The 288,358-nt window shown below is 44.6% G+C and overlaps 1 long non-coding RNA gene and 1 pseudogene across 4 annotated transcripts; one reads left to right on the top strand and one right to left on the bottom strand.

Annotated features, from left to right (window-relative positions):
• Window positions 1-65,754: 65,754 nt before the first annotated feature.
• On the bottom strand, window positions 65,755-192,310 carry LOC122912208. Of its 4 annotated transcripts, none has more exons than XR_006385561.1 (7): window positions 192,114-192,310; window positions 169,570-169,650; window positions 167,849-167,953; window positions 165,394-165,502; window positions 164,061-164,375; window positions 156,688-156,815; window positions 65,755-66,238 (listed from the first exon to the last, which is right to left on the bottom strand). It is a non-coding gene; the product is annotated as an uncharacterized LOC122912208 (long non-coding RNA). The 4 variants fall into 4 exon arrangements; XR_006385563.1 differs by lacking the exon at window positions 65,755-66,238 and adding an exon at window positions 154,473-155,116; XR_006385560.1 differs by lacking the exon at window positions 65,755-66,238 and having other exon boundaries at window positions 155,730-156,815.
• Window positions 186,497-187,241, top strand: LOC122912207 (annotated as a pseudogene).
• Window positions 192,311-288,358: the final 96,048 nt, after the last annotated feature.

The following is a 288,358-nucleotide window of genomic DNA, read 5'->3' as shown; positions in this document are numbered from 1 at the left end:
AGGTTAGGGGTCATGGTTAGGGTTAGGTTCAGGGTTAGGTTTATGGTCAGGCTCACAGTGTCAGGGTTAGGGTTAGTGTTAGAGAAAGGGTCAGGGTCAGGGTTCGGATTAGGGACAGGTTCAGTGTTAGGGTCAGAGTTAAGATCAGGTTTAGGGTCATGGTTAGGATAAGTTCAGTTTTACGTTTAGGTTCTGGGTTATGATAAGGGTCAGGATCAGGGTTATCGTTAGGGTTAGGGTTCTGGTCTGACTCATGGTCTGGGTCAGAGTTAAGTTTATGTTCAGGGTCATGGTCAGTGCTATGGTCAGTGATAGGGTCAGGTCCAAGTTTAGGCAAAGTTCAGTGTTAGGTTTATGGTCAGGGTCAGGGATAGATTCAGGGTTTAAATTTGGGATTAGGGTTAGTATTAGAGTTATGTTGACAGTTAGGGATAGACCGGGTTAGGTTCAGGGTCAGGGTTACGGTGAGGGGTTAGTGTTAGGGGTAGGGTCAGCGTTAGGTTTCAGTTCAAGGTCCGTGTTCGTGTCTGGGACAAGGTTACATTTAGGGTTAGAATTAGGGTCAGGCTCACAGTCAGGGTCAGGGTTAGTGTGAGGGTCAGGGTCAGGATCAATATTAAGGTCAGGGTTAGGTTTAGGGTCAGTGACAGGGTCAGAGTCAGGGTGAAGGTCAGGGCCAGGATCACGTTTGGGGTCAGGGTCAGGCTTCGGTTTAGGGTCCAGGTTCTATTCTGGGTCAGGTTTGGATTCAGGAGAAAGTTTTGGTTTGGGGTTCTGATTAGGGTTAGAAGTAGGGTTATGTTTACAGTTATGGTTAGACAGCATTAGGATAAGGGTTAGGGTTTGGGTTAGAGTAGGGGGTAGTGTTATTGTTAGGGTCAGCACTAGGTTTAGTTTCTGGGTTCGTATTAGTGTCAGGGATAAGGTTACATAAGGTTAGGGTTTGGGTCAGGCTCACAGTCACAGTCAGGGAATAGGGTTATGGTAAGGGTTAGGTCAAGTCAGGGTTAGGATTAGCGTCAGGGTCAGGGTCACGGTTAGGGATGAGTCAGGTTTAGAGTAAGGTCAGGATTAGGTTTAGGTTCATGATCCGGATCAGAGTCAGTGTCAGGCTTAGGTTTAGGGTTAGGGTTCGGGTCAGGATCACGGTCATGTTCAGGGTCATGACTGGGTTAGGGTTTGGGTCAGGCTCACATTCAGGGTCAGTGTTAGGATTAGGCATTATTGTTAGGTTTAGCCCACCACCTGGGTCACTGACCCATCCCTGCAGGGACACAGGATAAACCCTGGGCAGAAGGGTGCAGCCCCCACACCCAATCCCACCTAGCCAGCCTTAACCTGGGTGTGAACATGATCTGCCCACCAGGCATCTGAACCCTCATCAGCCTGATCTTGCTTGGGGCGTCTCCACCCCTGATGAGCTCCCTTTAAACACACACACACACACACACACACACACCCCACACGGGGAGGAGACCTAGGGCTACACAGGTCGATCAGAAGGTTTGGGACTCTCTGACTCTGAGCACCCCGGTTTCCCATTTTGGTTCAATTTGTCAAAGGGCCAGAGGCATCAGGGAAGCCTGGCATGACCTGCCGAGTGAGGGGACGTGTCTGGTGGGCGAGCTCTCCTCTGCCTGCATCCTCTGGGCTTCGATAGACAGCACAAGAACATGTAGCTTCCTTCAGGATGTGGCCAGAAATGAGCTGGGTGGGTGGTTTTCTCTGGAATGTGCGTGCCTGGATACGTGGGTTCCAATTCCAGGCCTCTGTCTTCAGGGAAGTGAGGTCACCACTGCCTGGGGGCTCCTTACCGTACTTCCTGCTCCCATCCAGAGCTCCCTTAGGGCGCCCCTCCTCCAGCTGCTCAAGGTTCACCCTCCACCCCATGCCCTGTCCATCCAGTGACACCCACACAGCCTCCCCCCAGCCCCTGGGAGGCCTGTGTACAGCTGTTTTCCCTGCAGGGAGGGCACAGATCTGGGTTCAGACTGGGCTCCTGCTCCTGCAAGGACTGTGAGCCCGCACACACCCTGTGGTTCTCAGGACTTCCCCAGTCTCCCCGTCTGCACATTGGGTGTTTTTGACTTCTACTTCTAGGGATGCCATCAGGGGTAGGCACTCTCCATTCGTTCCAACCTGCTCTCCCAGGAGGCTGGAGCATACACTTGGCAAGGCACGGGTGTGCCTGGGGCTGGGCTGGGGAATGGAACACAGCCCAGAGAGGCCTGGATCTGCTCTGGGATCCAGGCAAAGCCACCCTCCTCCTGCCTGTGTCCCATCCCCCGTGGCAAGGTTGCAGTGCATGGCTTCTGATTTTGGTGACACAGACTTCCTGGGGCTTCCGTTATGTTGAGGTCCAAGGGCCTCGTCTGCGCCCATGTGCTGGCCAGGCCCCACAGAGTTCCCCGGTCATTCCCGAATCCGTCCTCCCAGGTTGAATGGCCCATGGGCCTGAGAAGGGGACAAAATATTTGGCTGTCATTTCCAAGCTGATGAAGGAATGGCTGGCACTTCTGCTGGTTCACTCTCTCCTGTGTTCAGTGTCTGTCTCTGTCTTTGTCTTTGCCTCTGTGTCTGCATCTGCGTCTGTCTCTGTTTTTGTGTGTTTCACAGCAGCAGGGTCTGTGGGCTCCAGGGCTGAAGGGCGAAACCTCCGGTGTCTCCCTTGTCCCTGTTTCCCTCTTCTGTGCTGGTGCTTGGTTCCTTGCTAAGTAAGGCCTTCTCACCCTGAGCAGAGCACTGACTCTGGAACCTCTTCCCAATGGGGACCCTGAGGCTGAAACAAGGAGGGTCCTGACCTTGGTCCCCAGGCCAGGGGCCTAGTGCTCTGCCACATTCTGCAAGCTCACAATTTCAGCCCCCCGAGCCTCCTGGCTGTCTTCTGCTCAGAAGGACCTCGAGGGAGTAGAAATCTTTTTCCCAAGACTGGCAGCACCATGGGTCAGGGATCGAGATTCAGGGCCAACAGATTCTTCTACAACCTTGTGGAAGACTAGGGACACCCTGTCTCTATGGCCCCATTGATAGAAAAGTAAGGGGAGGCCTTTGTGTTGTAGCTCTGTCCACACAGGGTGGTTACCTCTTCCTACTTCCAGTAGTCCAGGGTGATGATGTACACCAGGCCCCAGATACTGTTCCCGCTCAGTGCCCTTGCAAAGCCCCTGGGCCCCTTGGGGACCCCTTGACCATCAGCCCATCCTGTCTCCCCTCCCCATGCTTTTGATCTCGGTCCTGGCGAGGAGTCCTGATGCCCATACCCCATGGCCGAGCTGTCTCCAACCTCTTTCTTCCTTCACCCTTTTTACCCACCATTTTCCCTTGGTGTCCACCTCTGACCCCTAGCTGGACAGATTGGTGTGTGTGTGTGAGTGTGTGTGTGTGTGTGTGTGTGTTTGTCTGTGCATGTGAGTGATCAAACACATATGCCTCTAGCTGTCTGGAGATGTCCGAGGTCATGTCCCCACATGGGATGGGGTGGGTAGCTCTCCCCAAGGATCTGAGAAGCTCTCACCCTCCTAGCCAACCTCATGGGAGGGTCCGGGCTTGCCTAGGACTGGAGGGAAGCTCTGCTCCTTGGACTCTGTTCCCTTCTTTTGTCCTGGGCCAGTTCCTGCCTCTCTTGACTGCCGATTAACAACTGTCCCTGAGGGAAGGACATGGAAATGCTTGAACCTGGCTGTTCCTCCAGGTTTAGGTGGAGGCGGAGGAAAGGTGCACCAGGCACAAAGACCTCCATTCTGAGAGGGCATGGTGTGCACTGGAGACCTGCACACAGCACCTGTATCATGACCCAGCCTTGTGGTCGATGTGTACGGGACCATGGCCCTGTCCCCGAATGGTCCCCCATGTTCCCTCATCACTGCCAGTTGCTCTGTGTCCCCAAAGTCTGCTGAGCACCGGAACCGTGCCTATCCTGGGAAACAAGGCTCAAGGTGCATGGCCAGGTGGGTTAGACATCTGGGGATTCAAAGGTCATCGAGTACCCCCCACCCAGCTGGCCTGGAATTCAGAAACCCTCCCAGGGTCCTGCTCAAGGTGGAGTTGAGCCAGAAGACTTGGAGACATCAGTGGAGGCCAAGTGGGGGCACGAAATCAGTGAGCCCCTTCAACTTCTCTCTCCCTCTGCTTGGTCTTCCTGGTTGTTCCCCATGACAGAGGTCCAGACTGTCCTTGGATTTAGCCTTGGCTTAAGTCATTTGGTGGGAAGAAGGACAAGGAAGGTTAGGGTTTTGTTTAGGGGTTTGGGTTAGGGTGAGGGTTACAGATAGGGTTAAGGTCAGGGTCAGTGTCAGGTTTTGGGTTAGAGTTAGAGATAGGGTCAGGTTTAGGTTTAGGGTCAGGGCCACGATCAGGTTTAAGGTCAGGGCCAGTGTTCAGTTTAGGGTCAGGGTCAGTGTTCGGTTTAGTTTCAAGGTTAGGGTCCGGGTCAGGGTTAGGCAAAGTTCAGGATTGGGATAGGGTCAGGGTGAGGGATAGTGTCAAGGATAGGGTTAAAGTTAGGGTTTAGGGTTAGGGTTAGAGTTAGGTTGAGGGTTAGCATTAGACAGAGTTTGGGTCAGTGTCAGGGTTAGGGTTAGGGGTTAGTGTTGGGGTTAGTATCAGTATTAGTTTTCGGGTCATGTCTCGTGTTAGGGTCAGGGTCAGGTTTACGTTTAGGGTTATGTTTAGGGTCAGGCTCACAGTCAGAGTCAGGGTTAGTGTTATGGTCATGGTCAGTGTTATGGTGAGGGTTAGGTTTAGGGTCTTGTTCAGGGTCAGGGTCAGGGTCAGGGAGAAGGTCAGGTCCAGTTTCAGATTTAGGGTCAGAGTCAGGTTTTGGTTTAGGGGCAAGGTTCGTGTCAGGGTCAGGGTCAGGTTTCATTCAGGGTTAGGGTTGGGGTTAGGGTTAGGGTCAGGGATAGGTTCAGGGGAAAGGTTTGGGTTTGACGTTAGTGTTAGGGTTAGAAGTAGGGTTATGTTTAGCATTATGGTTAGACAGCGTTAGGGTCAGTGTTAGGGTTTGGGTAGGGTAGGGGTTAGTGTTACGGTTAGGTTCAGCGTTAGGTTTAGGTTGTGGTTCCATATTAGGGTCAGGGTTAGGGTTACCATTAGGGATAGGGTTAGGGTCTAGGCTCACTGTCACGTTCAGGGTTAGGGTTAGGGTCAGGATGAGGTCAGGGTCAGGGTCAGGGTCAGGGTCTCGGTTAGTGTCTGGGTCAAGGTTAGCGTAAGGCTAGCATTAGGGTTAGGTTCAGGGTCCAGATCAGGGTAAGCATCAGGCTTAGGTTTAGGGTTCGGGTTCTGGTCAGGCTCACGGTCAGGGTCAGGGCTAGGATTAGGGTTAAGGTCAGGCTCACAGTCAGGGTCCTGGTCAGGGTTAGGGTTTAGTCTTAGGGTTAGGGTTAAGTTTAGAGTTAGGTTAGGGTAAGGTTTAGGGTTAGATTTCGTTAGGGTCAGGGTTAGCATTAGGGTTAAGGTAGGGGTCAGGTTTAGGGTTAGGGTCAGGGTTAGGTCAGGATCTGGGTTAGGATTAGTGTCAGGGTTAGGGTCACAGTTAGGGATGAGTCAGTTTTAAGGTAATGTCAGGGTTAGGTTTAGGTTCAGGGTCTGGATTAAGTTCAGCGTCAGGCTTAGTTTTAGGGTTAGGGTTTGGGTCATGATCACGGTCTGGGTCAGGGTCAGAGTCAAGGCTACGATTAGCGTTTTGGTCAGGCTCACAGTCAGGGTCAGTGTCAGTGTTAGGGGTTAGTGTTAGGATTATCCTCCCACCTGGGTCATTGATCCGTCCCTGCTGAGTCTCAGGATAAGCCCTGGACAGAAGGGTGTAGCCCCCACACCGGATCCCACCTCTCCAGCCTTAACCTGTGGCTTGAACATGACTTGCCCACCAGGCATCTGACCCCTCATCAGCCTGCTCCTGCTTGGGGCGTCTCCACCCCCAATGAGCTCTCTTTACAAACACACTCTCTCTCTCTCACACACACACACACACACACACACACACACCACACGGGGAGGAGACCTAGGGATACACGTGTCGATCAGAAGGTGTGGTACTCTCTGACTCTGAGCCCCCGGTGTCACCTTTTGATTCTTTTTGCCAAAAGGGCCAGAGGCATCGGGGAAGCCTGGCATGACCTGCCCAGTGAGGGTCGTGTCTGGAAGGCGAGCTCTCCTCTGCCTGCATCTTCTGGGCTTCAGTAGACAGCACAAGATCATGTCGCTTCCTTCAGGATGTGCCCAGAAATGAGCTGGGCAGGGTGGTTTTGTCTGGAATGTGGGTGCCTGGATCGTGGGTTCCAATTCCGTTGGGCTCTGTCTTCCGGGAAGTGAGGTCACCACTGCCTGGGGGCTCCTTACCGTACTTCCTGCTCCCACCAGAGCACCCTGAGTGCGCCCCTCCCCCAGCTGCTCAAGACTCACCCTCCACCCCATGCCCTGTCGATCCAGTGACCCCTGCACAGCCTCCCCCCAGCCCCTGGGAGGCCTGGGTGCAGCTGTTGTCCCCGCTGGGAGGGCACAGACCTGGGTTCAGACTGGGCTCCTGCTCCTACCCAGGAATGTGAGCCCGCACACACCCTGTGGCTCTCAGGGCCTCCCAAGTCTCCCCATCTGCACATTGGGGGTGTTCTGGCTTCCAATTCTACGTATGCCATCAGGGGTAGGCCCTCTCCATGCGTTCCATCCCCGCTCTCCCAGGAGGCTGGTGCATACACCTGGCAAGACACGGGTGTGCCTAGGGCTGGGCAGGGGAATGTAACACAGCCCGAAGAGGCCTGGATCTGCTCTGGGATCGAGGCAAAGCCACCCTCCTTCTGCCTGTGTCCCACCCCCCGTGGCAAGGTTGAAACGCATGGCTTCTGACCTGGTGACATAGACTTCCTGGGGCTACATTAGGATGAGGTCAATGTGCCTCTTCTGTGCCCACATGCCGGCCAGGGTTAGCTTTAGGGTTAGTGTTAGGGTTAGGTTTAGCGATACACCCACCCCACCATATCCTGAAAAGTGAGGGTGTTTCTTGGGACAGTGTGCTGCTGTAAGCTGTGAATTCCTTGGTTTGAAGAGCTTGCCTGACCTCTCTACGAACTGGCAAAAGGAGGGCTCACTATGATAGAGTGGACAGCTGAGGCAGAAGGATCATTTTAGGAATTACAAACAGCCTTAATGAGTGCCCCAGCATTGGCCATCCTAGATGTTACCAAGCCCTTCCACATTGCCCAGGACACCAAAAGGGGACTTATCTGATTTCAAAAGGAAACCACTTAGCAGATCAAGCTGCAAAGCAAGCAGCCTGTGAAACAGTGCAAAAGCTGATTACACTCCCGGCTCTAGCCCTACCAGAAAAACTGGACTATTCAGAGGAAGATTTAAAGTATTTACCAAAATGGGATAAATTAGAATATGAAGGAGACTGGGATAAGACTAAAAGAGAAATTTAATTCTTCTTCGAAGACTAGGTAAGAAGATAATAGACCAGACTCATCAGGGTACTTATTTGGGGATATACAAACTCAAGAAACTTATAAGCAAGCAATTCCAAGTACCAAACGTGAGACAGTAGGAGTGATAGGCAAAAAAATATTACTAGAAGAAATAATTCCTAGGTTTGGGCTGCCTTTCGCGATTTGGTCAGACAATGGCCCTGCATTTTTTAGCTCAGTCTCACAGACATTGGCCAAGGCCATGGGCACAAATTGGAAACTATGTTGTGCCTATGGGCCCCAGAGTTCCGGGCAAGTAGAGAGAATAAACCGGACTCTTAAAGAGACCTTGACATAAACAATTCTGGAGACTGGCAGTGGATGGCTGGATCTCCTTCCTTCGCCCTCCTCAGTGGACGATGTACACCCTATTTAAACAAGGTGACCCCATTTGAAATAATGTTTGGGAGACCACCCCCCCGCTCTGTCCTCGACTACAAGAGGTTGCCCTAGCAGAAATTACTGATAAGTCTGTACTCCAGTCACTGTAGGCATTACAGTCTGTCTTAAAAAAAAAAAAAAAAGCCCATGCCAGGATCTGGGCTCCCCACACTTGGATGGAGTTGGAGATGGAACCACCTCCTTACCAACCCAAGGACTTGGATTGTATACGTCGCTATTAAGTGGGGAACTTGGAGCCTCGCTGAAAGGAACCATTTACTGTTATCATGACCACCCCCACGCAATAAAAGTAGAAGGCATCAGGGCCTGGATTCACGAGGGTCACATCAAACGAGCTGAGGATGAAGATGCCCCCCAGAGGTGGAAGCCTCAGCCAATGGACCCCGCTGACCACGGAATAAAGCTAAGACTCAAAAGACTATGAGTTTATTGTTGCTCTTATTGTTACCTGTTTATGTAAAGTATAGGTAGGAAATTAGATGAAGTGGTAAATGGCTAACTCATCAGCCGACTGTGCACTAGTGTCATTTGGACAAAAGAAAACTAGAGCTATAAAAATGTTAGACTTACATGCTCAATATAACCCCTTACAAGCAGAGAACATAGAACTGGCTGAAAAGTCAAGGATTTGACTAATCTCCGAAGAAAAGAGGGAATGTAAGGGCCTGGTTGGCCAGAGGGCGTCATTTTGTGTTTATGTAGTGAACTTAGATTGACCCTATGCACTAAACTTAGATTGACCCTGCCCCTCCCAGAGGAACTTAATTACAGAGCCTAGATACAAGGGCGGGTCAGGCCAGATGAATACATCCAATCAGTGGGTCACGCATATATATCTTGAAATTCAGTTGGGCACACGTGTGTTACTTAACTTTTTTTTTTTTTTCTGTGTGAGGCAGACATACCATGCATGTGCAGTATTCTCTGTGTACTGCAATCTCATTGGCCACCTGTGTATAGCTTGGCTAAACTACCTCTATAAAAGTTAGTCTGTGAGCCTGGGAGGGGTCACCTCTTTGCAAGAGACGGCCCTGATCAGTCAGTGTGATTCTCGATGCTTGGCACGAAATATAGCTTTGCTTGACTTTCACTCTGTATCAGTCCTGCTCCTTTGATTATGGATCCTAACACCCCAATTTGCAGAGATTCCAGGAAAGGACTGGGGAGAGATGCCTGAATAACAAGGATGGGTAGAGATGGTGGACTTGAGCCATGACCGGTCTCACATGCTAGGTATGGGCCCTGCTCTCTGGGAGGAGGTCACTAGGTTGGGGCTCAGGCTCTGTCAGACAAAGAACTAGTGGCCAAACAGCCTATAAATTGGGGTTCTCTCGAGGGCCAAGCAGATTGATCCTCAAGTGGGGATTCGGGACAGATTCACCAGGCACTTCTTCTTTCTATGGGGATGGCAGAATGCTGTGATGTGATTGGAGAATTCACTTGACTTCACATGAAGACTTCACATTTCTTGCTGATGGGTCTTAATGCTAGTTTGTTACCAAGGAGATCTTAGAATGTGCTGGTGGATAAGGGGTCATGCAGGATTCTCACACCTTGAGGGTTTGACACAGGTCAAAGGGCACAGTTTCCTTCTAGGGAGAGGAGATGTTCTATTGTGTGGCTCAAGTAACACATGTTGTATCCTAAGTTGGTATTCCAGAACAGGCCTCTGAGGACAGATGCCTGAGAACCTAGTCTAGGGTTCCAATGATGTCCTAGGGGCATGTTAGTTTCAATCTTCTGACTCAGGGCCATTGACTTGGTGTCTGCCTCCATGGAGGTGATCACGGTGTTTCAGACTCACATTTACTCCTAATTTTCTCCTAATCTCTAGGGTTTGGGCAACTGTGACGGCTAAAGTTTCCTTGGGGATGGAGACACAGTCCTGTGGTGTGGCTCCAGAGACCAGATCCTGGGGGGGCATGTGAGCCATGGTTTTGAGAGAGAAGTCTGCAAACACAAACTTGGGTTAGGGTTAGTGGCGATGTGATCACAAGCCCAGTGCGTAGACCTGGAGGACAGATTGTCAGGAATTGTAATTAGGGTGACTCTAGGTGGTCACACAGGCTTTTATATCTGGATTGTGTGTCCATAAAGGCCTCAGAATGCAAGTGTTGTCTCATGAATCCATGAGAGATATTTCATCTCAAAGAATCCTGGTAGTTCCCGATAGTTTGGTGGCTTTTTCCAGAAAGGGAAGAGTGCTGTTTTCCATTTTAGAGGTGTCCCCAAACAGGGATTCCAGAGACAGGCTCTGTGTATGGGTGCCTGGATAATCCAATCAAGGGTTTGATTTGGGCCTAGGTGTGTCCAAGGCCTGCAATGCGGTATCCTGGTGGTGTAACTGAGAGGGCTTGTTTGAAAGCATGCTCAGGCTGAGGGTCACAATGCCAGTTTGTACCCAGGGCGGCTCTCAGGAGTGGGCGTGGTCTCATTGGTCATGCAGCTGGCTCCCACTTTGAGGGTTGGACACCCATTCCAACAACCAGTTTTCCTGCCATGGGAAAGGAGGAGTTCTCCATTGTGCTTCCAGTTCCCCCATTGGCAGGGATTCCAGCAAAGCTCTGTTGACAAATGCCTGAATACCAAGGATGGGTAGAGATGATGGCCTTGGGCCATGGATGGTCTTACATGCTGGAATCAGGCCCCGTTCTCTGGAAGGCTGACATGAGGTCGGGGCTCAGGCTCTGTCAGACACAGCACTAGTGGCCAGGGCAGTCTATTAATCAGGGTTCCCTCAAGGCAGGAGTAGATTGATCCTCATGTGGGGTTCCTGGGCAGACTCACCAGGCACTTCTTCTTTTTATGAGGAAGGTAGAATGCTACGTTGTGGCTCCAGAATTCCCTATCAAGAGGGCTTGGGGACCAGTAGGGTAAGGATGGGATTGTAAACACAAGCTACAGTTAAATTCAGTGCCAGGCAGAAGGCAGTTCCAAAGGGCTGCTTCTTATGCAAGATATCCAGCATGTGAGTAAGGGTGTATGTCAGATGTTTGCTCACACTGGAGTTTGTGTCTATGATGACCGACAATTGGAGGGTTGGCATCCAGAGGCCATGGAGGATTTCCCACGCTGAGGCTTGTGAGACGCTCCAAACAGCAAGGTTTCTTTCTACCGGACAGTTGGAGTTTGGCGTTTTAGCTCCAGGGTCCCCCATATGGAAATTTGGGTAACAGAGCTCTCTTGCATGGATGCCCAGAAAGTGTATCTCAATGGACCACGCAGCTGAGGATCATAGAAGTTTCGTTCTGGTGGCTCTGGCATGAATTACCAAGGCCTTGAGTTGACATGGAATGTCTTGCACAGGGGTTACAATGCTGATTTGTTACCAGGGAGATCTTAGACTGTGCTTGTGGCTAAAGTGCTATTCAGGAGTCTCCTAACTTCAGGATTTGACACAGGTCCAAGAGCACGTTTTCCTTCTGGGGACAGTAGTTTTTCTGCTGTGTAGCTTAGGGACCACATGTTGTATCATAAGTTGGTATTCCAGAACAGGCCTCTGAGGACAGATACATGAAAATCTAATTGGGGTTCCAATGAGGTCCTAGGGGCCTGTGTGTTTCAATCTTCTGACTCCGGACCATTGACTTGATTGTCTGCCTAGATATAGGGACTAAGGGTGTTTCAGACTGCGCATTTGCGTCTAGAGCAACCTCCAATATTGGGGTGGCCTCAGGGGCCTTGCAGGTTTTTCTAATCTGGAGGGTTTGGGCAAGTGGGTTGGGCAAAGTTTCCATGGGTATGGCAGGCAAAGTCCTGTGGTGTGGCTCCAGAGACACCATTCTGGAGGGAATGTGATCCATGGTAGAGAGACGTCTGCAAACACAAACTAGGCTTAGGGTTAGTGGCGATGTGATCACAGGCCCATTGCATAGACCTGGAGGCAGTTCATCAGGAACTGTAATTAGGGTGATGTGAGGCAGTAGCAGAAGTTTTTATATCTGGACTCTTGTCCCAGATGGCCTCTGAATGCAGATGTTTTCTCATGGGTACACGGAGATTTTTCCTCTCTTAGGATCCTAGCGGCTCCCAATAGTTTAGTGGCTTTTTTGGGGAAGTGAAGAGTGCTGTTATCCATCTTAGGGGTGACCAAAAACAGGGATTCCAGAAACAGGATCTGGGTCTGTGTCCCTGAAATATCCCAAAAGGGTTAGTATTTGGTACTAGGGGCATACCAGGCCTTCAATGCGGGATCCTGGTGGTGCAACTGAGAGTGCTTGTTTGAAAGCATGCTCAGGCTGATGGTCACATCAGTCTCTTTGTGCCCAGGTCAGCTCCCGTGAGTGACTGTGGCCTCATAGGCCACGCAGCTGGTTCCCACTCTGAGGGTTGAACAACCATCCCAATAGCCAGGTTTCCTGCCATCGGGAAGGAGGAGTACTCCTGGGCATCAGTTTCCCCCATAGGCAGGGATTTGAGCTATGGTCTGTGGAGAGATGCCTGAATATCCAGGTTTAGTAGATGTGATGGCTTTGGGCCACAACAGGTCCCACCTGCAGAATATGGGGCCCACTGTCTGTGTGACTGAATGGAGGTCGTGGCTCAGGCTGTGTCAGACAGAGCCTGAGTGCCCATGGTGGCCTATGATATTGGGGTTCCGTCAAGGGTCATGAAGATGGGTCCTCAGGTGGGTTTTCTTGGCAGACTCACCAAGTACTTCTTTCTGTGGGAGAGGCAGAATGCTGCTGCATCATGGCAACAGAATTTCCTATCAAGAGTCCTTGGGGACCAGGAGGGTGAGGATGGAATGGTAAACACAAACTACTTTCAATCCATTGCCAATCAGAAGGCTGATTCGAGCTATCCAGCACCTGAGTAATGGCGGATGTCAGATGTTTGCTCACACTGTAGTTTGTGTCTATGATGACCGACAAATGGAGGGGTTGCACAAGAGGCCATGGAGGATTTCCCATGATGTGACTTGTGAGATGCTCCAAACAGCAAGGTTTCCTTTTACTGGACAGGGGGATTTTTGTTTGCTTGCTCCGGGGTCCCCCATATGGAAAGGTTGGGTAGCAGAGCTCTCCCACTTCGATTCCTAGAAAGCACACCCCCATGGTCCATTGCAGTTGAGGAAATGGCAGGTTCGATCTGGTGGCTTTGGGGATAAGTTCCAAGCAGCCTGAGTTGACATGGAGTTTCATGCTGTTTGATCACAATGCTAGTTGGAATCCATGGAGAAGTTAGAATGTTGGTGTGGTCAGAGGGCCATGAAAGATTCTCCTACACTGTGACTTGGACACAGCTACCAAAAGCAAGGTATACTTCTGGGGACAGGAGGGGTTCTGTAGTGTGGCTCAGTGACCATATGTTGGAATATAAATTGGTATAGGGTAACAGGCCCCTGGGGATAGGCACCTGAAAATCTAAGCTCTGGTATCAATGAAGTCCTAGAGTCATGTCAGGTTCAATCTTCTGACTCAAGGCCTTTGACTTGGATGTCTGCCTGGAGGCAGGGTCTCATTTTGTGTCAGAATGCACATTTGGGTCCAGAGCGTTCTTCAAAATGTACTCTGCTCAGGTGCTTTTTACTTTGCTCCTAATATTCAGGAGTTTGGCAACAGTGAGGATAGAGTTTCCTTCGGGAGAGTAGGCACAGTCGTCTGGTGTGGCTCCAGAGGCCCCGTCCTGAGGGCATGTGGGCAATGGCTTTGGGGCCAGAAATCTGGAAACGTGAACTAGGGTTAGGGTGAGGGCCGAGGTGATCACAGGCCCGATCTGCAGGCCCTGAGTGTATCTCATATTGTACTGAATTTAAGGTGTCATAGAGGCAGTAGCACAGACTTTTCTGTCTGGATTGTGTGTCCAGGACAATTGCAAAATGTAGGAGTGCTTCATGGTGCCATGGGAGATTCCTCAACTGGGATTCTGCCCAGTTCCCAAGAGTTTTGTGTCTCTGGGGCAAGGGAAGACTTCTGTTTACCGTCTCAGGGGACACCCACAAGAGGGATACCAGAGACAGATCCTTGTTCTGGGAACATGGAAAACACGAATGAAGTTGAGGATTTCGACCTAGGAACCTGGCAGGTCCGCTCTGCAGGCTGGTCCAGCTACCGAAGGAGTTTGTTTGAAAGTAGGCTCACACTGAGAGTCACAATGCCTCTTTGTGCCCAAGGAGGTTCCCACGTGTGGCCGTGGTCTCATGGGCCATGTAGCTGGTTCCCACTCTGAGTGTTGGACACCCATCTCAACAGCCACGTTTCCTGCCATCAGGAAGGAGGAGTATTTCTGTGCTTCAGGTTCCCCTATAGGCAGGGATTTGAGCTACGGTCTGGGGAGAGAGGCCTGAATACCCAGGTTTAGTAGAGATGACGGTTTCGGGTCACGGCATTTCCCACCTGCAGAATACGGGGACCACTGTCTTCATGGCTGTCTGGAGGTTGTGGCTCAGGATGTGTCAGACAGAGCCTGAGTGCCCATTGCATCCTATGATATTAGAGTGCCATCGAGGGCCATGCAGGTGGATTCTCATGTGGGGTTTCTGGGCAGAATCACCAGGTAGGACTTCTTTCTGGGGGTAGGCAGAATGCTGCGTTGTGGCTCCAGAATTCCCTATCAAGTGGGTTTGTGGACCAGGAGGTTGATGATGGAATTGTAAACACAAGCTATGGTTCAATCAGTCTCAGACGGTAGGCAGCTCCAGTGTGCAGTGGCTGATTTGAGATATCCAGCACCTGACTAAGGGCGGATGTCAGATGCTTGCTCACGCTGGAGTTTGTGTCTATGAAGACTGACAAATGGCGTGATGGCATCCCGAGACCATGGAGGATTTCCCAAGCTGCTGCTTGTGAGATGCTCCAAACAGCAAGGTTTCCTTCTACTGGACAGGGGGAGTCTGGGTTCTTTGCTCCAGGGTCCCTCATATGGAAAGTTTGGGTAGCAGAGCAATCTCGCATGGATGCCAGGAAAGCACAACTCCATTGACCTTTGCAGCTGAGAAACATGGCAGGTTCGATCTCGTGCTTCTGGGGCGAAGTTCCAAGAGGCCTGAGTTGACATGGAGTTTCATGCTGTTGGATCACAGTGCTGGTTTGCATCGAAGGAGACGTTAAAATGTTGGGGTGGTCAGGGGCCCATGCAGGATCCTCCTACACTGAGTCTTGGACACAGCTACCAAAAGCAATGTATCCTTCTGGGGACAGGAGAAGTTCTGTTGTGTGGCTCCAGGACCACATGTTGGAATATAAGTTGGTATTGGAGAACAAGGTCTCTGGCGACAGGCACCTGAAAACATAAGTTCAGGTATAGATGAAGTCCTAGAGGCATGTCAGGTTCAATCTTCTGACTCAGGGCCTTTGACTTGGATGTCTACCTGAAGATAGCTCCTCATTGTGTGTCAGAAGATGCATTTGGGTCCTTTAAATTGAGGTGGGCTCAGGGGCTTTGTACTTTGCTCCTAATCTTCAGGGTTTTGGCAACAGTGAAGGGCAGAGTTTCCTTCAGGAACGTATGCACATTTGTCCGGGGCTCCAGAGACCCCATCCTGGAGGGCATGTGGGCCTGGGCTTTGGGGACAGAAATCTGCAAATGCAAACTAGGGTTAGAGTGAGGGCCGAAGTGATCTGCAGGACCCATCTGTAGGCCCTGAGGGCAGCTCATAGTGTACTGAAATTAAGGAGTCATGGAGGCAGTAGCACAGAATTTTCTGTCTGGATAGTGTGTCCAGCATGGTCGCAAAATGTATTGGAGTCTTCATGTGGCCGTGGGAGATTCTTTGTCTCTGGGGATTCTACCCAGCTCCCAAGAGTTTGGTGTCTCTGAGGGAAGTGAAGATTGCTGTTTTCCGTCTCAGGGGACCACCAAAAGAGGGATTCCAGAGACAGTTTCTGGGTCTGGGCACCTGGAAAACATGAACAAGTGTGAGGTTTTTGCCCTAGGGACCTGGCTGGCCTGCTCTGCAGGCTCCTGGTCCAGCTATCAAGCGGGTGTGTTTGAAATCAGGCTCACGCTGAAGGTCACAATGCCTGTTTATGCCCAGGGCGGCTCCCATGAGTGACTGTGGTCTCATGGGCCATGTAGCTGGTTCCCACTCTGAGGGTTGGTCACCCATCTCAACATCCAGGATTCCTACCATCGGGAAGGAAGAGTACTCCTGTACTTCAATTTCCCCCATAGGCAGGGATTTGAGCTATGGTTTGGGTAGAGATGCCTGAATAACCAAGTTGAGTAAATGTGACGGCTTCTTGCCACAGCAGGTCCCACATGCAGTATATGAAGTCCACTGTGTGCGTGGCTGACTGAAGGTCATAGCTCAGGCTGTGTCAGACAGAGCCTGAGTGCCCATGGCAGCCTAAGATATTATGGTCCCATCGAGGGCCATGCTGGTGTATCTTAATGTGGGGTTTCTTGGAAGACTCATCAGACACCACTTCTTTCTGTGGGGGAGGCAGAATGCTGCATTGTGGCTAAAGAATTCTGTATCAAGAGGGCATGGGCACAAGGAGGGTGAGGATGGAATTGTAAACACAAGCTATGGTTAAATGCAGTGACAAGCAGAAGGCAGTTCCAGGGTGCAGCGACTGATACGAGATATCCAGCACATGAGTAAGGGTGGATATCAGATGTTTTCTCACCCTGGAGTTTGTGTCTATGATGACTGCCAAATGGAAGGCTGGCATCATGAGACCATGGAGGATTTCCCCCACTGTGACTTGTGAGATGCTCCAAATAGCAATGTTTCCTTCTAGTGGACAGGTGGTGTCTGGTTTGTTTGTTAGAGGGTCCACATTATGGAAAGTTTGTGTAGTAGAGTTCTCCCTCATGGATGCCTGAAAGCACAACTCCATTGACCATTGCAGCTGAGGAACATGGCAGGTTTGAACTGGTGCCTCTGAGGCGAAGTTCCAAGAGGCCAGAGTTGACGTGGAGTTATATGCTGTTGGGTCACAATGTTGGTTGTTATGGGAGATGTTAGAATCTTGGGGTTGTCACGGTTGTCACGGGGTCAAACAGGATTCTCCTGCATTGAGTCTTGGCACAGCTACCAAGAACAAGGTATCCTTCTGGGGACAAGAAGGGTTCTGTTGTGTGGCTGAGGGACCACATGTTGAAATATAAGTTGGTATTGGAGAACAGGCCTCTGGGTACAAGAGACCAAAAACCCAAGCTAGGGTATCGATGAATTCCTAGAGGCATGTTCGGTTCAATCTTCTGACTCAGAGCCTTTTACTTGAATGTCTGTCTGGAGGCAGGTGCTCATTGTGTATCAGAATATGCACTTGGGTACAGAGCGTTTTTTGAAATTGAGCTGGGCTCAGGTGCTTTGTATTTTGCTCCTAAGATTCATGGTTTTGGCAAACGTGAAGGGCAGAGTTTTCTTTGGGAGTGTAAGCACACTCGTCTGGTGTGGCACCAGAAGTCCCATCCTGGAGGGTATGTCGGCCAGGGTTTTGGGGACAGAAATCTGCAAACGCAAACTAGGGTTAGGGTGAGGTCTGGTGTGATCCCAAGCCAAATCTGCATGGCGTGAGTGCACCTCATAGTGTACGAAATTAAGGTGTCATGGAGGCCGTAGCGCTTGCTTTTCTGTTTGGACTCTGTGTCTAGGACAGTCGCAAATTGTAAAGAATTCTTCATGGGGCCATGGGAGATTCTTCGCCTCTGGGGATTCTGCCCAGCTCCCTAGAGTTTGGTGTGTCTGGGGGGAAGGGAAGACTGCTGTTTTCTGTCTCAGAGGACCCCCAAAAGAGGGATTCCAGAGACAGGTACTGGGACTGGGCATCTGGAAAACATCGAGGGTGAGGTTTTGGCCCTAGGGACTTGGCAGGCTTGCCCTGTGTGCTCCTGGTCCAGCTACCAAGGTGGTTTGTTCGAAAGCATACTCACACTGAGGGTCACAATGCCTGTTTGTGCCCTAGGTGGCTCCCATGAGTGACTGTGGTCTCATGGGCCATGCAGCTGGTTCCCACGCTGAGGGTTGGACACCCATCTAAATAGCCAGGATTCTGGCCATCAGGTAGGAGGAGTACTCCTGTGCTTCAGTTTCCCCCATAGGAAGGGATTTGAGCTATGGTCTGGGGAGAGATGCCTGAGTATCCAGGTTGAGTAGATGTGAAGGCTTCGGGCCACAACAGGTACCACCTGCAGGATATGGAGCAAACTGTCTGTGTGGCTGACTAGAGGTCGTGGCTAAGGCTGCGTCATACTGAGCCTGAGTGCCCATGGTGGCCTATGATATTAGGGTGCCATTGAGGGCTGTGCAGGTGGATCTACATGTGGGGCTTCTGGGCAGACTCACCAGACACTTCTTCTGTCTGTGGGGTAGGCAGAATGCTGCATTTTGTCTCCAGAATTCCCTGTCAAGAAGGCTTGGTGATGAGGAGGGTGAGGAAAAAATTGTAAAAACAAGCTACTGTTAAGTTAAGTGCCAAGTAAAAGGCAGTTCCAGTGTGCAACAGCTGTTTCGAGATACCAGCACCTGAGTAAGGGCTGATGTAAGATGTTTGCTTACACTGGACTTTGTGTCTATGTTGGCCACCAAATGGAGGGGTGGCATTGTTAGGGTCCGTGATCAAAGGAACGAGACTGATACAAAGCGAAGGTCAAGCAAAACTTTATTTCGCGCCAAGCATCAGGAATCAAACAACCGGTCAGAGCTACCTCTTACGAAAAGGCGGTGACGATGAACCCAACAAGGTCACTTCCAAGAAGGCCACTCTGGATGAGGCCGCTCTAGATGACGCTGCTGCTCCGCAGATGAGGCCGCTCCATGACTGGAGCCGTTCCCAAGAAGAGGCCACTCCCAAGACAAGGCCACTGCTCAATGAAGTTGCTCCCTGGACAAGGCCGCTCCCAAGAAGAGGCTGTTCTGGACAAGACCATTTCCTGGATGAGGCCACTCCCAATTACGAAGAAGCAACAATGACAAGGAGGACAACCCAGATGACACAGACTCTGCTCCCCACGATGCTACTCTGACCAGGCTTCCACCCGGAGGAAGCCACCACTGCGGACAAGGCCACTTGTGGTTCGGGGTGGCGAGGCATTTTGCAGCGAGGCTGCTGGTGTCTAGGGGCCGTTGGCATCTCAGGGCTGCTTACGCCTCCAGACCGCTGGCATCTAGGGGCTGCAGGTGTCAGGACTGACTGCTGGCATCTAGGGTCTGTAGGCATCAGGACTGCAGGCGTGGAGGGACCGCTGACAACTGGACCACAGATGTCTCAGGACCGCAGGCGTCGAGGGACCGCTGACAACTGGACCGCAGATGTCTCAGGACCGCAGGCGTCGAGGGACCGCTGACAACTGGACTGCTGGGCCGCCGCTGGAGGCTGGAGGCTGGAGGCTGCAGGTGGCAGGCGGCAGGCGGCAGGCGGTGGGCTGCCGGAGGCTGCAGGCGGTGGCGCTCGGGGCTGGAGGCTGCAGGCGGCGGTTCGGGGCCGCCGGAGGCTGGAAGCTGCAGGCGGCGGCGCTCGGGGCCGCCGCCGGAGGCTGCAGGCGGTGGCACTCGGGGCCGCCGCCAGAAGCTAGAACGCCGGAAGCTGGAAGCTGCAGGCGGCTCGAGGCTGCAGGCGGCGGCTTGGGGCCCGCGGGAGGCTGGAGACTGCAAACACGGTTGTAGCTCTTACAAGAGCTGTTACAGCTCTTCTATTCACCGTTGACTCCCCTGCTCTCCGCCGACTTCCACCGCTCTCCGCACCGCTTCACCGCTCTCTGCCGACTTCACCGCTCTCCGCAGACTCCATCCCTCCTGCAGCAGCCGCTGCTCTCCTGCAGCAGCCCCCCCTTTGACAGCCTGGCAGAGTAACCTTTATAGGGGTGGTTAAGCCCCGCCCCTACACAGGTGGCCAATTGAATTCCAATTTTCCCAGTGGATATACATATGGCTTACTGATTGGATGACTCCACTCAGTCTGCCCCACCCTTACAGCAATGTAAGGACAAATGATGGGGTGGCGTCTAGAGGCCATGGAGGATTTCCCACACTGGGGCTTTTGAGATGTTCCAAACAGCAAGGATTCTGTTCTGAAACAGAACTGGTTTGTTTGCTCCACCGTACCCCATATGGAAAGTTTGGGTAGCAGAGCTCTCTAAAATGAATGCCTGGAAAGCACACCTCCATTGACCACTGCAGCTGAGGAACATGGCAAGTTCCTTCTGGTGACTCTGGGGCGAAGTTCCAAGTGGCCTGAGTAGACATGGAGTTTCATGCTGTTGGATCACAATGCTGGTTTGTATCCAGGGAGAAGTTAGAATGTTTTGGTGGTCAGGGGCCATGCAGGATTCTCCTACACTGAGTCTTGGACATAGCTACCAAGAGCAAGCTATCCTACTGGAGACAGGAGGGATTCTGTTGTGTGGCTCACGGACCACATGTTGGAATTTAAGTTGTTATTGGAGAAAAAGCCTCTGGGGACAGGCACCTAAAAATCTAATCTATGGTATCGAAGGAGTCCTAGGGGCATGTCAGGATCAATCTTCTGACTCAGGGCCTTTGACATGGATGTCTGCCTGGAGGCAGGTTCTCATGGTGTGCCAGAATGCACATTTCAGTCCAGAGTTTCCCTCGCAATTGAGGTGGGCTCAGATACTTTGTATATTGCTCCTAATCTTCAGGGTTTGGGCAACAATGAGGGCAGAGTTTCCTTCTGGAGGGTAGGCACAATCGTCTGGTGTGGTTCCAGAGGCCCCATCCTGGAGGGCATGTGGGCCAGGGCTTTGGGGCCAGAAATCTGCAAACACGAACGATGGTTAGGGTGACAGCCGAGGTGATCACAGGCCCGATATGCAGGCCCTGAGGACAATGCATCATGTACTGGAATTAAGGTGTCTTGGAGGTGTTATCACAGGGTTTTCTTTCGGGATTGTGTGCCCAGGATGGTTGCAAATGGTAGGGGTGGCTTCATGAGGTCATGGGAGATTCTCCATCTCTGGGGATTCTGCCCAGATCCTAAGAGTTTGGTGTCTTGGGGGAAGGGAAGACTGCTGTTTTCCATCTCAGGGAACACCCAAATGTGGGATTCCAGAGACAGGTTCTGTGCCTGGGCACAATGAAACACGAACTAGGGTAAGCATTTGGTACTAGTGACCTAGCAGGCACGCTCGGCCGGCTCCTGGTCTAGCTACCAAGGGCGTTTGTTACAAAGCAGGCTACGTTGAGGGTCACAATGCCTGTTTGTGCTCAGGGTGACTAACAAGAGTGTCTGTGGACTCATGGGCCTTGCAGCTATTTCCCACTTTGAGGGTTGGACACCGATCTCAACAGCCAGGTTTCCTGCCATCTGGAATGAGGAGTACTCTTGTGCATCAGGTTCCCCTTTAGTCAGGGATTTGAGCTATAGTCTGGGGAGAGATGCCTGAATATCCAGGTTGAGCAGATGTGATGGTTTTGGGCCAAGGCAGGTCCCACCAGCAGTTTATGGGGCCCACTGTATGCATGCCAGACTAGAGGTCATGGCTCAGGCTGTGTCAGACAGAGACTGAGTACTCCTGGTGGCCTATGGTATTAGGGTGCCGTCAAGGGCCAGGCAGGTGCATCCTCATGTCGGGTTTCTGGGAAGTCTCACCAGGCACTTCTTCTTTCTGTGGCGCATGAAGAATGCTGTGTTATGACTCCAGAATTCCCTATCAAGAGGGCTTGGGGACCAGGAGGGTGAGGATGGAATTGTAAACACAAGTTACAGTTAAATTCAGTGCCAAGCAAAAGGCAGTTCCAGTGTGTAGTGGCTGATTTGAGATATCCAGCACCTGAGTAAGGCAGATGTCAGATGTTTGCTCATACTGGAGAATGTGTTTATGATGACCACCAAATGGAGGGGTGGCATCACGAGGCCATGGAGGATTTCCCACGCTGGGGTTGTGAGATGCTTCAAACAGCAAGGATTCCTTCTACTGGACAGAGCGAGTCTGGTTTTTTTGCTTCACCGTTCTCCATATGGAAAGTTTGAGTAACAGAGGTCTCCCGCTTGGATGCCTTGAAAGCACACCTCCATTGACCACTGCAGATGAGGAACATGGCAGGTTCGATCTGGTGGCTCTGGGGAAAAGTTCCTTCTGGCCTGAGTTGACATGGAGTTTCATGCTGTTGGATCACAATGCTGGTTTGTATCCAGGAAGATGTTAGAATGTTGGAGTGGTCAGGGGCCATGCAGGATTCTCCTATATGAGTCTTAGACAAAGCTACCAAGAGCAGGGTATCCTTCTGGGGACAGGAGGGGTTCTGTAGTGTGGCTCAGGGACCACGTGTTGGTATATAAGTTGGTATGGGAGAACAGACCTCTGGGGCTGGCACCTGAAAATCTAATTTAGCCTATCGACGAAGTCCTAGGGGCATGTCAGGTCAAATCTTCTGACTCATGGACTTTGACTTGGATGTCTTCCTGGAGGCAGGTGCTCATTGTGTGTCAGAATGCACATTTCTGTCCAGTGCGTCCTTCAAAATTGACATGGGCTCAGGGGCATTTACTTTGCGCTTAATCTTCAGGGTTTGGGCAACAGTGAAGTGTAGACTCTCCTTCAGGAGGTTGGCACAATCATCTGGTGTTGCACCAGAGGCCCCATCCTGGAGGGCATGTGGGCCAGGGCTTTGGGGACAGATCTGCAAATGCAAACTAGGGTTAGGGTGAGGGCCGAGGTGATCACAGTCCCGATCTGCAGGCCCTGAGGGAAGCTCATAGTGTACTGAACTTAAGGTGTCATGGAGGGGTTGTGCAGGCTATTTTGTCTGGATTCTGTGTCCAAGACGGTCACAAAAGGTAGGGTTAGCTTCATGGGGCCATGGGAGATTCTTCCTCTCTGGGTATTCCGCCCACCTCCCAAGAGTTTGGTATCTCTGGGGGAAGGGAAGACTGCTGTTTTCAGTCTCAGGGGAAGCAGAAAAGAGAGATTCCAGAGACAGTTTCTGGGTCTGGGTGCCTAGAAAACACCAACGAGGGCGAATATTTGGCAGTAGCAACCTGGTAGGCCTGCTCTGTGGAATCGTGGTGGAGCTACTGAGGGGGTTTGTTTGAAAGCAGGCTCACTCTGAGGGTCACAATGCCTGTTTGTGCCCAGGGCGTCTCCCATGATTGATCATGATCTGAAGGCCCAGGCAGCTGGTTCCCACTCTGAGGGTTGGACACCCGTTTCACAGGCCAGATTTCCTGCCATCGGCAAGGAGGAGAACACTTGTGCCTCAAGTTCCTCCATAAGAAGGGATTTGAGGTAAGTTCTGGGGACAGATGCCTGAATAACCAGGTTGAGCAGAGATGATGCTTTCGGGCCACGACAGGATATGGGGCCTGCAGGATATGGGGCCCAATGTCTAGGTGGCTGACTGGAGATCGTGGATCAGGCTATGTCAGACAGAGCTTTTGGGCTCATGTTGGCCTTTGATATTAGGGCACTGTCGAGGGCCATGCAGGTGGATCCTCATGAGGAGGATCTGGGCAGACTCACCAGGCACTTTTTCTTTCTACGGGGCAGGCAAAATGCTGCATTGTGCCCCCAGAATTCCCTATTAATAGGGCTTGGGGACAAGTAGGGTGAAGATGGAATTGTAAACACAAGCTATGGTTAAATACAGTGCCAAGTAGAAGGCAGTTCCAATGTGCAGTGGCTGATTCTAGAGATCCAGCACCTGAGTCAGGGCGGTTGTCCAATGTTTGTGCACACTGGAATTTGTGTCTATGATGAATGACAAATGGAAGGGTGGCCTCAAGAGGCTGTAAAGGATTTCCCACACTGAGGCTTGTGAGATGCTCCAAACAGTAAGTTTCCTTGTACTGGATAGGTGGAATCTGATTTGTTTGCTCCAGGGTCCCCCATGTGGAAATTCTAGGTAGCAAAGCTCTCTGACATGGATGCCTGGAAAGCACACCTCCATTCTCCATTGCAGCTGGGGAAAGTGGTAGATTCATTCTGGTGGCTGGTGCGAAGTACCAAGGGTCATGAGTTAACATGGAATCTTTTTCAGATGGGTCACACTGCTGGTTTGTTACCAGGGAGATCTTAGAATGTGCTGGTGGCTAAGGTGCGGTGCAGGATTCTCCTCTTCTGAGGGTTTGGCACAGGTCAAAGAGCATGGTTACCTTGGGTACAGGAAATGTTCTGTTGCGTGGCTCAGGGACCACATGTTGTATCAAAAGTTGGTATTCCAGAATAGGCCCCTGAGGACAGATGCCTGAAAACCTAATCAAGGGTTCCAATGAGGTCTAAGGGCATGTCAGGTTCAATCTTCTGACTCAGGACCATTGACATGACCGTCTACCTGAATGTAGCTGATCAGGTTGTTTCAGACTGCGCATTTGCATCCAGAGCGGTCGCCAAAATTGGGGTGGGCTCAGGGGCCTTGCAGGTTTCTCTTAACCTGTAAGGTTTGTGCAACTGTGATAGGCACAATTTCTTTAGGGAATGCAGCCACAGTCCTGTGGTGCACATCGAGTGACCCCTTCCTGGAGGGCATGTGAGCCATGGTTTTGGGAGAGAAGTCTGCAAACACAAATTCGGTTTCGGGTTCGGGTTAGTTACGATGCGATAGCAGGCCCAATGCATAGACCTGGGGGGCAGCTCGTCAGAAACTGTAATTAGGGTGACTGGAAGACGGTAGCACAGACTTTTCTATCTTGGTTGTGTGTCCAGAATGACCTCGGAATGTAGTTGAGGTCTCATGGGTCCATGGGAGACTTCCTCTCTAAGGATCCTGGAAGCTCCCCTTAGTCTGGTGGCTTTTTTGGGGAAGGAAGAGTGTTGTTTTCCATCTTAGAGGTGTCCCAAAACAGGGATTCCAGAGACGGGATCTGGGTCTGGGCGCCTGGAAAATCTCACCAAAGGTTAGGATTTGGGCCTAGGGGCGTATCAGGCCTGCAATGCGGGAACCTTGTGGTGGAACTGAGAGGGTTTGTTTGAAAGCATACTCAGGTGAGGGTCACAATGCCTGTTTGTGCCCCGGGCAGCCCTAAGGAGTTGGCATGGTCACATTGGCCATGTACCTTGCTCCCACTTTGAGGGCTGGACACCCATCCCAACAGCCAGGTTTCCTTTCATGGGGAAGGAGTAGTACTCTATAGTGCTACAGGTTCCCCCATTTGAAGGATTTCAGCAAAGTCTGGGGAAAGGTTCCGGAATACCAAGTATGGGTAAAGATGATGGACTTGGGCCATGGCCAGTCCTACATGCTAGATATGGGGCCTGTTCTCTTGGTGACTGACACTGGGTCGGAGTTCAGGCTCTGTCAGACACAACACTAGTGTCCAGGGAAGTCTATAAATCGGGGTTCCCTCCAGGGCCGAGCAGACTGATCCTCATGTGGGAATTCTGGGCAGACTAACCAGCCACTTCTTCTTTCTATGGGGGAGGCAGAATGCTGCATTGCGGCTCCAGAATTCAATATCAAGAGGCCTTGGGGAGCAGTAGGGTGAGAATGGAATTGAAAACACAAGCTGCTATACAATTCAGTGCCAAGTGGAACGCATTTCCAATGTGAAGTGTCTTTTTCGATATATCCAGCACCTGAGTAAGGGCGGATGTCAGATGTTTGCTCACACTAGAGTTTGTGTCTATGAAGACCAACAAATGGAGGTTTGGCTTCAAAAGGCCATGGAGGATGTCCCACGCTGAGGCTTGTGAGATGCTCCAAACAGTGGAGTCTGGTTTGTTTGTTTCAGTGTCTCCCATGTGAAAAGTTTGGGTAGAAGAGCTCTCCATCATCGATGTCTGGAAAGCAAATCTCCATTGACTTTTGTAGGTGAGGTACATAGAAGGTTCATTCTGGTGGCTCTTGGGTGAAGTATCAAGGCCTTGAGTTGACATGGACTCTCTTGCAGATGGGTCACAATGCTGGTTTGTTACCAGGAAGATTTTAGAATGTGCTTGTGGCTAAGGTGTCCGGCAGGTTTCTCCTACCCTGAGGGTTTGGCACAGGTTGAAGAGCACAGTATGGTTCTGGGGACAGAAGAAGCTCTGTTGTGTGTCCCAGGGTCCACATGTTGTATCATAAGTTGGTCTTCCAGAACAGGCCTCTGAGGACAGTTGCCTGAAAACCTAATCTAGGGTTCCAATTAGGTCCTAGGGGTATGTCAGTTTCTATCTTCTGACTCAGGAGCAAATACTTGGCTGTCTGCCTGGATGCAGGTGATAAGGGTGTTTCAGACTGTGCATTTGCATCCAGAGCGGCTGCCAGTTTTGGGGTGGGCTAAGGGACCTAGCAGGTATCTCCTAATTTGAGAGGTTTGGGCAACTATGATGGGCAGTTTCCTTGGGGATGGCAGGCACAGTCCTTGGTGTGGTCCAGAAACACCTTCCTGGATGGCATGAGAGCCATGGTTTTGGGAGAGAAGTCTGCAAACACAAATTTGGGTTAGGATTAGTGGCGAGGGGATTGCAGGCCAAATACATAGACCTGGAGAGCAGCTTGTCAGGAACTGAAATTAGGGTGACTGGAAGGCAGTAGCACAGGCTTTTCTATCTGGAGTGTTTGTCCAGGATGGCCTCAGAATGCAGCTGTGGCCTCATAGGTCAATGGGAGTTTTTTCCTCTCTAAGGATCCTGGAAGCTCCCCATAGTTTAGTGGCTTTTTCGGGGAAGGGAAGAGAGCTGTATTCCATCATATGGCTTCCCCATAACAGGGATTCCAGAGACGGGATCTTGGTCTGGGCGCCTGGAAAATCCCAAAAAGGCTTAGGATGTCGGCATAGGGGCATACCTGGCCTGCAATGCGGGACTCTGGTGGTGCCACTGAGAGTGCTTGTTTGAAAGCATACTCAGGGTGATGGTCACAATGCCTGTTTGTGCCCAGGGTGGCCCTCTGGAGTGGGCGTGGTCTCATTGGCCATGTTTCTGGCTCCCACTCTTAGGGATGGACAACCATCCCAACACAACATTTTCTGTCATGGGGAGGGAGGGATTCTCTATTATGCTTCCGGTTCCCCCATTGGCAGGGATTCCATCAAAAGTCTAGGGACAGGTGACTGAATACCAAGGATGGGTAGAGATGATGGCCTTGGGCCATGGCCGGTATCAGATACTGGATATGGGGCCTGCTCTCTGAGTGGGTAATACTAGGTCGGGACTCAGGCTCTGTCAGACACAGCAGTAGAGGCCAGGGCAGCCTATAAATCAGGGTTCCCTTGGGGGCCGAGCAGATTGATTCACATGTGGGATTTTTGGGCAGACTCACCAGGCCCTTCTTCTTTCTATGGGGCAGGCAGAATGCTTTGATGTGGCTCCAGAATTCCCTATCAAGAGGTCTTGTGGACCAGGAGGGAGAGGATGGAATTTTAAACACAAGCTATAGTTACATTCAGTGCCAAGCGGAAGGCTGTTCCAGTGTGCAGCAGCTGATTTGAGACATCCAGCACCTCTGTAAGGGCAGATGTCAGATGTTTGCTTACACTGGACTTTGTGCCTATGATGACAGGCAATGGTGGTGTGGGGTCAAGAGGCCATGGAAGATTTCCCACTCTGCGGCTTGTGAGATGCTCCAAAGAGCAAGGTTTCCTTCTACTGGACAGGGGGAGTTTGGTTTGTTTGCTCCAGTGTACCCCATATGGAAAGTTTGGGTAGCAGCGCTCTCCCGCATAGATGACTGGAAAGCACACATCCATTGACCATTGCAGCTCAGGAACATGGCAGGGTCGATCTGGTAACTCTGGGACAAAGTTCTAAGAGGGCTGAGTTGACATGGAGTTTCATGCTTTTGGATCACAATGCTGGTTTGTATCCAGGGAGAAGTTAGAATGTTTTGGTGGTCAGGGGCCATGCAGGATTCTCCTACACTGAGACACGGACACAGCTACCAAGAGAAAGGTATCCTTCTGGGGACAGCAGGGGTTCTGTTGTGTGGTTTAAGGAACACATGCTGGAATATAAGTTTGTATTGAATAAAAAGCCTCTGCAGACAGGAGCCTAAACATCCAAACTAGGGTATCGATGAAGTCCTATATTCATGTCGGGTTCAAACTTCTGACTCAGGGCCTTTGACTTGGATGTCTGCCTGGAGGCAGGGGTGTATTTGTATGTCCGAATGCGTATTTGGGTCCAGAGCGTTCTTCGAAAATGAGGTGGGCTCAGAGGCTTTGTACTTTGCTTCTCATATTCAGGGTTTGGGCAACAGTGAAGGGCAGTTTCCTTCAGGAGTGTAGGCATAGTCGTCCGGTGTGGGACTGGAGGCCCCATTCTGGAGGGCATGTGGGCCAGGACTTTGGGAACAGAAGTTGCAAACGCGAACCAGTGTTAGGGTGAGGGCCGAGGTGTTCACAAGACTGATCAGCAGGCCCTGAGGGCAGCTCATAGTGTATTGAAATTAAGGTGTCATGGAGGCGGTAGCTCAGGCTTTTCTGTCGGGATTGTGTGTCCAGGATGGTCCTAAAAGGTAGGGGTGGCTTCATGAGGCCACGTGATATTCTTCTTCTCTGGGGATTCTGCCCAGCTCCCAGTGTTTGGCGTCTCTCAGAGAAGGGAAGGCTGATGTTTTCCGTCTCAGGGGACCCCCAAAATAGGGATTTGAGAGACAGGTTCTGGGTCTGGGCACCTGGAAAGCACAAACGAGGGTGAGGCTTTGACCCTAGGGACCTGGCAGGCCCAGTCTGTGGACTCCTGGTCTAGCTACTGAGGGTGTTTGTTTGATAGGAGGCTCATGCTGAGGGTCACAATGCCTGTTTGTGCCCAGGGCGTCTCCCATGAGTGGACCTAGTCTCATGGGCCATGCAGCTGGTTCCCACTCTGAGGATAAGACACCCATCTCAACAGCCAGGTTTCTGCCATCGGAAAGGAGGAATAATCCTGTGCTTCAGGTTCCCCCATAGGCAGGGATTTGAGCTACGGTCTGGGGACAGATGCCTGAATATCCAGGTTTTGTAGATATGATGGCTTCGGGCCATGGCAGGTCCACCTGCAGGATAATGGGCCCACTCTGTTGCCTAGAGGTCATGGCTCTGGCTGTGTGAGACAGAGTCTTAGAGCCCATGGCGGCCTATGATATTATGGTGCTGTCAAGGGCCATGATGTGGGGTTTCTGGGCAGACTCACCAGGCACTTCTTTCTGTGGGGCAGGCAGAATGTTGCATTGTGGCTCCAGAATTCCCTATAAAGAGGGCTTGGGGACCAGGAAGTTGAGGATGGAATTGTTTACACAAGCTATGTTTAAATTCAGTGACAAGCAGAAGGCACTTCCAGTGTGCAGCAGCTGATTCGAGACATCCATCACCTAAGTAAGGGCAGATGTCAGATGTTTGCTCATACTGGAGTTTGTGTCTATGATGACCAGCAAATGGAGGGGAGGCATCATGAAGCCTTGGAGGATTTCCCACCCTGGGGCTTGAGATGTTCAAAACATCAAGGTTTCCTTCTAATGGACTGGTGGAACCTCGTTTGTAGGCTCCAGGGTCCCCCATGTGGAAAGTTTGGGGAGCAGAGCACTCCTGCATGGATGCCTGAAAAGCCCACCTCCAGTGCCCGTTGCAGATGAAGAAATGGCAGTTTCATACTGGTGACACTGGGGTGAAGTTCAAAGTCACTGGTGTTGACATGGAGTTTCATGTCATGGAGTTTCATGCTGTTGGATCACAATGCTGGTTTGTATCCACGGAGACGTTAGAATGTTGGGGCGTTCAGGGGCCATGCAGGATTCTCTTACATTGAGTCTTGGACACAGCTACCAAGAGCAAGATATCCTTAGGAGACAGGATGGGTTCTGTTGTGTGGCTCAGGGACCACATGTTGGAATATAAGTTGGTATTGAAGAACGGGCCACTGGGGACAGGCACATGAAAATCTAAGCTAGGGTATTGATAAAAGTCCTAGAGGCGTGTCAGGTTCAATCTTCTGGCTCAGGGCCTTTGAGTTGGATGTCTGCCTGGAGGCAGGGGCTCATTGTGTGGCAGAATGCGCCCTTGGGTCCAGAATTTTTGTCAGAATTGAGGTGGTCTCACGGGCTTTGTACTTTGCTCCTAATCTTCAGGGTTTGGGCAACTGTGAAGGGCAGAGTTTCCTTCGGGTGTGTAGGCAAAGTCGTCTGTTGTGGCTCCAGAGGCCCCATCCTGATGGGCATGTGGGCCAGGGCTTTAGGACAGAAATCTGCAAACACGAGCGAGGGTCAGATTGAGGGCTGAGGTGATCACAGGCCTGATCTGCAGGCCCTGTTGGTAGCTCATACTGTACTGAAGTTAAGGTATCATGGAGGCGGTAGTGCAGGCTTTTCTGTCTGCATTGCTATCCTGGACTTTCGCCAAATGTGTGGTTGGCTTCTTGGGCAATGGGAGATACTTCGGTTCTGAGGATTCTGCTCAGCTCGCAAGAGTTTGTTGTCTCTGGGAGAGGGGAACAATGCAGTTTTCCGTCTCAGGGAACCCCCAAAAGAGGGATTCCAGAGACAGGTTCTGGGTGTGGGCTCCTGGAAAACACCTAGGAGGGTGAGTGTTTGGCCCTAGGGTGGGACACGTGCTCTCCAGGCTCCTGGTCCAGCTACCGAAGGATTTTGTTTGAAAGCAGCATCTCGCTGAGTGTAACAATGCAAGTTTGTTCCCAGAGCGGCTCCCATGAATGGCAGTGGTCTCATGGGCCATGCAGCTGGTTCCCACTCTGAAGGTTGGATACCTATCTCAACAGCCAGGCTTCCAGCCTTCAGGAAGGAGGAGTACTCTTGTGCTTCACGTTCCTCCGCAGTCAGGGATTTGAGCTAAAATCTGGGAAAGATGCTTGAATATCCAGGTTGAGTAGAGATGACGGCTTTGGGCCACAACAAGTTGGGCTATCAGAGTACCATGGATTCTCTGCCAGTTGGGCCCCACACCCCTGGGCTCATATGCGTCTTCAGTACAGGAAAGCTGAGTCCACGTTCTGAGGGAATATTGGGAACATTACTACTCTGAAACCCTCCAACCTGGCTCAGCACAGGGCACATGAGTACTCTGAACATCCAGCCAACCCAGATGTGCACAATGTGTGGAATATCTGGAGATATCAGGCAGAGAGGACATTTAACAAACAAGTAGGTACTAGGAAAAAGAATCACCACATCTCTGGATGCAGTGTTAGTCCTTGGAACACTGGCCCGCAGTCCATGGACTGTCAGAAACAACTCAGCAGTGAAAAAAATAATTCCCCAGAAACCTGGCTAACCCAGAGCCCACAGACCATCAATCCTCAAACACAGCCTAACAAAGAGACACTCAGAACTCAAGACAGAGCACCTCCCAGGAACCCAAAGACTGGGAGGTTTCTGATTCCATTTGACACTGGGCAGATGAGTCACACAGAAGTTGGGTGGACAAGGAACCCACATACCACAAGCTGGCCAGCCCAGTGCAGCGCAAGGCAGGAAATTCCAGAGAACAGGCTTGCTAAATGCCACGAAACAATGGGTCCTGCATCCCAGCTGGTATTGGTAAAATGATTCAATGCAACAGAAGCATTACCATGGGCCTTTGTACCCAGTGGACAAATACTCAGCTTTCCTCTAGGCCAAGCAGACATCTAGACACTAGACTCACCATGTGCCCTTGGACCAGGAGACCGACAACTCAGATGTCTGCTATGTCATGCAGGCACCTTAAAGAGCCATCTCACCATGTTCCCATTGATATGGAGACTAACAAATCTCTCTATTACACTAAGCAGGCACCTGGGCATCAGGACCACCATGTGCTCTTGGACCTGGAGACTGATAAGTGAGCTGTATAGTAAGCTAAGCAGTCACCATGACAGTGGGCTCACCATGGTCCCTTGGATATTGAGCCCAAGAAACGAGCTCCAGGCTAGGCCAAGCAGATAACTGGACTTGAGCCTCACCATGTGCCCTTAGACCTAGAAACCAACAACTCAGCTCTTTGCTTGGCCAAGCTGGCACCATGACATTTGGCTTACTATGTGCCCTTGGATCTGGAGACCAAAAGCTGAGCTGCCTCATGGGTAAAGCAGGCATGTTGACAGTAGGCTAACCATGTGCCTTTGGACCTGGAGACCAACAATGCAGCTCTGTGATAAGCCAAGCAGGTGACTTCAAACTGGCTCTACATGGGTCCATGGACCTGGAAACCACAAAATCAGGTCTCTACTAGGCCAAGAACGACCTTGACTGCTGCTGCACAATGTGTCCTTAGACCTGGAGACCAAAAAGGGACCAATAAGCCAAACAGACATAAAGACATGTGGCTTACCATGTGCCTTAGGACATTGAGACCAACAACTCAGCTATTTGCCTGGCCAAGGAGGCACCTTGACAAAAGGCTCACCAAGTGCCCTTGGACCAGCAGGCCAATAACTGAACTGTCTGGTGGGTTAAGCAGGCACCTTGATAGTGGGCTAAACCAGTGACCTTGGAAGTTGAGGCCAAGAAAGGAGAGCTTGGAAGGACAAGCAGACATCTAGACAGGAGGCTCACCATGTGATCCTGGACCTGGAGACCCACAACTCAGCTCTTTTCTTGGAAAACTGGACACCTTGGCAACAGGCTTCACATGTGTTCTTGGACCTGGAGAATGACAACTGCATTGTGATGGGCTATACTGGCATGTTGGCAGGACCTCAAGACCAACAACACAGCTCACTATTAGGTCAAGCAGCCACTTGGACAGCAGGCTTACCATGAGACCTTGGACTTGGTGACCAATAAGGAACCCTCAGTAAGGCCAAGCACATACCTTGAAAGTGGGATCACCATGTACCCTTTTATCTGAAACAACACAGCACATTGCTAGGCCAAGAGGGCACCTGGATAGCAGGCTCACACTGTGTTCTTTAATGGCAATAAGAAACACACAATTCTGCCCCAGGCCAAGCAGACAAATACGTAGTGGGCTCACCATGTGCCCATTGGCCAGTAAACCAAAAATTGAGCTGTCTGATAGGCCAATCAGACAGCTGGGCAGCAAGATCACCATGTGCCCTTGGACCTTGAGACAAACCCAGCTGTCTGATATGCCACGTAGGCACCTGGTAAGCAGGTGCACCATGGGCTCTTGGACCTCAAAACCATCAACTAAACTCTGTGTTCAAGCAGCTAGGAACGTTGATACAGGCTTACGATGGGCACTTGGTCCAGTAGACCAAAAAATCAGCTGTGTGCTAGACCAAGCGGGTTTTGTGAATGTGGGTTGACCATATGTCCTTGGATCTGGAGACCAATAACTGAGCTGTCTGACAGGCCTACAGGCACCTGGACAGCAATTTCACTGTGTGCCCTTGGACCTCGAGACCAACAATGAAGCTCTAGACTAGGCCAAGAAGGCAAATGGACAGCAAGTTCAGCATGTTTCCTTGGACACACATCCTTCCTTCTTCCCAGAGTACAGCACAAACACTCGGCTTTCCAGCTGGCGTCAGATTATGAGACCTCCAAACCTGCTCACCACTGCACCAATTTGTCCGATGCGGCCATGAAGACCTGGGAGCCTCCAAACTATGAGCCCTCCATCCCAGGACAGCATGGGACTAAGAAGCTACTGGGATACCAACTTGCCCCCAAAATCTATGGTGGTATGCTTTTCACCTCTGCAGAAAAGTAAGCATTTGAGTCTCTTTTTATTTTTGATGTCCTTCAGCCTGAGGTCTTTTTGGCCTCCTATCTGTGTAATATTCATTTTGGGGGAATTCTCCTCCTGAGAATAAAACTACATCATGCCCTAGGAATTGAAACAGGCCAATGGTTTGAAGACTTGTTTTCAAACTTATGGCATAAAATGAAGAGGGGCGATGGGAGGAAATTGTGGAGGAGACCCAGACCATGAATACTGTGGAGTCATTGGGGTTGAAATCTTCCAGCTGAAGGAGAAGTGTTACATCCTCAAAGGAGAGGTGGAGGCCTTAAAGAAGGAAGTGAAGAAATGCACTGAGAGGCAGGCTTAGATCCATGAGGTGGAGACATTCTTCATTCAAATGAGGGTCTTCCTGGTTATTTCTGCCTTACACGCAGTGCCCAAGTGTTAATGTTTATGCACCCACCCACTATGGCATAGAAGGGTAGTTGGGGAATAGGTGTACATCTCCCCGATTGATGGTACAGTATGAATTTGAAAAAGAGCCAAATAAACCTTTTAAAATAAAAAATTAAAAAAACCACAAACGTTATTATTTCTAAATAACTGGTTTACAAAAAAACAACCCCTGGGTGATTGCAAAGGGCAGGCTGTTTTAGAACCACTACTATCCCTTATAATCCTTAATATTTTCCTGAGGTTAGGGTCTCCATGGCTCTGAAAATATGTTGGTTAAGCATGCAGAGTTGGCATTGAGTATAACATACCTGTCCTCAACAACTTGTTCAGACATACTAATCTTTAGAACCAAAGCAGGGAACCAGAGTTCAGCACCTTCTTCTTAGAAGGAAAAAACAATCTATGTGTCTGATCACAAGTATTTCTGCATAAAGCATTGGCAGATTACAATTTTTCAGATTTTTGCTAAATTTGAGTTTGGCTCCTGATGTTATGGCTTCAGACTGTGGCCAGGAAAACAGCTGTTTATACAGGACAGATTCATCTGTGATGCAGTCCTTGGAAGAGCAAACGTGACAAGACCATGCAAGAAGGATAGAACGACTCCAGAGGCAGGGTAAGATTTTCTTTATCTGGGTGAGTAGATTTGGGGTCAGAGCAGGAGACAGAATGGCATGAGTGGCCAGGCTGCAGGATTCATTCTGACCAAAGAAGCACTGCAGGAATTGGGGAGAAATGTGGGATTCACACTGTTTGCATTAGTTGCATGGGTGTATGCACAGAGTAAGGTGCAGTGGGAGAGAGGTGGTAACAGGTGCACCTTGGAGACACTAGGGTCTGTATGGGTATGAAGAATAGGGCCACTTCCAGAAGTCAGTACTGATCTTCTGATAAATTGGACACTGGGGTCAAAATGGAGTTGGGAGGTGAGATTCCTGGATGGCCCCTTCTGGGCTATGGTCCATCTTAGCTGCAGGGATGTGGAGTGGGAGTGTAGGTGTGGTGCAAATGCCAGTCATCTGGTGTCTACATTTGACTCCAACTGAGATTGTAGGGGAAGTGCCTAGAGCTGTGGCTCCTGGGCTGAGCTCAGTAATAAGAGTGTGCCCATAGCACCTGGGAATACACAGATGGGAACTATGAGGAAGTTTCCTCTGGGGGTCAAGATAAACTTCAAGGGAACTTGGAAAATGGGAGGCATACAAACATAAGATGGATGATGTCTGAGCTAATTTGAGGGTGCTGCTTCTAGGAGCCAATGTAGAGTCTGGAAGAGTTCAGGTCACTTAAGTGCAAGGGGATCATGGGTTGCTTTTGTGCTCCTAGCACTCAGAAACTCCTGTGATTACCTGATCAAACCATGCTCGCTGTACTGACGGTTCCACAAACATCAAGCTCCTTCACTGACTGGCACACCAGAGTTGCTCACCCCTTCAGTTCCCATTCCTTTATTCTGAAAATGAGGGCAACGTTTGTAAGAGGTGATTGTGTGAGCAGGAGGCAGGAGAAGGCAGGTTTGGGGAGAGGATACAAGGGCAGGGACAGAGGCAGTCTAGAGGCAGATCCCAGAACCCTAAGGTGTGGGTGTCAAACAACAGTGGAGAAGGCATGATGGGTCTGGTGCTGGTCTTGGCAGATGCTATCCTGTGATGCCCTATAGCCCAAAGGCACAGCAAAGGCTGGATATGGAAGAGTTATCTCACACACTACCTTCCCAAATCTGATATTTTGCTTTGGGGAGAAAATATTCAAAAGGCCAGGACAAGGGCCATTGTCCACCATTCCTTCTTCCCTTCTGCCTCAAGACTGCATGTCTTTAGGGACATTTGGAACTCCCGTGACATGGATTTCTTTATTTAGCGGTGTGATGACAGGTAGATCACTACTACAGGTAAGAAGGGAGGTAGAGACATAGATTTATAGATTCACAGAAGCCACAGGCATTTCAGAAGAGTCCTCAGAAAGTTAAACATAGAGCTACCTATGACACAACAATTACACTACCGGGTATTTACACCAAAGATACAGATGTATTGAAAAGAAGGGTCACCTGTACCCCAATATTCATAGCAGTAATGGTCACAATAGCCAAACTGTGGAAGGGTTCAAGGTGCCCTTAAACAGACAAATCGTTAAAAACGATGTGGTCCATATACACAATGGAATTATACAATGAAATATTACTGAGCTATCAGAAAGGAGGAATATCCCGCTTTTGAATCAACATGGAAGGGACTGGAGGAAATTATTCTGATTGTAAGGTGTCAAGCAGAGAAAGTCAATTACCATATGATTTTACATAGTTGTAGAAAATAAGGAATAACATGGAGCACATTAGGAGAAAAAAGGGAAAGCGGAAGATAAGGGAATTGGATGGGGAGATGAACCACAAGAGAATGTAAACTCAAAAGAACATGGTTTTAGAGGGGAAGGCGTTGGGGAGATTGATGAGGCTGGTGGTGGTTATTAAGGAGGGCATGTACTGAATGGACATATATATAATGTATATAACATTGTTATACTTAAACCATGAGTCTAAGAACTCTACATCAAAAACTAATGATGTGCTATATGGTGATTAACATTACATAATCAGATTTTTTTTAAAGAATCACATACAGAGATCAAATCAGGTCTCAACCAATACCAATATTCTGAGATTTTCCCCTGCATTTTTCAGACAATAATTCTTTGAAACTGGAACCCCATCGAAAAAAGGAATTTTGTTAACAAAACAGGAAACAACATGTGTTGGAGAGGATGTGGAGAAAGGGGAACCCTCTTACACTGTTGGTGGGAATGCAAGTTGGTGCAGCCTCTTTGGAGAACAGTGTGGAGATTCCTCAAGAAATTAAAAATAGAGCTTCCCTATGTCCCTGCATTTGCACTCCTGGGTATTTACCCCAAAGGTACAGATGTCGTGAAAAGAAGGGCCATCTGTACCCCAATGTTTATAGCAGCAATGGCCACAGTCGCCAAACTATGGAAAGAACCAAGATGCCCTTCAATGGATGAATGGATAAGGAAGATGTGGTCCATATACACCATGGAGTATTATGCCTCCATCAGAAAGGATGAATACCCAACATTTGTAGCAACATGGACGGGACTGGAAAAGATTATGGTGAGTGAAATAAGTCAAGCAGAGAGAGTCAATTATCATATGGTTTCACTTATTTGTGGAGCATAACAAATAGCATGGAGGACAAGGGGCATTAGAGAGGAGTAGGGAATTTGGGTAAATTGGAAGGGGAGGTGAACCATGAGAGACTATGGACTCTGAAAAACAACCTGAGGGGTTTGAAGTGGCGGGGGGGTGGGAGGTTGGGGTACCAGGTGGTGGGTATTATAGAAGGCACGGCTTGCATGGAGCACTGGGTGTGGTGAAAAAATAATGAATAATGTTTTTCTGAAAATGAATAAATTGAAAAAAAAATAAAATTAAAAAAAGGAATTTTGGGTATTCATTTTTTCTGATGGGCACAATACTCCATAGTGTATATGGACCACATCTTCCTTATCCATTCGTCCGTTGAAGGGCATCTTGGTTCTTTCCATGGTTTGGCAACCGTGGCCATTGCTGGTATAAACATTGGGGTACAGATGGCCCTTCTTTTCACGACATCTGTATCCTTGGGGTAAATACCCAACTTTTGTGGCAACATGGATGGGACTGGAAGAGATTATGCTGAGCGAAATAAGTCAAGCAGAGAGAGTCAATTATCATATGGTTTCACTTATTTGTGGAGCACAACAAATATCATGGAGGACAAGGGGTGTTAGAGAGGAGAAGTACCCCTCTTACCCCTGTTAGAGAGGGGTAAATGTGAAGGGGAGTTGAATCACGAGAGACTATGGACTCTGAAAAACAATCTGAGGGGTTTGAAGTGGCGGGGCTTTGGGAGGTTGGGGTACCAGGTGGTGGGTATTATAGAGGGCACGGATTGCATGGAGCACTGGGTGTGGTGAAAAAATAATGAATACTGTTTTTCTGAAAATAAATAAATTGAAAAAAAAATAAATACATGCAATGTTGTCAAAAAAAAAAAAAAAGAATTTTGGAAGGAATTCATACATTTGGAGATCAAGAGCATCCTGCCAGGGAATGATTGCATGAGCCAGGAAATTAAATAAGAACTTAAACACTTCTTTCCAAGTAATGAAAATGAAAACACATTGGTTCAGAACCTATGGGATGCTGAAAAGTTGGTTCTTCTTTGATTTCCTGGTTGATCCAAGCATTCTTAAGCAAGGTGGTCTTCAGTTTCCAGGTGGTTGAATTCCTACAACTTTTCCTTGTGGTTGAGCTCCAGTTTCAAAACGTGGTCTGAGAATATGCAGGGATAATCTCAATCTTTTCGTATTGGTTGAGTCCTGATTTCTGACACAGAATGTGATCTGTTCTGGAGAAGGTTCCAAGTGCACTTGAGAAGAATATGTATGCTGTTGTTTGAGGGTGGAATATTGTGTATATATCTATGAGGTCCATTGGATCCAATGTGTTATTCACTGCTCTTGTTTCTTTATTGATTATCTGCTTGGATGATCTATTACTGAGAGTGGCATGTTAAGTTCTCCTACGATTAATGTATTTATATCAGTATGACTTTTTATCTTGATTAACAGTTGTCTTATGTAGTTGGCTGTTCCCATATTGGGGGCATAAATATTTACAATTATTAGTTCTTCTTGGTGGATAGACCATTTAAGAATCATGTAGTGTCCTTCTATATCTCTGACAAAAGTCTTTAGTTTAAAATCTAATTTATCTGATATGAGAATCATTACCCCAACCTTCTTTTGATGCCCATTGGCATGAAAGATGCTTCTTCATCCCTTCACTTTCAGTCTGGACGTATTCTTAAGTACAAAATGGGTCTCTTGTAGATAACATGTAGATGGGTCCTGGTTTTTTTTTTTTTTTTTTTTTTTTTTTTTTTTTTTTTTTTGGTCCTGTTGTTTTATCTAATCTCCAAGTCTGTGCCATTTTATGGGTGCATTTAGGCCGTTCACATTCAGAGTGATTATTGAAAGATACGTTTTTATTGACATCATGTTATCTGTGGAGTCTTTGTTTCTGTAGATTGTCTCCATATATTTCTGTTCAAAGATATTCTTAGGATTTTTACTTTCTTATAGAACCCCCCTTAATATTTCTTTTAGTGCCAGCTTGGTGGTCACACACTCTTTTGAACTATGCCGTTCATGGAAGCTCTTTATCTCTGCATCCATTTTGAATGCCAGTCTTGTTGGTTAAAGCATTCTGCACTGCATGTTCTTCTCATTTAGTGCCCTGAATACATTTTTCCAGCCCTTTCTGGCTCACCAGGTTTCTCTGGACAGTTCTGATGTTATTCTAATGGGTGTTACTCTCTTGTAAGAATGTAATAATCTCTTCCCCTAGCAGCTTTCAAGAGCTCCTATCTACGATTATGATTTATCATTTTCACAATAAGCTGCCTCGAGGTCTTTCTAGATTCTATGATCATGGTGGGGGAGTACTTTCTGCCTCTAGGACACGAACGCTAGTTCCATTCTCCAGGTTGGGATAATTTTCATAGTGAATTTGTTCAACTATATCCCTAGTCTTCTTTCTTTCTCCTCCTCCTCAAGGATTCCAATAATTCTGATGTTGGAATGTTTCATGTCATCCTTTATTTCCATAATTCTGTTTTCATGGCTTCTAAGCTGTTTGTTCCAGGCTTCCTCCTGATACTTTTTCTCCATCAGTTTGTCCTCTAGATCACTAATTATATCTTCTTCCTCAAATACCCTTGCTGTTACAGAATTTAGATTAGATTGGAACTCATTGAGAGCATTGTTAACACCATCCCTGGTTGCTTTCACTTCTGCCCTAATCAATTCCATTTTGTCATCCAAGGCTTTCTCCAACCTAGCCATTGCCTGAATAATTGTTAGCCCAAATTCCCTTTTCACATACTGTTTATGTCCATATCCAATAGCTCTGATGGAGAGGGCACAGTCTCCGAATTGTTCCTCTGTTGGGCATTCCTCCTCCTAGTATTTTGATGAGAATTGGCTGAAGGGATGTGTAACTGAATATATCAACCTTGGTGCAGGCAATGTGCACTGTGGAACATTTCTGAGCTATTAGGGTGTCTGCACCAAAAATAAAGAAAAAGAAAAAGGAGGGAGAGAGAGAGAGAGGGAACAAAATTAAAAAAAAAAGAGTAGAGCCAGCCTGAATGGGCCCCAAAGGTAAGATTTATAAAGTACACAAACCGAAACAGACAAACAGAAAGAAAAAAAAAATGACAAGGGAAAAAAAAAACACACAGCCAAAATGAACCCCGAGTATAAGATTTATATACTACCAGAGCAAAAAACAAATACACAGAAAGAGTGAAGGAGGAAAAGATGGGAGGGTGTTTATAAATTCTCTTTATCTTGATATCTTTGTTAAAGGACTCAACTTTCCTGAGATAAAGGTGAATTAAGCTGAATTATATATATTTGTAGCATTGATTGGGGAAAGGAGATTACCTTGAAGCATATCTCTATATGAATGTTAAAAAAATAATAAATAAAATAAAAAATAGGAAAGAACAAGAAAAACACAGGTAATGTATCAAAGAAGTTCAATTTAAGAAGCTATTATGGAACTTGTACTTAACCTCTCATTGTGATGGTAAATAGGTTAAAATATTTTAAAAATTGAATGAGAATAGTGGGAATGAATTAAAAATAAATGTTGTATCTATGAAGTAGTGGTGTTTGTCTTCTTGTTTTTGTTTTTATTTTTGTTTTTTGGTTGGCTTTCTGAGGGAGGGGCCTGCCTCTTGATTTTACTGTCAGTCTTGCTAGAGTTGAATCCTCCTACCCCCATCAAGTGTCTGAGCTCTGTGGAAACAGGTTTTTTAGGCTTTTGTTCTCTGGAGTTTTGGGGCTTTTTGTTTTGATTTTTTTTCTCTCTTTGGTGGCTTTTGGCGGTTCTTTGGAGGTTTAGAGAAAATCAAACTGCACCCACACCTCTGCCTCAGAGAGAAGCCTCAGTCTGTTTCCCTCTGGGTGCTCCAGAGCACATAAATTTCCCCTCTGCTGCCATAGGGCATGTCCCAAGCCACGGTCTCAGGGGTCAGAGGGACTCCCAATTTTACCCAAAAGCACGAAAAGTACTAGTCCAGAGAGCTGGCTTCCAGCAGCTGCCTCCACCACTACTCTCTGGCAGGTCCAGACCTCCAGAGAGGTCTCAACCAGAGATAGCACACTGAATTTTTCACTCTGGTCTGAACTGGGAGTGTTCAGAATCTCTGGGTCCTAGAGAGCACTGTTTAGTGCCTGTGCATACCTCTCTTAGGGGAAAGGTTTTTGTTGCTGGAGCTACTGTGTGTGTGCAGAGTTCAAAGGGCTATGGTTCTAGAGAGCAGTAGCTGGCATCCACATCAGACTCTTTCACATGCACCACCACCCACACATACTCATGTGCACCAGCAGCTCAGGGACCAAGGCCTGGCTTCTTCGCTACACTCTCTCTGGCTCAGCACCAGCGGTGGTCATCCTGAGTCCCTGTTCCTAACAGGGATTAAGTCCCTGTTCCTAACTGCCTGAATCCACCAAATTCCCCTTAAGACCTTTTCCTCTTTTTGAGTGCTTGCAACCGGATTCCAAGTTAATTCTGGTCCCCAATCACAGGCACTCTTGTATTGGGGTATTACTTTCTAATGGATCACTTCTGGATGATCCCTCCCACTTTTGTTTTTCTCCCAATATCTGCCTGAAATTTCCACTCCACTTTACCCGTCCACTGGCATCTTATCCCTCCTTAGAGATCCAGAAGTGTATAATTCTAATCTCAGGCTGATTTCATGGGTGATTAGAGTTCTTTGGTAGATCATCAGTTCACTTTAGGGGACCTGTTGAAACAGCACCTTCTACTTCTCTGCCATCTTGTCTCCACCTGATAAGAGAGACAGAATCTTCAAGCAGACTCTGCCTTATGTACGCAGCCCAATGCAAAACCATGACTCTTGGGATTCAGCCAAGGAACCACCCAGTCACATGAATATTTTAATGTCTGTGGGCCCTCTTGTTACACCTCTTGCCATAAGTCACTGGGATCTTGGGGGGTTGGTCTGGGCTTCAACTCCTAAACCTCATGGGAGTTATAGCACTGCCTCATGGTTCCTCTTTTTCACCTAAGTGGTGTCGCCCTTGACCCGCAAGGATGACAAGAAGCCCCAGTTCAGATGTATCTTCTCTCTTTATTTCCACAAGTCTACACACTAATATACGTTTACATGACCAATCAGCGAGCAAGGTGACCAATAAGGGGCCAAGCAATGGGGAGAGCCAATGAGAGTCCTGTTACTATGCTGATTAAATTTGAAACAGCCAATGACTATGTTCTCCTTTAGGCGAGCTTCACCAGAACGTTCGTTGTTTACTTGCAGCGTATTTTGCTGGCAGTGAGCCAAGCGCCATCTTGTAATGGTGGGGACTTTCCCGGCTGGAGGCGGCCCTGACATCTCCCCCTTTTTTGTTTTATGGCAGAGATAGTGCCTGTCTTAGGTCGTCAGTAGCAGAAAACATCCTTACCCATCATCAGACACAAGATATCCATGATCTCTGTCCTGTCTTAGGTTGGTATGTTTCTCTACTGATCTTACATGTCTTTGACTACAAATCTAGCATGCTTAGCCATATCTGGGGAGATGTCCCAACCTCTATTGACATAAGGGCTTGTACTATAGCTCGGCTCTGCTCTCGCTGCTGTGTTCTCCATTGGCAAACTTTTCTGAATAGAAGCAGAATGCCAATAAGAATGAGGACAAGAAGACAAATTGTGCCAGCCCATTTTTTGGTGAACTGGAACATATTGCTGAATGTTTGAAATAGCTCTGGGAGGGAAGCTGGTTGCACACGAGTACTATTTACTCGAGTTATCTCAGCCAGAAGGATTCGTGTGAAATTTTGAAAATTATCAGACCAAGCACCCTGCAAATACTGGGAGAGCTGTTGGGAGACATTCTGTAAGTCACTCATATTAGTATAGGCTATGGGAGTTACACAAATTGCCGGGAAGGGTGCTATACATCCCAGTCCCAATAGGGCCCCCAATATGTCCACTTGTTCTTGAACCAAATCCACTCTCTGGTTGACTATCAGGATTCCTGCTTGCAGATGTGCATTGATCTGAGTCTGTGTTTGAAGGGCAGCTGCCGTTCCTTCTGCAAGGGTGTTCACAGCTTCCACAGTGGGTATAGTTGCAGCAAGGGAGACTGCTGCTGCCATGGCAGCTGCTGTAGATATAGCCAGTGCTGTCACAACGGTGGCTGTGATACCAAAATCTCTCTTCTTTCTGGATAGCACCACCGGTAACTTGTCCTCTGGAATGGAAACTGGGATAGGAACATGGGTCATCTAGGAACCATGGAGCCACGTTTTCCACTGTATTCAAAAAGGCCAGAGCGGAGGAGTCAAGATGGCGGAGAAGTAGCAGGCTGAGGCTACCTCAGCTAGCAGGAGATCAGCTAGAGAGCTTATCTAAAGATTGCAAATACCTGCAAATCCATCGGCAGATCGAAGAGAAGAAGAACAGCAATTCTAGAAACAGAAAAACAACCACTTTCTGAAAGGTAGGACTGGCGGAGAAGTGAATCCAAAGCGACGGGAAGATAGACCGCAGGGGGAGGGGCCGGCTCCCGGCAAGCGGCGGAGCAGCGGAGCACAAAATCAGGACTTTTAAAAGTCTGTTCCGCTGAGGGACATCGCTCCGGAGGCTAAACCGGGGCGAAGCCCACACGGGGTCGGCGTGACCTCAAGTCCCGTGGGGTCACAGAAGGATCGGGGGTGTCTGAGTGTCGCAGAGCTTGCGGATATTGGAACGGGAAAGCCGGCTGCAGAGACAGAGCCAACAGTAACTCGCAGCTCGGAGTTGCCTTGAACTGGTCGCAAGCTCGGTGAGCTCGGAGCGCGGCGGGAGGTTAGGCAGACGCGAGTTACTAGGAGCTGTTCGCTGAGGGCGCACAGGGGAGCGGGGCCCCGGGCTCTCGGCTCCTCCGGGCCGGAGACCAGGAGGCCGCCATTTGTGTTCCCGTTCTCCGGAACTCTACGGAAAGCGCTCAGGGAACAAAAGCTCCTGAAAGCAAAGCCGAGCAGATCACTCAGCCCGGCCCCTGGTAAGGGCGGTGTAATTCCGCCTGGGGCAAAGACACTTGAGAATCACTACAACAGGCCCCTCCCCCAGAAGATCAACAAGAAATCCAGGCAAGACCAAGTTCACCTACCAAGGAGTGCAGTTTCAATACCAAGGAGAGAGCAGCAGAATTCCAGAGGAGGAGAAAACAAACCACAGAACTCATGGCTTTCTGCCTGTGATTTTTTAGTCTTGCAGTTAATTTAATTTTTTTCTTTTTCATTTTTTTTTTCACTTCTTCTGCTAAAAATTTTTATAACTTTTACCCTTTTCTTTTTTAACGTTTTTTAACTAGATTATCTAATATATATATATTTTTTTCTTTTTTATACTTTTCTTCATTCATTTTCTTTTTTTTAATTCTTTTTTTTTCTTTTTTTTCTTTCTTTCTTTTTGAACCTCTTTTTATCCCCAAATCAGAAGAGATCCTAATCTCTTCAATCTTTTTTTTTTCTTAATTCTTTTTTAAATTCTTGATTGAATTTTTAATTCAATCTCTTTTTTTTAATTCTTTTTTTATTTTTTTTCTTTCTTTCTTTCTTTTTGAACCTCTTTTTATCCCCAAATCAGAAGAGATCCCAATCAGAAGAGTTGGGAGATCCCAATCAAAGGAGATCCCAATCAGAGGAGATCCCTCACCCAATCGTGAGGGAGGAGAAATCCCCCCTCACGATTTGGGATCTCTTCTGATTTGGTTAAAGCATATTTTCCTGGGATTGTTGCCACCCTTTTAGTATTTTACTTGCTCCTTCATATACTCTTAGCTGGACAAAATGACAAGGCGGAAAAATTCACAACAAAAAAAAGAACAAGAGGCAGTACCAAAGGCTAGGGACCTAATCAATACAGACATTGGTAATATGTCAGATCTAGAGTTCAAAATGACAGTTCTCAAGGTTATAGCCGGGCTTGAAAAAGGCATGGAAGATATTAGAGAAACCCTCTCCAGAGATATAAAAGCCCTTTCTGGAGAAATAAAAGAACTAAAATCCAACCAAGTTGAAATAAAAAAAAGCTATTAATGAAGTTCAATCAAAAATGGAGGCTCTCACTGCTAGGATAAATGAGGCAGAAGAAAGAATTAGCGATATAGAAGACCAAATGACAGAGAATAAAGAAGCTGAGCAAAAGAGGGACAAACAGCTACTGGACCATGAGGAGAGAATTCGAGAGATAAGTGACACCATAAGACGAAACAACATTAGAATAATTGGGATTCCAGAAGAAGAAGAAAGAGAGAGGGGAGCAGAAGGTATACTGGAGAGAATTATTGGGGAGAATTTCCCCAATATGGCAAAGGGAACGAGCATCAAAATTCAGGAGGTTCAGAGAACGCCCCTCAAAATCAATAAGAATAGGCCCACACCCCGTCACCTAATAGTAAAATTTACAAGCCTTAGTGACACAGAGAAAATCCTGAAAGCAGCCCGGGAAAAGAAGTCTGTAACATACAATGGTAAAAGTATTAGATTGGCAGCTGACTTATCCACAGAGACCTGGCAGGCCAGAAAGAGCTGGCATGACATTTTCAGAGCACTAAACGAGAAAAACATGCAGCCAAGAATACTATATCCAGCTAGGCTATCATTGAAAATAGAAGGAGAGATTAAAAGCTTCCAGGACAAACAAAAACTGAAAGAATTTGCAAACACCAAACCAGCTCTACAGGAAATACTGAAAGGGGTCCTCTAAGCAAAGAGAGAGCCTACAAGTGGTAGATCAGAAAGGAACAGAGACAATATACAGTAACAGTCACCTTACAGGCAATACAATGGCACTAAAATCATATCTCTCAATAGTTACCCTGAATGTTAATGGGCTAAATGCCCCAATCAAAAGACACAGGGTATCAGAATGGATAAAAAAACAAAACCCATCTATATGTTGCCTCCAAGAAACCCATTTTAAACCCGAAGACACCTCCAGACTTAAAGTGAGGGGGTGGAAAAGAATTTACCATGCTAATGGACATCAGAAAAAAGCAGGAGTGGCAATCCTTATATCAGATCACTTAGATTTTAAGCCAAAGACTATAATAAGAGATGAGGAAGGACACTATATCATACTCAAAGGGTCTGTCCAACAAGAAGATCTAACAATTTTAAATATCTATGCCCCCAATGTGGGAGCAGCCAACTATATAAACCAATTAATAACAAAATCAAAGAAACACATCAACAATAATACAATAATAGTAGGGGACTTTAACACTCCCCTCACTGAAATGGACAGATCATCCAAGCAAAAGATCAACAGGGAAATAAAGGCCTTAAATGATACACTGGATGAGATGGACATCACAGATATATTCAGAACATTTCATCCCAAAGCAACAGAATACACATTCTTCTCTAGTGCACATGGAACATTCTCCAGAATAGATCACATCCTCGGTCCTAAATCAGGACTCAACCAGTATCAAAAGATTGGAATCATTCCCTGCATATTTTCAGACCACAATGCTCTGAAGCTAGAACTCAACCACAAGAGGAAGTCTGGAAAGAACACAAATACATGGAGACTAAACAGCATCCTTCTAAAGAATGAATGGGTCAACCGGGAAATTAAAGAAGAATTGAAAAAAATCATGGAAACAAATGATAATGAAAATACAACGGTTCAAAATCTGTGGGACACAACAAAGGCAGTCCTGAGAGGAAAATATATAGCGGTACAAGCTTTTCTCAAGAAACAAGAAAGGTCTCAGGTACACAACCTAACCCTACACCTAAAGGAGCTGGAGAAAGAACAAGAAAGAAACCCTAAGCCCAGCAGGAGAAGAGAAATCATAAAGATCAGAGCAGAAATCAATGAAATAGAAACCAAAAAAACAATAGAACAAATCAACCAAACTAGGAGCTGGTTCTTTGAAAGAATTAATAAAATTGATAAACCCTTGGCCAGACTTATCAAAAAGAAAAGAGAAAGGACCCAAATAAATAAAATCATGAATGAAAGAGGAGAGATCACAACTAACACCAAAGAAATACAAACTATTATAAGAACATACTATGAGCAACTCTACGCCAACAAATTTGACAATCTGGAAGAAATGGATGCATTCCTAGAAACATATAAACTACCAAAATTGAACCAGGAAGAAATAGAAAGCCTGAACAGACCCATAACCAGTAAGGAGATTGAAACAGTCATTAAAAATCTCCAAACAAACAAAAGCCCAGGGCCAGATGGCTTCCCAGGGGAATTCTACCAAACATTTAAAGAAGAACTAATTCCTATTCTCCTGAAACTGTTCCAAAAAATAGAAATGGAAGGAAAACTCCCAAACTCATTTTATGAGGCCAGCATCACCTTGATCCCAAAACCAGACAAGGATCCCATCAAAAAAGAGAGCTATAGACCAATATCCTTGATGAACACAGATGCAAAAATTCTCACCAAAGTACTAGCCAATAGGATTCAACAGTACATTAAAAGGATTATTCACCACGACCAAGTGGGATTTATCCCAGGGCTGCAAGGTTGGTTCAACATCCGAAAATCAGTCAATGTGATACAACACATCAATAAAAGAAAGAACAAGAACCATATGATACTCTCAATAGATGCTGAAAAAGCATTTGACAAAGTACAGCATCCCTTCCTGATCAAAACCCTTCAAAGTGTAGGGATAGAGGGCACATACCTCAATATCATCAAAGCCATCTATGAAAAACCAACTGCAAATATCATTCTCAATGGAGAAAAACTGAAAGCCTTTCCACTAAGATCAGGAACACGGCAGGGATGTCCATTATCACCACTACTATTCAACATAGTACTAGAAGTCCTAGCCTCAGCAATCAGACAACAAAAGGAAATTAAAGGCATCCAAATTGGCAAAGAAGAAGTCAAATTATCACTCTTCGCAGATGATATGATACTCTATGTTGAAAACCCAAAAGACTCCACTCCAAAACTGCTAGAACTTATACAGGAATTCAGTAAAGTGTCAGGATATAAGATCAATGCACAGAAATCAGTTGCATTCCTCTACACCAACAACAAGACAGAAGAAAGAGAAATTAAGGAGTCCATCCCATTTACAATTGCACCCCAAACCATAAGATACCTAGGAATAAACCTAACCAAAGCGGCTAAGAATCTATACTCAGAAAACTATAAAGTACTCATGAAAGAAATTGAGGAAGACACAAAGAAATGGAAAAATGTTCCATGCTCCTGGATTGGAAGAATAAATATTGTGAAAATGTCTATGCTACCTAAAGCAATCTACACATTTAATGCAATTCCTATCAAAGTACCATCCATCTTTTTCAAAGAAATGGAACAAATAATTTTAAAATTTATATGGAACCAGAAAAGACCTCGAATAGCCAAAGGGATATTGAAAAAGAAAGCCAAAGTTGGTGGCATCACAATTCCAGACTTCAAGCTTTATTACAAAGCTGTCATCATCAAGACAGCATGGTACTGGCACAAAAACAGACACATAGACCAATGGAACAGAATAGAGAGCCCAGAAATAGACCCTCAACTCTATGGTCAACTAATCTTCGACAAAGCAGGAAAGAATGTCCAATGGAAAAAAGACAGCCTCTTCAATAAATGGTGTTGGGAAAATTGGACAGCCACGTGCAGAAAAATGAAATTGGACCATTTCCTTACACCACACACAAAAATAGATTCAAAATGGATTAAGGACCTCAATGTGAGAAAGGAATCCATCAAAATCCTTGAGGAGAACACAGGCAGCAACCTCTTCGACCTCAGCCGCAGCAACATCTTCCTAGGAACATCGCCAAAGGCAAGGGAAGCAAGGGCAAAAATGAACTTTTGGGATTTCATCAAAATCAAAAGCTTTTGCACAGCAAAGGAAACAGTTAACAAAACCAAAAGACAACTGACAGAATGGGAGAAGATATTTGCAAATGACATATCAGATAAAGGACTAGTGTCCAAAATCTATAAAGAACTTAACAAACTCAACACCCAAAGAACAAATAATCCAATCAAGAAATGGGCAGAGGACATGAACAGACATTTCTGCAAAGAAGACATCCAGATGGCCAACAGACACATGAAAAAGTGCTCCATATCACTCGGCATCAGGGAAATACAAATCAAAACCACAATGAGATATCACCTCACACCAGTCAGAATGGCTAAAATCAACAAGTCAGGAAATGACAGATGCTGGCGAGGATGCGGAGAAAGGGGAACCCTCCTACACTGTTGGTGGGAATGCAAGCTGGTGCAACCCCTCTGGAAAACAGCATGGAGGTTCCTCAAAATGTTGAAAATAGAACTGCCCTATGACCCAGCAATTGCACTACTGGGAATTTACCCTAAAGATACAAACATAGTGATCCAAAGGGGCACGTGCACCCGAATGTTTATAGCAGCAATATCCACAATAGCCAAACTATGGAAAGAACCTAGATGTCCATCAACAGATGAATGGATAAAGAAGATGTGGTATATATACACAATGGAATACTATGCAGCCATCAAAAGAAACGAAATCTTGCCATTTGCGACAACATGGATGGAACTAGAGTGTATCATGCTTAGCGAAATAAGTCAAGCGGAGAAAGACAACTATCATATGATCTCCCTGATATGAGGGAGTGGTGATGCAACATGGGGGCTTAAGTGGGTAGGAGAAGAATCCATGAAACAAGATGGGATAGGGAGGGAGACAAACCATAAGTGACTCTTAATCTCACTAAACAAACTGTGGGTTGCTGGGGGGAGGGGGGTTGGGAGAAGGGGGGTAGGGTTATGGACATTGGGGAGGGTATGTGCTTTGGGGTAAATTGGAAGAGGAGATGAACCATGAGAGACTATGGACTCTGAAAAACAATCTGAGGGGTTTGAAGTGGCGGGGGGGTGGGAGGTTGGGGTACCAGGTGGTGGGTATTATAGAGGGCACAGCTTGCATGGAGCACTGGGTGTGGTGAAAAAATAATGAATACTGTTTTTCTGAAAATAAATAAATTGGAAAAAAAAAAAAAAAAAAAAAAGCCAGAGCAATTTTTGCTTTTAGTGGAGTTCCATTGGCTTTCAGCAGGTCTTTTAAAGACCCTTCCAACCGCACTTTAGATATTTCAGATCCCATTATGAACACACAGACAACAGACACAGACATTAAAGACACTAATTAGCACATTAACTTTTTACACGCATATACTTCAGTTGACCTTTACTCCCCGCTTTACCGCGGAATTCCCACTTTTGAACGTGGCCTTTACTCCCCGCTTTATGGCGGAATTCCCACTTTTGAACGTGGCTAATGTCCCCACTTACCTGCGGTTTCGATAAGAAAATCCCGGCTCTATGGCCGCCCCGCTTCTTATTGTGGTCTTGTGAAATCCCGGCTCTATGGCCGCCCCGCTTCTTGTTCCGGTCTTGTACAAGATTCCCACCACTTTAATCGTGGTCCCTTCCCCGCTTATCTGCAGTTTTTCTCCTTGCAAGGTTTACTTACTCGTTAACGATTCCCGGGTCTCATTCCCGGGTCTCGGCACCACTTGTCGCCCTCAACCCGCAAGGATAAGAAGCCCCGGTTCAGATGTATCTTCTCTCTTTATTTCCGCAAGTCTACACACTTATATACGTTTACATGACCAATCAGCGAGCAAGGTGACCAATAAGGGGCCAAGCAATGGGGAGAGCCAATGAGAGTCCTGTTACTATGCTGATTAAGTTTGAAACAGCCAATGACTATGTCTTCCTTTAGGCGAGCTTCACCAGAACGTTCGTCGTTTACTTGCAGTGTATTTTGCTGGCAGTGAGCCAAGCGCCATCTTGTAATGGCGGGGACTTTCCCAGCCGGAGGCGGCCCCGACAAAGGGGAAAGATGGCTCATCAATGAAGAGGAGTGAGACCCATGTGCTACAAACCAATGGGGCCAACCTGCTGGAGCAGCAAACAACTCATCTGGTGCCAGTCATAAAAGACCTCAGCTATGCTGACATATTCCTGGTTTCATACTGAGACTTTGCCACCACCTAAGATGTGCTGGACCTCCTGTTTTCAGGGTGAGCACTCTGTCCCTAACTGCCCAGTGGGATTTTGCCACGGCCTCATTGTGAGTTTGGAAATGTCCCAAAACTTCCTAAGCATCAGTTTTCTCCTTGGACTGGGACAGAGTTATTTTAAGGACTCACTGGGCTTTTGAAGGGAAAATTCAGATGGGCTCCTGGGGCTGTGCGCTCATTTGTACTCATTTAACATTGCTCTGCTTGTCATAATGAAGCTACTGCCTTATGGCTCACTATCATCATGGTGTTGATCCTGGCTGTTTGGCCATTTAAAAGGATATTTGAGACTCTATCTGGGGTCTGTGCCTAGGAGAAATGACAGCAGGGGCCCCCAGGGGTAAGCAGTGGGCCCAGGTCCACAAAGATATCTGTGATGGGCTAGGTAGGGCCGTTTCATTTAGCAAGCATTCAGGAAGCCCCATTCAGCACAGGGTCTCCTCTGATTGCTGACTGTGAACCCTGCACAGGGAAGACAGCACCCTGGGCTCCAGACTAGTCAGGGGTCAGACAGTGACACTGGACACAATGACAGGTAGCAACCACAGGACATTTAATGTGATGCTCCCTGGCCTCTAGATATGCTTGCATTTTATACAGTTATGATGGGGTCAGCAGATTGCAAGAGCAATGGCATATGTGAGTGAGCTTCAGCTGATGTAGACCTCCTCCCTCCTCCAGAGCAGCCAGGGGACTGGGAGTTGGAAGGACTCTTGGACCCTCATCCCACAAATCTGTGATTCCTCCTTAAGGATAAAAAAGTTTCTTCTGGATAAAGGAAAGGGCCCAGGGGAGCTGTGAGTTTGGGCACTGTGCCAGAGCATATGTGGTTGTGGGACAGCTTTAACCCCTAACTGAGTCATTCAAAATGCATTCCACTCCAAGCCTTAACTCTCTTTCAATCCTAGGACCCAGAAGAGAGGCTGTGGGAACCATACACTCAGCAATCTGTTAGACCCTGTACACTGGGTACTCAAAAGGTGGTCAGGAGACCAAAAATTGCACACCCTGTAGGAGACTAGTGTCAGTGGAAGGAGACTTACTCATGGCACCTAGTGAAAGAGGCAGCAGTTGGGCATAGGAGCTAATGCTTGAGGTATTGGGAGGGTACTGGGAAGGTTTGGCTAGAGACAGAGTCCCTTTGTTCTTTCCTTGGTTGGATCCTCACAGAGCAGTGGTGTGAGCAGTGAGGGTAATTAAGGGGCCAGACACCACCCCTCGCTGGGTACATGCAGTTGAATTCAAGTGGCAAGTGGGCAAGGAGACAGACTGAAGTGTGTGTCCAGCTCCCCTGAGAAGGACAGAAATGATCACACTGTTGATCAAGGACTTACACTCATAAAGGTTTTTTGCCAACCTGTTATCTGAGAGCAGGCCTGTTTCAGGCATTACTGCCAGATCACAAGTGGACAAGGACTAAGACTGGTCTCTGACAGGATCTGGGAGCCCAGGGACCCAGGATCGCACAGGGGTTCCCTGGGATATTGGTTTGGGATGGTGCCCAGTCTTTTGACTCCTCTCTCCAACTGTCTATCCCCATGGCCATCTTGTCCATCTTGAACACATGGCAAGAACAATAGCCTAAGGATTTGGTCCAGCCCCCAGAATTTCCCAGCCTGAATATGTTTCTGCTATACCTGGGGCTCAATAAGCCAGCCTCAGATTTGGAGCACCATGCCCAGCTTCTGATCTTATAGCTGCATCAGCTTGAGCCCACAGAGCAAGAGGCTGGCAGTGAGAAGGGCTGGGCTGACTGATGTAGGCCTGTGGAGTTGACTGGGTGGGCCACACTGAGCAAGCCTCCATAAAGTGCAGTTGGGCTGAAAGGAATGAGTAGTCTCACATGCCTGCCCCCATGGTCTTTAGTCAGGGAGAACTCCAAGGGACTCGTTCTTGGACACAGCCAGAATGGAATGGTGGGAAAACTTTCCTTTATTTGGAAGGTACATAGGAAGTCAATCATGCTGATGGTACTGTATCTTCATGGAACCATTAACTAGGCCCAAAGCAGGATCCTGAATGACCTCAGGAACTCGGTCTACTCTCAATGTGACGCCTGCAGTATCATCAGAGAAAAAGCTGGCCCACCCCATCCGTGGTGCTGGAGCTCATCCCTCAGCAAGAACAGTAACACCACCTCCCCTGGGCAGGTGGTAGTCAGGGCTCTACTTTACTCTCCTGAGATGTCAGCCCCTTTGCCAGACCTGGTAGTCCAGCGGGGTCTTGCCCATACTCCTGCGGTTCCTGAAGGGCTCAATCCAGCAGCAGTTTCGGTGGAATAACCAGCCTCAAACCCCAAGCAGCAGTTTATACTGGCTGGAACCCTATGGATGTATTCTCCTTCCCTGTATTTGCCCACCATGTAATTTTTGTGTTTTGTATATGAGATGCTTAGGGAATAAAATTATGACCATTACCGCTATTTCTGCTTCTGTGCCTTCGCTTGCTAACCCATGAGGAGGTGGAAAAATACCAGCAGACTTTCTATAGGCACTCTGTGACCACACAACCCCCGCCCAGAATTGAGCCTGGCAGAGTGGCTGCTCCCAGACCCCCACCTGGCTCTGGGCCGAGAGATAACAGCCATCGGGCGCCAGAGAAACCCCCACCCAGAATTGGACGTGACAAAATGACAGCTCTCGGACCCCCACCCAGCTCTGGGTGCAAGAGATAATAACCATCTGGCACCCCATGGCTTGACAGGAAGACCCCGGCCAATCCTGAGGTGACACATACCTTAGTGGCGCCAACTAAGCAGTTTGAAGAATGACAGCCCTTTGACCTAACCAATAATCTGTTCCCAGTCTTTTCCCGCTCTGTAGCGTGCCAGTCATATTATAGAGTTCCTTTTTGATTTTCCCGTGGTATGTGGTGATTTGTTACAAGATACTATGATGTATGCTAAGTCTCTGCCTCCCCAAAAATAGTGTATAAAAGGTGTTGTGATCCTGAGCTCGGGACGTCTTAGCGTCACCGGCAACGAGTGCGCTGAGGTCCGGGTTCAAACTTGCTGTTTGGCTTTGGCTCTGGACTCTGGTGGACGTCTTTGGAGGGTCTCAGAATTTGGGCATAGCATATGGGATAGCCCCCCCCCCAGACCCATCAGATGCCTAGTCAACGGGTTGCTGAAAACCGAATGGTAAGTGAGCCAGCTCTGTCTCTGCCTCTGTCTCCTTCTCTGTCTCTGTATTGTCTGTCATTCTTGAATCCATAATCTGAATCTGTTTCCAGAAGTCTGAGGTTGGAACTTGCAAATATTCCTGGCAGACGCAATATAAGGCTGCCAGTAGGCCGGTGGGAGACGTCCTCCGGACCCCTGTCTGGGGCTGTTTACTCAGCCCATCTGGGTAGCCTCGGGGCAGCTGGAAGTGCACCTAGGGTTGATTACCCAGCCCATTTGATTTGCCATGGAGCGGCCTGAAGCACACCAGCGAGTTGTGTTTTTGTGTTGTGTGTCCCCTGAGCCTAGGGCTGTTTACCCAGCCCATCTGAATTAGCCATGGAGCTCATTTCCTGTGTAAATGGCTATAACTGGAGCCAACTGGGGTTGGTCTAACTGGGGACAGAGACCATAGGGAATATTCACAAGCAGCTGCCGAAACACCATTTGTTTCAGGGAGGTTTCCCTGTCTTCTCTAGCCCTACTTGGACTACTTAACCCCTTCCCCCCTCTTGCTGATAGGAAAACATTGTGTCTGCTCCTCTGTTGGAGTTGATAAGCTCTAAAACCAGGAATTCTTTCTCTGCCTTCTGGCAGCACTTTGTTACTTCTATCTCCCCCTTCTCATGCTTCAGCACCAACGTGTGTGCAGCCTGCATGACTAGCCTCTAGATCATGCACCACGGCGCCTTCTCTCTTCACTGTCAAGGAGCAAGAAGAACAGCCGATCTGATCCTGGTTTGGGCAGAACGCTCGTGAGAATTGGCCGGAAAAAGCCTGGTGAACTCGCTTCGGGCGCAGCACGTCTGCCGGGCCGCCCCCCTGGGCCTGGCCCGGCACTGCGAGCGCTCACGCACAAACCTCGCCGGGAAGACCTCCGCGAGGCAGGCTGCGGCGAGGCTGACACCTCCAGCTCCTCAGCCTGCACGTGTCCCGTCCTTGGCGCCGTCCCTTGGGGCCATGGCTGCCCCGAGACTCGGGCTCGAAATTTCGCCTGTTCCCCAGCCTCCTGCTTCCGGGGTCCTGTCCCTCTGTGCCTCCATCTGGGGAATCCTGATACCCAACCACGCCTCCCCCTCCCACCACTTCGCCAACGATGCATTTCGGTGCTTCGGAAAAGCCTTGGAATGAGAGAAATCTGAATGACCCAACTGAGGACAACCCCATCCTTGGGCGCCTCATCTGCCCGAAAAGCCGGAGGCACACGCCCTGCTGCCACCCATCCTTCAACTCTGCTCCGGGAAAGCTCCTGTGAGCCGGCGCCCCCGGATGGGCCGCGTCATTTCCATGCGTTTAAGGCTGGCCACAGCATGCCCTGGGCGAGAAAGGGACCTAGGCCATGGAGAGCAGGGCGGTCCGCAGGGCTGCAAAAGGCCGGTCAATTCTCACGAGCATTCTACCCAAACCGATCCCGGTTTGGGCAGAACGTTCGTGAGAATTGGCCGGAAAACGCCTTGCGAACTCCCTTCGGGCGTGACACTTCTGCAGGGCCGCCCCCGGGGCCTGGCCCGGCATCGCGAGAGATCGCTCACGAACCCCGCCAAGGAGCCCTCTGCTAGGCAGACTGCAGCGAGCCCGATGCCTCCTGCTTCACGGCCTGCGGGGGTACCCTACTTGGCGCCATCCCATGGGGCCAGGGCTGCCCCGAGACTCGGGCTCGAAATTTCGGTGCCTTCCCAGCCTTCCGCTTCCGGGGTCCTGTCCCTCTGTGCCTCCATCTTGGGAATCCCGAGTCCCGTGGCAATGCCTCCGCCTCCCGCCCCGGCGGCAACGGTGCATATCGGCGCTTCGGACAAGCCTCGGAGCGAGAGAAACCTGCATGGCCCAACTGAGGACAGGTCCATCCTTGGGAGCCCCATCAGCCCGAAAAGACGGAGGCGCATGAGCTGCCGCCACTCGTCCATCAACTCTGCTCCTGGAACGCTCCGCTGTGCTGGCGCACCCTGGTGGGCCGGTCGAATCCGTGCATTTTCCGGGGGCTGAAGCATGCCCTGGGAGAGAAGGGGCCCTGGGCCACAGAGAGCAGGGCGGTCCGCAGGACTGCCCAACGCCGGCCTATTCTCACGAGCACTCTGCCCAAACTGATCCAGGTTTGGGCAGAACGCTCGTGAGAATTGGCACGAAAACGCCCGGCGAACTCGCTTCGGGCGCCGCACTTCTGCACAGCCGCCCCCCCCCCCCCCGGGCCTGGCGTGGCATTGCCAGCCATCGCGCTCCAACCCCGACAGGAAGCCCTCCGCGAGGGAGGCTGTGGCGAGGCCGACGCCTCCTGCTAATCCTCCTGTGGGGGTCCTCTCCCTGGCGCTGTTCCATGGGGCCTGGCCCGCCTCGAAGCCTAGGCTCACAGTTTCGCCTGCTACCCAGCCGTCTGCTTCTGGGTTCCTGTGCCTCGGTGCCTCCATCTGGGGAACCCTGAGTCCCGCGGCCACGCTCCCCCTCCCACACCAGCGCCAACGGTGCCTTTCGGCGCTTCGGACAACCTCAGAGCGAGAGAAACCTGCGTGCCCCCACTGAGCTCAGCCCCATTCTTGGGCGCCCGAGCCTCCCTAAAGTCAGAAGTGTAGGCCCGGCCGGCACCCGTCATTCAACTCTGCTCCAGGAACGCTCCCCAGCGCCGGGGCCTCCGGATGGGCTGCGATGTTTTCGCACAGTCCGGGCGTCCGCCCCATGCTCCGGGCGAGAAACGGCCCTGGGCCATGGAGAGCAGGGCAGCCCGCAGGGCTGCGAAACGCCGGCCAATTCTCACGAGCGTTCTGCCCAAACCGATCACTGTTTGGGCAGAACGCTCGTGAGAATTGGCCGGAAAAGGCCTTGCGAACTCGCTTTGGGTGTCACATGTCTGCAGGGCCGCCCCACAAGGCCTGGCCTGGCATTGCGTGAGCTCGCTCATGAACCCCGCCAAGGAGCCCGCTGCAAGGCAGACTGCGTCGAGGCCGATGCCTCCTGCTTCTCGGCCGGCGGGGGTCCCCTACTTGGCGCAGTCCCATGGGGCCAGGGCTGCCCCGAGACTCGGGCTCGAAATTTCGCCGGATTCCCGACTTCCGCTTCCAGGGTCCTGTCCCTCTGTGCCTCCATCTTGGGAATCCTGAGTCCCACGGCCTCGCCTCCACCTCACGCCCCGGCGCCAAAGGTGCATTTCGGTGATTCGGACAAGCCTCGGAGCGAGAGAAACCTGCATGACCCAACTGAGGACAGCCTAATCATTGGGCACCCCATCAGCCCGAAAAGACAGAGGCACGCGCCCTGCCCCCACCCGCCGCTCAACTCTGCTCCGGGAACGCTCTCGTGCGCCGGTGCCCCCGGTGGGCCGCGTTTTTTCCTCCCGTTTTCCAGGTGGTCGCAGCATGCACTGGGCAAGAAGGGGCCCTGGGCCACGGAGAGCCGGGTGGTCCTCAGGACTGCCCAACGCCGGCCAATTCTCACGAGCGTTCTACCCAAACCAATCCCGGTTTGGTCAGAACCCTCGGGAGGATTGGCCAGAAACGTGCGGCGAGCTCGCTTTGGGCGCAGCTCGTCCACAGGTCAGCACCCTGGGACTTGTCCTGGCATCACGAGCGCTTGCGCACGAACCTCGCCAGGAAGCCCTCCGCGAGGCAGGCTGAGGCGAGGCCGACGCCTCCTGCTCCTCGGCGCTGGTGTCCCCTACTTAGCGCCCTCCCATGGGGCCAGGGCTGCCCCGAGACTCGTTCTCGATATTTCACCTGCTTCCCAGCCTTCAGCTTCCGGGGTCGTGTCCCTCTTTGCCTCCATCTGGGGAATCCTGAGTCCCGCGGCCTTGTCTCCCCCTCCCATCCCGGCCCCAATGGTGCATATAGGCGCTTCGGACAAGCCTCAGAGAGAGAGAAATCTGCATGACACAACTGTGGACAGCCCCATCCTTGGGTGCCCCATCAGCCCGAAAAGACGGAGGCGCATGCCCTGCAGCCACTGGTCCGTCAACTCTGCTCTGGGAACGCTCCCCTCCTCCGGCACCCCGTGGTTGGCCCCAGCGATTCTGGCATTTTCCGGGGGACGAAGCATGCTCTTGGAGAGAAGCGGCCCTGGACCACGGAGAGCAGGGAGGTCCGCAGGACTGCCCAACGCCGGCCTATTCTCACGAGCGTTCTGCCCAAACCGATCCTGGTTTGGGCAGAACGCTCGTGAGAATTGGCAGGAATACGCCCAGCGCACTCGCTTCGGGCGCCGCACTTCTGCATGGCCGCCCTCCCCCCGTGCCTGGCGTGCCATTGCGAGTCATCGCTCTCCAACCCCGCGAGGAAGCCCTCCGCGAGATAGGCTGTGGCGAGGCCGAGGCCTCCTGCTAAGCCTCCTGCGGGGGTCCTCTCCCTGGCGCTGTTCCATGGGGCCTGGCCCGCCACGAAGCCTGGGCTCGCAGTTTCGCCTGCTACCCAGCCGTCTGCTTCTGGGTTCCTGTCCCTCGGTGCCTCCATCTGGGGAACCCTGAGTCCTGCGGCCATGCTCCCACTCCCACACCAGCGCCAATGGTGCCTTTCGGCGCTTCGGACAACCTCAGAGGGAGAGAAACCTGCGTGCCCCCACTGAGCTCAGCCCCATCCTTGGGCGCCCGATCCCCCCTAAAGTCGGAAGCGTAGGCCCGGCCGCCACCCGTCATTCAGCTCTGCTCCAGGAACGCTCCCCAGCGCCGGGGCCTCCGGGTGGGCCGCGACGTTTTCGCCCATTCCGGGCGGCTGCCCCATGCTCCGGGCGAGAAATGGCCCTGGCCATGGAGAGCAGGGCAGTCCTCAGGCCTGCGAAACACCGGCCAATTCTCACGAGCGTTCTGCCCAAACCGGTTTGGGCAGAACGCTCATGAGAATTGGCCGGAAAAGGCCTTGCAAACTCGCTTTGGGTGTCACACGTCTGCAGGACCGCACCCCAGGGCCTGGCCCGGCATTGCGAGAGCTCGCTCACAAACCCCGCCAAGGAGCCCTCCTCGAGGCAGACTGTGGCGAGGCCGATGCCTCCTGCTTCTCAGCCGGCGGGGGTCCCCTACTTGGCGCAGTCCCATGGGGCTAGGGCTGCCGCCAGACTCGGGCTTGAAATTTCGCTGCCTTCCCAGCCTTCCGCTTCCGGGGTCCTGTCCCTCTGTGCCTCCATCTTGGGAATCCTGAGTCCCGTGGCAACGCCTCCGCCTCACGCCCCGGCGCCAACAGTGCATTTTGGTGCTTCGGACAAGCCTCGGAGCGAGAGAAACCTGCATGACCCAACTGAGGACAGCGCCATCCTTGGGCGCCCCATCAGCCCGAAAAGATGGAGGCACAAGCCCTGCCCCCACCCGCCGCTCAACTCTGCTCCAGGAACGCTCCCGTGCGCCGGAGCCCCCTGGTGGGCCGCGTCGTTTCCTCCCGTTTTCCAGGTGGTCGCAGCATGCACTGGTTGAGAAGGGGCCCTGGGCCACGGAGAGCCGGGCGGTCCGCAGGACTGCCCAACGCCGGCCAATTCCCATGAGCGTTCTACCCAAACCAATCCTGGTTTGGTCAGAACCCTCGTGAGCATTGGCCGGAAAACGCGCAGTGAACTCGCTTCGGGCGCTGCTTGTCCGCAGGTCAGCCCCCCGGGGCCTGGCCTGGCATCGCGAGCGTTCCTGTACGAACCTCGCCAGGAAGCCCTCCATGAGGCAGGCTTCGGCGAGGCCGACGCCTCCTGCCCCTTGGAGCTGGTGTCCCCTACTTAGCGCCCTCCCATGGGGCCCGGGCCTCCCTGAAACTCGGGCTCGATATTTCACCGGCTTCCCAGTCTTCGGCTTCTGGGGTCGTGTCCCTCTGTGCGTCCATCTGGGGAATCCTGAGTCCCTCGGCCACGCCTCCCCCTCCCATCCCGGCCCCAATGGTGCATATCGGCGCTTCGGACAAGCCTCGGAAAGAGAGAAACCTGCATGACACAACTGCGGACAGCCCCATTCTTGGGTGCCCCATCAGCCCGAAAAGACGGAGGCGCATGCCCTGCCACCACTCGTCCGTCAACTCTGCTTGGGAATGCTCCCCTGCGCCGGCGCCCCTTGTAGGCCCCGGCGATTCCGGCATTTTCCGGGCACTGCAGCATGCTTTGGGAGAGAAGGGGCCCTGGGCCACGGAGAGCAGGGTCCGCAGGACTGCCGAACGCCGGCCAATTCTCACGAGCGTTCTGCCAAAACCGATCCTGGTTTGGGCAGAACGCTCGTGAGAATTGGCAGGAAAACGCCTGGCGAAATCGCTTCAGGTGCTTCACTTCAGCACGGCCGCCCCCCCGGGCTGGGCATGCCATTGCGACCCATTGTGCTCCAACCCCGCCAGGAAGCCCTCCGCGAGGCAGGCTGTGGCGAGGCCGACTCCTCCTGCTAATCCTCCTGCGTGGGTCCTTTCCCTGGCGCTGTTCCATGGGGCCTGGCCCGCCACGAAGCCCGGGCTCGCAGTTTCGCCTGTTACCCAGCCGTCTGCTTCTGGGTTCCTGTCCCTCGGTGGCTCCATCTGGGGAACCCTGAGACCTGCGGCCACACCTTCCCCTCCCACACTGGTGCCAACGGTGCCCTCGGCACTTCGGACAACCTCAGAGCGAGAGAAACCTGCGTGCCCCCACTGAGGTCAGCCCCATTCTTGGGCTCCCGAACCTCCCTAAAGTCGGAAGCATAGGCCTGGCCGCCACCCGTCCTTCAACTCTGCTCTGGGTACGCTCCCCAGCGCCGGGGCCTCTGGGTGGGCCGCGACGTTTTCGTGCGTTTTCCGCGTGGCCGCCCCATGCCCCGGGCGAGAAACGGCCCTGGGCCATGGAGAGCAGGGCGTTCTGTAGGGCTGCCCTACGCTGGCCAATTCTCACGAGCTTTCTTCCCAAACCGATCCCAGTTTGGGAAGAAAGCTCGTGAGAATTGGCCAGAAAACGCCTGGCGAACTCGCTTCGGGCGTCACACGTCTGCAGGTCCTCCCCGCGGGACCGCGCCTGGCACTGTGAGTGCTTGCTCACGAACCCCGCCGGGGAGCCTTCCATGAGGCCCACTGCGGCGAGGCCGATGCCTGCTGATCCTCGGTCTGCGGGGGTCCCATCCCTGGCACTGTGCCATGGGCCCGGACCCTTCACGAATCCCGGGCTCGAACTCTCGCCTGCTTCCCCTGCCTTCTGCTTCTGGGTCCTGTCCCTCGTGGCCTCCATATCGGGAACCCTGAGTCCCACGACCACGCATCTCCCTACCACTCTGCCGCCAACGGTGCCTTCCGGCGCTTCGGACCACCCTCGGAGCGAGATAAACCTGCCTGACCACAATGAGGTCAGCCCCATCCTTGGGCGCCCCATCAACCCGAATGACGGTGGCGCACGCCCCGCCGCCATCTGACCTTCAACTCTGCTCCATGAACGCAACCCTGCGCTGGCGCCCCCTGGTGGGCTGCATCGTTTCTGCACTTTTTCCGGGCGGCCACAGCATCCCTGGGCAATAAAGGGCCCTGGGCCACGGGAGCAGGGTGGTCCGCAGGGCCTCTCAACGCCGGCCAATTCTCACGAGCGTTCTGCCCAAACCGTATCGGAACGAAAAAGCCCGGCGAACTCACTTCAGGCGCAGCACGTCTGGCGGCCGCCCCCCTGGGCCTAGCCTGGCATCACGAGCGCTCACGCACAAACCTCGCCGGGAAGACCTCCCGGAGGCAGGCTGCAGTGAGGCTGACACCTCCTGCTCCTCGGCCTGCTCCTCGGTGTCCCGTCCTTGGCGCCGTCCCATGGGGCCAGGGCTGCCACGAGACTCAGGCTCGTAATTTCGCCTGCTTCCAAGCCTCCCGCTTCCGGGGTCCTGTCCCTCTGTGCCTCCATCTGCGGAATCCTGATTCCCACGGCCACGTCTCCCCCTCCCACCCTTTCGCCAATTACGCATTTCGGCGCTTTGCAAAAGCCTCGAAGAGAGAGAAATCTCCATGACCCAACTGAGGACAGCCCCATCCTTTGGCGCCCCATCAGCCCGAAAATCCAGAGGCGCACGCTCTGCCGCCACACGTCCTTCAACTCTGCTCCGGGAATGCTCCCGTGCGCCGGCGCCCCCGGGTGGGTCACGTCGTTTCCACGTGTTTACCGGCTGGCCACAGCATGCCCTGGGCGAGAAAGGGCCCTGGGCCACGGAGAGCAGGGCAGTCCGCAGGGCTGCCCAACGCCGGCCAATTCTCATGAGCGTTCTGCCCAAACCGATCCCGGTTTGGGCAGAACGCTGGTGAGAATTGGCTGGATGACGCCCGGCGAACTCGCTACGGGCGTCATACGTCTGCACGGCCTCCCCACGGGGCCGGGCCTGGCACTGTGATCGCTTGCTCATGAACCCCGCCAGGATCTTCTATGAGGCAAACTGTGGCGATGCCGACGCTTGCTGAAACTCGGCCTGCTGGGTTCCCATCCCTGGCGCTGTTACATGCGGCTGGACCCGTCATGAAGCCCGGGCTTGAACCCTGGCCTGCTTCCCCAGCCGTCTTCTTCTGGGTTCCTGTCCCTCGGTGCCTCTATCTGTGGGACCCTGAGTCTCGTGGCCATGCATCCCCCTCCCACACCGGCACCAACGGTCCCTTTCGGCGCTTCAGACAACCGCAGAGCGAGAGAAACCTGCATGCCCCCACTAAGGTCAGCCCCATTCTTGGGCACCCCATCCGCCCCAAAGACGGAAGCGTAGGCCCGGCCGCCACCAGTCCTTCAACTCTGCTCCGGGAATGCTCCCCAGCGCCGCGGCCTCCGGGTGGGCCGCGACGTTTCCGCGCATTTTCCGGGCGGCCGCCCCATGCCCCGGGGGAGAAAGGGCCCTGGGCCAGGGAGAGCCGGGTGGTCTGCAGGGCTGCCCAACGCCGGCCAATTCTCATGATCATTCTGCCCAAACCGATCCCGGTTAGGGCAGAACGCTCATGAGAATTGGCCGGAAAACGCCCAGCAAACTCGCTTAGGGCCTCACACTTCTGCAGGGCCTCCCCCTGGTGCTGGGCCTGGCACTGTGAGCACTTGCTCATGATCCCCGCATGGGTGCCTTCCATGAGGCATGCTTCAGCGAGACTGACGCCTGATGATTCTTCGCCTTCAGGGATGTCATCCCAGGCACTGTTCCATGGGGCCGTACCCGTCACGAAGCCCGGGCTCGAACCCTCGCTTGCTTCCCCTGCCTTCTGCTTCCGGGGTCCTGTCCCTCATGGCCTGAACATCAGGGACCCTGAGTACTGCGGCCATGCATCTGCCTACCACGCCAGCATCAACGGTGCCTTTCGGTGCTTCGGACAATCCTCCGAGCGAGATAAACCTTCGTGCCCATAATGAGGTCAGCCCCATTCTTGGGCGCCCCATCTGCCTGTAAGACGGAGGCGCACACCCGGTCGCCTCCCATCCCTCCACTCTGCTCTGGAAACACTCCCCTGCGCTAGTGAACCCGTTGGGCTTGTAGTCTTGGCGTGTTTTCCAGGCAGATGCCCCATGTCCTGGGCGAGAAAGGTCCCTGGGCCACGTGGAGCAAGTTCGGTCCGCAGGGCTGCCCAACTCCGGCCAATTCGCACAAGTGTTCTGCCCACACCGATCCCGGTATGGGCAGAATGCTCATGAGATTTGGCCGGAAAATCCCCGGCGAACTCACTTCCGGCGCCGCATGTCTGCAGGGCCATTCCCCCGGGCCTGGCCCGGGATCGCCAGCGCTCGTGCCCGAATCCCGCCAGGAAGTCCTCCCTGAGGTAGCCTGCAGTGAGGCTGACGCCTCCTGCTCCTAGGCCTGTGGCGGTCCCCTCCCTGGCTCTTTCCCATGGGCCAGGCCCGCCCTGAGTCCCGGACTCAAACTCACGTCTGCTCCACCCTCCTTCCTCTTTCGGGGTTCTGTCCCTCGTGGCCTCCATATCGGGAACCCTGAGTCCTGCTGCCACGCATCTCCCTCCCACCCCGGCACCAACGGTGCCTTTTGGAACATCGGACAAGTCTCAGAGCGAGAGAAAACTGTATGCACCAAATGAGGTCAGCCCCATCCTTGGGCGCCCCAACCGACTGAAATGTCAGAGGCGCACGCCCCTCCGCCACCTGTCCGTCATCTCTGCTCCGGGAATCTTCCTCTGCCCCAGGGTTCCCGGGTGGGCCGCGTCGTCTCTGGCGTTTTCTGGTGGCCGCCACATGCCCCTGTGAGAAAGGGTCCTGGGCCACGGAGAGCAGGGCGGTCTGCAGGGCTGCCCAATGCCGGCCAATTCTCACGAGGATTCTGCCCAAACCGATCCCGGTTTGGGAAGAACGCTCGTGAGAATTGGCCGGAAAACGCCCAGCGAACTCACTTCGGGAGCCATACATCTGCTGGACCGCTGGCATCACAAGCGCTCACGCACAAAACACGCCAGGAAGCCATCCACTAGGCAGGCTGCTGTGAGGCCGAGGCATCCTGCTCTTTGGACTGCGGGGATCCCCTCCCTGGTGCTGTCCCATGTGGCCAGGCCCGCCTGAGGCCCGGGCTCGAACACTCGCCTGCTTCACCAGCCTTCCGCTTTCGGGGTCCTGTCCCTCGGGGCCTCCATCTGGGGAACCCTGAGTCCCATGACCACGCCTCTCCTCCCACCCCGGCATCAACAGTGCCTTTCAGCCCTTCAGACAAGATCAGAGTGAGAGAAACCTGCATGCCCCAACTGAGGTGAGCCCTTCCTTGGGTGCCCCAGCCACCTGGAAAGTCTGAGGCGGACGCCCGGCCACCACCCTTCCCGCAACTGTGCACGGGGAACGCTCCCCTGTGCCAGGGCCCCCGGGTTGGCCATGTCATCTCTGCGAGTTTTCCGGGCAGAAGCACCATGCCACGTGCGAGTAAGGGCCCTGGGCCATGGGGATCACGGCGGTCCTTAGGGATGCCCAATGCCAACCAATTCACATGAGCATTCTGCCCAAACCGATCCTGGTTTGGGCAGAACCCTCGTGAGAGTTGGCCGGAAAACGCAGGCGAACTCGATTAGGGCACCGCACGTCTGCAGGGCAGCCCCCCCCCCCCCCCGGGGCCTGGCCGGCATCTCGAGCGCCAACGGTGCCTTTCGGGGCTTCAGACAAGCCTTCGAGCGAGAGAAACCTGCATGCCCCCACTGAGGTCAGCCCCATCCTTGGGCACCCCTGTCCCCTGAATAGACAGAGTCGCATGACTTGCTGCCACCTGTCCCTCAACTCTGCTCCAGGAATGCTCCCCTACCCCTGCGTATTGGTCCTTTTTACTTTTGGACGCCAACTGCCCTGATTTTTAAGTGACCTTGTCCACTGGGGTCACGTTGGTCCTCAGGGCCTTTCAATTCCGGCCAGTTCCCAGGAGAGTCCTCTCCATGTTGATCCAGAGATGGAGCAGAACCAGCCTGGTCTCTCTTGTAAACCAATTCTACCCTCATTGTTGTCCCTGCCAACAAACCCAGATTCTGCCAAACTTCAGGATCCATTTCCTGAAGTCAACCCCGAAGGGAGCCATCTCGGCACTGGCAGATCGGTGTAGCCATTCCCCAAGTCCATCACCCTAACCCTAAGTCGTGTTTTCAAGGTTCCTTCTACAGGGGCCTTTCTCGCAATCTCTCTCGCTTGGGAAACCGGAAGTTACACCGTATAAGTCCACCGGCCACCTAACAGGTCACCAGTCTGTTTGGAGCTGCACGGGACCATCAGAGGCAGTGGAAAATGGCGTGTCCCCATGAGTCCTCACCCACGTTCTGCTGCCCCCCAGAGCATGATGCACCACCTGACCACCATCCTCATCTCAGCTCCTCGCGGATCCAACCTCCACATCAGCTGTTCGGATATGCAACACCCCTACCTCAGCTCTCTCAGGGACCCCTGTCAGCTCTAGGCTGACCTGGAACACCCCTGCCTGCAAAAAATTCTGGTTTCCCTCTCCTTTTTCTCAATGGACATTGGCCCAAGGCTTCCTTTACAAATGGGGAAGGCTACCTCTTGACTGCTTCACACCTCCTTTCCTCTTCTTCCTTATTTCTCTCCACTTACCTTTGTACCTGGGCAAACTGCAAGGAACATATCCATGGAACATGGACATGCTCTGACAGCTGAAACTTCCTGGAAGCTTCCTGAGGGCGCCTTATGCATACAGAATCTAGTGGATCGTAACACAGTATGTTTGTTAATGATCATCAAGATGACAAGAGAGCGAAAATCACTCCATTTTTACCTCTGTCTTCATGAAGTAGAACACGGTCTTCTTCGCTTCCTTTACTTCCATTCCAATTCCTTTCTGTGCAGTGTTCGTTCTGAGGCTTCAGGGGTAGGAGTTCAGGATTCCTCGCCTGCACAGAACACCCAGAGCTCATCACAACGACTGCCCTCCCTAAGAGCCATCACCCATTGAATCATTCCCCTACACACCCCTGCTCTCTAGCTAACTTCCATTGGTGCTCTATGTTGGAGTGTCTTTCCTCACTGACCTTTCTTTCTCCCCCCAATATGTTCATCTTTTCTTTCTGAAATTCCATAGACGGCAAATGATAGGCTATTGGTCATTTCTTACTTATATGGTTTAGCTAAATCCACTCTAGATCCATCCACATCCTAGCAAATGTTAAAATTACATTCTTTCTGAACCTGGCTCCTATTCCAGTGAGAAGATGTGGGAGATTAGATGTCTACATTCATATATACATATATATTGCTCATCAGCGAATAGACATTGGGACACACTATCGTTTTGCTATGGTTGATAATGCTGGTGTCCATATCACGGTGCTTGTACCCCAATTTTTGTACATTTTTGTGCCCTTAGGAAATTTTTAGGAGGACAACTGCTGTTTCCTAGGGTTGTTCTGTTTTTAGCATTCAGAGGAACCACTGTGCTCTTTTCCAGAGGGGCTGCAAGAACCCACATGCCCACCGACAGTGCAGGAGTGTTCCTCCTGATGCAGAGCCTACCCTGCCAGCAATCTTCTAAGGAGAAAACAGAAACCTGGGGGATAAAGTGACTCAGACAGCGTCCGGCAAGCAGCCCCAGAAAATCAGCCCAGGGTTCCTGACGCCACGCCCTGGGAAGCCATCAGAATGCCTCTATCCAGGGGAATTCCCAAAGACTCTCCTTATGATTTCACCACCCATGTTACCTCAGAGAAAGGATGCCATGGCCAACCCTCTAGAGGGTCCACTGAGTGAAAGTAGAAAGTCAAGCTGCCCTTTTCAATCCAACAAGGCTCCTTGGAATCCTTTCGAATGTTCCCTCTGCCCTCATAGGAACTCTTTGGATAAAAAAGACAAATCCATTAGGATCCATCCCGTTGGACAAAGGAGATGCCATCCTCCGAGCCTCTATGTGACCTCAAACAGCCACCACCCTCTAGATGCCGACCATTCCACCACAGCCTAGGACCCATGGAATCAACCTTTTTCAAAAAAGGAACGCAGTTTACATCCCAAACACACACCGAGTCCATCTCATCTTCCTTTTTGAATCCAAGGGATTGCCTAGGAAAGAGATGTTCCAAATACGTCTGGGAGCCAGAAAGAAGCAGAGAAAATGAGATCCACTGCCAAGTGCTCCCTGCAAGGAATCTCAGGAAGCCTAGCACCCACCTCCATGGCTGACAGCTACATTCGTGGGACTTTTTGGCTCCACTGGAGGTGAGAGAAGACCCAGGAGGTTTGGGGTGAAAGAGAACTTTGACCTCCCGTGTTGGCATGGATGTGCCACTGTGCCCCACTGGCCTGCTGTTTTCTCTGAATGCCAACTTCCTGGGACAAGCTGCAGGATGGATTCAGATGCTGATTTCCAGACTTTAGGTCTTGTCGAGCCAGTGTGAAGAAGGGTTGTCAGGTTCGGATATGGAGGCACCTCCCACCTAAAGCCTACACACCTGCTCCGATTCCTGGGAGAAGGAGAGACACATGCTTGTTTCTTAAGTGGTCATCCACTTCCTTCTCAAGCTGGCCCATGCCCTTGTCCTTTTTGGAGAAGCAAATAGACTCTTCCAAACAGACACTCCACCCCTCGGTTCCAAAGGCACCATGGGTTGAATTGGGTTCCCCCATCTCCAGTGCCCCACCAGGAGGGCCCTCCTGAACCATCCTGACAGCACATTCCCATCAACGTGGGGCAACAGGTCACCGTGCTGACTGAGTGGGGGCCTGACTCCAGCAATTCTTACCACCATTCCTGAGTATGGGGAAACAGAGGCTTCAGCTCAACACTCTGTCCAGGAACAACAAGCAGCCGTACCTCACGTTTCCTGCAGCCCCTCACCACTGCTCTCAGAACCAGCAGGCTGCACAGTCAGCTCTTCTGGTGTGTTGGCCACGGCAGCTCGCTGCTGCCCCCGCTTGGGGCAAGCAGCATTGCACCCTAATGAGCTCTGGGAACCACAACTCACCACGCCGTCCAGTGGCATGAATGGGTACTGCCGAGCATACCACAGACCCCTAAGGCAGCTCTAAAAGCCTCTGTAGGTCTAAAGCCTCATTGACTCTGTTCCTGCAGATTGGGACTCCTAGGCCAACCCGACGAATCCATAGGCCACCAAAGCGGAACCGGTGAGGACAACGCCTCCATCTCCTAGGCCTGCGGTGGTCCCTTCCTTGGCCCTGTCCCATGGATCCGGTCCAGCCTAGAGCAATCTATCCTTTTAATGCCATTCTGATCAAAATTCCACCGATATCTTTCAAGGAGCTGGAGCAAACACAAGCCAAAAATTGGTGTGGAATCAGAAGAGACCCCGTATTGCTAAGGAAATGCCGAAAAGAAAAACGTAAGTGGGAGCATCACGTTGCCTGGTTTCAAGGGTTACTACAAAGCTGTGATCACCAAGACAGCATGGGACTGCAATAAAAACAGATGCATAGTCCAGTGGAACAGAGTAGGGAGCTCAGATATAAACCAACAACTCTAGGTCAATTAATTTTCCAACCAAGCAGGAAAAAATATACAGAGGAAAACAGACAGTCTCTTCAATAAATGGTGCTGCGAAAATAGGGACAGCTATGTGTAGATGAATGAAACTCGACCATTCTCTGACACCATAAACAAAGAGAAACTCATATCGGATAAAAGACCTCAACATGAGGCAGGAATCTATCAAAATCTTGGAGAACATACTCAGTAACCTCTTCAACATTGCCCACAACAACTTCTTTTTTTTTTTTTTTCCCAATTTATTTATTTTCAGAAAAACAGTATTCATTATTTTTTCACCACACCCAGTGCTCCATGCAAGCTGTGCCCTCTATAATACCCACCACCTGGTACCCCAACCTCCCACCCCCCCGCCACTTCAAACCCCTCCCCACAACAACTTCTTTCGAGATATGTCTCCAAAGACAAAGGACACAAAAACGAAGATGAACATTTGGGACGTCCTCAAGATCCAAAGCTTCTGATCAGCAAAGGAAACTGTCAACAAAACAAAGGGGCAACCCACAGAATTCGAGTAGATATTTGCAAATGACAGGACAGACAAAAGGCTGATATCCAGGATCTAGAAAGAACACCTCAAACTCAACACACACACAAAACAGATAATCATATCAAAAAATGGGCAGAAGATATGAAAAGACACTTCCCCAACCAAGACATACAAATGGCTATCAGACACATGAAAAAATGCTCACCATCACTAGCCATTAGGGAGATGCAAACTGAAACGACCTTGAGATAGCACCTGACACAAGTTAGAACAGCCAAATTCCCCAAGACAGGAAACAACATGTGTTGGAGAGGATATGAAGAAAGGGGAATTTTGTTACACTGTTGGCGGGAATGCAAGTTGGTGCAGACTCTTTGGAGAACAGTGTGGGGTATCCTCAAGAAATTTAAAATAGAGCTTCCTTATTACCATGTAATTACACTCCTAGGTATTTACGCCAGAGATTCAGTTGGAGTGAAAAGAAGGGCCATCTGTAACCCAATGTTTAGAGCAGCAATGGCCATGGTTGCCAAACTGTGGAAAGAACCAAGATGCCCTCCAACAGAAGAATGGATAAAGAAGGTCCATATAAACTATGGAGTATTATGCCTCAGAATTCAGAAAGGAAGAATACCCAACTTTGGTAGCAACATGGACGGGACTGGAAGAGATTCTGCTGAGTGAAATAAATCAAGCAGAGAGAGGCAATTATCATATGTTTTCACTTCAGTATGGAGTATAACAAATAGCATAAGGACAAGGGGAGATGGAGAGGAGAAGGGAGTGGAGAGAAATTGGAAGGTGACAGAAACCATGAGAGACTATAGACTCTGAAAAAGAATCTGAGGGCTTTGAAAGAGTGGGGGTGGGAGGTTGGGGAAACATGTGGTGGGTAATAGAGAGGGCACGGATTGCATGGACCACTAGGTGTGGTGCTAAAACAATGAATACGGTTACCCTGAAAAGAAATTGGAAAAAAAAAAAACAATATATGCCAATAAGCTAATCAACGTAGGTGAAATGGATGCATTCCTAGAAAACTGTAAAATCCCTAAATTGAACCACGAAGAAATGTTCAACATGAATAGACTGTTATTTAGTAATGAGATTAAAACAATGATCAGAAACCTCCCAAAACACAAGACCCCATGACCTGAAGGATGCCCTAGGAATTCTACCAAACTTTAAGGAGAGAACTAACACCTCTTCTCCTGAAGTTCTTTCCAAAATATGAAGCAGAAAAAAAAACATCCAGACACTTTGTATGAAGCCAGCATTACCCTGATCCACAAACCAGGCAAAGAACTCACCAAAAAGGAGAATTTCAAACCAATATTACTGACGAATATAGATGCTAAGACTCTCAACAAGATTCTAGCTCCTAGGAACCTACAGTACATTAAACAGTCATTCCACCATGACTGAGTAGGATCTATCCCTGGGTTGCAAGTTGGTTCGACATTCACAAATCAGTCAATGTCATAAAACAAATTAAGAAGTGAAGAGAGAAGAACCACATGTTCTTCTCAGTAGGTGAATAAAAAGCACTGGGCAACATCCAGCATTTGCTCCTGACTAAAACGCTGCAAAGTATAGGGAGAGACGGAATATTCATCAACTTCATAAAATGTTTCTATGAAAAACCCACAGTGAATACCATCCTCAAAGGGTAAAAGCTGACAGCCTTCACTTTGAAATCAGGAACACGACATGGATGCCCACTCTCACCACTCTTGTTCAACATAGGATGTGAAGACCTAGCAACAGCAATCAGACAACAAAGAGAAAAAAAAAAGATATCCAAGTTGGCAACCAAGAAGTCAAGCTCTTTCTCCTCACAGATGACATACTTGATATGGAAAACCCAAAAGACTCTGCCCCCAAACTCTCAGAACTCATACCGCAATTCAATAATGTGTCAGGATATAAAATCATAGTACCAAAATCAGTGGCTATCTCCTACATTATCAATGAAAATACAGAAAGGGAAATTAGATTATCAATTCCATTTACTACAGTACCCAAACCATAAGAAACCTGGGAAACCAAACCAATGAGGTAAAGATTTGTACTCGAGGAACTAGAGAACACTCATGAAAGAAATGGAAGAAAACTGAAAAGACAGAAAATCATTGCATTCTCATGGATCAGAAGAATAAATATTGTTAAAATGTCTATACTGCCTAGAGAAATCGATCCATTCTATGTCATTCCAATCAAAATTCCACCTGCATTTTTCAAAGAGTTGGAACAAACACACGCCTCAAATTTGTGTGGAATCAGAAGCGACCCCGTATTGCTAAGAATTGCTGAAAAGAGAAACAAAACTGGGAACTACACGTTGCCTGATCTCAAGGGTTACTATGAAGCCATGATCAGCAAGACAGCATGGGACTGACATAAAAACAAACCCATAGACCAGTGGAACACAGTAGAGAGTTCAGATATGGACCATCAACTCTATGGCCAAATAATCTTCAAGAAAGCAGGAAAAAAATATACAGTGGAAAAAAGAAAGTCTCTTCAATAACTGGTGCAGGGAAAACTGGGCAGCTCTATGTAGAAGAATGAAATTCGACCATCCTCTTACACCATACACAAAGTTAAACTCCTAATGGATAAAAGACCTCAACGTGAGACAGGAATCCTTCAGAATCCTAGAGGAGTACATAGGCAGTAATCTCTTTGATACTAGCCACAGCGACTTCTTTAAAGATATGCCTCCAAACCAAAGGAAACAAAAGCCAAAATAAACTTCTGGGACTTCATCCAAACCAAAAGCTTCTGCACTGCATAGGAAACAGTCAAGAAAGCAAAGAGACAACCCACCGAATACGATAAGTATTTAAAAATGACCGTATAGAAAATAGGTTCATATCCAGGTTCTATGAAGAAATCCTCAACCTCAACACACACAAAACAGATAATAATATAAAAAAATAGGCAGGATATATGAACAGACACTTCTGCAATGAAGACATACAAATGGCTATCAGACACCTGAAAACAATGTTCATCATCACTAGGCATCAGGGAGATTCAAATTAAGACCATATTACGATGGCACATTACACCAGTTAGAATGGCCTAAATTAGGAAGATGGGAAACAACATGTGTTAGAGAGGATGTGGAGAAAGGGGAATCCTCTTACACTGTGGGTGAGAATGCAAGGTGGTGCAGCCTCTTTAGAGAACAGTGTGGAGATTCCTCAAGAAAATAAAAATAGAACTTCCCTATAACCCTGCAATTACACTCCAAGGTATTTACCTAAAAGATACAGATGGCGTGAAAGGCAGGGCCATCTGTAACCCAAATTTATAGCAGCAATGGCCACTGTTACCAAACTGTGGAAAAAACCAAGATGCCCTTCAACGGAAGAATGGGTAAGGAAGATGTGGTGCATATACACTATGGAGTATTATGCCTCCATTCAGAAAGGATGAATACCCAACTTTGGTAGCAACATGGACGAGACTGGAAGAGATTCTGCTGAGTGAAATAAATCAAGCAGAGAGAATCAATATCATATGATTTCACTTATGTGTGGAGTATAACAAATATCATGTAGGACAAGGGGAGATGGAGAGGAGAAGGGGTTGGAGGGAAATTGGAAGGGGAGGGGAACCATGAAAGACTATGGACTCTGAAAAAGAATCTAAGAGGGCACTGAATGAGTGGGGGTGGAAGGCCGAAAGACATGGTGGGTAATAGAGAGGGCACGGATTGCATGGAGCACTGGGTGTAGTGCTAAAGCAATGAATACAGTTACACTGAAAAGAAAGTGGAAAAAAATATATGTGAATAAGCTAAGCAACCTTGGTGAAATGGATGCATTCCTAGAAAATTGTAAAATCCCAAAATTGAACCAGAAAGAAATGTACAACCCGAACAGACCGTTATTTAGTAATGAGATTAAAGCAGTGATCAAAAACCTCCCAAAAGACAAGACCCCGCAACCTGAAGGAAGCCCTAGCGAATTCTACCAAACTTTAAGAAAAGAACTAACACCGCTTTTCCTGAAGCCCTTTCCAAAATTTGAAGCAGAAAGAAAACTTCCAGACACTTTTTTGATGCCAGCATTACCCTGATCCACAAACCAGGCAAAGACCTCACCAAAAAGGAGAATTTCAAACCAATATCACTGATGAATATGGATGCTAAGATTCACATCAAGATTATAGCTCCTAGGAACCTACAGTACATTAAAACGTTTATCCACCATGACCGAGTAGGATCTATCCCTGGGTTGCAAGATTTGTTCGATATTTGCAAATTAATCAATGTCATAGAACCAATTAAGAAGTGAAGAGAGAAGAACCACATGTTCCTCTCAACTGGTGACGAAAAAGCAATTGACAACATCCAGCATCTGCTCCTGACTAAAACGCTGCAAAGTATAGGGATAGAGGGAATATTCGTCAACTTCATAAAATCTTTCTATGAAAAACCCACAGTGAATACCATCCTCAAAGGGTAAAACCTGACAGCCTATGCTTTGAAATCAGGAACATGACAAGGATGCACACTCTCACCACTCTTGTTCAACACAGGATGTGATGTTCTAGCAACAGCAATCTGACAACAAAGAGAAATAAAATGTATCCAAGTTGGCAATGAAGAAGTCAAACTCTCTCTCCTCCAACATGACATACTTGATATGGAAAACCCAAAAGACTCTGCCCCCAAACTATCAGAACTCATCCCGCAATTCAATAATGTGGCAGGATACAAAATCATGATATAGAAATCAGTGGCTTTCTTCTACATTATCAATGAAAATCCGGAAAGGGAAATTAGAGAATCAGTTCCATTTACTACAGCACCCAAACCATAAGAAACCTGGGAATGAACCAAACCAAAGAGGTAAAGATTTGTACTCAAGGAACTAGAGAACACTCATGAAAGAAATGGAAGAAAACTGAAAAGACTGAATACCATTGCTTTCTCATGGATTAGAAGAATAAACATTGTTAAAATGTCCATACTGCCTTAAGAAATTGAACCATTAAATGCCATTGCAATAAAAATTCCACTGATATCTTTCAAAGAGCAGGAACAAACACAAGCCTCATTTTGTGTGGAATCAGAAGCGACCCCGTATTGCTAAGAATTGCTAAAAGGAAAAAAAAAACCTAGGAGCACCACGTTGCCTGATTTCAAGAGTTACTGTAAAGCTGTGAACACCAAGACAGCATGGGACTGGCATAAAACAAACCCATTGACCAGTAGAACACAGTAGAGAGCTCAGATATGGACCATCAACTTTATGGCCAAATAATCTTCAAGAAAGCAGGAAAAAAATATACAGTGGAAAAAATACAGTCTCTTCAATAACTGGTGCAGGGAAAACTGGGCAGCTCTACGTAGAAGAATGAAAGTCGACCATCCTCTTACACCATACACAAAGATAGACTCATAATGGATAAAAGACCTCAACATGAGACAAGAATCCATCAGAATCCTAAAGGAGAACATAGGCAGAGAACTGTTCGATATCAGCCACTGCGACTTCTTTCAAGATATGCCTCCAAACCAAAGGAAACAAAAGCCAAAATAAACTTCGGGAACTCATCAAAATCAAAAGCTTCTGCCTTGCATAGGAAACAGTAAAGAGATAAAGAGTCAACCCATGGAATGCGAGAAGATATTAGCAAATGACAGGACAGACAAAAGGTTGATATCCAGGATTGATGAAGAACTCCTCAAACACAACATGCACAAAACAGATAATCATATCAAAAAATGGGCAGAAGATATGAACAGACACTTCTCCAATGAAGACATACAAATGGCTATCAGACACCTAAAACAATGTTCATCATCACTAGGCATCAGGGATATTCAAATGAAAACCACATTAAGATGTCACCTTACACCAGTTATGATGGCCTAAATTAGAAAGACATGAAACAACATGTGTTGGAGAGGTTGTGGAGAAAGAGGAATCCTCTTACACTGTTGGTGGGAATGCAAGTTGGTGCGCCCTCTTTGGAGAAGAGTATGGAGATTCCTCAAGAAATTAAAAATAGAAATTCCCTATAACCCTCCAATTGTACTCCTAGGTATTTATCCCAAAGATACAGAAGGAGTGAAAAGAAGGGCCATCTGTAACCCAATGTTTAGAGCAGCAATGGCCACGGATGACAAACTGTGGAAAGAACCAAGATGGCCTTCAATGGAGGAATGGATAAAGAAGATGTGGTCCATATACACTATGGAGTGTTATGCCTCCATTCAGAAAGGATGAATACCCAGCTTTGGTAGCAACATGGACGGGACTGGAGAGATTCTGCTGAGTGAAATAAATCAAGCAGAGAGGGTCAATTATCATATGGTTTCACTTATATGTAGAGTATAACAAATAGCATGGTGGAAAAGGGGAGATGGTGTGGAGAAGGGATTGGAGGGTAATTGGAAGGGCAGGTGAACCATGAGAGTCGATGGACTCTGAAAATGAATCAGATGACTTTAAGGGGTGGGGGTTCTGGGGTTGTGGGAACCAATACTTGTGTATTAGAGAGGGCACGGATTGCATGGAGCACTGGGTGTGGCTTCTAAAACAATGAATAGGGAAACACTGAAAAGAAATTTAAAAAATGACAGTTGTATGCCAATAATCTAAGCCACCTATGTAAAATGGATGCATTCCTAGAAAACTATACAATCCCAACATTGAACCAGGAAGAAATTCACAACCTGCATAGACTGTTATCCAGTAACGCGATTGAAGCAGTGATCAAAAACCTCCCCAAAAAAACAAGAGCCCAGAACAAGAAGGATGCCCTAATGAATTCTACCAATCTTTAAGAAAAGAATTAACATCTCTTTTCCTGAAGCTCTTTCCAAAATTTTAGCAGAAGGAAAACATCCAGACACTTTCTATGAAGCCAGCATTACCCTGATCCACAAACCGGGCAAAGACCTCACTGAAAAGGAGAATTTCAAACCAATATCACTGACAAATATGGATGGTAAGATTCTCAACAAGACTCAAGCTCATAGGAATCTACAGTACATTAAACAGTCATTCCACCAAGACCGAGTAGGATCTATCCCTGGTTTGCAAGGTTGGGTTAACATTCGCAAATCAATCAATGTCATAGAAGAAATTAAGAAGTCAAGACAGAAGAATCACATGGTCCACTCAATTGGTGAAGAAAAAGCATTTGAAAAAATCCAGCATCCGCTCCTGACTAAAACGCTGCAAAGTATAGGGATAGAGGAAATATTCATCAACGTCATAAAATGTTTTTATGAAAAACCCACAGTAAAAACTATCCTCAAAGGGTAAAAGATGACAGACTATGCTTTGAAATCAGGAACATGACAAGAATGCCCACTCTCACCACTCTTGTTCAACATAGAATGTGAAGTCCTAGCAACAGCAATCAGACAACAAAGACAAATAAAAGGTATCCAATTGGCAACCAAGAAGTCAAACTATCTCTCCTCAAACAAGACATAATTGTTATGGAAAAGACTCTGCCCCCAAACTACCAGAATCAAACAGCAATTCAATAATGTGGCAGAATACAAAGTCATGATACAGAAATCAGTGGCTTTCTTCTACACTATCAATGAAAATACAGAAAGGGAAATTAGAGAATCAATGCCATTTACTACAACACCCAAACCATAAGATACCTGGGAATAAATCAAACAAAGAGTTAAAGCATTTGTACTCGAAAAACTAGAGAACACTCATGAAAAAATGCAAGAAACCCAAAAAGACAGAAAACCATTGCATTCTCAAGGATCAGAAGAATACACATTGTGAAAATGTCTATACTGCTTAGAGCAATTGATCCATTTAATGCCATTGCAATCAAAATTCCAACAGTATCATTCAAAGAGCTGGAACAAACACACACCTAAAATTTGTGTGGCATCTGAAGCGACCTCGTATTGCTAAGAATTGCTGAAAAGAGAAACAAAATGGGAGCACCACGTGCCTGATTTCAAGGGTTACTATGAAGCTGTGAACACCAAGACAGCATGGGACTGGCATAATAACAGACCCCTAGACCAGTGGAACACAGTAGACAGATCCGATATGGACCATCAACTCTATGGCCAAATAATCTTCAAGAAAGCAGGAAAAAAATATACAGTGGAAAACAGGCAGTCTCTTCAGTAACTGGTGCAGGGAAAACTGGGCAGCTCTATGTAGAAGAATGAAACTCGGCCATCCTCTTACACCATACACAAAGATAAATTCATAATGGATAAAAGACCTCAACGAGAGACAGGAATCCATCAAAATCCTAGAGGAGTACATTGGCAGTAATCTCTTCGATATCAGCCACAGTGACTTCTTTCAAGAAATGTCTCCATAGTCTCTCTATGGATTCTGAAAAACAATCTGAGGGGTTGGAAGTGGGGGGGGAGGTTGGGGTACCAGGGGGTGGGTATTATAGAGGGCATGGATTGCATGGAGCACTGGGTGTGGTGAAAAAAATAATGAATACTGTTTTTCTGAAAATAAATAAATTGAAAAAAAAAAGAAATGTCTCCAAAGGCAAAGGAAACAAAAGCCAAAGTAAACTTCTGTAACTCATCAAAATCAAAAGCTTCTGCACTGCATAGACAACAGTCAAGAAAGCAAAGAGGCAACCCATAGAATGCGATAAGATATTTGATAATGACCGTACAGACAAAAGGTTGATATCCAGGATCTAGGAAGAACTCCTCAAACTCAACACCCACAAAACAGATAATCATCTCAAAAAATGGGCAAAAGATATGAACAGACACTTCTCCAATTAAGACATACAAATGGATATCAGACACCTGAAGGAAAGTCATCATCACTAGGCATCAGGGAGATTCAAATGAAAACCACATTAAGATATCACCTTAGACCAGTTAGAATGGCCTAAAATAGCAAGACAGGAAATGACATGTGTTGGAGAGGATCTGGAGAAAGTGGAATCCTCTTACACTGTGGGTGGGGATGCAAGTTGGTGCAGCCTCTTTAGAGAACAGTGTGGAGATTCCTCAAGAAATTAAAAGTAGAAATTCCCTATAACCCTGCAATTACACTCTTAGGTATTTACCCCAAAGACACAGATGGAGTGAAAAGAAGGGCCATCTTTAACCCAATGTTTAGAGCAGCAATGGCCACGGTTGCCAAACTGTGGAAAGGATGAGGATGCCCTTCAACGGAAGAATGCGTAAGGAAGATGTGGCCCATATACACTATGGAGTATTATGACTCCATTCAGAAAGGATGAATACCCAACTTTGGTAACAACATGGATGGGACTGGAAGAGATTCTGCTGAGTGAAATAAATCAAACATAGAGAGTCAATTATCATATGGATTCACTTCAGTGTGGAGTATACAGATAGCATGGAGGACAATGGGAGATGTAGAGGAGAAGGGAGTGGAGGGAAATTGGAAGGGGATGGGAACCTGAGAGACTATGGACTCTGAAAAAGAATCTGAGGGCACTTTTTATTTCTCTTTGTTGTCTGATTCCTGTTGCTAGGACTTCTACTACTATGTTGAACAAGAGGGATGAAAGTGGGCATCCTTCCCTTGTTCCTGATCTCAACGGGAATGCTGAAAGCTTTTTCCCATTGAGGATGATGTTTGCTGTGGGTCTTTCATAGATAGATTTGATGAAGTTCAGGAATGTTCCCTCTATCCCTATACTTTGAAGTGTTTTAATCAGGAACTGATGCTGGATTTTGTTAAATGATTTTTCTGCATCAATTGAGAGGAACATGTGCTTCTTCTCTCTTCTCATATTAATTTGTTCTATCACATTGATTGATTGAGAATGTTTAAGCTTCCTTGTAGCCCAGGGATGAATCCCACCTGGTCACGGTGGATAATCTTTTTAATTTGCTGTTGGATCTTGTTTGCTAGGATCTTGTTGAGAATCTTAGCATCCATATTCATCAGTGATATTGGTCTGAAATTCTCCTTTTTGGTAGGGTCTTTGCCTGAAAAGCAATCTGAGGGGTTTGAAGTGGTAGGGGAGGTGGTAGTTTGGGGTAACAGGTGGTGGTTCTTATAGAGGGAATGGATTGCATGGAGCACAGGGTGTCATAAAAAATAATGATTACCGTTTTGCTGAAAATAGATAAATTTAATTAAAAAATCTATTAAACATTAAAAAATAATCAGCGGGCATTGAAAGAGCGGGGGTGGGATGTTGGGGAAAAACGTGGTGGGTAATAGACAGGGCACGGATTGCATGGAGACTGGGTGTGGTGCTAAAACAATGAATACGGTTACACTGAAAAGAAATTGGAAAAAAAAAACAAGTATATGGCAATAAGCTAAGCAACTTAGGTGAAATGGATGCATTCCTATAACACTGTAATATTCCAAAATTGAATTAGGAAGAAATGTACAACCTGAATAGACCGTTATCCAGTAACGAGATTAAAGCAGTGATCAAAAATCTCCCAAAAGACAAGACCCTGGGACATGAAAAGTTCCCTAGCAAATTCCACCGAACTTTAAGAAAAGAACTAACACCTCTTCTCCTGAAGCTCTTTCCAAAATTTGAAGCAGAAGGAAAGACTTCTAGACACTTTTTATGAAGCCAGCATTACCCTGATCCACAAACCAGGCAAAGCCCTCACCAAAAAGGAGAATTTCAAACCAATATCACTGATGAATATGGATGCTAAGATTCTCATCAAGATTATAGCTCCTAGGAACCTACAGTGATTTAAAACGTTTATCCACCATGACCGAGTAGGATGTATCCCTGGGTTGCAAGATGGTTCGAATTTTGCCAATCAATCAATGTCATAGAACAGCATAGAAGAGAATAGAGAAGAACCACATGTTTCTCTCAATTGGTGAAGAAAAAGCATTTGACAATATCCAGCATCCACTCCTGAATAAAATGCTGCAAAGTATAGGGATAGAGGGAATATTCGTCAACTTCATAAAATGTTTCTATGAAAAAACTCACAGTGAATACCGTCCTCAAAGTGAAGAAGATGACAGATGTCGTTTTGAAATCAGGAACATGACATGGATGCACACTCTCACCACTCTTGTTCAACATAGCATGTGAATTCCTAGCAACAGGAATCAGACAACAAAGAGAAATAAAAGGTATCCAAGTTGGCAACCAAGAAGTCAAACTCTTTCTCCTCAAAGATGACATACTTGATATGGAAAACCCAAAAGTCTCTGCCCCCAAACTATCAGAGCTCATGCCTCAATTCAATAATGTGTCAGGATATAAAATCATCGTACCGAAATTGGTGGCTATCTCCCACATTATCAATGAAAATACAGAAAGGGAAATTAGAGAATCAATGCCATTTACTACAGCACCCAAACCATAAGAAACCTGGGAATAAAGCAAACCAAAGAGTTAAAGATTTCTACTCGAGGAACTAGAGAACACTCATGAAAGAAATGGAAGAAAACTGAAAAGACGGAAAACCATTGCATTCTCATGGATCAGAAGAATAAACATTGTTAAAATGTCTATACTGCCTAGAGAAATCGATCCATTTAATGCCAATGCAATCAAAATTCCAATGGTATCTTTCAAAGATCTGGAACAAACACAAGCCTCAAATTCGTGTGGAATCAGAAGCGACCCCATAGTGCTAAGAACTGCTGAAAAGAGAAACAAAACTCAGAGCAACACGTTGCCTGATTTCAAAGGTTACTATGAAGCTGTGATCACCAATACAGCATGGGACTGGCATAAAAACAGACCCATAGACCAGTGGAACACAGTAGAGAGCTCAGATATGGACCATCAACTCTATGGCCAATAATCTTCAAGAAAGCAGGAAAAAATATACAGTGGAAAAAAGACAGTCTCTTCAATATCTGGTGCAGGGAAAACTGGGCAGCTCTATGTAGAGGAATGAAACTCGACCATCCTCTTTCACGATGTGCAAAGATAAACTCATAATAGGTAAAAGACCTCAATGTGAGACAGGAATCCATCAGAATCCTAGCGGAGAACATAGGCAGTAATCTCTTCGATATCAGTCACAGTGAATTCTTTCAAGATATGCCTCCAAAGACAAAGGAAACAAAAGCCAAAATAAACATCAGAGACTTCATCAAAATCAGATATTTGCAAATAACAGTATAGACAAAAGGTTGATATCCAGGATCTATGAAGAACTCCTCAAACACAACACACACAAAACACATATTCATATCAAAAATGGGCAGAAGATATGAACAGACACTTCTCCAATGAAGACATACAAATGGCTATCAGACACCTGAAGAAATGTTCATCATCACTAGGAATCAGGGAGATTCAAATGAAAAACAGATTAAGATGTCACCTTACACCAGTTAGGATGGATTAAATTAGCAAGACGGGAAACAACATGTGTTGAAGAGGATGTGGAGAAAGGGGAATCCTCTTACACTGTTGGTGGGAATGCAAGTTGGTGCAGACTCTTTGGAGAACAGTGTGGAGATTCCTCAAGAAATTAAAAATAGAAATTCCCTATAACCCTGCAATTGCACTCCTAGGTATTTACCCCAAATATACAGATGGAGTGAAAAAGAGGGCCATCTTTAACCCAATGTTTATAGCAGCAATGGCCATGGTTGCCAAACTGTGGAAAAAACCAAGATGCCCTTCAACAGAAGAATGGGTAAGGAAGATTTCGTCCATATACACTGTGGAGTAGTATACCTCCATTCAGAAAGGATGAATACCCAAATTCGGTGGCAACATGGACGGGACTGGAAGAGATTCTGCTGAGTGAATAAATCAAGCAGAGAGACGCAATTATATGGTTTCATTTATTTGTGGAGTGTAACAAATAGCATGGTGGACAAGGGGGGATGGAGATGAGAACAGAGTGGAGGGATATTGGAAGGGGAGGGAAATCATGAGAGACAGCAGACTCTAAAAATGAATCTGAGGGCATTAAAACAGCGGGGGTGGGAGGTTGGGGAAACATGCGGTGGGTAATAGAGAGGGCAAGGATTAAATGGAGGACTGGGTGTGGTGCTAAAACAATGAATACGGTTACACTGAAAAGAATTGGGAAAAATATTAAAAATTATATGCCAATAAGCTAAGCAACCTAGGTGAAATGTATGCATTTTTAGAAAAAGGAACAATCCCAAAATTGAACCCAGAATAATGTACAACCTGAATGGACTGTTATCCAGTAACTAGATTAAAGCAGTGATCAAAAACCTCCCAAAAGACAAGACCCCGCGACTTGAAGGATGCTCTAGTGAATTCTATCAAACTATAAGAAAAGAACTAACACCTCTTCTCCTGAAGCTCTTTCCAACATTTGAAGCAGACGGAAAACTTCCAGACACTTTGTATGAAGCCAGCATTACCCTGATCCACAAAACATCAAAGACCTCACCGAAAAGGAGAATTTCAAACAAATATCACTGATGAATATGGATGCTAAGATTCTCAACAAGATTCTAGCTCCTAGGAACCGAGAGTACATTAAACAGTCATAACACCAAGACCGAGTAGGATCTATCCCTGGGTTGCAAGGTTGGTTCAACAATCGAAAATCAATCAATGTCATAGAAGAAATTAAGAAGTGAAGAGAGAAGAACCACATGGTCCTCTCAATGGGTGAAGAAAAAGCATTTGACAAAATCCAGCAACCGCTCCTGACTAAAACACTGCAAAGTATAGGGAAAGAGGGAATATTCGTCAACTTCATAAAATGTTTCTATAAAAAACCCACAGTGAATACCATCTTCAAAGGGTAAAAGATGACAGCCTTCGCTTTGAAATCAGGAACATGACAAGATGCCCACTCTCACCACTCTTGTTTAACGTAGCATGTGAAGTCCTAGCAACAGCAGATGACAAAGACAAATAAAAGGTATCCAATCGGCAACCAGAAGTCAAACTGCTCTCCTCACAGATGACATACTTGATATGGAAAACCCAAAAGACTCCATGCCCAAACTACCAGAAATCAAACAGCAATTCAGTAATGTGACAGGATACAAAATCATGATACAGAAATCAGTGGCTTTCTTCTACATTAGCAATGAAAATACAGAAAGGGAAATTAGAGAATCAATTCCATTTACTACAGCACCCAAACCATAAGATACCTGGGAATAAACCAATCCAAACCAATCCAAAGAATAAAGGATTTGTACTCAAGGAACTAGAAAACACTCATGAAAGAAATGTAAGAAAACCAAAAAGACGGAAAACCATTGCATTCTCATGGATCAGAAGAATAATCATTGTTAAAATGTTTATACCCTGGGAGCAACTGGTCCATTTAATGCCATTACATTCAAAATTCCACCAGTATCATTCAAAGAGCTGGAACAAACACACGCCTAATATTTGTGTGGAATCAGAAACGACTCTGGATTGCCATGAATTGCTGAAAAGAGAAACAAAACTGGGAGCACCACGTTGCCTGATTTTTTATTTCTTTTTCTTTTTTTAAGACTTTATTTATTTATTTGACAGACAGAGATCACAAATAGGCAGAGAGGCAGGCAGAGAGAGGAGAGGAAGCAGGCCTCTGGCTGAGCAGAGAACCCAATGCGGGCTTGATCCCAGGACCTGGGATCATGACCTGAGCCGAAGGCAGAGGCTTTAACCCACTGAGCCACTAAGGCACCCCATGTTGCCTGATTTCAAGGGTTACTATGAAGCTGTGATCACCAAGACAGCATGGGACTGGCATATAAACAGACCCATAGACCAGTGGAACACAGTAGAGAGCTCAGATATGGACCATCAACTCTATGGTCAAATAATCTTCAAGAAAGTAGGAAAAATATACAGTGGAAAGAGGCAGTCTCTTCAATAACTGGTGCAGGGAAAACTGGGCAGCTCTATGTAGAAGAATGAAACTCGACCATCCTCTTAAACCATGCACAAAGATAAACTCATAATGGGTAAAAGACCTCAGCATGAGACAGGAATCCATCAGAATCCTAGAGGAGAACATAGGCAGTAATCTCTTCGATATCATCCACAGTGACTTCTTTCAAGATATGTCTCCAAAGGCAAAGGAAACAAAAGCCAAAATAAACTTCTGGGACTTCATCAAAATCAGATATTTGCAAATGACAGGAGAGACAAAAGGTTGATGATATCCAGGATCTATGAAGAACTCCTCAAACTCAACACATACAAAACAGATAATCATATCAAAAAATGGGCAGAAGATATGAACAGACAATTCTCCATTGAAGACATACAAATGGCTATCAGAAACCTGAAGAAATGTTCATCACCACTAGGCATCAGGGAGATTCAAATAAAACACACATTAAGATGTCACCTTACACCAGTTAGGATGGATTAAATTACCAAGACGGGAAACAACATGTGTTGAAGAGGATGTGGAGAAAGTGAAATCCCTCTTACACTGTTGGTGGGAATGCAAGTTGGTGCAGCCTCTTTGGAGAACAGTGTGGAGATTCCTCAAGGAAGTAAAAATAGAACTTCCCTATAACCCTGCAATTACACTCCTAGGTGTTTATCCCAAATATACAGATGGAGTAAAGAGAAGGGCCATCTGTAACCCAATGTTTAGAGCAGCAATGGCCACGGTTGCCAAACTGTGGAAAGAACCAAGATGCCCGTACAGAAGAATGGAAAAGGAAGATGTGGTCCATATAGAGTATGGAGTATTATGCCTCCATTCAGAAAGGATAAATACTCAACTTTGGTAGCAACATGGACGGGGCTGTAAGAGATTCGGCTGAATGAAATAAAACAAGCAGAGAGAGGCAATTATTATATGGTTTCACTTCTGTGTGGAGTATAACGAATAGCATGGAGGACAAGAGGAGACGGAGGGGAGAAGGGAGTGGAAGGAAATTGGAATGGGAGGGGAACCATGAGAGACTATGGACTCTGAAAAAGAATCTTAGGGCACCTTTTATTTCTCTTTGTTGTCTGATTGCTGTTGCTAGGACTTCTAATACTATGTTGAACAAGAGGGTGAAGTGGGCATCCTTGTCTTGTTCCTGATCTCAACGGGAATGCTTCAAGCTTTTTCCCATTGAGGATCATATTTACTGTTGGTCTTTCATAGACAGATTTGATGAAGTTCAGGAATGTTTCCTCTATCCCTATACTTTGAAGTGTTTTAATCAGGAACGGATCCTGGATTTTGTCAAATGATTTTTCTGAATCAATTGAGAGGACTATGTATTTCTTCTCTCTTCTCATATTAATTTGTTTATCACATTGATTGATTTGTGAACATTTAACCATCCTTGTAGCCCAGTAATGAATCTCACTTGGTCATGGTTTATAATCTTTTTAATGTGCTGTTGGATCCTGTTTACTAGGATCTTGTTGAGAATTTTAGCATCCATATTCATCAGTGATATTGGTCTGAAATTCTCCTTTTTGGAAGGGTCTTTCCCTGAAAAACAATCTGAGGGGTTGAAATGTTGGGGGGTGGGAGGCTGGGTTACCAGGTGGTGGGTATTATAGAGGGCACGGATCGCATGGAGTACAGGGTGTGGTGAAAAATAATGAATACTGTTATGCTGAAAATAAATATATTTAATTAAAAAATCTATACAACAGTAAAAGAAAAGAATCTGAGGCCATTGAAAGAGCGGGTGTGGAGGTTGGGGAAACACGTGGTGAGTAAGAGAGAGGACACGGATTGCATGGAGCATTGGGTGTGGTGCTCAAACAATAAATATGGTTACACTGAAAAGAAATTGGAAGTAAAAAAATATATATATGCCAAAAGCTAAGCAACCTCGGTTGAATGAGGCAAAGATCTCACCAAAAAAGAGAATTTCAAATGAATATCACTGCTGAATATGGATGCTAAGATTCTCAACAAGCTTCTAGATCCTAGGTAACTACAATACATTAAACAGTCATTCCACCAAGACCGAGTAGGATCTATCTCTGGATTGCAAGGTTGGTTCGACATTCGCAAATCAATCAATATCATAGAACAAATTAAGAAGTGAAGAGAGAAGAACCACATGGTCCCCTCAATTGGTGAAGAAAAAGCATTTGACAAAATCCAGCAACTGCTCCTGACTAAAACGGTATAGGGATAAAGGGACTATTCGTCAACTTCATAAAATGTTTCTATGAAAAAAAACAAAGTGAATACCATCTTCAAAGGGTGAAAGATGACAAATTCGCTTTGAAATCAGGAACATGACAAGGATGCCCACTCTCACCACTCTTGTTCAACATAGGATGTGAAGACCTAGCAACAGCAATCAGACAACAAAGAGAAATAAAAGGTATCCAATTGGCAACCAAGAAGTCAAACTCTCTCTCCTCACAGATGACATACTTGATATGGAAAACCCAAAGACTCCACCACCAAAGTACCAGAACTCAAGTAGCAATTCAATAATGTGGCAGGATACAAAATCATGATACAGAAATCAGTGGCTTTCTTCTACATTATCAATGAAAATAAAGAAAGGGAAATTAGAGAATCAATTCCATTTACTACAGCACCCAAACCATAAGATACCTGGGAATAAACCAAACCAAAGAGGTAAAGGATGTATACTCGTGGAAGTAGAGAACACTCATGAAAGAAATGCAAGAAAACCAAAAAGACGAAAGACCTTTGCATTCTTCTGAATCAGAAGAATTAACATTGTTAAAATGTTTATAGTACCTAGAGCAATCGATCCATTTAATGCCATTGCAATCAAAATTCCACCAGTATCTTTCAAAGAGCTGGAACAAACATATGCCTAAAATTTGTGTGGAATCAGAAGCGACCCCAGATTGCTAAGAATTGCTCAAAAGAGAAACAAAACTGGGAGCACCACGTTGCTTGATTTCAAGGGTTACTATGAAGCTGTGATCACCAAGACAGCATGGGACTGGCATAAAAACAGACCCATAGAGCAGTGGAACACAGTAGAGAGCTCAGATATGGACCATCAACTCTATGTAAAATAATCTTCAAGAAAGCAGGAAAAAATATACAGTGGAAAAAAGACAGTCTCTTCAATAAATGGTGCAGGGAAAACTGGGAGGCTTTATGTAGAAGAATGAAACTCAACCATCTTCTTACACCATACACAAAGATGAACTCATAGTGGATAAAAGACCTCAACATGAGACAGGAATCCATCAGAATCCTAGAGGAGAACATAGGCAGTAATCTCTTCGATACTTCTTTCAAGTACAGAGACTTCTTTCAAGACATATCTCCAAAGGCAAAGGAAACGAAAGCCAAAATAAACTTCGGGAACTTCATCAAAATCAGATATTTGCAAATGACAGGACAGACAAAAGGTTGATATCCAGGATCTATGAAGAACTCTTCAAACTCAACACACACAAAACAGATAATCATGTCATAAAAAGGGCAGAAGATATGAACAGACACTTCTCCAATGAAGATATACAGATGGCTATCAGACACCTGAAAAAATGTTCATCATCACTAGACATCAGGGAGATTCAAATGAAAACCACATTAAGATGTCACCTACAGATTTTCAAGGTTGGGGGACAAGATGGCGGGGTAGTAGGAAGAGGCGCCTTTTCAGCCGTACCCCAAAGTGAGCTGATTACCTACCAAAGAACTCCAATCACCCATGAAATAAGCCTGAGATCAGAATTATACACGTCTGGATCTCTACAGGGGCAGAAGACGCCAGTGGGCAGGTAAAGCAGAATGGGAACTGCGGACTGATATCGGAAGATCAACAAAAGGGGGAGGGAGCCACCAGAGGCGACCAGTTGGAAAGTAATACCCCAATACGAGGGAGAGTGCCCTGCGTCTGGGGACCAGCATTAACTTGGAGACTGGTTGAAAGCACTCCAATAGAGCAAAGGATCATGGGGGGAAATTGTTGGAGTCCGGGCACTAGGGACAGGGGCTTAAGTCTCCAGCCCCAGACAGCCTCCCCGGCGCTGCGGCAGAAAGAGTGCGGTGGAGTACCCGCTCTTGGTCCCTAAGCCGCCCACGCGCCTGAGAATGGGTGGGTTCTGGCTCCTGTGAGGGGATGGGAGCCACGCCGGTCTGCAGAACGCGCGCTAGCCCTACCACAAAGCTCGAGATAAGCACGCGCACGTCCCTCATGCTCCCCTGAGTTACAAAGGCCCGGCAGGCGCTCTTTGACCCACACCGTTGTTTCAAAACCTAAGCCGCGTGCCCGAAACTCTTCCCCAGACAGAGGCGCGCAAAAGCCCAGCCTGGGGCTTACGGACCAGCGCCTCGTTCTCAGTGCCCCAGACGCGCGCCCGACCCACAGCCGCCTCTGAAAAGAGGTGCGCACAAGCCGGGCACTCCCAGCCCGGGCCAGCGGCAAAATCTCAGTGTGCGACTGCTGCTTGGAACCTCTCTGGCGGTCGGGACCTCCCAGACAGCCGCCACTGCCTCGGCTTTGGGTACGAGCAGAAGATCCTGTGCCCCCAGGGTCTGCAACTTGGAACCTGCTCTGCGAGCGGCCAAGGGGGAATTTATTCAGCTTCTGCACCAAGACTGAGGCTTCTCTCTGAGAGGGAGATCAGGTTGTGGTTTGATTTCTTCTAATACTACAAAAACCATCAAAGGGGGTCAAGGTGAGAGGAAAAAAATTGAACAAGCATAAAAACCGCTTTTTATGCCTGAAAGCCTGAAAAAAAAAAAAGTTTCCCCAGAGTCCACCCCCTTGAGGGGGGCGGGAGGACTCAACTCAGGAAACATCATTGACTGACAACCCACGTGGCAGGCACCTCCCCCAAAAACAAACCAAGAAAGAAAAAAAAAAGGACTACAAGAGAACAACCACTACTTCATAGGAAAACTTGTATTGTTCACTCATTTCCACTATTCCGGTTCATATTTTTTTTTTACACATAGGTAATTTTTTTAACCTATTTACCATCACAGCGAGCTGTACAGTACATCAAATTCCATAATACCTTTCTAACCTGAACTTTTTGATACATACACCTATGTTTTTCTTTTGCATTTTTATTTTTTGAATTCCTTTTTAAAAATTTTAGTTTAGTCTAGTTTATTCCTTTTTATTTATCTTGTAATATTCATATAGCCTTAAACTTCAAAATAATCTCCTTTCCCCAATCAATACTACCCCTATAGGTAAACCAATTTTTAATCCCCTTTATCTTAGGAAAGTTGAGTCCTTTAACAAAGATATCAAGATACATCCAAGAAGAATCAAACAACCTTCCTCGCACACACTGAGAATTTATAAGAACTCTCCCATCTTCTTCCACCAGTGTTTCTGTGTTGTTTGTGTGTGTCCTGATAGCATATAAAATTTACACTTGTGGTTCTTTTGACGAGGTTCTTTCTTTACTTACGTATATATATTTTTTTCTCTTGCCATACACTTGTATCAGAATTTTTATCTCTTTTTGTTTGTCTACTTCATAAATCTTACCTTGGGGCCCATCTGGGCTGAAGCTTCTTTTTCATCTTCCCTTTCTTTCCTGTCTCTCTCTCTCTTTTTTCTTTTTCTTCTTCTTCTTTTCTTTTTTGTATTTTTCTTTTTCTTTTCTTTTGTCTCTCGTTTGGGTGGGGAATCCTGATTGCTCAGAAGTGTTCCAGGGTGCACCTTGACTGCACCAGAGTTGATACATCCAGCTACATCTGTTCAGTCATCTCCCACCAAAATGACTAGGAGGAGGAATGCCCAACAGAAGAAAAATACAGAGGATGGACCTTCTGCAACAGAGCTAACGGCTATCAACATAGACAATATGTAGGAAAGAGAATTCAGGCTAACAATTATCCAGGCAATAGCTAGGTTGGAGAAAGCCATGGATGACCAAACAGAATTGATTAGGGCCTAACTGAAAGCCACCAGACAGGATGTTCACAATGTTAGGGCGGAGCTTAAAGCTACCAGGGAGGAGGTTCACAATGCTCTCAATGAGTTCCAATCTAATCTAAACTCTCTCAAAGCTGGGTAACTGAGAGAGAAGACAGAATTAGTGATCTGGAAGACAAACAGATAGAGAGAAAGGACCAGGAGGAAGCCTGAAACAAACAGCTTAAAAACCACGAAAACAGAATCAGGGAAATAAGAGATGCCATGAAGCATTCCAACGTCAGAATTATTGGAATTCCTGAAGGGGAGGAGAACGAAAGAAGTCTAGAAGATATAGTGGAACAAGTCCTTCATGAAAATTTTCCCAATATCCTGAATGGAACCAGTGTTCATGTACTAGAGGCTGAACGGTCTCCACCCAAGATTATACATTCCAAAAAACCATCACGACACCTGATAGTCAAATTGAGGAATTATAATTGTAGATATAATCTCTTGAAAGCCGCCAGGGCAAAGAGGCTCCTTACTTACAGAGGGAAGCACATCAGAATAATGTCAGACCTGTCCACAGAGACCTGGCAAGCCAGAAGAGGATGGCAAGATATATTCAGGGCACTAAATGAGAAGAATATGCAGCCAAGAATACTTTATCCAGCAAGACTGACATTCAAATGGATGGAGAGATAAAGAGTTTTCAAGACCGGCAAGGCTTAAAAGACTATGCAACCACCAAGCCGACACTGCAGGAAATATTAAGGGGGGTTCTATAAAAGAGGAAAAATCCCAAGAATAGCATTGAACAGAAATATAGAGACAGTCTACAGAAAGAAAAACTTCATAGGTAACTCGATGTCAATAAAAACGTATCTATCAATAATCACTCTCAATGTGAATGGCCTAAATGCACCCATAAAACGGCACAGGGTTGCAGATTGGATAAAACGACAGGACCCATCCATATGCTGTCTACAAGAGACCCATTTTGAACCTAGAGATACACGCAGACTGAAAGTGAAGGGGTGGAGAAGCATCTTTCATGCCAATGGGACTCAAAAGAAGGCTGGGGTAGCGATTCTCATATCAGATAAATTAGACTTCAAACTAAAGACTGTAGTCAGAGATACAGAAGGACACTACATAATCCTTAAAGGGACTATCCACCAAGATGATCTAACAATTGTAAATATCTATGCTTCCAATATGGGAGCAGCCAATTACTTAAGAAAACTGTTAATCAAGATAAAGAGTCATATTGATATGAATACACTAATCGTAGGAGATCTTAACACACCTCTCTCAGAAATAGACAAATCTTCGAAGCAGAAAATCAATAAAGAAACAAGAGCATTGAATGACACATTGGACCAGATGGACCTCATAGATATATACAGAACATTCCACCCTAAAACAACAGAATACTCATTCTTCTCAAGTGCACATGGAACCTTCTCCAGAATAGACCACATACTGGGTCACAAATCAGGACTCAACCAATACCAAAAGACGGAGATTATTCCCTGCATATTCTCAGATCACAATGCTTTGAAACTGGAGCTCAATCACAAGGAAAAGTTCCGAAGGAACTCAAACACCTGGAAGCTAAAGTTTTCTTGCTTAAGAATGCTTGGATCAACCAGGAGATCAAAGAAGAACTGAAACAATTCATGGAAACCAATGAGAATGAACACACTTCAGTCCAAAACCTATGGGATACAGCAAAGGCGGTCCTAAGGGGAAAATACATAGCCATCCAAGCCTCCCTAAAAAAAAACTGAAAAATCTAGAACACATCAGCTGTCTCTACACCTTAAAGAACTTGAGGATCAACAACAAATCAAACCAACTCCACACATAAGAAGGGAAATCATCAAGATTAGAGCTGAGATCAATGTGGTAGAAACCAGAGATACAGTAGAACGTATCAATGAAACTAGAAGCTGGTTTTTTGAAAGAATCAATAAGATTGATAAGCCACTGGCCACACTAATCCAAAAGAGAGAGAGAAAGCCCAAATTAATAAAATTATGAATGAAAAGGGTGAGATCACAACTAACACTAAGGAAGTAGAAACAATCATCAGAAGTTATTATCAACAGTTATATGCCAATAAGCTTAGCAACCTAGATGAAATGGATGCATTCATGGAAAAATATAAACTACCAACATTGAGCCAGGAAGAAATCGACAACCTGAATAGACTGATATCTAATAACGAGATTGAAGCAGGGATCAAAAACCTCCCAAAAAACAAGGGCTCAGGACCTGACGGATTCCCTGGGGAATTCTACCAAACCTTCCAAGAAGAAATAACACCTATTCTCCTGAAGCTGTTTCAAAAAATTGAAGCAGAAGGAAAACTTCCAGACCCTTTTTAGAAGGCAGCATTACCCTGATCTCCAAAGAAGGCAAGGAACCTACCAAAAAGGAGAATTTTAAACCAATATCACTGATGAATATGGATGCTAAGATTCTCAACAAGATTCTAGCCAACAGGATCCAAAAGATTATCCAAAAGATTATCCACCATGATCAGGTGGGATTCATCCCTGGGTTACAAGGGTGGTTCAACATTCGCAAATCAATCAATGTGATACAACAAATTCATATGAGAAGAGAGAAGAACCACATGGTCCTCTCAATTGATGCAGAAAAAACATTTGACAAAATCCAGCATCCGTTCCTGATTAAAACGCTTCAAAGTATAGGGATAGAGGGAACATTCCTGAACCTCATCAAATCTATCTATGAAACACCCACAGCAAATATCATCCTCAATGGGAAAAAGCTTGCAGCCTTCCCATTGAGATCAGGAACAAGACAAGGATGCCCACTTTCACCACTCTTGTTCAACATAGTATTAGAAGTCCTAGCAACAGCAATCAGACAACAGAGAGAAATAAAAGGTATCCAAATTGGTAATGAAGAAGTCAAACTCTCTCTCTTCGCAGATGACATGATTCTTTATAGGGAAAACCCAAAGACTCCACCCCCAAACTACTAGAACTCATACAGCAATTCAGCAGCGTGGCAGGATACAAAGTCAATGTGCAGAAATCAGTGGCTTTCTTATACACTAACAATGAAAATACAGAAAGGGAAATTAGAGAATCGATTCCATTTACTATAGCACCAAGAACCATAAGATACCTGGGAATAAACCTAACCAAAGAGGTAAAGGATCTGTACTCCAGGAACTACAGAACATTCATGAAAGAAATTGAAGAAGACACAAATAGATGGAACACCATTCCATGCTCTTGGATTGGAAGAATAAACATTGTTAAAATGTCTATACTGCCTAGAGCAATCTATACTTTTAATGCCATTCCGATCAAAATTCCACCGGCATTCTTCAAAGAGCTGGAGCAAATAATCCTAAAACTTGTATGGAATCAAAAGAGACCCCGAATCGCTAAGGATATGTTGAAAAACAAAAATAAAGCTGGTGGCATCACGTTACCTGATTTCAAGCTTTATTACAAAGCTGTGATCACCAAGACAGCATGGTACTGGCATAAAAACAGACACATAGACCAGTGGAACAGAGTAGAGAGCCCAGATATGGACCCTCTACTCTATGGTCAATTAATCTTCAACAAAACAGGAAAAAATATACAGAGGAAAAAAGACAGTCTCTTCAATAAATGGTGCTGGGAAAACTGGACAGCTATATGTAGAAGAATGAAACTCGACCATTCTCTTACACCGTACACAAAGATCAACTCAAAATAGATAAAAGACCTCAACGTGTGACAGGAATCCATCAGAATCTTAGAGGAGAACATAGGCAGAAATATCTTTGATATCAGCCACAGCAACTTCTTTCAAGATACGTCTCCAAAGGCAAAGGAAACAAAAGCGAAAATAAACTTCTGGGACTTCATCAAAATCAAAAGCTTCTGCACAGCAAAGGAAACAGTCAAAAAAACAAGGAGACAACCCACAGAATTCGAGTAGATATTTGCAAATGACAGGACAGACAAAAGGCTGATATCCAGGATCTAGAAAGAACACCTCAAACTCAACCCACACGAAACAGACAAACACATCAAAAAATGGCTAGAAGATATGAACAGACACTTCTCCAATCAAGACATACAAATGGCTATCAGACACATGAAAAAATGCTCATCAGCATTAGCTCTCGGGGAGATTCAAATTAAAACCACATTGAGATATCACCTTACACCAGTTAGAATGGCTAAAATTAAGAAAACAGGAAACAACATGTGTTGGAGAGGATGTGGAGAAAGGGGAACCCTCTTACACTGTTGGTGGGAATGCAAGTTGGTGCAGCCTCTTTGGAGAACAGTGTGGAGATTCCTCAAGAAATTAAAAAAGAGTTTCCCTATGACCCTGCAATTGCACTCCTGGGTATTTACCCCAAAGACACAGATGTCATGAAAAGAAGGGCCATCTGTACCCCAATATTTATAGCAGCAATGGCCACGGTCGCCAAACTATGGAAAGAACCAAGATGCCCTTCAACGGATGAATGGATAAGGAAGATGTGGTCCATATACACTATGGAGTATTATGCCTCCATCAGAAAGGATGAATACCCAACTTTTGTAGCAATATGGATGGGACTGGAAGAGATTATGCTGAGTGAAATAAGTCAAGCAGAGAGAGTCAATTATCATATGGTTTCACTTATTTGTGGAGCATAACCAATAGCATGGAGGACAAGATGCGTTAGAGAGGAGTAGGGAATTTGGGTAAATTGGAAGGGGAGGTGAACCATGAGAGACTATGGACTCTGAAAAGCAGTCTGAGGGGTTTTAAGTGGCGGGGGGTGGGAGGTTGGGGTACCAGGTGGCTGGTATTATAGAGGGCACGGCTTGCATGGAGCACTGGGTGTGGTGAAAAAATAATGAATACTTTTTTCTGAAAATAAATAAATTGGGGGAACAAAAAGGGTTTGACTTTGGCTTAGGTCATGAATCCAGGGTCCTGGTATTGAGCCTGTATCAGGCTCCCTTCTCAGCAGGGAACCTGCTTCTCCCTCTCATCCTTACTTGTGCTTGCTCTCTCTTTTTCTCTCTCCCTCTCTCAAATAAATAGTCTTAAAAAACTACTATAAAAATAATTACTTCGATTGTAAATGGCCTAAGTTATCCAATCAAAGATATAGGGTGGCAAAATGGATTAAAAAGAGTGAGAGAGAAAGATACCTATCTACATGTTGCCTGTAAGACCCTTATTTTATTTTTTAAATATTGTATTGATTTATTTGAAAGAGGGAGGAAGAGAATAGAGAGATAGAGATCATGAACAGGGGTGGGGCAGAGGAAGATGGAGAAGCAGATTCCTCATTGAGAGGGGAGTCATATGCAGGGCTCGATCCTAGGAACCTGAGATCATGACCTGATCCCCTGAGCTGAAGTCAGATGCTTAACTGAACAAGCCACCCAGGTTCCCCACAAGACTTATTTTAGATCTAAAGACATTTGCAGAGTGAATGTGAGGGAATGGATAACCACTTATCATGCAAATGGATGTCAAAAGAAAGTTAGAGTAGCAATACTTACATCAGGAAAGAAAAAACAAAAAAAAAACAAAAGAGGTTTTTGGTACTTGTGTGGCTCCATTTTTTAGCATCTGCCTTCTGCTCAGGTCATGATCCCAGGGTCCTGGGATCAAGTCCTGCATTAGGTTCACTGTTTAGCAGAAAGTCCATCTTTCCCTCCCCATCTGCCTCTCACCCAGCCAATGCTATCTCTACTCTGTCTCTCTCTCTCTCTCTAATAAATAAAACCTTTAAAAATACCTAGGTTTTAAACCAGACTGTAACAAGAAATCAAGAAGTGCACTATAGCATAATAAAGGGAACCACCATCAATGATATCTAACAATTATAAATCTTTATGTCCCATTTTGGGAGCAACAAAATATATAACACAATTAACAATGAACATAAAGGAGCACAATTTTCATAATACAATAATAATTGGGGACTTTAACACTTCACTTACATTAATGGACAGATCATCAGTAGCTTTGAATGACAGCCTGCGCTAGCTGACCTTAAAAGATATATTCAGAACATTCATCACAAAACAACAGAGTACACATTATTTTCAGGAGCATGTTCGACATTCCCCAGAACAGATCACATACTAGGTCACAAATAAGGCATTCACAAGTACAAAACATTGAGATCATGCTATGCATACTTTCTGAACAATGAGATGAAACTGCAAGTCAATCACCAGGAAAAATTTGGAAAGATGTTAAACCTCATGTTATTAAATAAAGAACTGGTCAAACAGGAAGTCAAAGAAGAAAAAAACACATGGAAACAAATGAAAATAAAAACAGGAGAGTCCAAAACCTTTAGGATTTAGCAAAAACAGTCCTAAGAGAGATGTATAAGGCTATGTCAATACTACATCAAAAAGGAAGAAGATTTTCAAATAAACAACCTAAAGTTACATCTAAAGGAGCTAGAAAAGGAACAACAAACTAAGCCTAAACCAGCAGAAGAAGGGGTATAGTAAATATTAGAGCAGAAATAAATGATATAGAATCTAAGAAAACAGTAGAACAGATCAATGAAGCAAGGAACATGTTCTTTGAAAAAAAAAACTAATAAAATTGATAAACCTGTAGCCAGACTTATCAAAAAGCAAAGATAAAGGACCCAAATAAATAAACTCAGAAATTAGGAGAAATAACAGTTACACCATGGAAACACAATTATAAAAGAATATTATGAAAAAATACATGCTAACTAATTGGACAAATGGAAAGAAATGGATAAATTTCTAGAAACATTTAAAATACCAAAACTGAAACAGAAAAAAGATGAAACTTGAACACACTGATAACCAGCAAAGAAATAGCATCAATAATCAAAAATCTCTTAACAAACTGAAGTCTAGAGCCAGATAACTTCCCAGGTGATTGCTACCAAATATTTAAAGGTGATCTAATACCTCTTCATCTCAAACTCTTCCAAAAAATATAAACAAAGGAGACTTCAAAATTCATTCTATGATGTCAGCATTCACCTGATACCAAATACAGATCAAGACTACATGTAAAACCACATTGATATATCACCTTACACCAGTTAGAATGGCCAAAATTAACAAAACAGGAAACAACATGTGTTGGAGAGGATGTGGAGAAAGGGGAACTCTCTTACACTGTTGGTGGGAATGCAAGTTGGTGCAGCCTCTTTGGAGAAAAGTGTGGAGATTCCTCAAGAAATTAAAAATAGAGCTTCCCTATGACCCTGCAATTGCACTCGTGGGTATTTACCCCAAAGACACAGATGCCGTGAAAAGAAGGGCCATCTGTACCCCAATATTTATAGCAGCAATGGCCACGGTCGCCAAACTATGGAAAGAACCAAGATGCCCTTCAATGGACGAATGGATAAGGAAGATGTGGTCCATATACACTACGAAGTATTATGCCTCCATCAGAAAGGATGAATACCCAACTTTTGTAGCAACATGGACAGGACTGGAAGAGATTATGCTGAGTGAAATAAGTCAAGCAGAGAGAGTCAATTATCATATGGTTTCACTTATTTGTGGAGCATAACAAATAGCATGGAGGAGAAGGGGTGTTAGAGAGGAGAAGGGAATTTGGGTAAATTGGAAGGGGAGGTGAACCATGAGAGACTATGGACTCTGAAAAACAATCTGAGGGGTTTGAAGTGATGGGGGAGGAAGGTTGGGGTACCAGGTGGTGGGTATTATAGAGGGCACGGCTTGCATGGAGCACTGGGTGTGGTGAAAAAATAATGAATACTGTTTTTCTGAAAATAAATAAATTGAAAAAAAAAACAGTACATGAAAAAAGAGAACACAGGCTAATTTCCCTGATGAACACTGATTCAAAAATTCTCAAAACAAAAACAAAAATAAAAAAAACAAAACCCAAAAAAACAAAAATCAAAAAACACCAGTAAACCAAATCTTAAAGATTATTCACCACGATCAAGTAGGATTTATTCCTGAGCTGCAAGGGTGGTTCGGTATTCACAAGTAAAGCTATGTGATATACCACATTAATAATTTTTTTAAAAAGGATTAAAAAACATATGATCCTCTAAATAGGTGCAGAGAAGGTATTTAATAAAGGACAACATCCCATTATAATAAAAACTGTCAAAATAGTAGTGTGAGAGTGAACATACCTCAAAACAGTAAAGGCCATTTATGAAAAACAAACAGCCAATAACATCATCAATGAGGAAAAACAGTTATTTTCCTCTTTAGTCAGGAACAGGACAGTGATGTCCATTCTCACCAATGTTATTTAACATAGTACTGGAAGTCTTGGGCACAGTAACCATGCAACAAAACAAAAGAACAACAACAAAAAAAGACATTCAAATCAGCAAGGAAGAACTCAGTCTTTCATTTGCAGATCACGTGATGCTCTATATAGGACACACAATCGATTCCACCAAAAATTTCTAGAATCAGTGTACAGACATCATAACAAAAGAGATAAAAGACGTGTACTCTTAAGACTATAAAACACTGATGGAAGAATTTGAAGATGACACAAAGGAATGGAAAAACTCAATTTTCACTGATCAGAAGGATGAATATAGTTAAAATGTCTACACCACCACAGTAATCTACACATATAATCCAAGTCCTATCAAAATGCCACCAGCAGTTTTCACAGAGCTAGAATGAATAATCCTAAAACTGATATGGAACCACAACAACCCCTCCAAATTCACAAAGTAAACTTGAAAAATAAAAGTAACGCCGGAGACATCACAATTCCAGACTTCAAATTATATTACAAAGCTCTAGTGTTCAAGACACTATGGTACTGGCACAAAAACAGACACATAGATCAATGGAAGAGAATATAAAACCCAGAAATGAACCCTCAAATATATGGATAATTAATTTTCAATGAAGCAGGAAAGAATATCCAGTGGAAAAAAAAGGTTCTTCAACAAATGGTGTTGGGAAAACAGCAACAAGCAAAATAATGAAATTGGACAATTTTATTTATCACACTCAAAGTAAATTAAAAATAGATGAAAGAGAGGAGAGGAGTACGGAATTTGGGTAAATTGGAAGGGGAGGTGAACCATGAGAGACTATGGACTCTGAAAAACAGTCTGAGGGGTTTGAAGTGGCGTGGGGGTGGGAGGTTGTGTTACCAGGTGGTGGGTATTATAGAGGGCACAGCTTGCATGGAGCACTGGATGTGGTGAAAAAATAATGAATACTGTTTTTCTGAAAATAAATAAATTGGAAAAAATAGATGAAAGATCAAAATGAGTAAGGAAACTATTGAATTCATAGAGAAGAACACAATCACTAACAACTTACACATGGCCCTAGTAACTTCTAACTAGATATGTCTCTTGAGGCAAGGGAAACAAAAGCAAAAAGTAAGCTATGAGGACTTCATTGACATAAAAATCTGTGTAGAAGGAAACAATGAACAAAACTAAAAGGCAACTTACAGAATTGGAGAAGATATTTGCAAGTGACATATCTTATAAGGGGGTTATATCCAAAATACATAAATGAATTATAGAACTCAACACCTAAAAATAAAAATCCAGTTAACAATGGGCAGAAGACCTCAATAGACATCACAGAAATGGCCAAAAGACACATGAAAAGATGCTCAACATCACTCATCAAAAGGAAAATAAAAATAAAAACTACAATGAGATGTCACTTCCCACCTGTCAGAATAGCTAAAATCAACAACAAAGAAAGCACTAATGTTTTGCAAGGATGTGGATTAAGGGGAACTCTCTTACACTGTTGGTGGGAATGCAAACTGGTGCAGTCGCTGTGCAAAACAGTAAGAAGTTCTTAAAAAGTTAAAAATACTGAAGGGAATTTGGGTAAATTGGAAGGGGAGGTAAACCATGAGAGACTATGGACTCTGAAAAACAATCTGAGGGGTTTGAAGTGGCGGGGGGGTAGGAGGTTGGGGTACCAGGTGGTGGGTATTATAGAGGGCACGGCTTGCATGGAGCACTGGGTGTGGTGAAAAAATAATGAATAATGTTTTTCTGAAAATAAATAAATTGGAAAAAAAATATTGCTACTCTGGGGCGCCTGGGTGGCTCAGTGGGTTAAAGCCTCTGCCTTCAGCTCAGGTCGTGGTCTCTGCCTGCCTCTCTGCCTACTCGTGATCTTTGTCTGTCAAATAGATAAATAAAATCCTTAAAAAAACATATTGCTACTCTATGATCCAGCAAATACACTTCTTGTTATTTGCAAAAGTACTTATTAGGAGGGACATCTTCACCCCACATTTATAACATATTCATCAAGCAAATACTATCAACTAACGAATGGCTATTGAAGATGTAGTTTATATATATTGTACACACACAATGGAATATTACTCAGCCACAAAAAATAAATTGTGAAACTTCTTGTAGTCATTATATTTGGAATCCCCTATATTTTCTCAAATTAGATTTACGTTTTATTTCCCTGTTTAGGGAAATGTTTAGCTATTATTAATTCAAATAATATTTCTGTACCCTTCTCTCTCATTTCTTCTTTTGGTATTCTCCACAGGTTTTCTTGTTTTTTCCCCAAGTTTTTATTTAAGTTCCAGCTAACTAACATATCCTGCAATATTAGTTTTAGATGTAGAATTTAGTGATTCATCACTTACATATAACACCCAGTGCTCAACACAGCAAATGCATTCCTTAAAACTCATCACCCAATTAACCCTTACCCACCCTCTGTCTGGTAACCATCACTTTCTTCTCTATAGTCAAGAGTATTTTCCTTGGTCTCTTTTCCTCTTTGTTCATTTGTTTTGTTTCTTAAATTCTACATATGACGGAAATCATATGGTGTCTTTCTCTGAGTGACTTATTTCTTTTACATAGTAGTCTCTAACCACATCCATATTTTGCAAATGGCAAGATCTCATTATTTTTATGGTTGAGTAGTATTCCATTGTATATTTCCATTGATATTATGTATACATACATACATATGTGCTCATACACATATACATATGTATATATGATTTCTTCTCTATCCATCTGTCAATGGACACTTGGGCTGTTTCCATAGTTTGGCTAGAGTAGATAATGCTTCTATAATGTGGGGTGAATGTATCTTTCAGAATTAGTGTATTTGTATTTTTTGTGTAAGCACACCTAGTAGTGTAATTATTGGATCATAGAGTAGTTCTGTTTTTAACTTTTTGAGGAATCTCTGTATTGCTTTCCACAGTGGCTGAACAAGGCTTCATTCCCACCAACAGTACAGAAGGGCTCCTTTTTCTCCACATGTTTACCTGTACCCATTGCTTCTTATGTTTTGAATTTAGCCATTCTGACAGGTGTGAAGTGATAATCTCATTTTGGTTTTGATCTGTATTTCCCTGATCATTACTGATGTTGAACATGTCTTCAAGTCTCTCCTGACTATCTGTATATCTTCTATATAGTAATGCCTACTCATGTCTTCTACCTAATTTTTCCTGACCATTTTTAATTGGGTTGTTGTTGGTGTTGGTTTTGGTGGTGGTGGTGGTGGCTGTGTGTGTGTGTGTATGTGTGTGTGTGTGTGTGTGTGTGTGTGTCGAGTTTTATGGGTTCATTATATATTGTAGATCTTGACCCTTTGTCAGACTATCATGTGCAAATATCTTCTCACATTCCATAGTTTGACTTTTAGCTTTGTTCATTTTTTCCTTTCCTGTGTAAAAGATTTTTATTTTGATGAAGTGCCAATCATTTATTTTATTTTTTTTGCTTCCCTTGCCTCAAGAGACACATTATTTTATGTATATGTTCAACATCTGTATGTTTTCCTTGGGACAATGTTTGTTCAGGGCTTCTGCCATTTTAAAAATAAGACTTTGTGGTTTGGTTATGAGTTGTGTATGTTTTATATATATTTAAATATTAACCCTTTATTGGATTTATCATTTGATAGTATCTTCTTCCATTTAAAAGGCTGTATTTGTTGTTGTTGTTGTTGATGATGGTACTCTTTGTTCAAAAGCTTTTTCTTTTGATGTACTCCAATAATTTATTTTTGTTTTTGTTTCCCTTGCTCTCAAATACACATCTAGAAAAATATTCCTATAACTGATGAAAAATAAATTTTTCCTAAGTACTCCTTTATGAATTTTATGGTTTTAATTCTCACATTTAGGGCTTTAATCCATTTTGAATTTATCTCTGCATATGGTATTAAAAAGTGGCTCAATTTTGGGGTGCCTCAGTGGCTCAGTGAGTTAAAGCCTCTGCCTTTGACTCAGGTCATGATCCCAGGGTCCTGGGATCGAGCCCCACATCAGGCTTTCTGCTCAGCAGGGAGCCTGTTTCCTCCTCTTTCTGTCTCTGCCTGCCTCTCTGCCTACTTGAGATCTCTGTTTGTCAAATAAATAAATAAAATCTAAAAAGAAAGAAAGAAAGAAAGAAAGAAAGAAAGAAAGAAAGAAAGAAAGAAAAAAGGTGGCCCAGTTTTAGTATTTTAAATGTGGGTGTCTACTTATCCCAATAACATTTATTAGAGAGACTCTTTCCCCATCATATATTCTTCTTTTTTTGTAGATTTGACTATATCAGCTGTGGGATGTCTATTCTGTTCCACTGATTTTTTTTATTTGTATGCCAGTATCATGCTGTTTTTATTAGTCCAGCTACATACTACATTTTTAAATCTTGAGTTGTGAGGCCACCAGCTTTTTTCTTCAATTCCAACATTGTTTTGGGGTCTTTTGTGGATCTTTTGTGGCTCCATCTTAGGGTTTTTTTGTTTGTTTGTTTGTCTGTTTACCATTTAATCTAGTTCTGTGAAAAATGTTGCTGATATATTAGGGATAATATTGACTCTATAGATTGCTTTGGATAATATGAAAATTTTAACAATATTTCTTATTCCAATACATGAGATTAATGTACCATTCCAATTTCTTTGCAATATCTTTCATTGATGTCTTGCATTTTTTAAAATATAGGGTTTTTTTTAAACTATTTTTGTTAAATTCAATCCTTGGCATTTTTGGTGCAATTTTAAGTAAGATTGTTTTCTTAGTTTATCTTTTTGCTACTTTGTTATTATTGTATAGAAAAACAACAGATTTCTTTATATCATTTTTCTTGCAAATTTAGTGAATTCATTTATCAGTTCTAATAGTTTCTTGGAGAGAGTCTAGAATTTTCCATATATGGTATTATGTCATCCACAAATATTCAGGGTTTTATATCTTCTTTATTAAGATGGATGCCTTTCTTCTTCTTGTCTGATTGCTATAGTTAGGACTCTCAGTACTATGTTGAATAAAAGAAGCACGAGTGGAAATCTTTGTCTTTCCTGATTTTAGAAGAAAATTTTCATTTTTCTCAACACTGAGTAGTATACTACTGTGTGTTTTATATGTATAGCCCTTATTATATTAAGTTATATTTCCTCAAAACCCAATTTGTTGAGATTATTTTTATGAACAGATGTTGAATTTTGCCAAATACTTTTTCTTTATCTATTGGGATAATGTTTTATTTATCCCAATAGATATATGTTTTATAATGATTATTATCTTTCTTTTTGTTAAAGTAGCATATCACATTGGTGAACTTGCATATTTTAAGTCATGCAGGCATCTGCAATATAAACATCATTTGATCATGGTAAATCACCAATTTAAAATATTGTTGAATGTGGTTTGCTAATATTTTGTTAAGAATTTTGTATATGTATTTATTAGGGATATTGCCCTGTATTTTCCTTCTTTTGTGGTTTCTTTGGTTTAAGTGTCAGAGGAATATAGCACTTGTAGAATGTGTTTGGAAGCTCTTCTTCTCCTTCTTCCACTTTCTCTTCCTTGTCTTTTTTTTAATATTTTGAAGGTAATAGTTATTAATGTTTTTTTAAGTTTTTAATTTAAATTCTATGTAGTTAACACACAGTGTAATAATACTTTTTGTTGGACAATACGGTGATTCGACAATTTTATACAACACCCTGTGTTCATTACAGCAAGCACCCTGTTTAATCCCCATCATCTGTTTAACTCATCCTTCCACCCACCTCCCCTCTGGTAACATTAGTTTGTATCTATAGTAAAGATTCTGTTTCTTGGCATACCTTTATTTCTCAATTTTGTTCCTTGGCTCTTATGTTTTATTTCTTAAATCCAACATATGAATGAAATCATTTGTCTTTCTCTGGTTGACTTAACCCACTTAGCACAATACTCCATCCATGTCATTGCAAATGGCAAGATTTCATTGTTTTATGGCTGAGTAATATTCCATTGTGTGTACAACTACACACACACACAGACACACACACATTTCATTTTCTTTATCCTTCATCAGTTCATGGACATGGGCTTTTTCTATAATTTGGCTATTGTAGACAATTCTGCTATAAATATTGAGGTGCATGTGTGCATTTGAATTAACATTTTTGTGTTTGGGGGTAAATCCAATTGCTGGATCATATGGTAGTTCTATTTTTATCTTTTTAAGGAACTTCTATACTTCTTTTTCCCACATTGGCTTCACCACTTCACAGTCCCATCAACAGTGCAAATGGGCTACACTTTCTCCACATCTTGACTAACATCTATACTTTGTGTTGTTGATTTTAGCCATTCTGACAGTCGTGAAGTCATATCTCTTTGTAGTTTTGGTTTGTGTTTTCATGATGAGGTGTGATGTCAAACGTCTTTTCATATGTCTTTGGTCATCTGGATACATTCTTTGGGAAAATGTCTATTTATATCTACTGCCAAGTTTTTAAATGGATTATTTCTTTTCAAGATGCTGAGTTTCATGTGTTCTTCATATAATTTGGATACTAACCATTTATCAGATTTGTCATTTGCAAATATCTTCTCCCATTCTGCAGTTTTCCTTTTTAGTTCTGTTGATTGTTTCCTTTTTTGTAAAGAAGCTTGTCATTCTGATGAAATCCCAGTAGTTTGTTTTTGCTTCTGTTTCCCTTGCCTCTAGAAAGAAGTTGTTAAAGCCAAAGTCAAAGTGTTGCCTGTGTTCTGCTCTATGATTTTTTTTCCCAATTTATTTATTTTCAGAAAAACAGTATTCATTATTTTTTCACCACACCCAGTGCTCCATGCAAGCTGTGCCCTCTATAATACCCACCACCTGGTGCTCTATGATTTTTTTTAATGGCTTCAGGTCTTGCATTTAGTCTTTTAATCCATTTTGAATTTATTTTTGTGTGTGGTGTAAGAAAGTATTGTACTTTCATTCTTTTGAATGTTGCTGTCCTAGTTCCTCAACACTGTGTGTTGAAGACACTGTCATTCCCTTTAGATATTCATCCCTGCTTTGTCTAAGGTCAGTTGACCATTTAGTTGTAGATTCAAATATGGGTTCTCTATTCTGTTCTATATATATCACTTTTTTATGTGCCTGTGCCATACTGTCTTGATCACTAAGCATCTGTAATATAATGACTAATATAATGATGTACAGAATTATGTCTTCAGCTTTGCTATACTTTTCATTTTTAAAATTGCTTTTGCTATTCAGGATCTTTTCTGTTTACATACAAATTTTAGGATTCTTTGCTGTAATTCTGTGAAAAATGACGGTTGTATTTTGATTGGGATTGCATTAAATGTATAAATTGCTTTGAGTGATATAGACATTTTGATGATATTTGTTACTATATAGTTTTTCAAACATTTGCTTATAATTTGTTGTATTTTGGTGGTATTTCTGTGGTGTTATTTCTCCTCTCTAATTTGCGATTTTATTTGTGTGTGTGTTCTTTCTTTCTTCATGCTAGATCTCACCAGGGGTTTATTAATTTTATCATTTTTTTTTCAAAAGAAACAGCTCCTCCTTTCTTTTCTTTCTTTTTTTAAAGGATTTTATTTATTTATTTATTTAAGAGAGAGAGAGAGAATGAGCAAGAAAGGAGAAGGAGCAAGCAGGACCAGGGGAACAGAGGGAGGGGAGAAGCACAGAGCCTGAAGTGGGGCTAAATCCCAGGACACCAGGCTTGACCTGGGCAAGGCTTGACCTTGAGCCTAAGGCAGATGCTAAATTAACTGAGCCATCCAGGTGCTCCCAGCTCCTCATTTCATTGATGTGTTTAATTGTTTATTTTGTTCTAAGGTTCTGTATTATTTATGTCTTCTTTAATCTAAACTATTTCTCTTATCCCCCTGGATTTAGTCTTCATCTTTTGTTCTTTTTCTAGATCCTTTGGGTATAACATTAAATTGTTTATTTGACATTTTTCTTGCTTTTTAGGGTAGGTACATATTGCTATATACTTCTCTCCTAGGACTGCTTTTGATGCATCCTAAAGGTTTTAGACTGTTGTTGTGTTCTCATTTTCCTTTATTTCTATGTTTTTGGTTATTTCTCCTTTGATGTTCTGATTCATATTTGTAAAGGTTATAGATATTTCTTAACTTTTTATCTGTCGTTGAATTAATTATTTCTTTTCTTCATTGTTAATATACTCCTTTATCTGTTACTATGGTATTTTTTAAAGTATCTTTTTTCTGATATAACTATTGGTACCCACCTTTATTTTTTCTTTTCTTTCATGTTCATGGTATATATATATATTTTTTATATTAATATATACCATGAACATGAAAGAAAAAATTATACATGTATATATATATATTTATACACACAGATGTGTATATATATGTATATATGTGTATATATACGTGCATATATATACACACATGCACACACAGATGTGTATATATACGTATGTATATACACACATATATATATGTTCATGGCATATATTAATATAATATATATATATATACCATGAACATGAAAGAAAAGAAAAAATGCACATATATATGTATATGTATATATATATATACCATGAACATGAAAGAAAAGAAAAAAATTATACAAGTATATATATATACACACATAGATGTGTATATATACGTATATATATGTGTGTGTATATATACACACATGCAGACACAGATGTGTATATATACGTATATATATACACACACATATATTTATGTTCATGGTATATATATATATTATATTAATATATACCATGAACATATATATATGTGTGTGTATATATATACGTATATATACACATCTGTGTATATATATATATTATATTAATATATACCATGAACATGAAAGAAAAGAAAAAAAAAGGTGTGTACCAATATATATACATATGTATGTGTGTATATATATATGTATACATGTATATGTATATGTGTATATATGCACGTGTGTGTGTGTATATATATATACATATTTATATGTATATTCATTTAGTTACCCTATGTCTTTTGGTTGGAACATTTAATCCCATTCCACTTAAAGTAATTATTATTTCTTTTAGTAGAAAACTCCTCTAAAATTTTTATTTCATTTTTTCAGTTTTCCAAGATTCATTGTGTGGCATGTAAAGTAATTACTGATAGTTATATACTTGTTGACATTTTGTTATTTCTTATTGCTGTTTCTTTTCAGTTTATTTCCTCTCATTTTCTCTTTCCTTGTGGTTTGATGGATTTCTTTAGTGTTGTGCTTAGATCTCTTTCTCATTACTTTTCATACATATTTTTTAGGTATTTGAACTCTGGTTATCATTGTGTTCATATATGATATAACTTTTTCAGCTCTTTTTAAAAAATTATTTATTTTTTTCAGCATAACAGTTTTCATTGTTTTTGCACCAAACCCAGTGCTCCATGCAATCCGTGCCCTCTCTAATACCCACTACATAGTTCCCCCAACCTCCCACCCCCCACCCCTTCAAAACCCTCAGATTGCTTTTCAGAGTCCGTAGTCTTTCATGGTTCACCTCCCCTTCAAATTTCCCTGAACTCCCTTCTCCTCTCCATCTCCCCTTGTCCTCCATGCTATTTGTTATGCTCCACAAATAAGTGAAACCATATTATAACTGACTCTCTCTGCTTGACTTATTTCACTCAGCATAATCTCCTCCAGTCCCGTCCATGTTGCTACAAAAGTTGGGTATTCATTCTTTTCTGATGGAGGCATAATACTCCATAGTGTATATGGACCACATCTTCCTTATCCATTCGTCCCTTGAAGGGTGTCTTGGTTCTTTCCACAGATTCGTGACCGTGGCCATTGCAGTGAGGGCTAGTGATGATGAACATTTTTTTCATGTGTCTGATAGCCATTTGTATGTCTTCATTGTAGAAGTGTCTGTTCATATCTTCTGCCCATTTTTTGGACATGATTATCTGTTTTGTGTGTGTTGAGTTAGAGGAGTTCTTTATAGATCTTGGGTATCAACCTTTTGTCTGTACTGTCACTTGCAAATATCTTCTCCCATTCCGTGAATTGTGTCTTTGTTTTGTTGACTGTTTCCTTTGCTGTGCAGAAGCTTTTGATCTTGAAGAAGTCCCAAAAGTTCATCTTCCCTTTTGGTTCCTTTGCCTTTAGAGACATATCTTGAAAGAAGTTGCTGTGGCTGATATCAAAGAGGTTATTGCCCAAGTTCTCCTTTAGGATTCTGATGGATTCCTGCCTCACCTTGAGGTCTTTTATCCATTTTGAGTTTTTCTTTGTGTACAGTGTAAGAGAATGGATGAGATTTATTCTTCTACATATAGCTGTCTAGTTTTCCCAGCACCATTTATTGAAGAAACTGTCTTTTTTCCACTGTATATTTTTTCCTGTTTTGTCGAAGATTATTTGACCATAGTGTTGAGGGTCCATATCTGGGCTCTCTACTCTGTTCCACTGGTGTATGTGTCTGTTTTTATGCCAGTACCATGCTGTCTTGGTGATCACAGCTTTGTAGTAAAGCTTGAAATCAGGTAATGTGTTGCCCACAGTTTTATTTTTGTTTTTCAACATTTCCTTAGTGATTCGGGGTCTCCTCTGATTCCATACAAATTTTAGGATTATTTGCTCCAGCTCTTTGAAAAATACCGGTGGAATTTTGATCGGAATGGAATTAAAAGTATAGATTGCTCTAAGCAGTATAGGCATTTTAACAATGTTTATTCTTCCAATCCAAGAGCATGGAATGGTCTTCCATATATTTGTGTCTTCTTCAATTTCTTTCATGAGTGTTCTGTAGTTCCTCAAGTACAGATCCTTTACCTCTTTGGTTAGGTTTATTCCCAGGTATCTTATGGTTCTTGGTGCTATAGTAAATGGAATCGATTCTCTAATTTCCCTTTCCGTATTTTCATTGTTAGTGTATAAGAAAGCCACTGATTTAAGTACATTGACTTTATATCCTGCCACGTTGCTGAATTGTGGTATGAGTTCTAGTAGTTTGGGGGTGGAGTCTTTTGGGTTTTCCATATTAAGAATCATGTCATCTGAGATTAGAGAGAGTTTGACTTCTCCATTGCCAATTTGCATACCTTTTATTTCTCTTTGTTGTCTGATGGCAGGTGCTAGGACTTCTAATACTATGTTGAACAAGAGTGGCGAGAGTAGGCATCCTTGTCATGTTCCTGACCACAATGGGAAGGCTTCAGGCTTTTTCCCATTGAGGATGATATTTGCTGTGGGTCTTCGGTCTTCCATAGATAGATTTTATGAAGTTCAGGAATGTTCCCTCTATCCCTATACTTTGAATCATTTTGATAAGGAACGGATACTGGATTTTGTCGAATGCTTTTTCTGCATCAATTGAAAGGACCATGTGGTTCTTCTCTCTTCTCATATTAATTTGTTTATCACAATGGTTGATTTGCGAATATTGAACCATCCTTGTAGCCCAGGGATGAATCCCACCTGGTCATGGTGGGTAATCTTTTTAATGTGCTGTTGGATCCTGTTGGCTAGGATCTTGTTGGGAATCTTGGGCACCTGGGTGGCTCAGTGGGTTAAGCCTCTGCCTTTGGCCCAGGTCATGATCTCAGATTCCTGGGATCCAGCCCCGCATTGGGCTCTCTGCTCAGCAGGGAGCCTGCTTCCCTCTCTCTCTCTCTGCTTGCCTGTCTGCCTGCTTGCGAACTCTCTCTCTGTGTCAAATAAATAAATAAAATCATTTAAAAATTTTTTAGAAAAGAAATATATTTTATATTTAAATTTTATTTTATATTTTACTTAGTTATAAAATAGAATATTACATACTTAATTTCTCTAAGTTTTACCTTATTGTATAAATTTTTAAAAATTTTTTGTTTTTAATTTTTTTTATTTTTCATTAACATGTAACGTATTATTTGTTTCAGGGGTACAGGTCTGTGAATCATTAGTCTTATATGATTCACATCACTCACCACAGCACATACCCTACCCAGTATCCATAACCCAGCCACCCTATCTATCCCCTCCCAGCTCCCCAGCAACCCCTCAGTTAATGGATGAAAGACCTCAGTGTGAGACAGGAATCCATCAAAATCCTTGAAGAGAAAACAGGCAGCAACCTCTTCAACCCCAGCCATAGAAACTTTTTCCTAGAAACATCCCCATTTTATATAATTTTTTATTGTTTTCTGGTGCAGAATTTGAATTTATATTCAGTTAGACTTTATGTCTGCTTATTTTTTGAACTTAAGAAAGCCTTTCTGGGGCACCGGAGTGGCTCAGTCCGTTAAGCAACTGACTCTTGCTTTTGTCTCAGGGTCAAGAGATCCAGCCCCACGTTGGGCTCAACACTCAGTAGAGAGTCTGGTTAAGATTCTCTCTCCCTCTCCTCACCCACCCTTCTTTCTCTCTCTCTCAAATAAATAAATATTTTTTTTAAAAAAAGAATGCCTTTCCTGCTCCTGAAGTTATTAAGACATTCTATCCTTCTTAGTAATTTTAGTCTTCTTAGTAATTTTAAAATTAAATGCTTTACAGTTAGATATTTAATCTGTTTGAAACTTACTTTTGTGTATAAGGTGAGGTAGGGATATAAATTGCATTGTTCATCTCAATCCAAATATTCCAATACTATTTTGGACTATCCATCTTCTCACCACTTTTTTTTTTTAAAAGATTTATTTATTTGAGAGAGAAAGAGAGCATGCATCTGCATGCATGTGAGTGGGACAAGGAGCAGAAAGAGAGAAACCCAAGCAGAATCCTTGCTGAGCACAGAGCCTGAGGTGGGGCTTACCACACAGACCCATGAGGTCATGACCTGAGGAGAAACCAAGAGTTGGTCCCTTAACCAGCTGAACCATCCAGGCGCCCCTCACCATTTAAATATCTGTCATACAGCAAATTCCCAAAAGATACAAGAGTCTGTGCTTGAAATTTTTTCTGCTCCCATTAATTTTTTTTTACACCAACTGTTTTAATTACTGTTGCCTTATAATATCTTGCTATCTTGTAGGGCAAATCCCCCCTTTCTGTTATTCTTTTTTTTTCCAATTTATTTATTTTCAGAAAAAAAGTATTCATTATTTTTTCACCACACCCAGTGCTCCATGCAAGCTGTGCCCTCTATAATACCCACCACCTGGTACCCCAACCTCCCACCCCCCCGCCACTTCAAACCCCTCAGACTGCTTTTCAGAGTCCATAGTCTCTCATGGTTCACCTCCCCTTCCAATTTACCCAAATTCCCTACTCCTCTCTAATGCCCCTTGTCCTCCATGCTATTTGTTATGCTCCACAAATAAGTGAAACCATATGATAATTGACTCTCTCTGCTTGACTTATTTCACTCAGCATAATCATAACCTTTCTGTTATTCTTCCTCAAAATTCTTTTATTCACCCTCTCATATACATTTGCAAGCAGTTTCATGTTCTAAGAAAATCTTATTAGCTTGATTGTGTTTTATTAAATTGATAGATTCATTAGGGAATCACGAGTGTCTTTATAATATTGAAGCCTCTTTTTTTTAAAGATTTTTATTTATTTGTTTGAGAGAGAGAGAACATGAGCTGGGGGTTGGGGGTAAGAGGGAGAGGGAGAAGCAGACTGAGCCAGGTGCCTGCTCCCGGGCTAGATCCCAGGGCACTGGGATCATGACCTGAGCCAAAGGCAGATGCTTAATATACTGAGCCACCCCAGGGCCCCAGTATTGATGCTTCTTGCCTATTAACCTGATATAGCTTTCTCTTTAGTCAGATTTCCTTTTTACGGCTTTCAGGAAAGCTCTGTAGTTCATGCAATTTATTTTAAGATTTACTTATTATTTTAAAGGCAGAGGCAGCAGGAAAAGGAGTCCCAAGCAAACTCTGTGATGAGCACAGAGCCCTTTGTGGGGGTCAATCTCATGACCCCAAGATCACGACTGTTGCCAAAAACCAAGAGTCAGGCGCTTACCAACTGCACCACCCAGGCATCTCAGTTCTTGCAATTTTTAAACAATGTTATTGAATTTATCTCCAGTAAATTTATAGCTTTATTTGCTACTGTATAAATTTTTAAATAAATCTTATTTATTTAATGGAGAGAGAAATCACAAATAGGCAGAGAAAGAGGGAGAGGGAGAAGCAGGCTCCCCACTGAGCAGGGAGCCTGAGGCAGGGTTCAATTGCAGGACCCTGAGACCATGATCCTGAGACCATGACCTGAGCCGAAGACAGAGGCCTAACCCACTGAGCCACCCAGGAGCCCCTTTATTTGGTACTGTAAATGGGATTGTTTCCCCTCCCCCCTTGGTTATTGCTGGTCTATAAGAAAGCTGTTGGGGCTCCATTTGTTGAGCTTTCTCTCTCCTCCAAAATGAACTCACTTATGTTCTAATAGTTTCTCAGTTGACTCACTTGGGTCTAAGCCTACCTTATTGTCTAAGCTCAGAATAAATTCTAAACGACAAGTTGTTAAAATAATTTAATGATGGATGACCTTGTAGATATCCAAGTCAGCAACCTGAGCCTGTGTTCCACATTCTGGGGGTACACAACGCAGGAAACTAAACTGTGGGGTGCTTACCATACAAGCTTTAGCTTCTCACTGATAACACCAGGTTTTCTTCTCTATTCTCTTCTAACAGCAGAAACAACAAAATCTCCTCTGGCTGACTTTAGATAGTTGGGGTTCACGTTTTAATATAGCAAGTCCAGGGGCACCTGGGTGGCTCAGTGGGTCTCTGCCTTCGACTCAGATCATGATCCCAGGGTTCTGAGATCAAGCCCTGCGTCGGAGCCTCTCTGCTCAGGGGGGAACCTACTTCTCCCTCTCTCTCTGCCTGCCTCTCTGCGTACTTGTGATCTCTGTCAAATAAATAAATAAAATCATATATATATATATATATATATATATATATATATATATATATATATATATCTCGATCCATCCCTCTGAACAGATTTTTCTCTCGAAGTCCGGGGCAAGAAATCAAATGTTACATATGTATTCACTAAAGAAGCAGCTGGAAGATGCTGAGCACTGTGGCCCATGAGATCAAGGCACCAGCACACACTTGTGAGTGGTGAGCTCCCAAGGCTGGAGGAAAATTCTAGAATAAAGTGCTCATTAGAGAGCCATACCTTTTCTCCTGTTTCCTTACCTCTCTGCACTGCCCTCTTGTATCCACAGCATTGGAAATGCTTTTAGCAACACACCACACTGAATCACCACAAATTATGTGATTCTCTTGGTGGAAAGCCAAACACTCTGTAAAAACTGTGGTTTTCTAGTTTATGCTTCTGGATGGAAAATAATTCAAAATAAGCTGATAGGAGTAGCCAAGAGAGATTTAATCTTCTGTTTGGAAAAGGGCTTCTAATGGGTGAGTAGAGGAACCTTTAAGAACTATTCATGTTTTGGGGCACCTGGGTGGCTCAGCGGGTTAAGCCTCTGCCTTTAGCTCAGGTCATGATCTCAGGGTCCTGGGATCAAGCCCCACATCAGGTTCTCTGCTCAGCGGGGAACCTGCTTCCCCCTACCTCTTTCTGCCTGTCTCTGCCTACTTGTGATCTCTGTCAAATAAATAAATAAAGATTTTTTAAAAAACAATTATTCGTGTTTACATATATGCACCAGAATGCTATGTCCCTTGTCAAATGGGCTTCAAATCAACAAAAATGTTAATATTTTACTTAATAATAAGTTTTTTAAATTCCTCTGTTAGCATTTTGTAATACATCATTTTAATGCACATCTGCAGATTTGTAATCACTTCATGTGAGACAAGGAATGCTTAAAAAGGCAATCAGGGGCACCAGGGTGGCTCAGTGGGTTAAGCCTCTACCTTTGGCTCAGGTCATGATCTCAGGGTCCTGGGATCGAGCCCTGCATCAGTCTCTCTGCTCAGCAGGGAGCCTGCTTCTCTCTCTCTCTCTCTCTCTCTCTCTCTCTTTCTGCCTGCCTCTCTGCCTGCTTGGGATCTCTCTCTGTGTCATATAAATAAATACAATCTTTAAAAAAAAAGGCAACCAAAAAACATTTACAGTTTTGGACAGGAGTTTCCATCACGTTTGGATAAGGATGCAAATTCAACTTCATAATAAATTAAAGTGCATCATAAAGATTAAATGCACTCAGGGATTGCGTTCTCTCCTCCCTCCACCCTATCCTACACACAGCTGCCTGACTAATCCTCCAAAAACACCAATTTTCATGTGCTGCTTTTCAAAACTAGCTTCCTGGCTTCCTGTTGCCAGAAAAAAATAGTCTCAAATGCTTTTGTCTGGCATTCAGGGCTCTCTAGGATGGGCACCCTGGCCAACACATCACTCTGCTCATTTGTTCCACCACACACAAGTGGATCTCGGGCTAGTTATTCAGAGACCCACCTCCTCACCGACCCAGCAAAGGTCTCGTGAATCGGCTAAACTCACGGCTCACTCTGTGATGTTCTCAAAGGCCATTAGTGGGTGACATGCCAACTGCTAGAGTCAGGAGCCAGGGTGAAGTTGCCGCCACCCAACTGCATGGACTGAAAGCGGGAACGCTGATTCTCCAGGAGAAAACTGGGGCATTGTTATGAGAAGGCAGATGGCAAAACCACCCAGGTCCCCTATGACTGCTTTAACACACTCTGGACAAAATTTAAGGAGACAAGTGAACGTATTAACTCCCACTTAGGCTGTAGAAGGCAAATGCAACGGACGGAAGGCATTGTCTTGTTCTGGAACAAACCACTTAGCTCCAGCTACTTTTATAAATAGAACAGACCCTGTCCAGGAGCCCACTTAGCTGGGTTCATTTGTATACAATGTCCATACCCTCAGGAATATTAACATTTTATCTCAGATTGCATTAATTTAAATAAAACTTAACAAAAATGGTGTGAAATGAACAACAACACCATATTCTGTGATGAATCAAATGAAATACATTTTCAGTTGCTGTTTTCCCCATTTAAAGATAAAATTTCTGATAACTGTCATTATTTGTGAAAAGACACAAGACCAACAGTTTGTGTGTATGTGTATGTGTGTTTTGGTTTTTGGTTTTTGGTTTTTTTTCTTCCCCTTAAGGCTATAGCCATATTGTCACTAATAAAGATCTCAAATTTGCCTGGAAGCTTTCATGGCAAATTGTCAGTCTGAGGGTAGTCACCACCCAGCCAAATGGCTTTATACATCATCACTGCCTTTCTTCCACACACATTCTCTTCCTGGTTTAAACATTAGTTACCCTGGTTCTACACTGACACAGTATTTGCATCTCTCTCCTGTCCATAACTCCTAAAAGTTGGGGACCTCTCACTTTGGTTTCCCTAGAGCATGACATTTTATTTGGTGCTTTGGGGGCAATGGGCAGTTCAAGAAGTATGTTAATATTATCACTCAATGTATTGATCCATGCTATGCACCAACAGTGTAGTAAATGTCGTTCATTTCTTGTAACAAAGGCAGTAGGAACTTCTCCCAAGGGACGGAATTCCAAGGACAGAATGAAGGCAGGAAGGGAGCTGGTATATTTGTACCTACTTTGTGAGAGACACTGGTTTAGGTATTTTTATGTATACATTATACCACTGAACTGTCCCAATCCTGCAAATTCTTACATGCTTGGGTTTATATGTAGCAAGTTTAGTAAGCCACCCAAATTCACAGTGACAGGCCCGTGAGTCAAATCCAGCATGCTTGACTCCATGATTGTCAAGTCCACTAGCCCCATACATCATGAGTCTGAGATTCATGAGTGTGTAGGTGCTATCAGGAAATGTCAAAAATGCCCATTTCAGGGACACAGGGATGGCTCAGTTGGTTAATTGTCTACCTCCAGCTCAGGTCATAATCCCAGCATCCTGGGATCGAGTCCCCCATCAGACTTCTTGCTTACCAGGAGCCTGATTCCCACTCTGCCTGCCTCTCCCTCTGCTTGTGCTATCTCTCTGACAAATGAAGAAATAAAATCTTCTGTAAAAATCTTGTTTAAAAGGCCCATTTTAAAGAATGTTTAAAAACATTGTTTGTACAGAAATAGAAGTGAAAGCAGAATGACATAATGTAATGACAGATAGTTTATATGGGAGCCCTTTGGGTACTCTGGTGGATGAATGTTTTTAAATTAGTTTTTCGTGGACATGGGGAGTTAGAGAGGAGAAGGGAGGTGGGAGAAATTGGAAGGGGAGGTGAACCATGAGAGACTATGGACTCTGAAAAACATTCTGAGGGTTTTGAAGGGGCGGGGGGTTGGTAGGTTGGGGTACCAGGTGGTGGGTATGATAGAGGGCACTGCTTGCATGGAGCACTGGGTGTGGTGCAAAAAGAATGAATACTGTTATGCTGAAAATAAATAAAAAATAAATTTTAAAAAATTAGTTTTTCGTAAACTGCAAAGAAAGAAAAGCACTCCCATTTATAGCATACACTTTATGGTTCACAAGCACATGGCAACAATAAAAATAATGATAGATTACCTTTACAATTCATAGAAAAGGAGGTACAGGGAAATTGAATGAAAGGGAATAACAAAGTAGGTTCATAAGTCAATCTTGCTTGTAAAAAACTTAACCTGAAAGTGCGTTTCTGCCACCTCTCTCCTGTTTTATATGATAAAGAATAATGACGATACATGAATTATAGTTCGGGGTTTTGAAAATCATAACAGCTTTATACCAACACTTGAACTTTTATTTATTTATTTATTTATTTATTTATTTGCTAACAAGATAGCTCGATTTGATATGTGCTTCCTGACAACCAACCTCAGAAATAATTCCATCTTCATGAGAAGTCAGAAAGCACCACAATCCAAACCTCAAAATAGATTCAAAGAGAAAATACTCTTAAAAAAATTTCCCTTCCTGGGGCACCCGAGTGGCTCAGTGAGTTAAAGCTCTGCGCTTGGCTCAGGTCATGATCTTAGGGTCCTGGGATTGAGCCCCATGTGGGGATCTCTGCTCAGCGGGGAGCCTGCTTCCACCTCTCTCTCTGCCTGCTCTCTGCCTACTTGTGATCTCTGTCTGTCAAATAAATAAATAAAATCTTTTTTTTCTGTTTAATTTTTTTATTGAAATAGAGTATACATACAGAGATGAATGTATTTGTGTAGATGATGAGTTTTCATAAAATAAATATAATTATGTAACCATTGCCCACATCAAGAAAGAATACTTTCTTAGCCAGTACTGTACAATTTTAATACACCTAAAAAATCAAGAAAAGCTACTTTACATGGAGATACCTACATCTGTGCTGAAACTATTCTTTTTTTTCCAATTTATTTATTTTCAGAAAAACATATTCATTATTTTTTAACCAAACCCAGTGCTCCATGCATGCCGTGCCCTCTATAATACTCACCACCTGGTACCCCAACCTCCCACCCCCCCACCACTTCAAACCCCTCAGACTGCTTTTCAGAGTCCATAGTCTCTCATGGTTCACCTCCCCTTCCAATTTACCCAAATTCCCTACTCCTCTCTAACGCCCCTTGTCCTCCATGCTATTTGTTATGCTCCACAAATGAGTGAAACCATATGATAATTGATTCTCTCAGCTTGACTTATTTCACTCAGCATAATCTCTTCCAGTCCCGTCCATGTTGCTACAAAAGTTGGGTATTCATCCTTTCTGATGGAGGCATAATACTCCATAGTGTATATGGACCACATCTTCCTTATCCATTCATCCGTTGAAGGGCATCTTGGTTCTTTCCATAGTTTGGCCCCCGTGGCCATTGCTGCTATAAACATTGGGGTACAGATGGCCCTTCTTTTCATGACATCTGTATCTTTGGGGTAAATACCCAGGAGTGCAATTGCAGGGTCATAGGGAAGCTCTATTTTTAATTTCTTGAGGAATCTCCACACTGTTCTCCAAAGAGTCTGCACCAACTTGCATTCCCACCAACAGTGTAAGAGGGTTCCCCTTTCTCCACATCCTCTCCAACACATGTTGTTTCCTGTTTTGTTAATTTTAGCCATTCTAACTGGTGTAAGGTGATATCTCAATGTGGTTTTAATTTGAATCTCCCTGAGGGCTAATGATGATGAGCATTTTTTCATGTGTCTGATAGCCATTTGTATGTCTTGATTGGAGAAGTGTCTGTTCATATCTTCTGCCCATTTTTTGATGTGTTTGTCTGTTTCGTGTGGGTTGAGTTTGAGGAGTTCATTATAGATCTTGGATATCAACCTTTTGTCTGTACTGTCATTTGCAAATATCTTCTCCCATTCCGTGGGTTGCCTCTTTGTTTTTTTGACTGTTTCCTTTGCTGTGCAGAAGCTTTTGATTTTGATGATGTCCCAGAAGTTTATTTTCACTTTTGTTTCCTTTGCCTTTGGAGACGTATCTTGAAAGAAGTTGCTGTGGCTGATATCAAAGAGATTACTGCCTATGTTCTCCTCTAAGATTCTGATGGTTTCCTGTCTCACGTTGAGGTCTTTTATCCATTTTGAGTTGATCTTTGTGTACGGTGTAAGAGAATGGTCGAGTTTCATTCTTCTACATATAGCTGTCCAGTTTTTCCAGCACGATTTATTGAAGAGACTGTCTTTTTTCCACTGTATATTTTTTCCTGTTTTGTCAAAGATTAATTGACCATAGAGTTGAGGGTCCATATCAGGGCTCTCTACTCTGTTCCACTGGTCTATGTGTCTGTTTTTATGCCAGTACCATGCTGTCTTGGTGATCACAGCTTTATAATAAAGCTTGAAATCAGGTAAGGTGATGCCGCCAGCTTTATTTTTGTTTTTCAACATTTCCTTAGCGATTCGGGGTCTCTTCTGATTCCATACAAATTTCAGGATTATTTGCTCCAGCTCTTTGAAGAATGCTGGTGGAATTTTGATCGGAATGGCATTAAACGTATAGATTGCTCAGGTCAAGATGGCGGAGAAGTAGCAGGCTGAGACTACCTCAGCTAGCAGGAGATCAGCTAGAGAGCTTATCTAAAGATTGCAAACACCTGCAAATCCATCGGCAGATCGAGGAGAAGAAGAACAACAATTCTAGAAACAGAAAAACAACCACTTTCTGAAAGGTAGGAGTGGCGGAGAAGTGAATCCAAAGCGACGGGAAGATAGACCCCGGGGGGAGGGGCCGGCTCCCGGCAAGCGGCGGAGCAACGGAGCACAAAATCAGGACTTTTAAAAGTCTGTTCCGCTGAGGGACATCGCTCCGGAGGCTAAACGGGGGCGAAGCCCACACAGGGTCGGCGTGACCTCAGGTCCTGCGGGGTCACAGAAGGATCGGGGGTGTCCGAGTGTCGCAGAGCTTGCGGATATTGGAACGGGAAAGCCGGCTGCAGAGACAGAGCCGACAGTAAGCTCGCAGCTTGGAGTTGCCTTGAACCGGTCGCAAGCTCGGTGAGCTCGGAGCGCGGCCGGAGGTTGGGCAGACGCGAGTTACTGGGAGCTGTTCGCTGAGGGCGCACAGGGAAGCGGGGCCCCGGGCTCTCGGCTCCTCCGGGCCGGAGACCAGGAGGCCGCCATTTGTATTCCCGTCCTCCGGAACTCTACGGAAAGCGCTCAGGGAACAAAAGCTCCTGAAAGCAAAGCCAAGCGGATCACTCAGCCCGGCCCCTGGTAAGGGTGGTGTAATTCCGCCCGGGGCAAAGACACTTGAGAATCACTACACCAGGCCCCTCCCCCAGAAGATCAACAAGAAATCCAGGCAAGACCAAGTTCACCTACCAAGGAGTGCAGTTTCAATACCAAGGAGAGAGCAGCAGAATTCCAGAGGAGGAGAAAACAAACCACGGAACTCATGGCTTTCTGCCTGTGATTTTTCAGTCTTGCAGTTAATTTAATTTTTTTCTTTTTCATTTTTTTTCTCCTCTTCTGCTAAAATTTTTTATAACTTTTACCCTTTTCTCTTTTAACGTTTTTTAACTAGATTATCTAATATATATATTTATCTTTTTTATACTTTTGTTTATTAATTTTCTTTTTTTTAATTTTTTTTTCTTTTTTTCTTTCTTTCTTTTTGAACCTTTTTTTATCCCCAAATCAGAAGAGATCCTAATCTCTTCAATCTTTTTTTTCTTAATTCTTTTTTAAATTCTTGATTGAATTTTTAATTCAATCTCTTTTTTTTTAATTCTTTTTTTCTTTCTTTCTTTTTGAACCTCTTTTTATCCCCAAATCAGAAGAGATTCCAATCAGAAGAGATTGGGAGATCCCAATCAAAGGAGATCCCTCACCCAATCGTGAGGGGGGAGAAATCCCCCCTCACGATTTGGGATCTCTTCTGATTTGGTTAAAGCATATTTTCCTGGGATTGTTGCCACCCTTTTAGTATTTTACTTGCTCCTTCATATACTCTTAGCTGGACAAAATGACAAGGCGGAAAAATTCACAACAAAAAAAAAGAACAAGAGGCAGTACCGAAGGCTAGGGACCTAATCAATGCAGACATTGGTAATATGTCAGATCTAGAGTTCAAAATGACAATTCTCAAGGTTATAGCCGGGCTTGAAAAAGGCATGGAAGATATTAGAGAAACCCTCTCCAGAGATATAAAAGCCCTTTCTGGAGAAATAAAAGAACTAAAATCTAACCAAGTTGAAATCAAAAAAGCTATTAATGAAGTTCAATAAAAAATGGAGGCTCTCACTGCTAGGATAAATGAGGCAGAAGAAAGAAGTAGCGATATAGAAGACCAAATGACAGAGAATAAAGAAGCTGAGCAAAAGAGGGACAAACAGCTACTGGACCATGAGGGGAGAATTCGAGAGATAAGTGACACCATAAGACGAAACAACATTAGAATAATTGGGATTCCAGAAGAAGAAGAAAGAGAGAGGGGAGCAGAAGGTATACTGGAGAGAATTATTGGGGAGAATTTCCCCAATATGGCAAAGGGAACGAGCATCAAAATTCAGGAGGTTCAGAGAACGCCCCTCAAAATAAATAAGAATAGGCCCACACCCCGTCACCTAATAGTAAAATTTACAAGCCTTAGTGACAAAGAGAAAATCCTGAAAGCAGCCCGGGAAAAGAAGTCTGTAACATACAATGGTAAAAGTATTAGATTGGCAGCTGACTTATCCACAGAGACCCGGCAGGCCAGAAAGAGCTGGCATGACATTTTCAGAGCACTAAACGAGAAAAACATGCAGCCAAGAATACTATATCCAGCTAGGCTATCATTGAAAATAGAAGGAGAGATTAAAAGCTTCCAGGACAAACAAAAACTGAAAGAATTTGCAAACACCAAACCAGCGCTACAGGAAATACTGAAAGGGGTCCTCTAAGCAAAGAGAGAGCCTACAAGTGGTAGATCAGAAAGGAAAAGAGACAATATACAGTAACAGTCACCTTACAGGCAATACAATGGCACTAAAATCATATCTCTCAATAGTTACCCTGAATGTTAATGGGCTAAATGCCCCAATCAAAAGACACAGGGTATCAGAATGGATAAAAAAACAAAACCCATCTATATGTTGCCTCCAAGAAACTCATTTTAAACCCGAAGACACCTCCAGACTTAAAGTGAGGGGGTGGAAAAGAATTTACCATGCTAATGGACATCAGAAAAAAGCAGGAGTGGCAATCCTTATATCAGATCACTTAGATTTTAAGCCAAAGACTATAATAAGAGATGAGGAAGGACACTATATCATACTCAAAGGGTCTGTCCAACAAGAAGATCTAACAATTTTAAATATCTATGCCCCCAACGTGGGCGCAGCCAACTATATAAACCAATTAATAACAAAATCAAAGAAACACATCAACAAGAATACAATAATAGTAGGGGACTTTAACACTCCCCTCACTGAAATGGACAGATCATCCAAGCAAAAGATCAACAGGGAAATAAAGGCCTCAAATGATACACTAGATGAGATGGACATCACAGATATATTCAGAACATTTCATCCCAAAGCAACAGAATACACATTCTTCTCTAGTGCACATGGAACATTCTCCAGAATAGATCACATCCTCGGTCCTAAATCAGGACTCAACCGGTATCAAAAGATTGGGATCATTCCCTGCATATTTTCAGACCACAATGCTCTGAAGCTAGAACTCAACCACAAGAGGAAGTTTGGAAAGAACACAAATACATGGAGACTAAACAGCATCCTTCTAAAGAATGAATGGGTCAACCAGGAAATTAAAGAAGAATTGAAAAAAATCATGGAAACAAATGATAATGAAAATACAACGGTTCAAAATCTGTGGGACACAACAAAGGCAGTCCTGAGAGGAAAATATATAGCGGTACAAGCTTTTCTCAAGAAACAAGAAAGGTCTCAGGTACACAACCTAACCCTACACCTAAAGGAGCTGGAGAAAGAACAAGAAAGAAACCCTAAGCCCAGCAGGAGAAGAGAAATCATAAAGATCAGAGCAGAAATCAATGAAATAGAAACCAAAAAAACAATAGAACAAATCAACCAAACTAGGAGCTGGTTCTTTGAAAGAATTAATAAAATTGATAAACCCTTGGCCAGACTTATCAAAAAGAAAAGAGAAAGGACCCAAATAAATAAAATCATGAATGAAAGAGGAGAGATCACAACTAACACCAAAGAAATACAAACTATTATAAGAACATACTATGAGCAACTCTACGCCAACAAATTTGACAATCTGGAAGAAATGGATGCATTCCTAGAAACATATAAACTACCAAAATTGAACCAGGAAGAAATAGAAAGCCTGAACAGACCCATAACCAGTAAGGAGATTGAAACAGTCATTAAAAATCTCCAAATAAACAAAATCCCAGGGCCAGACGGCTTCCCGGGGTAATTCTACCAAACATTTAAAGAAGAACTAATTCCTATTCTCCTGAAACTGTTCCAAAAAATAGAAATGGAAGGAAAACTCCCAAACTCATTTTATGCGGCCAGCATCACCTTGATCCCAAAACCAGACAAGGATCCCATCAAAAAAGAGAGCTATAGACCAATATCCTTGATGAACACAGATGCAAAAATTCTCACCAAAATACTAGCCAATAGGATTCAACAGTACATTAAAAGGATTATTCACCACGACCAAGTGGGATTTATTCCAGGGCTGCAAGGTTGGTTCAACATCCGCAAATCAGTCAATATGATACAACACATCAATAAAAGAAAGAACAAGAACCATATGATACTCTCAATAGATGCTGAAAAAGCATTTGACAAAGTACAGCATCCCTTCCTGATCAAAACCCTTCAAAGTGTAGGGATAGAGGGCACATACCTCAATATCATCAAAGCCATCTATGAAAAACCCACTGCAAATATCATTCTCAATGGAGAAAAACTGAAAGCTTTTCCACTAAGGTCAGGAACACGGCAGGGATGTCCATTATCACCACTGCTATTCAACATAGTACTAGAAGTCCTAGCCTCAGCAATCAGACAACAAAAGGAAATTAAAGGCATCCAAATCGGCAAAGAAGAAGTCAAATTATCACTCTTCGCAGATGATATGATACTCTATGTGGAAAACCCAAAAGACTCCACTCCAAAACTGCTAGAACTTATACAGGAATTCAGTAAAGTGTCAGGATATAAGATCAATGCACAGAAATCAGTTGCACTTCTCTACACCAACAACAAGACAGAAGAAAGAGAAATTAAGGAGTCAATCCCATTTACAATTGCACCCCAAAACATAAGATACCTAGGAATAAACCTAACCAAAGAGGCTAAGAATCTATACTTAGAAAACTATAAAGTACTCATGAAAGAAATTGAGGAAGACACAAAGAAATGGAAAAATGTTCCATGCTCCTGGATTGGAAGAATAAATATTGTGAAAATGTCTATGCTACCTAAAGCAATCTACACATTTAATGCAATTCCTATCAAAGTACCATCCATCTTTTTCAAAGAAATGGAACAAATAATTTTAAAATTTATATGGAACCAGAAAAGACCTTGAATAGCCAAAGGGATATTGAAAAACAAAGCCAAAGTTGGTGGCATTACAATTCCGGACTTCAAGCTTTATTACAAAGCTGTCATCATCAAGACAGCATGGTACTGGCACAAAAACAGACACATAGACCAATGGAACAGAATAGAGAGCCCAGAAATAGACCCTCAACTCTATGGTCAACTAATCTTCGACAAAGCAGGAAAGAATGTCCAATGGAAAAAAGACAGCCTCTTCAATAAATGGTGTTGGGAAAATTGGACAGCCACGTGCAGAAAAATGAAATTGGACCATTTCCTTACACCACACACAAAAATAGATTCAAAATGGATTAAGGACCTCAATGTGAGAAAGGAATCCATCAAAATCCTTGAGGAGAACACAGGCAGCAACCTCTTCGACCTCAGCCGCAGCAACATCTTCCTAGGAACATCGCCAAAGGCAAGGGAAGCAAAGGCAAAAATGAACTTTTGGGATTTCATCAAAATCAAAAGCTTTTGCACAGCAAAGGAAACAGTTAACAAAACCAAAAGACAACTGACAGAATGGGAGAAGATATTTGCAAACGACATATCAGATAAAGGACTAGTGTCCAAAATCTATAAAGAACTTAACAAACTCAACACCCAAAGAACAAATAATCCAATCAAGAAATGGGCAGAGGACATGAACAGACGTTTCTGCCAAGAAGACATCCAGATGGCCAACAGACACATGAAAAAGTGCTCCATATCACTCGGCATCAGGGAAATACAAATCAAAACCACAATGAGATATCACCTCACACCAGTCAGAATGGCTAAAATCAACAAGTCAGGAAATGACAGATGCTGGCGAGGATGCGGAGAAAGGGGAACCCTCCTACACTGTTGGTGGGAATGCAAGCTGGTGCAACCACTCTGGAAAACAGCATGGAGATTCCTCAAAATGTTGAAAATAGAACTTCCCTATGACCCAGCAATTGCACTACTGGGAATTTACCCTAAAGATACAAACGTAGTGATCCAAAGGGGCACGTGCACCCGAATGTTTATAGCAGCAATGTCCACAATAGCCAAACTATGGAAAGAACCTAGATGTCCATCAACAGATGAATGGATCAAGAAGATGTGGTATATATACACAATGGAATACTATGCAGCCATCAAAAGAAACGAAATCTTGCCATTTGCGACAACATGGATGGAACTAGAGCGTATCATGCTTAGCGAAATAAATCAAGTGGAGAAAGACAACTATCATATGATCTCCCTGATATGAGGGAGTGGTGATGCAACATGGGGGCTTAAGTGGGTAGGAGAAGAATCCATGAAACAAGATGGGATAGGGAGGGAGACAAACCATAAGTGACTCTTAATCTCAGGAAACAAACTGTGGGTTGCTGGGGGGAGGGGGCTTGGGAGAAGGGTGGAAGGTTATGGACATTGGGGAGGGTATGTGCTTTTGGGTAAATTGGAAGGGGAGATGAACCATGAGAGACTATTGACTCTGAAAAACAGTCTGAGGGGTTTAAAGTGGCGGGGGGGTGGGAGGTTGGGGTACCAGGTGGTGGGTATTATAGAGGGCACAGCTTGCATGGAGCACTTGGTGTGGTGAAAAAATAATGAATACTGTTTTTCTGAAAATAAATAAATTGGAAAAAAAAAAGTATAGATTGCTCTAGGCAGTATAGACATTTTAACAATGTTTATTCTCCCGATCCAAGAGCATGGAATGGTCTTCCATCTTTTTGTGTCTTCTTCAATTTCTTTCATGAGTGTTCTATAGTTCCTCAAGTATAGATCCTTTACCTCTTTAGTTAGGTTTATTCCCAGGTATCTTATGGTTCTTGGTGCTATAGTAAATGGAATCGATTCTCTAATTTCCCTTTCTGTATTTTCATTGTTAGTGTATAAGAAAGCCACTTATTTATGCACATTGACTTTGTATCCTGCCACGTTGCTGAATTGCTGTATGAGTTCTAGTAGTTTGGGGGTGGAGTCTTTTGGGTTTTCCATATAAAGAATCATGTCATCTGCAAAGAGAGAGTTTGAATTCTTCATTACCAATTTGGATACCTTTTATTTCTCTCTGTTGTCTGATTGCTGTTGCTAGGACTTCTAATACTATGTTGAACAAGAGTGGTGAAAGTGGGCATACTTGTCTTGTTCCTGATCTCAATGGGAAGGCTGCAAGCTTATTCCCATTGAGGATGATATTTGCTGTGGGTCTTTCATAGATAGATTTGATGAGGTTCAGGAATGTTCCCTCTATCCCTATACTTTGAAGCGTTTTAATCAGGAACGGATGTTGGATTTTGTCAAACGCTTTTTCTGCATCAATTGAGAGGACCATGTGGTTCTTCTCTCTTCTCATATGAATTTGTTGTATCACATTGATTGATTTGCGAATGTTGAACCATCCTTGTAGCCCACGGATGAATCCCACCTGATCATGGTGGATAATCATTTTAATGTGCTGTTGAATCCTGTTGGCTAGGATCTTGTTGAGAAGATTCAAAAAGAAAATACTCTTAAAAAAATTTCCCTTCCTGGGGCACCCGAGTGGCTCAGTGAGTTAAAGCCTCAGTGTTTGGCTCAGGTCATGATCTTAGGGTCCTGGGATTGAGCCCCATGTGGGGCTCTCTGCTCAGCGGGGAGCCTGCTTCCACCTCTCTCTCTGCCTGTTCTCTGCCTACTTGTGATCTCTGTCTGTCAAATAAATAAATAAAATCTTTAAAAAATTTCCCTTCCTATCAAAAGCAGACCAAAGAGAAGTATATCCTCCCACTAACAAATTCCCCAGAAAGCTTCGTCTAAAAGGTTGTACTTTCTTCAGACACCCAGCAGGACCTTCTTCTCTGGGCCTGGTATTTCTTCAGTGGCCTATTCCAGAGAATAAGACACCAAACTACTGAGCGCCATGGGCCTCAGAACCACGAAAGCGATGATGAGGGGCACAAAGCATGCCTCTGGTCACCAAGAGGGTATGTAGATGTTTGCTGCTTTTCTGCATTTCTCAAAGCTGAGTTTTTAGCTGGAGGCCGCTCCTTTATGATAAATTGCTGATACCATATAGTAAAAGCTATTATATGATCTTTTACAAACCATTTCCTATCTTTGCATTCTCATGTGCCAAGACAGACACGAATTATTTAAAATGCTGAAGAGAGTGCTATTGCATTTAAATTGCCTGTAACCTTCGTGTAATAGATTTATGATTGATGATAGATTATTTAAAATATAACTATTTTAAATATTTATTCTCGGTAAACGATGTCAACCTATGCTCACTTAAGTAACTTGGTGCATAATCCCTTTTCTATTAAACCGTAGTGCAAGGACCAATGCCTCATTTCCGAGAGAACCCCAAGCTATTTTTCTAGAATGGCCGCATGCGTATATATCAGGCGTCCTCTTTTCACTCCCTTTGTGGAGCATCTACCCTGGAGGTCATGTAATAACCAATGACCAAAAAACAAACAAAAAACCCAAACATCCAGGTCGAAGTTATTCGCGCATGCCATCATGCAATGGCGGACCCTGCCTGGAGACGAGGAGAGTGCTCAAATAGATCCGGGCAGGCATCTCAGCCCAGGCCTGTGCTGGGGAAGCTGGTTCCCGGCTTCAGGCGCTCAGGAAGCCAGCGAAGTGACCCGAGAGTGCAGCCGGGGTTTAGGGCTGATGATCTTTTTGCAGCCAGGCCTTGCGCGGACACCCGCTCGGGGAGCCAGGCTAGGAGGCCGCCCAGTGCCGGCGTTGGCGATGCTTGCAGCCCCCCGGGGCTTCGCCCCCGCGCCTCAGGAGGGAGGGGGGCGGGGGCGGCGCGGAGAAGGGGCTTTGCTAATTGCCAAAGCGGGAAGTGAGCTCGCAGCGGACGCAGCAGAGAGTCTGGGAGGAGGTGGAGGGTCTGGCGGAGGAGGGGCGCGCAGCGCGGCGGTGCTGTGCTGCGGCCCAGTCGGGACTGCAGGACCCGCGGGACTCGCCGCCCGTGTGCTCCCTCGCTCAAGCCCAACCCCCGAGGCCGCGCCCTCCAGCTCCCCGGGCCGGCTGCCCCTCCCCGCCCCATGGCTTCTCCGACAACCCTCTTTGAGCAGGTAAAGTGACAGCGCGCTGCGCCTCACCTGGAGCGGGAAGCGGGGACCGCGAGCACGCGGGGGTGTCGGGGCCCAGCCTCCCGCGACCCCCGGGGCACCGGGACCACCCCGGACGCCGCGCTGCACCCGGGTCCGCACAGGGTCAGGCCCGGGACGGCGCCGCACGAGGTGCCCCCCGCCAGCGGGCGCGCTAGCCCCCATCGTTCGGAACCCCCACGCGCGCGTGCGGAGGACCACCTTCGTGGTCCCGCGCTGTGGCCCCATCGCTTTTGTTCTGGACTTGGGATCCCAGGTGGAAACTAGTCCCTCAGACCTCCCTGGCAGCAAGGAGCACAGGGAGGGATTCTAGTTTTTTCCGCCCTGGCTCTTCCTCTCTCCCCACTCACATGCCTTCTCGCGTCCCTTTCGTCTCCTCATTTTCACTTTTATTAAATGGTTTTGTTCTGCATGTTGACCCGCAGAGCTATTTCATGAACGAATATACACGAAACCGAGTCGGAGCCCACCTGTGAGAGCCCACCTGTGGAGGCCTTTCATTAGAATGGTCTCTGGTTCTAGCCTCAGTTCAGAATACTGCGTGTACCTGAGGACCAAGTCCAGAAGTTTCTTTCATCTCTGACTTGAATTTGAAATCCTCCTCAGACTTCAGCTTCCAGGATGTCTCCCGTCCTTGCTCTCCCACTGTCTTGGTGGGGATCCGCCATGAGTGTTGAACACAGGAATGAATGAATGATATATACCCCAGATTGCTGGCATTTTTTCTTGTTTTGCTGAGGTTGGAAAGGCTTGGGAGAGACACCTCTGTATCTGCAGATACAGACCTGCATGCAATTGCTTAGATAAACGTTTTCCCCACTTAATTGCTTGGGCATTGAACATTTCGCCCTTAGCCTGTGGCTTGAGCAGTTAGGAGGAGACAATCTGGAGGTGAATCAGAAGATGGCTAAATCCACATGGTGGTGGTCTGGGTTTGGGAGATTTTCCTGGAGATTCAAAAGAAAGATCTAAATTCTTCGAGTGGGGAGTGGTAAATATTTTATCGATGGGAGATGGAAAATAAATTGTCTTTCCCTCCCCCTCAAAACCCATTATTTGAAAAAACAAAAATGGAAGTGAAGGGAGAAATCCTCCCACTCCCATCCCCACTCACCTCCATAGCCACCTCCTCTTCCAAGAACCTAACAGACAAGGTGCCAAGAAGTGTTAGGTACCAGCAGTGGTCTCAGATCTCATTCAAGGATCATGGTGAAAGGCATTCAAAGAGATTGTGGGGGCACAGGGATCCAATTAAGGGGGACAAGTTTAAGGTTTGCCTGGTCCCCTAAACATTAATGGCACTAGAGAAGATGAGCTTTGGGAACTATAGCTGAATGGATACAAGGTGTAAAAAGCTTCAGTGAGTCATGGTGGGAAGAGGCCATGAGGGCAGCAAATACAGTCTTAGATGATGTTATTGTTAGCGCTACAGGCTCTAGATTTCCTGTGCTGGTGTTCTTGGCAAGAAGCCAAGGCCAAAGTGGATACTCACAACCTGGAACAGAAGGTCTTGGAGATGCCAGCACGTGAGGTGTGATGAGAGGGTAAAATGATAGGAGGTGTCCTTTGGAAGGATTGTCTCCTTGACTTTAAAAGGGAGAACCCAAATCTGTAGGTGAAATCTTTTTGGCTACAAAGAGGGCCGAGGCTTCCTAAGGTCAAGGTCTCCTCGTCACTTGCAAAGATGTCAAAGAACATATTCAGACATTTCAAAGATGTCCTCATGTCCATCCGTTCCCACTCTGGAATTCTATCAATAAGGTGAGAGTTCCTCTAGTTGAAAAAAAGATCGAAAATGACTTCCATTTCTCATGTAATTTCTGTAACCTCCAGGACACACCCACCTACCCCTTCCAGCGCTGTAATGAAGCCACAGCTGGTGCCAATTTGTGGAACTCCTTAAAGGCTATTTCCCCTTATATACCCCGGGACCAAGTTCCCATGCTCCCTCACCTGATTTCCTGCACTCACCTCCCACCTGGTGTGTTCACACCTGCACGTGCCTTTTACCAACCCCTTTGCCAAAAGGCAGCCAGAGTGACCTTTCAAAGACCTATCAGTTCCTGGCATTTGTCTCCATAGAAATCTGCACTGATCTTCTAACAAATTCTCAGTCCTCCAAAGGCATCCATAATCCTCCCATCCGTCTCCTCCTACCCCTCCAACTGACTGATGCCTGTTCTGCCCTGTCTCTCTGCCCTTCAACCCCGCTGCCTCCCTCTTCCTTTGGAGACCCCTCATGGGGCCTGCCTCCAAGCACAGGTGATTCCCATTGATGGGAAGACCCTCTTCCTCTTCCCCATCTCCCCACTCCAGTTACTCCCACTGATTCGTGAGCTCACAAGCCCCATGGTACACACTCTCCATGCAGCCTGCTCTCTCTTTTCTAGCACTCGCCTCCGTTTCTAGCTGTGGTTGTGTCACGGATGTCCCTCCACAGCCAGCCTCCAAGCTCTCTGTCCATTTAGCTCCAACACCTGACACAGTGCCTGGCACGTAGTAAGCCCTGGCAAGCTTCTAAGAGCCTCACTGAGGGACTGAAAGACTTTTAAAATTGTCACCACGTAGGCTTCAAACTGTAGCCAGAAAAAGCTTTGCCTGGATTGACATTTTAGAGACGTATTCATCAAGTTAGATGTGTTCACTGACTTTACCTTGTAAAATCTAAAAAAAAGGACCTCTGTATCGCTTCATATCTAACGAAGGCACATGTATACTATTAGACCACGTTATGAGCTTAATGGAAGGAGACAAGATTTTTTCACTAACAAAATGTATAAGACTGTTGAGGTCACATGGGAGGAAATAGTCCCTTTGTTGGAGCATTGCTATCTTACTCTATCACAGCCATAATAAAAATCTGACATGGGATGAATCAAAATTGTCTGTTGGAGATGAGTTAGATATGGCTCATGTTTATACAGACATGAAAGCCAGGAAAGAAGAAAGAGACTTTGAAAGCCTGTGTAGAGGAGGCGGTGTGGTTCACTGTGATGAGCTAAGTGCCCAGGGCCACCGGCAGACATGCAGACCTGTGTCCTTCCTTTGTTCTGGGGTCCCTCTTGCACCACGTGGTGAGGCTGGTGCCTGGGAGCAGCTCAGGACAGGACCTGGTGGCATCTTACCTCTCCCACCCTCCTGTGGGCTCCAGTGGGTCCCAGGGGGAAAGCCTGACTTACTTGCAAAGCCCAGTAGCACTGGGAGCAGAAACTGGGACCAAAGAGTGAGCACCCTGTTTGACAAGCCAGACCAGCCACCTCTTCTTCAGATGCAGGGGGAGCCCTGGCATGCTGACTCCTCCCTTCTCCCTTTCCCCTTTCCTCTCTTCCTCCCTCTTCCCTTCCCCTCTCTCCTTCCCTGGTGGTGCCCTTTCCCAAAGCCCACTTCATCCCCTTTCCTTTCTTACATGCCTGTCTTCTAGATTTTCTTCTCTTTCCTCCCAATTACTTCCCTTCATCTGAATCTCCTCTTTGGTCCCTTTGTCCCCGCTCTCTGCTCTGCCGCCCCTTCCCTGGCCCCTATACAGCTCCATCACGACTGCAGGCAGAGCTGGACTAACACGCTCACTCGCTAGCTCAGCTACCCTCCAGAGAAGTCACTCTTCAGTGGCCACCTTCCTGACCCCATGGTCCTTTCTCCACTTGTTCAGCTATTGCTCTGAAATCTGAGGAGGACAGAGCGGGGCTGCCACAGAATCAGGCCAGAGGAGAAACCAAACCATGTGTCCACACTGTCCCCCGGCACTGCTGCTCTGAGAGCTTTCGGAGTCCTCAACAGGGTTAGGATTTAGGGGCTTTTTCAGAACTGGGAGTGAAAACAGCCATAGGTCAAAAGAAAAGCTATGGCCCCCACACAAAAATAATAAGCACAAATGAAAACTAAGTTAACTCTGAAGTCTCAAAGTCGAAGAATTGCCTTGAATCTGTCACTAGAAAGCACCCAAGGCCTCACTCTCTGGGTTCTGGGTGCCCTGGGAATGGCAGGAGGCTCTGACCCCCTTCCCTCTTCATTCACTCCCAAAGAACGTCCTCTGAGGTGGTTTTCAAACTTCCTCAGAAATTGTCTCTGGGAACTGTAGGCCCTCGGCTGCTGGGACTAATGAGGGTGATGTCAGGACCTGATGGGCAGCTTTTCCAGGAGATTGTGGCTTCTGGATGCAGTCCTCAGGTCCCATGGTTTGGGTGATATCTGGGTCTGAGTGGAGGAGGACAGATGAGATTTCAGATTTTGAGTTGATTCTGGAATGATTAGAGCTTTGGGGGGCATTGGGTGAAGGTATTTTGCACATGGGAAGGACACGAATTTGGGGGGCCAGAGAGTGGACTGTTCAGAGCTGACCTGCATTTCCCGCAGAAACCTTGCTGCTCTCCTTATCTCTGGTACCACAGAACGTGACCTTATTTGGAACTAGAGTCCTTACAGATGCAATCACAGGACAATGAGGTCGTTAGAGTGGGCCCTAATCTCCTGTATCTGACCTCCTTATGTAAAGGGAAAATCTGGACAGAGAGATGCCCCTACTGTCAGTGGTTGGAAGTGCATGATCTTCTAGAACCCTGACAGTAGTGGAAAACAGACACAGGCTGGGAACTAGAGTAATGGGAGCTCTAGCGGAATTTCAGATGAAGATGCTGTGGACCTCGGCTTCCCATGTCATAGTGACGTTAGCCTGAAGATGTTCTTTTGACCCTGAGACCCCTGCTTTTCACCACTCACTGACTTTTAAAGCTGGAAGGACACATGGAGGCTCTCTGTTCACCCCTGAATATTACAGATTAGAAATCAAGAAGGATAGGTAGGTTACTATTAAATGGTATTTTCAAATAGGTAACTTCAAGACAATGAAAATACTTGAACAGAACTAACCCAAGGAGAAAACCATCAGCCAAGAAACACATGAACAGATTCCTAAAATATTGATCACAAAAGTGCCAAGGAAAACACAATGTGTTAGTGTTAATCCAGAGGAGAAGGACCCCAAAGAGTCTTGCTTATTCCAACGGATTGAATCCTGAAAAACGGATGTAATCATGGAGTGGGGCACCTGGATGGCTGCTTTCTGCTGGGGTCCTGAGGCCAGGGACTTGGGCTCAAGCCCTGCCTGGGGCTCTCTGCTAAGCAGGAAGCCTGCTTCTCCCTCTCCCAATTCCACTGCTTGTACTCCCTGTCCAGTTGGGCTCCCTGTCTCTCTGTCTCTGTCTTTCTGTCCAATCCGTCAATCAATCAACTAATTCCTTCAATTCAAGAAGCAAAAATCAAATGTTGACGCATGGAGTCCTAATGAACAAGATTATGGAGGGTTGTTTGATGATTTTTTTAAAAGATTTTCTTTCTTCCCTTGACAGACAGAGAGGAGAAGGAGTGAGAGAAAGAAGGGCAAACAGGCTCCCTGCTAAGGAAAGAGCCAGATGCTGGGCAGGGTCCGCTCGCTGGTGCCTGGCCAAGTGAAGTGTGAAGGCCTGCAGCAGCTCCAACAGTCTCTTTGGGATCTCCCTGCAGGTCTTGCCTGCCCCTCCACCACCAGGGGCGCCTGACTGATTCACAGAGTGGGGCACTTGGGTGGCTTCATTGGGAAGCATCTGCTTTCTGCTGGGGTCCTGATGCCAGGGTCTTGGGATCAAGCCCTGCCTGGGGCTCTGTGCTCAGCAGGAAGCCTGCTTCTCCCTCTCCTACTTCCCCTGCTTGTCCTCACTGTCTCTCTATTTCTGTCAAATCTGTCAATCAATCAACCAATTCCTTCCATTCAATAAGGAAAAATACCATGTTGACCCATGGGGTCCCAAGGAACAATAAGAATATTGAGGGTTGTTTTAATAACTTTTCTTTCTTAAGATTTTATTTCTTCCTTTTACAGTCAGGCAGAGAAGGTGGCAGAGAGACAGGGGAAAAGAGGCTCTCTGCTAAGCAAAGAGGCAGGGGCAGGGCTAGGTGGGCAGGCTGGTGGCTGGCTACGCCAACTTGAAGACCTGCAGCAGCTCCTACAGTCCCATGGGGATCTCGCTGCACATCCTGCCTGCCCCTCCCCCGGGCGGGCACCTGGGGGCAACTCTCGACTCCTCCGTGGACCGGTCTGCGGCCCAGACCCCCGAAGCGAGTGCGCTCAGAGGGCGCTGGAGGCGCTACTCGCTGCTAGCACCAGGGCTCCGGGGCTCAGCTGCATCCTGTGGTGGCAGCTGCGGCGGCAGCAGTGGTGGCGGCTGAGGGCACAACAGCCCTGCGATGGCGGGCAGTGTCTCTGGCTCCTCCCACTTGCCTCGGGGCCCATTGCTTCTCTCCCCACCCCTCCCACTCTCAACCGCTGTTCATTTCTGTGAAGGGTTTTCCTTGTTTGTTTTAGGGAAAGAGCACACGTGATGGGGGAGGTGGCATGGCCAGGACCAAGAGAGAGACCTAGTGGACTCTGCCCTGAGCCCAGAGCTTGCCTCAGGGCTCAATCTCAAGAGCCTGAGATCACCCCCTGAGCCAGAACCAAGAGTTGGGCACTTCACTGAGCATACCGCCGAGGTGCCCCTCAGCTGTTGTTGAACAATTTATGGAGACTGGCGTGGGCGTGGCTCCATTGCTGGAGCAACTGCCTTAGGCTCAGGTCATGACCCCGGACTTGCAGGATCTCCTCCCGCCTCAGGCTCCCAGCTCCTTGGGGAGTCTGCTTCTTCCTCTGACCTTCTCCTCTCTCCTGCTCTCTCTCACTCATTCTCTCTCAAATAAAGAAAGAAAATCTTCTGAACAAATGTCTTGAGCCTTGTTTGATGGGCTTGAATGTAGTTGAGCTCAATGAGTTTTCCCATCAGATGCACAAACCTTGAGGATGGCCATGGCTTTCTAAATGGATGCTTTGTTGCTCTGAAATGCCTTCTTTCTCTCTGCATTCTGTCCAGTGTCTCTCTACTGTCTCTTGTCAAGACCAAGGAAAATCAGCCTTTTAGGATTGGTTTGGGTCTGGTCTAGCCCTTTTCATCCTTTTTTCTTTTCACAAAATCTGTACTATCCTCTGCATCCTTTGATGTAGAGTTGATTTTTCACCGACATATTTAGGTCTTTTCTTTCAATAGCATTTTAGTCGTTCATTCTGAAGGGAATTGTTGAAATGTTGAAGTCCACTACCTTGCTGCTCGTGTTTTCTTGTTCCCGTCAATTCCTTCTTCCCTTTGGAACTGCCTTCCTTTCTTTTTTTTTTTTTTTTTTTTTTTTTTTTTTTTTTTTTTTAGATCACATGGTAGTTTTATTTTTAATTTTTTCTTACTGTTTTCCATAGTGGCTACACCAATTTACATTCCCATCTATTGCATGGGGTTTCTCCACATACTTGTCAAAACTTGTTATTACTTGTCTTTTTTTTTTTTTTTTTTTTTTTTTTTTTTCTTTTTCTTTTTCATATTTTATTTTTTTTTCCCAATTTATTTATTTTCAGAAAAACAGTATTCATTATTTTTTCACCACACCCAGTGCTCCATGCAAGCCGTGCCCTCTATAATACCCACCACCTGGTACCCCAACCGCCCACCCCCCCCCGCCACTTCAAACCCCTCAGACTGTTTTTCAGAGTCCATAGTCTCTCATGGTTCACCTCCCCTTCCAATTTACCCAAATTCCCTACTACTCTCTAACGCCCCTTGTCCTCCATGCTATTGGTTATGCTCCACAAATGAGTGAAACCATATGATAATTGACTCTCTCTGCTTGACTGATTTCACTCAGCATAATCTCTTCCAGTCCCGTCCATGTTGCTACAAAAGTTGGATATTCGTCCTTTCTGATGGAGGCATAATACTCCATAGTGTATATGGACCACATCTTCCTTATCCATTCATCCGTTGAAGGGCATCTTGGTTCTTTCCATAGTTTGGCGACTGTGGCCATTGCTGCTATAAACATTGGGGTACAGATGGCCCTTCTTTTCACGACATCTGTATCTTTGGGGTAAATACCCAGGAGTGCAATTGCAGGGTCGTAGGGAAGCTCTATTTTTAATTTCTTGAGGAATCTCCACACTGTTCTCCAAAGAGGCTGCACCAACTTGCATTCCCACCAACAGTGTAAGAGGGTTCCCCTTTCTCCACATCCTCTCCAACACATGTTGTTTCCTGTTTTGTTAATTTTGGTCATTCTAACTGGTGTAAGGTGATATCTCAATGTGGTTTTAATTTGAATCTCCCTGAGGGCTAATGATGATGAGCATTTTTTCATGTGTCTGATAGCCATTTGTATTTCTTGATTGGAGAAGTGTCTGTTCATATCTTCTGCCCATTTTTTGATGTGTTTGTCTGTTTCGTGTGGGTTGAGTTTGAGGAGTTCATTATAGATCCTGGATATCAACCTTTTGTCTGTACTGTCATTTGCAAATATCTTCTCCCATTCCGTGGGTTGCCTCTTTGTTTTTTTGACTGTTTCCTTTGCTGTGCAGAAGCTTTTGATTTTGATGAAGTCCCAGAAGTTTATTTTCGCTTTTGTTTCCTTTGCCTTTGGAGACGTATCTTGAAAGAAGTTGCTGTGGCTGATATCGAAGAGATTACTGCCTATATTCTCCTCTAAGATTCTGATAGATTCCTGTCTCACGTTGAGGTCTTTTATCCATTTTGAGTTGATCTTTGTGTACGGTGTAAGAGAATGGTCGAGTTTCATTCTTCTACATATAGCTGTCCAGTTTTCCCAGCACCATTTATTGAAGAGACTGTCTTTTTTCCACTGTATATTTTTTCCTGTTTTGTCGAAGATTAATTGACCATAGAGTTGAGGGTCCATATCAGGGCTCTCTACTCTGTTCCACTGGTCTATGTGTCTGTTTTTATGCCAGTACCATGCTGTCTTGGTGATCACAGCTTTGTAATAAAGCTTGAAATCAGGTAAGGTGATGCCGCCAGCTTTATTTTTGTTTTTCAACGTTTCCTTAGCGATTCGGGGTCTCTTCTGATTCCATACAAATTTTAGGATTATTTGCTCCAGCTCTTTGAAGAATGCCGGTGGAATTTTGATCGGAATGGCATTAAAAGTATAGATTGCTCTAGGCAGTATAGACATTTTAACGATGTTTATTCTTCCGATCCAAGAGCATGGAATGGTCTTCCATCTTTTTGTGTCTTCTTCAATTTCTTTCATGAGTGTTCTATAGTTCCTCAAGTATAGATCCTTTACCTCTTTAGTTAGGTTTATTCCCAGGTATCTTATGGTTCTTGGTGCTATAGTAAATGGAATCGATTCTCTAATTTCCCTTTCTGTATTTTCATTGTTAGTGTATAAGAAAGCCACTGATTTCTGCACATTGACTTTGTATCCTGCCACGCTGCTGAATTGCTGTATGAGTTCTAGTAGTTTGGGGGTGGAGTCTTTTGGGTTTTCCATATAAAGAATCATGTCATCTGCGAAGAGAGAGAGTTTGACTTCTTCATTACCAATTTGGATACCTTTTATTTCTCTCTGTTGTCTGATTGCTGTTGCTAGGACTTCTAATACTATGTTGAACAAGAGTGGTGAAAGTGGGCATCCTTGTCTTGTTCCTGATCTCAACGGGAAGGCTGCAAGCTTTTTCCCATTGAGGATGATATTTGCTGTGGGTCTTTCATAGATAGATTTGATGAGGTTCAGGAATGTTCCCTCTATCCCTATACTTTGAAGCGTTTTCATCAGGAACGGATGTTGGATTTTGTCAAATGCTTTTTCTGCATCAATTGAGAGGACCATGTGGTTCTTCTCTCTTCTCATATTAATTTGTTGTATCACATTGATTGATTTACGAATGTTGAACCATCCTTGTAGCCCAGGGATGAATCCCACCTGATCATGGTGGATAATCTTTTTAATGTGTTGTTGGATCCTGTTGGCTAGGATCTTGTTGAGAATCTTAGCATCCATATTCATCAGTGATATTGGTCTGAAATTCTCCTTTTTGGTATGGTCCTTGCCTGGTTTGGGGATCAGGGTAATGCTGGCTTCATAGAAAGAGTCTGGAAGTTTTCCTTCTGCTTCAATTTTTTGAAACAGCTTCAGGAGAATAGGGGTTATTTCTTCTTGGAAGGTTTGGTAGAATTCCCCAGGGAATCCGTCAGGTCCTGGGCTCTTGTTTTTTGGGAGATTTTTGATCACTGCTTCAATCTCGTTATTAGATATTGGTCTATTCAGGTTGTCGATTTCTTCCTGGTTCAATTTTGGTAGTTTATATTTTTCCAGGAATGCATCCATTTCATCTAGGTTGCTAAGCTTATTGGCATATAACTGTTCGTAGTAACTTCTGATGATTGTTTCTACTTCCTTGGTGTTAGTTGTGATCTCTCCCTTTTCATTCATAATTTTATGAATTTGGGATTTCTCTCTTTTCTTTTGGATTAGTGTAGCCAGTGGCTTATCGATCTTATTGATTCTTTCAAAAAACCAGCTTCTAGTTTCATTGATACGTTCTACTGTATCTCTGGTTTCTCCCTCATTGATCTCAGCTCTAATCTTGATGATTTCCCTTCTTATGTGTGGAGTTGGTTTGATTTGTTGTTGATCCTCCAGTTCTTTAAGGTGTAGAGACAGCTGGTGTGTTCTGGATTTTTCAATTTTTTTGAGCAAGGCTTGGATGGCTATATATTTTCCCCTTAGGACCGCCTTTGCTGTATCCCATAGGTTTTGGACCGAAGTGTCTTCATTCTCATTGGTTTCCATGAATTGTTTCAGTTCTTCTTTGATCTCCTGGTTGATCCAAGCATTCTTAAGCAAGGTGGTCTTTAGCTTCCAGGTGTTTGAGTTCCTTCGGAACTTTTCCTTGTGATTGAGCTCCAGTTTCAAAGCATTGTGATCTGAGAATATGCAGGGAATAATCTCAGTCTTTTGGTATCGGCTGAGTCCTGATTTGTGACCCAGTATGTGGTCTATTCTGGAGAAGGTTCCGTGTGCACTTGAGAAGAATGAGTATTCTGCTGTTTTAGGGTGGAATGTTCTGTATATATCTATGAGGTCCATCTGGTCCAATGTGTCGTTCAATGCTCTTGTTTCTTTATTGATTTTCTGCTTCGATGATCTGTCTAATTCTGAAAGAGGCGTGTTAAGATCACCTACGATTAGTGTATTCATATCAATATGACTCTTTATCTTGATTAACAGTTTTCTTAAGTAATTGGCTGCTCCCATATTGGGAGCATAGATATTTACAATTGTTAGATCATCTTGGTGGATAGTCCCTTTAAGGATTATGTAGTGTCCTTCTGTATCTCTGACTACAGTCTTTAGTTTGAAGTCTAATTTATCTGATATGAGAATCGCTACCCCAGCCTTCTTTTGAGTCCCATTGGCATGAAAGATGCTTCTCCACCCCTTCACTTTCAGTCTGCGTGTATCTTTAGGTTCAAAATGGGTCTCTTGTAGACAGCATATGGATGGGTCCTGTCGTTTTATCCAATCTGCAACCCTGTGCCGTTTTATGGGTGCATTTAGGCCATTCACATTGAGAGTGATTATTGATAGATACGTTTTTATTGACATCGAGTTACCTTTGAAGTCTTTCTTTCTGTAGACTGTCTCTATATTTCTGTTCAATGCTATTCTTGGGATTTTTCCTCTTTTATAGCACCCCCCTTAATATTTCCTGCAGTATCGGCTTGGTGGTTGCATAGTCTTTTAAGCCTTGCCGGTCTTGGAAACTCTTTATCTCTCCATCCATTTTGAATGTCAGTCTTGCTGGATAAAGTATTCTTGGCTGCATGTTCTTCTCATTTAGTGCCCTGAATATATCTTGCCAGCCTCTTCTGGCTTGCCAGGTCTCTGTGGATAGGTCTGACGTTATTCTGATGGGCTTCCCTCTGTAAGTAAGGAGCCTCTTTGCCCTGGCAGCTTTCAAGAGATTATACCTACAATTATAATTTCTCAATTTGACTATCAGGTGTCGTGATGTTTTTTTGGAGTGTATAATCTTGGGTGGAGACCGTTCAGCCTCTAGTACATGGACGCTGGTTTCATTCGCGAGATTCGGAAAGTTTTCATGAAGGACTTGTTCCACGACATCTTCTAGACTTCTTTCTTTCTCCTCCCCTTCAGGAATTCCAATAATTCTGACGTTGGAACGCTTCATGGCATCACTTATTTCCCTAATTCTGCTTTCGTGGGATCTAAGCTGTTTGTTCCAGGCTTCCTCCTGATCCTTTCTCTCTATCTGTTTGTCTTCCAGATCACTAATTCTATCTTCTGTCTCAGTTACCCTAGCTTTGAGAGAGTTTAGATTGGATTGGAACTCATTGAGAGCATTGTGGACCTCCTCCCTGGTAGCTTTAAGCTCCTCCCTAACATTGTGAACATCCTGTCTGGTCGCTTTCAGTTCGGCTCTAATCAATTCTGTTTGGTCATCCATGGCTTTCTCCAACCTAGCTATTGCCTGGATAATTGTTAGCCTGAATTCTCTTTCCGACATATTGTCTATGTTGATAGCCGTTAGCTCTGTTGCGGAAGGTCCATCCTCTGTATTTTTCTTCTGTTGGGCATTCCTCCTCCTAGTCATTTTGGTGGGAGAAGACTGAACGGATGTAGCTGGATGTATCAACTCTGGTGCAGTCAAGGTGCACCCTGGAACACTTCCTGATCTCCGTCTCAGAAGCCTCAGTCTGGGTGCAGAAGCTGAATAAATTCCCCCTTGGACGCTGGCAGTGCAGGTTCCAAGTTAAAGACCCTGGGGGCGCAGGATCTTTTGCTCGTCCCCAAAGCCAAGGCAGTGGCGGCTGTCTGGGAGCTCCTGACCACCAGAGAGGTTCCAAGCAGCGATCGCACACTGAGATTTTGCCGCCGGCCCGGGCTGGGAGTGCCCGGCTTGCGCGCACCTCTTTTCAGAGGCGGCTGTGGGTCGGGCGCGCGTCTGGGACACTGAGAACGGGGCGCTGGTCCGTAAGCCGCAGGCTGGGCTTTTGCGCGCCTCTGTCCGGGGAAGAGTTTCGTGCGCGCGCGGCTTAGACGTTGAAACAATGGCCCGGGTCAAGAAGCGCCCCAGGGCTTTAGAAACCCAGGAGAGCTGGAGCGACGTGCACGCGCCTCTCAAGCTTTGTGGTAGGGCTAGCGCTTGTTCTGCAGACCGGCTCCCATCCCCTCACAGGAGCCGGAACCCCCGCGCTCTGGGGCGCGCTGGCGGCTTAGGGACCAGGAGCCGGTTTCTCCGCCGCACTCTCTCTGCCTCTGCGCCGGGGAGGCCGTCTGGGACTGGGGACTCAAGCCCCTGTTCCTAGCCGCCCCGATTCCCACAATTTGCCCCCGCGATCCTTTGCTCTTTTGGAGTGCTTTCAACCAGTCTCCGAGTTAATGCTGGTCCCCAGACGCAGGGCACTCTCGCTCGTATCGGGGTATTACTTTTGCACCGGTCGCCTCTGGTGGCTCCCTCCCCCTTTTGTTTATCTTCCGATATCAGTCCGCTGTTCCCATTCCGCTTTACCTGCTCACTGGCGTCTTCTGCCCCTGTAGAGATCCAGACGTGTATAATTCTGATCTCAGGCGATTTCATGGGTGATCAGAGTTCTTTGGTAGGTAATCAGCTCACTTTGGGGTACCAGCTGAAAAGACGCCTCTTCCTAGTACCCCGCCATCTTGTCCCCCCGGAACTGCCTTCCTTTCGATGACCTGAGTCATTGGGAGGTTGCTCTCTACTTTCTAGGATCGGCTGTCCCACGGGCACTGAGATCTTAGTAGATAATACTGATTATTTATATCTGGGCTGAACCTTCTTTTTCATCTTCCCTTTCTTTCCTGTCTCTCTCTCTCTTTTGTTTTTTTTTCTTTTACTTTCTCTTCTTTTCTTTTCTTTTTATTTTCTTTTTCTTTTCTTTTGTGTCTCGTTTGGGTGGATAATCCTGATTGCTCAGAAGTGGTCCAGGGTGCACCTGGACTGCACTAGAGTTGATACATCTAGCTACATCTGTTCAGTCATCTCCCACCAAAATGACTAGGAGGAGGAATGCCCAACAGAAGAAAAATGCAGAGGATGGACCTTCTGCAACAGAGCTAATGTTTATCAACATAGACAATAGGTCGGAAAGAGAATTCAGGCTAAATCTTATCCAGGCAATAGCTAGGTTGGAGAAAGCCATGGATGACCAAACAGAATTGATTAGGGCCGAGCTGAAAGCGACCAGACAGGATGTTCACAATGTTAGGGCGGAGCTTAAAGCTACCAGGGAGGAGGTTCACAATGCTCTCAATGAGTTCCAATCTAATATAAACTCTCTCAAAGCTAGGATAACAGAGACAGAAGATAGAATTAGTGATCTGGAAGACAAACAGATAGAAAGGATCAGGAGGAAGCCTGGAACAAACAGCTTAGAAACCACGGAAACAAAATCAGGGAAATAAATGACACCATGAAGATTCCAATGTCAGAATTATTGGAATTCCTGAAGGGGAGGAGAAAGAAAGAAGTCTAGACGATATCGTGGAACAAGTCCTTCATGAAAATTTTCCGTATCTCGCGAATGAAACCAGCGTTCATGTACTAGAGGCTGAACGGTCTCCACCCAAGATTATACACTCCAAAAAAAATCACGACACCTGATAGTCAAATTGAGAAATTATAATTGTAGGTATAATCTCTTGAAAGCCTCCAGGGCAAAGAGGCTCCTTACTTACAGAGGGAAGCCCATCAGAATAACGTCAGACCTGTCCACAGAGACCTGGCAAGCCAGAAGAGGCTGGCAAGATATATTAAGGGCACTAAATGAGAAGAACATGCAGCCAAAAATACTTTATCCGGCAAGACTGACATTCAAAATGGATGGAGAGATAAAGAGTTTTCAAGACCGGCAAGGCTTAAAAGACTATGCAACCACCAAGCCAACAGTGCAGGAAATATTAAGGGGGGTTCTATAAAAGAGGAAAAATCCCAAGAATAGCATTGAACAGAAATATAGAGACAGTCTACAGAAAGAAAGACTTCAAAGGTAACTCGATGTCAATAAAAACGTATCTATCAATAATCACTCTCAATGTGAATGGCCTAAATGCACCCATAAAACGGCACAGCGTTGCAGATTGGATAAAACGACAGGACCCATCCATATGTTGTCTACAAGAGACCCATTTTGAACCTAAAGATACACGCAGACTGAAAGTGAAGGGGTGGAGAAGCATCTTTCATGCCAATGGGCCTCAAAAGAAGGCTGGGGTAGCGATTCTCATATCAGATAAACTAGACTTCAAAGTAAAGACTGTAGTCAGAGATACAGAAGGACACTACATAATCCTTAAAGGGACTATCCACCAAGATGATCTAACAATTGTAAATATCTATGCTCCCAATATGGGAGCAGCCAATTACTTAAAAAAATGTTAATCAAGATATAGAGTCATATTGGGACGCCTGGGTGGCTCAGTTGGTTGGACGACTGCCTTCGGCTCAGGGCGTGATCCTGGAGTCCCAGGATCGAGTCCCACATCGGGCTCCCAGCTCCATGGGGAGTCTGCTTCGCTCTCTGACGTTCTCCTCGCTCGGGCTCTCTCTCACTGTCTCTCTCTCTCTCAAATAAATAAATAAAATCTTTAAAAAAAAAGATATAGAGTCATATTGATATGAATACACTAATCGTAGGAGATCTTAACATGCTTCTTTCAGAATTAGACAGATCATCAAAGCAGAAAATCAATAAAGAAACAAAAGCACTGAATGACACATTGGACCAGATGGACCTCATAGATATATACAGAATATTCCACCCTAAAACAACAGAATACTCATTATTCTCAAGTGCACACGGAACCTTCTCCAGAATAGACCACATACTGGGTCACAAATCAGGACTCAACCAATACCAAAAGACTGAGATGATTCCCTGCATATTCTCAGATAACAATGCTTTGAAACTGGAGCTCAATCACAAGGAAATGTTCTGAAGGAACTCAAACACCTGGAAGCTAAAGACCACCTTGCTTAAGAATGCTTGGATCAACCAGGAGATCAAAGAAGAACTGAAACAATTCATGGAAACCAATGATAATGAAGACACTTTGGTCCAAAACCTATGGGATACGGCAAAGGCGGTCCTAAGGGGAAAATATATAGCCATCCAAGCCTCCCTCAAAAAAATTGAAAAATCTAGAACATACCAGCTGTCTCTACACCTTAAAGAACTGGAGAATCAACAAGAAATCTAACCAACTCCACATATAAGAAGGGAAATCATCAAGATTATAGCTGAGATCAATGAGGGAGAAACCAGAGATACAGTAGAACGTATCAATGAAACTAGAAGCTGTTTTTTTGAAAGAATCAATAAGACCAATAAACCATTGACCACACTAATCCGAAAGAAAAGAGAGAAATCCCAAATTCATAAAATTATGAATGAAAAGGGAGTGATCACAACTAACACCAAGGAAGTAGACACAATCATCAGAAGTTATTATCAACAGTTATATGCGAATAAGCTTAGCAAACTAGATGAAATGAATGCATTCCTGGAAAAATATAAACTACCAACATTGAGCCAGGAAGAAATCGACAACCTGAATAGACCAATGTCTAATAACGAGATTGAATCAGTGATCAAAAACCTCCCAAAAAAACAAGAGCCCAGGACCTGACGGATGCCCTGAGGAATTCTACCAAACCTTCAAAGAAGAAATAACACCTATTCTTCTGAAGCTGTTTCAAAAATTGGAAGCAGAAGGAAAACTTCCAGACCCTTTCTATGAAGCCAGCATTACCCTGAAGCCAGCATTACCCTGATCCCCAAACCAGGCAAAGACCCTACCAAAAAGGAGAATATTACACCAATATCACTGATGAATATGGATGCTAAGCTTCTCAACAAGATCCTAGCCAACAGGATCCAACAGCACATTAAAAAGATTATTCACCATGATGAGGTGGGATTCATCCCCGGGCTACAAGGATGGTTCAACATTCACAAATCAATCAATGTGATACAACAAATTAATAGGAGAAGAGAGAAGAACAACATGGTCCTCTCAATTGATGCAGAAAAAGCATCTGACAAAATCCAGCATCCGTTCCTGATTAAAACGCTTCAAAGTATAGGGATAGAGGGAACATTCCTGAACCTCATCAAATCTATATATATAAGACCCACAGCAAATATCATCCTCAATGGGAAAAAGCTTACAGCCTTCCCGTTGAGATGAGGAACAAGACAAGGATGCCCACTTTCACCACTCTTGTTCAACATAGTATTAGAAGTCCTAGCAACAGCAATCAGACAACAAGAGAAATAAAAGATATCCAAATTTGTAATGAAGAAATCAAACTCTCTCTCTTTGCAGATGACATGATTCGTTATATGGAAAACCCAAAAGACTCCACCCCCAAACTACTAGAACTCATACAGCAATTCAGCAATGTGGCAGGATATAAAGTCAATGTACTTAAATCAGTGGCTTTCTTATACACTAGCAATGAAAATACAGAAAGGGAAATTAGAGAATCGATTCCATTTACTATAGCACCAAGAGCCATAAGATACCTGGGAATAAACCTAACCAAAGAGGTAAAGGATCTGTACTTGAGGAACTACAGAACACTCATGAAAGAAATTGAAGAAGACACAAATATATGGAAGACCATTCCATGCTCTTGGATTGGAAGAATAAACATTGTTAAAATGTCTATACTGCCTAGAGCAATCTATACTTTTAATGCCATTCCGATCAAAATTCCACCGGCATTCTTCAAAGAGCTGGAGCAAATAATCCAAAAATTTGTATGGAATCAGAAGAGACCCCGAATCGCTAAGGAAATGTTGAAAAACAAAAATAAAGCTGGCGGCATCACCTTACCTGATTTCAAGCTTTATTACAAAGCTGTGATCACCAAGACAGCATGGTACTGGCATAAAAACAGACACATAGACCAGTGGAAAAGAGTAGAGAGCCCAGATATGGACCCTCAACTCTATGGTCAATTAATCTTCGACAAAACAGGAAAAAATATACAGTGGGAAAAATACAGTCTCTTCAATAAATGGTACTGGGAAAACTGGACAGCTATATGTAGAAGAATGAAATTCGACCATTCTCTTATACTGTACACAAAGATCAACTCAAAATGGATAGAAGACCTCAACATGAGACAGGTATCCATCAGAATCCTAGAGGAGAACATAGGCAGTAATCTCTTTGATATCAGCCACAGCAACTTCTTTCAAGATATGTCCCCAAAGGCAAAGGAAACAAAAGCGAAAATAAACTTTTTGGACTTCATCAAAATCAAAAGCTTCTGCACAGCAAAGGAAACAGTCAAAAAAACAAAGAGGCAACCCACGGAATGGGAGAAGATATTTGCAAATGGCAGTACAGACAAAAGGTTGATATCCAGGATCTATAATGAACTCCTTAAACTCAACACACACGAAACAGGCAAACATATCAAAAAATGGGCAGAAGATATGAACAGACACTTCTCCAATCAAGACATACAAATGGCTATAAGGCACATGAAAAAATGCTCATCATCATTAGCCCTCAGGGAGATTCAAATGAAAACCACATTGAGATATCACCTTACACCAGTTAGAATGGCCAAAATTAACAAAACAGGAAACAACATGTGTTGGAGAGGATGTGGAGAAAGGGGAACCCTCTTACACTGTTGGTGGCAATGCAAGTTGGTGCAGCCTCTTTGGAGAACAGTGTGGAGATTCCTCAAGAAATTAAAAATAGAGCTTCCCTATGACCCTGCAATTGCACTCCTGGGTATTTACCCCAAAGATACAGATGTCGTGAAAAGAAGGACCATCTGTACCCCAATGTTTATAGCAGCAATGGCCACGGGGGCCAAACTATGGAAAGAACCAAGATGCCCTTCAACGGATGAATGGATAAGGAAGATGTGGTCCATATACACTATGGAGTATTATGCCTCCATCAGAAAGGATGAATACCCAACTTTTGTAGCAACATGGACGGGACTGGAAGAGATTATGCTGAGTGAAATAAGTCAAGCAGAGAGAGTCAATTATCATATGGTTTCACTTATTTGTGGAGCATAACCAATAGCATGGAGGACAAGGGGCGTTAGAGAGGAGTAGGGAATTTGGGTAAATTGGAAGGGGAGGTGAACCATGAGAGACTATGGACTCTGGAAAACAACCTGAGGGATTTGAAGTGGCGGGGGGGTTGGAGGTTGGGATGCCACGTGGTGGGTATTATAGAGGGCACGGCTTCCATGGAGCACTGGGAGTGGTGAAAAAATAATGAATACTATTTTTCTGAAAATAAATAAATTGAAAAAAAAAAGTCCTGATTTTGTACTTTATTGCTCCGCTGCTTGCCGGCAGCCGGCCCTTCCCCCTGGGGTCTATCTTCCCGTGGCTTTGGATTCACTTCTCCGCCAGTCCTACCTTTCAGAAAGTGGTTGTTTTTCTCCTTCTAGAATTGCTGTTCATCTCTTCGATCTGCAGATTGGTTTGCAGGTATTTGCAATCTTTAGATAAGCTATCTAGCTGATCTCCTGCTAGCTGAAGTAGTCTCAGCCTGCTACTTCTCCGCCATCTTGACTCCTCTTCCCTTCATTCTTGAATCATTTTGATGATTTTGTTTTCCTAGGAATTTATCATTTCTTCTAGGTTATCAAATGGATTAGTATAAAGTGCCTTGCAGTTTAGTAATTATGCATTTGCTTTTATATCTCTGTTCCCAATCCTTATCTGTTTTGCAACTCTCTGTCTCTCTCTCTCTCTCCCCTCCTCCCTGATACCCCCCTCTCCCCATCCCCTTCCCTCTCTCCCCACCTCCTCCCAATCCCATCTTCCCCCTCTCTTATCCTTAATAGGGCATGTGAAGTTTTTTTTTTATTATTTCATTAGTCTTTCATAGAAACAACTTTGAGTTTATTTGCCCCTCATATTTTTTATTGTTTAAAAATTTATCTTTATGGGCGTCTGGGTGTCTCAGTGGGTTAAGCTGTTGTCTTCTGCTCGGGTTATGATCTCGGGGTCCTGGGATCGAGTCCCGCATCGGGCTCTCTGCTCAGCGGGGAGCCTGCTTCCTCCTCTCTCTCTCTGCCTGCCTCTCTGCCTAGTTGTAATCTCTCTCTGTGAAATAAATAAATAAAATCTTTAAAAAAATTATCTTTATTATTATTACTTCCTTCCTTTTTTTATTTTTCTTACACACTTTAATAATTATGAATGAGCTATTAAAATATATTGTCTGACTTTATATATGTGTTTAAACATAGAAGGCTTACCGTATAATGTTTTCATGCAGCATTTTGCATAATTTAGCTCTATATTTTATCTGTAACACAATAGTCCATCCTTTTTTTTCCAATTTATTTATTTTCAGAAAAACAGTATTCATTATTTTTTCACCACACCCAGTGCTCCATGCAAGCCGTGCCCTCTATAATACCCACCACCTGGTACCCCAACCTCCCACACCCCCGCCACTTCAAACCCCTCAGACTGTTTTTCAGAGTCCATAGTCTCTCATAGTTCACCTCCCCTTCCAATTTACCCAAATTCCCTACTCCTCTCTAACGCCCCTTGTCCTCCATGCTATTGGTTATGCTCCACAAATAAGTGAAACCATATGATAATTGACTCTCTCTGCTTGACTTATTTCACTCAGCATAATCTCTTCCAGTCCCGTCCATGTTGCTACAAAAGTTGGGTATTCATCCTTTCTGATGGAGGCATAATACTCCATAGTGTATATGGACCACATCTTCCTTATCCATTCATCCGTTGAAGGGCATCTTGGTTCTTTCCATAGTTTGGCCCCCGTGGCCATTGCTGCTATAAACATTGGGGTACAGATGGTCCTTCTTTTCACGACATCTGTATCTTTGGGGTAAATACCCAGGAGTGTAATTGCAGGGTCATAGGGAAGCTCTATTTTTAATTTCTTGAGGAATCTCCACACTGTTCTCCAAAGAGGCTGCGCCAACTTGCATTGCCACCAACAGTGTAAGAGGGTTCCCCTTTCTCCACATCCTCTCCAACACATGTTGTTTCCTGTTTTGTTAATTTTGGCCATTCTAACTGGTGTAAGGTGATATCTCAATGTGGTTTTCATTTGAATCTCCCTGAGGGCTAATGATGATGAGCATTTTTTCATGTGCCTTATAGCCATTTGTATGTCTTGATTGGAGAAGTGTCTGTTCATATCTTCTGCCCATTTTTTGATATGTTTGCCTGTTTCGTGTGTGTTGAGTTTAAGGAGTTCATTATAGATCCTGGATATCAACCTTTTGTCTGTACTGTCATTTGCAAATATCTTCTCCCATTCCGTGGGTTGCCTCTTTGTTTTTTTGACTGTTTCCTTTGCTGTGCAGAAGCTTTTGATTTTGATGATGTCCCAGAAGTTTATTTTCGCTTTTGTTTCCTTTGCCTTTGGAGACGTATCTTGAAAGAAGTTGCTGTGGCTGATATCAAAGACATTACTGCCTAGACAAGGATGCCCACTTTCACCACTCTTGTTCAACATAGTATTAGAAGTCCTAGCAACAGCAATCAGACAACAGAGAGAAATAAAAGGTATCCAAATTGGTAATGAAGAAGTCAAACTCTCTCTCTTCGCAGATGACATGATTCTTTATATGGAAAACCCAAAAGACTCCACCTCCAAACTACTAGAACTCATACAGCAATTCAGCAGCGTGGCAGGATACAAAGTCAATGTGCAGAAATCAGTGGCTTTCTTATACACTAACAATGAAAATACAGAAAGGGAAATTAGAGAATCGATTCCATTTACTATAGCACCAAGAACCATAAGATACCTGGGAATAAACCTAACTAAAGAGGTAAAGGATCTATACTTGAGGAACTATAGAACACTCATGAAAGAAATTGAAGAAGACACAAAAAGATGGAACACCATTCCATGCTCTTGGATCGGAAGAATAAACATTGTTAAAATGTCTATACTGCCTAGAGCAATCTATACTTTTAATGCCATTCCAATCAGAATTCCACCGGCATTCTTCAAAGAGCTGGAGCAAATAATCCTGAAATTTGTATGGAATCAGAAGAGACCCCGAATCGCTAAGGAAATGTTGAAAAACAAAAATAAAGCTGGCGGCATCACCTTACCTGATTTCAAGCTTTATTACAAAGCTGTGATCACCAAGACAGCATGGTACTGGCATAAAAACAGACACATAGACCAGTGGAACAGAGTAGAGAGCCCTGATATGGACCCTCAACTCTATGGTCAATTAATCTTTGACAAAACAGGAAAAAATATACAGTGGAAAAAAGACAGTCTCTTCAATAAATGGTGCTGGGAAAACTGGACAGCTATATGTAGAAGAATGAAACTCGACCATTCTCTTACACCGTACACAAAGATCAACTCAAAATGGATAAAAGACCTCAACGTGAGACAGGAATCTATTACTTCCTTTCTTTTGATTTATTGAGCTGCCCTTTTCTGATGGGTTTAAATGAGTACAGTTTCTTTTATTCAAAAAAATGTTTGAAATTGAAGACATTTGACACTAAAGTCTCCTTAGAGTATAACTTCTGGTGTCTTCTGTAAGTTTTGGTATGAAATAGTCTCTTTTCCATTGCTTTCAAGATTTTCTTCAGTCCTCTTATGATTTCTTCTTTGATTGAAGACTGTATTTCTGAACTTGTATGTAGTTTCAATTTTTTGTTACCAGGTTATCTAATTCTGATTCTACTGGATTGTGATTAAAGAACTGTTCTTTAAATCTTTAATTTGGAAGGCTTGTAAAGGTTTCCTTTGTTGCCTAGTATGCAATTAATCTTTACAAATATGGCTTTTCTTAGGTGTAAGAAAGAAATGTTTTCCGAGGAAAATAAGGATGTCTATTTTCTGTGTGTCCTTGTTTTTCCTTCCTTCTAGTAGATACTTCCATTTGAAAAGCTAAAATTTTACCTTATTCTTGCATTTTTAGTGTCTTTAGGTATTATGTTGTTAGATGTATACCTGCTTATACCTTTTACATCTTCTTTCCAAACTCTGCCTTTAAAAATGTCCCTCTTCATCTTAGTACGTATAACTTAGACCCAACTTGTCTGCGATGAATTTTGCCATTCTGGCTTTCTCTTTTGCATGGTATCTCCTCGCCTGGTACATTCTCAATCCCTTTTGCCATTTTAAGTATGTTTCTTGAACAGCGTGGATCTGAACCCCCCGATAGGCGCTTTGATTTAATAGAAGAAGTCAGTCTGTACACATTTAAAGTAATGATAAACAATCATGATTTTATTCCTCCCATCTTATTTTGTTTGTTTTTATTTTCCCCATTTTTGATGTTTTTAATCAAGTTCATTCTTTTCCTACTTGATAAATATAGTTCTTTGCATTTTTGGATGACAGCTTAATTGAGATATAATTCACAGGCCATACCACTCACCATCTAATGTGGACAATTTAATGGCTTTCAATATAGTTAACTATACTATACTGAACTACTTGCACATTTTCATCATCCCCAAAAGAAAACTTTAGCCATCACCACCAGCCTTAGGCAACCACTAATCTACTTTCAGTCTCTGTAGGTTTAGCTATTCTGGAAATTCCAGATAAATCAAATTATGCAATATGTGGTCTTCTGTGACTGACTTCTCTCAATCAGCAGAATGTTTTCAAGGCTCCTCTGTGTCGTTGCACGTATCAAATTTCTTTTCTTTTTCAAGGCTGAATAATATTCCACTGGCTGGATGGATGACATTTTATGTATCTGTTCATCAGTTGATGAACATTTGGGTTGTTCTCACCTTTTTGCTATTACGAATAAACCCTAAACCTTCATGCACAAGTTTTGTGTGAGCATAGTTTTTTTCTTGGATCTATACACAGGAGTGATATTGGTGTGTCATATGGCAACTCTGTGTTCAGCATTTTGAGGAGCTACTAAACTGTTTCTAATGTGGCTGCACCATTTTCCAAGCCCACCAACAATTTACAGGTTCCAGCTCTTCACATCTTGCCAACACCTGCTTTTGGGTTTTTTGATAGTAGCCATCCACGTGGGTGGGAGGTGGTATCTCACCATGGTTTTGATTTGCATTTCCCAAATGATTAGTGATGTTGAGCATATTTTCACGTGCTTATTGTCCCATATATTTTATATATACCTTATATGTATTTTAAAATATATATTATACATTTCATATTTTTATTTAAATACATATTTAAGAATATAAATATATATATTTACATAAATGTATGTTTATATAAACATAAGATAATGTAAAATATATTTATATATACATTTATATATTAATGTATACATTTGAATATTGGAGAAATGTGTATTCAAGTTCTTTGCTCATTTCTTAACTGGGCTGTCTTTTTATTTGAGTTGTAAGAATTCTTCACACAGTCTGAATTTATGTTCCTTATATATGACCTGCAAATATTTTCTCCCATTTAGTTGCTTGTCTTTTGACTTTGTCAATGGGGTCCTTGGAAGCACAAAACTGGGACATTTTGGTTGAGTCCCATTTATTTGTTTATTTTTATTTTTTAAGTTGCTTGTACTTTGGTGTTATGGCTGAGGAGCCATTGTTAGATTCAAGACCACTAACATTTACCCTTGTGTTTTCTTCTGAAAACTTTATCATTTTATTTTATTTTTATTTTTATTATTTAAAAGATTTTATTTATTTATTTGAGAAAGAGACAATGAGAGAGAGCATGAGGGAGGAGAAAGTCAGAGGGGGAAGCAGACTCCCCGTGGAGCTGGGAGCCTGAAGCAGGACTCAATCCGGGAACTCTGGGATCATGACCTGAGCGGAAGGCAGCTGTCCAACCAACTGAGCCACCCAGACATCCCGAACTTTATCATTTCAATGCTTACATTTATGTTTTTGATGCATTTTGGGTTATTTTCTCTGTATGGTGTGAGGCAGGACTCCTGTTTCATTATTTGCATGTGGCTGCTTGGGAGTAAAATACTGTTCTTATCCCCATTGAATTGTTTGGCACGCTTGTCAAACATCAGTTGACTGTAATTTATTTTCCTTTTTTTTTTCCCATTGAGGCATTTCACATGCCATGTATATTATATTTCTAGGAAAAAAGAATCCTAGCATTTGCCCTCCTGCCTGGATTCTTCCTTCTTCATGGTGCATGATGCCAGAAGAATTTTTCCATGCAGTGAAACCAAACTGAGGGGATGGAAATATTCTGCCACTTTTCTAGATCTTTCAGTTATACAAGTCTAGGACTGGTCATGCCACACTTGTTTTACTTGCCCGTGAGGTTCACAGCAGTTTTCCCAGCTCTGTGGTCATCAACAATTTTAAATTTGCCAATGTACTCATGCTTCGTCATCACAGTGAGGAAACGGGACGATGACTTTGGTGCAGGGCCTCCTAAGAACCTGGCCTTCGCCTCTCCCTTTCAGCCTTGTTAATGTTCTTGAGGGCATCTGTGGGACATTTGTTCACACTGTTACCGCGGCACGGAAAGATGGCAGAAAAAGCTGTTTTTCCTTTCATTAATATTTGGTCTTGTTCTCCTTCCCTTTCTCATAACCGAATGTGTATTTCCCCTCCATCATTTTAAAACTGCACACTGTTCTCCAGCTGTTTTCCCCAGAACGAGACCTTGTGTATCAAGAATCCTTATTTCACTGTTATTATACACAATCTTAAGGATTTATGACTGTCCTCTTATTTTACACATGCATACACATGAAGAACTAAATACGGACTTTATCTGAATGGCTAAATGTTGGCCAAGACAGAAGCCAGTTGTAGTGAGAACTTCTAGGATAAAGATCTAGTCTGAAGTTTTTTTTCTTTAAAAAAAGCCTTCATGGGGCGCCTGGGTGGCTCAGTGGGCTAAAGCCTTTTGCCTTCAGCCCAGGTCATGATCCCAGGGTCCTGGGATCAAGCCCCACATCGGGTTCTTTGTTCAGTGGGGAGCCCGCTTCCCCCTCTGCCTGCCTCTCTGCCTACTTGTGATCTCTGTCTGTCAAATAAATAAAAACTTAAACAAAAAAAAAGCCTTCATATTTTATTAAAAATTTTAGATGTCTGAATTCAAAAGGTTAACAATATAGTACAATAATAATAATAATAATAATATATCTAATAATAATATAATAATAATAATTTCTCCTGCATAGTCACTGCTGCACACTAGTAAAATGAGATGTTTCTTTTCTTTTTTTTCTTTTATAAATATTTTATTTATTTTATTTATTTGACAGACAGAGATCACAAGTAGGCAGAGAGGCAGGCAGAGAGAGGAGGGAAGTAGGCTCCCCACTGAGCAGAGAGCATGACGTGGGGCTCGATCCCTAGAGCCTGAGATGACCCGAGCCAAAGGCAGAAGCTTAACCCACTGAGCCACCCAGGCACCCCGAGATGTTTATTTTCATTTGGGATTATGGAGGGGCAAGGTGTTTTTGGCTCTCCTGCTGAAGTAGGGACTCCTGTCAGTATTGTCTCCACCTTTTTCCCTAATAGTAGCTCTGGAAGATGAAGACGTCCCTCTATCTCCCAGACATGAGGGTTTGACCAGGACATGGGATGGTATAAGCTCATTGACATAGTCTCATGAACTAAGCCCTGGTTTATTGGTCACAGTCGTTCTCCAAGTATTTTCAGGAGTAAATTTCAGGTGTTGCCCTTACTCTAATTTTTCTTTCTGAGATTTCTAACTGCAATCGCTACTTCCTGCAGTCACTCGAGGAGAAACGAGGCATGTGGCAACGCAACAGTGTGTTTTTCTTTCAAGATGACAGAATCACTCTTGATTTCTGTACGCATCTCGGATTTTCATATATGAACACGGATTTTGGTGTCTACCCTGAGATGATGATAGGTACGGTGTGAGGTACACTTCTATTCTCATGACACGTCACCTGGGTTACCCGGAACTTTCTGGGCCCAGCAGAAAGGCAGAAACCTGGGTGAATTCCTCATTGCTCCAGCAGGCTGTCAGCCCTCAAAGGCCTTCTGGATGTGTTTGTGCATCGCGGTGTCTGCTGTGTAAGATACAGAAAGAGCACAGTAGTTCAGGGGGTAAATATTTAGGAACACATTTTCCAGGAGGAGCCAGGATTCAGTTTGGGTGACTCTTGACCATTTTTCATCTTCTGACGACTGAAAGTGGTAGCTAGTCTACAGTCAAGGTTTTAACATGCATTTCGAATGTAATGTTAGTTTCCATCAACATAAAACTATAAGAACTGTCTTCCTAAAGGGAATTCGTGTAAGGCCCGTTATTTTCCAGCTTGATTAATGAAAACAAAATTTTTCTGTAATGCTTTCTTCCTACTCTGTATTAGTTTTCAGGGCTGGATTGAAAGTGATTTATTGTGGATGGGGTTATACCTGCTCGTGGAATTTTTTTCTGTTCCTGGGTTTTTAAAGGTGGCAGAGTTGACTTTCTGATTTTAATTAATCTTCACTAGATGAAGAATTCGCAAATAGGGCTTTTTCTTGAAATAATCATAGCCTGGGGGCGCTTGGGTGGCTCAGTGGGTTAAGCCTCTGCCTTTGGCTCAGGTCATGATCTCAGGGTCCTGGGATCGAGTCCCACATCGGGCTCCCCGCTCAGTGGGGAGCCTGCTTCACTCTTTTCCTCCCCCTCTGCTTATGCTTTCTCTAATAAGTAAATAAATAAATAACCTAAAAAAAAGAAGTTGTATTTGACTAGAGCTTCATGTGGAGTGACAGATCAACAGAAAGACAAAGGGATATGAGACAGTCAGGAAGCAATGAAGGAAAACACAGAGGCACACAGTACAGACATGTTCCTCGGCTTATGACGGCTTCGGCTCCTAATAAACCCATTGTTCAGCTGGAAATCTCTTTAGTTGAAAATGCATGGAAAACACCAAAGCGACTGAACATCGGAGCTTAGACCCGCCAACCTTAAATGTGTTGAGAACACTTACAGTATTGCACAGTTGGGCAAAATCCTCTAACACAAAGCCTATTTCACAATAAAGTGTCTGGTATCTCGTGTAGTTTACCGAACACTGCACTGAAAGCCAGAAGAGGACGGTTCAAGTGTGTTGGTTGCTGACCCTCGTGACCACGTGGTTTGCCTGGGGGCTGTGCTCGCTGCCCCTGCCCAGCATTACAAAAGAGGACCCTACTGTAGATCACCAGCCCAGGAAAAGATCCAAACTAAATGCATATCACTTCTGCACTATTATAAAAAGTCAAAAAACCATAAACTGAACCAATGTGAAGTCAGGGATCTTCTGTACCAGGTGTGTTAGGGAAGGTCAAGCGCTCCTGTCTGGCCAGGAACCATAGTGGTATAGGGGAAAGTTCCACAGTAGAAACTTCTACAGCGGAGAACCACTAGGACTCAAGCACCAAGGGTCACAGGTTGCGCCAGGAAGACTGGATGCTCCTCTGTGGGCGATGAGAAGCCATAAGCGACTCAGGAAGGCAAGCGACACCTGCTTCACAGCACTGGTAACAAATAGGGAAGATTACACGTTCCCGGGTCAGACAGGACAGCCAGGGATCAGCGGCGCATGAGGAGGTGACAGGTGGTCACTAAACTGAGCTCAGGCGCATGCACAGCAGTTTACGTCACCTTGAGATGGCTCCTCCTGTGACCTCTCGAAGAAGGTGGCAGTGGTGAGGAACGAACTCCAGGAACTTATTAGCATACATGATCTTCAGGCGGTCAGGATGAGACTCAACGATCTATTCTACAATCACCTAGCAGAAGGAAGAGCGTTTTATATTTATTCATTTATTTATTTATTTATTTATTTATTTATTTGTTTAAAGCACCTAAAAGAGAAGTATGAACTATACACTACAGAGAAAAGAATGGAGTAAATCTTAAAAATGCACTTCGTCAGCGTGCCCCAGAGCGCGGGGTTCCGGCTCCTGTGAGGGGATGGGAGCCGGTCTGCAGAACGCGCGCTAGCCCTACCACAAAGCTTGAGATGCGCGTGCACGTCGCTCCAGCTCTCCTGGGTTTCTAAGGCCCTGGGGCGCTTCTTGACCCGGGCCATTGTTTCAAAGTCTAAACCTCGCGCCCACGAAACTCTTCCCCGGACAGAGGCGCGCAAAAGCCCAGCCTGCGGCTTACGGACCAGCGCCCCGTTCTCAGTGCCCCAGACGCGCGCCCGACCCACAGCCGCCTCTGAAAAGAGGTGCGCGCAAGCCGGGCACTCCCAGCCCCGGCCAGCGGCAAAATCTCAGTGTGCGATCGCTGCTTGGAACCTCTCTGGCGGTCAGGAGCTCCCAGACAGCCGCCACTGCCTTGGCTTTGGGGACGAGCAAAAGATCCTGCGCCCCCAGGGTCTTTAACTTGGAACCTGCACTGCCAGCATCCAAGGGGGAATTTATTCAGCTTCTGCACCCAGACTGAGGCTTCTGAGAAGGAGATCAGGAAGTGTTCCAGGGTGCACCTTGACTGCACCAGAGTTGATACATCCAGCTACATCTGTTCAGTCTTCTCCCACCAAAATGACTAGGAGGAGGAATGCCCAACAGAAGAAAAATACAGAGGATGGACCTTCCGCAACAGAGCTAACGGCTATCAACATAGACAATATGTCGGAAAGAGAATTCAGGCTAACAATTATCCAGGCAATAGCTAGGTTGGAGAAAGCCATGGATGACCAAACAGAATTGATTAGAGCCGAACTGAAAGCGACCAGACAGGATGTTCACAATGTTAGGGCGGAGCTTAAAGCTACCAGGGAGGAGGTCCACAATGCTCTCAATGAGTTCCAATCCAATCTAAACTCTCTCAAAGCTAGGGTAACTGAGACAGAAGATAGAATTAGTGATCTGGAAGACAAACAGATAGAGAGAAAGGATCAGGAGGAAGCCTGGAACAAACAGCTTAGATCCCACGAAAGCAGAATTAGGGAAATAAGTGATGCCATGAAGCGTTCCAATGTCAGAATTATTGGAATTCCTGAAGGGGAGGAGAAAGAAAGAAGTCTAGAAGATGTCGTGGAACAAGTCCTTCATGAAAACTTTCCGAATCTCGCGAATGAAACCAGCGTTCATGTACTAGAGGCTGAACGGTCTCCACCCAAGATTATACACTCCAAAAAAACATCACGACACCTGATAGTCAAATTGAGAAATTATAATTGTAGGTATAATCTCTTGAAAGCTGCCAGGGCAAAGAGGCTCCTTACTTACAGAGGGAAGCCCATCAGAATAACGTCAGACCTGTCCACAGAGACCTGGCAAGCCAGAAGAGGCTGGCAAGATATATTCAGGGCACTAAACGAGAAGAACATGCAGCCAAGAATAGTTTATCCAGCAAGACTGACATTCAAAATGGATGGAGAGATAAAGAGTTTCCAAGACCGGCAAGGCTTAAAAGACTATGCAACCACCAAGCCGACAATGCAGGAAATATTAAGGGGGGTTCTATAAAAGAGGAAAAATCCCAAGAATAGCATTGAACAGAAATATAGAGACAGTCTACAGAAAGAAAGACTTCAAAGGTAACTTGATGTCAATAAAAACGTATCTATCAATAATCACTCTCAATGTGAATGGCCTAAATGCACCCATAAAACGGCACAGGGTTGCAGATTGGATAAAACGACAGGACCCATCCATATGCTGTCTACAAGAGACCCATTTTGAACCTAAAGATACACACAGACTGAAAGTGAAGGGGTGGAGAAGCATCTTTCATGCCAATGGGACTCAAAAGAAGGCTGGGGTAGCGATTCTCATATCAGATAAATTAGACTTCAAACTAAAGACTGTAGTCAGAGATACAGAAGGACACTACATAATCCTTAAAGGGACTATCCACCAAGATGATCTAACAATTGTAAATATCTATGCTCCCAATATGGGAGCAGCCAATTACTTAAGAAAACTGTTAATCAAGATAAAGAGTCATATTGATATGAATACACTAATCGTAGGTGATCTTAACACGCCTCTTTCAGAATTAGACAGATCATCGAAGCAGAAAATCAATAAAGAAACAAGAGCATTGAACGACACATTGGACCAGATGGACCTCATAGATATATACAGAACATTCCACCCTAAAACAGCAGAATACTCATTCTTCTCAAGTGCACACGGAACCTTCTCCAGAATAGACCACATACTGGGTCACAAATCAGGACTCAGCCGATACCAAAAGACTGAGATTATTCCCTGCATATTCTCAGATCACAATGCTTTGAAACTGGAGCTCAATCACAAGGAAAAGTTCCGAAGGAACTCAAACACCTGGAAGCTAAAGACCACCTTGCTTAAGAATGCTTGGATCAACCAGGAGATCAAAGAAGAACTGAAACAATTCATGGAAACCAATGAGAATGAAGACACTTCGGTCCAAAACCTATGGGATACAGCAAAGGCGGTCCTAAGGGGAAAATATATAGCCATCCAAGCCTCCCTCAAAAAAATTGAAAAATCCAGAACACACCAGCTGTCTCTACACCTTAAAGAACTGGAGGATCAACAACAAATCAAACCAACTCCACACATAAGAAGGGAAATCATCAAGATTAGAGCTGAGATCAATGAGGGAGAAACCAGAGATACAGTAGAACGTATCAATGAAACTAGAAGCTGGTTTTTTGAAAGAATCAATAAGATCGATAAGCCACTGGCTACACTAATCCAAAAGGAAAGAGAGAAATCCCAAATTCATAAAATTATGAATGAAAGGGGAGAGATCACAACTAACACCAAGGAAGTAGAAACAATCATCAGAAGTTACTACGAACAGTTATATGCCAATAAGCTTAGCAACCTTGATGAAATGGATGCATTCCTGGAAAAATATAAACTACCAAAATTGAACCAGGAAGAAATCGACAACCTGAATAGACCGATATCTAATAACGAGATTGAAGCAGTGATCAAAAATCTCCCAAAAAACAAGAGCCCAGGACCTGACGGATGCCCTGGGGAATTCTACCAAACCTTCCAAGAAGAAATAACACCTATTCTCCTGAAGCTGTTTCAAAAAATTGAAGCAGAAGGAAAACTTCCAGACTCTTTCTATGAAGCCAGCATTACCCTGATCCCCAAACCAGGCAAGGACCATACCAAAAAGGAGAATTTCAGACCAATATCACTGATGAATATGGATGCTAAGATTCTCAACAAGATCCTAGCCAACAGGATCCAACAACACATTAAAAAGATTATCCACCATGATCAGGTGGGATTCATCCCTGGGCTACAAGGATGGTTCAACATTCGTAAATCAATCAATGTGATACAACAAATTAATAGGAGAAGAGAGAAGAACCACATGGTCCTCTCAATTGATGCAGAAAAAGCATTTGACAAAATCCAACATCCGTTCCTGATTAAAACGCTTCAAAGTATAGGGATAGAGGGAACATTCCTGAACCTCATCAAATCTATCTATGAAAGACCCACAGCAAATATCATCCTCAATGGGAAAAAGCTTGCAGCCTTCCCGTTGAGATCAGGAACAAGACAAGGATGCCCACTTTCACCACTCTTGTTCAACATAGTATTAGAAGTCCTAGCAACAGCAATCAGACAACAGAGAGAAATAAAAGGTATCCAAATTGGTAATGAAGAAGTCAAACTCTCTCTCTTCGCAGATGACATGATTCTTTATATGGAAAACCCAAAAGACTCCACCCCCAAACTACTAGAACTCATACAGCAATTCAGCAGCGTGGCAGGATACAAAGTCAATGTGCAGAAATCAGTGGCTTTCTTATACACTAACAAGGAAAATACAGAAAGGGAAATTAGAGAATCGATTCCATTTACTATAGCACCAAGAACCATAAGATACCTGGGAATAAACCTAACTAAAGAGGTAAAGGATCTATACTTGAGGAACTATAGAACACTCATGAAAGAAATTGAAGAAGACACAAAAAGATGGAAGACCATTCCATGCTCTTGGATCGGAAGAATAAACATCGTTAAAATGTCTATACTGCCTAGAGCAATCTATACTTTTAATGCCATTCCGATCAAAATTCCACCGGCATTCTTCAAAGAGCTGGAGCAAATAATCCAAAAATTTGTATGGAATCAGAAGAGACCCCGAATCGCTAAGGAAACGTTGAAAAACAAAAATAAAGCTGGCGGCATCACCTTACCTGATTTCAAGCTTTATTACAAAGCTGTGATCACCAAGACAGCATGGTACTGGCATAAAAACAGACACATAGACCAGTGGAACAGAGTAGAGAGCCCTGATATGGACCCTCAACTCTATGGTCAATTAATCTTTGACAAAACAGGAAAAAATATACAGTGGAAAAAAGACAGTCTCTTCAATAAATGGTGCTGGGAAAACTGGACAGCTATATGTAGAAGAATGAAACTCGACCATTCTCTTACACCGTACACAAAGATCAACTCAAAATGGATAAAAGACCTCAACGTGAGACAGGAATCTATCAGAATCTTAGAGGAGGACATAGGCAGTAATCTCTTCGATATCAGCCACAGCAACTTCTTTCAAGATACGTCTCCAAAGGCAAAGGAAACAAAAGCGAAAATAGACTTCTGGGACTTCATCAAAATCAAAAGCTTCTGCACAGCAAAGGAAACAGTCAAAAAAACAAAGAGGCAACCCACGGAATGGGAGAAGATATTTGCAAATGACAGTACAGACAAAAGGTTGATATCCAGGATCTATAATGAACTCCTCAAACTCAACCCACACGAAACAGACAAACACATCAAAAAATGGGCAGAAGATATGAACAGACACTTCTCCAATCAAGAAATACAAATGGCTATCAGACACATGAAAAACTGCTCATCATCATTAGCCCTCAGGGAGATTCAAATTAAAACCACATTGAGATATCACCTTACACCAGTTAGAATGGCCAAAATTAACAAAACAGGAAACAACATGTGTTGGAGAGGATGTGGAGAAAGGGGAACCCTCTTACACTGTTGGTGGGAATGCAAGTTGGTGCAGCCTCTTTGGAAAACAGTGTGGAGATTCCTCAAGAAATTAAAAATAGAGCTTCCCTACGACCCTGCAATTGCACTCCTGGGTATTTACCCCAAAGATACAGATGTCGTGAAAAGAAGGGCCATCTGTACCCCAATGTTTATAGCAGCAATGGCCACAGTCGCCAAACTATGGAAAGAACCAAGATGCCCTTCAACGGATGAATGGATAAGGAAGATGTGGTCCATATACACTATGGAGTATTATGCCTCCATCAGAAAGGACGAATATCCAACTTTTGTAGCAACATGGACGGGACTGGAAGAGATTATGCTGAGTGAAATCAGTCAAGCAGAGAGAGTCAATTATCATATGGTTTCACTCATTTGTGGAGCATAACCAATAGCATGGAGGACAAGGGGCATTAGAGAGTAGTAGGGAATTTGGGTAAATTGGAAGGGGAGGTGAACCATGAGAGACTATGGACTCTGAAAAACAGTCTGAGGGGTTTGAAGTGGCGGGGGGGTGGGAGGTTGGGGTACCAGGTGGTGGGTATTATAGAGGGCACAGCTTGCATGGAGCACTGGGTGTGGTGAAAAAATAATGAATACTGTTTTTCTGAAAATAAATAAAATGGGAAAAAAAAAAAAAAACTGAAAAAAAAAAAAATGCACTTCGTCCTTCCTCCTCCCCACTCAGTATGCTTTCTAAACAGGAGGTAAGTAACAGTGGCACGAAAATCTAGGTCCCGGGATTTGGGAATACTGCTCCAACCCTGGGGGACACAGAGGCTGGGGGACAGAAACTGGCCTGAAGCTAAAACATCACACACACTCATCTGCTTCCCTTCTGAGCTTAAAAGCGAAATACTGTATCTCCAGACAACAGCTCTGTACCATCTTTACCCTGGCCTTATCCTCTACCATCTCCAGAACAGGGAAAGGGCTGAGATGGAAAGTGATGGAAGAAAACACATCTTATTTTGCTTTAGTATTTTATTTTTTGTGATGAGGCTGAGTTACAGGAGGTGAATGACAAGCATACAAACTTAAAATACAAACGTGGCCACAGTTCATTTAACGACACGGAAACGTAAAGTACTTCCCTAATTTAGCATATTAGATTCTGTTCAATGAAAAGGGCATAAATTAAATAACTAAAATATTTTCATTTAATGACAAAGAATAATGTGATCTTTTTCACCCCCACAGAGAGAGCTATGAACTATAATAGGATACATACAAAGAACTGACAGATCATTTACTTTTAGTATTCCTAATGAAGCTGAGAAGATTACTGAAAATAATCCTTCAATTTCACTTCTATCAATGGGATACTGTCCCGTTTTAAAACTGGAAGCCTTTCATCCTGAAGTCATGGTGGGTAGCTTTATACTTACTGGACAGAAAGAACACTCGCACTGGCGGGTGACTGGAAGAAAGCCCTCAAACGCTAAGACTGGCATCATGACTTCTGTCATCCTGAACTAGATGAAACCGACGCTCTCTAAGTGGGAAGCTGCTGATTGCTGGCGGCCTCACACGATGCAGCCCGTACTCCGGCCGCTCAGAGGCAGGATACACTGACTCCCTGTATTTAACTGTATTCTCATAGGTCAAGAACACTGGGTAACCAAGTTCCGGACTTAAGGTACTATCCGGCTAACTCGCCCATAAAAGCCCTTTATCTTTGAATATTCCCTCCCTCCCACCTTCCTAGCCTGGCAAACTCCCCCATGGTCTTCAAGACTTAGGCCACATCAATTCTGCAAAGATGCCTCCCCTCACGGACTTTCCCTGCACACAGAGTTGTCTTCCAGCTCCTCTAGTGGGCACGGGCACCTTGGTGGGGTCACGCTTTTCGGCAACTTCATTAACGTACAACTTACGGAAATGGAAATTGACCTGAAAATGTTCTGATCCGTACCTTCTTCCTAGGCAAGTCCCTCACCCCTACTAAATTAAGATGATCCCTGAGCTACGGCATCACTGGAAGAGACCAGAGCGCATGCCTGATTCCTGCCATGCTGATGGGCACCAAGCGGGACCAACCTTTTCTTACAACCAGAAGAGCAGGAACTAGGAGCATCTTCAAGGAAGAGCCCTGAGCTCTCTCACACCCAGTCAAGAATCGAAGCCAGAGTAGATGCTCTGTGTTTGCGGAATGAGGTGCATGGGGGCACAAACCTCATCCATGTACGGTTTCACTAGTACTTGACCGACTATCGCCTCTGCATCCCGTGTCTTGTCAATTGTAGCGTAGGTCTGTAGGCAGTGCCGTATGATGTCCACATTGGAAGTCTGAAGCCCTTCTAGCAGCAAGCCTTCCAGGGACTGCTGCAGCATGGCCGTAATGCCAGCTATACGCTGCAAGAACAGAGAGACCAGGAAAGAAGGTCCAGGCACAACAGTTTCTAAAAACTCAAATATATGTGTATAATTTATATACATATGTGTTATATATATAAAGCGAGCCTCTAATTCTACCAGAATATATGTAAGATTAAAATACCAACATTATTCCTAGAGAGTAACAATGAATCTCTTCTCCCCATGATTGCTTTCTTTCTTTCTTTCTTTTTTAAAAGATTTTTATTTATTTATTTGTTGAGAGAGAGCACAAGCACACAAGGAGTCACAGGAAGAAAGAGAAGCAGGCTTCCTGCCAAGCAAGGAGCCCAAGGTGGGACTCGATCCCAGGACCCTCGGATCATGACCTAAGCCAGAGGCAGTGGCTTAATCGACTGAGCCACTGAGGCGTTCCCTCCCTATGATTTCTTTGAAAGTAAGTCGGCTTCATCAAAGTGAAGTTTAGACAATTACTGAATGACAAAAAGTTATTTGCCTCTTAAGCTACAGAGTAAATCTGACAAACATGCATTTTTTTTTTAGATTTTTTATTTATTTGATAGAGAGAGATCACAAGCAGGCGGAGAGAGAGAGAGAGAGAAGGAAGCAGGCTCCCGGGTGAGCAGAGAGCCCGATGCGGGGCTCGATCCCAGGACCCCAGGATCATGACCTGAGCCGAAGGCAGCGGCCCAACCCACTGAGCCACCCAGGCGCCCCCAAACATGCATTTAAACCCAGTCAAGGGCTTTGGATAAATGAACTCTGACTACATCCATCATATGATGTGTCAAGTTACATGAAATTCAGAATTAATTTTACTTGCATAGTTTGGAGACTACGCTCGTGTCTTTACACAAAATCTATCTAGTGTGACATAATGGAAGCAGGGTCCCAAGCAGAAGACACTGAAAAAAAAAATTCAAAGCTAGCTTCAAAATCCTGTAGAGTAGCAATTATCAGGGGGCAATGCTAGGTCAAACCAAAATCATCCAGGAAATTTGCAAATAGCAAATTGAAAGTCGAAACCAACACTTACTGGTCTTACTTTGTCCAGAAGAGTCATGCCTTTGCTCTGAACAGCATGAAACCGTAACTGGTTAAATTCTGTGGCAATTCTCTCCAAAATCTGTCTAGTCCAGAGAGGGCTAGTAGAGACAATTAGAGAAGTGTAATTCCCAAAGTTAATTTCTGAGCGACCACATCACCTGGTCAGCAATGCCGACTTTGGCGCCCCCTGTGCTCTTTCTTCACAGTGTGTTCCCAGCCACAACCCGCCACCCCCACTGCCCCCATGCCTTACAGCGCTCAGGCACCTGCACGCCATCAATTTTCAGGACAAACTGTCTGTGCAGCAGGCCCCAGATGCGGAGGGTGAGGAGCGGGGAGGTCGTAGAAGCCACTGACGCAGCCTGGCCTGGGCCACAGGGCCCAGGCAAGGGGATGGAGCTATTTTAGGTCAGTGTGGGTACAACTGCGTATTTCCACCACGTTCCTCGGGCTCTCCCATTCGTGCCCTTCTTCTTCCTTCTTCTCCCATTCTTTAACCCCCTCCTCTCTCTTGCCCTGTCCTACCATTCATACCCGAATCCCCCTCTTCTTCTCTGCCTGCCTCATTCTCCCTCCCCAGTACCTCCCCAGTACCAACTACTGCTGTCTCCTCAATCAGCTAAAACTGACCGCCTAGCAGCAACCTGGGAAATCCCTCAGAGCAGCGGACTCCAAGTTTACATTTACCCAACGGCAGAAAGAGCAAGCTCGGTACTCCGGGAGATGGTGAGAAATCACTCACAGTGCATCTGCCATCAAGTGGACTGGATACACTTCCCTCTTGCCCCCCACATTAGAAAACGTCAACCCCATTCAAAAGGAAGCTGAACAGTGAACAAAACACACACACACACACACACACACACACAACAAAGGCCCCGAAGCCCCTGCTGGGCTCTATGAGGCATCCCACATCTGAGGATGGGCAGTCAGTAATGAGGAAACACACTGTAAGGAAACCCAAAATGTCTGGAGACCTGCCGCAGTGTGCCCCGTCCCAGAGCATCAGAGCTGGTGTGGAGGGAAGGCAAGTGCTCGGCACAACCAACGCCGAAGCCTAATCCCAACCTCTACTGACTGATCCCATGAGCATTTCCTATTTATCCTTATATCGGTGGTTCTTGGCCTGGCAAGCATGATGGATTTACTGTGTGCCAATGCTGCTCTGGCTTTCCTGACTCTAGAGCTCAGAGCTGCTCTTCTGGAGAAAAAAAGTCCTCCAAGGTACTTCTGAGCAAGAAAGTGCACAATGTCTGTTTATCAAGGACAGCATTGCAAAGGGACAGGATTGTAGACACAGAGCTCACTGAGGTGTTTCTATCCGAGGAGCACAGCGGCAACGGCAAAGACGGGAAGAACACTGGAGGGCCAGCTCCCTAGGGGCCAAACGTGGACGTGGCTGGAGGGGCTGAAGGCGCTGCCAAGGGCCGCAGCGAAGCAGAGCCACTGGAGACACACGGGCCGCAGAAGGGCCGCGCACCGAGTGTCTGCTAAGTGTGGACGGACGGGGGCAGAAGCATCAGTGCAACAGACTAGAGACACAAGCACAGTGGGGGCTGACCACTTAGTTAAATGCCTTGATGTGAAAGGGGGCAGAGACCTAGGACCAGAGAATCGCTTCCTTTGGGATGTGTCCGTTCTTAATCTCCATCATGAGACATGTGGAGCATATGGTCTCTCAAGTTCCTTCCAAATCTAAAACCTTAATTCCTAAAATTTAGAAACCTAACTCTGCCTGCAGGGGGAGGGACTGTTAGCCTCACACAACAGAGCACGCAGGGCACCAGGCGACCTTGATGCAGGCAGCCCAGCTGGTATGTGCAGGACCAGCCCGGCCTCCTCCCACTGCACCACTTGTGCATCTCACAGTGCTGACAGGACCTAACTACTCATTTTCTGAGTCACTCATCTACCCTGGCTGATTGAAAATTCACACCAGGAAGGGAACAAGACAATCACAGTATAACAAAGAGAGCCATCATCTTTTTTCTATTTCATAAGCTCTTTCTTTCCTATTTGTAAATTTCAACTGGATGTGTCCTATACTGTTTCATAATAATATAATGCTGGTGCAAAATACATCAATGGTAATACTCTGGACATGTCTAGGAAAAAAATGAGATGGAAAAAAACCAAGATGAATGGTAGGTATGCCTTAAAGATCAACAGGACTTTGCTAGTCCTCAGGGAAGGTGATTCCAAATATACTTTTCCACTGCAAGCATAAGGACGTGTTGGAACTGTGGTCTATAACCAAAGGGTTTATAGGAACGTCTTACAGATTTCACCATTTCATGCTCTCTACTCTCCTGGAGCTACATTCTAGCCACAAACCTGGATTTTCTTCTTGTTCAGAAATGAATTCTAACTAAGCCGTCCCCGCCTAATTAGACTGGATGTGAAGTATTAATTTATGTGCTACTTAGTTTAAAAAAAATGCTTACCTGCTTGCTTCTAGTGCAGAGGTTTCTTTAGAACTTTGTGAATTTAAGATTTTTTTCAATCTTTTCAACTGATCAAAAAACTTGTATAAGCCTCAAAACACACATCTATAAAAATAAAAATTAAGCAAACAAAAAAAGTCACCATCTTTACTCTTAATCATCTTTATTTCCCATGCTAAATGCAGGAAAATGTAAGACCAAAAGTTAACTTCAAATATATAGGGCATGCTATAATTTGAATATTTCTATGAAACACAGAATTCTCAAGAATGCAAATCTTAGTTCTAGAATAAGCATACTTCCATATTCTATTGCAAGTTTATATAAAAAAAAAACCTAGACTTTGCTTTCTTATATTCTATACTCTTATTTCTTCTTTTCCCCATCCTAAATCTTTCTATGGGCATTTCTTTCCTATTTTTTTAAAAAGATTTGTTTATTTGAGAGAGAGAGCGAGAGAGAGAGACTGCATGTGCACGTGCAGGGGAGGGGCAGAGGGAGAGAGAGAATCTCAAACAGACATCCTGCTGAGGACAGAGCTCAATGCGGGGCTCAATCTCATGACCCTGAGATCATGACCTGAGCCAAAATCAAGAGTCGGACGTTTAACCAACTGAGCCACCAGGCGCCCCTCCATTTGTTTTCTTATAGCCCTTTAATCATGTTTTAACTTTGGCTTCCGATCGTACTGACCCTCTCAGTTTACATGTGCATATACCTATATGCCCAAGCACCAAATCATTAAAGACCTTTTACACTACAAATATTATCAAAGAGGTTGAGGGACATTATGAAAACTCTCATCCTTAAAGAACAAAAAAATACAAAGTCATCCATTCAATAAATAGTTACTGAACACTTCTGGGAGCTCGACAGTCATTCCGATGGGAGGTGGGGGAGGAGGGGGACATGAGGAAAAAAAGCAAGAAATACACCCTGCTCTCACAAACCTTACTGTTTTGTCTGGAAGCGCACGACAAGCATTCTTTGGACAAAAGCTGTGAGGAGACTCAGAGGCGAATTAAACAGAAGGTCCCTCAAACAGGCTTCTCCCCACTGAGATTTTAACAAATATGCTAATAATACACATAGAAAACATTGTACAGAGCAGCAGGCGAGAGTCAGAAGCCCAGACTCCCAACGCCCGCTGTGCCCCTACATCGTTATGATCATGAATGAAATCGGGGACACTTGAAACTGGAGACAGCACTAAGGGGCACACTCCCGGGGTAAGCCCTCAGATGCACAGAGCCGTTGCCTGTCTCACACACCTGAAACTAAGCCAACACCACATGCTAACTACTGGTAATCGAAAAAATTAAAGTGAACACCAGAACATAAAGAACAAAGAATCAGAAAATAACAACAAACCTGCGGCAGAATCCTGAGTTTGCTTTGGAAAGCCCACTTCTCCCCTAGTCTCTAATATAGGCCTATTTTCTTTACAGGGCCGCTGACAATTTAAACAGTCGTTAACTGTCAAGCGCTGCACCGACAACAGTTATCACTGTTTCTTGTTCTGGAAAAAGTGGGTGATCTTGAGATCGTGTGAGTACCTCTAAAATTCTGTCTCATTATTTCAGGTAGATAACGTGACATAATGCGTAAAATGCACATGCATGAGAGCTTTGAAAAAAAGCTGAATAGTGCTGACAAGTACGTGAAGACAGGAGGAGAGGGCTTCAACTGGCATGCAGCATAAGAAATCAACTGGAGGGTACCTTTTTCTTCCTTATGTCCTTTTGTTTACACATTCGTTCATCTACTGCCTGAATTCCTTCACTGACAGATGAACTGAGACTCTTTAAAAGAATAATAAAGAAAACGTATTACAGACATTGTTTTGTCACATTATCAAGTTCCTACATCTCATTCAATTCCACAGAACTTAATACCTGTGCACCAGTACTATGCAGACATTGACCAAAAAAATAAACAAAAACAAAAACAAAACACGATATACCAGACACAATTACTGTGGAGGGAACTCATGATCTGGGGGCAAAATGACACAAAGGCAGGGTCACATGGCCAGAAGAAGAATGACACATATACAGTGAAAGTTATGGGGATGAGGGGCCTTAGAATGGAGAACAGATAATCTGAAGTAAAGTACAGGAGAGTCTGGAAATGCGACAGGGCTCGAATCAGACTCTGAAAGCCATGTGTACACAGCTGCCGAGGTGGGGAGGGGATGGGGAGCAGATGTAAGTGCAGACGCACTCAGGGGCAGGGTCAGACAGGCACATAGCCGTGTGCACTGCAGGCTTCCTTCTGGAGAGAAACAGAAATAGGAAGGGAGGGCCAACTTCACTGAGATGAGGTCATTAGATTCTTCACATTTTGGAGAACGAGAGAATGTCAAAGCCCTGATGCATGATGATGAAATGTGGGTATGGAAATACCAGGAATCAAGAATGAAGAACAGAAGACCAGAAAAAGGCAGAGCGCAGAGGTGGAGAAACATGTCCAGAAGTTAATGAATAAAGAGATAATTAGGAATTAGGGCCAAAACAAAGGTTAACAGAAACAACTAGAATGAAGTAGGCATATCACAAAAATTCCACAGGAAGGTGAATTAATTCACTCCATCAACATTATGAAACACCTCCTGGACGTCAGCATTGTGGCAGCCCACAGGGATACAATGAAGACAGATACAGTCGTATCCCTCAGTGGTCTGAGAATCTCAAAGAACAGCTTCAGAGTTGGGACCAGAAAGTCAGGTCAGGCCTGTGGATGAGCAGGACCAAAGTGGCCATAAAGACAGGCCATGGAATAGGGAGGGGATATGGTGCTGCCAGGGGGTGAGGCGGGACGGGAGCCTGTGCCAGTACAGCAAATCTGCCTCCAGGGAGGGGGTTCGAGAAAAGAGTGGGAGGCCAAAGGAAGGCTAGGCTCAGGAAACAACACCACTATGAGGCCCCAGGAGGAAGAGGCACACCAAGGAGGCAGTGGGAGAGCCCCACAGCGGCTGGTTTGGAATCAAACAGCGGACCACAAAAATCCCTTCCATTCCAAGGAAAAGTACCTTTAACAAGATTTTGTAAAATTCAAATGAGACATAAACCATGGAAAGTATTGGCTAGCTCAAGGCACAACTCAAGATTTTTACCTCTTTCACGAACTCTTTCCTGCCTGCCCCTCCCCTAGGCTTCTCAGCACTGATATTTCCATTACTCTGCATTTTTCTTGGTTTTAACCATGTACTGTGTCTTCCCTTAAATTATGTTCTCCTTATGTTCTCTCTAGGATGCAGGCACTGTCTTAGGGGAGGGATGCACAAGGCCACTCAAGCTAGAGGAGACACACAAGGAAGGATGGTGTCGTTTATGACAAGTTTATGACAGGGCGTCAGAATGGATGGATGCTGGAAGTCAGGGCACCAGACACAGATGGGGGGGGGCCGGGGGGGAGGAGACAGGGCAGCACAGTTTTCTGTTAGAAGTGATGCCACAACTCCCCCTCCACTGTTCACCCAGGTGGAGTTCCTATTCCCAATGGCTTAGAGGTGGGAGTCCCATTCCCACAACAGAGATTTTTCTGAGTGAACATGCAAATGTAACATTTATTAAGTATTACATTTTATTTATATTATCCTTCAGTTCCATTAGGGATTACATAGCTTTTGTAGATCATCCCAGGAACCTAACCACACATAGATTACGTGTGTGTGGGGGCGATATTTACAAGATTACAAACTGTTAAAATACAAGTCATTCATAAGTTAGAAACCACTTACATATGACCAAAGTGGCATTAATAAGTTGAATTTGGAAATATGCTTCCTTCCCCCAGACATTTGGCTGTCTACTCTGAGAATATGTCTTCTTCAAATAGAACATGTTTTTTAAGGTTTTTAGCATATGCAAAAACAAAATCACTTACAACTCTTCTTAAGGTGAATATTATAATCATGAACCACTAAAATACAACCACCAGTACCACCAAACTAACAGATGAAAACAATTCTTAGAGAAAAGCCGATGAGGACAACATGCATCACAGCGGACTGTTTTCATTAATTGGGGACTTCCCAGAACTTCTTCTCGTAACTGTCCCAAAGGCACAGAAAATTGAGGGCTTTGTCCATGCCAACCTAAAGGCAAAACCAGATTGGAACAAACACATCACGATAAGGAGTAATAGTGACGTATCTATTTAACGATCAAAGCAGTACCAGATTTAAGTTATTTTTTTGGCACAACCGTATTTGGTACGTAACTAGATAAACAACAGAAGTGTTATTTTGCCATTAATGTTGCTCACAGAATATGAAAAAATTGAAATACATGAAACTATAAAAATAAGGGAAGTCATGAGAAACGAAAGTTTCCTTAAGAACAATTTGCCTTTAGATGACATTTTAAATGAATGTGAAAAATTTTCACAGAAGGTGAACAGTTCTTTGTCTGTAATTGATGATACTCAGCCAGCTGATGTGAAAGTCTGACGGGCTACGTCTCTCTTCAACATTATTATAACCCTTGAGAAAAATAGAAATTAAACAGAAGTAAAATTTTATAGGTTTTTAATCCCATTGGGATATTTATCTTAGTGGTATATTTCCCAAAAGCAAATGTGCATCATTAATTTTAATGCTTCCTGAAATTCCCACAGAGCTGCAACTTTCTGTGCTTCTCTGGACAAATAGATTTAAAATAAAATGAAACATCAACAAGGAGACTATTCTGCCAAGTAACAAAATTCAACATTTCTAAACAGCTTTTACAAACAACTGATAAGCTCACTGCAAATCATTCTTATATTTTTATAAAACCAAACTTTTAAAATATCAATATTGGCCAATGTTCCCTCAACCTAGCTCTGGCTAACAGATATACCTGGGAGTAAATTAAACATTGTAAGAGTGGTGGACATTTGCTCCTACAAATTGGTCTAAATCAAGGAAGACTTCAGGGTAATCACTTACCAACTAACAAAACAACCCCTCAGGTATTATTATCCTTTACTTTTCACTGTTGACTAATGAATTTGAAACATAATCAAACTAGAGCAGCCTTAAATGAATAAAAACTAAAACAAACAAAAAATGTATTACAAAAAGTTTAGTTCTTTTATTAATGAAATTGGTAATTACCTCAAGTTTCTGGTGGGGTTGGTGGGGTAATCAACTGAAAGGTTTCTAAAAACTCTGCCCTTTTAATAAATATGAAGAAGAGAGGAAGTGTGTGTGTGTGTGTGTGTGTGTGTGTGTGTAGGACGTGTGAATTTCAGGTTTACCAAGTTTGTGGAAAAGTTGACAAAATCTGCATAATCCTTATTGATGAGCTCGACCATGGCTGTTTTAAGTTTATAGTAGAGTTCCAGATCTCAGTTCCTCCAGCTGAACACGCTTCCTACAGTCAGACACAAAATAATCGACGTTGAAATCTTCCTGAAAATCAAACTAGAAAGAAAAAATGATTGCACTGACACCACATTTTACATAGAAAAATAAGATCAGAGAAAGAATAAGAGGCTGTATTACTGCAGGGGAACACACACAGGGACTTCAGGAGGTCTGCTCACTTCCTAAGATTATGGGAAAGGGGGCCCCTCACCAAGACCATTCTCTCCTGTTGCCTAATTCTACAGGCATTATATTTCTTTTAATTATACATTTCGAAGAGGCTCTTCTCAAAATAGAAACAGCTTTTTCTTCTTAATTTTAAAAGTAACCAAACTTTCAACCAACCAAGAAATACTTATGTAAGAGAGAAAAAAAAAATCACCCACTCTCTAATGCTCTGCAGTTAAGCACTGTTAATGTTTGTTTATTTTTCTTCACTATTTAACACAGTGATTCACATCCTTCCAGACTTTGTTTTGGTCTTTCTCTTTACTTTTTTTTTTAAGATTTTATTTATTTGAGAGAGAGAGACTGAGAGAACGAGTGGGAGGAGGGGCAGAGGGAGAAGCAGGCTCTCTGCCGAGCTGGGAGCCTGAAGCCAGGGTTCATTCCAAGACCCTGAAATCAAGACCTCAACTGAAGGCAGGCGCTTAACTGACTGAGCCACCCAGGTGCCCTAGTCTTTCTCTTTAAAATATAAATTACTTTTGGGGTGCCTGGCTGGTTCAGTGGGTTAAGGCCTCTGAACCCTCCTCCCACTCGTTCTCTCAGTCTTTAGCTCAGGTCATGATCCCAGGGTTCTGGGTTCAAGCCCCGCATTGGGCTTTCTGCTCAGCAGGGAGCCTGATTCCCTGTCTCTCTCTCTGCCTGCCTCTCTGCCTACTTGTGATCTCTGTCTGTCAAATAAATAAATAATTTTTTAAAAAAATAAAATATCAATTACTTTTTAAAGAAATTGACATATAATGGACACATGTTAGTTTCAGGCGTACAACATAAAAATTCCACATTTTTATCTGTTGTGAAATGATCACCCTAAGACTAGTTAACATCCATCACCAAACATACACATTTTTTTCTTGTGCTAAGAACTCTTAAGCTTTAGCAACTTTAAATATATAATAATATACTATGCAGCCATCAAAAGAAATGAAATCTTGCTATGTGCAATGACGTGGATGGAACTAGAGGGTATGCTGAGTGAAATAATCAGAGAAAGACAATTACCATACAATCTCCCTGATATGAGGAATTTGAGAGGCTAAGTGGGGGTGTGGGGGTGGGGAAGGAAAAATAATGAAACAAGATTGGATTGGGAGGGAGACAAACCATAAGAGACTCTTAATCTCACAAAACAAACTGAGGGTTGCTTGGGGGAGGGGTGTAGGGAGAGGGTGGTGGGGTTGTGGACATTGGGGAAGGTATGTACTATGGTGAGTGCTGGGAAGTGTGTAAGCCTGACAATTCACAGACCTGTAACCCTGGGGCTAATAATACATTATATTTCTAATAAAAAATAATAAAATAAATATACAATACACAGTATTATTTACTACAATCACTATGATGTACATTACATCTCCAGGGCTTATCTTATTAACTGGAAGTTTATACCACTGGGCCCCTTCATCTATTTCCTCCACAACCTCGCCTCCGGCAAGCACCAATCTGTTCTCTATGACTTCATTTTGCTTTGTTTTTTAGATTCCACATGTGAGGGAGATCATACAGTATTTCTCTTTCTCTGTCTGACTTATTTCACTCAGCACAATACCCTCAAGGTCCATCCATGTTGTTGCAAATGGCAAGACTTCCTTCTTTTTATGGTTGAGTAATATTCCATCGTATATACACAGATTTTCTTTATCCATTCACCCCGTCGGTGGACACTTTAGTTATTTCCAAGTCTTGGTTGTTGTAAATACTGCGATACTCACTACCGTGAGTGTGAGTCTTGCTGGCCACTAGAGCCAGGTGATCCAGAGGTATTCCCTGGGTAGCAACTGCAAACTTCGGGGCATCATAGGAGCATTCAAGCTCCTTTCCAGGAGATACCAGAAAGCAGAAGTGAGGCAGAGGGACAGCGCAAAGATGGCACCTGTCAGCTCCATCTTGGAGAATACCTTACTGGGCTACTAGATCCATGTTAAATTAGATGCCTGCCCCTCAGGGCTTTAAGATAAGCAAATGAGCCTCATTTACAGAAATCTGAACACATTTCAGTCTGCTGCTTCTGTGCTGAGTTCCAGGGTGGGTCGGTCTACTCGTGCGACTGCTTTAAGAACTGTTTCTCAGTTTGCTATAGCCTTGTGGGTCTCATGGGTGCAAGCTCTGATGGGCTTTCAAAGCTGGATGTTTTGGGGTCTTGTCTCTTAGATGTACGTCTTGAAAGTTGGGGTGCCAGAAGTGGGGCTCAAACCCTTTGCTCCTCAGGGAGAAGCCTGGGGTTGTTGAGTACTCTCCCAATCCCAGGTTCCTGTGCCAGGGGTGGGGTTTATGGCAAGACTGATTCTTACTTCAACACAGGTTTTTTCCTTACTCACCTAATGTGTAGGAGTCACTCAGCTAGTTGTAGGGCTTTTTCCACAGGAAATTTTTTGATATGGAGCTATAGATTCAGTGTGTATTTCATAGAAGAGTTCAAGATCCTCCTATGCCACCATCTTGAATGGAAACCCCAGACCTTCTCTATGTATGTGTGTCCACACACATATGTGTACACACACACACACACACACACACACACAAATATTCATGCTCTTCTAAACTATTTCCCATCTAGGGGCACCTGGGTGGCTCAGTGGGTTAAGCCTCTGCCTTCGGCTCAGGTCATATCTCAGGGTCCTGAGATTAAGCCTCACATCGGGCTCTCTGCTCAGCTGGGAGCCTACTTTCCCCCCTCTCTCTGCCTGTCTCTCTGCCTCCTTGTGACCTCTCTCTCTCTGTGTCAATTAAATAAATAAAATATTAAAAAAAGAATAAAAAAATAAAAACCCATTCTATTAAAAAAATTTCCCATCTAAAAATATAACTTGAATGTCTTTACGTAAAACACATACATTTCTATTAATATTTTATGTGCATGCTGAGTGTCCCATTGAACAGATGTTCCAAATCTTTCATAACCTATTTCCAAGTATTGGTCTCACAGGATTAGCTATGCTGTGTTTCCCCTTTACAATACTGTGATGCCCCGGTAGGCTTATATGCTTGGAGGCAATAAATTACTATCTACTTCCCCTGTTACTCTGCTACTCCCTGACCTGTTTCGTCAGCAAGAATCAAATGTGATGATTCCCAAACTAGTTAAGGACACCTACACTTACTTCGTAATTATATAGCTTCATTAAACACTATGTAAACCAACAAAATATGACTGCAAAAAAAATCACTGTTCTTTTGAAAACTAACACAGCTACTCTGGAAAGATTTGATACAAAGAAATCAATAAGAAATTTTTTGCTAAGTTAGGTATGGGTGAGATGACCACGTACCAGGTAGAGAGGGGGTGATCACAGTATTCTCACTCAATTCAGTTAAAGAAACTGAAACTGAATGCAAAAAAAGACAACATATAAAGCTTTTTTAAAAAAGATTCTTTTTATTTATTTGAGACACAGACAGACAGTATGAGCAGGGAAAGGGGCAATGGGAGAAGGAGATTCCCTGCTGAACAGGGAGCCCAATGCGGAACTCCATCCCAGGACCCGAGGTCATGACCTGAACCGAAGGTAGATGCCTTGATGCCTTGAGTGACCCAAGTGCTGTGACAACTCAGAAATCTAATCTGCAGTCCAGTTTCCAGAGAAAAGACCTGGCACTGCTTCAATGGAGAATAAATGTACATATGTTTTTTCCAAATAAAATTCTAAAAACTGTATGTACCATTCCCTAAGAGTACTTGTTTAAACTGACTTTCTTAGTTAATCAACCAAAGACTGACCCTGATAGTGTCGGAGAGGAGGACCTCATACCAAACCGAAAGTTCACAGTCATCTACTAAAAGCCACCTGCTTCTTAAACTGGAGCCCAAATTACCCTGGACCTTTCTTTCCTGAGACCATCTCAGACCTTACATCATAGTTATGTAGTACGTCTTGGGAGGGGATCTCGGTTCATAATCCTGGCCATCCTACTCACCAACTGTATACCTTTAGGTCGATCACTTTCCCTGCGTCAGTTACACATTGTTGGAGTTCTGAATTTCATGATGGCATTCTAAATTGTATAACTGGGGTGCCTATGTGGCTCAGTTAGTTAAGCATCTGCCTTTGGCTCAGGTCATGATCCCAGTCTCTCGGGTTTGAGTTCCACATCAGGCGCTCTGCTGAGCAAGGAGCCTGCTTCTCCCTCTGTCCCTTCCTCCTGTTCCTGCACTCTCTCACTCTCAAATAAAATCTTAAATAAATAAAAAAATCATATAACTTAGCCTCAGTGAACAAAAGCTATTAGGTAATATTAGTACTCAACTTACCATTTATGCATTTGTTCTCAGATAAACAAAAAGTTGCATAACACATGACTAAATAACTCGGAACACTTGTGAATACTGGGTTAGGCAGCTTTTGCTGTGAAAAACAAACCCAAACTCACAGTGCCATAAAGAGACCCATTTCACTTACCAAGAATGGTTTTACTACTTCAGGAATGGTTTTACTTTATAGTGTAGATTTCCCAAGTATTCAAAAAGAAAGTATTTACAACCCATACATTTACAGTCAACTGATTTTTCACAAGGATGCCAAGACCATTTAATGGGTGGAAAACAGTCTTTTTGAGTGCCTCCTACTGGGACAAGTGAATATCTACAGGCAAAAGAATGAACTTGGAACAGCAACTTCACACATACACAAAAATATAACTCAAAATGGATCTTTAAATGTAAGAGTAAAAACTGTAACACTCTCAGAGAAAACAGGTGAAAATCTGTATGACTTTGGATCGGGCAAAGCTTTCTTAGACATGATACACAAAGCAATAAGAAATATTAGATAAGCTGAACTTCATCAAAATAAAAACTTTCATGTGTCAAAGGACACTATGGAGAACGTGAAAAGACAGCCCAAAGAATGGGAGAGAGTATCTGCAAATCATTTGTCTGACAGGGACCTAATAACCAGAATATGCAAATATACTCTTAGAACTCAACAACAAAAAGACAAATAACCTAATTTAAAAACAAGCCAAAGACTTTTCAATAGACATTTCTCCAAAGATGATACACAGATGGTCAAGAGAACACGTCGGGATGTTCGACATCCTTAGTCATTGGGGAAATGCGAATCAAAAGCACATGCAGATGCCACGTCACACCCACTAGGACAACTATGGTAAAATAAGAAAAAGAAAAAGAAAAAAAAAGAAGAAGAAAAGTGCTGGCAAGAAGGCGGAGAACCTGGAACCCTCCTGTATTGCCAGTGAGAATGTAAAACAGTGTGGCTAAGGCAGCAAACAGCTCGGTAGTTCCTCAAGAAGTTACACACGTACAATTACCCAGCAGTTCTATGTCTAGGGGTATGACACCGACAGAACTGACAACAGATGTTCCTGCCACAACGTGTACATGAATGTGCACGGCAGCGCTGCTCATAACAGCCAAAAGAGTATATACCCAACGTCCATCAACTGATGAATGGATACATAAAATGTGGAAGAGCCTCTTACACAACCATAAAAAGGAATAAACTGGTACATGCTACAACACGAGTGAAGTCTGAAAACATTCTACTCTCAGGTTAAAGGAAGCCAGACACAAAAGGTCATGTGTTATACAATTTCACTGATATGAGATGTTCCAGAAAAGGCAAAATTCATAAAAACAGAAAGTAGATTCATGATTGCCAGGGAATAAGGGGAGGGGAGAATTGGAACTAAGAGGTTTATTTTTCGGGTGATGGAAGCATTCTGGAATTAGACAGAAGTGACGTATGTACCATATACACAGTAAATATACTAAAAACCAGAGAAGAGTACACTTTAAAATGGCAACTATTATGCTTTGTGAATTATATTTTGATGAAAAATGAAACAACTTAAATATCAACAAGTTAAATACTAGGATACATTAAAAAAAAAATCCAAAGTAACACTAATCACAGGAACAATGGAGTAGCTACATGAATTTCAGAAAAAGCAGATTTCAGAGCAAGGAAAATTATCAGGCATAAACAGCAGGATTACATAATGATAAAGAAATCGACTGACCAAGAAGACACAATTATCCTTAACGTATGTGTGCCTGATCAACACAGGTGAGACACAACCTAATAGAACTGCAGGGAGAAATAAACAATTCCATTATCACAGCTGGTGACATCAACACTTCTCCATCAGTAATGGGCCGATCCAGCAGCAGGGCAACAAGGATCTGACAGATGCGGACATTCAGTCCAGACATGGCACACTCAACACCACCATCAATTACCGTACAACAGATGTACACAGACAATTTCGCCCAGTAATAGTGCAACACACACTCTTCTTAAGCTCATATGGAACACTCATCAAGACAGGATAATTCTGGGCCACAAAACACAACAAATTTTTAAAAATAAAAATTATACCAAGCATGTTCTCAGACCACAGTGGAATTAAAAATCAGTAAGAGAATATAGCTGAAGAAGTCCAAAATACATGGAGATTAAATGACACACCTCTAAATGGCAGGAGACCAGTCTCAACAAAATACAATGTAGCAAAATGTGTGGGATGCTGCTAAAGGGAAAATACAGTACTGAATGCAAATATTAGAAAAAAAAGATTAAAGTCAATAATCTAAGCTTCCATTTTAGGCAACAACAACAAAATCAAATCTAAAGTAAGGAGGGGCTCCTGGGTGGTTCAGTCGGTTAAGCATCTGCCTTTGGCTCAGGACATGGTCCCAGAGTCCTGGGACAGAGCCCTGCATCAGAGCTTCCTGCTCAGGGAGGTCCTCCTGCCTGTATTCCCTCTCTCACTGACACTCTCTCTCTGTCAAATAAAATCGTAAAAAAACAAACAAACAAAACCCTAAAGGAACTAGAAAAAAAATAAAAATTAGAGCAGAAATCAATGTAATTAAAACCAGGAATTTTTTTTTAAATCAATAAACCCCAAGTCTGTTTCTTTGAAAAAATCAATAAAACAGATACACCCTTCGCCAGGCAAACAAAGAAAAAAAGATAGAAGACATAAATTACTAATATCAGATAAAAGAAGGGAGGGCTACTGTTAACAATCCCAATCACTGTAAATTCAACGAAACATTTATGGAATACTACACAATTCTCTAAAATCTCTTCCAGAAAGTAAAACTAGAAGGAATACTTCCTAAATCATTCTAGGAGATCATTATTACCCTGACACCAAAACCAATACTACAAGAAAAGAAACTACAAACTAGTATCTCTCATGAACACAGACATAAAAATCTTCAACAAAAATTAGCAAATAAAAGCAAACAGTGTATTAAAAAATTATACACCAGGATCATGTAGAATTTATTCCAGGTATGCAAGTCTGGTACAACATTAGAAAATCAATGTGATCCATCATATCAACAGAAAAAAAAAATCACATGATCATATCAATGAAGGGAGGAAAAAAAACATTTAACAAAATCCACACCTCTTCATTATTAACCCTCAGGAAACTACAAATAGGAGGACTTCCTCAACTTGATAAAGAATGTCTCCAGAAATCCACAGCTAACGTGATATTAATACTGAGAAAATAGAAGACAGGGAATCAAGGCAAGGATGTCCCTCCTACTACTACTATTCAATACTATACTGGAAGGCCAAACTAATGAAATAAGGTAAGAAAAGGAAACAAAAGGTATACAACCTGGGAAAGAATAAAACTTTGTTCACAGATGACATGACTGTCTACATAAAATACAAAGACTTCACACCCCACACCCACATCCTCCTGAAACTAGTCAAGTGATTATAGCAAGACTGCACGATACACAGTTAAAATACAGAAGTCAATTGCTTTCCAATGATGTATCAGAAAAAGGGCCAGTATTCAAAATTTATAAAGAATTTCTCAAACTCAACATCCAAAAAACAAAAAATCCAGGCAAGAAATGGACAGACGACATGAACAGACCAAAGAAGACATCCAACTGGCCAATAGACACATGAAAAAGGGCTCCACATCACTCAGCATCAGGGAAATACAAATCAAAACCACAATGAGATACCACCTTTCATCAGTCAGAATGGCTAAAATTAACAAGTCAGGAAAAAACAGATGTTGGCGAGGATGTGGAGAAAGGGGAATCCTCCTACACTCTTGGTGGGAATGCAACTCTGGAAAACAATATGGAGGCTCCTCAAAAAGTTAAAAATGTAACAACCCAACGACTTAGCAATTGCCCTTTTAGATGTTTATCCAAAGTACACAAAGTGATTTGAAGGGGCAAAAGCACCCCAATATTTATAGTCAAACTATTGAAAGAGCCCAGATGTCCATCAACAGATGAATGGATAAAGAAGATGTGGTGTACACACACACACACACACACACAGAAACACACACACACACCTCAGCCATCAAAAAGAACAAAATCTTGCCATTTGCAAGGACATGGATGGAACTAGAGGAAGACAAATACCATATAGTTTCAGTCATATGTGGAACTTAAGAAACAACAGATGAATAAAGAAGGGAAGGAAAAATAGAAACAGACAGGGAGGCAAATCACAAGAGACTCTTAACTACAGGAAACAAACCGAGGGTTACTGGAGAGGGGAAAGTTGGGGTAACTGGGTGAGGGGTATTAAGGAGGGCACTTGTTGGGATGAGCTCTGGGTGTTGTATGCAACCAATGAATCACGAAATTCTAACCATGAAACTAAAAGTACACTATATGTTAACGAGATTGAATTTAAATTAAAAAATTTAAAAAGTCAATTGCTTTCGTACATACCAGCAACGTGCAAGTGGAATTTGAAGTTAAAAACACAAGACCATTTACATTAGCAGACCAAAAAAAATTTAATACTTAGGTGCAAATCTAACGAAATATGCACAAGATCTATGTGAGAAAAAAGTATAAAATTCTGATGAAAGATAACAAGCAAGGTAAGATGTGAAGTGGAAAGAAAGTCCATAATCTTGGGTAAGAACACTCAATACTGTTAAGAGGTCAGTTCTTCCCAAACTGATCGACAGACTCAATGTAATCCCAATCAAAATGCCAGGAAGTTATTCTGTGGATACCAACATGTTGACTCTAAAATTTGGATGGAAAACTGGAAAACCAAGAGTCCCAGAGTAGTCAACAAAATATTAAAGAGTGGGAAAAAAGGAAATTGAGGATTGCCACAACCCAATCTCAAGACTTACTAATAAAGCTATAGTGCTTAAGACAGAAGGTGCCTGGCAAAAGAGACAGGTGCTTGGAACAGAGTGGAGAGCCCAGAAAAACATCCACACACACAGGCAAAGGCAACTCAATGGCAAGGACAGTCTTCAACAAAAGGAACCGAACAATGGGACATTGATAAGAAAAAACAAACAAATGAAAAGAATAAAAACAAACTTTCACACCTTTCACAAAACCTAAACATAAAATGCAAAACTTCTTAAAGATGACATAAGAAGAAATGTAGGGATCCTTGGATTTGGCAATGACTTTTCAGATATAAAACCAAAAGCATGATCTACAAAAGAAAAAAATTGATGAGAGGGACTTTGTTAAAATTAAACTTCTCTGTAAAAGACACTGTTAAGAGAATGAAAAGACCAGTCACAGAGTAGAGAAAATATCTGCAAAACACATCCATGGTAAAGGACTTAAAATAAGAAATATAATATAAAGATGCCTTAGTAGCAGTAAGAAATCAAACCTAATTTAAAAATGTGAAAAGAGCGGTGGCTGGGAAACCCAGTCAGTTAAGCATCTGCCTTTAGCTCAGGTCCTGGGACTGAACCCCACACTAGGCCCCAGGCTCAGCGAGGAGCCTGCTTTTCCCTCTCCCGCTGCCTGCTGCTACCTCTCCATGTGCTTGTGCTGTTAATAAATAAATAGAATCTTTAAAAAAGAAAAAAAAGGATCTGAAAAGATGCTCAACTTTGTATGTCATTAGGAAATTGCAAATTTAAACAAGGTACTATTACATATCACGTAGAATATAAAAAATCCAAAGCACTAGTAATACCAAATGCTAGCAAGGATGTGGGACAACCAACTCTCATTCATTGTTTGGTCAGAATGCAAAATGGGAGACACTGTGTGAGACAGCTTGGCAGTTTCTCACAGAACTAACCACACTCTCACTATAAGATCAGTAATTGTGCTCCTTCGTATTTACCCAAAAGAGCTTAAAACTAGTGTCCACACAAATGTTTACAGGATGTTTACAGCAGCTTTATTCTCTGAAGTGCCAAAACTTGGAAGCAATCCAAATCTCCTTCAGGTGCTCGCTTTGGCAGCACATATACCAAATCTCCTTCAGTAGGTGAACAGGTACACTGTGCCACACCCACACAATGGATTATTCGGCAATTAAAATATTAATTATTAAGCCACAAGACTTCGAAGAACCTTAAGTGCATATTGCTAAGTGAAAAACCAGTCTCAAAGGCTAAATACTATATGATTCCAACTCTATGGCATTCTGGAAAAGGTAAAAATTAACCAACATTTTTATTTTTATTTATTTTTTATGTCATCTCTATACCCAATGTGGTGGCTCAAACTCACAACCCCGAGATCAAGAGTCAGATGCCCTAGCAACTAAGCCAGCCAGGTGCCTCTGAAAAGGTCAAACTCTAGACAGTAAAAAGATCCCGGGCTGAGGGGTGAGGGAGGAGGGTGCAGACAGAGGAGAAGAAACAAATAGATGAGGTACAGGGGTTTTCAAGGCAATGAAACTAGGCTGTAAGATACCAACAGTAGGTAAATAACATTATACGTTTGTCAAAACCCACAGAACTATAGAAAGAGGAGTGAACCCTAATGTAAACCATGGACTTTAATTAATACTGTATCAATGCTGGTTCATCAGTTGTAACACGTGTACCACAACAATGTAATACATTAATAATAGGAGATAGTGAAGTTAGAAGAAAAATAGCTTCTTTTTGTACTCAGGGGTATTTCCTATCTGAACCCAGTTAAAGTACAAATCCCGCAAAAGGCCAGAAGTTGGGAGATCACAAGAGGTGCTGGAACACAGGAAAATAAATGAGCAAACCAGACAAGCTGCAGGTAATTAAGAACCATTAACCATGAGAGAAGCAGTGACATCACTCAAAATTAAAACCAAGTAGAGTTTAAAAGTTTAGCTACTTTACTAACTAGCTGCAATCAGGGATGGCAAACAAAGACTAATTCAAAGTAACCTGGGAATTAATCATTTAAAACTTACCAATAATCCGAAATTAGTAGCTTTAATGCTATGAAAATTACATGGAATTTGGAAAGATTGAAGTTCTCTAAGCTGCCAAGAAGTAAAACACTCCTTCCCAGATACATGGACTTATAAAATCACTATATACTATCTCCACGAGAAGCAGAATCCCCCAGAACCATCACTCTGTAATGATGAGAAGTACTAAGAGGGCATATGAAATGTATGAGCTCTGCCCTGAAACATGTCCCATTTCATTGAGACAAAAACCAAAATAGGGGGAGCCTGGGTGGCTCAGTGGGTTAAGCCGCTGCCTTCGGCTCAGGTCATGATCTCAGGGTCCTGGGATCGAGTCCTGCATTGACAAATAAATAAATAAAATCTTTAAAAAAAAAACAAAATAGTTAAGCACTAATCTGCACAGTACATAGGGGTTGAAAGACATAGAAAGTTTGTGTGAGCTCACGTATGTGTGTGTTTCCAACCATTCTTGAAAACAATGGACAACAGAGATGAATAAATGTCCCTGTATATCCCATAAATATTCCTCAAATATTTATCATGCAACTCCAGCTCTGCTCTAAGACATGGGGACACAGTCATGAAAAGAAAAGACAAGGTCTCTGCTTTTAAGGAGCAGATATTCTACTGCAGAAATGAGAAAATAAATATGTAAACAAACAAACATTATATTAATGAACAGTGATCAAATAGTGATTAATGAATAGTGATCACAGCTAAAAAGAAAACAGGACACCGTAAAGGTCTGACTGACAAATGGGATGTATTTTAACTTGGATGAACCAGGAAATATGGAACAATGAGTTGAGATCCAAATGACACAAAGGAGCTAGCCACAGGAAGTGTGGGAAGAGTGTTCCCGCCCAAGGTATCAGCATGTGTACAAAAATGTCGTTGGAGCTCTTGCCCCTGCTCTCAAATCTCTGACCCAGCTAGGTGGGAAAATAATCTAGGATGTGTGTCTCCCAAAACTCATTCTAAATCTTTGTTCGGTGACTAAATTATTCATGCTTGAGAAATTAAAAACATATGCTAACAAGATCTTCCCACCATCTACTGAGAGATCATCTTAAAAGCATCATGAAACAGTAACACCGAAATTCTAAGGAACTTCTGTTCTAACATTTTAATCAATTTTATATCAAACTCCTTTGTTGAATTTATATACGCATTTGGCATATTTATGAAGAGACAAAAAAAACCCTACATTCCATAAATGTATTTATCCATCTAACAAATATTTGAGTACCTAATTACACTCTACTCCAGCGGATTTCTTCTCTTTATCTCTTTTGTCCCCTCAATTTAACACCAATCATAATCTATGTAGGCTTTTAGTTTGCTTTTCGAACTTAATTTCTTGAGCTATTTAAAGGACTTATCCAGTGCTAGAGTTCTCAACACTGGTCACACATTAGAATCACTTAAGAAACTTTTTTTTTAAAGATTTTATTTATTTATTTGACACAGAGAGAGAGATCACAAGTAGGCAGAGGGGGAGGGAATCATGCTCCATGCTGAGCAGAGTGTCCCATGCAGGGCTCAATCCCAGGACCCTGAGACCATAACCTGAGCTGAAGGCAGAAGCTTAACCCTCTGAGCCACTAAGGCACCCCCTCACCTGAGGAACTTAAAAACAAAAAGCCCAAAGGGCACCTGGCGGGTTCAGTCACTGGAGCGTGCAGGTCTTGATCTCAGGGTTGTGAGTTCAAGTCCCATGTTGGGTATAGAGATTAATTTTAAAAAAAAAAGCCCAAGCCCCAGTTTGTGATTAATTTGTTTAAATGTTTAAAGAAATTTGATGCTAAATGTTGTAAGACTAGTTAAATAACAAAAAGATATATTTACATAATACTTCTTGCTCTCAAATTTTGAACAAAGAACTTACTAATAATCAATAACTTAGTAGGCCAACATTTTATTTAAATAAGTTTTATGGTACTACAAAGAGTGAACTAGAAAATCAAAAGCAAGGAGAAATGGGCATGGTGTGAACATGGGGAAGCAAGAGAAAGCAAGAAAGTATGTGACGGGGAAGCGAATGCTTAGCTCCGAGATCCTTCTCCGAGAGAAGGACAGATTAAAACCTAAAAAGAAAGAAAAGAAGGATCCTGTGCACTCAAGGAAAGAGAAGTCCCCCAACATCCCTCCTGCTTTTTCCAATATAAACACACAGCTGGGCCGCCTTACCATCCTGGTTGGTACCGACTTTATCAACTTTTCTATGTAGGCCAAACTTGACCAGGTACAGTCAATGATGGACGGGCTGTGTGTCAAATATATCAGTTGTACAACTGACTGTGTACTGGCTGAAACTGAGAAACCAGGGTGAAAGTATCAAGAGGCTCTAAGGATTGCAAAAGAGCCAAGATTCAAACGATTACCATGTACACAGAAGACAAACTACGCAGATGACTGCTCAGTACGGAAGTAATTCAAGAGTGTTACACTGGGGCATCAGCTGACCCAGACCCAGAAGATTGCTAGAGTTCCCATCATGGACAATTCTAACCATACAGACGACACTGAGCGAATGCCAGATGATGACGGAGCCCCTCACTCCTATTTCTTAACAGAGTTCCTCAGCCCTCCTTTACCAACTTTTCCTGTTGCCAGTTCATACAAGCAATTCTCCTTACCCAGTTCCTCTGTTCTGAGCTATGGCTAAAGACACTTATTTTTTATGTTTTGAAACTGATTATCTCGTACCATTTTACTTTTTGTTGCATCTTTTTTATAAATCAGATGACCGCTCACAAAGGACAAAAAAAAAAAAAAGAATGGAAAGGAAATGAAAGATCAAAAGGGAGGACGACAACAACAACAAAAAAAACACTTCTTTTTTGCCAGGAACCCTTCTTACCAAGTGCCAATCAGATAAACTTTATCTGATGTTACATCGTCACATCTCCTCTATCATTAGGGAAAGTAGTTCACATAAGAAAATTTCTCTATAAAATGAGTTCCAGGCTTACATTCCATATTTGGCTAATTAGAATTTTATTATGAGATCTGTCTGAAACTGATGCGGAAGAGAATGGAATCTTGTCATCAAGACGTGACATCGAACTAAGAACCCACAGGGTAAGCACTCAGCTCCTGTGACACGAAGACGGCTCCTGGGGATGGGGGACCCTGGGCAACAGTGGCTGACCTGCGGGCCTGCAGCTATCTGCCGTCTGTCACTCTTCCCTCTTCCTCCTCTGCAAGCTGCTATCTCCAGCCGCCGTCAACAAAGTCCACCTCAAACAGCCATCACTTCCCTCTGGTCCCGTTTACCGTAGCTAAGTTCCAGGCCAGGCATCCAGATCACCAGCCCTGTGGGAACTTCTTCTAAGGTAAGAGGTGGCCCTATTGGTGAAATGCAGGCGCCAAGGCGTGCGGACATTGTGCCATCTTCTGCGCTATTCTTAATGTTCTGATTGTCCCACTTCCCTCAGTTCCCCACCTGTGGCCTCTGGAAAGGAACATATTACAGTAGGATTTCCAAGGACTGATGCATGGGGGTCAGGAGATCTGGCCTGTGATTGGCCCCAACTAGCTGTGTGGCTTTAAAGGAAGTCATCACACCTCAGGCCTCAGTTTCCTTATCTGCAAGCCAGGATGGACTAGAGTCTTTTCAGAGGAGCCCGCAAAGATCACATAGATAAGCACCACCTCATTATACTAACAAGCAAACAGAAGGCCAGAGGCGAGTGATTTGCCCCAAGTCAGACATAGCAGGCAGAGAGCAGAGCTGAGGATGGGACCCACATCTGCAGGTCACAGCTAATCAGCCAGCACAGTACAAACAGATCTGAGCATCTGCTTGTTCTTCCCTTTTTCCGTTTTGTCCATCAGAATGCATGCCTGCGAACAAGGACACACAGGACCTGCTTCCTGCCTCAAAATTTCCAGTTCACCCAATTAGAACAGGGAGGAGCCTCAAGGACTTACTCCTCCACCAAACACAGACGGTTCTTTTACCTATGGAACATGAGGGTACATATATTCACCGTCCAGAGGGCTCCTGCCTTCACTTCTCATGGAAAAGGTCATCATGCCCCTACCCGGGGTGCCAACGAAGCCACAGGTTCCAGAGAAGAACTGACGCAGAGAAGTTTGAAGGAGGCAGACTGGCTCAGCGCAGAAACAAACTGTCTACCAAGGAAAACTACCCCATGGGGGACTGATTCTCTTTGAAATACGTTCGAGTGTGTGGGAAAATGGTTTTTCAAGAGCTGGTGGACTGACCAGTCACCTGGTACATACAAGATCACATCCGCATTCTGACAAGAGTGGCTTGCCTGCAGTGTAGACCAGGGGCCAGAAAGACAAGGAAGGTGCAAGGAGACTGGGTGAGAAGCTTCTATGGTGTGATGGCGAGGGCCCACTGCAAAGGTACGAGAAGAGATAGAGAGAAGTATATGGACTCAAGAGGTTTAGGAAGCGAAATCCACAGGACTTGATTTTGGAAAGGTGACAGAGTAGGAGTTGACTTCTGGTTTCCCGACTCCCAGCTAAACTGATGAAGTGTTTACTGAGAGAGGCAACCGAATAAGAAAGGTGGTTTTCAGTGGAGGAGGTGCTCATGAATTCTGTCTTGAACCTGATGAGTCTCAGGGGCCACAGACACATCCGAGAAGGTCAGCAAGTCCGATACACAGAACTGGTGCTCAGGAGGCGTGTGGGACAGAGACAGAAATCTGCCTTACCTACCGATAGGTGGTCATGAAGCTGCACGAAAGGTCATCTAGGGAAAGAAAGGAACATGGGGCTGAGCCCATGATCAGCATTCAGTGGCTACCAGGAGCATGACTTTGCACAGGAGACACATCAGAGAGGTAGAAGAAAGACAGGAAGCAATGCAGAGCATTTGGTCTACTGCGATGTTGAGTAAGGAGACAGAGAAAGGTCAGGTGTGCTGACTTACAGTTTTGGTAAGAACTCTTTAGTGGAACGACAGGGCCTGAAGGGTGGAAGGTGAGAAAGTCAAGTCAACCCCTGAGCACTGGCTGCGATGCACGACAGTGACAGGGCAATACCTAGAGGTGGGGCAGTCAAGTGGGAGAGGATCAAACAGGATCGCGTGATGGGAAGGAGTGCAGGGGAGAGGATCCTCGCAGGCTCCTGGAAGGGTGGGAGGGCATGGACTCCGAGCCAGAGTGAATACTGAACCCGAGGAGGAAGGAGAGCCCCTCCCCATACCAGACGAGGAGGAGAAGGGGACAAATACAAGAATGGGATCGTGATCAGCAGGATGGAGGAGGTCCCGTGGGATGGCTGCTAATTTTTCTGTACGACTGGAGATGGAAGTCATATGTTGAGATGGAAGAGGAAGGCTACGTGTGATGTCAATAGCACACCCATGTAAATGGTCTAATTTATCTGTTATGCCACTTTCTCTCCCTACTACCAATACCTTATGTCCTGCTCATCTATTAGTTGGCTGTCAACCCAAAGGATTTTCGTATTTCTAAGCTGACAAAGTATGATGTTGCCAGTGCTTCTGCCCCAGGCGACCCTTCCCCATCTGCCATTCCTGCACTTTGATCACCTACCTCTTTTGCATACCTTTCCCCTTCTATTTCTCATTAGATCTCATAAACATGACTTTTTAAGTAGTCTTCTGCCACCAGTCAGCTCCAACTCAACAGATATGACCATGCAACTTCTTGCTGTAAACCTGACTGCAGGTCTACTGTGAAGACTGCATCAACGTGGACCCCTCAATGTATGCAGTGTCCAAGGTGCAACCCGCAGCCCCACCCCATCTCCCTTTCTACCATCCCAGTCTCATTCCAAAATGTGCCAAACAAGACACCTATGTAGAAATACAACCCCAACAGCAAGCTCTCCACTCATTTCTGCCTTGGAACTGTAACTTACAAAACATCTCTCTGACGGAAACACAAATTGCAAATAACCTTTATCTCCAGCTCCCACTTAGAAGATCAATACCACTTTACACAGAACAGCTGCTCCATGTATTTTCCTTCTATGTATGAAGGGGTCACGTTCATTAACATGACAAATTGTACATTACATTCAGAAGTTTCAGAGCCTTGAAAGAATATGGAATTGCTGGCATTCTAGCCACTTTCCCAGTTTGCTCTCTCCCTACCTCTAAGTCCTACTTTAGAACTGCTATTTTGAGATTTCTATTTTCCGAAGCTGCTTTGACCAAAGGCATTCTGTCAGCTCAGAGTGAGAAAGATGGCGGGGCTAGGAAGTGTGAGAAAATGCTAGTGTTAGGCCCAAAGGAAGCCTGACGAAGTCCAAAGACAGACAAGCTAAAGAGACTTCCGTGCTTTGAGATTCTTTAAGTCTGTGTGTGTGACTTTTCTTCTTCCAATGACCTCTCTCCTCATCATGTGTCCTTCGTTAACAAAAGGTTTCTGGATCAGAGAATTCACTCTGTGCTCTCCTTCAGACACTCCATTCAATTTACACCACTTATTACAGTGGCTTAACATCACCGTACAAGAACAAGAGTACAATATACCTTCGTCTAGACATCCCTACATATTAAAAATGATATGGCCACACCGCAGAGGATCCAGACATAAGCACTTTTAAAGCCAGAGTTTGGGAGATGTGATCTGAATGCAAGTATCAAAAAGGAACTAGCTGGTTAACCCAAAAAAGAAAAAAAAAAAAAAACATAATATGACTTGAATCCATAAAAAAGTAAGAAATTCAAACTCTTTTCAGAATTTTAGATACCTACAGAGCCAAAACTTTTTAACACTGAAACCAGCTACTAAATCCCAATCCTTAGAAATTAAACATATACATTTTGATAGTTTAAGTACAGACCCAGAGGGATACAGAAAACATAAAGCTCCTCCTGGCTCTGATTCAAACCTTGGGACATTTTCAAGGCTATGTCTGATGAACCTTTCCTATCAGTAAAGTCTTTTCAGTTTAAATTTCTATTATGTAAGTTTATGTCCTACAGTTATCTGCTGCCAGCTTCAGGCTGACCTCATCAAGAGAAGTAGGGCAACTTTAGAAAAGAAGCTTGGTATGATTTGTAGTACTGGACCAGAATCCGTAAGGACAGTACAGTCTTTCAGATTTCTCATTCCGGGAGCTTTAGACGAAAGTCAGGCATAAACGTTAGGTTAAGTGCCTTTTTGACCCGATTCCTGGTAAGTACGTGCGTTCAGAGATGTGTTCAACGCACAGTCGCTGAGCTTCTAGGCACAAGGCACTGGGAGGCTTCTGTCAGGCCGGGGGAGCGGCGGTCTGACTGTGCCGCACGGTAACAGGGGCGGGTCCTACGGGTCCGGGGCTTTTACGTTTAGCTCAAAACCACTTGACCTGAACTTTCAGGCCTTTTCATTCAATGTGCATGATTTCACAGGAGTGCTTTCTCCAGGCTGCACCTAGCCAACCCAAGGCCAAAAGACTCACTGCGAAGTGCAGCGAGGTCCCCGCCGAGGACCCGTCTGGGGCGGGCACGGCCCAGGAAGCCCACAGGAGAAGCCCAAGGAGAGGCTCTGGAGGGCCAAGGAGGGCAGGCCACACACGGCCTGGCTCCGGGGAGCAGAGCCCCAGCGCGCACCTTCATGAACTCGTCCTTGTCGAAGCAGAGCGTGTCCGGCCCCTTGGGCAGGTTCATCCTCCTTCTCTCCACCCCGCCGGCCGCCTCTCAGCACCAACACTCCAGCGAGGAGGAAAGGTAGGACGCTGCGCTCCCTGACGCTGCGGGTGCAGCCCCGATGTTTCCACCGCACAGAAGGCACCGCTTCCGCCAACATGGCAGCGCCTGCGCCGCGGCCAATGAAAGAGGATGCCGCGGGCCCGCCTCCGCCTGCCTCCGCCAAGAGAGGCGCCCGGACCGCCTCCGCCGAGCCAGCAGGTGATGCTGCCCCCATGCGGCAGAAGGTGACACTACAACCTCGCATACCTTTCTGCGGGGCAGCCCCGCCGCTGGTGATGCCGGGTGAGCGGGAGAGGGGAGGCCGGGGAGGGTCAGGGGCGCTCCTTCCCCACCTAGCCGTTTCCCTCGGAAAATCGGCCTGCGAGCCTCTTCCAGGCCCTTCTCCCGAGATTGTCCCACGGGAAGCATAGCCGTGGCGGGATGCTGGCCCTTTACTTCTGCGGCCCGTTGTCCAGAGTGGGGGGCGCGTCCCCGTGTCAGGCCTCTGGTCCCTGTGCGCCGCCGCTGCAGCCGCCTGGGCGCGGAGGCCTCTGTGGGAGCCCGGCTTCCGCCCTCATCCCCGGCGCCCACCGGCGAGCGTGGCTTCTCCCCCGCCGCCGAGCTTGGCTCCAGCGATCTCTAGGGAGGAAGGTGGTCAGCTGGCAGCCTCCGGTTGTCTGGGCAGCTCCCGGCTCCACTTCGGCTCAGCTGTGGGGCGACCACAAGTTTGGGTTCTCAGAGCTCTTAAAGAATCACCTCGCTACCGGCTGACAAAACACAACCGACAAGTAGATGTGCAAGCATGTTTATGTCCAGTCCGCTCTAGAATGGGCGGAACCGTGTGTTTGTGGCTAGCGTTGGTTCGATCGCCACACCTGCCCCCAATTTCTGAGACCCCCTCCTCCTCCTGCCATCCACCCCACATTTATTTTGAGATTTTTCTTTCCTCTTCCCTTGCTCTTTCTCCCACTGTCCTCCCCTTTAATGGGAATGCCATGGTCAAATGATGATCCATTTCTTTTTTTTCTCCGTGAGACTCTGACAGCTCAAACCACAGATCTCAGGCGTGCCCTTCACGCTGCAGCTTTGCTGTATTGGCCCAGGCCTGGGCTGCCCCTCCCAATGCTGTGATCTCCCAGAGATAGCACGAGCAGTCCTTAGAAAGGGATGGGACACAGCAAGACAACGGCTTACAGTGAGTCTTGCATTCAAGTCACTCCAAACGGGAAACTGATCACCTTTTCTTAAAACGTGAGTACAGAATCTGAAAAAATGCATTCCCTAGCAGTGGGCCTGGCAAGGCCTTGTTGAAGAAAACGTTCCCAGTCAATACCCATAGACTATGAGAGGTAGGATGAGAGCTGGAATCTTATCTGGAGAATCAGAATAAATTGCCAGGGGAGCAACTATGAAAATGCATTCTATGCCCTGTTGTGGTCATTTGGATATAGGGAATGAAAGCCTCGTTATTTGGTCTTTGTTTGTTTACTCTTATTATGAAAATTCTCAAACATACACCAAAGTGTGTAGAGCAGAAGGATCCCGGACCTTCCGAGTACTTATCACTCTGCTTCCCCAACTGTTTCATAGGCCTTCCTCCTCCTACTGCCCCCGAAGTGCCTGTATTTTTGTTTTTTTGGGAAGGGGGAGGTCTGGAATGTATTTTAAAGTAAATCCCAAACATCACATCATTCCCTGCTCCCCAAATACCTTGGTTTACACATCAAAGATGGAGGAGGAAAAAGAGGAGGAGGAGGAGAAGACTGAGAGGGAGGAGGGATGAAGAAGAGAGACTTCCGCACAGGCCCACAGTGCCAGAATCAATAGGTCTAATAAGCTATTCCGACTGGCTCTGAGAGGCATGACTTTTAGCCCAGGGCCACAGTGCTAATAAGCGACAAGGGCAAATTCAGGCAGCGCAAACAGCAAGGCCCACACTCATCACCAAGGCACTGAGAGGGGGGCAAGGGTGCCAGACCGATGGAACAAAGTTTTCTGGGAACCCCACCTGCCCTAGAAGTCCAGATGAGCAAGTAGTTGAACTGTTTTTTACCTTCATTGTCATTCCTTCCTGAAATGATTGCCAGCCTTTGGTAAAGACATGAACCTGAGCTTGTGCAACCTGGGGTACTGATCTTGGGGATGCTGAAGAGAGTAGGTGCCAACAAAGAATGAAAATCCCTGCTGCCTGTTCTCCTTCCAAGAGTCAGGAGGGAACAGTCAAGACCCCATACAGTGTGCTGCCACTTGGAGCCCTGGCTGTGGCAGTGGCGTGGCTCCACCAAAGCCAGGAGCAACAGGCAAGACCCCAGACCCCAGATGCTAATGGAACACCCTGGGGAGGATGAAGGAAAGGCAGAGAGTCAGCGGAAACCTTCCCAAAGGACATTGCCCTCAGTTTCATCTGGGAGCTGACATTCAGCTAGTACACACCCCTTCAGCCACACAAAGTTTGGTGACTAGCCTCTGGCCAGAACCTGCTGTGTGTCTCCCTACCCTGAACCTTCCCAAGATCCCTACCATGGCCTCGGGATCCAGACACTGGGAGTGTAACACTTGACTCTGCAGGGGTCCCCGGGCCACCTTTTGGTTAGTTAGTTGTCCGCGCTGTTGAAGATCTGCCTACTGTTACATGTTTGATTCTCGTCTTTGGTGATGGTCCCTATTTCATAGGAAATAGAAGCTGGAATCCAGGAAACAGGCTGGAAGATGAAATTAAAAAGTGGATACAAAGCTTCTAATCAGAGCCAGACACAATCAGCGATCAACTATATGCCAGTCTCTCCCCCTCTTCTCTGATCTGTACTTTCCTTAATGAGGAATGAGACTTTAAGTTGACTTTTTTTTTATCTTCAAGTCTCTCTCTCTCTGTTCCCTAACTTGCCTCTCTTGCCTTCATTTCATCCTAGAGCTTGTGCCCATGACTTCTTTTCTAAGTAAATATTAACCCCCTTTGACTCTGAATCTCTGGAAAATTCTAAGTTCCCTATTTTCACTGGCACTGTGACAGGTCCTCATTTCTCCTTCCCACTCTTCTCTATTTATAGTTTTGACATTTTTTTGTCAGGTTCGCTACAGAACACTCAAGAATTGCAAAGAGAAATATTGTGTTCTGGAAATTCGTGCGAGCATTTTTTTCCAATATAGTCCTTATGCCCATCTGATCCTCTCTTGAACTGTTGGACTAAAGCATCTGACGCTTCCACCAGCAACCAGAGTCATCCTGTCCACTACTGTGGGAACAGAGGGTTTCCATTTTTAACTGAAGACTGAGCCTAAAGTCTGGTGGCCCTTTGGTGCCAGGATAGCAGGTATGAAGCGGGTGGGACATGGAGGACAAGCATCATGGTATAGGTCTCCACTCGACCAGGAAAGCTCACAGTAAGCCAACAGATTCATTTCAACATCTTCTGTATTTTCCTTATACCCTGTTTCATTCCAGAGTGGATTTGAGATTATTTAGTTTGATTCTTAAATATTTCCCATTCCAACCGGAAACAGACTCATCCTAGGGGCTCCCAAATTCTGCCTCAGCTTCCTAATCAGTTAGTACCCCAAATTGGGTATGATAGTGCCAGAACATTCTTCCATGTGTATTTTATAACAGACTAGTATTTTATTAGTTTTTTTCAAACTAATAAGAATGATAAGGGTAACTTTTTTTTTTTAAAGCATAGGCAAAATCACGAAAGACATTGAAATGAACTTAAAAGATTATAGTGTCGGAACTCCGATCACCCATGAAATCAGCCTGAGATCAGAATTATATACGTCTGAATCTCTACAGGGGCAGAAGACGCCAGTGAGCAGGTAAAGCGGAATGGGAACGGCGGACTGATATTGGAAGATAAACGAAAGGGGGAGGGAGCCACCAGTGGCGACCAGTAAAAAGTAATACGCCAATACGAGCGAGAGTGCCCTGCGTCTGGGGAGCAGCAGTAACTCGGAGACTGATTGAAAGCACTCCAAAAGAGCAAAGGATCGCGGGGGGAAATTGTGGGAATCGGGGCGGCTAGGGAGAGGGGCTTAAGTCCCCGGTCCCAGACGGCCTCCCCGGCGCTGAGGCAGAGAGAGTGCGGCGGAGAAACCGCTCCTGGTTCCTAAGCCGCCAGCGGGCCCCAGAGCGTGTGGGTTCCGGCTCCTGTGAGGGGATGGGAGCCGCGCCGGTCTGCAGAATGCGCGCTAGCCCTACCACAAAGCTCGAGATACGCGCGGACGTCCCTCGAGCTCCCCTGAATTACTGAGGCCTGGCGGGTGCTCCTTGACCCGCGCCATTGTTTCAAAGCCTAAGCCGCGCGTGCGCGAAACTCTTCCCCGGACAGAGGCGTGCAAAAGCCCAGCCTGGGGCTCACGGACCTGCGCCCCATTCTCAGTGCCCCAGATGCGCGCCCGACCCACAGCTGCCTCTGAAAAGAGGTGCGCGCAAGCCGGGCACTCCCAGCCCCGGCCGGCGGCAAAATCTCAGTGTGCGATCGCTGCTTGGAACCTCTCTGGCGGTCGGGAGCACCCAGACAACCACCACTGCCTCCGCTTTGGGGAAGAGCAAAAGATCCTGCGCCCCCAGGGTCTGCAACTTGGAACCTGCTCTGCCAGCGGCCAAGGGGGAATTTATTCAGCTTCTGCACCCAGACTGAGGCTTCTCTCTGAGACGGAGATCAGGGTGCGGTTTGATTTCTTCTAATACTACAAAAACCATCAAAGGCGGTCAAGGTGAGAGGGAAAAAAGTGAACAACCAAAAAAACCGCCAGAGAACAAAAGCCTGAAAAAAACCAGTTTCCCCAGAGCCCACCCCTTTGAGGGGGGCGGGGGGACTCAAATCAGGAAACATCATTGATTGACAACCCACGTGGCAGGCCCCTCCCCCAGAAAACAAACCAAGAAAGAAAAAAAAAAAGGACTACAAGAGAACCACCACTACTTCATAGGAAAACTTGTATTGTTCACTCGTTTCCACTATTCTGGTTCATTTTTTTTTGTTTACACATAGGTAATTTTTTTAACCTATTTACCATCACAGCGAGCTGTACAGTACATCAAATTCCATAATACCTTTCTAACCTGAACTTTTTGATTTATACACCTATGTTTTTCTTTTGCATTTTTATTTTTTGAATTCCTTTTTTAAAAAAAAAATTTAGTTTAGTTTAGTCTAGTATATTCCTTTTTATTTTTATCCTCTAATATTCATATAGAGTTAACTTCAAAGTAATCCCCTTTCCCCAATCAATACTACCCCTATAGGTAAACCAATTTTTAAACCCCTTTATCATAGGAAAGTTGAGTCCTTTAACAAAGATATCAAGATACATCCAGGAAGAATCAAAACAAACTTCCTCGCACACACTGAGAATTTATAAGAACTCTCCCATCTTCTTCCACGAGTGTTTCTGTGTTTTTGGTGTTTGTCCTGATAGCATATAAATTTTACACTTGTGGTTCTTTTTGACGAGGTTCTTTCTTTATTTGCATATATATATATTTTTTCTCTTTCTCTTGCCATATAATTGTATCTGTCTTTTTATCTCTTTTTGTTTGTCTACTTCATAAATCTTACCTTGGGGCCCACCTGGGCTGAACATTCTCTTTCATCTTCCCTTTCTTTCCTGTCTCTCTCTCTCTCTTTTTTTCTTTTTTGTTTTTCTTTTTCTTCTTTTCCTTTTTTTCTTTTTCTTTTCTTTTGTCTCTCCTTTGGGTGGATAATCCTGATTGCTCAGAAGTGTTCCAGGGTGCACCTTGACTGCAACACAGTTGATACATCCAGCTACATCTGTTCAGTCTTCTCCCACCAAAATGACTAGGAGGAGGAATGCCCAACAGAAGAAAAATACGGAGGATGGACCTTCTGCAACAGAACTAACGGCTATCAACATAGACAATATGTCGGAAAGAGAATTCAGGCTAACAATTATCCAGGCAATAGCTAGGTTGGAGAAAGCCATGGATGACCAAACAGAATTGATTAGGGCCGAACTGAAAGCGACCAGACAGGATGTTCACAATGTTAGGGCGGAGCTTAAAGCTACCAGGGAGGAGGTCCACAATGCTCTCAATGAGTTCCAATCTAATCTAAACTCTCTCAAAGCTAGGGTAACTGAGACAGAAGATAGAATTAGTGATCTGGAAGACAAACATATAGAGAGAAAGGATCAGGAGGAAGCCTGGAACAAACAGCTTAGATCCCACGAAAGCAGAATCAGGGAAATAAATGATGCCATGAAGCATTCCAACGTCAGAATTATTGGAATTCCTGAAGGGGAGGAGAAAGAAAGAAGTCTAGAAGATATCGTGGAACAAGTCCTTCATGAAAATTTTCCGAATCTCGCGAATGAAACCAGCGTTCATGTACTAGAGGCTGAACGGTCTCCACCCAAGATTATACACTCCAAAAAAAATCATGACACCTGATAGTCAAATTGAGAAATTATAAATGTAGGTATAATCTCTTGAAAGCTGCCAGGGCAAAGAGGCTCCTTACTTACAGAGGGAAGCCCATCAGAATAACGTCAGACCTGTCCACAGAGACCTGGTAAGCCAGAAGAGGCTGGCAAGATATATTCAGGGCACTAAATGAGAAGAACATGCAGCCAAGAATACTTTATCCAGCAAGACTGACATTTAAAATGGATGGAGAGATAAAGAGTTTCCAAGACAGGCAAGGCTTAAAAGACTATACAACCACCAAGCCGACACTGCAGGAAATATTAAGGGGGGTTCTATAAAAGAGGAAAAATCCCAAGAATAGCATTGAACAGAAATATAGAGACATTCTACAGAAAGAAAGACTTCAAAGGTAACTTGATGTCAATAAAAACGTATCTATCAATAATCACTCTCAATGTGAATGGCCTAAATACACCCATAAAACAGCACAGGGTTGCAGATTGGATAAAACGACAGGACCCATCCATATGCTGTCTACAAGAGACCCATTTTGAACCTAAAGATACACGCAGACTGAAAGTGAAGGGGTGGAGAAGCATCTTTCATGCCAATGGGCCTTAAAAGAAGGCTGGGGTTTCGATTCTCATATCAGATAAACTAGACTTCAAAGTAAAGACTGTAGTCAGAGATACAGAAGGACACTACATAATTCTTAAAGGGACTATCCACCAAGATGATCTAACAATTGTAAATATCTATGCTCCCAATATGGGAGCAGCCAATTACTTACTTAAGAAAACTGTTAATCAAGATAAAGAGTCAAATTGATATGAATACACTAATCGTAGGAGATCTTAACACACCTCTCAGAATTAGACAGATCATCGAAGCAGAAATTCAATAAAGAAACAAGAGCATTGAATGACACATTGGACCAGATGGACCTCATAGATATATACAGAACATTCCACCCTAAAACAGCAGAATACTCATTCTTCTCAAGTGCACACGGAACCTTCTCCAGAATAGACCACATACTGGGTCACAAATCAGGACTCAACCAATACCAAAAGACGGAGATTATTCCCTGCATATTCTCAGATCACAATGCTTTGAAACTGGAGCTCAATCACAAGGAAAAGTTCCGAAGGAACTCAAACACCTGGAACCTAAAGACCACCTTGCTTAAGAATGCTTGGATCAACCAGGAGATCAAAGAAGAACTGAAACAATTCATGGAAACCAATGAGAATGAAGACACTTCGGTCCAAAACCTATGGGATACAGCAAAGGCGGTCCTAAGGCGAAAATATATAGCCATCCAAGCCTTGCTTAAAAAAATTGAAAAATCCAGAACACACCAGCTGTCTCTACACCTTAAAGAACTGAAGGATCAACAACAAATCAAACCAACTCCACACATAAGAAGGGAAATCATCAAGATTAGAGCTGAGATAAATGAGGGAGAAACCAGAGATACAGTAGAACTTATCAATGAAACTAGAAGCTGGTTTTTTGAAAGAATCAATAAGACCGATAAACCATTGACCACACTAATCGAAAAGAAAAGAGAGAAATCCCAAATTCATAAAATTATGAATGAAAAGGGAGAGATCACAACTAACACCAAGGAAGTAGAAACAATCATCAGAAGTTATTATGAACAGTTATATGCCAATAAGCTTAGCAACCTAGATGAAATGGATGCATTCTTGGAAAAATATAAACTACCAAAATTGAACCAGGAAGAAATCGACAACCTGAATAGACCGAAATCTAATAATGAGATTGAATCAGTGATCAGAAACCGCCCAAAAAACAAGAGCCCAGGACCTGACGGATGCCCTGGGGAATTCTACCAAACCTTCAAAGAAGAAATAACACCTATTCTACTGAAGCTGTTTCAAAAAATTGAAGCAGAAGGAAAACTTTCAGAATCTTTCTATGAAGCTAGCATTACCCTGATCCCCAAACCAGGCAAGGACCCTACCAAAAAGGAGAATTTCAGACCAATATCACTGATGAATATGGATGTTAAGATTCTCAACAAGATCCTAGCCAACAGGATCCAACAGGACATTAAAAAGATTATTCACCATGATCAGGTGGGATTCATCCCTGGGCTACAAGGATGGTTCAACATTCGCAAATCAATCAATGTGATACAACAAATTAATATGAGAAGAGAGAAGAACCACATGGTCCTCTCAATTGATGCAGAAAAAGCATTTGACAAAATCCAGCATCCGTTCATGATTAAAACGCTTCAAAGTATAGGGATAGACGGAACATTCCTGAACTTCATCAAATCTATCTATGAAAGACCCACAGCAAATATCATCCTCAATGGGAAAAAGCTTGCAGCCTTCCCGTTGAGATCAGGAACAAGACAAGGATGCCCACTTTCACCCCTCTTGTTCAACATAGTATTAGAAGTCCTAGCTACAGCAATCAGACAACAGAGAGAAATAAAAGGTATCCAAATTGGTAATGAAGAAGTCAAACTCTCTCTCTTTGCAGACGACATCATTCTTTATATGGAAAACCCAAAATACTCCACCCCCAAACTACTAGAACTCATACAGCAATTCAGCAGCGTGGCAGGATACAAAGTCAATGTGCAGAAATCAGTGGCTTTCTTATACACTAACAAGGAAAATACAGAAAGGGAAATTAGAGAATCGATTCCATTTACTATAGCACCAAGAACCATAAGATACCTGGGAATAAACCTAACTAAAGAGGTAAAGGATCTATACTTGAGGAACTATAGAACACTCATGAAAGAAATTGAAGAAGACACAAAAAGATGGAACACCATTCCATGCTCTTGGATCGGAAGAATAAACATTGTTAAAATGTCTATACTGCCTAGAGCAATCTATACTTTTAATGCCATTCCGATCAAAATTCCACCAGCATTCTTCAAAGAGCTGGAGCAAATAATCCTAAAATTTGTATGGAATCAGAAGAGACCCCGAATCGCTAAGGAAATGTTGAAAAACAAAAATAAAGCTGGCGGCATCACCTTACCTGATTTCAAGCTTTATTACAAAGCTGTGATCACCAAGACAGCATGGTACTGGCATAAAACAGACACATAGACCAGTGGAACAGAGTAGAGAGCCCAGATATGGACCCTCAACTCTATGGTCAATTAATCTTTGACAAAACAGGAAAAAATATACAGTGGAAAAAAGACAGTCTCTTCAATAAATCGTGCTGGAAAAACTGGACAGCTATATGTAAAAGAATGAAACTCGACCATTCTCTTACACCGTAAACAAAGATCAACTCAAAATGGATAAAAGACCTCAACGTGAGACAGGAATCTATCAGAATCTTAGAGGAGAGCATAGGCAGAAATCTCTTTGATATCAGCCATAGCAACTTCTTTCAAGATACGTCTCCAAAGGCAAAGGAAACAAAAGCGAAAATAAACTTCTGGGACTTCATCAAAATCAAAAGCTTCTGCACAGCAAAGGAAACAGTCAAAAAAACAAAGAGGCAACCCACGGAATGGGAGAAGATATTTGCAAATGACAGTACAGACAAAAGGTTGATATCCAGGATCTATAATGAACTCCTCAAACTCAACCCACACGAAACAGACAAACACATCAAAAAATGGGCAGAAGATATGAACAGACACTTCTCCAATCAAGACATACAAATGGCTATCAGACACATGAAAAAATGCTCATCATCATTAGCCCTCAGGGAGATTCAAATTAAAACCACATTGAGATATCACCTTACACCAGTTAGAATGGCCAAAATTAACAAAACAGGAAACAACATGTGTTGGAGAGGATGTGGAGAAAGGGGAACCCTCTTACACTGTTGGTGGGAATGCAAGTTGGTGCAGCCTCTTTGGGGAACAGTGTGGAGATTCCTCAAGAAATTAAAAATAGAGCTTCCCTATGACCCTGCAATTGCACTCCTGGGTATTTACCCCAAAGACACAGATGTCGTGAAAAGAAGGGCCATCTGTATCCCAATGTTTATAGCAGCAATGGCCACGGTCGCCAAACTATGGAAAGAACCAAGATGCCCTTCAACGGATGAATGGATAAGGAAGATGTGGTCCATATACACTATGGAGTATTATGCCTCCATCAGAAATGATGAATACCCAACTTTTGTAGCAATATGGACGGGACTGGAAGAGATTATGCTGAGTGAAATAAGTCAAACAGAGAGAGTCAATTATCATATGGTTTCACTTATTTGTGGAGCATAACAAATAGCATGGAGGACAAGGGGTGTTAGAGAGGAGTAGGGAATTTGGGTAAATTGGAAGGGGAGGTGAACCATGAGAGACTATGGACTCTGAAAAACAATCTGAGGGTTTTGATGTGGCGAGGCGGGTGGGAGGTTGGGGTACGAGGTGGTGGGTATTATAGAGGGCACGGCTTGCATGGAGCACTGGGTGTGGTGAAAAAATAATGAATACTGTTTTTCTGAAAATAAATAAATTGAAAAAAGAAAAGATTATAGCGTTTTCCAAGGGAAAACAGGTGTTGTCTCATGTACCCTTATGGGCTGACCAATTCTATGGGATATTCTGTGCCTTTCTTGTCTTTGAGCTATTTTGCAACTCTATAGATTGTACATAATTGATGTGGATGCCGATGATCTTTTCTAGCGAAATGTAAATGAATTTTGTCCACTGGAAGTACAGTTGACCCCCTTTCCTTTGGTAGAAGGCAGTTTTGCATCCATTTGCATTCTATTTGCATATTTATTTGCATCTATCAAAGCAAATTCGTTGAAGTATTACTGATTGTATATGTGTCTGCCTTGAGATCTTGCTTGAATTGGTGGTAACATCTTAGTGGTTCCCAAGCTAATGAATGAATTAAATTTAATCCCTTCAGGCGTTCATCTCATATTTGTAAAATGGTCCTTATTTAATCTTTTCGATAAAATGATACACTAGCAAACCATGACAAGATTCTGGTAAATGAAAAGTGCAATGAAATCAAATCGTAACGAATTTTAGAATTACCTTCAATGTGGCCCACGCCATGCCAGAGGCAGTGAATGAATGAATCTGGAAGACATGGCTTCTGGCCCCCAGGAGTTACAATAATCTGTGTCAACATTGGCATGCCTGAGAAATGCATGTGACTTTCCCATAAGGGTTTCTCCAGGGGTTCAGTTAACCTTTCTCTTCCAAGCTACCCTCTCTTGTAGTGATATCAACTGTGCCCTTGGTTTCAGCTCCCATTCCCTAGCCAACATCTCTCCCACTGATACACGACCATCTGTTTCTTTCCTACCCACAAGGCCCATGTAACTGACTACCTACTCGTGCTATTTCACTGTGATGTCCCACCTGTGCCTCAAAACCCAGCATGTTCAAAACTTGATTCATCATCGTTTCTGAAAGAACGGCTTATCCTCCTTTGTTTTGTTTCTTTAGAAATGATTCCACCAATGCCAGCGGCATGCACCAGAAACCAGGAAGCAATCATACAGCTGAGCCAACCTGCTGTACTTTAAAACACTTGACCACAATTCTCCAGTGGATACTCAACCCTGGCTTCAAACTCCCTTGTCTCTCCGGTGAGTTTGCTCACACCTTCAAGACTTGCCTCAACAATCCCTACCCCCCACCTCTTCTGAACTATGTCACCTCACTCCCAGATCCTGTCCTAGGGATGAGGGAGCAGAAGGCAAGCTGAGGACAAAGCAGAAGCTGGTGCCCTACACCTTCTCCCCATGCCATATGTGTCACACTCCTCATGCACTCCCGGCTGCCCTAAAGGAAAAACGATGCTTAACTGATAGAGATCCCAGTCCTGCAGGACAGGAGTCTCCCTCCATCTACAAATATCCTAGCGACTTACAAGGAAGGAAGAAGCTTTCTCATCAATAACCTGACTTCCAGAGGCCCATACCTCAGTTTCCGGAATCCCTAACATCACCCTCCCCTCCATAAAATTGAGGGTGGCTAAGGGGGAGGGAAGTGTAATAACACTGAATTTCTTCTAAGCCCGAAGCCCACTGACAAGGATGTGTGATAGGAGGAATGTAACATATCTCCAGGAAACTCCCAACTGTCTTCATGCTTTCCCTCATTAGAGGCAAAAACAGCCTTGACTTGACAATAACCAGGTCTCCCTTATCCTGAAATTCTTCTTTAGCATATGACAGTCCTTCTGGACACCCCCTCTGTCCTCACCTTCCTCAGCTCCCAGTCAACCACGCCTGTCTGAGCACCTCTTTCTGCCCCTGGGTCCTGTCCCTGTGTTTTAATAAAACCACCATTTGCACCTAAGACGTCTCAAGAATCCTTTCTTGGTCATTGGTTCTGGACCTCACCCCACCGAACCTCACCTGTGTTCCAAAACTTCATCACTAGTGTCACACTTCAAGAAAATAAAAGCCCCTTGTGCAGGAATTCCCTTATCTTACCACCACCCAATCAAATCTATACCTACATTTGTATCCATTTTAAATTTGTTTTTAGACATTTACTCAACAAATATTTAGTCAGTACCTACTGTGTGCTACACACTGCCCTGAGTGTTTGTAAATCTGTGGTGAATGACACAGAAAAGTCCCTGGCATCATGGAATTTACATGGTAATTGGAGAAATGTACAAGAAACACAGAAAGAGTTGAAGACAGAGCAGGTTTGTTGAGAAGAGCTGACATCCCCAGCTGGGGTTTGTTCTTCCTTGTGCCTGGGATTTTTTCTCTCCAGCCCTCTCCAGGACTCTACTCCCAGGGTCAATATCAAGTTCTCGTTCCAATGGATCCTTCCAGTCAGAAGACAAATGACCTTTTTCTTAAAAACAAAAGGAAAAAAACCCAAAACAAAGACTTCCTTTTACCTTCTTTCTTCCTATAACAACCTCCATATTTCTCTCCCTACCTCATTCCCAGCATAGCTTGTAAAATATTTGTCTACACCTGTGGGTGTAGGGTACCATGTCCCCAAGGGTAGTTGAAAAATCTCTATAAAGAATCCTTATGTGCAGGTCATTTTAAGGGAGTCCATTTCCAGATCCAAACTCCATGTGTGCTGGGCAGGATAGTCGATATTCCCATTCTTGGTTCTGATATCAGGATACTCCTCTCCTTCCTGGAAGATCAAGATGCTCCTCTCAGATCTTTATTAGAGTGTAGGACTTGGGCTGGCACCAAAGTTGAAATACCAGTTTTGTTTCAAATAATGCCCTTCTGTGGGCAGTCCTGGGGCTCTGCCTTTAGGGCTTCCTCTCCTTATTAAGGGTGAAGGTTAACATCGGAAAGGGGATTTGGGCAGATGTTGGAAGTGCTCTGAAATCAGAATAACAATCAGTTTGGGTTATTGACACTCATTCCTTCATATTTAAATTAAACTACATATTTTTAGGGACATAATAGGAAAAAGCACAAGTAAGGATTTTAATGGTTTCATTCCATTCCAGTGTGGTTTGGGAAATAAAATAACAGAAAATGAGACTGTTTTGCTTTAAAAAAAATCAACTTGTAGCAGGCAAATGTTATTCCAATGAAGTTGAACCTTTCCTATTTGATTTTCTTTTTAAAGATTTATTTATTTATTTGGTAGACACACACACACACACACACACACACAGAACACAAGTAGGGGGAGCGGGGGAGGGAGAAGCAGGCTTCCTGCTGAGCAGGAATGTGGGCCTTCATTCCAGGCCCTTGGGATCATGACCTGAGCCAAAGGCAGCTGCTTAGTGACTGAGCCACCCAGGTGCCCTCTATCTCATTTCTTAAATGTTTAATATTTTCAACACCTAGTTAATAAAATATACATATATTGTTGATGAGGGAGCAGGAGGCTGGCTGAGGACGGAGCAGGGGCTGGCGCCTTGCACCCCCTCTCCACCCGCTCCTCTCAGTAATACGTGTCACATTCCTCAGGCACCCCTGACTATCCTAGAAGGAAAACAAATAGTTAACTTGCAGAGATCACAGTCCTGCAAGGCAGGAGTCTCCCTTGGTTTGCAAATGTCCTTGAGATTTACAACAAAGAAGTTACCTTATCAATAGCCCAATTTCCAAAGACACATAACTCAGTTCCTCAAGACCTAAAGTCACCCTCCCCTCCATAAAAAACTGAAGGAGGCGGAGGTAGAATGAAAAATAAATATAGTTAAATTTCTTCTGAACCTAAATCTCATTAACAAGGACGCTTGATTGCAGGAATGTCACATTCCATCAGGAGACTCCCAATTGTCTTTATGTTAATGCCTCATTAGAGGGAAAGTGGCCTTGGCTTGATAGTAACCAGGCCTTCAATATCCTGATAGTCTTCTTTACCCCAATAGCCCTTCTGAACCTCCCTTCCCCTCACCTTCCCCCAACTGCAAGGTATATAACATGCCTACCCTCACAACCTGGGGCAGCAGCTCTTCCGGCCCATGGGTCCTGTCCCGTGCTTTAATAAACCACCATTTTGCACCAAAGATGTCTCAAGAATTCTTTCTTGGTCATCGGCTCCGGACCTCAGCCCACCGAACCTCACCTAGGTTCTAGAACATCATCATTGTGATGAAAAGTTTATGATTAAAAAGTTTCAGAAAAATGTGCAAGGTGTGTGAATTCTCATAGGCGGTCCATGCACCATACACGCCTATCACTAGCAAACGTGGATGTATTCAGTGTCTCTAGGTTCCTGCTTCCTTAGTGCCCTCTTAATCACATGGTTTCTCTTCCTACCATCCTGGACCTGTATTCTCAATCTGCTTCTCTATTTCATCTCCGCGCCTTTGAAGAGCTTGATTCTGGGTCTTCTGTAGCTATGCATTCGTGCACTCTCTCTCTCTCTCCCTCGATCAGGGTTTCACAACCTAGCACTATTGATACCTGGTGGGTGATTATCTGCTGTGGGGCTGTCCTGTGCCCTGCAGGACAGTTAGCAGCATCTCTGGTCTCTAGCCACTAGATGACAGTAGCACCCCCCCACCCAGTGGTGACCACCAAAAATGTCTCCGGATATTGTTCAATCGGCCCTGGAAGCAAAACTCCTTGCCTCCTAGTCCCAGTATAAAAACCACTGCTTTAGCCAATTCCATTCAGCATCATTGATTTAAGTTCTTTGTAGAAGCTGAAGGCTCTGAAGTTAACGTCTTTAATCCTAACCCGCCCTTAGAGCTGAGAATCACGTGGCCAGCTGCCTGCAGCATTTCTCCATGAATATGTAACAAAAGTCTTATTTTCACCATGATTTCTAACCTGCTCCCTCCTCAACCTGCTCCTGTCCCAGTCTCCCCATCTTAGTAAACAGCATCCCCACCTCCTACTGGCTAAAGCCTAAGCTCCTGGGATAAATTCAACCTTTCCCTTTTCTCATATCTAATCCATCAGCAAAACCAACTGATTTGACCTCCAAAACAGAAGTCAGACTTGCTCACTGCTCTTTATATACACTGCTCCCATTTGAATCCAAACCCTGAAATTTTTTTTGCACTTCAGACCCTGTTAACAGTCATTGGTCCCACGACTACACCTACACAGATTTTTTTTTTTTTTTTTTTTTTTTTTTTGCTCTCACCCTGCCTCGCTGCCATGGTGTGTGTTTCCTATCACTGACATTTTTTTCAATTTATTTATTTTCAGAAAAACAGTATTCATTATTTTTTCACCACACCAAGTCCTCCATGCAATCCATGCCCTCTATAATACCCACCACCTGGTACTCCAACCTCCCACCCCCCCGCCACTTCAAACCCCTATTTTAAGAGATTGCTAATCACCGCCAAGTTGCCAAATCCAATGATTAACCCTCAGATCCAAATGACTCAACCTGTCAGTCCTATAGACACAGAAGTCCCTTCACTTCTCTGGAAATATTCTATCTTTTTCATCGTGATGTTGGCTCTCCCTTCCTCTTCCACACTGGTCAGTGATGATGGCTACTTTCCTGGCTGGGTTTTCTTTTCTTTTTTTTTTTTTTTTTCTTTTTCTCCTAGGTTTTTTTTTTTTCTCCAATTTATTTATTTTCAGAAAAACAGTATTCATTATTTTTTCACCACACCCAGTCCTCCATGCAATCCGTGCCCTCTATAATACCCACCACCTGGTACCACAACCTCCCACCCCCCCGCCACTTCAAACCCCTCAGATTGTTTTTCAGAGTCCATAGTCTCTCATGGTTCACCACCCCTTCCAATTTACCCAAAAGCACATACCCTCCCCAATGTCCATAACCCTAGCCCCCTTCTCCCAACCCCCTCTCCCCAGCAACCCACAGTTTGTTTCATGAGATTAAGAGTCACTTATGGTTTGTCTCCCTCCCTATCCCATCTTGTTTCATGGATTCTTCTCCTACCCACTTAAGCCCCCATGTTGCATCACTACTTCCTCATATCAGGGAGATCATATGATAGTTCTCTTTCTCCGCTTGACTTATTTCGCTAAGCATGATACGCTCTAGTTCCATCCATGTTGTCGCAAATGGCAAGATTTCGTTTCTTTTGATGGCTGCATAGTATTCCATTGTGTATATATACCACATCTTCTTGATCCATTCATCTGTTGATGGACACCTAGGTTCTTTCCATAGTTTGGCTATTGTGGACATTGCTGCTATAAACATTCGGGTGCACGTGCCCCTTTGGATCACTACGTTTGTATCTTTAGGGTAAATACCCAGTAGTGCAATTGCTGGGTCATAGGGCAGTTCTATTTTCAACATTTTGAGGAACCTCCATGCTGTTTTCCAGAGTGGTTGCACCAGCTTGCATTCCCACCAACAGTGTAGGAGGGTTCCCCTTTCTCTGCATCCTCGCCAGCATCTGTCATTTCCTGACTTGTTGATTTTAGCCATTCTGACTGGTGTGAGGTGATATCTCATTGTGGTTTTGATTTGTATTTCCCTGATGCCGAGTGATATGGAGCACTTTTTCATGTGTCTGTTGGCCATCTGGATGTCTTCTTTGCAGAAACATCTGTTCATGTCCTCTGTCCATTTCTTGATTGGATTATTTGTTCTTTGGATGTTGAGTTTGTTAAGTTCTTTATAGATTTTGGACACTAGTCCTTTATCTGATTTGTCGTTTGCAAATATCTTCTCCCATTCTGTCAGTTGCCTTTTGATTTTGTTAACTGTTTCCTTTGCTGTGCAAAAGCTTTAGATCTTGATGAAATCCCAACAGTTCATTTTTGCCTTTGCTTCCCTTGATTTTGACGATGTTCCTAGGAAGATGTTGCTGCGGCTGAGGTCGAAGAGGTTGCTGCCTGTGTTCTCCTCAAGGATTTTGATGGATTCCTTTCTCACATTGAGGTCCTTAATCCATTTTGAGTTTATTTTTGTGTGTGGTGTAAGGAAATGGTCCAATTTCATTTTTCTGCACGTGGCTGTCCAATTTTCCCAACACCATTTATTAAAGAGGCTGTCGTTTTTTCCATTGGACATTCTTTCCTGCTTTGTCGAAGATTAGTTGACCATAGAGTTGAGGGTCTATTTCTGGGCTCTCTATTCTGTTCCATTGGTCTATGTGTCTGTTTTTGTGCCAGTACCATGCTGTCTTGATGATGACAGCTTTGTAATAGAGCTTGAAGTCCGGAATTGTGATGCCACCAACTTTGGCTTTCTTTTTCAATATCCCTTTGTCTATTCGACGTCTTTTCTGGTTCCATATAAATTTTAAAATTATTTGTTCCATTTCTTTGAAAAAGGTGGATGGTACTTTGATAGGAATTGCATTAAATGTGTAGATTGCTTTAGGTAGCATAGACATTTTCACAATATTTATTCTTCCAATCCAGGAGCATGGAACATTTTTCCATTTCTTTGTGTCTTCCTCAATTTCTTTCATGAGTACTTTATAGTTTTCTGAGTATAGATTCTTAGCTTCTTTGGTTAGGTTTGTTCCTAGGTATCTTATGGTTTGGGGTTCAATTGTAAATGGGATTGACTCCTTAATTTCTCTTTCTTCTGTCTTGTTGTTGGTGTAGAGAAATGCAACTGATTTCTGTGCATTGATCTTATATCCTGACACTTTACTGAATTCCTGTACAAGTTCTAGCAGTTTTGGAGTGGAGTCTTTTGGGTTTTCCACATAGAGTATCATATCATCTGCGAAGAGTGATAATTTGACTTCTTCTTTGCCGATTTGGATGCCTTTAATTTCCTTTTGTTGTCTGATTGCTGAGGCTAGGACTTCTAGTACTATGTTGAATAGCAGTGGTGATAATGGACATCCCTGCCGTGTTCCTGACCTTAGTGGAAAAGCTTTCAGTTTTTCTCCATTGAGAATGATATTTGCGGTGGGTTTTTCATAGATGGCTTTGATGATATTGAGGTATGTGCCCTCTATCCCTACACTTTGAAGAGTTTTGATCGGGAAGGGATGCTGTACTTTGTCAAATGCTTTTTCAGCATCTATGGAGAGTATCATATGGTTCTTTTTCTTTCTTTTATTGATGTGTTGTATCACATTGATTGATTTCTGGATGTTGAACAAACCTTGCAGCCCTGGGATAAATCCCACTTGGTCGTGGTGAATAATCCTTTTAATGTACTGTTGAATCCTTTTGGCTAGTATTTTGGTGAGAATTTTCGCATCTGTGTTCATCAAGGATATTGGTCTATAGCTCTCTTTTTTGATGGGATCCTTGTCTGGTTTTGGGATCAAGGTTATGTTGGCCTCATAAAATGAGTTTGGAAGTATTCCTTCCATTTCTATTTTTTGGAACAGTTTCAGGAGAATAGGAATTAGTTCTTCTTTAAATGTTTGGTAGAATTCCCCCGGGAAGCCATCTGGACCTTGGCTTTTGTTTGTTTGGAGATTTTTAATGACTGTTTCAATCTCCTTACTGGTTATGGGTCTGTTCAGGCTTTCTATTTCTTCCTGGTTCAATTTTGGTAGTTTATATGTTTCTAGGAATGCATGCATTTCTTCCAGATTGTCAAATTTGTTGACGTAGAATTGCTCATAGTATGTTCTTATAATAGTTTGTATTTCCTTGGTGTTAGTAGTGATCTCTCCTCTTTCATTCACGATTTTATTTATTTGGGTCCTTTCTCTTTTCTTTTTGATAAGTCTGGCCAGGGGTTTATCAATTTTATTAATTCTTTCAAAGAAACAGCTCCTAGTTTGGTTGATTTGTTCTATTGTTTTTTTGGTTTCTATTTCATTGATTTCTGCTCTGATCTTATGATTTCTCTTCTCCTGCTGGGCTTAGGGTTTCTTTCTTGTTCTTTCTCCAGCTCCTTTAGGTGTAGGGTTTGGTTGTGTACCTGAGACCTTTCTTGTTTCTTGAGAAAAGCTTGTACCGCTATATATTTTCCTCTCAGGACTGCCTTTGTTGTGTCCCACAGATTTTGAACCGTTGTATTTTCATTATCATTTTTTTCCATGATTTTTTTCAATTCTTCTTTAATTTCCCGGTTGACCCATTCATTCTTTAGAAGGATGCTGTTTAGTCTCCATGTATTTGTGTTCTTTCCAAACTTCCTCTTGTGGTTGAGTTCTAGCTTCAGAGCATTGTGGTCTGAAAATATGCAGGGAATGATCCCAATCTTTTGATACCGGTTGAGTCCTGATTTAGGACCGAGGATGTGATCTATTCTGGAGAATGTTCCATGTGCACTAGAGAAGAATGTGTATTCTGTTGCTTTGGGATGAAATGTTAAGAATATATCTGTGATGTCCATCTCATCCAGTGTATCATTTAAGGCCTTAATTTCCCTGTTGATCTTTTGCTTGGATGATCTGTCCATTTCAGTGAGGGGAATGTTAAAGTCCCCTACTATTATTGTATTATTGTTGATGTGTTTCTTTGATTTTGTTATTAATTGGTTTATATAGTTGGCTGCTCCCACGTTGGGGGCATAGATATTTAAAATTGTTAGATCTCTTGTTGAACAGACCCTTTGAGTATGATATAGTGTCCTTCCTCATCTCTTATTATAGTCTTTGGCTTAAAATCTAATTGATCTGATATTAGAATTGCCACTCCTGCTTTCTTCTGATGTCCATTAGCATGGTAAATTCTTTTCCACCCCCTCACTTTAAATCTGGAGGTGTCTTCGGGCTTAAAATGAGTTTCTTGGAGGCAACATATAGATGGGTTTTGTTTTTTTATCCATTCTGATACCCTGTGTCTTTTGATTGGGGCATTTAGCCCATTAACATTCAGGGTAACTTTTGAGAGATATGATTTTAGTGCCATTTTATTGCCTATAAGGTGACTGTTACTGGATATTGTCTCTGTTCCTTTCTGATCTACCACTTGTAGGCTCTCTCTTTGCTTAGAGGACCCCTTTCAGTATTTCCTGTAGAGCTGGTTTGGTGTTTGCAAATTCTTTCAGTTTTTGTTTGTCCTGGAAGCTTTTAATCTCTCCTTCTTTTTTCAATGATAGCCTAGCTGGATATAGTATTCGTGGCTGCATGTTTTTCTCGTTTAGTGCTCTGAAAATATCATGCCAGCTCTTTCTGGCCGGCCAGGTCTCTGTGGATAAGTCAGCTGCCAATCTAATACTTTTACCATTGTATGTTACACACTTCTTTTCCCGGGCTTCTTTCAGGATTTGCTCTTTGTCACTAAGGCTTTTAAATTTTACTATTAGGTGACGGGGTGTGGGTCTATTCTTATTGATTTTGAGGGGCGTTCTCTGAACCTCCTGAATTTTGATGCTCGTTCCCTTTGCCATATTGGGGAAATTCTCCCCAATAATTCTCTCCAGTATACCATCTGCTTCCCTCTCTCTTTCTTCTTCTTCTGGAACCCCAATTATTCTAATGTTGTTTCGTCTTATGGTGTCACTTATCTCTCGAATTCTCCCCTCATGGTCCAGTAGCTGTTTGTCCCTCTTTTGCTCAGCTTCTTTATTCTTTGTCATTTGGTCTTCTATATCGCTAATTCTTTCTTCTGCCTCATTTATCCTAGCAGTGAGAGCCTCCATTTTTGATTGAACCTCATTAATAGCTTTTTTGATTTCAACTTGGTTAGATTTTAGTTCTTTTATTTCTCCAGAAAGGGCTTTTATATCTCTGGAGAGGGTTTCTCTAATATCTTCCATGCTTTTTTCAAGCCTGGCTAGAACCTTGAGAATTGTCATTTTGAACTCTAGATCTGACATATTACCAATGTCTGCATTGATTAGGTCCCTAGCCTTTGGTACTGCCTCTTTTTCTTTTTATTGTTGTGAATTTTTCCGCCTTGTCATTTTGTCCAGCTAAGAGTATATGAAGGAGCAAGTAAAATACTAAAAGGGTGGCAACAATCCCAGGAAAATATGTTTTAACCAAATCAGAAGAGATCCCAAATCGTGAGGGGGGATTTCTCCCCCCTCACGATTGGGTGAGGGATCTCCTCTGATTGGGATCTCTTCTTATTGGGGTCTCTTCTGATTTGGGGATAAAAAGAGGTTCAAAAAGAAAGAAAGAAAAAAACAGAAAAAAAAGAATTAAAAAAAGATATTGATTTAAAAATTCAATGAAGAATTAAAAAAAGAATTAAAAAAAGAGATTGAAGAGATTGGGATCTCTTCTGATTTGGGGATAAAAAGAGGTTCAAAAATAAAGAAAGAAAAAAAAGAAAAAAAGAATTAAAAAAGAGAATAAAAAAAGTATAAAAAAGAAAAAATATATGTATATATATTATATAAACTAGTTAAAAAACGTTACAAAAGAAAAGGGTAAAAGTTTAAAAAAATTTTTGCAGAAGAAGAGGAAAAAAAATGAAAAAGAAAAAAAATTAAATTAACTGCAAGACTAAAAAATCACAGGGAGAAAGCCATGAGTTCCGTGGTTTGTTTTCTCCTCCTCTGGAATTCTGCTGCTCTCCCTGGTATTGGAACTGCACTCCTTGGTAGGTGAACTTGGTCTTGCCTGGATTTCTTGTTGATCTTCTGGGGGAGGGGCCTGTTGTAGTGATTCTCAAGTGTCTTTGCCCCAGGCAGAATTGCACCGCCCTTAGCAGGGGCCAGGCTGAGTGATCCGTTCGGCTTTGCTTTCAGGAGCTTTTGTTCCCTAGTGCTTTCCGTCGAGTTCCGTAGGACGGGAACACAAATGGCGGCCTCCTGGTCTCAGGCCTGGAGGAGCCGAAAGCCCGGGGCCCCGCTCCCCAGTGCGCCCTCAGCGAACAGCTCCTAGTAACTCCCGTCTGCCCAACCTCCGGCCGTGCTCCTAGCTCACCGAGCCTGCGGCCGGTTCAAGGCAACACCGAACTGCGAGCTCACTGTCAGCTCTGTCTCTGTAGCTGGCTTTCCCGTTCCAATATCCGCAAGCTCTGCAACACTCAGACACTCCCGATCTTTCTGTGACCCTGCGAGACCTGAGGCCACGCTGACCCCGCGTGGGCTTCGCCCCGGTTTAGCCTCTGGAGTGATGTCCCTCAGTGGCACAGACTTTTAAAAGTCACGATTTTGTGCTCTGTTGATCCGCCACTTGCTGGGAGCCGGCCCCTCCCCCCTCCTGGCTGGGTTTTCTTAAGCTTCCTGACATTTAGGCATCAGTCCTCTGCTCTGGGACTCGGACCTTCTGCTTGAGTTTCCTGTTAGGAAAAAAAAAATTCAGCTGAGTACATTTTAAAGAACCTATTGGCTTTATTCAATGATTCATGAAATGGGCAGCAACCTGCTTGCAGCCTGAAAGGAGCTTGGAGGAGCTGTACAAAACGAAAGACTTTTATAGGCAGAAGGGAGGAGGAGCAAGGAAGTCACGTCAGGCAAAGAAGGCAGGTTGGTTATAGCCAGGTGACTTGGCTGCCAGGGATGGCAGGGGTCCGAGGGAGTGGGGATCAGGTGATGTCTGCTTGCTTGGGCTCAGATTCCATTTCTGGGACAGCTGGAATCATAATTAAGTCTGGTTTGGGTGATGTGGGGCTTAGCATAAGCAACTCCGTCTTGGGCCTCTTGTTTTGTTTTTAAGTTACTTCGTAACAAATAATAACAAGTTTAGTAACTTTAAACAGCTCAGTTTACTATCCTACCATCTATAGCTGTCAGGAGGCCAGACACAGCTTAACCAGGGTCCTCGGCTCTGGGTCTCACTCAAAGGAGGAGAGAAGGTGCCCACCAAGCTGTGTTCTCACCTGCAGGTTCCACTACGGAAGGCTCTGCTTCCAAACTCACTCGGGTTGTTGGCAGAACTCATTTCCTTGTAGCTGTGTGATTTGGGGGTCAGCCCATGCTGGGGCAGGCCAGGGAGATTCCCCAGGCTGTTAACTGGAGACCATCCTCAGCCCCCAGAGGCTGCTTGCAGTTTCCTGCCATATACCTCTCTCCACGGGTGATTCCGAACTTGGCTCTTTGCTTCTTCAAGTCCAGGACAGCCTCTCACTCCAATCAGTAAAACAGTCTGATTTAATATAATGAGATCATAATAGTGACATCTTCTTACCTTGCCAAATTCTACTGGTTAAAAGCAAGTCCTAAGTCCCATACACACTCCCGTCCATGCTCACAGGACAAACACCAGGGGACAGATATCATGAAGCTGCCTTATCGTGTTGCCAAACACGATACACACTGCATAGGTAAGACCACTTCTTCTCAGAGCTTGAACCCTGTGTCCTAACGGTGCTCATATTTGTGCCTCCAGCCTGGACCTCACCCCTGAATGCCAGACTCGTGTGTTCAGCTGCTGGTTGGGCATCCCCATGTGGATTCAGCCGCCATCTCCAGAACCAAACACCTATTTCCCATCAAACTTGCTTCTCCCGTCATCTTTCCCATCTTAGCCAGTGGCAACTTCACTGTTCCAGGGCCTCTGGCCCCCCAAATTGTAAAATCATCCCAACTCTTGTCTTTTCTGCACACTCCACACTTAATATATTTACAAATCCTGCGTGTTTTGCCTTCTATATATACCCAGAATCTCGCCCCTTCTCCCCACCCCTGCATCTACCGCTCTGGTCTGGGCCAATACCCCCTTTCACCCAGATCAGTGGTCCTCAACCAGGAGAGTTTTGTGCACCTGCCCCCCCCCACCCAGGGGACTTTGACAGGGTCTGGACACACTTTTGGTTGTCACAACTTGGGAGTGGGAAAGGGCGCTCCTGCGATCTAGTGGTCAGTGCACAGGACAGCTCCCCATAGCAAAAATTAATGTGGCCACAAATGCCAGCAGTATAGAAATCTCAGTCTACATTAGTGCAAGTAGCATCCCCACCCCACAACCCCACAAGTCTGTTCTGCACACAGTAGCCTGAGTGATTCTTTTCTTTTCTCTTTAAGATTTTATTTATTTATTTTACAGAGCAAGAGAGAGATCTCATGTAGGCAGAAAGGCAGGCAGTGGGAAAGGGGGTATCATGCTCCCTGATGAGCAGAGAGCCCAATGCGGGGCTCGATGCCAGGACCCCGAGACCATGACCTGAGCTGAAGGCAGAAGCTTAACCCACTGAGCCACCCAGGCGCCCCAATCCTTTTCTAATCTAAATCAAGTCAAACCTCTTCAAAACCATCCAAGCTCTTCTCATCTGGCACAAAGTTAAAGGCAAATCTTTACAATGGACTTCAAGACTTTATGTGATCTGACCCCACTAGCTTCCTTACCTACCTCCTACCACTTGCCGTCTTGCTCATTTTTTGCCCAGCATTATTGGTCGCCGTGTCATTCTTTTAACACACCAGATGTGCTCCCACCTTGGGCTTCCTGTTTGCTTTGTGTGGGATGCTCTTCTCCAAACAGCACAACTGCTCGTTCCTTAATTTCCTCCAGGTCTTTCCTCAAATGAGGGAGACTTCCCTGACACAGCCCCATAGAAAATACCAACCTGCTCCCCTAAACCCCCACACCCCATGTCCACTCACTCAGCTTAGTTTCCTTCCTACCCCACATCAACCCCTGATATGTATGTATATTTATTTGCTTCATTTCTCCCTCAACAGCTAAAATGAAAACTCCAAGAGGACATCAAATTTATTTTGTCTCTTGTTAACTATTCTGTCTTTAGGGTTTAGAACAGTATCTGACACATAGTAGATGTTCCGTAAATATTGGAGAATGACTTGTTTCTATTTTTGCCTTTTCTCTATCCATTTTACACAGCAGCCAAAAATGACATTTTAAAAATGCAAAAGGAATCCCATGACCACCCTCCACCTACCAGTGTAAAACCCTTCAATGGCTTTTCGTTGTGCTCAAGCCGCAGCTGTCATTCTACAGCCCAGGCCAGATTAAGATTTCAGAGTTCTTAATCATTGGAAAGACGATGGTGTCATCACCACCAGAGATATTTAAATATTTTTGAAGATTAGATCCCAAAGTAAGTGTGCTAAAAGCCTAGCAATATCCGATTTCACAGACTCAGGTTTCATAAAGTCTCATTAGTCTTCTCACCTTGTGTAAGTTTAATCTTTCCTCTGCCCCTTTTCCTCTTCTGTTTCAGGCACTCACCATACTTTGCCAGAATGACCATAATGGCCTTCCAACCTGTCATCTCATCTTCAGGAATATGCCCCTTTCCCTCCCCTCCTCACACCAATTCATCTTCTAAACTTATTCTAAGATGATCACTCTAAAATGCACATCTCATTATGTCCTTCCCCTACAGGAACTTACTCAGTAGCTCCTAAGGATGTGCGAATTTCCTTGGTGTGATATTTTTACAAGACCCGTTGCTTGCAAGTGGCAGCAATCCAAAGAAAACTGGAGGAACCAAAAGGGAAAAGCAAGCAAACAAACAAAAAACAAAGGAATGTCCAGGTTCCTGTAGGGGTGGATACCACAGAAGTTCATAAAAATCCAAAAGAACACGGGGTGCCTGGGTGGCTCAGTGGGTTAAGCCTCTGCCTTCGGCTCAGGTCATGATCCCAGGGTCCTGGGATCGAGCCCCGCATCAGGCTCTCTGCTCTGTAGGGAGCCTGCTTCCTCCTCTCTCTCTGCCTGTCTCTCTGCCTACTTGTGATCTCTGTCAGATAAACAAAGAAAAAATCTTTAAAAAAAATCAAAAGAAGAGCTGCAGAACTAAAATTTCAGAATCAATAACTAGGGACTGGAAACCGGCAAAACACTTTTCTCTTTGTCCATGTCTCATGTTTACTCATCTCCATACGGCTGCTTTCTTCTCTGGTCAGAGACTCTTCAAGTGTCCGGGAAGATGGCCATTGCCAGCTCCTGAATCCCATCCAGCAAGGCCAGTCACTCGCCTAAAGAGAGAACCTCGCCTTCATGTCATTTACATATCAATCCCAGGGAGACTCTGATTGGTCCTATTGGTGTCAGGTGGACCAATCACTATATGGGTTTATATGTGTGCCCATCCTCCCCCAGAATGCATAAAGCACAGGCGAAATTTTTTTTTAAATTAACATATAATGTATTATTTGCCCCAAGGGTGCAGGTCTGTGATTCATCTGTGTTACACATTTCACAGAACTCACCATATCACATACCCTCCCCAATGTTCATAACCCAGCCACCATCTCCATACCTCCTCCATCCCCGCAATCCTCAGTTTGTTTTGTGAGATTAAGTCTGTTATGGTTTGTCTCTCTCCCCATCCCATCTTGTTTCATTTTTTTTCTCCCTACCTCTCATGACCCCCTTCCCTGCCTTTCAAATTCCTCATATCAGAGAGATCATATGATAACTACCTTTCTCTGATTGACTTACTTCACTTAGCATAATACCCTCTAGTTAGTTCCATCCAAGTCATTGCAAATGGCAAGATATCATTTCTGATGGCTGCATAGTATTCCTGTGTGTGTGTGTGTGTGTGTGTGTGTGTGTGTGTTTTATCACATCTTCTTTATCCATTCCTCTGTTGATGGACATCTAGGTTCTTTCCATAGTTTTGCTATTGTGGACATTGCTGCTGTAAACATTCAGGTTCACATGCCCCTTTGGATCACTACATTTGTATCTTTAGGTAAATACACAGTAGTGGGATTGCTGAGTCCTAGGGTAACTCTATTTTCCTCTTTGAGGAACCTCCATACTGTGAAGCACAGGGGAAATTACCCGGAGTGAACGGTGTTGTGTACCCAGAAAGAGGAAGATGAGAAAGTACAGTGGTCAGGCACAACACATAGCCCAGTTACCATTTACATGATCTCTTCGATTCCACTTTTCCCTGCTCCTTCCGCAGGTTCTGTGCTTGAACCACAGTGAGCCCCTGTGAATTTGTGGATGGCTTTGGCTTTCTCTAACCTGCATCTGGCCACACCTGCTGCTCTCTGTGCCTAAAACCCTATTTTCTGGCTTGTTATACAAAGATAATACTTCCAGACCTTCTTCACACATCATACACCTCATACATCACCTCCTCCAGGAAGTCTTTGTTTGTACTTAGGGGTTTTATTGTCATTTAAAGATAGTAAGGCCAACAGACCAGGAGATCACTGCCATTGAAAAGACAATTGGTTACTCACAGATCCCAGAAGGAGGGGGCTGGCGCAGCCACCAGGGAGGGGTGGGGGAGGACAAAGGGGAGCACCGGGATTTGTCAGGATGGGACTGAGGATAAGAGCCTTTACTGTGGTTTCTGTAGGAAGGAATGGGGGAAGTAGGGATTGTAGGTTGGGACTGGCTGATTTGGACACTTTTAGCAGGAGCTGAGGTATAACGGCTGTCCCTGGTTGTCTGGTACTTGGCCCTGGGGTGATTCAGACCCTGAGTAACAGTTCCACAGAGAAGGTGGTCAGGAATTCAGACTCTAGATTCATTGCTTTGCATTTAAAAACCTCACTCCCGGCTGAGGGGTAACTCTCTCTAGGAGCTGACCAACCCTGGAGGGGCAGTCCTTCCAGCATCAGCAAGCACTCATGATGGTCAAAGTATCAAAAATATGGAAAATAAAGGATGGTTACTCGTCTTCTCTGATTTTTTCTTTTTAAACTTCTTTTATTTAAATTCAATTAGTTAACCTAAAGTGTATCAATAGTTTCTAATGCGGAGTTCGATTATTCTTCCCTGATATTTTTTTCACCCTCTTCCCCTAAATCAGGTTTCTGTGACTCTTCCTTCTGATCCCATAATAACCAGTGCATATTTCTGTCCTTGCAAGGTGACAGCGCCAACAATGGCATCCCAAGTGACAGCATAGCAATGTTCGACCTTCAGATTCCTTTGAGGGAAGAGGGTGCGAACTTGAAGCCATTTTAATTTTGATGCAATGGATGTGTGACCTCATTTGATGTGGGTAGCCTGTAAGACTGCACTTCTAGTTTTACTCAAGTGTCTTAAAAATATTTTTATTCATACTTTTTTATTAAAATGATGACAACAAAACTCGAGGTGTGCTATATATCCTGAATTTCCACCATCACATTCACTTATAGAGCCATTGTTCATTCATCCTCATACTGATTATTGAATACGTTTTTTTCTCTGCATTATTGTGCCTAACTTCGACCTTCCAAATACACAATTAACCATGAAAATCTAAACTCTGACTGCTCTTTTAAGAAATTCAGGCTTGTGAATATCCATGCATAGAAAATAAAAACAATATGCCTGATTACACAAGGACCCCTCCCACAGCTGAATATATGGTGCCTTATTATCTTTGTATGGTGCCTGGGTGTGGATTAGGAAAAGAAGCACCTTCCTTTGCATGGTTGCAGCTGTGTGCTGTGGAGACTGCTTGGGGAGCAAAGCACAGGTTGGTTTTTAGCCCAAAGTGTCTCCTTCTGGTAACCCTTAAAACGTCAGGCGAAGATGCTGAATGTGCACTATTTTGCCCCAATGGGCGTAGCTCGATTCATGTTCCACCCTGGGATTTCCTCCGGGACCTGATAGTGTTATACAATAGCAAGTGAGGGACTAACCCATCACCGTGTAAATTTCTGCTGCCATAATAAAATGTGCATGTTTCTGTTTAGGAATCTGAACACGTATTTGACCTTCTTAGTGATTCAACTTTGAAGCAAAGACTTTTTTCATCTTTTCTTCAAGACTTTGGGTTGAATTAAGGTGTGCTCTGAGATTTTAAGGCAAATTGTCACGAGTCAGCCTTTATCTACAGTTACTTATCTCTGTAATCATATTTTTCTCAAGACACAAAATACACGTACACACAAAATAAAACACAGATACAGTTTAGATGCTGACTCAAATTGTCAGCCAGGGCTGTTGAGAGCACATTTTTTATCGTACCAGGAGATTGATTATATTAAGTGAATATTAGCAGTTACAAAATAAATCTACAGTAATACAATGTAATTTTATCATTTTTTTGTTTGTTTGTTTTTGTTTTTATTTATTTATTTATTTATTTATTTATTTTTCCCAATTTATTTATTTTCAGAAAAACAGTATTCATTATTTTTTCACCACACCCAGTGTTCCATGCAAGCTGTGCCCTCTATAATACCCACCACCTGGTACCCCAACATCCCACAACCCCGCCACTTCAAACCCCTCAGACTGTTTTTCAGAGTCCATAGTCTCTCATGGTTCACCTCCCCTCCAATTTACCCAAATTCCCTACTCCTCTCTAACGCCCCTTGTCCTCCATGCTATTGGTTATGCTCCACAAATGAGTGAAACCATATGATAATTGACTCTCTCTGCTTGACTGATTTCACTCAGCATAATCTCTTCCAGTCCCGTCCATGTTGCTACAAAAGTTGGATATTCATCCTTTCTGATGGAGACATAATACTCCATAGTGTATATGGACCACATCTTCCTTATCCATTCATCCGTTGAAGGGCATCTTGGTTCTTTCCATAGTTTGGCGACTGTGGCCATTTCTGCTATAAACATTGGGGTACAGATGGCCCTTCTTTTCACGACATCTGTATCTTTGGGGTAAATACCCAGGAGTGCAATTGCAGGATCGTAGGGAGGCTCTATTTTTAATTTCTTGAGGAATCTCCACACTGTTCCCCAAAGAGGCTGCACCAACTTGCATTCCCACCAACAGTGTAAGAGGGTTCCCCTTTCTCCACATCCTCTCCAACACATGTTGTTTCCTGTTTTGTTAATTTTGGCCATTCTAACTGGTGTAAGGTGATATCTCAATGTGGTTTTAATTTGAATCTCCCTGAGGGCTAATGATGATGAGCATTTTTTCATGTGTCTGATAGCCATTTGTATGTCTTGATTGGAGAAGTGTCTGTTCATATCTTCTGCCCATTTTTTGATGTGTTTGTCTGTTTCGTGTGGGTTGAGTTTGAGGAGTTCATTATAGATCCTGGATATCAACCTTTTGTCTGTACTGTCATTTGCAAATATCTTCTCCCATTCCGTGGGTTGCCTCTTTGTTTTTTTGACTGTTTCCTTTGCTGTGCAGAAGCTTTTGATTTTGATGAAGTCCCAGAAGTTTATTTTCGCTTTTGTTTCCTTTGCCTTTGGAGACGTATCTTGAAAGAAGTTGCTGTGGCTGATATCAAAGAGATTACTGCCTATGTTCTCCTCTAAGATTCTGATAGATTCCTGTCTCACGTTGAGGTCTTTTATCCATTTTGAGTTGATCTTTGTGTACGGTGTAAGAGAATGGTCGAGTTTCATTCTTCTACATATAGCTGTCCAGTTTTCCCAGCACCATTTATTGAAGAGACTGTCTTTTTTCCACTGTATATTTTTTCCTGTTTTGTCAAAGATTAATTGACCATAGAGTTGAGGGTCCATATCAGGGCTCTCTACTCTGTTCCACTGGTCTATGTGTCTGTTTTATGCCAGTACCATGCTGTCTTGGTGATCACAGCTTTGTAATAAAGCTTGAAATCAGGTAAGGTGATGCCGCCAGCTTTATTTTTGTTTTTCAACATTTCCTTAGCGATTCGGGGTCTCTTCTGATTCCATACAAATTTTAGGATTATTTGCTCCAGCTCTTTGAAGAATGCCGGTGGAATTTTGATCGGAATGGCATTAAAAGTATAGATTGCTCTAGGCAGTATAGACATTTTAACAATGTTTATTCTTCCGATCCAAGAGCATGGAATGGTGTTCCATCTTTTTGTGTCTTCTTCAATTTCTTTCATGAGTGTTCTATAGTTCCTCAAGTATAGATCCTTTACCTCTTTAGTTAGGTTTATTCCCAGGTATCTTATGGTTCTTGGTGCTATAGTAAATGGAATCGATTCTCTAATTTCCCTTTCTGTATTTTCATTGTTAGTGTATAAGAAAGCCACTGATTTCTGCACATTGACTTTGTATCCTGCCACGCTGCTGAATTGCTGTATGAGTTCTAGTAGTTTGGGGGTGGAGTCTTTTGGGTTTTCCATATAAAGAATCATGTCATCTGCGAAGAGAGAGAGTTTGACTTCTTCATTACCAATTTGGATACCTTTTATTTCTCTCTGTTGTCTGATTGCTGTTGCTAGGACTTCTAATACTATGTTGAACAAGAGTGGTGAAAGTGGGCATCCTTGTCTTGTTCCTGATCTCAACGGGAAGGCTGCAAGCTTTTTCCCATTGAGGATGATATTTGCTGTGGTTCTTTCATAGATTGATTTGATGAGGTTCAGGAATGTTCCCTCTATCCCTATATTTTGAAGCGTTTTAATCAGGAAAGGATGCTGGATTTTGTCAAATGCTTTTTCTGCATCAATTGAGAGGACCATGTGGTTCTTCTCTCTTCTCATATGAATTTGTTGTATCACATTGATTGATTTGCGAATGTTGAACCATCCTTGTAGCCCACGGATGAATCCCACCTGATCATGGTGGATAATCTTTTTAATGTGTTGTTGGATCCTGTTGGCTAGGATCTTGTTGAGAATCTTAGCATCCATATTCATCAGTGATATTGGTCTGAAATTCTCCTTTTTGGTAGGGTCCTTGCCTGGTTTGGGGATCAGGGTAATGCTGGCTTCATAGAAAGAGTCTGGAAGTTTTCCTTCTGCTTCAATTTTTTGAAACAGCTTCAGGAGAATAGGTGTTATTTCTAATTGGAAGGTTTGGTAGAATTCCCCAGGGAATCCGTCAGGTCCTGGGCTCTTGTTTTTTGGGAGATTTTTGATCACTGCTTCAATCTCGTTATTAGATATTGGTCTATTCAGGTTGTCGATTTCTTCCTGGTTCAATTTTGGTAGTTTATATTTTTCCAAGAATGCATCCATTTCATCTAGGTTGCTAAGCTTATTGGCATATAACTGTTCATAATAACTTCTGATGATTGTTTCTACTTCCTTGGAGTTAGTTGTGATCTCTCCCTTTTCATTCATAATTTTATGAATTTGGGATTTCTCTCTTTTCTTTCGGATTAGTGTAGCCAGTGGCTTATCGATCTTATTGATTCTTTCAAAAAACCAGCTTCTAGTTTCATTGATAAGTTCTACTATATCTGGTTTCTCCCTCATTTATCTCAGCTCTAATCTTGATGATTTCCCTTCTTATGTGTGGAGTTGGTTTGATTTGTTGTTGATCCTCCAGTTCTTTAAGGTGTAGAGACAGCTGGTGTGTCTGGATTTTTCAATTTTTTTGAGCAAGGCTTGGATGGCTATATATTTTCGCCTTAGGACCGCCTTTGCTGTATCCCATAGGTTTTGGACCGAAGTGTCTTCATTCTCATTGGTTTCCATGAATTGTTTCAGTTCTTCTTTGATCTCCTGGTTGATCCAAGCATTCTTAAGCAAGGTGGTCTTTAGGTTCCAGGTGTTTGAGTTCCTTCGGAACTTTTCCTTGTGATTGAGCTCCAGTTTCAAAGCATTGTGATCTGAGAATATGCAGGGAATAATCTCAGTCTTTTGGTATTGGCTGAGTCCTGATTTGTGACCCAGTATGTGGTCTACTCTGGAGAAGGTTCCGTGTGCACTTGAGAAGAATGAGTATTCTGCTGTTTTAGGGTGGAATGTTCTGTATATATCTATGAGGTCCATCTGGTCCAATGTGTCATTCAATGCTCTTGTTTCTTTATTGAATTTCTGCTTCGATGATCTGTCTAGTTCTGAGAGAGGAGTGTTAAGATCTCCTACGATTAGTGTATTCATATCAATTTGACTCTTTATCTTGATTAACAGTTTTCTTAAGTAATTAGCTGCTCCCTTATTGGGAGCATAGATATTTACAATTGTTAGATCATCTTGGTGGATAGTCCCTTTAAGGATTATGTAGTGTCCTTCTGTATCTCTGACTACAGTCTTTACTTTGAAGTCTAATTTATCTGATATGAGAATCGCTACCCCAGCCTTCTTTTGAGGCCCATTGGCATGAAAGATGCTTCTCCACCCCTTCACTTTCAGTCTGCGTGTATCTTTAGGTTCAAAATGGGTCTCTTGTAGACAGCATATGGATGGGTCCTGTCGTTTTATCCAATCTGCAACCCTGTGCCGTTTTATGGGTGCATTTAGGCCATTCACATTGAGAGTGATTATTGATAGATACGTTTTTATTGACATCAAGTTACCTTTGAAGTCTTTCTTTCTGTAGAATGTCTCTATATTTCTGTTCAATGCTATTCTTGGGATTTTTCCTCTTTTAAAGAACCCCCCTTAATATTTCCTGCAGTGTCGGCTTGGTGGTTGCATAGTCTTTTAAGCCTTGCCCGTCTTGGAAACTCTTTATCTCTCCATCCATTTTGAATGTCAGTCTTGCTGGATAAAGTATTCTTGGCTGCATATTCTTCTCATTCAGTGCCCTGAATATATCTTGCCAGCCTCTTCTGGCTTGCCAGGTCTCTGTGGACAGGTCTGACGTTATTCTGATGGGCTTCCCTCTGTAAGTAAGGAGCCTATTTGCCCTGGCAGCTTTCAAGAGATTATACCTACAATTATAATTTCTCAATTTGACTATCAGGTGTCGTGATGTTTTTTTGGAGTGTATAATCTTGGGTGGAGACCATTCAGCCTCTAGTACATGAACGCTGGTTTCATTCGCGAGATTCGGAAAATTTTCATGAAGGACTTGTTCCACGATATCTTCTAGACTTCTTTCTTTCTCCTCCCCTTCAGGAATTCCAATAATTCTGACGTTGGAATGCTTCATGGCATCATTTATTTCCCTAATTCTGCTTTCGTTGGATCTAAGCTGTTTGTTCCAGGCTTCCTCCTGATCCTTTCTCTCTATATGTTTGTCTTCCAGATCACTAATTCTATCTTCTGTCTCAGTTACCCTAGCTTTGAGGAGTTTAGATTGGATTGGATCTCATTGAGAGCATTGTGGACCTCCTCCCTGGTAGCTTTAAGCTCCGCCCTAACATTGTGAACATCCTGTCTGGTCACTTTCAGTTCGGCCCTAATCAATTCTGTTTGGACATCCATGGCTTTCTCCAACCTAGCTATTGCCTGGATAATTGTTAGCCTGAATTCTCTTTCCGACATATTGTCTATGTTGATAGCCGTTAGGTCTATTGCAGAAGGTCCATCCTCTGTATTTTTCTTCTGTTGGGCATTCCTCCTCCTAGTCATTTTGGTGGGAGAAGACTGAACAGATGTAGCTGGATGTATCAACTCTGGTGCAGTCAAGGTGCACCCTGGAACACTTCCTGATCTCCGTCTCAGAGAGAAGCCTCAGTCTGGGTGCAGAAGCTGAATAAATTCCCTCTTGGACGCTGGCAGTGCAGGTTCCAAGTTAAAGACCCTGGGGGCGCAGGATCTTTTGCTCGTCCCCAAAGCCAAGGGCAGTGGCGGCTCTCTGGGAGCTCCTGACCGCCAGAGAGGTTCCAAGCAGCGATTGCACACTGAGATTTTGCCGCCGGCCCGGGCTGGGAGTGCCCAGTTTGCGCGCACCTCTTTTCAGAGGTGGCTGTGGGTCGGGCGCGCGTCTGGGTCACTGAGAACGGGGCGCTGGTCCGTAAGCCGCAGGCTGGCCTTTTGCGCGCCTCTGTCCAGGGAAGAGTTTCGCTCGCGCGCGGCTTAGACTTTGAAACAATGGCGCGGGTCAAGAAGCGCCCCCGGGCCTTAGAAACCCAGGAGAGCTGGAGGGACGTGCGCACGTATCTCGAGCTTTGTGGTAGGGCTAGTGTGCGTTCTGCAGACCGGCGCAGCTCCCATTCCCTCACAGGAGTCGGAACCCCCGCGCTCTGGGGCGCGCTGGCGGCTTAGGGACCAGGAGCCGGTTTCTCCGCCGCACTTTCTCTGCCTCCACGCTGGGGAGGCCGTCTGGGACCAGGGACTTAAGCCCCTGTCCCTAGCCGCCCCGATTCCCACAATTTGCCCCCCGCGATCCTTTGCTCTTTTGGAGTGCTTTCAACCAGTCTCCAAGTTAATGCTGGTCCCCAGAGGCAGGGCACTCTCGCTCGTATCGGGGTATTACTTTTTCACCGGTCGCCTCTGGTGGCTCCCTCCCCCTTTTGTTTATCTTCCGATATCAGTCCGCTGTTCCCATTCCGCTTTACCTGCTCACTGGCGTCTTCTGCCCCTGTAGAGATCCAGACGTGTATAATTCTGATCTCAGGCTGATTTCATGGGTGATCGGAGTTCTTTGGTAGGTAATCAGCTCACTTTGGGGTACCAGCTGAAAAGACGCCTCTTCCTAGTACCCCGCCATCTTGTCCCCCCTAATTTTATCATTTTTTTACATTAATGGTTTTTGGTTAATTTTTCCTGTTTCTTAAAAAATAATTTAAAAAAATATAGCTCTTCTCTAGTCCGAATGTTTGTGTCCCCTCTCAAAAGTCATATGTTGGAGGGCGCCTGGGTGGCTCAGTGGGCTAAGCCTCTGCCTTTGGCTCAGGTCATGATCTCAGGGTCCTAGGATCGAGCCCTGCATTGGGCTTTTTGCTCAGCAGTGAGCCTGCTTCCCTCCCTCTCTTTGCCTGCCTCTCTGCCTACTTGTGATCTCTGTCTGTCAAATAAATAAATAAAATCTTAAAAAAAAAGTCATATGTTGGAACTCTAATCCCAGTGTAATGACATTTACAGATAAGGCCTTTAGGAGATTATTAGGTCATGGTGGTGGGGCCCTAAAAATGGGATTATTGCCCTTTTGGTAAGAGACGGGAGAGAGCCAATGATATGATATACTACATATAATATATGAAATATTATCATAATGTTATATTATTATATCAATAAATGAAATGCAATAAATAAATAAATTTCCAGGTACTGTACAAGGCACAAGAGATAATCAGTAACAAAGAGGAAGTTCTCCCTTCCCTTCTGACATTATATATTTTTTCCTATGATATTAAAGAAAGTTATTTTGTGAATTGTTGGGTTAAAATAACTGATTTACATGTAAGTCCCTCCTAAAAATTTCCTAGTCTGTCATTTACTTTAAACACTGTACATTTGACTCAAAATAATTTTAAAAAGATTAATTCTAGTATAGACACAAAATAAAATTAAATGGAATGACAGGTATTTACAGAAATTTGTTGGGTGATAGGGTACTTGAGAGGAAACAGGTACAAAGGGAAGACATTGAAGATATTTGTGGGTGTTTGGAAAGAATTTCTGCATCCATTCAAGGACTCTGGTTCTGCATATTACTGTACCTCCCAGACTTTCCAAAAGCTGAAACTGGGAATGAAATGGGTCAGATACAGGCATGCGTGAGAGGGTGTCAGACTTCATCAGCGATTCAGGATGCCGGCTCAGAGGGGCAGACATTGTCAGTGTGGCAGAGCTGGGGGAAGAGGAAGTTGGTGTTACATAACTGGGATGAACCATTTGAAAGATATGGGCAAGTTTGTGTTCCTGGAGATGGAAACATCAATTAACATTTTAATCCCTTGAAAGAAACCCAAAAGTTAAGCAAGTATCCAGCCATCTTTTGACAGTGAGATTATAACCAGAGTTTTCATCTAAGTAGAGCGTCCGCCCCCCCCCAACCTTCTTTGGTAAAGGGACCCACGTCCACCTTTCCCTGTAATCATGAGGTTAGCTGGGATTGTGTGGGGAAGTTGGCAAAAGCAGAACAGGCTCTCCAAAAGGAAGGGAACAACTCTGCTTGTTCTAAGACTGAAATCAAGTAATAGAGATTATCTTTTTCAAAGATGAAGCCAATATAATCTCAGCAGGGCCCCAAATTACATTTCCATATGGACTTCTGTTTCCAAGGCAGAGCCAGAAGTCTCAGGAAGGACCACAGGTACCACGGAAATCAAAGAGGCCATTCATCAACCAAGCCTCAAAGTTGAGTTTTTATTTTTATTTTTATTTTTTTTATCCCCAGCTAGAAAAAGCTTCTTCCTTTCAAACTTCTAGGAGCCAGGTTCGGGGGACTCTATGGTAATGCTTCTTTCTTAGTGTGTCGAGAACACTCTCCCATCATTAAAATTGAGTCAAGAAGCTTAGTGTTTGGGTGGAGGAAGATATGGGGATGTGGAGTTGGCTGGACAGAAGAGGCTGAGGCGAGTTCCTGGCTCCACACAGTCTGTGTGGCATGGAGAGGACCTAGAGCCTCCCTCACCTCCCCAGCTCCTGCTGGGGAGCAGAGAGAAGACCAAGAGGGAGGGGCTTGGATGAGTGAGCCATGGTATACAGGGACTCGATAGGAGCCAGCCTCCAGCAGTGGGAGCCCACGAGACCTCACCAGGACCACCCACAAACCAGCATTCTGCAGCAAAGACTACCAGTGCCACAGGACACAGCACGAATCCAAGGGCTTTGTGTCCCACAGCCTTCAGTCCCATCCCACCCTACATCCAGATCCATGGTAGAGAGAAGGGTGAATGGAGAGAGAGCGTCTATACCTGAAAAAGACTGCATGGTACAATGGAGTGTCTGACCCCGCCTGGTGAGGGAGCTGGATTTTGAATGTGCTCTACTTAATCACAAAGATGCTGAGATACTGTAAGTCCCCTGCTCATTCTCCATACAAAGCAGAGCCCCATGAGCAAGAATGGATAAGACAATAAAGAAGCCATATTTTCTTTTCCCCACTGATGGTAGTGTGCACTCTGTCTCTCCATCAAGTAGGGGTAAATACAAAAATGTGCCAGAGTAACTGACCATCAAGCCCCTGAACCAAAGTAAGGCCTTTGATTATGGCCTCATAGCCTCATCACCCATGAGTGAAAAATCACTGTGGGAGCAAGGAAGCAGATTCAGTTGTGGGTCATGTGGCAGCCGATGCAGGAGAGCTCTATCTGCCATCCCAGTGGGCTGTGTCCCAGGGAAGGGCTCTGCGAAATGATGGGAAAGGTTCATGTCAGAAAGAGCAGCCTAAGTGTCCATCACCACATGAACAGACCCACAAAATGTGGTAAATCCATACAATGGAAGATTATCCAGCTTAACAAAGGAAGGAGTGTGGGTGATGTCCCTGGTGGGCCATGCTGGCTCTTGGCTGGGACCTAAGCCAGGCCCGGACTGAAAACCTGCATCGTCCCACCAACTTGGGGTTTCCTGCTATCTGCCCCCCAAAGGACAAGTGTCCAGTGTCAGAGCATGGGGAAAGAAATAGCCTCAGTTAGTTCTTACACTAAGAGTAGCTTTGGAAACTTCTGAAAACCCAACTTGTCATCCATCTGGCTATGAAGGGACGTCTACAACATTAATCCCATGACCCATGTTTTACTTTGTAGAATTGCAAACATTCAGCAAGCTTGTGAGTGGTCTATTTATTTGCAAGCTTAGGTTGCTGCTTCTTGCCTTTAAAAGCCAAGCACTGTAGTTGCTACCATAGATTGGTAGAGTCTTTTACAGTTTTCAAAGCACTTATGAGTTCTTCCCCTATTCCTTACTTCTGAAAAGCAAAATGTGTATCAGTCAATGATGTAATTAGTTTGAACAGAAAAGAACTTTATTGAACATTATCAAGGGCTTTGAAGAATGCCCGGTGGGCCAATGCCAGGTTCTGGGGCTGTACCACTGCAGGAGTGCCCAGGGGAGATGGTGCAGTGATACCCCAACAGTTGACCCTGGATGGAACCGTGGGCATGGCTGCTCAGAGAACTCCAGTCCTTTGCATCCATCCTTAGAAACAGATCCTACCTACTTGGTGCTTGCTTCTTCTTCTCCCATCAGCGCCTCATGTGGGTGCATCTGATGGCAGACCTTGTATCATTTGCAAGGTAGAATGAGAAAGTAATTTCTGGCTTCTCTTTTGGGTAGAAAATTCTGGCTTCTCTTTTGGGGTAGAAACATGGGAAAATTCCTCAAAGGTAGGAAGAGTGTCCAAAGGATGCTGGCTGTTGCAAATTACAACAAACATGACAAACAATACCACTGACCATCAGAAGTGGGGTTTTAATGTCTTGAAACAGTTATTATTGGGTTTTAATGTTACTGGGAATCAGTTACTGTAGGTTCACAAGATATCTGATAAGAGAGCACCTTTTATTTTTATTTTTTTTACAGATTAATATTTGTTTTTTATTATTTTCGTCTAGAATTTATATATTTTTTAATTTTTTTTCCCAATTTATTTATTTTCAGAAAAACAGTATTCATTATTTTTTCACCACACCCAGTCCTCCATGCAATCAGTGCCCTCTATAATACCCACCACCTGGTACCCCAACCTCCCACCCCCCCGCCACTTCAAACCCTTCAGACTGTTTTTCAGAGTCCATAGTCTCTCATGGTTCACCTCCCCTTCCAATTTACCCAAATTCCCTACTCCTCTCTAACGCCCCTTGTCCTCCATGCTATTGGTTATGCTCCACAAATGAGTGAAACCATATGATAATTGACTCTCTCTGCTTGACTGATTTCACTCAGCATAATCTCTTCCAGTCCCGTCCATGTTGCTACAAAAGTTGGGTATTCATCCTTTCTGATGGAGACATAATACTCCATAGTGTATATGGACCACATCTTCCTTATCCATTCATCCGTTGAAGGGCATCTTGGTTCTTTCCATAGTTTGGCGACTGTGGCCATTGCTGCTATAAACATTGGGGTACAGATGGCCCTTCTTTTCACGACATCTGTATCTTTGGGGTAAATACCCAGGAGTGCAATTGCAGGATCGTAGGGAAGCTCTATTTTTAATTTCTTGAGGAATCTCCACACTGTTCTCCAAAGCGGCTGCACCAACTTGCATTCCCACCAACAGTGTAAGAGGGTTCCCCTTTCTCCACATCCTCTCCAACACATGTTGTTTCCTGTTTTGTTAATTTTGGCCATTCTAACTGGTGTAAGGTGATATCTCAATGTGGTTTTAATTTGAATCTCCCTGAGGGCTAATGATGATGAGCATTTTTTCATGTGTCTGATAGCCATTTGTATGTCTTGATTGGAGAAGTGTCTGTTCATATCTTCTGCCCATTTTTTGATGTGTTTGTCTGTTTCGTGTGGGTTGAGTTTGAGGAGTTCATTATAGATCCTGGATATCAACCTTTTGTCTGTACTGTCATTTGCAAGTATCTTCTCCCATTCCGTGGGTTGCCTCTTTGTTTTTTTGACTGTTTCCTTTGCTGTGCAGAAGCTTTTGATTTTGATGAAGTCCAAAAAGTTTATTTTCGCTTTTGTTTCCTTTGCCTTTGGAGACGTATCTTGAAAGAAGTTGCTGTGGCTGATATCAAAGATATTTCTGCCTATGTTCTCCTCTAAGATTCTGATAGATTCCTGTCTCACGTTGAGGTCTTTTATCCATTTTGAGTTGATCTTTGTGTACGGTGTAAGAGAATGGTCGAGTTTCATTCTTCTACATATAGCTGTCCAGTTTTCCCAGCACCATTTATTGAAGAGACTGTTTTTTTTCCACTGTATATTTTTCCTGTTTTGTCAAAGATTAATTGACCATAGAGTTGAGGGTCCATATCAGGGCTCTCTACTCTGTTCCACTGGTCTATGTGTCTGTTTTTATGCCAGTACCATGCTGTCTTGGTGATCACAGCTTTGTAATAAAGCTTGAAATCAGGTAAGGTGATGCCGCCAGCTTTATTTTTGTTTTTCAACATTTCCTTAGCGATTCGGGGTCTCTTCTGATTCCATACAAATTTTAGGATTATTTGCTCCAGCTCTTTGAAGAATGCCGGTGGAATTTTGATCGGAATGGCATTAAAAGTATAGATTGCTCTAGGCAGTATAGACATTTTAACAATGTTTATTCTTCCGATACAAGAGCATGGAATGGTGTTCCATCTTTTTGTGTCTTCTTCAATTTCTTTCATGAGTGTTCTATAGTTCCTCATGTATAGATCCTTTACCAAGAGAGCACCTTTTAGATTTCCCTAACCAATAATATCTGCATTCTGATCCTACAGAAAAAAGTTCTCTGAAAGTGATGACCAGCTTTGACTGTAATACGATTTCTCAGATGATTCTTTTCATATCCTATTTGAAGCAGAGCTCAAAGCTCTGTACTCAGTGGGTGGTTGTATAAGTGTTTTAATTCATTTGTTAAACATAATTATCTTTACTCACTTCTGTCCTATTCCTTTGATATGTGCTCAGCAACTAGTTCCCTAATGGATGTGATTAGAGCTTCCCACGGTGTGCAGCATGTGAGGGAAGGGGTGTTACATCGTTAAGCTGGGGACACATCTTCATTTCGTGTTTCAGGGACTTAAGCTGTTTCTTTTGACACCTGGGTGCTAAGTTAATGAGAGAGTTATTTTATAGCTTTATGTGAGCTAATTCTGCTTGTCACATGCTACAGGGGACCTGGAGAAGAGGGAGGAAGTCAGAAGGCAGAGGATAGGTAGGGTGCCTTTGTTCAGTGACCATCCCCTCATGCCAACCACCAACCCAATCATTAACTCTGTGTGTTTAAACACATACATCCTGAGACAGATCAAAGACAGGTTCTTGGCAACAGGTCACAACATATTCTTGGGAAAAGGAGTTACGCTAGTGGTCCCTTGTGAATCTGAGGTGTCTTCCTCCTAGAGACCTGGATGTTTTGTAGACAACCTCTCATCCACCTTTTTGCAATGTCCCCACAAGGCACTTCTACCCCAGTCTGGGAAAACTGAAGAATATTAGACTCTGTGCTCTTAGAGATGAGGGAAGGTGTCAATGACTCATCCTTCTGGGTTCGAACCTAGACTGACAACAGATAAGAACCAAGTTCAATCAAATGTGATAGGTATTGAGGGCTAGATGAGTCAACATGGCTTAGATTCAAGACCAAAATAGTCTTGAATCTTCCTGTGCCCTGAATTGAAAAATGGTGCCCAGGGAATAGTGTACCTGGCCTGATCCAGCCATGCTTGTCCCAAGAATATGAAGATTTCCCCCTGCATTTTCTTTTGAAAGTTTTATGGTTTTAGCCTTTACATTTAAGTCTATGATCTATTTCCAGTTAATTTTTGGATATAGTGTGAGGCAAGAGTGGTGATTTGTTTTCCCATACATACATGCAATGATAGAAATGCTTTCCAGCCTGTCCCCAAGAAGAACGAGCCTGGGTCTTTCCCACTGTTTCCTGGCAATGGTCCAGCACAGCTTTCCTTCGGAGAAGGTAAATAACTGAAAGAAAATCCTCATATTTAATAATCTTGTCTACTGGGTTTCAATGGAAGTTCATGCATTTTATCCACTCCCCCTTTTCAACCTACTTTCTATAGAGAACATCAATTCACCTGTTGGAATTAAACCTGAAAAAAGGGCAACAAATTAAACCACTTACAAGAGTGTCATGAAGTACCAACCTTTTATTCTTAACACAGTGACTGGACAGAACCCCTATTTTTGCGAGTAAAAAAGAGCAGGCACCCCTTTCCCCATCCTATGCAATGCTGCAATTCAAAGCCTTGTCTAAGCAAATCTTAGAATGTAGAAGTTGTAGGGAACAGAATGTTCATCAATTGATGAACGTTGGAAACAGTGATCTTTGCAGCTTCAGTTTATAACAGTGAGCTTGTGCATTCTTGGATAGCTGTCCATTACTGATGTGTGCTGGATTAGTTTTACAGTTTCACCTGAGGAGCAGAAGTCTGTTGTAGTTGTTTTATGAAGAGTCCAGAAACAAGACAAGGATGCCCACTTTCACCACTCTTGTTCAACATAGTATTAGAAGTCCTAGCAACAGCAATCAGACAACAGAGAGAAATAAAAGGTATCCAAATTGGTAATGAAGAAGTCAAACTCTCTCTCTTCGCAGATGACATGATTCTTTATATGGAAAACCCAAAAGACTCCACCCCCAAACTACTAGAACTCATACAGCAATTCAGCAGCGTGGCAGGATACAAAGTCAATGTGCAGAAATCAGTGGCTTTCTTATACACTAACAAGGAAAATACAGAAAGGGAAATTAGAGAATCGATTCCATTTACTATAGCACCAAGAACCATAAGATACCTGGGAATAAACCTAACTAAAGAGGTAAAGGATCTATACTTGAGGAACTATAGAACACTCATGAAAGAAATTGAAGAAGACACAAAAAGATGGAACACCATTCCATGCTCTTGTATCGGAAGAATAAACATTGTTAAAATGTCTATACTGCCTAGAGCAATCTATACTTTTAATGCCATTCCGATCAAAATTCCACCGGCATTCTTCAAAGAGCTGGAGCAAATAATCCTAAAATTTGTATGGAATCAGAAGAGACCCCGAATCGCTAAGGAAATGTTGAAAAACAAAAATAAAGCTGGCGGCATCACCTTACCTGATTTCAAGCTTTATTACAAAGCTGTGATCACCAAGACAGCATGGTACTGGCATAAAAACAGACACATAGACCAGTGGAACAGAGTAGAGAGCCCTGATATGGACCCTCAACTCTATGGTCAATTAATCTTCGACAAAACAGGAAAAAATATACAGTGGAAAAAAAATAGTCTCTTCAATAAATGGTGCTGGGAAAACTGGACAGCTATATGTAGAAGAATGAAACTCGACCATTCTCTTACACCGTACACAAAGATCAACTCAAAATGGATAAAAGACCTCAACGTGAGACAGGTATCTATCAGAATCTTAGAGGAGAACATAGGCAGTAATCTCTTTGATATCAGCCACAGCAACTTCTTTCAAGATACGTCTCCAAAGGCAAAGGAAACAAAAGCGAAAATAAACTTCTGGGACTTCATCAAAATCAAAAGCTTCTGCACAGCAAAGGAAACAGTCAAAAAAACAAAGAGGCAACCCACGGAATGGGAGAAGATACTTGCGAATGACAGTACAGACAAAAGGTTGATATCCAGGATCTATAATGAACTCCTCAAACTCAACCCACACGAAACAGACAATCACATCAAAAAATGGGCAGAAGATATGAACAGACACTTCTCCAATCAAGACATACAAATGGCTATCAGACACATGAAAAAATGCTCATCATCATTAGCCCTCAGGGAGATTCAAATTAAAACCACATTGAGATATCACCTTACACCAGTTAGAATGGCCAAAATTAACAAAACAGGAAACAACATGTGTTGGAGAGGATGTGGAGAAAGGGGAACCCTCTTACACTGTTGGTGGGAATGCAAGTTGGTGCAGCCTCTTTGGGGAACAGTGTGGAGATTCCTCAAGAAATTAAAAATAGAGCCTCCCTACGATCCTGCAATTGCACTCCTGGGTATTTACCCCAAAGATACAGATGTCGTGAAAAGAAGGGCCATCTGTACCCCAATGTTTATAGCAGCAATGGCCACAGTCGCCAAACTATGGAAAGAACCAAGATGCCCTTCAACGGATGAATGGATAAGGAAGATGTGGTCCATATACACTATGGAGTATTATGCCTCCATCAGAAAGGACGAATATCCAACTTTTGTAGCAACATGGACGGGACTGGAAGAGATTATGCTGAGTGAAATCAGTCAAGCAGAGAGAGTCAATTATCATATGGTTTCACTCATTTGTGGAGCATAACCAATAGCATGGAGGACAAGGGGCGTTAGAGAGGAGTAGGGAATTTGGGTAAATTGGAAGGGGAGGTGAACCATGAGAGACTATGGACTCTGAAAAACAGTCTGAGGGGTTTGAAGTGGCGGGGGGGGTGGGAGGTTGGGGTACCAGGTGGTGGGTATTATAGAGGGCACAGCTTGCATGGAGCTCTGCGTGTGGTGAAAAAATAATGAATACTGTTTTTCTGAAAATAAATAAATTGGGAAAAAAATAAAAAAAGTAAATACAAGCCTATTCATGACCTCATGCTATGAACACATTGATATATAAAAAATATATTTCACAAAAAAAAGAGTCCAGAAATTCTGCTTTTAAAAATCAGGCTAAATGCATACAGCAACATTTATTACACGGAAAGCGCAGCAAGTCTACAAGGCCAGAAGCATAAGTACTGATGAATGGACGGAGCAGTAGCTAGGATTATAGACAATCCTATAGCAAAAGAAGACTGTGATGCTTCCGGCTGGTCCAGGAAATCTTCTGGAGGCTTCAGTACCTGGTGTGATCATTTAGCCGTGAAGAGGGCACATCAGAAGGGGTGGTATGGTGAGCAAGGGCAAAGGACAGGAGTCGAGCACATCTGGCAAGTGGCAAGTGGACTGTCAAGGTGGGGCCGTGAGAGACTGGGGTCAAGGCAAGCTACCAGGAGCCAGGAAGCCTCCTGAAAGCCCGAATATCCCAGGATAGCATATCTTCAAATCATGGTGATAAGGCTTATGACAATTTAAATGCTGTTAAATGGGAATTTTGCCTTTCAAACCATGCTATACCTTTGATTGTAATATGTATCCAATTTCAAAGATGTTAGATTGTGTGGAGGGAAAAGCATAAGTCAGTGTGCTAGCCAGCCTCAGGGAGGACCACGGTATCTGCACGTGTGTTGTACCCTCCTACATCTGTTGTGACTAACAGGATATAGCAGAATTGGGGGTAAATAAATTACAGAATTAGGTTATTAAAGACACTGAGGCTTCTGTTTTGTTCTCTCTCTCCTTTCCTCTCTTTCTCTTCTCTCTTCCTCTATTCCCCCTCTCCTTCCCTCTCACTCCCTCCCTTTCTCTCTTTTTCTCATTCATCATTAGCTCTTGTGGACATGCAGGTCTCCCTGTAGATACCCGGGTGGCAAGGAACTGATGCCCTCCACACCTGCCACCTGCACAGAATTGAGGTCTGTCCATCATCACATATCCTTCAAACAGCTGCAGCTGGCTGTGTAATGGAAATCTCATGAAATACCTCAAGGCAGAAACACACAGCTCGACTGCTCCCAGGTGCCTGACCCTCAGAAACTGTGTGAGATCATAAGTACTTAAATATATTGTTTGGGCTGCTAAGTTTGGGGGTAATTCATTGCACAGCCATAGAGGAACGATTCTATACTCAGACTCGAAAAATGCCTTATTCCGTATGTGTACTCAGCGTCAGTCTGACGTTCAGAAAGAGATATGCCTGCCTAAGTCAGCTTAGACCCTGCAGTGCCTCAGAACAGGGGGAGACATTAAAGAGAGGTAACCATGTGGGACTCAGGTGGTGAGTCATATGGTCACAAACGAGGAGGGTTTGCAGAAGCAAGACACGAGGTACCGAGCCAAATCTAAGTGCTTTCAAAGCTGACACCGCTGTCTGCCTCTGTCCTGGAACATTCTATCTTCTTCCTACCCAAGTAGAAGTTAACTCCAGAACAAAGTCCCACCAGATTTCACAGAAAGAATTAAGGGGAGTATTTCTACAAAGTAAGAAGTTCAAGGGTGGTTGCAGATCCAGGCATTTCTGGAACGCTAGAATTTTAGAACATCAGAATGTTATATGCCAGTGATAGATCCTAGAGGACCCTGACAGCCAGGCTAAGGTATTTGGACATTATTGTGCAAGCCAAAGGCAGCCGCAATGATTTGGGGCATGAGAGCTGGGTGATAATAACAGTCTTTAGGAAGATTAAACCCATCATGGCAGGCAATGTGAACTTGAGTCAGAGAAGCTACAAAAGTGTGGCCTATTTCCAGCATGAGGATGTCAGTTTCAACTTAACAGAATCCTTTTTTTCTCATCTCTCATGCCCCCTCCAGGCTCAGCATCGAAGTGAGCCTCACTTCTCCATTCCCAGTGCCTTGCTGTCACCTTAACGCTGATTAGAAACTTCTCTTCCCGGGGCCACTCACTCCCTCATAAAAGTCCTTCCATAAGACCATTCTAGAAGCTGAAGTCCATCTGAGGCTAGCATGCTGAGTCCAGGGCCAAAGCAGGACCAGGATCTGGGGGAGGTTAGGGTGGGTGTGGAGTCCTTGAAGACGGAGGACAGGGCAGCCTCCCCTGGGATATGGAAAGACCTTCAGGAGAAAGAGCCAGAGAGCTGACTCTAGGCGAGAGTGTGGGAGAACAGAGGCTTCCCACAAATTGTTTTTATGTGCTGGAGGGATCTTAGGCATATTCCGATTCAGCCCACAGTTTTGTTAATCAGGCACCGAGCTGAGTCCTATACACACAATCCATGGAAAGGATTGGTCCGCAGTCCCCCAGGCCAGTCTAGTATCACCTACAGACCCCATCTACCCCACAAAAGGAAGAAAAGTTAGTGCCTACCAGCATGAAAGGGGAGCCTCCATGGCAGAGATGATGGCACAGTGTTCCTTAGAAAGCAGACTGCCCCTGGGGTGTTTTTTTTTCCAATTTATTTATTTTCAGAAAAACAGTATTCATTATTTTTGCACCACACCCAGTGCTCCATGCAAGCCGTGCCCTCTATAATACCACCATCTGGTACCCCAACCTCCCACCGCCCCACCACTTCAAACCCCTCAGATTGTTTTTCAGAACCCATAGTCTCTCATGGTTCACCTCCACTTCCAATTTGCCCCAAAGCACATACCCTCCCCAATGTCCATAACCCTACCCCCCTTCTCCCATCCCACCTCCCCCCAGCAACCCACAGTTTGTTTCGTGAAATTAAGAGTCACTTATGGTTTGTCTCCCTCCCTATCCCATCTTGTTTCATGGATTCTTCTCCTACCCACTTAAGCCCCCATGTTGCATCACCACTTCCTCATATCAGGGAGATCATATGATAGTTGTGTTTCTCCGCTTGACTTATTTCGCTAAGCATGATATGCTCTAGTTCCATCCATGTTGTCGCAAATGGCAAGATTTTGTTTCTTTTGATGGCTGCATAGTATTCCATTGTGTATATATACCACATCTTCTTTTTTTTTTTAATTTTTATTTTTATTTTTTTTTAAAGATTTTATTTATTTATTTGAGAGAGACAGTGAGAGAGAGCATGAGCGAGGAGAAGGTCAGAGAGCGAAGCAGACTCCCCATGGAGCTGGGAGCCTGATGTGGGACTCGATCCCGGGACTCCAGGATCACGCCCTGAGCCGAAGGCAGTCGTCCAACCAACTGCGCCACCCAGGCGTCCCTATACCACATCTTCTTGATCCATTCATCTGTTGATGGACAGCTAGGTTCTTTCCATAGTTTGGCTATTGTGGACATTGCTGCTATAAACATTCGGGTGCACATGCCCCTTTGGATCACTACGTTTGTATCTTTAGGGTAATACCCACTAGTGCAATTGCTGGGTCATAGGGCAGTTCTATTTTCAACATTTTGAGGAACCTCCATGCTGTTTTCCAGAGTGGTTGCACCAGCTTGCATTCCCACCAACAGTGTAGGAGGGTTCCCCTTTCTCCGCATCCTCGCCAGCATCTGTTATTTCCTGACTTGTTGATTTTAGCCATTCTGACTGGTGTGAGGTGATATCTCATTGTAGTTTTGATTTGTATTTCCTGATGCCGAGTGATATGGAGCACTTTTTCATGTGTCTGTTGGCCATCTGGATGTCATCTTTGCCGAAACGTCTGTTCATGTCCTCTGTCCATTTCTTGATTGGATTATTTGTTCTTTGGATGTTGAGTTGTTAAGTTCTTTATAGATTTTGGACACTAGTCCTTTATCTGATATGTCGTTTGCAAATATCTTCTCCCATTCTGTCAGTTGTCTTTTGATTTTGTTAACTGTTTCCTTTGCTGTGCAAAAGCTTTTGATCTTGGTGAAATCCCAACAGTTCATTTTTGCCTTTGCTTCCCTTGCTTTGGCGATGTTCCTAGGAAGATGTTGCTGCGGCTGAGGTCAAAGAGGTTGCTGCCTGTGCTCTCCTCAAGGATTTTGATGGATTCCTTTCTCACATTGAGGTCCTTAATCCATTTTGAGTCTATTTTTGTGTGTGGTGTAAGGAAATGGTCCAATTTCATTCTTCTGCACATGGCTGTCCAATTTTCCCAACACCATTTATTAAAGAGGCTGTCTTTTTTTCCATTGGACATTCTTTCCTGCTTTGTCAAAGATTAGTTGACCATAGAGTTGAGGGTCTATTTCTGGGCTCTCTATTCTGTTCCATTGGTCTATGTGTCTGTTTTTGTGCCAGTACCATGCTGTCTTGATGATGACAGCTTTGTAATAGAGCTTGAAGTCCGGAATTGTGATGCCACCAACTTTGGCTTTGTTTTTCAATATCCCTTTGGCTATTCGAGGTCTTTTCTGGTTCCATATAAATTTTAAAATTATTTGTTCCATTTCTTTGAAAAAGATGGATGGTACTTTGATAGGAATTGCATTAAATGTGTAGATTGCTTTAGGTAGCATAGACATTTTCACAATATTTATTCTTCCAATCCAGGAGCATGGAACATTTTTCCATTTCTTTGTGTCTTCCTCAATTTCTTTCATGAGTACTTTATAGTTTTCTGAGTATAGATTCTGTGCCTCTTTTATTAGGTTTATTCCTAGGTATCTTATGGTTTGGGGTGCAATTGTAAATGGGATTGACTCCTTAATTTCTCTTTCTTCTGTCTTGTTGTTGGTGTAGAGAAATGCAACTGATTTCTGTGCATTGATCTTATATTCTTACACTTTACTGAATTCCTGTACAAGTTCTAGCAGTTTTGGAGTGGAGTCTTTTGGGTTTTCCACATAGAGTATCATATCATCATCATCATTTGACTTCTTCTTTGCTGATTTGGATGCCTTTAATTTCCTTTTGTTGTCTGATTGCTGAGGCTAGGACTTCTAGTACTATGTTGAATAGCAGTGGTGATAATGGACATCCCTGCCGTGTTCCTGACCTTAGTGGAAAAGCTTTCAGTTTTTTTTTCCATTGAGAATGATATTTGCGGTGGGTTTTTCATAGATGGATTTGATGATATTGAGGTATGTGTCCTCTATCCCTACACTTTAAAGAGTTTTGATCAGGAAGGGATGCTGTACTTTGTCAAATGCTTTTTCAGCATCTATGGAGAGTATCATATGGTTCTTGTTCTTTCTTTTATTGATGTGTTGTATCACATTGACTGATTTGCGGATGTTGAACCAACCTTGCAGCCCTGGGATAAATCCCACTTGGTCGTGGTGAATAATCCTTTTAATGTACTGTTGAATCCTATTGGCTAGTATTTTGGTGAGAATTTTCGCATCTGTGTTCATCAAGGATATTGGTCTATAGCTCTCTTTTTTGATGGGATCCTTGTCTGGTTTTGGGAACAAGGTGATGCTGGCCTCATAAAATGAGTTTGGAAGTTTTCCTTCCATTTCTATTTTTTGGAACAGTTCCAGGAGAATAGGAATTAGTTCTTCTTTAAATGTTTGGTAGAATTCCCCCGGGAAGCCGTCTGGCCCTGGGATTTTGTTTGTTTGGAGATTTTTAATGACTGTTTCAATCTCCTTACTGGTTATGGGTCTGTTCAGGCTTTCTATTTCTTCCTGGTTCAATTTTGGTAGTTTATATGTTTCTAGGAATGCATGCATTTCTTCCAGATTGTCAAATTTGTTGGCGTAGAATTGCTCATAGTATGTTCTTATAATAGTTTGTATTTCTTTGGTGTTAGTTGTGATCTCTCCTCTTTCATTCACGATTTTATATATTTGGGTCCTTTCTCTTTTCTTTTTGATAAGTCTGGCCAGGGGTTTATCAATTTTATTAATTCTTTCAAAGAAACAGCTCCTAGTTTCATTGATTTGTTCTATTGCTTTTTTGGTTTCTATTTCATTGATTTCTGCTCTGATATTTATGATTTCTCTTCTCCTGCTGGGCTTAGGGTTTCTTTCTTATTCTTTCTCCAGCTCCTTCAGGTGTAGGTTTAGGTTGTGTACCTGAGACCTTTCTTGTTTCTTGAGAAAAGCTTGAACCACTATATATTTTCCTCTCAGGACTGCATTTGTTGTGTCCCACAGATTTTGAACCATTGTATTTTCATTATCATTTGTTTCCATGATTTTTTCAATTCCTTTTTAATTTCCCGGTTGACCCATTCATTCTTTAGAAGGATGCTGTTTTGTCTCCATGTATTTGGGTTCTTTCGAAACTTCCTCTGTGGTTGAGTTCTAGCTTCAGAGCATTGTGGTCTGACAATATGCAGGGAATGATCCCAATCTTTTGATACCAGTTGAGTCCTGATTTAGGACCGAGGATGTGATCTATTCTGGAGAATGTTCCATGTGCACTAGAGAAGAATGTGTATTCTGTTGCTTTGGGATGAAATGTTCTGAATATATCTGTGATGTCCATCTCATCCAGTGTATCATTTAAGGCCCTTGTTTCCCTGTTGATCTTTTGCTTGGATGATCTGTCCATTTCAGTGAGGGGAGTGTTAACGTCCCCTACTATTATTGTATTATTGTTGATGTGTTTCTTTGATTTTGTTATTAATTGGTTTATATAGTTGGCTGCTCCCACGTTGGGGGCATAGATATTTAAAATTGTTAGATCTTGTTGGACAGACCCTTTGCGTATGATATAGTGTCCTTCTTCATCTCTTATTATAGTCTTTGGCTTAAAATCTAATTGATCTGATATAAGAATTGCCACTCCTGCTTTTTTCTGATGTCCATTAGCATGGTAAATTCTTTTCCACCCCCTCACTTTAAATCTGGAGGTGTCTTCGGGCTTAAAATGAGTTTCTTGGAGGCAACATATAGATGGGTTTTGTTTTTTTATCCATTCTGATACCCTGTGTCTTTTGATTGGGGCATTTAGCCCATTAACATTCAGGGTAACTATTGAGAGATATGATTTTAGTGCCATTTTATTGCCTATAAGGTGACTGTTACTGGATATTGTCTCTGTTCCTTTCTGATCTACCACTTGTAGGCTCTCTCTTTGCTTAGAGGACCCCTTTCAGTATTTCCTGTAGAGCTGGTTTGGTGTTTGCAAATTCTTTCAGTTTTTGTTTGTCCTGGAAGCTTTTAATCTCTCCTTCTATTTTCAACGATAGCCTAGCTGGATATAGTATTCGTGGCTGCATGTTTTTCTCGTTTAGTGCTCTGAAAATATCATGCCAGCTCTTTCTGGCCGGCCAGGTCTCTGTGGATAAGTCAGCTGCCAATCTAATACTTTTACCATTGTATGTTACACACTTCTTTTCCCGGGCTTCTTTCAGGATTTGCTCTTTGTCACTAAGGCTTTTAAATTTTACTATTAGGTGACGGGGTGTGGGTCTATTCTTATTGATTTTGAGGGGCGTTCTCTGAACCTCCTGAATTTTGATGCTCGTTCCCTTTGCCATATTGGGGAAATTCTCCCCAATAATTCTCTCCAGTATACCATCTGCTACCCTCTCTCTTTCTTCTTCTTCTGGAACCCCAATTATTCTAATGTTGTTTCGTCTTATGGTGTCACTTATCTCTCGAATTCTCCCCTCATGGTCCAGTAGCTGTTTGTCCCTCTTTTGCTCAGCTTCTTTATTCTTTGTCATTTGGTCTTCTATATCGCTAATTCTTTCTTCTGCCTCATTTATCCTAGCAGTGAGAGCCTCCATTTTTGATTGAACCTCATTAATAGCTTTTTTGATTTCAACTTGGTTAGATTTTAGTTCTTTTATTTCTCCAGAAAGGGCTTTTATATCTCTGGAGAGGGTTTCTCTAATATCTTCCAGGCCTTTTTCAAGCCCGGCTAGAACCTTGAGAATTGTCATTTTGAATTCTAGATCAGACATATTACCAATGTCTGTATTGATTAGGTTCATAGCCTTTGGTATTGCCTCTTGTTCTTTTTTTTGTTGTGAATTTTTCTGCCTTGTCATTTTGTCCAGCTAAGAGTATATGAAGGAGCAAGTAAAATACTAAAAGGGTGGCAACAATCCCAGGAAAATATGCTTTAACCAAATCAGAAGAGATCCCAAGTCATGAGGGGGGATTTCTCCCCCCTCACGATTGGGTGAGGGATCTCCTCTGATTGGGATCTCCTTTGATTGGGATCTCCCAATCTCTTCTGATTGGGATCTCTTCTGATTTGGGGATAAAAAGAGGTTCAAAAAGAAAGAAAGAAAAAAAAGAAAAAGAATTTAAAAAAGAAAACGAATAAAGAAAAGTATAAAAAAGAATATATATATATATATATATATATATATATATATTAGATAAACTAGTTAAAAAACGTTAAAAAAGAAAAGGGTAAAAGTTAAAAAAATTTTAGCAGAAGAAGAGAAAAAAAATGAAAAAGAAAAAAATTAAATTAACTGCAAGACTAAAATATCACAGGGAGAAAGCCATGAGTTCCATGGTTTGTTTTCTTCTCCTCTGGAATTCTGCTGCTCTCCTTGGTATTGAAACTGCACTTCTTTGGTAGGTGAACTTGGTCTTGCCTGGATTTCTTGTTGATCTTCTGGGGGAGGGGCCTGTTGTAGTGATTCTCAAGTCTTTGCCCCAGGCGGAATTGCACCTCCCTTACCAGGGGCTGGGCTGAGTGATCCGCTCGGCTTTGCTTTCAGGAGCTTTTGTTCCCTGAGTGCTTTCCGTAGAGTTCCGGAGGACGGGAATGCAAATGGCGGACTCCTGGTCTCTGGCCTGAAGGAGCCGAGAACCCGGGGCCCGGCTCCCCAGTGCACCCTCAGCGAACAGCTCCTAGTAACTCCTGTCTGCCTAGTAATTCCCATCTGCCTAACCTCCTGCCGTGCTCCGAGCTCACCGAGCCTGCAACTGGTTCAAGGCAACACCGAGCTGTGAGCTTACTGTCGGCTCTGTCTCTGTAGCTGGCTCTCCCGTTCCAATATCCACAAGCTCTGCAACACTCAGACACCCCCAATCCTTCTGTGACCCCGCGAGACCTGAGGCCACGCCGACCCTGCGTGGGCTTCGCCCCGGTTTAGCCTCCGGAGCGATGTCCCTCAGCGGAACAGACTTTTAAAAGTCCTGATTTTGTGCTCCGTTGCTCCGCCGCTTGCCGGGAGCCGGCCCCTCCCCCCAGGGTCTATCTTCCCATCGCTTTGGATTCACTTCTCCGCCAGTCCTACCTTTCAGAAAGTGGTTGTTTTTCTGTTTCTAGAATTGCTGTTCTTCTTCTCTTAGATCTGCCGATGGATTTGCAGATGTTTGCAATCTTTAGATAAGCTCTCCAGCTGATCTCCTGCTAGCTGAAGTAGTCTCAGCCTGCTACTTCTCCACCATCTGGACTCCTCCCCACCTGGGGTGTTTTTGCTTATTTTTTGATGAGTTAAAATTAAGGAACTTGGGACTGGTGTCTCCCACTTCCACCTAGAAAAAAATGATTTTTACACGTGGGTGAAGGAGAGACGAATTCCCATCTGGTTTACTTTCTGTGACTCTACTGAGGGGGAAGTTAAGCAGGTAAACTCGACATATTTTTATAAGTCTGTTTTAAGAAAGTCAAAAGATTAATGTGATTTATTCAAGAGTATTTGTTTCTCCTCCTATAATTAGTCTGCGCTGGCATAGATTTATTTTCCTTCACATGGGAAAGGCACAATCCTAAACAAGGGGAAGAAATCCTCCCACTCAATTTTGTCATCCGCTTCCTTTCTCACATGTCTTTTCTCTCTTCCTGAGAAAGTCCTGGCTGACTTGTAGCACTTCGTACCTCCTGGCACAGAAGCAAAAGTCACAATGTGTGTCAATCACACAATATGACTGAAACACCTGTTTACAAAATTAAAGCAGTTTTATTTGCTAACCTGTGCATTTTATTAGGCGTCATTTTCTTCTCTTTATGTTTCACACACACAAGCCCTGCAGGGTTCTCTTTCTGGCAATATGGCAACCTAATTACCCAAATCATCTCTTTTTGCTGAAAATAACTAAAAAGGTTGAAAATCAAAGGCTTCTTCAAAGCGCTGATGAGCTGGCAAGAAATCAAGGCATACACAGGGCAGAATCCAAGGGAACATGGAAACAGAGGGAAGTAACAGAGTCGGCTCTCCGCCTGGGGCATTTGCCAACTTTGGTGACACTGAGCTCCAGTGCTCATGGCTTTGTGGAGCCTAGGAGATGGAGACGCAGCACAGGACAGCCAAAGTGGCACATCCCAGAAGACCCTCGTCCCCCAAAGCTGGGACACCCGAAAATCACACCTTCAGTGTCAGTTTGATCGGAAAATAGACCCAAGTTTCCCCTTATCACCGCACAGCACTAGGAGGAAAATTACCCAGGTGCTTGGGGTCCAGCAGAAGGAAAAACCCACCCATGGGAAGTCGCGGCCACAGGCTAGACCTTATACACATTTGCAGCACAGACTCACACTTCCTGGGTAAAACAACAACAGTCAGGGCACCTGGGTGGCTCAGTGGGTTGGGCCTCTGCCTTCAGCTTGGGTCATGATCTCGGGGTCTTGGGATTGAGCCCCGCATCAGGCTTTCTGCTCAGCACGGATCCTGCTCCCCTCCCCCCGCCTGCCTCTCTGCCTACTTGTGATCTCTATCTGTCAAATAAATGAATAAAATCTTAAAACAACAACACTCAAGAGGAAATGTAGCTTGAAGGGACAATGTACTAATGGTCTCCCAGGGCATCTGGCAAAATAACCTCTACTTTTCTACAGAGAGTTCTGCTTTAATTCCAGGAGAATCATGAATTCTTTCTCTCTCTCTTTTTTTTAATTTAAATTTTAGGTAGTTAACATACAGTGCAATACTGGTTTCTGGAGCAAAATTCAGTGATTCATCATTTACATACAACACCCAGGGCTCATCCCAGTGAGTGTCTTCCTTGGGGCGCCTGGGTGGCTCAGTTGGTTAAGGGACTGCCTTCAGCTCAGGTCATGATCCCAAGGTAATTTGATCGAGCCCTGCACTGGGCTCCCTGCTCAGTGGGGGGGCTTGCTTCTCCTTTCCCTCTGCTGTTCCCACTGCTAGTGCTCTCCTGCTTCTGTCAAATCAATAAATAAAATCTTTAAAAAAAATGAGTAGCCTCTTTAATGTGCATCACCCACCTAGCCCATCCCCCACCCACCTCCTTCCAACAACCTTCAGTTTTCTTATCATTAAGAGTCTCATAGCTTGTGTACCTCTCCCCTTTTTCTTTTTCCCCTTCCCATAGGTACATCTGTTTTCTTTCCTAAAATCCACATAAAAGTGAATCATATGGTATTTGTCTTTCTCTGACTTATTTCACTCAGCATAATACTCTCTTGGTCTTGTTGTGTTAAGATTTTATTCTTTTTGATGGCTAAGTAATAGTCCTTGGTAGGTAAATACCACAGCTTCTTCATCCATTCATCATTCAGTGGACTTTTGGGCTCTCTACATAGTTTAACTCTTGTTGATAATACAGCTATAAACATTGGGGGGTGTCCCTTCAAATCTGTATTTTTCTATCCTTTGGGTAAATATGTAGTAGAGCGATGGCTGAGTTGTAGGGTAATTCTACTGATAACATGTTGAGGAACCTCCAAATTGTTTTCCAGAGTTTCTGCACCAGTTTGCATTCCCACCAACAGTACAAGAGGCTTCCCTTTCACCACAACCTCGCCAACACCTGTTGTTTCTTGTGTTGTTGATTTCAGCCACCCTGACAGGCTTCAGATAGTATCTCATTGTGGTCTTGATTCACATTTCCCTGAGGATGACTGATGTTGAGCTTCTTTTCATGTGTCTGTGAGCCATCTCGATGTCTCTTTTGGAAGAGTGTCTATTCATGTCTTCTGCCCATTTCTTAACTAGGTTATTTGGTTTTGGGGTGTTGAGTTTGATAAGTTCTTTGTTGATTTGGGGTACTAACCCTTTATCAGCAAATCTGTTGTTTGCAAATATCTTCTCCAATTCTATAGGCTGCTTTTAGTGCTGTTGATTGTTTTCTTTGCTATGCAAGAGATTTTTATCTTGGTGAAATCTCAGTGATTCATTGTTGCTTTTGTTTCCCTTGTCTGTGGTGACCTATCCAGTAAGAAGTTGCTATGGCCGAGGTCAAAGAGGGTTCTGCCTGTGTTTTCCCCTAGGATTTTGATGATTTCCTGTCTCATCTTAAGGTTTTTAATCCATTTTTAATTTATTTTTGTCTAAGGTATAAGAAAGTGGTTCAATTTCATTCTTCTGCATGTTGCAGTCCAGTTTTCCCAGTGGTGTTGGGACTTTCTTTCTTCCATTGGATATTCTTTCCTGATTTGTTGAAGATCAGTTAACTGTATAGTTGTGGGTCCATTTTCTGGATTCTCTATTCTGTTCCATTGATCTATGTGTCTGTTTTTGTGCCAGTACCATACTGTCTTTTTTTTCCTTTAAGATTTATTTCTTTATTGAGGGGGAGGGGCAGAGGGAGTGAGAGAGTCCAAGCAGACATCTCATTGAGTGGATAGCCTGTTGTGGGGCTCCAACCCAAGACCCTGAGATCGTGACCTTAGCCAAAATCAAGAGTCAGATGCTAAACCGACTGAGCCAACCAGGCACCCCAGTACCATACTGCCGCGATGATTACAGCCTTGTAATATAGTTTGAAATCCAAAATTGTGGTGCCTCCAATTAATTTTGTTTTTCTTTTTCAGAATTGCTTTGTCTATTCAGGGTCTTTTGTGGTTCCATACAAATTTTAGGATTATTTATTCTAACTCTGTGAAAAAATGCTGGTGGTATTAAAATGCATTAATAAATGTGTAGATTGCTTTGAGTAGTATAAACACTTTAACAATGTTTGTTCTTATACTCTGTAAGCATAGAATGCTTGCCATTTCTTTGTGTCCTCTTCAATTTCTTTCATAAGTGTTTTATAGTTTTCAGAGTAAAGTATAATCTTTATTTAGATTTATTATTAAGTATCCTGTTGTTTTGGGTGTAATTGTAAATGGGATCCATTCCTTGATTTCTTTTTCTGCTACTTTGTTATTGGTATATAGAAATGCAACAGACTTCTGCACATTGATATTATACCCTGCAAATTGGCTGAATTCATGTATGAGTCCTAGTAACTTTTTGGTGGAGTCTTTCAGATTTCCTACATAGAGTACCATGTCATTTGCAAATAGTGTGACTTTGACTCTTCCTTGCCAACTTAGATGTCTTTTATTTCTTTTTGTTTATTTCTTTTTATGGTTGAGGGTAAGACTTCCAGTAATATGTTAAATAGGAATGGTGCGAGTGGACATCTTTATCTTGTTCTTGATTGTAGAGGAAAGGCTCTCAGTTTTACCCTGTTGAAAAATGATATTAGCTGTGGGTGTTTCATATATGGCCCTCATTATATTGAGTTATGTTCCATCTATTCTTATTCTGGTGAACATTTTTGTCAGGAAAAGTGCTGTATTTTATCAGATTTTTTTCTGCATCTATTTACAGGATCATATGGTTCTTATCCTTTCTTTTATTAATATGATGTACCACTTTGATTGATTTGTAAATAGTGAACCACCCCTGCAACACAGGAATAAATCCCTCTTGAACATGGTGAATAGTTCTTTTAATGTACTGTTGAATTTTATTTACTACTGTATTGTTGAGAATTTTCTTTAACATCCATGTTCATCAGGGATACTAGCCTGTAATTCTCCTTTTCAGTAGGGTCTTTGTCTGGTTTGGGAATCAAGGTAATGCTGGTTTCATAGAATAAATTTGGAAGATTTCCTTCCATTTCTATTTTTTGGAACAGTGTGAGAAGAATATATATTAACTCTTCTTTAAGTGTCTGACAGAATTTCCCTGGGAAGCCATCTGGCCCAAGATTTTTTGTCTGTTGGGAGATTTTTGATTTCTGATTCAATGTCATTGCTGCTTATGGGTGTGTTCAAATTTTCTATTTCTTCCTGTTTCAGTTTTGATAGTTTATAAATTTCTAGGAATTTGTCCATTTTTTTCCAGGTTGCCCAGTTTGTTGGCATGTAATTTTTCATAATATTCTCTGAAAATTGTTTGCATTTCTGTGGTATTGGTTGTGATCTCTCCTCTATCATTCGTGATTTTATATATCTGGGTCCTTTCTCTTTTCTTTTTCATTAATGTGACTAGAGATTTATCAATTTTATTAATCCTTTTAAAGAACCAGCTCTTAATTTCATTAACCCATTCTACTGGTTTCCTTTTTGTTTGTTTCTACATAATTTATTTCTGCTCTAACTTTTATTATTTCCCTTCTTCTCTTGGCTTTAGGCTCTATTGCGGTTCCTTTTCTAGCTCTTTCAGGTGTAAAGTCACGTTGTGTATTTGAGACTTTTCTTCTTGAGGTAGGCCTATACTGCAATGTACTTCCCTCTTAGGACTGCCTTTGCTGCATCCTAAAGGTTTTGGGCTGTGGTGCTTTTTCATTTTCTTCCATGTATTTTTAAAATTCTTCTTTAATTTCCTGGTAAACCTATTCATTCTTTAATCGGATGTTCTTTAACCTCTATGTATTTGACAAACTATAAGAGACTCTTGATCTCAGGAAAAAAAAAAACTGAGGGTTGCTGGAGGAGCAGGGAGGGATAAGGTGGCTGGTTGATGGACTTGGGGAAGGTATTGCTCTGGTCAGTTTTGTGAATTTTGTAAGATTGATGATTCACAGACCTGCACCCCTGAAACAAATAATACATTATATGTTAATTTAAAAATAACTATGTATTTGAGGTCTTTCCAAATTTCTTCTTGCGGTTGACTTCATCTTTTTGTACTTGTTGAGGGCTGATTTGTGATCTGTTCTGGAGAATGTCCCATGTGCACTCAAGAAGAATGTGTATTCTGCTGCTTTAGAATGATTTGTTCTGAATATATATGTTAAGTTCATCTGGTCCGGTGTCATTCAAAGCCATTGTTTCCTTGTTGATTTTCTGCTCAGTTGACCTGACCATTGCTGTAAGTGGGATGTTAAAGTCCCCTACTATTATTGTATTATTATCAATCAGTTTCTTTATATTTGTTATAACTGATTTATATTTCTGGGTGCTCCCAAGTTGGAGGCATAAGTATTTACAATTGTTACATCTTCTTTTTTTTTCTTTTATTTATTTATTTTTTAAAGATTTTTATTTATTTATTTGATATCAGAGAGAGATCACAAGTAGGCAGAGAGGCAGGCAAAGAGAGAGTGGGAAGCAGGCTCCATGCTGAGCAGAGAGCCTGATGTGGGGCTCGATCCCAGGACGCTGAGATCATTACCCGAGCTGAAGGCAGAGGCTTAAACCACTGAGCCACCCAGGCACCCCTTTTTTATTTTTTAAATATTTGATTTATTTACTTGAGAGAGAGAGAGAGAGAGAGCAAGCATGAGAAAGGGAAGGGTGTAGGGTGGGCCAGAGGGAGGAACAGAGGGAGAGGAATAAGCTGCACTGAACGGGGAGCCCAATGTAGGCCTCAGTTCCAGGGTGCTGGGATCATGACCTGAGCCAAAGGCAGGCACTTAACTGCCTGAGCTACCCAGTCACCCCCAATTGTGAATTCTTCTTGATGGATAGACCACTTAATTATGATGCAGCGCCCTTCCTCATCTCTTGTTACAGTTTTTGGCTTAAAATCTAATTTGCTGATATAAGTATGGCCACTCTAGCTTTCTTTTGATATGCATTAACACAATAGATGGTTTTGCATCCCCTCACTTTCAATCTGTAGGTGTCTTTAGGTATAAAAGGAGTCTGTTGTAGGCAGCATATGCATGGCTTTTATTTTTTTAATCCATTCTGATACCCTGTGTCTTTTGATCAGAGCATTTAGTCCATTTACATTCAGATTGATTATTGAAAGATATGAATTTAATACTGTTGTGTTACCTGCAGAGGTGGTGTTTCTGGTGATGTTCTCTGTTCCTGTTCCTTTCCAGTCTTTGTTGGCTTCTGATCCTTTTTTTTTTCACTCAAAGAGTTACCCTTCATATTTCTTCCAGGGTTGATTTGGTGGTCATGAACTCCTTTTGTTTGTCTTTGTCTGGGAAACTCTTTCTGAATGACAACCTTGCTGGATTAAACTATTATGGGCAGCAGGTTTTTCCCATTCAGCACATTGAATATTTCCTGCCATTCCTTTCTGGCTTGCCAGGTCTCTGTGGACAGGATCTGTTGTGAACCTGATCTATTTCCCTTGTAAGTTGAGTACTTTTTTCCCTTGCTGCTTTCAGGTTTCTTTTCTTGTCCGTGTATTTTGTGAATTTGACTCTGATATGTCTTGGCAATGGCCATCTTTTTTGTTGAAATTAGTGAGAGGATTTTGATGTCTGTATACTTCCCCAGATTAGTTTTCAGCTATGATGTGTTCAAATAAATCTCCTGCCCCTTTATTTCTCTCTTCATCTGCTAGAACTCATATGATACAAATGTTATTATGTTTTACCAAGTTGCTGAGATCTCGAAATTTACCTTTGTGGTCCAGTATCTTTCTTTCCCTCTCCTTTCCTCTCCTTTTCAGTTTCATTATTTCATAATGATAAAACTATTTCATAATTTTATCTTCTATATCACCAATTTTCTCCTCTGCTTCATCCATTCTCATTGTTACAGCATCCATTTGAGTTTGCAATTAGGTATAGCATTCTTAACTTGGCCTGACTAGATTTTATTTCTTTTATCTCTATAGTAGAGAGTCTATGTCGTCTATGCTTTTTCTAAGGCCAACTGGTATCCTCATAACCATTTTAAATTCTAGTTCAGACATTTTACTTATGCATGTATTGATTAAATCCCTGGTTGTGATTCTATTTCATGTTCTTTCTTTTGGAGTGAATTCCTCTGCCTCATCGTTTTTTCCAGAAGAGAGAGAGGAAAAAGAACAACAACAACAACAACAACAACAAAAAACAAACAAAAAACAAAGAAAGAGAAAAAAATAAGAAAAATGAAAACACAAAATAAGACACCACCCCCCAATCCAGCTTGAGCCTGCCTGAGTAGCTCACTGGTTAAGCATCTGTCTGTGGCTCAGGTCACTATCCTGGGGTCCTGAATCAAGCCCAGAGTAGCTTCCTGCTCAGCAGGGAGTCTGCTTGTATCTCTCCCTCAGTCCCCTCCCTCACACTCGTACTCTCTCTCTCTCAATAAATAATAAATTATTTATAAATGCCAACTAGATCCAGGAGTGTTTTGGTCTGCTTGTTAAAAAAACCCTAGGTCCCCAAATAAAATAAAATTAGAAAAAAATAATATATATATGTGAAGAGTATATATATAAATTTTTAAAATTGCAAAGGAAATGGAAGATATAAGAAAATAAATGAAAAAATAATAAAAGAAATAAAGAATAAAAGTGAAAAGGAAGCCCCATCTTATTTCCCCTAGATCTGAAGCTCTGCAGCCCTCTATGATCAGTAAAGGGTGTGAGTGAGTCCTTTGCGCTGGTCTTCTAGGGGAGGGGCCTGCCCTGCTGACTCTCAGGCCACAGTGTTTTTTTTTTTTTTCCAATTTATTTATTTTCAGAAAAACAGTATTCATTATTTTTGCACCACACCCAGTGCTCCATGCAAGCTGTGCCCTCTATAATACCCACCACCTGGTACCCCAACCTCCCACCCCCCCGCCACTTCAAACCCCTCAGACTGTTTTTCAGAGTCCATAGTCTCTCATGGTTCACCTCCCCTTCCAATTTACCCAAATTCCCTACTCCTCTCTAACGCCCCTTGTCCTCCATGCTATTTGTTATGCTCCACAAATAAGTGAAACCATATGATAATTGACTCTCTCTGCTTGACTTATTTCACTCAGCAAAATCTCTTCCAGTCCCGTCCATGTTGCTACAAAAGTTGGGTATTCATCCTTTCTGATAGAGGCATAATACTCCATACGCCACAGTGTTTTAGTGGAAACGTGAGGCCAGTGTGCAGAGGGCTGTGCTAGGTGTATGTGCACCCACTAGGTGGCGCTGTTTTGCCCCCTGAAGGCTGTTCCCGCTGATGCATGGGACAAATATGGCTGCGCCCTGTTCTACCCCTGAACTGAAAGTTTGCACCCCTTCCTCTTCAGTGAGCCCTCCTGGAAAAGCAATCACCCTATTTGTTTCCCTGGTTTCCGTCTGAACCTGCATTCATCCTGCCCATGTCTGAGCCTTCTTATCTAAAGGTGCAGAACCGAGTTTCAAAACTCCAAATTTCAGGAACACCTACAGTGCTGTTCCTGCAGGGGAGAGGGGCACCACGCTTTGGGACCCGTCTCAGAAAAGCACTGCCACGTCCAAATGGCAGTTCACAGTTGATAGCCCAAAGCCGGCACCAAGACCCGCTGCTCTCTGCTGGCTTCCCAGCTCCTAGGCCTGGGAATAGTGTAACACTGGGAACCACCCATCATTCTTCTGTGACCCGGGGGTGTTGGACCATCCTCTCACTCCTGTGATTCCAGCTCCTCTTCCTCACTGGAGCGCCTTTAATCCAGCCACAACCCCCACAATAGCGAACTTAAAAGTTCAGATTGCGTGCTCTACCTCTAACACTTTGTGGTTGTCCCTACAAGCGGGTTCTCTCCCCACGGCTGCATCCACAGCTGTGTCTTCCATGGGTGGACTTCCGCACCTCTTACCTTCCAAAAGGTGGCTGCGTTTCCACTTGTGCACTTGCAGCTTCTGTTCTCTGGGACCTCCAACTGACTTCTTGGGGGTTCCAAACAATTTGATAACCATCTAGTTGTGTTCTGGAGACAAAACAAGTTCAGGTCCTCCTACTGCTCTGCCATTGTAGCTCCTCTCTTCAGAATTAGAAATCCTTAGTCCTCCAAGAACTTTCTCAAATACACGTCCACAGAAAACAAGCAGCCCACAGAAAAATATCATAAATATTTAAGGAAACAAGGCAGCCTGAGTGAGAGCCACTATGAACAACAATCGAGATAGACTTGCAAAGAGCTCAGATACTGGAATTATCAGACACAAAATTTTTAAAAAACCGTGTTTTCTGTTAAAAAAGAAACAGACTTCAATGGCTGAAGAGATTAAAAAAAGAATGAAGTAGAATGTCTAGAAAGAAATGTAGCAAGTGAAATAAATACCTGAATGGATGAGTTTAACACATTCAACATGACTGAAGAGAGAACTGGATCCTAAGGACAAAATACAGATCTTAAGAACTTACTAAATGTCCCATAGAAAGAGGAAAAGATGGGGCATTTGAAAGCGAGAACTATAAAGTGAGAAAGTCTAACATGAGTATAACAAGATGTTCAGAAGGAAAGAAAAAAGACAGACGAGATGAGGCAGAGATAATATTTAATGATGTAATGGCTACAATTTTTCAAAGACTTTAAAAAGACACAAATCCACATACAAAGGTCCAACAAATAGCTCACATAATGGAACTGCAGAAAAACTGAGAGGAGGATATCTTAAAAGGAATCAGAGAGAAGAGAGAGAGGCTACCTTCAAAGGAGCAACTGTTAGCTCAATAAATCTCGACAGCAACAGTAGAAATCAGACAAAAGCAGAATATTTTCAGGGTGCTGGGAGAAGAGAACTGTGCACACACACCGACACACACCTCCAGGCAAAGCATATTTCAAAGGGTTAGGGTTAGGGTTATATAAAGCCATTTTTAGGCTAATAAAAGCTCAGCTTGCCACCAGCAGACATCAAGGGGTTTATTTCTTTCTTTTTTAAGATTTATTTATTTATTTGAGAGAGAGAAAGAGAGCTTGTGAGTTGGGGTGGGTAGAGGGAGAGAGAGAGAGAATCTTGAGCAGAATCTTGAGCTCTGTACTGAGCATAGAGTCTGACATGGAACTCGATCCCACCACCCTGAGGCCATGGCTTGAAACCAAATCGAGAGTCGGACACTTAACAAACTGAGCCACCAGGCGCCCCAGACATTGGAGAGATTAGGGAAATTTTTAAGGATATTCCTTAAGTAGAAGGAAGCTGATACTAGATGCAAGGAATAAAAAGCAAAGAAAGTGATAATTATATGGGAAAATGTATTTTTAAATGGCTGTATGAAACATTAACAGTAATGTTTTATAGGTCTAAATATGACATAGAATTAAAATACGTGAAAAAATCATAAAATTCAGTTAGTGACAAGTGGAGTTTAATTATTCTTAAATCCTTGAAATGATTGGAAGGATATAAAAATATTTATGAACTCTAGGCTTTGATAAATTAAATAAGCATTAAAACAACAAAAGATAAAAAGAATGTGTTGCTTCTATAGTCAAAGGAAAACTTAGAGGAAAAAATTATTTAAAAACCAATTTAGGGGCATCTGGCTGGCTCGGTCAGGGGCATGTGACTCTTGATCTTGGGGTAGTGAGTTTGAGCCCCATGTTGGATGTAGAGATCACTTAAAAACAAAATCTTTTAAAAAGTTAGTCCAAAAGAAAGAAAGGGGGACAGAAAAGAGTGAAACTAGGTGGAGGAAAGTATGGAATAATGCCGTGGCTGTAAATACCATGACAGAAGTCCAAATATATAAGTAATTCCAATAAATTAAAAGGCAAAGATCAAGTGCCTAAGTGGCTCAGTTGGTTAAGCATCTGACTCTTGATTTTGCTCAGGTCATGATTTCAGGGTCCTGGAATTCAGCCCCATGTTGGCCTCCATGCTCTGAGGGGAGTCTGCTTCAGATTCTCTCCCCCTCTCCCACTGCCCCTACCCCCTCACACGAGCTCACACTGTCTCTTTCTCTCAATTAAGTAAACAAATATTTTTTTAAAAAAAGGACAAAGATCATCAGATGGAAGTTAAAAATAATTTAATTACATGGTTGTTAGGGTGGAGATTCTTGATGTTCGGAGTCTAAGATATAAATAGAACCACAAAGAGCCTGGGCGCTGAGGTGGCTTATGTGGCTGACTCTTGATTTCGGCTCAGATCACGATCTCAGGGTCATGTGATTGAGCCCTGTGTGCGACTCTGCACCCCACTTAGGGCCCAACACCTCACGTGGACTCCATGCTCAGCAGAGTCCACTTGGGATTCTCTCTCACCCTCTCCCACTTCCCTCTCCCCCACCAAAAAAAGAGATAGCTTATTTGACAATGTTTCTGAAACAAACTATGACCTCCTACAAAACTGAAGTGGTTGAAAAGACAAAATATTACTAAATCACCAACAATACTATGTTTTTATTCGCAGGAATCTGGAGATTAAGGAAAAAATACACTCTACTCTAAGCCGTGTTAGGTTGTAATTATTATCCTAATACTGTGAAGAAAATTTTCATTAAGTCATGGATTTTTATGTGTGAAGTACAAGCGGAGAATTATCTTTAGGAAATGGGAGAAAACTGCAACTACTTTTCAAATGTAACCTTGACATTTTGAAAAATGCAGTCATGGATCTGTCCCCATGGGGACAAATATTTTACCCTTCATTTCTGCACCAAAATTCAGCACATCATAGCCAGATCTGATCTAATCTCCATGGTCTGTCTTAGGGGGGTTATATGCTTATAAAGATATGTTCCAATGAACAGTAAAGATTCACTGAATGTTTCTGTTCCCCACCCTTTCAATTGATACTGACAGTCATCCTTTATTTTTAGCCTCAGGTTTTTCAAGATAAAAATCAGTTTTTATGCAGTAAAATAGATGATTCCAGTTAAAAGAAAAAGTTTGTGAGAACTTCAAAGCAACCACAATCCTTGGGACTAAGAATTAGACCATATGGCCCCATTCTCCCAGTAGGACACACTTACAGAAATCAACATTGCTTACAAACATCCAGAGTTTGCCTCATTTAACCCCTTATTAATGATAAATGGAAGGAAGGTTTAGAGTCACTAAAATCCACTGCCAAGTAGGTCATTATTTTCTTTTTTTCTCCTCTTTGCATTGAGATAATCTATACAAAAGTGCTTTACCTGGTACCTGAAATAAATTAGTTCTCCAATAATGTGTTCATTTTGGTCTTTTAATTGTTTTGTTTCATTCATTTTTCCCTTTACACCTTTCTTAATTACTAATTAAGAAATTTTAATCAATGTAGTCAAAGATCAGACATCCTGTTTATTATCTGCAGACCTTTCTAAATCTCTAGAACAAAAACAAAAGTTTTTAATGAATCTCATCATTGGCAAGTTCTTACTGGTAATTTCATACATGTGACTCATTAAAATTTTGCCTCTGTGTATGCTGAGGAATAGGAGAACTTCGATTTTAATCACTTTGCCAATGTGCTCGACTTAAGATTGATCTCTTCTTATATTTCAATGTTGCTGTCTATCATGGGGTCTGAGGACCTGGCCTTTGAAAGCACTATAGAACTTGCTTCCAATTCAAACAGTAGTGTCCCTTTCCTTAAGGCTGTTTCCACAGGCGCAACCACGCTTCTCTCTCAGGCAGAGGGGATGCCCGGGCAAAGAAGATTTCGCTCCATGCTGGTTTATTACACCGTGCTTCAGAGACTATGTTCAGGCGAGCGGCATCACCATCGCACAGAACCGACTCTTATTTTCCAAAGAATGCTGTGTTTTCCCAGAGGGGATGCCTGGGCAAAGAGGCTTTCGCTCTATGCGAGTTTCTCCCACCGTGCTGCCAATAGTAGGCTAAGACAAGCAGCAACAGCAGCCCACAGAACCGACTCTTTTTTCCCAGCGACTGCTATGCTTTCGCAGAGGTTTTCAGCTTGGCCCGAACCGCACTTCGCTACTTCTTCCTCAGCAAGGTTTTGGGCGTTCGCTCTGTCGCGTCAGGGAAAAAGATCTACGGAAGAGCTGGTGCCTCTTGGGCCTTGCTTTCCCAGGCTCCGTGGTCTCACCCTGGGTTCACCCTGCCAGGTCGAACTACGCAGACACAGCCACAACCCTGCAACAGCGTGCGTGGCCTAGGATGGCACTCTATGCCCACTACTATCACCTGGCAGAGGCAACACTTGGCTTTTTGCTCTGGCGATCAGGCGGACACGGGGAATAGGCCAGTGCCTTCCCCATTGAGAGGAGAGGCGAAAGGATCCCTGCACACCGCCCGTGCACTGGGATGGGGAGCTGTGAGGGACTGTCCCCACTCCTTCCCCGACACACACCCTGCCACGCCCAATGCTGCCACATCTTGGAGGAAGATGGCATCTGACAGCCCGTTCTTTCAGGGAGCTGTTTCTGCGAGTTCCAGGTATGGTGCCTGGTGGCAAGCCCACATCTGCCCTAGGGACAGGTGGCCATGGAGATGCTGTCCTCTTGGGACCAGAGGCACAGGACAGGCCTGCCTTCTGCCCAGACTCCTTCCTCAGAATGGAGTATGCGCGCCTGCCCTAGCCATCTTCTAGTGTCTTTTTGAAGCTAGGATTCCATCTTTCCGCACAGGGAGCGGGTGACGCTTGTCTTGCCACTGGCCCGCTGTTCCAGCCAGGGCAGGCTCTCCTGCATTGTGCCTGTTTCCCGACAACAAGGCCAACGGCTCCTTCTCTTCTCTTGGGGCGTGTGCTGCTCCTTCCCCAGACTTGCTCCTGGGGATTGCGGTAACAGCCGTGTCCCTTTATTAAGGCCCTTTCCAGATGTGCATCCACGCTTCTCTCTCAGGCATAGAGGATGCTAGGGCAAAGAGAATTTCGCTCCATGCGGGTTTCTTCCACCATGCTGCGGAGACTAGCTCAAGCAAGCAGCAGCAGCATCTCACAATCCCGACTCAGATTTCCCAATGAATGCTGTGCTTTCCCAGAGGAGATGTCTGGGCAAGAGGCTTTCGCTATATGCTGGTTTCTCCCACCGTGAGACTTGGCCTAGGCAAGCAGGAGCAGCAGCCCGCAGAATCAACTCTGATTTCTGAGCAAACGGAGAGGGTGACACATATCTTGCCACCCGCCCGCTGTTCTTGTCATGGAGGCTCTCCTGTTTCTGACCGTTTCCAGACAGCAAGGCCAAGGGTCCCTTCTCTTCTCCTGGAGCGGCGTGCTATGCCTTGCCCAGACATGCTCCCAGGGAGTGCAGTGACAGACGTTCCCCTTTCCTTAAGGCTGTTTCCACAGGCGCAACCACGATTCTCTCTCAGACCAAGGGGATGCCCGGGCAAAGAGGATTTCGCTCCATGCGGGTTTATTACACTGTGCTTCGGAGACTATGTCCAGGCCAGCGGCATCAGCATCGCACAGAACCGACTCTGATTTCCCAAAGAATGCTGTGTTTTCCCAGAGGGGATGCCCGGGAAAAGAGGCTTTCGCTCTATGCGGGTTTCTCCCACCATGCTGCCAATACGAGGCTAAGGCAATCAGCAACAGCAGCCCACAGAACCGACTCTTTTTTCCCAGCGACTGCTATGCTTTCGCAGAGGTTTTCAGCTTGGCCCGAACCGCACTTCGCTGCTGCTTCCTCAGCAAGGCTTTGGGCGTTCGCTCTGTTGCGTCGGGAAGTAGATCTGCGGGAGCTGGTGCCTCTTGGGCCTTGCTTTCCCGGGCTCCATGGTCTCACCCTGGGTTCACCATGCCAGGCTGAACTACGCAGACACAGCCACAACCCTGCAACAGCGTGCGTGGCCTAGGATGGCACTCTATGCCCACTACAAACTCCTGGCGTAGGCAAGGTTTGGATTTTTGCTATGGCGTTCAGGTGGATTCGGGGACTAGGCCAGTGCCTTCCCCATTGAGAGGACAGGCGAAAGGATCCCTGCACACCGCCCGTGCACTGGGATGGGGAGCTGTGGGGGACTGTCCCCACTTCTTCCCTGACAAATCACCTGCCACCCCCAACGCTGCCACAACTTGGAGGAAGATGGCATCTGACTGCCCGTTCTTCCAGAGAGCTGTTTCTGCGAGTTCCGGGTATGGCGCCTGGTGGCAAGCCCATGTCTGCCCTAGGGACAGGTGGCAATGGAGATGCTGTCCCCTCGGGACAAGAGGCACAGAACAGGCCTGCCTTCTGCCCAGACTCCTTGCTCAGAGTGGAGTATGCACGCCTGCCCTAGCCGTCCCCTCGTGTCTTCCTAAAGCCAGGCTTCCGTCTCTACGCACAGGGAGCGGGTGACACTTGTCTTGCCACTGTCCCGCTGTTCTTCCCAGGGCAGGCTCTCCTGCTTTGCGACTGTTTCCCGACAACAAGGCCAACGGCTCCTTCTCTTCTCCCGGGGAGGCGTTCTGCTCCTTCCCCAGACTTGCTCCTGGGGAGCATGGTGACAGCCGTGTCCCTATCCTTAAGGCCCTTTCCAGATGTGCATCCACGCTTCGCTCTCAGGCAGTGGGGATGCTAGGGCCAAGAGAATTTCGCTCCGTCCTGGTTTCTTCCACCGTGCTGCGGAGACAAGCTCAGGCAAGCAGCAGCAGCATCCCACAAACCCGACTCAGATTTCCCAACGAATGCTGTGCTTTCCCCGAGGAGAAGCCTGGGCAAAGAGGCTTTCGCTGTATGCGGGTTTCTCCCAACTTGAGACTTGACCTAGGCAAGCAGGAGCAGCCGCCCGCCGAACCGACTCTGATTTCTTAGCAAACAGAGAGGGTGACACTTGTCTTGCTACCCGCCCGCTGTTCTTGCCATGGCAGGCTCTCCTGTTTCATGACCGTTTCCAGACAGCAAGGCCAAGGGCCCCTTCTCTTCTCCTGGAGCGGCATGCTACGCCTTGCCCAGACATGCATCCAGGGAGCGCAGTGACTGACGTGTCCCTTTCCTTAAGGCTATTTACACAGGTGCAACCACGCTTCTCTCTCAGGCAGAGGGGATGCCCGGGCAAGGAGGATTTCGCTCAATGCGGGTTTCTTCCACTGTGCTGCGGAGACTAGCTCAGGCAAGCAGCAGCAGCATTCCACAAACCCGACTCAGATTTCCCAACAAATACTGTGCTTTCCCAGAGGAGATGCCTGGGCAAGAGGCTTTCACAGTATGCGGGTTTCTCCCACCCTGAGACTTGGCGTAGTCAAGCAGGAGCAGCAGCCCGTAGAACCGACTCTGATTTCTCAGCAAACGGAGAGGGTGACACTTGTCTTGCCACCTGCCCGCTGTTCTCGCCATGGCAGGCTCTCCTGTTTCATGACCGTTTCCAGACAGCAAGACCAAGGGCCCATTCTCTTCTCCGGGAGCGGCATGCTACGCTTTGCCAAGACATGCTCTCAGGGAGCACAGTGACAGACGTTCCCCTTACCTTAAGGCTGTATACACAGGCGCAACCACGCTTCTCTCTCAGGCAGAGGGGATGCCCGGGCAAAGAGGATTTCGCTCCATGCGGGTTTATTACACCATGCTTCAGAGAATATGTCCAGGCAAGCGGCATCATCATCCCACAGAACCGAATCTGATTTCCCAAAAATGCTGTGCTTTCCCAGAGGGGATGCCTGGGCAAAGAGGCTTTCACTCTATGCGGCTTTCTCCCACCGTGCTGCCAATACTAGGCTAAGGCAAGCAGCAACAGCAGCCCACAGAACCGACTCTTTTTTCCCAGGACTGCTATGCTTTCCCAGAGGTTTTCAGCTTGGTTCTAACCGCACTCTTGCTGCTTCCTCAGCAAGGCTTTGGGCGCTTGCTCAGTAGCATCAGGGAAGTAGATCTGCGGGAGAGCTGGTGCTTCTTGGGCCTTGCTTTCCCAGGCTCCATGGTCCCACCCTGGGTTGACCTTGCCAGGCCGAACTACGCAGAAACAGCCACAACCGTGCAGCAGTGTTCAAGGCTAAGGATGGCACTCTATGCCCACGCCCATCTCCTCGACTAGGCAAGGCTTGGGTTTTTGCTCTGGCATTCAGGCGGACTCGGGGACTAGGCCAGTGCCTTCTCCATAGGAGAGGAGAGGAGACAGGATTCCTGCACACCGCCCATGCATTGGGATGGGGAGCTGTGAGGGACTGTCCCCACCTCTTCCCCGACACACCCCTGCCACCCCCAACGCTGCCACATCTTGGAGGAAGATGGCATCTGACTGTCTGTTCTTCCCGGGAGCTGTTTCTGCGAGTTCCGGGTATGGCGCCTGGTGGAAAGCCCAAGTTTGCCATAGGAACAGGTGGCCATGGAGATGCTCTCTCCTTGGGACGAGAGGCACAGTACAGGCCTGCCGTCTGCCCAGACTCCTTCATCTGAGTGGAGTATGCGCGCCTGCCCTAGCCGTCCCCTCGTGTCTTCTTTTTTTTTTTCCAATTTATTTATTTTCAGAAAAACAGTATTCATTATTTTTTCACCACACCCAGTGCTCCATGCAAGCTGTGCCCTCTATAATACCACCACCTGGTACCCCAACCTCCCACCCCCCCGCCACTTCAAACCCCTCAGATTGTTTTTCAGAGTCCATAGTCTCTCATGGTTCATCTCCCCTTCCAATTTACCCAAAAGCACATACCCTCCCCAATGTCCATAACCCTACCCCCATTCTCCCAACCCCCCTCCTCCCAGCAACCCACAGTTTGTTTCATAAGATTAAGAGTCACTTATGGTTTGTCTCCCACCCTATCCCATCTTGTTTCATGGATCCCCTCGTGTCTTCTTAAAGCCAGGCTTCCCTCTCTCCGAACAAGGAGTGGGTGACGCTTGTCTTGCCACCGACCCGCTGTTCTAGCCAGGGCAAGCTCTCCTGCTTCACGACTGTTTCCCGACAACAAGGCCAATGGCTCCTTCTCTTCTCCGGGGCGGCGTGCTGCTGCTTCCCCAGACTTGCTCCTGGGGAGCGCGGTGACAGCCGAGTCCCTATCCTTAAGGCCCTTTGCACAAGTGCATCCACGCTTCACTCTGAGGCAGTGAGGATTCTAGGGCAAAGAGAATTTCGCTCCATCTGGGTTTCTTTTACCGTGCTGCGGAGACTAGCTCAGGCAGGTAGCAGCAGCATCCCACAAACCCGACTCAGATATCCCAATGAATGCTGTGCTTTCCCAGAGGAGATGCCTGGGCAAGAGGCTTTCGCTGTATGCAAGTTTCTCCCACCGTGAGACTTGGCCTAGGCAAGCAGGAGCTGCTGCCTGTAGAACCGACTCTGATTTCTCAGCAAACGGAGAGGTTGACACTGGTCTTGCCACCCGCCCTCTATTCTTGCCAATGCAGGCTCCCCTGTTTCATGACCGTTTCCAGACAGCAAGGCCAAGGGCCCCTCTCTTCTCCTGGAGCGGCGTGCTACTCCTGGCCCAGACATGCTCCCAGGGAGCGCAGTGACAGACGTTTCCCTTTCCTTAACGCTGTTTCCACAGGCGCAACCACGCTTCTCTCTCAGGCAGAGGTCATGCCCGGGCAAAGAGGATTTCGCTCCATGCGGGTTTATTATACCGTGCTTCGGAGACTATATTCAGGCAAGCGGCCTCAGCATCAGCATCGCACAGAACCGACTCTGCTTTCCCAAATAATGCTGTGCTTTCCAAGAGGGGATGCCTGGGCAAAGGAGCTTTCGCTCTATGTGGGATTCTCCCACCGTGCTGCCAATACTAGGCTAAGGCAAGCATCAACGGCAGCCCACAGAACTGACTCTTTTTTCCGAGCGACAGCTATGCTTTCCCAGAGGTTTTCGGCTTCGCCCGAACCGCACTTCGCTGCTGCTTCCTCAGCAAGGCTTTGGGCATTCGCTCTGTCGCGTCAGGAAGGTAGATCTGCGGAAGAGCTGGTGCCTCTTGGCCTTGCTTTCCCGGGCTCCATGGTCGCACACTGGATTCACCCTGCCAGGCCGAACTATGCAGACACAGCCACAACCCTGCAGTAGCTTGCATGGCCTAGGATGGCACTCTATGCCCACTCCCATCTCCTGGCATAGGCAAGGCTTGGCTTGTTGCTCTGGCGTTCAGGCGGACTCGGGGACTAGGCCAGTGCCTACCCCATAGGAGAGGAGAGGCGACAGGATCGCTGCACAGCGCCTGTGCACTGGGATGGGGAGCTTGGGGGACTGTCCCCACTTCTTCCCCGACACAACCCCTACCACCCCCAACGCTGCCACATCTTGCAGGAAGATGGCATCTGACTGCCCGTTCTTCCAGGGAGCTGTTTCTGCGAGTTCCGTGTATGGCGCCTGATGGCAAGCCCACATCTGCCCTAGGGACAGGTGGCAATGGAGATGCTGCCCCCTTGGGACCAGAGGCACAGGACAGGCCTGCCTTCTGCCCAGACTCCTTCCTCAGAATGGAGTATGCACGCCTGCCCTAGACGTCCCCTCTTGTCTTTTGAAAGCTAGGCTTTCATATCTCCACTCAGGGAGCGGGTGACGCTAGTCTTGCCACCGGCCCGCTGTTCCGGCCAGGGCAGGCTCTCCTGCTTTGCAACTGTTTCCCGACAAAAAGGCCAACGGCTCCTTCTCTTCTCCTGGGGTGGCGTGTTTCTCCTTCCCCAGACTTGCTCCTGGGGATTGTGGTGACAGCCGTGTCCTTTCCTTTAGGCCCTTTCCAGATGTGCATCCACGCTTCTCTCTCAGGCAGAGAGGATGCTAGGGCGAAGAGAATTTCGCTCCTTCCTGGTTTCTTCCATCGTGCTGCGGAGACTAGCTCAGGCAAGCAGCAGCAGCATCCCACAAACCCGACTCAGATATCCCAATGAATGCTGTGCTTTCCCAGAGGAGATGCCTCGGCAAGAGGCTTTCGCTGTATGCAAGTTTCTCCCACCGTGAGACTTGGCCTAGGCAAGCAGGAGCTGCTGCCCGTAGAACCGACTCTGATTTCTCAGCAAACGGAGAGGTTGACACTGGTCTTGCCACCCGCCCGCTATTCTTGCCAATGCAGGCTCTCCTGTTTCATGACCGTTTCCAGACAGCAAGGCCAAGGGCCCCTCTCTTCTCCTGGAGCGGCGTGCTACTCCTGGCCCAGACATGCTCCCAGGGAGCGCAGTGACAGACGTTTCCCTTTCCTTAACGCTGTTTCCACAGGCGCAACCACGCTTCTCTCTCAGGCAGAGGTCATGCCCGGACAAAGAGGATTTCGCTCCATGCGGGTTTATTATACCGTGCTTCGGAGACTATGTTCAGGCAAGCGGCCTCAGCATCAGCATCGCACAGAACCGACTCTGCTTTCCCAAATAATGCTGTGCTTTCCAAGAGGGGATGCTTGGGCAAAGGAGCTTTCGCTCTATGCGGGATTCTCCCACCATGCTCCCAATACTAGGCTAAGGCAAGCAGCAATGGCAGCCCATAGAACTGACTCTTTTTTCCTAGCGACAGCTATGCTTTCCCAGAGATTTTCGGCTTGGCCCGAACCGCACTTCGCTGCTGCCTCCTCATCAAGGCTTTGGGCGTTCGCTCTGTTGCTTCAGGAAGGTAGATCTGCGGAAGAGCTGGTGCCTCTTGGCCTTGCTTTCCCGGGCTCCATGGTCGCACACTGGATTCACCCTGCCAGGCCGAACTATGCAGACACAGCCACAACCCTGCAGTAGCTTGCATGGCCTAGGATGGCACTCTATGCCCACTCCCATCTCCTGGCATAGGCAAGGCTTGGCTTGTTGCTCTGGCGTTCAGGCGGACTCGGGGACTAGGCCAGTGCCTTCCCCATAAGAGAGGAGAGGCGACAGGATCGCTGCACACCGCCAGTGCACTGGGATGGGGAGCTGCGGGGGACTGTCTCAACTTTTCCCCCGACACAACCCCTACCACCCCCAACGCTGCCACATATTGGAAAAGATGGCGTCTGACTGCCCGTTCTTCCAGGGAGCTGTTTCTGCGAGTGCCAGGTATGGTGCCTGGTGGCAAGCCCAAGTCTGCCCTAGGGACAGGTGGCCATGGAGATGCTCTCCCCTTGCGACCAGAGGCACAGAACAGGCCTGCCGTCTGCCCAGACTCCTTCATCTGAGTGGAGTATGCGCGCCTGCCCTAGCCGTCCCCTCGTGTCTTCTTTTTTTTTTTTCCAATTTATTTATTTTCAGAAAAACAGTATTCATTATTTTTTCACAACACCCAGTGCTCCATGTAAGCTGTGCCCTCTATAATACCCACCACCTGGTACCCCAACCTCCCACCCCCCCGCCACTTCAAACCCCTCAGATTGTTTTTCAGAGTCCATAGTCTCTCATGGTTCATCTCCCCTTCCAATTTACCCAAAAGCACATACCCTCCCCAATGTCCATAACCCTACCCCCATTATCCCAACCGCCCTCCACCCAGCAACCCACAGTTTGTTTCGTGAGATTAAGAGTCACTTATGGTTTGTCTCCCACCCTATCCCATCTTGTTTCATGGATCCCCTCGTGTCTTCTTAAAGCCAGGCTTCCCTCTCTCCGAACAAGGAGTGGGTGACGCTTGTCTTGCCACCGACCCGCTGTTCTAGCCAGGGCAAGCTCTCCTGCTTCACGACTGTTTCCCGACAACAAGGCCAATGGCTCCTTCTCTTCTCCGGGGCGGCGTGCTGCTGCTTCCCCAGACTTGCTCCTGGGGAGCGCGGTGACAGCCGAGTCCCTATCCTTAAGGCCCTTTGCACAAGTGCATCCACGCTTCGCTCTGAGACAGTGAGGATTGTAGGGCAAAGAGAATTTCGCTCCATCTGGGTTTCTTTTACCGTGCTGCGGAGACTAGCTCAGGCAGGTAGCAGCAGCATCCCACAAACCTGACTCAGATTTCCCACGAATGCTATCTTTTCTCAAAGGAGAAGCCTGGGCAAGAGGCTTTCGCTGTATGCAAGTTTCTCCCACCGTGAGACTTGGCCTAGGCAAGCAGGAGCTGCTGCCCGTAGAACCGACTCTGATTTCTCAGCAAACGGAGAGGTTGACACTGGTCTTGCCACCCGCCCGCTATTCTTGCCAATGCAGGCTCTCCTGTTTCATGACCGTTTCCAGACAGCAAGGCCAAGGGCCCCTCTCTTCTCCTGGAGCGGCGTGCTACTCCTGGCCCAGACATGCTCCCAGGGAGCGCAGTGACAGACGTTTCCCTTTCCTTAACGCTGTTTCCACAGGCGCAACCACGCTTCTCTCTCAGGCAGAGGTCATGCCCGGGCAAAGAGGATTTCGCTCCATGAGGGTTTATTATACCGTGCTTCGGAGACTATGTTCAGGCAAGCGGCCTCAGCATCAGCATCGCACAGAACCGACTCTGTTTTCCCAAATAATGCTGTGCTTTCCAAGAGGGAATGCCTGGGCAAAGGAGCTTTCGCTCTAAGCGGGATTCTCCCACCGTGCTGCCAATACTAGGCTAAGGCAAGAAGCAACGGCAGCCCACAGAACTGACTCTTTTTTCCTAGCGACAGCTATGCTTTCCCAGAGGTTTTCGGCTTGGCCCGAACCGCACTTCGCTGCTGCTTCCTCAGCAAGGCTTTGGGCATTCGCTCTGTCGCGTCAGGAAGTAGATCTGCGGAAGAGCTGGTGCCTCTTGGCCTTGCTTTCCCGGGCTCCATGGTCGCACACTGGATTCACCCTGCCAGGCCGAACTATGCAGACACAGCCACAACCCTGCAGCAGCTTGCATGGCCTAGGATGGCACTCTATGCCCACTCCCATCTCCTGGCATAGGCAAGGCTTGGCTTGTTGCTCTGGCGTTCAGGCGGACTCAGGGACTAGGCCAGTGCCTTCCCCATAAGAGAGGAGAGGCGACAGGATCGCTGCACACCGCCAGTGCACTGGGATGGGGAGCTGTGGGGGACTGTCCCCACTTCTTCCCCGACACAACCCCTGCCACCCCCAACGCTGCCACATCTTGCAGGAAGATGGCATCTGACTGCCCGTTCTTCCAGGGAGCTGTTTCTGCGAGTTTCGTGTATGGCGCCTGATGGCAAGCCCACGTCTGCCCTAGGGACAGGTGGCAATGGAGATGCTGCCCCCTTGGGACCAGAGGCACAGGACAGGTCTGCCTTCTGCCCAGACTCCTTCCTCAGAATGGAGTATGCACGCCTGCCCTAGACGTCCCCTCTTGTCTTTTGAAAGCTAGGCTTTCATATCTCCACTCAGGGAGCGGGTGACGCTAGTCTTGCCACCGGCCCGCTGTTCCGGCCAGGGCAGGCTCTCCTGCTTTGCGACTGTTTCCCGACAAAAAGGCCAACGGCTCCTTCTCTTCTCCTGGGGTGGCGTGTTTCTCCTTCCCCAGACTTGCTCCTGGGGATTGTGGTGACAGCCGTGTCCTTTCCTTTAGGTCCTTTCCAGATGTGCATCCACGCTTCTCTCTCAGGCAGAGAGGATGCTAGGGCGAAGAGAATTTTGCTCCTTCCTGGTTTCTTCCATCGTGCTGCGGAGACTAGCTCAGGCAAGCAGCAGCAGCATCCCACAAACCCGACTCAGATATCCCAATGAATGCTGTGCTTTCCCAGAGGAGATGCCTGGGCAAGAGGATTTCGCTGTATGCAAGTTTCTCCCACTGTGAGACTTGGCCTAGGCAAGCAGGAGCTGCAGCCCATAGAACCGACTCTGATTTCTCAGGAAGCGGAGAGGGTGACACTTGTCTTATCACCCGCCAGCTGTTCTTGCCATGGCAGGCTCTCCTGTTTCATGACCATCCAGAGAGCAAGGCCAAGGGCCCCTTATCTTCTCCCGGAGCGGTGTGCTACGCCTGGCCCAGAAATGCTCCCAGGGAGCACAGTAACAGACGTTTCCCTTCCTTAAGGCTGTTTCCACAGGCGCAACCAAGCTTCTCTCTCAGGCAGAGGTGATGCCTGAGGAAAGAGTATTACGCTCCATGCGGGTTTATTACACCGTGCTTCAGAGACTATGTTCAGGCAAGCGGCATCACCTTCGCACAGAACCGACTCTGATTTCCCAAAGAATGCTGTGCTTTCCCAGAGGGGATGCCCGGGGAAAGAGGTTTTCGCTCTATGCGGGTTTCTCCCACCGTGCTGCCAATACTAGGCTAAAGCAAGCAGCAACAGCAGCCCACAGAACCGACTCTTTTTTCCCAGCAACTGCTATGCTTTCGCAGAGGTTTTCAGCTTGGCCTGAACCGCACTTCGCTGCTGCTTCCTCAGCAAGGCTTTGGGCATTCGCTCTGTCGCGTCAGGGAAGTAGATCTGCGGGAGAGCTGGTGCCTCTTGGGCCTTGCTTTCCTGGGCTCCATGGTCGCACCATGGGTTCACCCTGCCAGGCTGAACTACGCAGACACAGCCACAACCCTGCAGCAGTGTGCATGGCCTAGGATGACACTCCATGCCAACTGCCATCTCCTGGCGTAGTAAGGCTTGGCTTTTTGCTCTGGCGTTCAGGCGGACTCGGGGACTAGGCCAGTGCCTTCCCCATAGGAAAGGAGAGGCGACAGGATCCCTGCACAGCGCCCGTGCACTGGGATAAGGAGCTGCGGGGGACTGTCCCCACTTCTTCCCCGACACACCCCTGCCACCCTCACCGCTGCCACATCTTGGAGGAAGATGGCATTTGACTGCCCTTTCTTCCAGGGAGCTGTATCTGTGAGTTCCGGTTATGGCTCCTGGTGGCAAGCCCACGTCTGCCTTAGGGACGGGTTGCCCTTGGGACCAGAGGCACAGAACAGGCCTGCCTTCTGCCCAGACTCCTTCCTCAGAGTGGAGTATGCGCGCCTGTCCTAAACGTCCCCTCTTGTCTTTTTAAAGCTAGCTTCCATCTCTCTGCACAGGGAGCGGGTGACGCTTTTCTTGCCACCGGCCCTCTGATCTGGCCAGGGCAGGCTCTCTTGCTTTGCGACTGTTTCCCGACAACAAGTCCAACGGCTCCTTTTCTTCTCCTACAGCAGCGTGTTGCTCCTTCCCCAGACTTGCTCCTGGGGATTGTGGTGACAGCCGGGTCCCTTTCTTAAGGCCCTTTCCAGATGTGCATCCACGGTTCTCTCTCCGGCAGAGAGGATGCTAGGTCCAAGAGAATTTCGCTCCATGTGGGTTTCTTCCACCATGCTGCGGAGACTAGCTCAGGCAAGCAGCAGCAGCATCCCACAAACCAACTCAGATTTCCCAACGAATGCTGTGCTTTCCCAGAGGAGAAGCCTGGGCAAAGAGGCTTTCGCTGTATGCTGGTTTCTCCCAATTTGAGACTTGGCCTAGGCAAGCACGAGCAGCAGCCCGCAGAACCGACTCTGATTTCTAAGCAAACGGAGAGGTTGACACTGGTCTTGCCACCCGCCCGCTGTTCTTGCCATGGCAGGCTCTCCTGTTTCATGACCATTTCCAGACAGCAAGGCCAAGGGTCCCTTCTCTTCTCCTGGAGCGGTGTGCTACGCCTCGCCCATACGTGCTCTCAGGGAGCGCAGTAACAGACGTTTCCCTTTCCTTAAGGCTGTTTCCACAGGCGCAACCACGCTTCTCTCTCAGGCAGACGGGATGCCCGGGCAAAGAGGATTTCACTCCATGCGGTTTTATTACACCGTGCTTCGGAGACTATGTTCAGGCAAGCGGCATCAGCATCGTACAGAACCGACTCTGATTTCCCGAAAAATGCTGTGCATTGAGATCTGGTGATCTCAATGCAGAATAGAGAACTCCTCCTTCCCCATGGCAGGAATCCTGGCAGTTGGGATGGTAGCCCAACCCTCAAAGTGGGAGCCATCTGCTTGGCCAATGAGACATGCCCACTCCTGAGGGCCGCCCTGGGCCAAAACAGGCACTGTGACCCTCTGGCTGAGCATGCTCTCAAACAAGCCCTCTCAGTGGCACCACCAGAATCCCGCATTGCAGTCCTGGGACACCCCTAGGTGCAAATCCTAACCCTTGGTGGGATTTTCCACGTGCCCAGACCCAGAGCCCATCTCTAGAATCCCTGTTTGGGCACCCCTAAGATGGAAAACTCCTTTCTTCCCTTCCCCACAAAAGCCACCAAACTATGGGGAGCCACCAGGATCCTTAGAGAGGAAAAATCTCCCATGGACCCATGAGACCACAGCTGCATTGCGAGGTCATCCTGGACACACAAAGTAGATAAAAAAGTCTGTGCTATAGGCTTCCAGTCATCTGATTTACAGTTCCTGACAAGCTGCTGTCCAGGTCTACACATTGGGCCTCCAATCACCTCACCTCTAACTCTAACCTGAATTTGTGCTTGCAGACGTCTCTCCCAAAACCATGGCTCACAAGACCTCCAGGATGGGGTCTCTGGATCCACACCACAGGACTGTGCCGGCCATCTCCAGAGAAACTGTGCCCGTCACAGTTTCAAAAACATCACAAATTAGTAGAAACTAACAGGGCCCCTGAGCCCACCCCAATACTGGCGGGTGCTCTAGATGCAAATGTGCAATCTGAAACTCCATTATCACCTACATATAGGCAGACAGCCAAATCAATGGTCCTGAGTCAAAAGATGGAACATGACATGCCCCTAGGACCTCATTGGTACCCTAGATTAGGTTTTCAGGCATCTGTACTCAGGGGCCTGTTCTGGAATACCAACTTATGATGCAATACATGGTCTCTGAGCCACACAACAAAACATCTGTGTCCCCTGAAAGAAACCATGCTCTTTGACCTGTGCCAAACCCTCAGGGTAGGAGAATCCTGCAGGGCACCTTAGCCACCAGCACATTCTAAAATCTCCCTCATATCAAACCTGCATTGTGACCAAACTGCAAGAGATTCCTGTCAACTCAAGGCCTGGGTACATTATCCCAGAGCCACCAGAACGAACCTGTCATGTTCCTAAGCTGCAAAGGACAATGTAATTGTGCTTTCCAGGCAACAAAGTGGGAGGGCTCTTCTACCCATACTTTCCAAATGGGAGACCCTGGAACAAACAAACCAGACTCCAACTGTCCTATAGAAGGAATCCTTGCTGTTTCGAACATCTCACAAGCTTTGGCGTGGGAAATCCTCCATGGCCTCTTGGAGCCACACCTCCATTTGTCAGTCATCATAGACACAAACTATGTGTGAGCAAATATCTGACATCTGCCCTTACTCGGCTGTTGGATATCTCAATTAAGCCGCTCCACATTGGAACTTCTTTCCACTTGGGACTGAATTGAACCATAGCTTATGTTTACAAATCCATCCTCACCCTACTAGTACCCAAGCCCTCATGATAGGGAATTCTGGAGCCACAACACTGCATTCTGACTTCCCCATAGAAAGAAGAGGTGCCTGGTGAGTCTGACCAGAAACCTCACATGAGGATAAATATGCTTGGCCCTCAAGAGAATCCCGATTTATAGACTGCCCTGGCCACTAGTACTGTGTCTGAGAGAGCATGAGCCCCGACATGGACATAATGTCAGCCACTAAGCGAGTGGGACCCATTACCAGCATGTGAGACTGGCCATGGCCCAAGTCCATCATCTCTACACATCCTTGGTATTCAGGCTCCTTTCTCCAGATCTTTGCTGGAAACCCTGCCAATGGGGATACCTGAAGCACAATAGAGAAATCCTCTTTCCATGGCAGGAATCCTGGCTGTTGCAATGGGTGTCCAACCCTCAAAGTCGGAGGCAGCTGTATGGCCAATGAAATCACGACCAGTTCTGAGGGCCTCCTTGGGAACAAACAGGCATTGTGACACTCAGCCTGAGCATGCTTTCAAACGAGCCCCCTCAGTTGCACCACGAGGATCCCGCATTGCAGGCCTGGGACGCCCCTAGGCCCACATCCTAACACTTGGTGGGATTTTCCAGGGGCCCAGACCCAGAGCCCGTCTCTGGAATCCCTGCTTTGGGGCACCCCTAAGATGGAAAACAGCACTCTACCCATTCCAAAAAGCCATCAAACTTGGGAGCCACCAGTATCCTTAGAGAGGAAAAATATCCCATGGACCCATGAGACCACACCTGCATTCCGAGGCCATCCTGGACACACAATACAGATATAAAAGCCTGTGCTTCTGCCTTCGAGTCACTTGAATTACTGTTCCTGACAAGTAGCTTTCCAGGTCTATGCATTGCCCTGAGACAACATCGCCACTAACCCTAACCTGAGTTTGTGTTTGCAGACTTCTCTCCCAAAACCATGGCTCACATGCCCTCCAGAATGGGTTCTCTGGGATCACACCACAGGACTGTGTCTGCCATCCCCAAGGAAACATTGCCCATCACAGTTGCCAAAACCCTCCAGATTAGGAGAAATCCGCAAAGCACCTGAGCCCACCAGAGTATTGGAGGCTGTTCTGGATGCAAATGCACAGTCTGAAACACCCTGATCACCTACATTCAGGCAGAAACCCAATTCAACTGTCCTGAGTCTGAAGATTGAAACTGTCATGCCCCTATGACCTCATTGGTATCCTAGATTAGGTTGTCAGGCATCTGTCCTCAGAGGCCTGTTCTGGAATACAAACTTATGATACAACATGTAGTCCCTGAGCCACACAACACTATATCTCCTGTCCCCAGAAGGAAACCGTGTCCTTCGACCTGTGTTAAACCCTCAGGGTAGGAGAATCCTGCATGGCACCTTAGCCACCAACACATTCTAAGATCTACCTGATAACAAACCAGCCTTGTTACCCATCTTAAGGAGATTCCATGAAAGCTCAAGGTATTGGTATATCGCCTCAGAGCCACCCTAAAGAACCTGCCATGTTCCTCAGCAGCAATGGTCAATGGAGGTGTGCTTTCCAGGTATCCATGCAGAAGAGCTCTGCTACCCATACTTTTTACATGGGGGACCCTGGAGCAAACAAACCAGACTCAACCTGTCCAGTAGAAAAAACAATCTTGCTGTTTGGAACACCTCACAAGCATCAGCGTGGGGAATCCTCCATGGCCTCTTGACGCCACCTCTCAATTTTTTCCTCATCATAGACACAAACTCCAGTGTGAGCAAACATCATTCTTCTGCCCTTATTCAGGTGCTGGATATCTCATTCGTTGGCCGTCAAAGATACAAACTCCATCGTGAGCAGACATCTGACCTCACCCATACTCAGGTGCTGAAGATCTCGAAAAAAATGCTGCACATTGGAATGGTCATGTGCTCGGCACTGAGCTTAAATGTTGCTTGTCTATTCAGACTTCTGTCCTCACACTCCTCGACTGCAAGCCCTCCATTTTGGGAATTTGGGAGCAACAATGCAGCCTTCTGCCTGCCCACCAGAAAGAAGTACCCTATGGGTCTGCACAGAAAATCCACACGAGGATCCACCTGCACGGCCCTCTATGGCACCCCAATATAATAGGCCACCCTGTGCACTAATGCTCTGTCTGACACAGCCTGAGCCCCGACCTCCTGGCAGCCACACAGATAGCGGGCCCCATATCCTACAGATTTGACTTGCCTTGTCCTGAGTCTTTCATCTCAAACCAACCTGGGTATTCAGGTACCTGTTCCAGAACATAGCTCAAATTCCTGTTCATGGGGGAACCTCCTTCCCCATGGCAGGAGAACTAAATGTTGAGATGGTTGTCCAACCCTCAGATTGAGATCCAGGTGCATGAAGTAAGAGACAGTGCCCACTCAGGGTGGGCATCTGGGCACAAACAGGCTTTGTGACCCTCACCCTGAGAACCATTTCCAACAAGAAGTCCCTGAGGGAGCTGGACCAGGACCCCACAGAGTGGGGCTGTCGGGCCCCTAGGCCCAAATCCTAAGCCTTGGTGGTGTTACCCAGGCACCAGGACACAGAACCTATCTCTGGAATCCATGTTTTGACAGGAACCCTGACACGGTAAAACACAGTCTCCCTTCTCCCAGTAAGACACCAAAATCTTGGGTCCTGGGCAGAATACCCAGATAGGAAGAAACTCCCATGGACTCATGAGGACACCCCTCCATTTCGTGGCCATCCAGATTGAAAAGTCTGTGCTCCTGCCTCCCAGCCGCCCGTATTTCAAATCCCGAGGAGCTGCCCTCAGGATCTTCAGATCGGGCCTGCCATCACCTCCCCCCTAACGTTTACGCGATTTTGTGTCTGAAGATTTTGGTCCCAGAGCCCTGAACTTCATGCCTTCCAGGATGGGGCCTCCAGAACCACAGCACATCACTGGGCCTGCTCTCCAGAGGAAACTATTCCCATCTCAGTTGCCCAAACCCTCCAGATTAGGAGAAACCTGCAAAGACCCTGAGCCCACCCCAATTTCATAGGTTGCTCTTGAAAGAAATGTACAACTGACACAGCCTCAGCACCTACCTCCAGGAAAACACGTAGGTCAATGTCCCTGAGAACGAAGATTGAACATGCCATGCTCCAGGACCTCATTGGAACCCTAGCTAAGATTTTCAGGCCTCTGTCCTCAGAGGCCTGTTCTGGAAAACAACATATGGTCCAACATACAGTGCGAGAACCATACAAGAGAACACCACCTGTCCTGAAAAGGAAAGCTGGCTCCTGGGAACGGGGTCTAATCCTCAGGTAGGAGAATCCTGCCTGGTCCCGGAGCCACCACCTCATTTTAAGTTCTCCCTGGACACCAAGAAGCATTGGAAACCGTTAGACTGAGAACTTCCGTCAACGCAGATCACTTGGAACATGGAATCAGAGCCAGCAAATCAAGCCTGCCTTGTTCCTCGGCTGAAAGGGAAACCCGAGGTGGGCTTCCCAGGCCTCCTTTCAGAGAGCTCTGCTATCAAATCTAAGCGGACTACACCTGTCGCACAGTAGGACACCTTGCTTTTTGGAGCAGCTCACAAGCTAGAGCTTGGGAAACCCTCCAAGGCTTCTTGAGGCCACCCCACCATTCGTTGGCCATCATGGATACAAGCTACAGCGTGAGGTATACTCATGCATACTCTGGTGCTGGAGATCTCGAAACAACCACTGCACATTGGAAGCGTCATGTGCTCGGCACTGAACTTAACCATAGCTTGTGTTTTCAGACTTCTGTCCTCACACTCCTCGCCTGCAAGCCCTCCATATTGGGAATTCTGGAGCCACAACGCAGCCTTCTGCCTGCCCACCAGAAAGAAGAAGTGCCCTATGGGTCTGCGCAGAAACCCCACATGAAAGTCCAGCTGCACGGCTCTCAATGGCACTCCATTATCATAGGCCTCCCTCTGCATGGATGCTCTGTCTGACACAGCTCGAGCCCTGATTTCCTGTCAGCCACCCAGACAGCAGGCCCCATATCCTGCAGGTGGGTCCTGCCTTGGCCAGAGGACGTCATCACGAACCAACGTGGGTATTCAGGTACCTGTCCCACAACTTAGCTCAAATTCCTGCTCATGGGGGACCCTGAAGCACAAATGAGTACTACTCCTTCCCCATGGCAGGAAAAGTGAATATTGAGATGACAGTCCAACCCTCAGAGTGAGAGCCAGGTGCATGGTCCATGAGACCACGCCCACTCATGATGGGCAGCTGGGAACAAACAGGCATTGTGACCCTCAGCCTGAGACCCCTTTCCAACAAGCCCCCTCATGAGTTGGACCAGGAGCCAACAGAGCGGACCTGTCATGCTCCTAGACCCAGATAGCGGGCCCCATATCCTTCATGTGTGACCTGCCTTGACCTCAGTCCTCCATCTCGAACCAACCTGGGTATTCAGGTACCTGTCCCAGACTTAGCTCAAATTCCTAACCATGGGGGACTGTGAAGCACAAAAGAGTACTCTTCCTTCCCCATGGCAGGAAAACTAAATGTTGAGATTGTTGTCCAACCCTCAGATTGGGATCCAGGTGCATGAACAAGAGACAATGCCTATTCAGGATGGAAATCTTGGCAAAAACAGGCATTGTGACCCTCATCCTGTGTCCCCTTTCCAACAAGTCCCCTCAGAAGCTGGACCAGGAGCCTGCAGAGCAGGCCTGTCATGCCCCTAGGCCCAAATCCTAAGCCTTGTTTGGGTTATCCATGTGTCTGGACCCAGAACCCATCTCAGGAATCCCTGTTTGGACAGGACCCCTGGGATGGAAAACAGTGTTTCCTCTTCACCAGAAAGACATCAAACTCTTGGGTGCCAGGCAGAATCCCCAAATAGGAAGAATATCCCATGGACCCATGAGGCCACCTCTCCATTCCGTAGCTATCCTAGACACACAATCCAGACAGAAAATCCTGTGCTCCTGACTCCCAGCCACCCGAATTTCCAATCCCCAGGAGCTGCCCTCAGGGTCTGCAGATCGGAATGCCATCACCTCGCCCCTAACTCTTACCCGAGTTAAAGACTGAAGACATTTGTCCCAAAGCCCTGACACATGCACTCCATGATGGCTCCTCCAGAACCACACCACATCACTGGGCCTGCTCTCTGGAGGAATGTCTGGCCATCTCATTTTCCTAAACCCTCCAGAATAGGAGAAACCTGCAAGGCCCCAGAGCCCACCCCAATTTCACAGGTCACTCTGGGAAAAAAAGCACAGTCTGACACAGCCTCAGTACCATCCTCCAGGAAGACATGCAGGTCAATGGTCCTGAGTCCAAAGACTGAACCTGCCATGGCCCTAGGACCTCATTGGAACCCTAGCTTAGGTTTTCAGGCCTCTGTCACCAGAGAACTGTTCTGGAAAACCAACAAATGGACCAACCTGTCGGCTGTGAGCCATACAAGATAACCCCACCTGTCCCGAGCAGGAAACATGGCTGCTGGGAATGAAGTCTAATCCTGCATGACCCCTGGGCCACGGCCACATTGTAAGGTCTCCCTGGACATGAAGCAGCATTGTGATGCATTAGACTAAGAACTACCATCAACGCAGGTCTCCTGGTACTTGGAAGAGAGCCAGTGGATCAACCCTGTCCTGTTGCTTGGCTGCAATGGTAATGCGAGGAAATCTTCCCAGGCCTCCATTCACAGAGCTCTGCTATCGAATCTTTCCATATGGGGGACCCAGGAGCCCTCGAAGTGGACTTACCCTGTCCCGCAGTAGGACACATTGCTGTTTGGAGCAGCTTACAAGCTCCAGCTTGGGAAAACCTCCAAGACTACTTGAGGCCACCCCACCATTCATTGACCATCATGGATACAAACTCCAGCGTGAGCAGACATCTGACCCTCGCAGATACTCAGGTGCTGGAGATCTTGAAACAGCCACTGCACATTGAAATGGCCATGTGCTCAGCACTGAGCTTAACCGTAGCTTGTGTTTACAGACTTCCGTCCTCACACTCCTCGCCTGCAAGCCCTCCATATTGGGAATTCTGGAGCCACAACGTAGCCTTCTGCCTGCCCACCAGAAAGAAGAAGTGCCCTATGGGTCTGTGCAGAAGCCCCACATGAGGATCCAGCTGCACGTTTCTCAACGTCACCCCATTATCATAAGCCGCCCTCTGCACGAATACTCTGTCTGACACAACTTGAGCCCCGACCTCCTGTCAGCCATCCAGACAGCGAACCCCATATACTGCAGGTGGGTCCTGCCTTGGCCCGAGGCCATCATCTCGAAGCAACCTGGGTATTCAGGTGCCTGTCCCAGAACTTAGCTCAAATTCCTGCCCATGGGGGACCCTGAAGCACAAAAGAGTACTCCTCATTGCCCATGACAGGAAAACAGAATGTTGAGATGGCTGTGCCACCCTCAGAGTGGGAGCCAGTTGCATGGCCCATGAGACCACGCCCAGTCAGGATGGGCAGCTGGGCACAAACAGGCATTGCGACCCTTATCCTGAGAACCTCTTCAAACAAGCCCACTTGGGTAATGGACCAGGAGCCCACGGAGCAGGCCTCTCATGCCCCTAGGCCCAAATCCTGAGCCTTGGTTGTGTTATCCAGTCACCTGGACCAAGAACACATCTCTGGAATTCCTGTATGTATGGAACCCCTGAGACGGAAAACAGTGTTTTCCTCTTGCTAGAAAGACATCAAAATATTGGGTGCTAGGCAGAATCCCCATATAGGAAGAATAACCCATGGACCCATGAGGCCACCCCTCCATTCCGTGACCATCCTAGACACACAATCCATACAGAAAAGCCTATGCTCCTGGCTCCCAGCCACCCGAATTTTCAATCCACAGGAGCTGCCCTCAGGGTCTGCAGATCGGGCCTGGATCACATCACCCCTAACTCTTACCCAAGTTTGTGTCTGAAGACTTTGGTCCCAAAGCCCTCACCCACATGCCCTCCAGCATTTGTCCTCCAAAATCACAGAACATCAGTGGGCCTTCTCCCTGAGGAAATTCTGCCCATCTCAGTTGCCCAAACCCTCCACATTAGAAGAAACCTACAAGGCCACTGAGCCCACCCCAATTTCATAGGCCACCCTGGAGAAAATGAACAGTCTGACACAGCCTCAGCACCTACCTCTAGGAAGACACACAGGTCAATGGCACAGAGTAAGAATATTGAACCTGCCATGCACCTAGGACCTCATTGGAACCCTAGCTTAGGTTTTCAGGCCTCTGTCCCCAGAGGCCTGTTCTGGAAAACCAACATATGGTTCAATATGTGGTGTGTGAGCCATAAAAGAGAACCCCACCTGTCCCGAGAAGGAAACCCGGCACCTGGGAACTGGGTCTAACCCTCAGGTAGGAGAATCCTGCAAGGCCCCAGAGCCATCACCACATTCTATGGTCTCCCTGGACACCAGGCAGCATTGGGAACCGTTAGACTGATAACTTCCATCAAGGCAGATCAAGTGGAACTTGGAATCAGAGCCAGGGAATCAAGCCTGCCCTGTTCATCGGATAAAATGGTATTGCGAGGTGGGCTTCACAGGCCTCCACTCAGGGAGCTCTGCTATCGAATCTTTCCACGTGGGGGACCCTGGAGCCCTGTAAGCGGACTTCTCCTTTCCCACAGTAGGACACCTTGTTGTTTGGAGGAGCTCACAAGCTCCGGATTGGGAAAACCTCCAAGGCTTCTCGAGGCCACCCCACCATTCGTTGACCATCATGGATACAAACCCCAGGGTGAGCAGACATCAGACCCTCGCAAATACTCAGGTGCTGGAGATCTCGAAGCAACCATTGCACATCTGAACGATCCTTTTGTTTCTCGCTAATATTGTTTATTTTTAAACAATATTTTTTATGTCTTTTTTTATAAGACATATTGCTAAAGCTTAGTGATTGTATTGATCTTAGCCATTAGCATTTATTTTACTGTCATTTATTTTACTGGTTGTCGTTCTCTTTTCAAGTTTATTGCATCTACGTTTGCTTAATTACAACTTCCTTTTGTTTGAACTGAGTTTCAGTTGCTCTTCTCATTCTGGTTTGTTTGTTTGTTTGTTTAGATTTTATTTATTTATTTGACAGAGTTCACAAGTAGGCAGAGAGGCAGGCAGAGAGTGAGGAAGAGAAGCAGACTCCCTGCTGAGCACAGAGACTGATGCAGGGCTTAATCCCAGGACTCTGGGATCACCTGAGCCAAAGGCAGAGGCTTTAACCCACTGAGCTACTCAGATGTATTCTCATTCTAGTTTCTTTTTTTTTTCTGTTTTATTTATTTATTTTTTGAGTTGTAAAATTTCTTGAATTCGGTCCAATCTCCAAATCTCTGTTTTATTTATTTATTTTTAATTTATTTTGTATTTTCAGAAAAACAGTATTCATTATTTTTTCACCAAACCCAGTGCTCCATGCAATCCGTGCCCTCGATAATACCCACCACCTGGTACCCCGACCTCCCATCACCTGCACCTTTGAAACCCTCAGATTCTTTTTCAGAGTCCATAGTCTCTCATGTTTCACCTCCCCTTCTAATTTCCCCCAACTCTCTTCTCCTAACTCCCCATGTCCTCCATGCTATTTGTTATGCTCCACAAATAAGTGAAACCATATGATAATTGACTCTTTCTGCTTGACTTATTTCACTCAGCATAATCTCATCCAGTCACGTCCATGGTGCTACAAAAGTTGGGTATTTATCCTTTCTGATGGAGGCATAATACTCCATAGTGTATATGGACCACATCTTCCTTATACATTCGTCCGTTGAAGGGCATCTTGGTTCTTTCCACAGTTTGGCGACCGTGGCCATTGCTGCTATATATATTGGGGAACAGATGGCACTTCTTTTCACAACATCTGTATCATTGGGGTAAATACCCAGGGGTGCAATGGCAGGGTCATAGGGGAGTTCTATTTTTAATTTCTTGAGGAATCTCCACACTGTTTTCTAAAGAGGCTGCACCAACTTGCATTCACATGAACAGTGTAAGAGGGTTCCCCTTTTTCCACATCCTCTCCAACACATGTTGTTTCCTGTTTTGTTAATTTTGGCCATTTTAACTGGTGTACCTGAACTTTTTGATACATAGAAACTTTTTGATACAACTTTTTAATACATAGAAAAACCTATGTTTTTCTTTTGCATTTTTATTTTTTGAATTCCTCTTTTTAAATTTTAGTTTAGTTTAGTCTAGTTTATTCCTTTTTATTTTTATCCTCTAATATTCATATAGAGTTAAACTTCAAAGTAATCCCTTTTCCCCAATCAATACTACTCCTATAGGTAAACCAATTTTTAATCCCTTTTATCTTAGGAAAGTTGAGTCCTATAACAAGGATATCAAGATTCATCCAGTAAGAATCAAAACAAACTTCCTCAGATTGTTTTTCAGAGTCCATAGTCTCTCATGGTTCACCTCCCCTGAAAAACAATCTGAGGGGTTTGAAGTGGCGGGGGGTGGGAGGTTGGGGTACCAGGTGGTGGGTATTATAGAGGGCACGGCTTGCATGGAGCACTGGGTGTGGTGAAAAAATAATGAATAATGTTTTTCTGAAAATAAATAAATTGAAAAAAAAAACACTTCCTCGCACACACTGAGAATTTATAACCACTCTCCATCTTCTTTTTCCACCCGTGTTTTTGTGTTTTTGTTTGTCCTGATAGCATATAAATCTTACACTTGGGGTTCTTTTTGATGAGGTTCTTCCTTTATTTGCATATTTTTTCACTTGTATCAGTCTTTTTGTTTGTCTGTTTTTGTTTGTCTACATAAATCTTAACTTGGGGCACATTTGGGCTGAACCTTCTCTTTCATCTTCCCTTTCTTTCCTGTCTCTCTCTCTCTCTCTATTTTTTTCTTATCTTTTTCTTTTTCTTTTCTTTTGTCTCTCATTTGGGTGGGGAATTCTGATTGCTCAGAAGTGTTGCAGGGTGCACCTTGACTGCAACACAGTTGATACATCCAGCTACATCTGTTCAGTCATTTCCCACCAAAATGACTAGGAGGAGGATTGCCCAACAGATGAAAAATACAGAGGATGGACCTTCTGCAACAGAGCTAATGGCCATTAACATAGACAATATGTCGGAAAGAGAATTCAGGCTAACAATTATCCAGGCAATAGCTAGGTTAGATAAAGCCATGGATGACCAAATGGAATTGATAAGGGCCAAACTGAAAGTGACCAGACGGGATGTTCACAATGTTACGGTGGAGCTGAAAGCTACAAGGGAGGAGGTTCACAATGCTCTCAATGAGTTCCAATCTAATCTAAACTCTCTCAAAGCTAGGGTAACTTAGACAGAAGATAGAATTAGTGATATGGAGGACAAACAGAAAGAAAGGATCAGGAGGAAGCCTGGAACAAACAGCTTAGAAACCACAAAAACAGAATCAGGGAAATAAATGATACCATGAAGTTTTCTAACGTCAGAATTATTGGAATACTTGAACGGGAGGAGAAAGAAAGAAGCCTAAGAGATATAGTGGAACAAGTAATGCATGAAAATTTTCCTAATCTTGCGAATGGAACCAGCGTTCATGTACTAGAGGCTGAATGGTCTCCACCCAAGATTATACATTCCAAAAAAAACATCGTGACACCTGATATTCAAATTGAGGAATTATAATTGTAGGTATAATCTCTTGAAAGCCACTAGGACAAAGAGGCTCCTTACTTATAGAGGAGAGCCCATCAGAATAACGTCAGACCTGTCCACAGAGACCTGGAAAGCCAGAAAAGGCTGGCAAAATATATTCAGCGCACTAAATGAGAATAATATGCAGCCAAGAATACTTTATCCAGCAAGACTGACATTCAAAATGGATGGAGAGATAAAGAGTTTCCAAGACTGGCAAGGCTTTAAAGACTATGTAACCACCAAGCCGACACTGCAGGAAATATTAAGGGGGGGTTCTATAAAAGACGAAAAATCCTAAGAATAGCTTTGAACAGAAATATAGAGACAGTCTACAGAAAGAAAGACTTCAAAGGTAGCTTGATGTCAATAAATACGTATCTATCAAAAATCACTCTCAATGTGAATGGCCTAAATGTGCCCATAAAACGGCACAGGGTTGCGGACTGGATAAAATGACAGGACCCATCCATATGCTGTCTACATGAGACCCATTTTGAACCTAAAGATACACCCAGACTGAAAGTGAAGGGGTGGAGAAGCATCTTTCATGCCAATGGGCCTCAAAAGAAGGCTGGGTAGTGATTCATATATCAGAAAAATTAGATTTTAAACTAAAGACTGTAGTCAGAGATACAGAAGGACACTACATAATCCTTAAAGGGACTATCAACCAAGATGATCTAACAATTGTAAATATCTATGCCCCCAATTTGGGAGAAGCCAATTACATAAGAAAACTGTTAATCAAGATATAGAGTCATATTGATATGAATACACTAATCGTAGGAGATCTTAACACACCTCTCTCAGAAATAGACACATAATCGAAGCAGAAAATCAATAAAGAAACAAGAGCATTGAATGACACATTCGACCAGATGGACCTCATAGATATATACAGAACATTCCACTCTAAAAGAACAGAATACTCATTCTTCTCAAGTGAACATGGAATCTTCTCCAGAATAGAGTACACACTGGGTCAAAATCAGGACTCAAACGATACCAAAAGACTGAGATTATTCCTTGCATATTCCCAGATCACAATGCTTTGAAACTGGAGCTCAATCACAAGGAAAAGTTCCAAAGGGACTCAAACACCTGGAAGCTAAAGGCTACCTTGCTTAAGAAAGCTTGCATCAACCAGGAGATCAAAGAAGAACTGAAACAATTCATGGAAACCAATGAGAATGAGGACACTTCAGTCCAAAACCTATGGAATACAGCAAAGGCCCTCCTAAGGGGAAAATACATAGCCATCCAAGCCTCCCTCAAAAATATTGAAAAATCCAGAACACAGCAGCTGTCTCTACACCTTAAAGAACTGGAGAATCAACAACAAATCAAACCAACTCCACACATATGAAGGGAAATCATCAAGATTAGAGCTGAGATCAATGAGGTAGAAACCAGAGATACAGTCGAACATATCAATGAAACTAGAAGCTGGTTTTTTGAAAGAATCAATAAGATCAATAAACCATTGGCCACACTAAGCCAAAAGAAAAGAGAGAAAGCCCAAATTCATAAAATTATGAATGAAAAGTTAGAGATCACAACTAACACCAAGGAAGTAGTAATAATCATCAGAAGTTATTATTAACAGTTATATGCTGATAAGCTTAGCAACCTAGATGAAATGGATGCATTCCTGGAAAACTATAAACTACCAAAATTGATCCAGGAAGAAATCGACAACCTGAATAGACCGATATCTAATAACGAGATCGAAGCAGTGATCAAAAACCTCCCAAAAAACAAGAGCCCAGGACCTTATGGATTTCCTGGGGAATTCTACCAAACTTTCAAAGAAGAAATAACACCTATTCTCCTGAAGTTGTTTCAAAAAATTGAAGCAGAATGGAACTTCCAGACTCTTTCTATGAAGCCAGCATTACCCTGATCTCCAAACCAAGCAAAGACCCTACCAAGAAGGAGAATTTTAGACCAATATTATTGATGAATATGGATGCTAAGATTCTCAACAAGATCCTAGCCAACAGGACCCAACAGCCCATTAAAAAGATTATCCACCATGATCAGGTGGGATTCATCCCTGGACTACAAGGATGGTTTGGAATGAAGTCTTTTTAAGATAAATTTTTATTTCAGCTGCCATTGTGACATACCTTAGTGCTGTTTATTAAATTATTCCCAAACTTTTGTATTCTAGAAACAAGTGAAAATGGCAATCCCCTTGTTCTTTACTTTGGCCAATAAAATGTGAATGGCAGTTTCATGTTCATTCCTAGGGGCATTTGAAGACTCTCCTCCCACTTCCAGAAGTAGCAGCAATTCTGCAAAGACTGGCCACTGGGCAGGCTCAGGTCCTTAATGAGAAGAATGCAGGAAATTATAGCGGTTATGTTGTTTGAAGCCACCATAATGTGAGTTTATTTTACTGAAGGGTGATTTTGCTTGTGTTGTTTGGTAGAGCAAGTATTCAAAACAAAAGCAGCTCATGCTTGCAAAGCCTGGCATCAGTGAAGGATGTGGTAGTGATGATATGATCAATTACTCATGATGGTGGCTTCATGGCTTGAGAAAATGGCTCCTAACTGTGAACCTCCCCTTTGTTACATATTTTACATTAAAAACAAAAAGAAAAATAAAACAAAACACCTGAAGCCTGAGAGACTCTTGGTAATGGATGTTATTTGTGCATTATCGGTATGTTGGTGAGGTGATTGGGGGAACAGTAACCTCTGCACTGACGCCATCATTCAACACCTTGGTTGGTGGCAAACAGTCGATCCCCAGATTTATAAAATGACTGAGCTTCACACAGCTCACACATCTGAGCTGTGGGGCCTATTAAAAATAATTCAAAGCAGACATATGCAAAACACTGATTACTGAGCCATTCATAGCCTCAGGAACATTCTCTATGGCTAACCAAGGCTTAGTTAAAAAAAAAAAAAGAGTATTTTCCATTTTGTTTTAAAAGAAGCTCATTGACCATGCATACAAAACACAAATATTAAAATGGGGAGAACTCATTCCAAATTTTTTCTTAGAAATTTCAGAAGCAGAATGATTTCTCCAGAAAAGAGACATTGGCAAGATCACAGAAGGCATTGCACAGTAGGCCCGCAAAGTTTTATGCCAGCATTCATACTGTAAACATTGCAGAGAACCTGCATTATGATGGACAGCTGTGCCAATTTCTTAAACTACAAATGTGAATGAGACATTTTATCCAGTCTAGTGGGATTTAGAAACAACACATCAGTGGAAACAGAGTGGTTCTCTAGTGGAAGCATTTACATTGTTGGTCCAAAGCCAACTTATAGGCTAAAGTTTAGGGTTAATTTTGATGCCATGCTTGGCTTTTAATAAATGACCAAGAATTACTGAAAATATCTTAAATTACTGCTCATTTTAAAACTCCATTCTTTAATGTCTGGGTAAAATGTGTGATAATTGGTTTACAGTAACTTCAAAGCAATCTGAGACCTAGACCTCCATCCCACCTCCCTCTCTGAATGGTGGTAGTGCTGCTGATGGACCAAATGGGATATGAAGAAATAGATACAGCCTGATCTTACTGTGGAGAATAAACAACTTCCAGTAGTTTTAAGTGGATGCTAAATACACAAAGCTAATTATTTTCCTGAACTGGTGTCCTTCAGAGATTAAATTGTAGTCTATTTCCTGACCACTCACTGTTGTGTGAAGAATTCTCCAATCAATGCAATCTAAGAACAGCAACCTGGTAGAGAGTACTCCTGCCATGCTGGTCCTTTAATATCTTTTGGGGGGACTTGAATTATGTTGCTAATTATTTCAAGTGTCCACTTCCCTTTGCTGGTGTTAGCCTGCTGAATGTATGGTTCTTTTCTC

The sequence above is a fragment of the Neovison vison genome, chromosome 7 (assembly GCF_020171115.1).
Source record: "Neovison vison isolate M4711 chromosome 7, ASM_NN_V1, whole genome shotgun sequence".
Classification (NCBI taxonomy): domain Eukaryota; kingdom Metazoa; phylum Chordata; class Mammalia; order Carnivora; family Mustelidae; genus Neogale; species Neogale vison.
Note: the sequence above shows the minus strand (reverse complement) of the source record. Positions and strands in the feature narration are given on the sequence as shown.